At 47.3% G+C, this 219,191-nt stretch overlaps 1 protein-coding gene and 2 long non-coding RNA genes across 14 annotated transcripts; 2 read left to right on the forward strand and 1 right to left on the reverse strand.

The window, feature by feature from the left end:
• Positions 1–1,089: 1,089 nt before the first annotated feature.
• On the reverse strand, positions 1,090–213,489 carry TRERF1 (transcriptional regulating factor 1). Of its 12 annotated transcripts, none has more exons than XM_086706859.1 (18): positions 213,299–213,489; positions 211,981–212,062; positions 126,872–126,954; positions 70,625–70,739; positions 39,708–41,411; positions 38,201–38,247; positions 37,194–37,344; positions 35,836–36,135; positions 32,015–32,402; positions 31,259–31,325; positions 29,217–29,356; positions 28,981–29,084; positions 27,400–27,475; positions 19,147–19,235; positions 17,169–17,279; positions 10,671–10,874; positions 7,878–8,125; positions 1,090–4,816 (listed from the first exon to the last, which is right to left on the reverse strand). In XM_086706859.1, exons 5-18 carry the CDS (start codon positions 41,151–41,153, stop codon positions 4,492–4,494), a joined length of 3,696 nt encoding a protein of 1,231 aa, XP_086562985.1. In that variant the 5' UTR covers positions 41,154–41,411; positions 70,625–70,739; positions 126,872–126,954; positions 211,981–212,062; positions 213,299–213,489; the 3' UTR covers positions 1,090–4,491. The 12 variants fall into 12 exon arrangements, with proteins under 12 accessions (XP_086562985.1, XP_086562982.1, XP_086562983.1 ...); XM_086706856.1 differs by lacking the exon at positions 213,299–213,489 and adding an exon at positions 212,918–213,030; XM_086706857.1 differs by lacking the exon at positions 213,299–213,489 and adding an exon at positions 212,693–212,823.
• On the forward strand, positions 56,034–61,949 carry LOC147580950 (uncharacterized). The gene is made up of 3 exons (XR_015251235.1): positions 56,034–56,329; positions 61,046–61,157; positions 61,505–61,949. It is a non-coding gene; the product is annotated as an uncharacterized LOC147580950 (long non-coding RNA).
• On the forward strand, positions 85,638–89,299 carry LOC147580951 (uncharacterized). The gene is made up of 3 exons (XR_015251236.1): positions 85,638–85,731; positions 87,666–87,713; positions 88,799–89,299. It is a non-coding gene; the product is annotated as an uncharacterized LOC147580951 (long non-coding RNA).
• Positions 213,490–219,191: the final 5,702 nt, after the last annotated feature.

Raw genomic sequence — 219,191 nt, forward strand, 5'->3', positions numbered from 1 at the left:
TACCTGGAAAAGTAGAAGAAATTAATTAATTAATTATTAGTAGTAGTGATTAGCCAATTTAACAAATAGTTGCTAAGTACCCGATATACTCTGCCTGAAAAGGCAGTAGTGATAAGGGGGTTCAGAATATTAGTAAAACATGACCTTTCCTCTTCCCAACAGTGGAATTAGATCAAGTCCCCACCTCCTGTATGCGTGGGACAGTGTCGTACACATGGGGCTCACGAGTACTGAATGAATACATATAAACATAGGGAAAAGTCTTCAGGTTGGACATGTGAACCTCTGGAAGCAGAATTTAAATGACTGGCTTAATGCACACTGCTTCTAGAGGAAGTATTGTTTTATTTATACAGAACTGTCTAAAACTGATGGCTAAATAGTTGAGTGAAAAGCCCCCAAAAGAACCTAGATCAAGGTCCTTGCACAGGCATGCCCCCCCCTACAGCAAATTCTGTGGGAAACCCAGAATTTCAGATTTCTCCTAAAGTTTGTGTTTATTTAATTTTTTTTTTTAACGTTTATTTATTTTTGAGACAGAGCATGAACGGGGGAGGGGCAGAGAGAGAGGGAGACACAGAATCAGAAGCAGGCTCCAGGCCCTGAGCCATCAGCCCAGAGCCCGACGCGGGGCTCGAACCCACGGACCGCGAGATCGTGACCTGAGCCGAAGTCGGACGCTTAACCGACTGAGCCACCCAGGCGCCCCCTAAAGTTTGTGTTTAATCATCAGAAAGTAAACACAGTCTAGACTTTGGAAATCCAGACGAGCGATGCATATACGCCAGGGTGGATGGGACCTCGTGGTGCGTTCACCGAGGGCCGCCCGTGGGTAATGTCGAGCTCCCTAAGCTGCAGTCTTCGAAGTATGGTGTGGAGACCACCAACCCAAGGGGCTTGTCTGCCCTTCGTAGCAGAAATGTTATGTCCTGGCCTCCAGGATGTGCATAGGGGACACTCTAACGAGCATTAAATCTCATCAGCAGACCTCTAAATCGCTCTTCAGAAACCAACGAACAGGTAAGTTACCATTTATCCAGCATTGAGAAGTCACTTCAGTGGCTAGAAAGAAGGAATGTTTAAGCCAAATGAAACTCAAAAAGATAACATTTTATTTTCAGAGCAGCTGATGCAATATCGAATCAGGTTTTCACAAATAAATAGGACAGTGTCTGTTTGGTTACATCTCTATTTAATGAAGGCCTATCTATAGGAACTGTAATAAATTTCTGAGAAGGCTAATGACTGGAACCTTTGAAGTAAAATTCTTCTGGCTCTCTTTCGGGAAAAAGGATCGTGGTAACTTAAAAAAATGCTTTTCACTCAGGGGGAAAACCAACCTAGAATGCCTCAGTTTTGTTTTGAAGGAATGCACCTTTTTAGGACAAGTCTATAAAACATCTTTATTTATTTGTTACATATGATGTTTAAATATAACTTTGCTTTCAAGCTTCAAACTTTTTTTTAAACCCCTGGTAAAATAAGACTTTTGGTTCACCTTAACAAAAACTGACCTAGGAAGAAACATTTTTAGCAAAATGTATTATAAAATTCACTAGAAAATACTGTCCTCTTTTGGCCAAAATGTTACATAAAATCCTTATTAAAAATACACACATTACAAAAGAACAATTATGAAGATGCTATACATAGTGCTTCTGATATGGACCAAGGGACCTGCATTCCGGGGAAAATACAGTTAAGTACGCTAAATATTATGATGTCAACTTATAATAGTGCAAACCTGAATAAATTACATCCTGAAATGGGAAGGCATGCAAATCATTTGCTGAGAATAGAACATAACGAAGCCAGAACAGGAAGCAATCACTATTTAAAAATGTTTTCGTTTTTATTACATTACTTTTTTTTTTCAAAAATACTTTTCTTTACAATAGAACTCCTAGAAAATATTTACAACCTTCCTCTAATAAAATAGAACAGCAGTTAAATATATTTGAAAATAAGATGGGTTTTTCCATAAAATATATCTGTTAACTTTTTATATACAGGCTTTCTCAAAGAGGTCTAAATTCACTAATGAAAAACCATCTGATAGTAAACAGTAATGGTGTTGAAGACATCAATCTTAAGGAAGAGAAGTTCTTGGGGTGGGGAGGGGTGAGGGAAGCAAAAATACAACACATACATGCAGGCAGAATCATTTCAGAAACAAGTAAGTGCAATATTTTACCATGAAGTCAATTCTTTTAAGTTGATATTGTCAAGAAATACTACTTCAGGAATTTGAACTGTCTCGGGAAGGAGGAGTTCTTTGGTTATTTCGAGTCAAAAATGCTTACGTTATACTGCATGAAAAATCAAAATTAAGTTGTGCATTACATTTTTGCCTTGGCAACTCGGTTTATTTTTAATGTTTAAAACGGGAACGGCTGGGCAAGTCTCCAAACGCAGCAAGTACATTTGCTTTATAAACATGTTTCTGGGTGTTTGCTCCTTTGATAGATAAGCCTTCATAGACCCGATAGCAGAACCATTCCAGAATCTCTCAGACACCAGCACGCAGAGGGAAGCAGTCACCGGGACAGACGCAGTCAGCTGATGTGACCGCTGGAATGGTTCTGGAACAGTCCTGCCACAAAGTTGATGCACACTGCCTAGGCAGTTCTAACTCAAAACCTATGAGAATAACCTAAAACGGCAGCAAATAAAACCTTTCTTTTTGCCTATAGAAAAGATGAAATGAAACCTCCAAGACCTCTTTGTCTGAAAACAGAATGATGGAAATGGAAAGAAACCTTTATTATTTCTCTTCTGCCCATGGCTTTCCTGAGATTCAGAGAACATTGCCCATAGGTGGGGCCGCTGTGGGCCATGAGTGGGTGCTAAATGCTTCTGCCAGAGTCAAACTTAAAAGACGCTCAGGACCTGTCCTCTGGTTTCTGCCGATATTCTCTCTAATGTCAAGCTATTAATTAGTGGGCCAGCCAAGTTGCCTGGGGGGATGGGCCACACCTACACAGGCTGGGGAACCAGCCTCCCCGGGGTGGGGCGGGGCCTCAAAGCCCTTGCTTCCGAAGCAGCCCGGCAGCTTTAAAGCTCAAGGGGGAGCTGCCAGGGGCTGTCCTCTCTGCCCCGGCTGACTGACTCGGACTCTGGAGACGCGTGCTCATTTGCCCTAACAGGGGGATGGGGCAGTCTGACTCAGTTCAAAAGCCTGAGCTAAATGCCATTTTTGAAGGATTACAGGCTTATTACCTTCAAGTACAAACAGCAACCCTGCTACAACAGACAGGAGGAAGCAGAGCAGAGTGATGTAGCTTGGAGAATTCTAGAAGTGCTTTGGTAAATGACTTGAATGAATACATTCCTTGTTTGAATGCAAACATTGGAGCTAAAGTGGTATCTGAAACCATTTCTGTTGGCCTTGAATGCTACTGCACTTGTATTTGCTATCCAATGTGTTGGGAAACAGTCTGGCAAAGGTGAATTAACAGCAAAACCCCAGTGAATGAGGTTTCATGGTACTTCCAAGTGGCACAAAGTAATTTCAGAACTCCACAAAACCATTCACAGCGTTGCCAAAAAGAGCAGGGGCTCCTCTAGTCTAGTTTTTGGGCCGAAGAATGCTTCTGCGCTTTCCTGAATGGGTGCCCCTCAACCACCCTCCCTAAAGAGTCCTGGCAACTTAATAGTGGGGGTTATTTACCTCCAGCCGGCGTGGGCTCATGCCGAGATACGGCTCTGCCAATCCACGAATCAGAGCCACTGGTCCCCCGGGAACACGGAAGAGGGTGCACTTCCTCTCTGAACCAGGTCCTCAGGAAAGCACTGCCGGGGAGTGAAAGCCTGAAATTATACAGTACTTTTGGAAACAGGCTAACGGTGACAGGCGAGGCAGGGAGAAGACTTATTTTCACATTCGGTCAACTTTTCAAACGGTGCGTGTGCTAGAGGAAAGCCGTGTTAACACGAGGGCTTGCTTCGCTCCCTGGAAAAGTTAGCCCCTTAGCACAGAATCTCCTGGCAAAGACTCCGAGTTCACTGCAAACTACACAATGAGGTCAGAACAGAACAAAAATAACTCTCAGTGGGAAAGGATGGCCCAAGGCCCCCACTCGAAGAAGGTAAGCCTGCTTCACCCACACATACACGTACACACGCTCACGGCAAGCTTTGGGATGAAAGGCAACAAGGATGGTTGACATCTGAAAGCCAAAGAACATGAAGGTCAGGTTTATTCCCTGCCAGGAATGAGCTCGTGGGAATGCAGCCCAGATGAGAAACACCTCTTAAATAGAGTTGTGCCAATTATTTATTCCCTCCAACCTCCCAAAAAAACTTTTTTTTTTTTTAAATAAAAGGAAAAGAAACTGGAAAAAAAAATTCTTCTAAACCTGAATGAAACGACCACTTTTTTTTTAAACAGGTAGTTTAAAATGGTTACAAAACGAGCAGGGAGTCCAGGTTTCCTGATTAACGAAGACGGAGGTCGTGGGTGTTCGCGGTCTCCGCATGACAAGCGGGGCTTTATAGTTCTGCATCACCCTGAAGCAAAACCGAATCTTGGTCGTCCAAGAGGAGATCCGTGTCCACGACCTCGGCCTCTTCCATGACGCCTCCCAACTGCTGGACAACGTCGCCATCGAGGATGTCCACATCCTTGATGGGTTTGATCAGGCTCAGCTGGTCCAGGGGCAGCAGCCCCGGGGCCCCCGCGGGCCCCGTAGTCCTCTCGATCGTGGCCGCCATTTCAGCAGCAAAAGCTGCTTTCTGAGCCTTTTGCCTCTGCTGTTCCTCCTGCTGCCTGTGCGTTTTCATGTGCGCATTTCGGCTTTTGATCTTGAAGAAGACTCTGAGAATGAAGAAAAAAGAAGCACTGTGAAATTCAGGAGATCTGAGTTCTTGGAAATCTGGGCGTCCTACAGGGACCAGGGGCCGTGTGGCCTAACGTCTGGTTTGGGTGGCTTTGACAGAGTCCCTGGTCACCTAGGACCTCCTGCCCCTGTGACCTGTCGCCTCTCCTCTCCTAGCATTACAAGGGAAAGGGGATGGGGACAGGAACACACGTATAGGGTGTCAGGCTTCCTCTCTGTGGCAATGGAGGATGGATTCTCAAAGGCCTTCCTGTCCCTCTGTGGTCTGCAGCTCATGCCCTTTTTCGTCCTTTAGCTTACCCCTCTCTCTCAGCACAACCCAAGAATCCCCCACTCATGCTGCCGAGCTCTGATGGTACCCGTAACAAAACCCATCACCTGCCTGTGGTTTCTGTCTTCCGCAGTCAAAATTCTTGAAGGCTCTGCCTGACCCTTCTCACTTTGGTATATCACACACTTGGTAAATTCCTCTTTTCCACCCTCTCCAACTGGATGCCTGTCCCCTCCCCTGCAGCCCAAACCCTCTTCTCAAGGTCACCAGTAACTCTGTGGCCAAATCCAATACCACCAGCCCCGTTCTGTCTTTACTATACTTGACTTCTGAGCTGCACCCACCACTTCTTTTCACCTAAGACCCCTTCTTATTGGCGATCGTATTACTATAATTTCCTACTTTTAGGTTTAGAATGAAAGAATGGTTTTCAGCTGCAGGTGATTTTGCCTCCCCAGAGACAACTGGCGAGATATTTTTGACCGTCACAACTTGAAGGGGGCGTGGTATTTTTCCAACCTAGTGGGGAAGAGCCCAGGGATGTGGCTACATACCCTATAATGCAGAGGGTGGCCCGTCTTCCCCAAACAAGGACTTATCAGACCCAAATGTCACTGCTGAGGTTGAGAAACTCTGGGATAAGGGGCCCGCGAACTATGGCCAGTGGACAAAATTCAGCCCACTCAATTTTCATAAATAAAGTTTTCCTGGAACACAGCTAAGTCTATTTGTTTATGTATTATCTATGGCCACAATGGCAGAGCTGAGTAGTTGGGACACAGACAGTATGGCCTGCAAAGCCTAAAATATTTCTATCTGAAGCTTTTTCCGAAACAGTTTGCCCAGATGTGAGACTGCCTGTTTCTAGAGATGGGGTGATACAAATATCTGGCATTCATTCCTGAGCCCATAAAGGGAAAACAAAACAAAATAAAACAAAAAAACAACTCTGATTCCTAAGACAAGCAGAGCTGATGAATCACAATTGCACATATTGAAACTGTTTAATGTGATGAACATGATTTCAGCCGCTAAAACAGGCATTCTGCAAACATTTGCCTATTATTTCTACTCCGGAAAACCACAGAAAATATCTTCATTTTAACTGGAGTTATGGTATTAAAAGGTCACAAGCAACATAAAAACAAGACAAGAAAAACACTTAATGGATGTCACTGAAAGACAGCCAGAAAGCTCGAAATGCTAATTTTTGTTTGTTAAAATGTTCTTTGTCTCCACCTGGTGGAGTAAGGAGTCGTGGCCTGCTTGTAGCCCTGTGAGTGGAGGTGTTGGCTCCTCTCTGGGGACAGGTGGGACGGTTCATTACTTCAAGTCACTGAGCCTCATGATCAATCTGGGGGCTCATTTTTCCGTGGTAAGACGAAGGGGATATCTTGTCCTGGCTCTGAAGGGTATCGGAACACAGAGGGGAGCTATCCCTAAAAAGCCATCTCCCCGATCTCTGTGCTTCATAGAGGGAAAATTGCTGCTAAGTTCCAGCTCCCTGCGGCGAGAGCCACCAAAAGGAGTTAGGTTCGCTCAGAGGCTGAGAGTGCCAGCCCCAGGTCAGCCTGCGTGGCTCGAATCCAAACTCGGATGGGCGCCGTGACAAAGACTTTACCCTTTCTGTGCCTCATTTTCTCTGCTTGGAAAAAAGAAGCTACTCAAAGTGCCTACCATATTTCGCTGAAGGTTAAGTTAATCAATACACGTAAATATCCTTTAAAACAGTGCCAGGCAAATTGGCCCCGATAAATGGCAGGTATTAGTAAGTTGCCTAAAATATCCTAATGAGGATGCATGTTATAAGCAGAGGAACCACTTGGCCTCATTCGCACAACTAGGGATGCTAAAGGAAGTCAGTCATGACAACCAAAGTCAGGCAGACTCACTGAGAAGCAGAGTGAAATTCCACACAGGAGGCTGGGGGAGGGAACCCTGTACCTCTTACCATCAGTGATATTTTCGACCTAAAATAAACAAACCAGTAGGATGGAGCAGTGGTCAGGAGCTGAGATGGGTTCAAATCTCAGCTCTGCTCTTATTGGGGATGTGACCTGGGGCAGGTGATTTTACCTAACATTCAATCTTTGTTTGTATCACAAGGATAAAAGCAGTATTGGCGTTTCTGTGCTCAGTAAATGTTGGCTATTATTACTACCCACTGTCAGTTTTTTTCTCTTAGTTGTTTTATATTATACTTAAAAGGGCAGGGATGACAGATAGGCTTCATCTCCTGGGTCACCCCGATCAACTGATTGTGCCTGCTTGAAGCATTCCGATGGCAAGGCTTTAAGATGATAGAGAGGAGTGTAGCAATCGGTTAGTGATGTCTGCCCCGGGCACAGGAATGAACCGTAGGGAAAGGAGAGATCCTGTTAGGTGTTTGGAGCCATTGTCAAATCGCTCAGCAGGAATGCAAAGAGAGCGACGCGAGTGGATGTGGTTTGGGTGTGAAGGGATGAAGTGGGAATCCGAGTCCCATCCACCATTTCCTAAAAAGAGTCAAGTTTTGTCACTAGAGGTTTGCTCTGAAGATGTCTGTCCTTATTAGGGCTTTTAGGGTATCAGAATGACCATATTCTGAATCAGAGACGAGGTCCACCCACCCTGAGGCACCATGCAGACCCCAAGATGATAGGAGGGAGTTTTTGGAACCTCCGGGTTCTTTTACTCGCTCAAGAAACCTCAGACCATCTTGGCCTGGCCTCCATGGAGCAATTGTTCATCCTGGACTTAGATTCAGTCCCTGGTCCCTTGTCACCTACTTGCCACACTCCTTGCAGGGGAAGATAGTCGTGGGGTCTGTCTCGCCACTGGTGGTGCTGTGAGAGGGTGAGCTCTTCACTGAGCAGTATCCACTCTGAGCGCTGCCAGGCTTCTGCTTTCCAGAGGGGATGGCACCCCGAGCTTTGGTCACCTGGTTGGTGCCACCGTGGATACGGGCGTGGCCGTTCAGTGCCTGTCGGGAGCTGAACACCTGGGGAAGAAAGGGAGTGACATGACATCTACAGTCCTGAAAAGGAAATTAGGGTTATTAGTTACTCAGTGGTAAAACACATGATATTTGAAACAGTGTCTAATGATGGGGCGCAGGGGTTTTACGTAAGCAAACTTTGGGTGTATGCGCTAAAAGCCGAGGTCAGATACTACAACCACAAACACTGAGCCCATAAAAAAAAAACAAAAAAAAAACAAAAAAAAAAAACCCCAACACACACACATTGTTGTTACAACCCGAGGACAAGATGCACAGTATGAAGGACAGAGAAACTGTCCAGGAGGCAGGGGACTGGGGGGCCAGACCCAGCACCTTTGAGAGGGAAGGCCATTGGGCCACTTCCCCTCTGTACGCCTTACTTTTTTTCCATCTGTAAGATGAGGGAGTTGACTGGCTTCCAGGTGTTTTTACCCTCTCCCTTTTCTTTTCTCCTTTTTTTTCCCCCCTTACTTAAAAAAAAAAAAATGACAAATCGGGTCTTGCTCAAAAGCTCTCAGTTAAAAGCAGAAATGCTCTGGCTGAAATAGAGACAGCACCCCGGAAGTAAGTGCATTTGCTCAGCTCTATCTCCCCACCCAGGAAGTCCTAGAGCCCCAAGAAACACAGTTGGAAAGACTGATTCGTTGACCTGATAAATCCTGTATATTACGTTCAAGCCTCCATCAGTGGCCAACTGTTGAAGCAATGTTGAAGACTCCCAAATTTTACTGCAGGATGACAGCTGAAGCTTGCCATAAAGTAGGCTCTCCCCACCTCAGCACTCCCGATACTTGGGGCTGGATACTTTTTGTTGGAGGGGGGCTGTGTGGAGTAGGATGTTTAACAGCATCCCTGGCCTCTACCCAGGAGAAGCCACCAGCACCTCTCCAGTTGTGACGTTAACTGTCCCCACACCATTGCCAAATGTTGAGGAGCAAAATCATTCCTAGCTGAGCACCACTGCTGACAAGGGATGCAATCCACCTCCTTGAGTTCTAAGAGCCCCGACTTCCAGCTTGTGAAACACATCAGTACCCACTGCTTTGCAGGTGGTTCGCTCTGTGTTAAGTTCATGAGCTCTGTTTATGGTCTGACAGGGAGAAAAAAAAAAAAATCTATGGCTGATTTAGCAACCAAAACCTTCAGGGTTAGGCAAGGAATAAAACCAATATGCTTTTTCTCTGTGCGTTTTAAAAATCATTAAAATATATCCAGCTTGCTGAGCATTTTTGATTGGAAACAAGCGAAAGAGGACTCCCCACTCAGTGAAGAATTTGCCGTACACAAAACTATGAATTGAGGCAACAGTCAATTTCTAAACAAATTCACCCAGAAATACTGTCATTTAAAGTCACATCTTAATCATCCCTGCACGGAAGCGCTCTATACAAAATGGAAATAATGGAGTGACTCTTCCAGGTCATTAAACATCAAAGACAGAAACAAGCTAGCAATTTCTCATGTTTTCTTCAAAGCTGATGCAAAACGCAGATCCCTTTTTTTCTTACTTTTTCATTTTTTTTCATCAAATGTAAATCAAGTGGACTTCTGCGTTAGTATCTAAATATTATAAGGCCTATTGCCTTCTCCACCTACGTGACAGACTCATTAAGCAGCATTCAATACACTCTGGAAGACACCATTGTCCTGTATAATGCACAAGCAAAGATCAACCCAAGTAACTTGGGAAAAACAGGACTTCTTGTAAAGGAGCAACATTCTCGTCTTTTGTAACACCTCTAGAATTTGCCTGTACAGGTGTGCCGGGCTTTAAGAAATCCGATTCAGGAAAAGTTCAGCAATTTGGACTCGAGGGGGATCAACGAGGGACTGAAAGTCTAAAGTTAACAACTTAAAAAAAAATATGTCCTTTAAAATATACTGGGAGCCTTAGAACAGACCAGCACGGACTCTCTAAGGCCTGCCACAGGGCTAAGAATGATCAAATGAATTTGTTTTATTTTAGCTAAATGTTATTTCCCATGTACTTGAAAAGCACTAGGTTAAAAAATTATACAGACTCCCTTTCAGCCTGTTTCCATGATTAATTTGCTTAGTAAGATCTTTTTGTTCTCCCCAAAAAGTACCCAGGTAAACTTCAGCCAAATCTTTGTAACACTTCTCTCAAATTTCAAATCGATGACATTTGAATGAGTAACACTTTATGTGATAGGAAATGCGAAGCCTTCTCAGTGGGCTCCCCACTCGGGACATTTAAAATGCATGCTTACAGGGCCCGGAGGGGTGGAGAGGCACCAAGAAACATGGGGCATAAGTTCTGGAGGCCAAGGCTCACTGCGAAGCCATGTGCGGCAGCATTTAAGAGCTCTGGATCACACGCTTCCTGAGAGCAGGGATCTTCTCCGTGTCCCCGGAGCACACAGCATAGCAGTGTGTGTGAGCTGAGTAAGTAAATGAAAACAAAGCAAGAAAATCCTGGCGACACGGAATCCCCTCTGTGAAGCCTTCGTTGCGGAAAGTGCACCCTTTCTAAAATGCGTGGTCCTTAAAGCCAGGCACAGCCCACTGCCCTCTTAGTCGCAGGTTCCCCGGGGAGGACAGAGGATGCAGAGATACTTACGGCCCCGCAGTTGGGCATCTCACAGATGAAGGAGCCGGAGGGCTGGCCGAGGGCCTGCAGGGGTGGCCCCTCCGCGGGAGCCAGCACGGGGCCTGGGGGGGGCTCGGGAGACTTGGGCACTTCACTCTCCTCTTCTCTCGTGGATTTCCTATCTTCTTCTGGGTCCTCCTCCTCTTCCTCTAACTCCTCTTCTTCTTCACTCGTCTGGTGTTAAGGCAATAAAAGCAAAAGGGGGGACGGCCCCAAATAGCATTTTTAGTGATGAACAGAGTCACCAGCCAGGAGAGGAGAAAGGTGCTGGACGTGAGGTGGGGGTGGGGGGTGGGGTGGGGGTTCTGTCTAAGGAACGGCCCACGGAGTCCTCTGGGGAGTGCTATGGTGGTCTCTACCAGAGCTTGGGGCTCTGAGGTCGAGAGAGTCCCCCTGCCTCACTTTGGATCCCTTCACCACTTCTACAAAATATGCTAAAGCAGGGAGGAGAGATTTCTGTGTGTAGACTTTCTCCCCCTTGTTCAAGACCAGCAGACCTTGAAAAGGATTAAAACTCGCTTGCGAGCCACTCTGTCTCCCCGGAGCAGTGAGCAGGGTTTTCAAGCAGTAATGATACTATGGAAACCCCTCTGGAGAGGGACTAAAGACCTACGTAATGATTTGTCTACAGGCCTTATGACACGCTTCCACACGAGATGCCCCAGATGTCTGCTCTGACCCGTGGCCTGTGGAAAGCATGTGACCCACAGTGCTCCGATGCACCCCTGTTTGCTCTTGTCAGAAAACAGAATGGAAGAGTGAAGTGCAATGACTTTGAGGAGAGAAAGGGGAAAGGGATATCCCCCCTGGACCCCTCCCTTATTTATTTATTTTTTGGTCTGTCATCACATGCTTGGAGAAATGCCTTCCGCAGGCATTCTATGAAAAAGACCAAGAAAAGTATTTTCTGTGACTAAATATCCTTGTGGCTACTGTGTCCCCTCCCCCTCCTTCAGAACAGCAGCAGGTGGAGAACAAAGAAGGTCCCGCCTTCCCAAGGGTTACCAAGACAGGAAGTCACTGGAGCAGCCTGGTGTCGTACTATGGGTGGATTGGGACGGAAGGCAGGGACGGAGGAGGCCCTCATTCTACTTCTTGTTTAACCACCTTACTCTGGTCTCTCTGTTCTCATGGAAAGATGTTGGCTCCTCTAGGCTGAGAGAGGACCGAGGACCAGGGAAAGGGCTAGAACCCAGTTCTAGGTTACATCCACCTCATTTCAGCTTCTATTTCACAGCCCTTCACAGTTTACAAAGCATTTTTGTATTTGCTGGATCACTGAATGACATGGAAGCACCCTCATTTACAGACGAGGTAACAAATGGCATGTCCTGCTTGCCCTTGACCCTGGCAGGTCATTTGTGTCTGCCAGGCTCTGTTTAAAGCACGACACAGGCTCCAGTTTGGTTGATCCCAGACAGTGATGTAACTATGGGTCAGCCTATGATTGTCAAAGCCCAGAGGGAGAATTTCTGAAAAGAATGAAGATTTCTTTCTTAAAAAAAAAAAATAATAATAACGTTTATTTATTTTTAAGAGGGGGGAGGGGCAGAGACAGGGGGAGACAGAATCTGAAGCAGGATCCGGGCTCTGAGCTGTTGGCACAGAGCCTGATGCAGGGCTTGAACTCACAAACCGTGAGATCATGACCTGAACTGAGGTCGGACGCTTAACCGACTGAGCCACCAAGGTGCCTTAAGGGTGAAGATTTCTAAGAGTATAGTGGGATCCTGGGATCCAGAGACAATAAGCTGTCTCTCTCCAGGTTGGATTGGGGGCAGGGGAGAAAGTCAATGCCAGTAAATAGGGGGCATTTAACACTCTATCATGGTTTCATTGTTGTCTGCATTTGATAGCATATACATGCATATTTGAGATGATGTGGCAACAAGGTGTACCTGAAAAATGGCTTCAGTTTCCAGTGGGTTAATTACGATTAAGTAGTGATGATTACATGTGCTGAAAGACTTCAATGAGTACAAACGTAGGCCCACTTTATTTTACAGAGTGATTCATCATATATAAGCTGTAGGTCTCTTATTCGCATAGAACACACAGGTGGATTTTCCTTAAATGGTCTCATTCCCATATGAATCCATCATCTTTCAACCTCAAGGAGTTTCAGGTCAAACCACAGTATGTAGAACTCTAATGGTTCCCTCCCTTCCTTTACAGAAATGGAACTTTGTGGACTCAAGAATCAGTTTAATAAGCAGGTCAGGGCCTACAGCGTGGCACTTAAACTAGATTATCCAATAACTTTCAATGGCAATGGCATTTGTTTTACAGTACCATTTATAATTACAATTTTTCTCACAACACCATTTTTGGGGGGCTTAAAAACTCATAGAAGAGACATGCCATAGAGCCACAAAATCACAGATTAAATTATACTGCACTGTGATTACACGTGTCTCCGGAATTTAGATAGGTTTTATTTCAACTGGCAATCTATACACGTTCACAAGATGATGTATCATCAAGCCATATGGGCTTACCAAAGTGACTAAGAGATACAAAGATAGGAGGACAAAAATCCTAAGATGTACAACTTTGTATCAACAAGTTGGCCATTTCATGATGTATTGTGAAATGAAACATTGAGTAATATTCCAAAATTGGTAGAAGGTGGGCAAATACGGGATGAGGAGGTGGTTATATATTTAACATGGTGCTTAAAGCCTTAAGTGTCTGCAATAAGGGTTTCTTGAGGAGGACGATACTCTTATTTCTCAGGCATGCAAATGGAATTTGCATTGTGAGACACTTGTTAAGTTAAAATACAAACTCTCAACAGCCCAAATGTACTCAGAGACACAAAACTGAGTGTCACCATCACTAATGATGAGGAGGAGGATGACGGGGATGAAAGCATGTTGAATGCCTGCTATGAATCAGGTACCACATGCACGCACACACACGTGGACACATACACACACACACACACACACACATAATTTCTAGTGCTCCGATAGCCCTGTACAAATTTTTCTTTTTTAAGCAAATGACGAAACTGGCCAGAGAGCTACTTTCCCCAAGGTCACACGGCTGGTAAAGAAGTTGAATTGAGATTTGAAACTTAAACTGTCTGATTTCAACACCTCAGCCTTCTTCATCTATTGGCCCCGCAGCAGATGTCCACAGGAGAATGTGTGTCCATCTGCACATAGTTTCGATTTTCAGCCCAAAGACAGGAGATCCTAAACCCCTCACAACCATTGGAAACAGCTGCCGGTCAATGTCAGAGAGCAGCAGGCTATTCCCGCCACCACCCCCCACCCTGCCACCGCCCCATTGGTGGACCGTGTTAGAGTAACTTAGGTGCTTAGACCGTGGGTGAGCTTTGCCCTCGGAGTCCTGACTGCTGTCTTCCAATGTCAGTCACTTTTGTCACTTGGTTTCTTGAATTGTGCTAAATTTTGGGCAAAACCAGATCCACAGATCTGTCCTGAGTGGGAGCATGAGCATGGGCAGGGGACAGGAAGATGTGATCAGCACGCTTTCTTCCCATATCCTTAACGGAGTCCACCTTGGTCCCCTTCTTTTGCCTCCAAGGTGGAAGGACCTATGATGACCTCAGGGTAGAAGTCTCCAAAGCGGAGGAGGCTATTGTGTTGTGTTAGCCTTGTGGCTACCTAAAGAACAGCCATTCCTCACCAACTGTCTTCTTCCCGTCTCCCCACACAAGTCCCTGAACGACCTGAGCGTGTTCCATCATGTTCCATCTGGGATGAAAACACTGAGGACCTATGATCGGGAGAGTTGTCCCAAGTGTCCAGGCAGGCCCGAGGACAAAGGGCAGGACTCCTGTCCTAGGACTGTGCCTTCTGCACCCTCCCCATTTCTTGCATGGTCCCAGGTTTTCATCTCTCCTCTACAAACTTCCCTCAAGAGGCTGGCTGTGCCTTCACAGAGCCCAAAAGGGAGTTACTGAGCTACATGCTGGCCTTAAATCAAGACTTTTTTTTTTTTTTTTTTGTGGGCCTGAGTCATCTCTGCATGTTGCTTTTGGTTCTCCTTAAGGTAACAAGGGTGGGGATGCTCCTGACCCAGCTTAAATACTGGCTCCTGGTGAGTAAGCCCAAGAAGGTGTGGTTCCTTGGGCATCATCTTAACCTCTCCTCTTTAGTCTGAGACTACATGCGGGTCTGGGCCTTTCTTACCTTTTTTAAGATTTTATTTTTAAGTAATCTCTACACCCAATGTGGGGCTTGAACTCACAACCCCAAGACCAAGAGTCGCACACTCCACAGACTGTGCCAGCCATGCGTCCCAGCCTAGGTCTTTCTATGCATCTCCAAAGCCCTGCTGGCCCAAGATAGCACCTCTTCCTTGCGCAGTAACATCTTCCTTAGCAGCAATCCCTGCTCTGAATCCCCTTGTGCACTTCATCTCCCTGCAGTGAGTTCATAGAGGGATTGTTGCTGTGACCCACAGTGACTCCTATCTGGGAGTGATGTTCACTCAATTAATTCAACAAATATTTAGAAGGCCTATATTATGCCAGCCACTGTCCTAGGCACTTGGTAACACACAAGCTGGAAAGGCATCAGTTTGCCTCAGGAAGCCATATCCTCAGATTTTGCCCTTTTCCAAAACATGACTCTGACAGAGCCCAGAACATTTCAGAACTGGAAGGGATTTTCCAAATCATCTAAACCATCTGCCCCATTTTATAGGTCAGTAAGCTTTAGGAGACAAGTCCTAGGTCTCCAAGGCCAGGATTCCTCATGCTTCCTTGTTTACTGTCCATCTACTCATCTGGAAAGCAATGCTCTGTGTAACCTTGGGAAGCCCTTCCCCTCTATGGGCCTCAACCTCCTGCCTGTGAAATGATGGAGCTGGATGAGGGAGAGGCCCTAAGGCCCTATCCAAGCCTTTCTTGGTTCTCGTCTTACACTGCTTGTAAACACTCTTGGGGTTCATGCTAAAGCTTCCACTTGTGTGTGCCACATCTTCCCAACTTTAGTATATGCTCCTGGTGGGGGGGGGGGGGGGACAGAGGCCAGCGAACATCCCTGATCGCCCACAGCACTACACGCATATTGATATTTACATCACGGCAACTCGACTGCTTTTAGCTGACTAAACCAGGAGAGGCCACGTTGTTTCTTTTAAACATCAGGCACGGGTGAGAACAATGCTATTCAGATACGAGACAGCACTACTTAAACGACTCACACGAAAGCCCGGGTCACAGGAGACCCCAAACACACAGTACCATCGTCATCTCTGACACAGATGTCGATTTTTTTCCTGACCTGTGGGTCTAAATGTAAATTCAAACATGTGCATGTATTTCACAGCTAGAATCATTCTTAGGTCTCCCAGGCCAGGTAGGAACTTGGGCCCTGAGGCATTAATGAGTCCAAGTGTTTTTATACTTCTCTAAGAGGATTTGCATTTGAATGCTCTTAAATCCTAGACAGGGAATCAGGCTCAGACCACACACTCTCCATTTGACCGTGGCTCAGTTACTTAGGCTCTGTGCCTCAGTTCCCTACCTCACAGATTGGCTCTGAGGATTAAATGAGTCAATATCGGTAAAGGGCCTAGCACGATGCCCGGAACACAGAAAGTGCCATGTACGTGTCAGTTAAAGAAAACCACCCACACAGGTGCTAACAAAACCGTGGCACAATCGGGAATGAAAGTATATTACAGACATCCATCACATTCATGAATTCTAAACACTTTCCCGAGTGGTGACAGCCTAGAGTTTACTAATCTGTTGTAAGACGTGCCATTTTTACATACACATGCACGGCAGGTAACGTTTTCCACCATGTGTGGAAAGGAGACTTTCCCTGGCTATAGACCCAGGGAAAAAAAGAGTTAACCACAAGGACAAAGTGATAGTGATTACTGAAGCCGCACACTAGGGATTTGGAGATTTCGATGTCTTTAGCTTTAGCGTGTCGCATCTTTAGTGTATACGTGACACGCAGACAACTTTGGATCATCGGCCAATGAAGGAAATCAATCTCGGGGATAAATGGTGATCAAGGATTAGACTAATACACACACTGCTACCTGTTCCTCGATAACTGAGAGTTCCTGGAACTATCTAGAGGCCAAGGCTCCTCCATGGTCACGCTTAATGGAAGCTGTGGTAACACCCGAGGGCTCCGGGTCTCTGGTCAGCAGCATCTGTGACACGGATGGATCAGAAAGGATATCCCAGGGGGCCGAGGGCGCCCACTTATAAGCCATCGAGTCAAGGCTGGGACCACTCTGGCTTCCCTCCCTGCCTGCCCTGGAACCCAGGCCAGCCCTTACCTCCTTAACGGAGTGCTGAGCTATGGGGCCAACCCGGAGCCACCTTCCTTCTGCATTTCTATGCCAGGAAGTTGAAGCCTGTCACCCGCTCACCGTGGTCACCTTGGCAGCCAAGCCGAGCCAAACACCCGCCACTTACAAACCTGGGTGAAGGGTGGGGGCAGGGCGCACGGAAGCGGCTTCACTCACCACAGAATCATCGATTTCTGCGAGGCGTGTCCGGTGTTTCCGCCCCAAGCGCATTATCTTTTTCCACGTGTAGTAGTATTCCACACACTGAGCCACTGTCTTAGACTTCACCTGCCGGGAAAGCCAGCTCCACATCAGCTCAGCAGTGGGCAGTGTGCCAAACCGCAAGCTTTGTGAAAATTTAATTTTGTAATAGGGAATCGGTGTGTGCGATTCAATTAAAAAAAAAAAGTATACAGTGAAAAACCTCCTTCCCACGCGGTTTGTTCTCCCTCCATCTGGGTCTCACCCTCCCCACCCCTGTCACACAGCTAAACCCTCTTCTTAATTTCTTGGGTGTCATTCCAGAATCTCTTCACGCACATACTAAAGAACACGAGAATGTATTTCTCCTCACACTGCATACGTTGTTTTGCAACTTGATTTTTTTTTTTTTTCTTCACAATATAGCCTGGAGATTTTTTTCATGTCAGCCCATAGAGAGCTCATTCCTTTTTTTTAACCCATAGAGCAGCATGCTTTTTCATTTAATGTGCTTGAGCGTATTTGGCTCTCCGACTGGTTGACCTTCAAAATCTATTTATGAAAAATGTTCCTTAGTAATCGAACAGGAATGTAAGGCAAAAGTTAGGATGACAAGAGCTTAGTTTCTGCAGGAAACAAGCCTTGCCCTGTCCTCCCTCAAGGGGGCAAAGGTACATGTATTTTAAAGAGAAAAAAAATGCCTTTGTGTAGTTCATAGATCTCCAAGCTCAAGGTGGGGTTCAATAATGTGGGCTTCTGGAGGCAGATAAAAGGCTGGCCATACTTGTGGAGGTGGGAGACCAGCCACCCAAACTGTGAGATGAGAGCGGTCCTGCCAGAAGTTGTCTCCTTCTGAAAGTGCCCCTCTTTCCACCACTTGATTTCTTGAGTTTCTACACTAGTCGCTCGGGGAGTGGAGTACCCTGTCTCAGAGGGTACTCGATGGAAAGGCTGTGTCGCCTGGCAAGCACGACACACCAATCAACAAGGTGCAGGCCTGCAAGGGGTGAGGCCCAGGGCAGGTCAGTCCTGGGGTATGGGGACTCAAGAAAGAGGACAGCACGAGAGCATGGAGGCTACTGAGCTTACAGGGCAGCAAAGAGTATGGTGGCCTCCAAGGTAGGGAAAGGCAGGGGTGAATACAGATCTGGAGAGGGCGGGCAAGCAGAGAAAAGTCTACCTGTCCCACCAAGGAAAGTCCTAGATTAAGGACAGGAGACATGCACCTGGTGGGTAGCATCGGGCCAGCCCTGAGCCAGTGGGAGGTGTTGCCCGCGACTCCGTTCTCAGTGGACCTGAACATTTTAATGACCTTAATGACACAATATGGCTCCATTGTTCATTGATTTTCTGAAACACTGAATCATTTTCACTTTTAGCCTCAACCACCTCTCAGCCAATTAAGGCCTGTTACGTTCATTATCTGCTGAAAAGTGCTACTTCATCTGTGTACAAGAGTTCTATTTTGCTGTGAGATGCTGTATATACAAAGTATTATTATTTTTATTATGACTGTCGTTATGATTAGGGGCCCAACTCCAGAAACTCTGCTACTGGCTAGGGGGAAGGCACGTTATCTTCCCTTCTCTAATGTCTCAGAAAAAGAATTGTCAAGAACATGATAAATCTGTCAAATATACACGAAATAAATCATGTACATTGTAAACCAACAGCCTCAGTTCTATTTATTCTGATAGAGTGTATAAATTACACATTTTTATTAAGATAAAAATAACTCCCCACCATGTCCAAATAATCTAGGTCCTCCTTCTCCCCCACAGCCCTGACACTGGGCGATGCCACCCCTGTAACAAATACCATCCTTCACTAGAGATGAGTGGAAGACATTCTTTTCCTGAGAGTTAAACCAATAACCAAGTATTTCTGTGTGTCTTTAAGGTGTATAATTTCCCCAATTCAATTTCAAGTGAGCGAAGGGAAAAGGCATACTTACCATCTTCTGTACAAAAATAAAGTCTTTGCTGTAAGTGGCTAGTGCTTTGTTAAACAGTTTTCTTTCTAGGGAGGTCCACTTGTCTGAGCCTACAACAAAACAAATGTAAGAACAGAGCACAGTTCTCCTTGTCGGTGCTGGCTTACTTCGTTAAGTTCCAAAAACACAACTGGTTAGCAAGTGATATTAATACATATGCAACTCCCAACTCCCGTTTGAACAAAAAAAATCAACGTAGTGTAACGGTTAGCAACCCTGACACCTGGGTTCAAATCCCAGCTAGGGCCTTGGCCTTGCCAAGTTACTGAACCCAAGGCTCAGTTTTGTTACCTACAAATGGGAACAATTCTAATTGCCCTCGGCTTTTGCGATCTTTGGGAAGGTTAAAGAAGATAATCCACAAGAAGGCTTAGCTTAGTAACTGGAAAACAGTGAGTGCTCAACACGTGGTGGCTACAGTTTCTATGCAATTATGATGTTCACGGGTGCAAGCATTCATGCAGCATGTGCTCCTTGAAATGTGGCAGTTTTGGCCATCTCCACCCTCAAGATGCTCACCATCTAGTGGGGAGACAAACCGGGAGGCCACGGTGTTCAAAGTGATGGCTGAGATTCTGAGGTAGAGGTCATGTACCAACGGGGCACAAAGAAGGAGCAGCATCACGCTCGGGTGAGGGCCAGGCTTCCAGGCAGAGAAAACACCTGAGCTGAGTTTTAAAGGACCCCAAGAAGCAATTCAGGCAAGGAGGAGATGGAAGGGAATTCTGGGGAGGAAAAGGGGCTGAGGCAAAAGTGAGAGGCAAGAGTAAGATGTTGCATCCATTCATTCATTCAACAGGTATTTTTAGGTGTCTACTACATGCAAGACGCTGAGCTAGGAAAAAAAAAAAACAAAGCACAAAAACCCTAGCATCTCTAAGTGCTTACTGTGTGCCAGGTTCTAAGCACTTCACAGACATTAGTTATTTGGCTCCATCAATAACCCTGCAAGATCACTGTTACCCATTTTACAGATAAGGAAACGGGGGTGCTCAGAGAATGAGCAGTAATCCAGTAGGGTTCAACTACAGGCTTCTGACAAAGAGAAAGCAGATGCGGCTGGAGAGGTGAGCGGGACCAGCCCCTGAGAGAGCTGCAGACCGATGAGGAAGAGGCCCCCGCAGTGCTGAGCTGATGCATCTGCCTTGGGGGCTGAACTTGATTTTCACAATCTTTTTCCCTCCATAAATGAGAAAGCAGGATGTGCAGATGATCACGCCGAGTGGTACTGGCTTGTGTTGCATAAGAAATGAGGCTTATTCCTAAGATAAGTCCTATTTCTGGGGGCTCCAGGGAAGGCTCGTCCCTGTGGCTGTTTTGCAGAAAACTTGGCTTCATTTTTCTGGTTTTTTGAATTTGCCACATCTCTGATTCTTTGGATGGTGCATGGCTGGGCCTTTGACTTTGACATTCCTCCACTTCTCAGAGCTATAATCCCCCAAACTGCAGTACTTTCCCTCCTAACCAGAATAAGCCCAGGATTTCCATTTTGCTATGGTTGACTGATGAAGCTGAAATTGCAGGAAATCTGAATTGTTCCTTCCCTTGGAAGGTTCAGCCAAAATTAGTGAATCAGGTTCCTGGAGAGAATGTGTGAGTCAGTGACAGAAACTCAGATTTCTGAAATAAACACCTTCCCTGTGTGACTTGGTGATAGGTCCTCAAGCCAAGAGCCTCTGGCTCCAGACTCAGAATATGCTCTGCAGGGTTGGGCTGGCTCAGACATCTAAAGCACAGGGCCACCACTGCCTGATTTCTTTGGTTTGTAAAGTTATCTTTACTTCCGGAAGGAAAGCAGCTTTTTGATTAATCCCCAGCAGAAAGAAGCATCTTCCACAAGTTCTGGAGGCTGGGACATATCCGGTTGTGCAACTGTCACAACAGGAAGGAGAAGAGAGTTTGAGTGTTGGAGAAGTTTTGCTGGAGTGGACATGAACAGAGGAGGTTAGTGGGATTTGGGGTTCTGGAATGGTTCCATCAGTGTTCCTCAAATTCAGTCTAATATTCAAGGCCATGGGGTCCCAGCTCCCATACGCTCCCCTTGCTCAGGAGCAAAGGTAGAAAGAGACAGAAAGGATTAACCAACAGTTTAGCTGAATGGCCAAAGAGCAGTCAAGGTTCTTTTTAGATATCCATCAAAATAGCCAAGAGGTAATAGGAATCAGAAACACAATGATGGAGGGGGTGCCTGAGTAGCTTGGTCGGTTAAGTGTCCGACTTCAGCTCAGGTCACGATCTCACAGTTCGTGAGTTTGAGCCCCATATCGGGCTCTCTGCTGTCAGCACGGAGCCCACTTAGGGTCCTCTTTCCCCACCCTTCTCTCTGCTCCTCCCTTGCTGGTTTTCTCTCTCTCTCTCTCTCTCTCTCTCTCTCAAAATCAATAAACTTAAAAGATATATAATGGTGGAAGAGGATCATGATGGGGACATGTCACAGCAGCTGTCCCTGGATAAGCTACCCCACTGCAGGTCCAGAGCCCGTGCAGGTCCAGAGCCCGTGCAGCTCTCGGTTGCAGCTCAGATGGGGAATCACCCAACTAGATCAAGAAGAATCCTTTCTGCTCTCAGCCAGACTATACATCTCTTAGAGTTAGAGTGCCTCTAAGACCTGGTGGGATACTAACAGGGCCACGCAGCCTTCTCAGGCCAGCACCCAGTCTCTATGGTGGACACACTTCCTTCCACACCACACCACACCACACCACACCACGAGTGGAGTCATCATGTGATTACTGCCCAAGCAGCAGTGTTACATGACCAGGTCTACTTTTAATGTTCTGTTCATTTTTAAGAGAGAGAGAGAGAGAGAGAGAGAGAAGGGGAGGGGCAGAGAGGGGGACACAGAATCTGAAGCAGGCTCCAGGCTCTGAGCTGCCAGCACAGAGCCCGATGCAGGGCTTGAACCCATGAACCGTGAGATCATGACCTGAGCCGACGTTGGACGCTTAACAGACTAAGCCACCCAGGTGCCCTGCCCAGATCTACTTTTAGGAAGCAAATCCCTGCATGCCCCCAAATGGCTCGCCAGCTGCAACTCCACAGAACATGAAGTTGCTTCCTGGCCCATCTGTTATGGGGGACCCCAAGCCTCATGGAGGAAGGGAATTAGTCTTGCTGACTCCTCGGTGGTTTTTAGGGCTGCTGCTCTGTGATGGGCTCTTCGGTCTCCCCCACCCAAGCGCTCGTTCTATTCCACCAGCCCTGGCTTGGAAGCGGGCTGCACTTTCCCACTCTGAGGGCCGCAGGGGCCAGGCAGAAAGAGACGGCTCCTCTAAGTAGTCCTCGGGGCTGCGCTTGAGTGCGCAACATAGCGCTGTGTACGGGTGTCTGTCCAGCAAGGGCGTCTGTGAAGTGAGAGGCAGAGGCAGGGCCAGACAAGCAAGTCCATTCTCACACTCACACGAGAGCGGGCTCCGTCTTCATGACCTCCTGATCACGAGACTGCCCATGGAGCCGGGAATCCACCCTTGCCAAAGCCTGGGAACACCGGAGTATGCTTTTCTCAGATAAGGTCACTGTGGTGTGATAAAAAGGGGTGGCTTTAGTCAGGGGACCACAGGTTGCAAATCTGGTTCTGCCACTCACGGTTCCTGCAGCCACAGGCAAACGTACTCAACTTCTCTGGGTCTCGGTTTCCTCTTATGTGACTGGGGCTGCAGCGTCCAGTCCTAAATAGGTGCAGAATGAATGCCACCGGCCACTTGGAGAGGAGATTCCAAGTCAGCTCACGGCTACGGGACACGCACTGTCCCCTGCTGGCATGCATTAGTGGCACTGGTGAAGACTGTGGGTCCTTGCTGGTATTCTTTGTTCTGTGGACGTGTAATCCCACAGCCTTACTCGGCTGCCAGGCACTCCCGGTCCCTGAATTCCTTCTGTAATCCTGTCAAGGAAAGGCTCAGGCGTCTCATTCCTGGAGTCTCTGACGGGAGCACTTTTCTTATTTGTAGACAAGGTTCTAAGCCAGCCTTCGCTGGATACCGTGTCTTGGGCAAAGCCCAGGATAAAATGCGAAACGGAGGCAGGGAGCTGCCTCTAAGCCTCCCCTTGCTCTGCCCTTTCTTCCTCTTCAGGATCCCTGCTGTCCAGTCAGCATGCACACAGGGTCAGTGGGTTGACATTCCCCCAGCACATTTGTACTACCTGGGGATTCCTGGCTATCGGGCTGTTATCAGCAGGGGTCCCTAACAAGCCGATTAAGGCTAATTACAAGGGGTCTAATTAACTGAGGAAACTGGTGCTGAACAGTATCCAGAGGAAAAATATTCTGAACTCCAGTTGCTGGGAAACAGGCTCTGGACTGTGGCTAAATTTGGGGCGATCTATAGCGAACCCGGGCAATTAAAAGGAGAACTGGAGGGGTGAGAGCATCGGGCACAGAATCTTCTAAAGAGGGCCCTTCTGTCATCCTCCCGAGACTTAAAAAACTTTTGTGATGGTGCTCTTATTGTACATACACAAGGAAGACGTGTTCACTGCAGGAAAAGGATTGTTTTTAAATCAGATCTTCGGGTCGAGCGTCCAACTCTTGGTTGCAGCTCAGGTCATGATCTCACGGTTCCTGGGATCGAGCCCCACGTCCAGCTCTGTGCTGAGAGCGTGGGGCCTGCTTGGGATTCTCTCACTCTCTGTCCCCCGCCTCAAAATAAATAAATAAATAAAAACTTAAAACAATTTTAAAAATTAAATCAAATCAGATCTTCATTTCTGTGAAAGGTTTTCTGCGGTGGGTAAAAAGGATGAATGATTTTTCGGGGGTGGAGGGTGTAGTTGGCTGACCCCAAAGAGCCCCCCGGAGGCAGAAGGAAGGGAGGCCTCCATCCGAATCCAGACCTCAAGCTTGTCCACTGCCTCTTTCTTTGTAAGAGTTGTGTCAGGCAAAGCCGGCAAGTAGTATCAGGTTCTGTCCTTGAGGTGACCACTCTCCAGCCAGAGACATGAGCTAAGAATGCCTGGAAAATGACATTACAGCTGTGTTTCTTGCAAAGTGTTCTCTTGAGTACGTAATTCTGTCTTCTCGTCAAACTGGGCAGCTTCCAAGACTGCAAACAGGCCTTCCCCGACTGAGCGGGTGTTTCCTCAAGGCATCCTGCAAGTCTGGAGTCGGGAGTTGGGTCGGTGTTTGGGGCCCACCTGGGCTGTGTGGGAGCCAGACAGTGGCCTCTTTTGCACTCTTACCAGGAAGCCTAAGGCCAGTGTCCACACCCATCTGCAAGAATGACCAGTTCGATGGAAAAACCAAGGATGCACCAAGCCCCTTAATCACAACCAGGCGTCTTCCTCACCCTGATTCCCCGATGCTCAAGCCGTCCCCACCCAATCCAACTGCTGACAGGGAGAGCCTCTGCAAACTGCTACCCACACATGGGTGGAGGGTGCTGAGAGAGGGCTGGGCCCGGTGCTCGGGTGTGGATTAGTGTGCGGGAGCCCCCGCAACAGCACCTTCCTCCACGGATCTTGTACAGGGCTCTCCTGGCCTCGGCAAGCAGTCTCCCGATTCGGGTGAGCTGCCCACCCACACTGGAGTCTCTCCTGGGCCCCAGCACTGGTCACTTTTTCCTTTTCTTACTGAATGGCTTGAGATGGGATGGGAGAAGTCAGGAGTGAAGTAAGGGAAGTGATTTTCACAGGCCTGGGTCTCTGTCTCTCCCAAACTTGTAGCCTCTGTCCCCAGGCTCAGTCGTTCTGCCTTGCCTCCAGGGCGGGGAGTTGGGATGGGGTGACACTGGCCATAGCTATGGAGCCGAAGTGAAAGGCGATCCAGAAGACAGTATCTGGGTGATGCTGACTTGACCTGACAGAGTCCTACTAGAGAGCAACCCTACAGGGCTTGGTACAAAGGTCAAGGCAGGACGGGGCCATGGGGATGGGATTCACTCACACCCTGGAACCAAATCGAAGGAAGGAGGTAGTGGCTGGTAACTAGGGGTATCCTCTGGGGCCTCTGGAAGGAGGCCTTCCTCTGGAAGGAAACTATTAAGGGATGGAGTCAGGCCAGACTTTAGAGACCGGTGACCTCTGACCTTTTGGCTCATAAGTTCTACAAGATTCTCTGGGTCTCAGTCTGCGATCACTTCCTGGAGAAGGCAGATGTCTGGCAGATACAGGTGAGTTCCTTTTTCTTGAGGACACACAGCTAGTGGAATACCAACCCTTCATACCTCAGCTCCACCTCTGTTGCCCCTAGTTGTCAAAAGATTCCAGGAGGCAACAGAGGGTTTCCTGGTCTGCCTGTGGGGGAAGGAGGCCGTGGATGGGGAACACGTTAGCTAGGGACCCCAAAAGATCAGTAATCTTAGCAGAGCTGAGGGGCTTCCAGTTTCAAAATTCTTACTATTATCTTAGTGTTTTTGTTTTGTTTTGTTCACGGGTTGGGGGTGGCCTCTAGTCCGTAGCTTTCCAAATTTTATTATGTCATGACACACATAAAACAATGTAATGCTTGCTTAGTACGCTGGGGAGAACTGGAGGGGATTTGGGTCTCAGATGAGGTTGCTCACAGCTGGAGCTGCCCCAGCCCAGAGGTGACGGCCATCCCGGTCACCCTGAGGGCTGAGGGCAGTCGCAGCAGATGGTTGGGAAGCTCCCTGTCATCAACCATCTCGCCCACTATATAAAGAAGCTTGAGACAGGCTCCAGGAGGCTGGAGAGCCTGTCAGGGTTTAATGGGCAGCAGATGACGCTGGGAATTAAGAGGATTGAATTGTTTCCATGGCAGATTAGAGACAACTCCCACATCTTCCTACCCACACTTGGGGCAGACACCAGGCAGGAAATGATGGAGACAATATTAAGAAACTGGCTCATTTAGGCCCCAATTAAATGATGGATTTCTTATCCGTGTGTCCATTTTGTGCTTGTCTAGTTCCAGTAGCGGCCTGTGTGCTGACAGTGATCCACAGGCGGACATCCAGGGCTGTCTGTGCTCAGGTGGGTGGCTTCTGAGGCCACTCCCCGCTTCGATGACAGGCAGGAAGGCCGGCTCACGGGAGAAGCACATTGAGTGAGGCAAAAGGTGGTGGGCATAGGTGGCTGGGGGGCAGGGGCAGGCCCATCAAGAATGTGCTGGTATGTAAAGCAGCCCTCACCTTAGGCCACATCTGGCCACTGGGACCAAGGACTAGAAAAGGTATGACTAGGTCCCCAAGCCCACTTAAGGACTTAGCACCTAACTATGCAGGGTCTGGCCAAAGCTCTAAAGGAACCTTCAAATGATTATCAAGGGAGTATTAGAGGATTCAGCCCCCTCTGAAATAGAGAACCCAGGCAGGTTCGTGGAGACCCCCGGAATGGATGGGTCTACCAGATACCGGAAATTAAGATGTGGACTTCAGCTTCGTTTTGTCACCGCAGGCCCCCCAGCCATCTGTTGCCTTCTCTCCTCACGATTCTCACTACACTCAACTCTCAAACGTGTTTTCTCCTTCCCCTGTTATTGGTGATGCCATCATTAACCCATACCCTCAGAGGACACACTCCGTATATGTGCCTGTAATGTGCGTATTACCTGTACCTGCATACACACGTGCATATGCACGCACGTGTGTGCACATGTACCGTATATGCATATTTATAGTAGCTTTCTCCTGCCACGAGTGTGATCTGTTATTGAACGACTGCTTCCTCCTCAGACCCCCAAACTACATGAGGCAGGACTCTGTCTATATCTGTCATAGTCACTGTTTCATCTTAGCACTTAGCACAGTTTCTCGTACACAGCAAACAATAATTAATAGATGACTAACAAGAGCTACTAGAACGTGCCATGCATTGCGCTACACCTACTATCTCTAACTGTCACAAAAAATGCTACAAGGGACGCAGTAGGAGCCCCATTTCATGGGCGAGGAAGCCAAGGTTCCAGAAGGCAAGATGTGAACCCACGTCTACAGATTCCAAAGCTGAGGGGCTGCTGAGTGTGGTTGTCTCCGTGCTGTCCCCTCTGTGGTTCCTTTCCCCAGTACACCAGTCTCACCGCCCACGTGCAGGCACTGACCACTATCACCCAGCCCTTGGCACAACCACGCGGGGCCAAGCCTAGACAAACAGCCAACAGACACAGCTGTCCCGCCAGCAGCGTCCCAGGGGGCCTTGAGCTCACGAGTGGCGATTAGGACAGGACTGGTCTATCTTATTATTAAAAAGCGACACCACCACACATGCAAAGAGCCCGCTCTCAGGAAGCAATGGGGCACAAGGCTCCTGGCGACCTACCGGCATAGTGGTAATTTGCTAAAGGATGACATTTTAACCTGACTGGCTTCCGCAGCAGCAGCATTTCCAGAGCAGCCTGCAGACCCATGGGAGAGAAAAGGCGAAAGTCAGTAACGGGGCTGTGTGTCCTAGGAAGGCCATTACCTAAGAGGGAAAAGGAGTCAGCATTGCAGAGGCAGGAGCTGGGGTGCCAGAAGGAAACCCAGAGGGAGACTCCCCTGAGGCTCCCTTTCAGGCCAGCGCCCCACAGGGCTCACCACTCGAACATCTCCCCCAGCCCGTGCCTGCGGCCAGTTGGTCATGTCAGAAAAAAATACAGGCGGTGGTCGAGACCCCGCTCCCTCCTTGGTGAAGGCCCTGGCCTCTGAGAGGTGGTGGGGCCTCCTCTGAATGGAGACTGAATCTCGGGGGAGAGGCTCCACAGAAATGAGTGGGTGGTTTGGAACTGTTTTTGCAGAAAAATCATGTTTCAATTACAACTTAACATAAACAGTTTTATTAGTAATAACTGTACTACACACTGTCTTTCCAGAGAAGCCTAGAAATATGCCTCCTTTAGCCTTGTTGACTTTTTAAAAAAATGGTGCACATCGAGTTGGACAGTAGATGGGTTAGGGGCAGAGCCAAGGTCTACAATCTTGCTTCTCTAAGTGTGGTCTGTGGACCAGCAGCACAGGCATCTCCCCTCGGAGCTGGTCACAAATGCAGAACCTTGGGCCCTGCCCTGAGAATTGCTGAATAAGAGTCTGCATTTTAACAAGATGACCCAAGTCATTTGTGTGCACGTGGAAAGTTCAAGTAGTGCTTTACTGCCACACTTAGCTTAAAGGATTAAGGAGAGTTCTCTAACATTCTAGAAAATCCTCGAAGGCTACCAATAATCTCAAGAGAAGACAGGACTGGGACATTTGTTTACTTGCACACTTTCATAAAATCAAGAAGGAGGAGGCTAGATCTGGTACGAAAACGCTGTGTTTACTAAAGGGGAAACAGGTTAGTGACGGAGTGCTCTTGCCAGGAATCCGGGGGTGGGGGAGCAGGCAAACAGCTCTGGATCCTAGGAAAATGGCACCAAAGTGCTGGTTTGGGGACACCAAAGACCTGTGCGAAAGGGGGAAGAATGACACCAGTTGGTGCACAGGCGACATTTCACTTTGGTTAGGGGAGAAAACAGTTCTATGAACACCAAACTGGCTGACTCCATAGGAGGGAAGAAGAATCAGCAGGGCATAATAGGTCACGTCTTGTTTCAGTAAGGCTTTCTACCTCCCATCACCGGAGGCCAGTTTTCTGATGGGAATTATAAGACTGCTGAAACGAAATTCTCATTTCTCTAGACAGATGTGACCATAATTATTACTTAGGAACAGATGTCTAAGCAGAAGTCCAACCGCAGGTCCCCCCCGAAGGCTTTAAGTCCTCACCTACTCAACGAGCTAAGGAACATGGTGGCATGTTGACTGGTCATGATCTTAGCAACTGGTTTTATGGTATGTGGGACAACACAAACTCAGGAAAATACTTTCCAGAATTCTGACACGAAGAATGTTAACTGTGAACCCTCTTTCCACGGTTCCTTACCATCACATCACCTTTGGCCTCGAAGAGAGAGTGCAAAGCAAATTCAGAATTGGTCCCTCCACCAGGCAACGCACTCGAACAGCATAAATTCAGGAGATTCTCCACTGATGGGAACAATGAGAAGTCACTGCATCAGAGACAGCTCAGTCTCATGGACAAACAGAACGATCCTGGAGTCAGAGACCCCTGCAAGAGGATCAAGCCTTTCCCACCCACTTCTTCCCATGGGCCAATACCTCTTTGCTGGAGGTCATGGTTTTCCAGCTCTGGCCAGGGCTTCCATACCAGTGTGGCCTTGTGTGTGTCCCGGGCCAAGGCGGAGACATCCTGAAGTTCTGGGATCTCTGCTTGGAACCTCAAGCCAATGTTGATGCGTCTTTAATGACAAGAAGGAAAACAACAGAGTGGTCTTCAATCTGAGCTCAAGAGCAATTGTCAGGAACTTGAAAAAGAAGGAAACCAATTCCTTCTGCAGGAAGAATGCAGGGGCATTTCCTCACTGTGTGATCCTAAGATTCCAGGCATGGCCTTTTCACCGGGATGAGGAACAGCTTTAAGATCGGGAAGAGATACTGCAGGGAGCAGGGGAGAAGCCCGCCTGGATCGTCACAGCATGCTGTAACTGAGACAGGGAGGGTGCTAATTGCAAGGCAACAGCTGCCCAGAGTATGGCCGATGGCACCATTTAACCAGGAAAAATGGAACAAATACAATGTGCTGGTGACATCTGTTATCCCTCTCACACCACTTTCACCTAAATTATCCCATGTGAATCTCACAAACGCCTGTGAGGTAAGCAAGGCAGTGACAATTATTCCCACTTAATAGGTGAGTTAACTAAAGCCTAGAAAGGTTAACTTGATCAAGGTCAAGTAACAAAATGGGGTTGGAACTCCGGTTTTCTGATTCCTGACTCAGTGTATTCACCATGCCACCGCCTGGTACGTTCTGTGCTCATCTATGAAAACAGCACCTTTCTCTTCCATTATACCCCCCACCACCCACCCCACAACTTAAGTACTCAACAAGCCTGTTTGGACGACCAGCCAAAAATCTTAGGGAGGGGATGGGAAAGCAAGGGCATTTGGATGGAGCCTTGTAGAGAGCTGGGCACCCTGAGAGGGCTGCCTCAATGTCACTGGGGATGTGCAAGCATGTGGCCACAACCCAACTGGCTCATACAGCCGGAGATAGAGACACGAGGTTCAGAGCTAGTGAATACAGGGCTTCATGCTTTTATTATGCAGTTAGTCTTTGGCAAAAGCCTTGAAACACCAGTACTTGAGAAACAGCATGATCCTATAATTTCTACAACTTCTCATTAAGTGGTACTTCTCAAAGTTCCTTATCCTTGGGGTGCCTGGGTGGCTGAGTCGGTTGAACAGCTCAGGTCATGATCTCGTGGTTTGTGGGTCCAGGCCCGCATCGGGCTCTGTGCTGACAGTGCAGAGCCTGCCTGGGATTCTCTCTGCCCATCTCTCTCTCTCTCTCTCAAAATAAATAAATAAATAAATAAACTTAAAAAAAAAAAAAAAGTTCCTCATCCTCAGTCAGTTGAGCATCTGATTCTTGATTTCAGCTCAGGTCATGATCCCAGGGTCACGGGATCAAGTCCTGTGTCTGGCTTCTCGCTGATCATGGAGCCTGCTTAAGATTCTCTCACTCTGCTCCTCCCGCTTGTGCACACACGCACACACTCTCTCTCTAAAACAAAAAATAAAAAATAAAAAAAACTGGGGGGTGCCTGGGTGGCTCAGTCGGTTAAAGGTCCAACTTCAGCTCGGGTCATAATCTTGCGGTTCATGGGTTTGAGCCCCACATCGGGCTCTGCTGACAACTCAGAGTCTGGAGACTGCTTCAGACTCTGTGTCGTCCTCTCTCTGCCCTTCCCCTGCTCACACCCTGACTCTCCCTCTCTCAAAAATAAATAAACATTAAAAATAAAATTGGCTTTTTCTTACGGTTCAACATCAATGGACCCGGTCTCTCTCTCTCTCTCTCTCAAAAATAAATAAACATTAAGGGCACCTGGGTGGCTCCGTCGGTTAAGCTTCCGACTTCAGCTCAGGTCATGATCCTGCGGTCCGTGGGTTCGAGCCCCGCATCGGGCTCTGTGCAGACAGCTCAGAGCCTGGAGCCTATTTCAGATTCTGTGTCTCCCTCTCTCTCTCTGCCCCTCCCCTGCTCATGCTCTGTCTCTCTGTCTCAGAAATAAATAAACGTCAAAAAAATTAAAAAAAAAAAAAAAGCATTAAAAATAAAATTGGCTTTTTCTTACGGTTCAACATCAATGGTCTGCTCTCCAGGCCCTGGGGTGACTGTCACGTTGCTGCCATCAATGCTGTCTGAAGCACAAAACCAGAGTAACGGTCAACAAGAAATGGTACCGAAGAGACTGAAGCAAATGAGCAGCGACCTAAACAGTCATACTGGGACCCCTCTCGCGCCCAACCCATGCCAGAGTTACCCCCTGCAGTTTCCAAGGAACTGGCTGGTGTGTGGTGTTAAATGGCTTAGGGTTACTCATTTCTCACACAGGGTAGGAAGCCAGCGGCCCCACTCTGGTCTGCCAAGCTCACTGTTTCTAGGAAGCCATTCACACCCTAGAAAGACATACTGGCTACCGGGCTCTCGGTGCTTGATCTTTACACAGCATGTTCAGAAAATGCGGAAGCCTGGCCTTGCAAATACTACCTAACCCCATTCGTAGATCTACTTAGTACAATGATGCGGGGGTGCCTCAGACGATTATCCACGGCACAGGCTCAGGCAGCGTGTGCACACTTGAACCACCCGCTTAGGCCAAAGAGACCGTAATCACGGCTTTGGGGTCTCCCCAGCTGGACTGGGATTGCCTCGAGGGTAAGCACCGCACACTTATTCTACCTCTGGCACCCGGCCCAGGGCGTGCTGCATGGAGCGGGGCCACGGCAAAAGCTGGTGGGGTACATGCGCCCCCACGGCAGGATGGGAGCCCCTCCCGCAGCGGCGAGGACCCGGCAGGGCCAGGCCCCGAGGGGCGGCGGGGACTCACTGGAGCGGCACAGCAGCACCCGCGGCGTGGGCGTCAGGGGCGTGAGGGGCAGCTGAGGGTGGGCGCCGGGGCCGTGGCCCGAGATGAGGACGTTGCTGAAGAGCCCCGAGCCCTGGCGCACCGGGCTCAGCATGGGCGGGGGCGTGTAGGGGGGCAGCTCGTGGGCGGGGTCCAGGAGCAGGTGCTCCCCGAGGACGCGCGGGGAGCGCAGCTGGCTCTGGTAGAGGGTGGCGCCCGAGTAGGAGGCGGCGGCGGGGTTGGCGGGGTAGGAGGGCGGTGGCGGGATGAAGAGCGGCTCGGGCCGGTGCCGGAACTTCTTCTTCTCCGGCAACGTCCTGAGGGGTTCCTCGGCTTTGGCCGGGGCCGGCTGATGCTTCTTGGGAATTTCCTGGAACGGAAAGAATGGGCCCGTTCGAACACTCAGGCCTTCCCCGCAGGCCGTTTCCACAGGTTGAGGGAAGGGGACCCTCCGCGCTAACGGGGGGCTGCCTGTCCACTTGTCCGCCGTCCCCCCTCCCCCGCATCCCCTCCCTTGAAAAGCAGCCCCATCCGTTTCCCACAGGGCGAGTTCCGTGGCTTGACCGGGGAGAAAACTCTGGGTTGGGAGGAAATCCCTAATGTCTGGGGATGGGGGTGGTAGGAATGGTGGGTGGGCAAGAAAGAATAAATTCACATTCTTTATTGCTTATCACTGCATTCCCATCTGGTGAGCGGAATCCAGCCTGAGTGGGCCCTTTAATTCCCCACCGCTCCCAGGGGACAGACATCGGGGACAGATAACACATGTTCTGAGAAGGGGACAAGAATAATCCACGCAGGGAAGCTGGGCAGAGGCTGCGGCGAGGGGCACAGGCCTAACCAAGGCTCCCAGGGCCAGTGACCCACACACCAGGCTCTCCTGCGAGGTAACGAGCTGAGGGAGAGCCATCTATGGTCTTTAAGGCCCTCTGCTCTCCTAAAAATGGATTTGGTCGAGCTCCCCCCTCACCACCCCTCACTATGCTCCCAGGCCTGGTAGCTCATTTGCAGCAAGCCTTTCTCCTGTGTTGCTTCCTGTCAGCAGCGTTCGTTTATTTTATGGCAGCGGCACCAAGCATAGTCTGGAAGGAAGATCTGCCACGTGGATACATATATACTAATAAGTAAACATATGCACACAAATAGATAAGCAGGGCATGCCAAAGCCAAACAGAAACAGACGTGGGTTGTGTGCCAGCATCGGCCCAGAAGAACCCAGAGCTGGGTGTGGCTGGGGAGGCCACGCAGTGGGGTTGGGAGAGGCAGTGGGGATACCTGCAGAAAAGTTCTGGACAGTCTGTGGCACCCTCCCAGGCCCTGCAGGCCAGTGCCTGTCACAGCTGTAGTTCCTGGCAATTCCTGTGTCTAGGGTAGCATCTGAGTAGGAGGCAGCAAGGGGTGATGGGAAGGGCTGGCCATGGTCATGTGACCAGCTGCCTCCAGGCCATTGACATGCTCCAGTCACCCCTCAGCTCTGGGCTCCCACTGCCACCCCTCCTGTTTGTCCCTTAGTTTCACTGTCTTCGGGAGTGCTATCCCAGCCCCTGGGAAGGAAGTCCAGAGAAACTGAGAGGTGAGGAAAGAAGAGGGGGCAGAGCCCCGCCCCCCTCCGGCTCAGCCTCCCAGCTCACCCCCAGGGGGGGCTCTCCTTAGGCCAGAGTGCCACAACCTGTCTCCTCTCCCCACCAGAGGGCTCCTCACCATCTAAGGCTGAGGCGGAGAAAGAGGTCTGAGGAGAATGGGGAGAGGACATCTATGCCCCCCAAGTTGGGAAGCAATCCTAAGGCTTTATATATCCTGATCCTGGGTAACTGATGAGGCCATCTGAGCACATGCAGACCTTGCATGACTTCAACCCTGCACCGGAATCCAGACCTCTGATCACAGGGTCAAAGGTCCCTTTTGGGCTCCCTCTACTTGAGCCTCTGGTCCTGTCACTCCAACTCTCAACTCCAGGCAAGGCTCTGAGAACCTGGGCAAGAGAAGCCACCCAGAATGTCAGACCTGGATGTCACTTGACAGGAAGCATTTGCAGGGTTCCACTTCCACCAATCTATTCAGACTCTGGAGGCGGGACCACTCACAGAGGTTTTAAAAGCTCCCCCAGAACAGGGAGATGATGAGTCCAAACCCAAGCTCAGGGGGGAAACCCAGGCTCCGTGAGGGGGAGGGTTTCATTTGCCTGCATCCCCAGCTGGCTAGTAGCAGAGTGGGGATTAGAACTCAGGGGTCCTCCCGAGATATTTTAATTTCTTTAAGTCAAGTGTCAGGACCTTGCTTGTGTTCACTCAATCCCAGCTACATGCTTCTTCTTCAGCGTATCTCCTTACTCATGAGTTCTCTCTCACCTTTTCCACACAGCCAGCTCCATCAATGCCTTTAAAACCCTGCTCAGAACTGTCCTCATGGTGATCTGCTGAGCAAACTCATACCAAACTCCCTCGCACCTCCCCAGCCCCCTGGTTACTTTAGCTGCCCAGGGGTGCTCCCGTCCAGCCACATGCAGGGGATCACGGTTTCTTCTCTGCCCTGGCTTTTCTCTCACTGTCTGAATTGGAGCAGGGGGTGCTGCGTGGGGCTCTGATCCCCATGTGACTAGGCATCTTACTGTGTCCAGCTTCAGGCTGACACTTCTCTAGGGGTAGCAACCGTGTCCCTCCTACCAAATCAGGAACTTCCCTGGGCAAAGGGGGAGCCCGGCTCTGTCATTTCATCTTTCTGCCTGTTGCTGGCCTCCAAGTCCTTCTGGTTTATGAGAACCCTCACCCCCAGAGGCTCCCCATTAGCTTCTCCTCTTCTGAGGCCTTGGTATTACACAGAGAACAAAGAATATTCTTTCTGGCCCTTTCTAGTTCTCTTCATTATTCTCCCTACCCCTATTATGGCCCAACCTCCACCCTCATGCCACCTGGGATCCCAGCAGCCACCTCTTCTCTGAGGACAAATGTGACCCAGCATACACAAGTCTGATGTTGTCAACCATGTGGGTTACAGATTCCCTAGGGGAGGGAAAAAGGGAAGAAGGAAGGAAGAGAGAAAGAACGAAGGAGGGAGAGAAGGAAGGAAGTTGGGGGGGGGAAGAGATCGAATGAGAGCGAGAGAGAGAGAGACGGAGACAGAGATCTCTGCCCCAGAGCCACGCTAAGCTGCTTGGGTGAAGCAATTGGAATTTGAGAGAGAAGGAGAATTTAACAGTGAGCGAGAAACACAAATCTCTTTGCTTTCCTGGGATTGGGGGTGGGTGCCTTTCAGTGGAATTATTTTGGGAACCTTAGTAAATATCTTCCCAGGATATTTATGCAGGTGTGATACCGAAAATATCAAGCATCTGGTTAGGCTGGCCATCAGAACGGATGCCAGGGCTGCTGTGTGGAGGTTCTGTTGTGCCAGGGGTTACATCTTTGACTTCTGAATTTGAGGAGGCTCGAAGATCTCGAAGGAGGAGCCAGGGCCCTGAGCAACAGCTTTTTATTACTTGGGATAGTATTTCTGTATTTTAATAGCTGTGATTACCAGCTGAGTTATCATCTTTGTTTTAATCTTGGAACCCTTTCGGGTCTCTCAGAATCTAACCCAGACAATTCGCCTGGTAGAGTAACAGACAATTTGCCTGGGTAGCAGCCAGTGTGGACAAAGATGGGATTCCCAAGGCAGCCATGATTGCGGGGGCGGGGGGTGGTGCTCAACCTGAGAGGCCAAGCCACATTGGAGCTCAGGCAAGTGACCCTGGAAGAGCTGCCCCATCTCCAGGAAAGCAAAGGGATGTTCCCACCCCAGACGGGCGGGGCAGGGCAGCAACTCACAGCAGGCGGGTGGGGGGCAGCCCCTTGGGGTGAGTGTGGGGGAGAAAGGGTCATCCTCACGAGCACGGGCATCTCGTCGTCCGACATCGAGCTGGCTGGCTTGTCTCTGGTGGAGGGGGCGGCAACGATGCTGTTGGCGAAGCCCTGAGAGCCTGGCTTGGGCGGGAGAAGCTTGACAGGGACAGACACGGGCATGACCATAGGCGTGAGGCTTTCTGCCTCGGGAGGGAGCTGCGGTGGCGGCGGAGGCGGAGGCAGTGGCGGCTGGGGCTGAGGCGGCAGGGCCTTCTCTCCTTCCTCCTACACAGACAATAAAGGCTTTGATCCTGGGCTGAGAGCAGCCTTCCCAAGGGGGTGGGGGGGATGCACTTTGCCTTTTTCGAAATGTTTTAGTACATCATGCGTGGGTGACAGAGAACCACTGCAGGGTGGTGCACTCAGGATGCAAGGCCCTGAGTCCCTTGCTCAAGTGATGCCAGTTGGCAGTGGACAAGGCCATGCAATTCTATTTTCTACATTTAAAAAATCTAGACTGTTATCACTCGCATAATTAAAACAGATATTAAACATCTGTTGTCACTGCTTTTAAAGAAAAGAATATGGACTGGTGATCAGGCACAAAACAGAACACATAAGCTCTTGTGTAGGACCTTTTAATTCTATGGGCCTCAGTTTACTCATCTGGCAAATGGAAGACAAAGCTCTTTTATCTGGTATGGTCAGGCAATGGAAGTGACCTGGGTGGGCCAAAATTTTGGAGAACAGAGAGTTAATCCCACAGACTTAAATTCAGATCAATAATATCCAAAGAATTTAAGAAATTCTTCATCGGATTTTAATCTAACTCTAAAACCGCACGGATAGTTCACCACATGGATATCCTCCCTGGATACTCCTGAGCGTATTTAAAGACCTTCCATTGCTACAGCCTAACGCTAGTGTGCACTAATGAATAGAAAATGCTGGCTGAGAGCCTGAAGGTCACGTTAGCTTTCCCGGGGCCATTGGCTACTAATTTGGAAGGCCCAAGAGAACGCTGGTCTTGGGTGCTTCAAGCAGCAGAAGTTAAAAATCTACATGTTTTCTTTTGCTGTCTTTTCTAGGAGGTGGGGAGACTGGGATCTCCTAAAAAAGACTTCTAGTCCCTCTGATTTTGACCCTTGTTCATGGAACTGGTGCAAGCGGGGTCTGTTTGACCTGGCCGGCTCCTAGCGTCAAAGCTTAAGCACTCCCGTCAGGGAAGGACTGTGCCTCCCCAGGTACCCGCGTGGGGTTCACATCACTCTCTGTCTGACAGCAGCAAAGCAAAGCAAGCAGCACATGGCCTGGGAAGGGCTGGGGGGCTGGCTCCTGCTAACCTGTTTGAGGCTGGGGGAGGCTCTCATTCCCCCGTGGGACCGCATGTGGCCATTCAGGGCAGGCAGGCTCTTGAATTCCTTCAGGCAGATGGAGCACGTCAATTTGTTCTTGGCATCAAACTGCTCCCCAAACACTCCTTTTGGTTGGCCACTGCTCAAGGGTAGGGCCAAACGAAGAGGACACACACGTTGAGAAAGAGGAAGAACGACTTATCACAAGACCTCACACCCCACAATGAACCCATTTCATTTATCTAGTGCTCCCAGGGCCCCACGTGTACTGTCCCAAACTAAGCCAAATTTACAGAAGGAAAACTGAGGCTCAAGAGTGGGAAAGGGCTTGCTCAAAACCGTGCAAGAGTTGAACAAAACCTGCTTCGTTCTAGGCCGTCAAGTGCTGGGTTTTTTCCTCCTCTGACCAATCACCTTTCTAGGGTCAGCTTGGGCCGCCTATTCCAGAAGCCTTCCCTTAGAGACACGTGTCTAAGTCCTCTGGTTCAGGCTCCAGACTTAGCAGTTTCTCAGGTTCTGGAACAGTATTTACCATGCCCATGATGAGGGGAGCAAGTCTGTACTATTCACTGCTGCGTTCTCAAAGCTTAGCTCTATGCCCAGCACATGGTAGGTACTCACTAAATACTGACCGAATGAACAGTGGACAGAACATGGCCTTTGAGTCCATCCCAGCATTGCCACTTACTTGCCATACAACTCTAAGCTCTCTGAGCCTGTTTTCTCTTCTGTAAAGTCATAGTAATAAAGCTAACAATGGCGGAGTGCTTACTATGTGCTAGGCACATGGTAATCCTACCTACCCTCACTGAGTGGCTTTATCACACAAAATATAGAGTGCCTACCACATGGTAAGTGCTCAAACACAATAGTTGCTATTATTATTCCTACAAACCTCTTTGAGTAATTGACTTGGAAAATGAATCTCGAGAGACAATCCCGGAAAACCTCCCAGTCTCCCCAAATGCCCACATGCCTCGTTGCATCAATCCTACCTTGACTCGGGGGACCCTGGCTGGGCTCTGCCATCAGGTAGATGCATCTAATTTTGAGCCATGCACGACACCGGAAGAAAAAAGAAAGAGAAAAAAGTGTGTTTTTGATGGAAGGAGTCTTTGAGCTGAGGGACCCCCAGGGTCTGCGCTTCTAGAATGCTTCCTGAGCTCACAGGGGCCAGCAGTTCATGTCTGGATGCTGGGTGCACCTGACACTTCTTTCCCTTGCTTTCCCCAGCCCCGCAACGCAGGACCATGCCCATTCCGGGAGCCGCCACCAGCCACCAGCCCATCAGGACTGTCCCCCACCTTGTTCCTTCCTGTTCTCCCTGTCCACCACTCTGTGCACAGACAGGCTCCATTCCCAAGAGAGATATGGAACAGAGAGCTGGATGACACAGCAGCATGCCCGGAGGCCGCCTGCTGGTCAGGTCAGCTTTGGCCATGTCACCTTATTCTTATATTCAGAAAGGCTCTCAGTTACCACTGGGCCTGAGTGCCAAACAAGACAGGGTCAAGGGAAGTTCATCTCCAGCCTCCAACCTCCATCAGAGCCCTCTCTCCACCTATCCTGGTCCCATTCAAGGCTCCCTTCTCCTGTGAACCTGTTGTCACATGGGTGTAGCATCTGGAACATACCAAGGCATGAGTAGTGCCCAGCACACAGGGGGCCGTTTTACGGCAAATCCATTTGGGAAACTATCAAAGGTTAGCAACAGCGGCCCACAGGCCTGCAGACAGTTTTTGTTTGGCTAGACCGATTTGAAAAGTCCTGAATAAGAATGCCAAGAGATGGGGCATTTGTCCTCCAGGCCAGCACAGCTGGCGCCATCCCTGATGGTCTCCTGACAAGTCATTTTGCTTACTCAGTTTAACTGCCTGGATCCTGAGGGCGGCTAAGATTTTCATCTCTGAAGCTACAGGAGGTATTCCCTCTGGGACATTCACAGCGCACATGGGCCTGTTAAAGGCTCTGAGAAGCCCCTCAGCACTACAACTTGACTCACTTTAAGAACCCCCCCACCCCTGCCGCCACATTTATTCATCTGGAGAACCCATCCCCCCAGCCATATCTATTAAACGTTCTATGGTAGTTCTCTTCAGAGCGATATACTTTGAGCAATGCTGTCATAACGTGGTCTCCTTCCCAAAGGGGAAACAATTTCACAAGGAATTCCCTGAGGATTCAGATCGAAGGGGGCCAGACACCCCTGCTGGATTATCCCTGGACCCTTGACTCAGGCCTTGACTGCTACATACATCATCCGGGACCTCCCGTGGTATTTTGGCCACCTCTGTCACAAGGACTGAGTTGAAATTGATTTTGTATTCCACATGCCTGGCCTGGATCTCACCTGGCACACGTAGGTTAACGTTCGTGGGGTAATAAAAAAAGAACAAAAGGCCCTGGAGTGGCGGCAGAGAGGACGGGGCTCCGCACACACTCAGCCCTGGCTGGCCCTGCAGCACCCCGAGATACCAAGAGAAACTCCCCCCATGGGAATACCTGGGGCCACAGGGCACTGGGAGACAGCTGCTGGTGCTGAGGCCCCATATTGTTGAGGTGGATCCCGCCGGGGGACAGGAGTGGCCGATGAGGGAGGGCACTGCTGAGCCGGCTCAGGTCCGAGCTGGCCGGGTCTCCCATTCCTGCCTCAGGAGGCCCCAGGTCGCCGTGGGAGCTCAGCATGGCCGGGGCCTGCCTGTCGCTTGGGTAAGTCTTGGGCTGACCGTCCTCGCGCTGCTGGTGCTGGGGCAGGTGGCTCTGTGGGCAGAGGGGGTGGCTGTAGGGCTGCTGGGGCTCCTGGTAGTAGTACTGGGGCATGGAGCCCAGCTGAATCAGCTGGACGGCGTGCGCCTGCTCTGGGGCGTACGGGTGGGGGTCCCTGTGATAAGAAGGGGGCTGTAGGTGCATCTGCTGCTGCTGCTGCTGCTGCTGCTCTTGCAAGTGCTGCATCACGGGCTGGGATGGGTAATACTGAGGTATCTGCATGGAACCCTGCCGCTGCTGTAGCTGCAGCTGCTGCTGCGGCTGCTGAGGCTGTGCTGGGCGAATCTGCTGCTGCTGTTGCTGCTGCTGCTGCTGCTGCATTTCTTGCATGGCCATCTGCTGCTGCCCGGCTTGCTGCTGTTGCGGCTGCGGGTAATACTGGTGCTGTTGCATCTGTGGCACGTGCTGGGACAGCATCTGTGGGGCCTGCAGTGGCTGTCCGCCTTGCACTGGCATCTGCGCCAGTGGCTGCTGGTAGTCATAATACAGATGCCCTTGGCTAGGGTGCGGCCCTACCTGGAGAGTTGATTTAGACAGCCCGCCAGCGAAACCAGGGTGAGCCTGCTGGGGCACCTGCTGGTAGCGAGAAGAAATAGCCGGTACTGGGGGCTCCACGGGTTTCTGGGCCAGCAACTGGCGGAGGGCACTGTCAGGGCCTCCGTCCATCACTGCCGACTGGGTGTGCAGCACCTGGGCCATATTGTTGACCTGAATTCGCAGGTTCTGGTTGGCGAACACCTGGGTGAAGGAGTCTAGCTTGTGCAGGACACCGCTGGTGAGTTTCTGGGTCCGGATCTCGCTGGCCTGGGAGTAGGTATATTGGTAGCCATCGGTGGCCTCAGCCTGGGCCGGTGTCCCCCACATCATGTTTGAGTTGGTCAGGCCGCCACGGAGCTGGACGTGGTTTCCGGGTCCTGTATGACTTCCCCACCCTCCCTGCCTCGAGGTATCTACTTGGCCAAGGTTTTTGGAACCAACAGGCAAGCCTAGACCATCCCGAGTATCTTGAGGGAAGTGGGGGGAGATGGGCGATGCCTGAGGGGCATCCATTCCAGCCCCGGCGACTGTATTCCCATAGTTGTGGTTCAGCCCGCCGTGGATGCCAAGTGGTGGCTGTTGGTAGAAAAGGTTCTCACCGCTGTGGGCCACGTGATTGGTCTTGTATAGTTGCTGATCCCCCATGGCGCCTGCCTTGGTCGTGAACGTCCAGCCACAAAACCATAAAAAAAGGTCAATGAGACAAACCCAAAAGGACTGAAACCCTGAGAAGCTGAGAGGAGGCGTCCACACTATTCCACGGCTGACATGTCTGTGGACGTGGTTGCAGCCAGATGTTCCTGTTGGCCTGTACCACTCATGTGCAGAGCGGGGGGTTTTACATCCTCACCCGGGCTGAGGTATGGACCAAACACCACCGTGGCGAAGAGATGACGCTCACACCTGCAAGACAAGATGCAAAGCACAGGACAGGATTTACTTGGATGCTCTGCGAGAGCAATTACATCTACCACGACCAGTTACAGAATTAAATACAAAACAGGAGACTTGATTAGAAATAGCCTGTTTCATACACTGCACACCCTTTACACTAATTCTGCAGATCTGGACCCCCATGTGAGACATGAACTCTCTTCCTTTCAAGCCATTGCTCAATGGCTCATTAGTTTATTGATCTGTTAATTCATTGTTTTGCTCACTGATTAATTCATCCATTCTTCTGGGACTCGGCTGTTGAAAGCCTAGCACTATCCTAGGACCTGCAGGGGATAGGAAGAAGTTTAGGACACTTCATTTATCAACTTCTCCGCCCAGCAGACACTTACTGGACACCTACTAAGCGTAAAGCACAATGCCAAGAAATGATTAGGACGTGGGCCAGCTCTTGAGACGCTTATGGTTAGAAAAGGTGATGATAGGTCACATGAATAAGTATGATACAAGGAGAAAAGAGATGCATGTAATAAAAAGGTAAAAATAACAGATATGGGGGGGGGGCGCCTGGGTGGCTCAGTTGGTTAAGCGTCTGACTTCAGCTCAGGTCATGATCTCCCAGTTCACGAGTTCGAGCCCCGCGTCAGGCTCTGTGCTGACAGCTCGGAGCCTGGAGCCTGCTTCGGATTCTGTGTCTCTCTTTCTCTCTGCCCCGCGCCCCGCTCGCACTCTGTCTCTCTCTCAAAAATAAACATTTAAAAAAATTAAAAAAAAAATAACAGATATGGGAACATAGACTAGAAAGCTTATGCTGGATACGAAACAGAACTGGATACATTTCCAAGGAGGAGTACTGCACATGCCAGTCTGCCTGTTAGCTCAACACAGTTCCCCACTTTCTGAGGTTCCTGCTCAGGGAAACATGTAGGCGCAGTGATGACCTGGCACGAAAAAGCCACGGTGGGACAAGTCTTAGGAACATGAACTAGGGAATTTGGAGAGACTGGTCTAGTCCGGTGTGAGTCTCACAGGTTCTATAGGGGACTTCTCTTTTTCTTTTTTTCAAAATAATTATTTTGGGGAGAGCACAAATGGGGGGGAAGGGCAGAGGATCCGTAGTGGGCTCTACGCTGACAGACTGACAGCAGAGCTCGATGTGGGGCTCGGACTCATGACCTGTGAAGTCAATGACCTGAGCTGAAATCAGATGCTTAACTGACTGAGCCACTCAGGTGCCCCCCTGCCCTTTTTAAAAAAATGTTTTAGGGGACTTCTAGCTGGAATATGTAAACCCCTGGCAAGACACGAAGACCTTCAAGCACTACACTGCAATCAAAGTTTGTTTGTTTTTTAACTTTTATTTGAGAGAAAGAGTGTGTGCAAGTGGGGGAGGGGCGGGGGGAGAGAGAGAGAGAGAGAGAGAGAGAGAGAGAGAGAGAGAGAGACAGAGCACAAGCAGGGGAGGAACAGAGAGAGAAGGAGACACAGAATCTGAAACAGGTTCCAGGCTCCGAGCTGTCAGCACAGAGCCTGATGAAGGGCTTGAACTCACGAACTGTGAGATCATGAGCCAAAGTCAGACCCTTAACTGACTGAGCCCCCCAGGCACCCCGATAGAGAGAGTATCTTAAGCAGGCTCCACGGCATAGGTCTTGATCCCACGACCCTGGGATCATGACCTAAGCTGAAATCAAGAGTAGGACGCTCAACGGACTGAGCCAGTCAGGTGCCCCTCAAAGTTTTAAGAGAAAACTCAATTCCTAGATCCTTGAACTTCCACAGAAGCTGTTTTCTAGAACTGATCGGTGACGAAGGTACGAGATGACCTTTATACCTGCACTCTCACAACAGTCCTCTTCCTCTACAAAAGAAAGACAAACTTCTTACCTCACCCCAAACCTTAACTGGGTTTATTATCGCCCCAGTAACCACCCCCCCCCCATGCAAAAGGACACCTAGAAAGCTAAGGAAAAAAAAAATAACCACTCTAAAATGAGTAGTGAATCATTTATTGGAAGCTGGACGGTTTCCAATTCTTCTGTTGCTGTTGTTGTTAGGAAGGCCTAATAGAAGTAATTAAAATCTAATTGTTCGCGATAGATCACTAGGTGATTTCTGGCATATAATTCAGAAGCAGATCAAGAACTGAGTGATCCTGCTTTAGAACAAAACTTCCATTTCTGTCAGTTCATGTGAATGAGGGTTTTCAGGGCTTACATCTATATGAATGAAAAACAGAGATGTAATCAAGCTGGCCCCTGTCTCCTACGATATATAATATTCTTCCATGGATATGGAAACAAACCGGAGAAATAACCCAGTGCCAGCCGTATTTCATTTCTGGACCGAGTGATAGCTGTTATGAGCGTGCACACACTGACAACTCAAGCTGTGTGCTCCGATCTGCTCACACACAGGTGTGTTTGCTGTAAGTCAATAAAAAAAAAAAAGAAGTATTCTAAAAAGTCATCCAGTGTTACCATTCTTAGTATCATTTTACTTATGCTTGTTCATTACTTATCTGAGTTAGCAATACGTTGATGTCGTTTTGATCATTTGTGTCCTATTGATAGCTGTTAACAATAACTCAAACCAGAAGAAAACTTTAATACGTCGCGCTTGACGATTTCAGGAAATTAAAAAAAGTTTTAATTTCATATACAATTGGTACAGAGAAATAGGATAGGGAAACAAGCAAAAGAGTTTTAAGCATAAAAATATATTAGATATATTCCATTAGGATAAAATGCCACGGGGGAAGTAAAACAAATAAAATTTCAAGAAGAAATTTTCCTTCAAGAAGGAACACTATTAGTGAAGAACATGCTCATGCATTTTTTTAAAAAATTTTTTTAATGTTTATTTATTTTTGAGAGAGAGACACAGAGCATGAACAGGGGAGGGGCAGAGAGAGAGGGAGACACAGAATTGGAAGCCGGCTCCAGGCTCCGAGCCATCAGCCCAGAGCCTGACACGGGGCTCGAACTCACGGACCGCGAGATCGTGACCTGAGCTGAAGTCGGATGCTTAACCGACTAAGCCACCCAGGCACCCCGCTCATGCATTTTAAAAATGGATGCTGGTGGGTAGCAAATTCCTATGGTGTTTAGATTCCACTGGATAAATTTAAAACAGTGACGTAGTAGTTTTACTTAAAAATAATCAATGTTTGCAACATACTGGAAATTGCATCTTCTGCAAATGTATGATGAAAAAATGTAGATGTAAGCCTGAAATGTGTGAGGGGTTTATTTACATTTACCATATTCTTTAAAAATTTACTTATTTATTTTTTAGTTTATATCCAAGTTAGTTAGCAGATAGTGCAATAATGATTTCAGGAGTAGATTCCAGTGATTCATCCCCTATGTCTAATACCCAGTGCTCATCCCAACAAGTGCCCTCCTTAATACCCATTGCCCATGTTAGCCCATCCCCTCACCCACAACCCCTCCAGCAACCCTGTTTGTTCTCTGTGTTTAAGACTCTCTTATGTTTTGTCCCCCTCCTTGTTTTTATATTACTTTTGCTTCCCTTCCCTTATGTTCATCTGTTTTGTATCTTAAATTCTTCATATGAGTGAAGTCGTATGATATTTGTCTTTCTCTGACTGGCTAATTTCGCTTAGCATAATACCCTCTAGCTCCATCCATGTTGTTGCAAATGGCTACCACATCCTTTTATGAAGGATTTTAAGCAGAAAAGTTGGAAGACCATGTCAGTTTCCCCCTCTGACCAGGTGCTAGACTGAGTTGGTCTCTGTCCCGTTCTGAACGATGAGAGATGGATAAATTCAGAGTGAGGGATTTGGTTTGGTAGAATGAAGGGTGGATGAAGGGAAGCAGTGGGAGGAAACCATAGTTGGCCAAAGACAGCTGGAGTAGATCCTGACGTGGCCAGGAATGGCTGCCCAAGGCTTCCAAGGAGAGGCACAAGGATGTTGGGTGCGACGGCGCTGAACTTCTAAAGCAGGGAGACCGGCTCCCTTCATTCAAAATGTGGTCCGTATCACCTGGAAGCTTATGAGACATTCAGTCTCAGGCTTCAGCCTACATCTACTGAATCAGGATCTGCATTTTATGAAGACCCTCGAGTGATTCGTGTGCACATTAAAATTTGAGAAGTCATGGATTAGTAGGCTCTCACTGCATCCAGGCGAGACATAATTAAGATGGTGAGCAGAACAGAGGGAGAAATGAGAGAAACATCCCCTGTGTTGCCAATAGGAAGTGACCCTCCTTCAGGGGTTTATGACCCAGTCTGGGGAGACACCCTCCCCTTTTCTCAAGCAAGCTCTCTCCCTTGACATCTTCACTCACCACTATACCTTGCTGACTCCCAATCACTACCCCCAGCCCCACTGCCTGCCCCAAATTCTACTTGCATGTTCAAATGCCAAGTCAACATCATGTTCCCCCAAATGGATGCTCCTCCAAACTCTTGCCCTTGACTCCTCCCTCTCCCTTAGCCAATCACCATCATGACCTATCAGTTTACCTAATATTCTCTTAACTGTATCCATTTTTCTCTGGTTCCCCTACCATCACCTTAATCCAAGACACCTCGTCTGTCTTCCAGACTATCCCAACAGCCTTCCTACTGGTCTCTCTGCTTTGAGTCGTGCCCATGCTCCAGACAGCAGCAGCAGAATGAGCATTTCAAACATAACTCTGATCCCATAACTGTTCAAAATCCTTTGATGGCATCCTAGTGCTCTTAGGTTAAAAATCAAAATCATGAACACGGCCAATCAGGCTCTGCAGTTTCTCCCAATCTGGTGGTGTATCTCTCTTCTCTTTGTTATTTACCCCCTTCCCATCCCACCACTCCAAGCCACTCTGGTCTTCTCTCAGTTTCTTTTTTTTTTTTTTTTCCTAATTGTAAATTTCCTATTATTTACTTATTTTTTTAAATATAATTTATTGTCAAATTGGCTAACATACAGTGTGTAAAGTGTGCTCTTGGTTTTGGGGGTAGATTCCCGTGGTTTATCGCTTACATACAACACCCAGTGTTCACCCCAACAAATGCCCTCCTCAATGCCCACCACCCATTTCCCCCTCTCCCCCACCCCTCTTCTCTCAGTTTCTTGAAGCTGCCATGCTGCCTTCCATCACAGGGTCTTTGCATATGCTGGTGTCCCCCCAATCCCCTAATTTGGAGAGCTGTTCTTTTCCCCAACCTCTTCATCCAGTCATGTCCTGAGCATCCTTCAGATCGCAGCTTAGACTACATTTCCTAAGGAAGTCTACCCTGACCCCAACCACAAGTCAATATCAGGGTCATTTCTCATACATTTTCATAAAACCACATTCCTTTCTTTCAAACCACTCTTCTCAGCCTGTAATTATACTTCCACCAGTGTCATTATTTGATTACTGGATCTTTCTTTATAAGGGCAGGAACCATGTCTCCCCAAACCGACCATAATGTCCAGCATACTGTAGGCTCTCCAGTAAGGATTTGCTGAAGGAGAGGTAATATTTGTCGAATGAATGAATAAAAAAAAAAAACCCGACAATGATCAAGTGTCCCACTGAATTGGTGCTGGCAGAAAAAGACACTCGGTGTAGGCTGAGTGTGTGTTAAGTTCTTATGGAGGACAGTAAGAGTCACCTGGGTCTTGATGGCCAAATAAGGTTTATGCAGACGAGAGGACCAGGAAGGTACTCCAGCCAAGGGAATGGTGTGCACAAAAGCACGAAGTCAGGTGCAGGTGCCCATGTCAGGAACTCACCAATGATCAGACTGAATTTGTAAGGTAGGGATAAACTGTGGGGGCTTTAAAATGACCTTTAGCAGTGTTATCCTGTGGGCATTAGGCCTGGTGATAACACAATGCCCTGCCTAGCTTAAACCTCACCACTAAAGCCTCCTCAAAAGGCTTTCTTTGCACCACGTTACCTCCCACAGGAAGAATTACTTATCGAAACTCACCAGATTCTGACCATGACCTGATTTCATGTCCCTCCACCGTGCCCCCGTGGGTGGAAGCTAGATAATTTTACTTCTGTTGATGTGTCTGCTTTGTGTTCTGAGCTACAGGATTCTATTCCTTAATTCCCTCATATTTTCAAAACTGGAAAGGTAGTTTATTTACAAGTATAGAGCCCTGCAAAGTTAGAGGTGGGCTCCCAAATTGTGATTCCTGGGTCAGCTGTATAAGCATCACACGGGCACTTGTTATGAATGCTAATTCTTGGCCCCCACCCAGACCACTGAATCAGAAACTTGGTTGGCGGGGGGTGGGGTGGGGGGAGCAGTCTGTGTTTCAACGGGCCCTCCTGTTGAGTCTGATGCCCTCTCAAGTTGAAGACCACTGTAAAGGTCATCTAGTCTGCCCACATTACAGATGGAAGTTGAGGCCCACAGACGTAACTACTACTGGGCCCAGAATAGTGTCTGGTTCACAGCGGCAGGCATTTAAGAATCATACATGGAATGGAAGAGAGAAGAAAATGACTTCCCTAAGAAGACCTAAGGAGGTAATAGCAAAACTACGTGCTATTTATTTTACATTGAATTTATATATATTTTATTTATTTTTTTAAATGTTTATTTTTGAGAGAGAGAGAGAGAGAGAGAAAGAACATGAGCAGGAGAGGGGCAGAGAGAAAGGGGGACAGAGGATCTGAAGTGGGATCCGTGCTGACAGCAGAGAGCCCGATGTGGGGCTTGAACTCACGAACCGTGAGATCATGACCTGAGTTGAAGTCAGATGCTTAACCGACTGAGTCACCCAGGGCCCCCAAATTTATATATATATTTTAAAATAGGAACTATATTTAAGGGGTTCAAAATTCAAGAAGTGTAACAGTATACAAAAGAGTGAAAACTACCCCAAGTAAATAAATGCTTGAAAATAAAGTGAAAAGTTAGAGCAAAATTTTTAAAAAGGGTATACATGAAAAGTCCTCCTCCTATCCTTGTCCCCAGATACCGAGCAACCCAGTCCTCTTGGGACAATCAGATTCCTGTGTATTCTAGAAACATTTTATGCTCACACAAGAATGCTTGTACACACTCCCACCTCCATTCCATGCCTTCTGCAAAGACAAGTAGCATGCCACAGTTCGGCATCCTGTCAAAGGGTATTTTATTTTATTTTATTTTATTTTATTTTATTAAAAAAATTTTTTTTAACGTTTATTTATTTTTGAGACAGAGAGAGACAGAGCATGAACAGGGGAGGGGCAGAGATAGAGGGAGACACAGAATCCGAAGCAGGCTCTAGGCTCTGAGCTGTTAGCACAGAGCCCAACACGGGGCTCGAACTCACGGACTGCGAGATCATGCCCTGAGCCAAAGTCGGCCGCTTAACCCACCGAGTCACCCAGGCGCCCCATCAAAGGGTATTTTAAATATACCATTTACCACCTAGAAACTGTTCTTCTTGGTGGATTAGTCAATCTCCTAGAATTGTCATAATACCAACTCAGGAGTCAAGTCTTAATAATTTTTCTAATAATGTCTTGCTCAGTATGTAAAACACTTCCTATTGGATAACTGGCACCAGGAGCTTTTTCATGCACGAACCAATGAAACAGAATTACTACTTTCACATTTCTGTGATCAGTTCTTTCCTTAGAGCCAGGCTCGGGGATTCTAGAGTGGAATCAAGAAAAAAATGCTCACTCGGAACCTGAGGTGCCCTCTCTGTTCCCCCGGAAGCATTACAGCCACACGGCCTGCATCCATGCCCATCTGCCCACTGGCTGTCCATTCATTTCCAAGGTAGGGACAGCATTCTACCCATCTTGTGTGTCCCAGTGACTGGGACACAGCAAATGCTCCATCAACGCTCAGCGAACTGAAAAGCTGAGCCAAGCAAATGAGACGTAACGCACTTCACCCCTGACATGGACCCAGGGACAGAACCTATTATTTTCTGTTTCAGGCCGAGTGCTCTGTAAAGCGCCCGATTCATGGAATACGGTAGATTATAAGGCTCTACGCAGACTTCTCAGCACAGGAGTTTTTCTGCACAGGGCCAGCTAGTAAATATTTTCAGGTCTGCAGCGTGAAAGCAGCCACAAAATCATATATCCATGAATGGGCGTGGCTGTATTCGAATACAACTTGGTTTATGGACACGGAAATTGGAATCGGGGCAGAATTTTCACGTATCAGGAAATATTATTGTTTTTTCTTCTGATTTTTCTTCAACCGTGTAAAAAATGTAAAAACCCTTAGCTCACAGGTGGTACAAGGCTAGGTGTGGGCTGGTTTTGGCCCCAGCCAAAGTTTGCCGACTCTTATTCTGGTGCATCAAAGTCTCCCCCCCACCCACCCCACTCCCTCTGCACCCCCAGGGCACCAGGAGACAGAACACAATCTTCAAGGAGGATATGTGTCCAAAAGGACTACCCTTTGAACCAGAAAGAGAGAGAGGGAGGAAGTTGACTTTGGCCGAGGACCCATCGGGACTTGTTTGCTTATAATTCAGCAGGGGTAACACCCTGCTCCCGCCAGACCACCACCGCTCGCTGGAGGAAGAAAAACCAAAAAGATTTTCCTTCTTCCGACACTGGGTCATCATTCAGAGACTGTATACACAATTCCCCAAATGACTTGGCTTGGGTTTTAGGCAAGCCCTTCCCCTCAGGTCTGTCAAAGGAGCTCCATTTGGATTCTCCTGGGATTCTCCTCAATCCAGCTCTCTCCCCAGCTCCCCAAGGAGGCAGAGGCCAAGGGCAGCTCTCCAAGACGTGGGCCCATGGTTCATGGTCTCCATTACGGCAATGTTGTTGTTCTAAATACTTTCTAATTAGTCTTCTGAATAAAGCCGGTGGGTATTTTATAATCCTCTAACCCAATTACCACGGACAAGTTCTGCCAACGACAGTGATTAGCACTGAAACGTCCCCCCTCTCAGAGTGACTGGCCTGCTCTTGTTCCTTGGTGGCCCGCTGCTCCTTGCCCTGGGTCTCTGCTGACTCTCCACTGTGGGAGGACTTCCAAGACTTCCTTTGGGCTCCAAGGGACACTTATTCCTCCTTCTTTCAGACTCATCTTGTGGCATCAACTGTCACTCTAATAAGCCCAGGAACGAGGAAGAAACCTGACTCACAGCCTGGGAACCTGCAAAATGGAGTCTGGATTTTGCTTCTTGCGGACAGCTCTCCATCAGGAAATGGTGACTGGAGATATTTCACTTTCTGGTGTGCGGGGTTTCTGGTCCTCACTGTGACTGCTCTCTCCTCTGGGCTAGCAGTAGTTCTCGACCAGGAAATTAACACTGTCTTCCCCTGATGGTGACTGCGACAGGCCCCTTCTGTCCAACCCCAGCTGGCATGGAGGATGTGGATGCTGAGGATGTGGGGAGATAAGGGACCAAAGTAATCTAGGATGGCTTCCTGGAGGAGGCGGCTATGGTCGGAGCATGCCTTGTTGATATATTCCTGTATATAGTTTTTCAAACCACCCTCCTCCACAAATGGCTAGGCCTGGGTAGAGATATTAGGGACATGGGCATTGACTCTATGATATGGTACAGTTAAAGATTTTACTTTTATTTTTTTAAGTAATCTCTACACCCAGTGTGGGGCTTGAACTCACAACCCCAAGATCAAGAGTCGCATGCTCTACTGCCTGAGCCAGCCAGGAGCCCCACATGATATGGTGCATTTAGATAGAGGGGCAAAGGAGGAGCCAAAAGGAGACCTGGGCTTTGGTTCCACTGACTCGCTGTGTGAAAGTGGACAAGTCATTTGCCCTTCCTGGACCTTGGCCATGTTTTTATATATCCAGAACTACTACTAAGCCAAGTTTTTCTAGAGGAAGCCTAAACAAGATCCGTAAAATCCCTGCCTCACCTTTTATCAACTTGCAGAAGCTGCTAACTGTTCGGCATCTAATTAGCATTCAAGGTGTGAAACTGACAACAGTTCAGGGGCAAATGCACCCAGCTTGGATACCACTGGTGTCTACGTCCTCTGGGACAGAGAAGTGAAGAGAGGAGGAGGCAGCTGATGTGAACTGACGTGGCCCAGCCCTTCCTGACTCCCAGCACCACCGGACGTAGCTGCTCTGGGAGACCAGAGTAAGGCTTGCTTATTCGCAGCCAGTGAGATCCACATTCCTCACATGAGTACAGATAAAGTCAGTTACATCCCAGGGAGAAGCTGACACATGGAGGCAGCGTAGGAAACTTAATGACCCCACACTTAGGGCACCTTAGATCTTAAAGGAGAGATACAATAGGCTCTGGGTGGGGTATGCCAGGGACGAGGTCCACTCGGGTTGCCTGATCCTCCAGGAAGGCTCCTCCCAACTACAGCTGGTCCCTCCTGGTGACGGGGAGGTTGACAGATGACGCAGCCAAGAGGTCTGCAGAGAGAGGGTGGGGCAGGGGAATCACCTGAACAATCCCCACGTGAGTCGCTGAGTGACCCAAACACTGGCTACTCCATAATTACAAGGTTCTCCTAAGAAGGAGTTGTTAGGAGAGTTTCAGAATCCACCAGCAACCATACTGAAGACCTACCTGTGCCAGGAGACTTGACCAGGTCATTGCCGTTGGCCTCAAGAGGCCTACAGCTGAGCGGACTGGGGACTCCATGGCCACTGCCCGCCCTTTATGTTCTTTCAGACAACCTCACACCAAGGACCTCCTGCACCAGGACTCTTGCTAAGGGGAGATCAAAACCTGAAAACCTGCACTTTAAGCTCACAGTCTGGGGCGGGGAGGGGGCAGGGGCGGGGCTTCCTAAAGACTCCAAGGAATTTCACAAGGAGGAGGCAAAGGAGGACCTCAAAGGGGGCAGGGGCGAGGTCATTCCCATCAGGGCCCATGAGGCACAGTGGGCAGACCCTTGCTGTTGGGGACAGGGGTGCGTATCTCTGTAGGGTGTCCATCTGGAGGGGTCCGGGCCTGGGGCCACAGGGAGGATCCACCACTCCTGCCCCCGAGGACCGAGGACACCGCTTTTGTGAATCAACACTTGGGACTACAGCCAAAGAAAGGATCCTCATCCCTGAAGCTGTCCAGGGCAGGGCAGGGTAGGGTAGGGTAGGGCAGGGCAGGGCTGGGAGAATGGAAGTTTCCCCTCCAGCTGCTCTGACGAAGCCGTAGGGAGTGTAGGGGATGAAGACGGGCTGGAAGGTAGGTAGATCTGGGGGGTAGATCTGACTCCTTTAACCTTGCCTCCGACCTCAGGGTGAATTATTATTACCATTTTTAAATTTTTTAATGTTTGTTTATTTTTGAGAGAGGGAGAGACAGAGCACGAGTGGGGGAGGAGCAGAGAGAGAGGAAGACACAGAATCCGAGGGAGTCTCTGGGCTCTGAGCTGTCAGCACAGAGCCTGATGCAGGGCTCAATCCCATGAATCATGAGATTGTGACCTGAGCCGCAGTTGGACAGGGGTTCAGCTCCCAAATGGAGCAACTGGCTTGGCTTTGGTCTGAGGTCTTCAAAGACATCAGAATATAAGAAACAAATGTCCCCGGACACCCAAGGTCTTAAAGATGGGGTCGGGGTCTTGGGGAAAACACACTTCTTTGTGGAACACAGCTTACAGCTCACTGGGAAACAAAGTAAGTGATGCTCCCTTGTATGTAAAATAATTGCGCCTCAGTGTTCTTTGTGCGTGGGGTGTCTGTTGGTCTCCAGGAGGTTCCATGGGTTATGACGTCAGTGCCACGTTTGGGCATTCTGTAAATAGCAGCAGCAACACAGCAACATGGCAATGCCATGGCCCCTAGGCTCTTCACTTGGAAGAAAAGGGGGCTAAATCAAGCATCCGCACGGCCCTTTCTGGCTCGGAGTTCTAAGACTTTGGGGGGAATTGTGGGACAAGCTAGAGGGACCTCTGTGTCAGGGGCTGGAGGCCTTCCCAGAGGCACTTCCTGAGTGGCTCCCTCCGCCAGGCCCCCGTGGATTGGATTCAGGCCCATCATCATGGCGCACGCCCCCACCTTTCCAGATCTGAGGGCAGCTGGAATCCCATCTTGCTCAGCCCTGGGACCCAGCCTGTGCCTCACGCTTGGCACCATGTAGGTGTTTGCTCAGTGAAGCCAGACACAGGGCCTCAGAGCCCACCTCAAACGTCCTGTCACCCTGTAGCCCCCTGACCAAGATGTGACTCGGTGGCCTTGCTGCCCCAAGATGTCTCCTTTGTTCTTTGTTGTGCTGAGGGAGGTTGCCCTGCTCAATCAGATGACAGGGGCTCCTTGTCCCAGAGCCCTCAGGAAGCTGCTGAGTGCAGGGAAGCAAATAGTAAACAGACCACAGGGGTGAACATCCTGCAAGGGACAAGCTGATAGAGCTGTGGAGACCAGTTTTGTCAGGAGGGCCTTCGTTCCAAATCACAGCATACCACGATGAAGAAAAACTATGATTTAGGAGCGCCTGGGTGGCTCAGCCGGTTAAGCGCCTGACTCTTGGTTTCAGCTCAGGTCACGATCTTCATGGTTCACGAGTTTGGGCCCCGAATCTGGTTCTACGATGGCAGCATGGAGCCTGCTTGGGATTCTCTCTCTCTGCCCCTCCCCCACGCGTACTGTCTCTCTCTCTCTCAAAACAAATAAATACACAAAACAAAATTAAAAAAAAAAAAAGAAAAGAAAACCTGTGTGCTTTAATTTACAGATGCTTCTAAGGATTCAAATATTATAAAGCTGGAAGTGAACATGCCCGACAACCCCCTCACCCGAGATTCCCACTGTCAACAGTGGGAATGTGGATGATGTGGAAAGCCACAAGGGTTGGTTTCCATCTACCCAAACGGCTACTGAGAGGCCTCAGGGAATCAGGACGGTATCTTACCTTTTCTGAATTTGCTCTCTCCTCTGGTAATCCTTTATATCCCCGAGAAGCCCCAAAACCTGTCTGGACTTGCCCAAGTCCCATATCCAGTTGGTCACTGGCCGCCATTATATCTCTGTCTCAAATTCTTGCCCAGACAACTTCCCTTTGCTGCTCTAAGACCAGGGGGCTGCCGTGAGGCATCCCCCAGGGGCCCCTGTGGCTGAAATCAGAGGGTGGAAATAGAGCCCCTAAAGGCTGGGGGCCTCGGGGAGAGTGAGAACCGCAGAGGGAGGATTTACAGGCCCAGACATGCATCCTTCTGCTTGTTGGAAATATCACTCCATCAGGGAGTCACCTCAGATATTCTATTTTCCAACCAATGCCAGAATTTAAGTTCTAAAGGCGCGGAATTGTGTCTTAATACCTCTATTTTTATGTCTCGCCCTCCCTTCTCCACTGTTCCATGACCAGTGTTGGGCCCAAAGCAGATCCACTCAGTGTTCACAGAATTCGGCAAACAAGTTTGTCAAACATGAGTGCTGTGTGCCTGGCTAAGGACCAGGAGGTGAAGGAGACACTCCTCTTTCCAGGAAGCTGGTGAAGCCCAGGGTTAAGCCTCGGATGCCAGCATAAGATTGTCCCCAACAGTGCCCAGGTGTCCTCCAGCCCCGGGTGGAGGACGACTGCGGGGAGGTGCTGATGGGAGGGCAGCAGGACAGACACCCAACGCCATGCGGGTGAGCTGGACTAACGCTACCGGGCAGATGGGAAGGAAGAATGATAAAGATAAAGAAGAATGGTAAAGAAAGATAACAGCTAACACGCATGTGATGCTGACCTCGGGCCACGCACAGTGCCAAGTCCTTTACACGCCCCTCACGCAACCCCCCCCAGGTGGGAACCTGCACCCATCACACTTCACTACCCTACCCATCTCCCACTGACACCCTGTGACAGCATTCTCAGATGTGCCCCCTATGAATCTCTCCGAGACTCTCTTCAGGATATACACCCAGGAGTTCAGAATTCCCCTTCTAGTAAGCTGGTTACAGACAACAGACGGACACATCCAAACAACCTAGACACAAGCATACACACTGTGGCATTGTATTGAATAGCCAAAGATCGACATCATCTCAAATGCCAATCACTAAGGGACTGATTAAAGATAATTAAGGAATAACCACACAATGGAATACTATGCAGTTGTTAAAAAGAGCAACGAAACTCTCTGCGAACTGATATGGAAAGCTTTCCAAAGTTAAAATAGAATATACATATAGGGGCGCCTGGGTGGCTCACTCGGTTAAGTGTCTGACTTCAGCCCAGGTCACGATCTCGCGGTTTGTGAGTTCGAGCTCTGTGTCGGGCTTTCGGAGCCTGGAGCCTACTTCAGATTCTGTGTCTCCCTCTCTCTCTCTCTCTCTCTCTCTCTCTGCCCCTCCCCCGCTCACACTCTGTCCCTCTCTCAAAAATACACATTAAAAAAATTTTAGAAAAAGGAATATACATATATATATGTAAATAGTTGATCCTCATTATTAGCAGTAATATGTCCTGCGAAGTCACGAACAGTGTACCACTGCTTCCAGAATATGAGGTTAGGTTCCCGTGAGCCTCTGATCACAACCTTGTTTTATGTGTTTCCGTTCAAAGCTACCTTATTTAATATATATATTACTGATTCATAAACAACGAACTCACAGCCGGCAGCACTTTCATTCTTATTTAAATAAAGCTTATCTCACAAGTATTTTCCCCATAAGCCACACGCAACCTCCTTGCACTTTGGAGCACTGGACAGCACACCGGTACCACGCCTGGGGGCCATTTTAAACAGTGAAATCAACAGGAAGCACAAGAATGTGAAAAACGTGGCACCAAACAGACTGGGAAAAGGACACCTGTTTGCAGCACAAGAGCCGAAACAGGAAGGCAATGCACCACGCAGGTCAACCTCAGCTGGGGACGCGTGTGGGGCAAATCAAATGTTCCACTGCTCTGTGCACGTCCGCCAATGACTTCGAAAGCGCCGCGAGTATGGACTTGGGGGTTGCAAATAAATTTGAGAGAGTAGGAGACTTTGCAAACATGGAATCCGTGAATCATGAGGCCCGACTTATATTCACAGTTGGTTGTTGGGCATCAAGACAATCCGGAAGGATCCAAGAAACCGGTAAGAGTTGTACTTGGGGTGGGGTAGGGACGGGAGGGGTTGTGTCTGGGCTGAATGGGAAGAGAGTGGGAAGGAGACTTCATTTTATAACTTTTTATATTTCTCTCAATTACTAAACCATGGGAAGCTATTACCTCTTCAAAAACAGACAATAAAACACTGAAAAACCTGCACGGACACTTACAAGCCCTACATTCATGCCTGAACATTTTATGGTTTTTAAAAAAAATTATTTAATGTTTTTATTTATTTTTGAGACAGACAGAGACAGAGCAGGGGAGGGGCAGAGAAAGGGGGAGACACAGAATCTGAGGCGGGCTCCAGGCTCTGAGCTGTCAGCACAGAGCCTGATGCGGGGCTCGAACCCACGGAGTGTGAGATCATGACCTGAGCTGAAGTCGGACACTCAACCGACTAAGCCACCCAGGTGCCCCTTAAAATTTTATGTTAGCTTCAAACACAAATACCTTACTAATCTTTTGAGGTGGGGTCCAGGCCTTTGGGTGTGGATTTGTGGACGAGAGCTCTGCATTTGTCTTTTCTGCATAAATCACCCCGGGATGCGTGCATAACCTGTCATTTTCTAGTCCGGTGTCTGTAAAAAGGAGCTGAAAACTGAGGACGCCAGTCAAGGAGCCACAGCGCAGACTCCTCTAACAGACGCGTTTTCTTTCTCCACCTAGCACGGGTCTCCAGCAGTTGTCGTGCACACACCTGGGCAGGGGTTTTCTTTGGGTGGCTTGCTTTTATAAATTCTTCCTAAAGCGTTCACTTGCCTTTTCACAGAAACCGCATTTGTATTTCTTTTTGGCGTTCAGAGGTCATCAGCTCACGTCACATTTCATCTATGCGGTTATGGAACTGAGTACAACTGTTGGAAGCAGGTGCCCGTGTGGCCCCAACCACACCTGTGAGGGAAGGGGCTGTGTGGGTGGTCTGGGGGGGCGGCGGGGAGAAGGGCAGGTGCCAATCATTAGGTGAAGGTCGTTGTAGAGTGCATCACCTGTGTGTGAATGTGCCTTGTGAACCACAAAAATGCAGTATGTCGCTGAACCACACCTTTGTACATTATTCTTTGTGCATTTTACATGTCAGCTCTGTCCACGGGTCAGACAGATTCTCTGGGGGCAGAGGGCTGGTCCTCGTGGCGCTCAGAGGGGTGAGGTAGGGGAACAGTTTCTGGAAGCCAGATGCCTTTTTCAAAGGCCTTCAAGGTAGGATTTCTGACAGAGGACATGTAGCCATCACGTTTGAAGGTAGAGGAAAGGCAGGTCTATAAGATCTCCTGAAGTGCCCTACTAACCCGCAGAGAAGCTATTTGGGACATAAATCCTCAGTCTGAGCGCCCCCTGCTGCTCCTGGCTGAGGAGAATCCCCTTATGGGGGAGAGGTGGCACCCCCCCCCCCCCCACCACTGGCAACAGGGGCAAAGCGCCAAAATCCATGACCTGAACCCAAAAGACCTTTGTCTCAGCAGTTGACTCTCTGTTTTGCAGAGAAAATGGAGATTGGAGGCATTTACTCCCTCTGCTTCCTGGGCCCCACATGAACTTTCACCCCTCTACCCTTGCCCCAACTCTTTTCACTCGTCTTAAGTACCAGAGGGGCCTGAATCAGAAACCTGGGACCCCCAAGAGCCCAGTATCCCCTTACTTCCAATAGGTTATCAATTCCTGTCGGCCTCTCTTCCATGGCCTTGCCTGACCATCTTCTCCTGTCACTCCCCTGCCAAGTCATGGCTGGCCTCGCTCCCTCCAGCCCACTTTCCCCCCAGGAGTCCTGTCCACGCCACCCCTCTGCCCGAAACCTCCAGCGTCCCCCTGGTCAACAGGAGAAGATTCCCAACAGCTCAGCCTGGCACACGGGGCCCTCACAATTTGGCCTCACCTACCTGTGCAACGATTTGCCCATCCATTCACTCATACGCATCCTGAGCACCAGACCTATGGAGCTACTCTGAGCTTCCAGAATACTGGTCCCTCTGCCTGAAATCACTTTCTCTCATCTTCCACCTTCTCAGACTACAAGTTCCTGCTCAGACTTAACATCTTTTATGAAAACTTCCCCTGACTCTCAGCCATGCATTATAACAAAAAATTTATTGAGTGCCTACTATATACTATACAGAATGGGGGGTGGCTAACACAACTTGGTGTCAGCTCTCATGGGGCCTGCAGTCTGGAGAGGCAGTGTCAGACACAGAAAAATGTAACTCTGTGACTGTGATGGATGTGATGGATGGCTATAATAATGAGCCGTGACCTCAGCAGAGAGGTCTGGGAAGGATCCTCTGAGGAAGTCACAGTGAGGCTGCAATCTGAAAGATGAGAAGGGTGTGGAAATGATGTGAACTGCCACGTTCCATACAGTCAAGAGCAGTATGGGCAAAGGTCCTGTGGCAGGTGGGAACACGGTAGACAGAAGGAACAACAACAAAAGGGCCAGAGTGGCTGAAATGCGGGATCAAGGGTCATGGTGATAAAACCGGAAGCGGGGCAAGGGCCAGACCACCCACGGTTCTTGAGGGTAAGGAGTTTTATCTTTATCCTAAAAGTAATGGGGAACCATAAAAGTAGTTTGAGCAGTGTGTGTCTGTGTGTGTGTCGTCCAAGCATGTGTGACTCACCAGATTTCCATCTTGAAAAGAACACAGTGTAGACCAGAAGTCAACAGAGTTTTTCAAAGTAAAGGGCCAGATAGAAGATATTCTTGGTGTTGCAGCCAGATGGCAAAACCAAGGCTATGATGTAGACACCTATATAATAAAGGATATATAAATTTCTACAAATTTTTCAAGGAAGCTGAAAACATACTAATAATGGAGTACTTTTTTTTTTGTAATATAGATCTGTTAATGGGGAGAACGGAAAGATTTTTTGGAGGGATAACATTTTGCTTAATTGGGGTTCAAAGCCAGTGTTCCCGTATCATCAAGTGTTCATGTGTATAAAGCATTTTGAGCTCATGGGCCATACAAAATCAGGCAGCGGCGGATTTGGCCCACAGACCACAGTTTGTGGATCTGTGGAGCAGATGTGGACTGGAGATGGGTGAGTGGGGATACAGGGGGGACCTAGTTCTATGGTGGTCCAGGCCAGGCGGCTCGGATGTGAGTAGTGACAGAGGGGTATTTGGGGGTGAACGTGACATAACTTAGTGATGGATGGGTACAGGGGGGCCGGAGGGGGAGGTGTCAGGATGGCGCCCAGATGTCAGGTTTGCACCTGTGAAGACGGGGAGTACTGTGAGAGTTCAGTTTTGTTTTGAGACCTACAACAGAAGCTGCCACTGAGGCAGCCGGACCGACGGCTCCCAGGCTGGGAGGTCTGTGGGTTCTGCGAGAGCGCAGAGCGGGGCTTGAACTGGCAAAACGTGAAATCGTGCCTGAGCGGAAGTTGGACGCTTAGCCAACTGAGTCACCCAGGCGCCCCTAAGGAGTGCCTCATCGACTCTGTCTTCAGGGACCAGCATAATATGTGGTACCCATGGGCACTAAGGACATGAGAGAGGGAGACAGGGAGGGGTGAAGGGGAGAACTTCTGTTCCTACAGGATAGCATAGAGAAGACCCCCTCAATTCACAAAGGAATCCTTCTCTGAAGAGTAGACCATGTCCCACGGCTAACCTTCCCAAGAGCTGCTTTTGATAAGGGTCACTGGACCCCCCCCCCCCCCAGTTATGTTAAATCATCCAAGTGTGTGAGCTCACACACACATTTATACACAAATCTCCTCCCCACCAACCCTTGCAACATGATTTGTGGTGATAGTGTATTAATAACACACCCATCAGCTGTCAGTTCAACATGTCTAAATATTATGCTCCATCACCCAGAACATCATTTTTTTAAATTAAAAAAAAAATGAAGTGGCAATTCCACTCACAGCAAGGAGGGTAGAAAGGAAAAAAAGCTACAGGTTAAAGAAAATCAATTTTTCTCTTTTCCTTGTTTTTTTTCCCCCCTCCAAATAAAATAAGAAGCTCATGGTTCCATTTCTTTGACAGCCCTGGGATGAGGTCAATGCTGAGATACAGAGTGGCCTGGCCTGATGACCATGGGGCGTGTTTGCAGGCATCTGTAGAGCTCAGAGCAGACGGGTCCCCTGGTCCACAGCCACAGATCATCTGGGCTCCAATGTGGAGTCTGTGACAGGGACATCAAGGAGTTCACAGGAGGGTGTGCATTCTGGAAAGCAGTGAACAAAGCACAGACATGTATTTTTGTCCTCAATTTTGTTTTGTCCTCACAACAATTTTGTTTTCTCCTCACAACAAACCTGTGAGGTTAGAAGTGTTTTCCCTATTTAAAAGACGAGGGGATTAATATGGAGGGGATAATCTGCCCCAGGTCACACAATTAGTGACAAAGGTCTGGGCCTCCAGCCCTCTGACGCCCAAGGATGAGGCTTCCTGTGATCTTCTGCAGTGTCCCTGGCTCCCCATCACAGATCTGATTAGCATGAAGCTACTTCCCTAGTTGGAGCCGTCCAGCTTTCTCTTTGACTTCCCGAGGGTCAAAGCCAGTTTTACCACAGTACAGACGTGCCCTGGGAATCTGGCCACCAGCACTTAGCAACCTTCAACCCTCCAGCACATGGCCATGAACTTGGAAGCGCTGGAAAAGAAGCTGATGAACTTTAGACCAAAAAAACCTATTTCGAGTCCGAAAGGGATAAGCTCCAGCTATCCGGAAATTTTTTTTTTTTTACTCCTCAGGAACTTCTCCCTGGAGAGACACAAATGGCAGGCAGTTTCCTCACAGCAATGCCGAGACCGCTGTTCTGGAGTCAGAAGACCAGAGTTCAAATCCTAAGCTCCCATTGGCAAAGTAAGAACCCAGACCCAGCAGGTTGATCTTGTCTTTTTTTATTTTTTATTTTTTTTTGGCGGGGGTGGGGGGTGGGGGGTGGGGAGAGCAGGTTCAGTTTCGACATCTGTAAAGGAGGGATAACAATACCTACTGTTCCAGTTTTTTGGTGAAGATTAAACCAAGAGAATGTACGGGACATGCATGGCACCCAGTGAGGACTCACGGAGGCTCACCACCTGGGGTGGGGTTCCTGTTGTTTTGTTATGACTTGGGTACAGTTTAGATCGGGCCCAATGACTCAGTCAGGATTGAATTGGTGTGGTTATTCATTTCCTGGGCAACCCTGAACCCTCCCTTTGTTTCAGTTAGCAGATTGGTGCTCAGGGGCAGAAGCTGCCAGAAGTGGACACGATAAGGAAGAGAGAAACACTGTATGAACCGTCCGCTGGGAAACCTCCGTAGTCTGGGGCCCTCTGGTACAGGGACTAACAACCGTATTTACCTCACTACCCACTACATCCGGGTTCATTCACCTTCATCCCTAATGAAGATGGGGAGACACCATGGAAAGCCTCACCTTGCGTTTAAAAAAATTTTTTTTAAATGTTTGTTTATTTTTGAGAGAGAGAGAGACAGAGTGTGAGCGGGGCAGGGGCAGAGAGAGAGGGAGACACAGAATCCGAAGCAGGCTCCAGGCTCTGAGCTGTCAGCACAGAGCCCGACGCGGGGCTCGAATCCACAAACTAAGCCTCCCCTTGGTTTTAGCACGTCATGCACTAGGCAGAGAAATAAACCGAAGAATGTAATTGCTCACGTGACTTGCTCATTGTTGAGGGAAGATTTCTGGGCCAGGTGCGCCCCTGCAAGACAGGCCTTCGGCCCCCCATGGGTCAGTGAAACTCAGGAGGTACCTGAGAGGGACTCTGACTCAGTCCAAGTCCTCCCATGTGGTTACTGGTAATGAAGGAGGTGCCCTGCTCTCTGGGGTCTAGCCCTCAAGCAGTTCAAGACCCCAAGAAGAAAAGACAAGTAATTATTTAGTGGCCATCTAAAGCTTAACAATATCTGTGGGTATCATTAAAGAAGAAAGGGTGTACCTGTTACCCATAAAGAGTCATTTCATTCCTGCCATGATACCAGATAAGGAGACAGTCTACTTCCTTTCCTGTGTCAAGAGGGCCCCCAGCTCTCAGATTCCTGGAAACCGTCAGTAACTCTGTCCCTAGCTGCAGTTTCCTTACTTTTAGTCACAGCCTCTGGGCCAGCCTCAACAACGGTCCCTTTAAGGAAGTTGGGACACACTGTGTGGCGGGGCTGTCCCAGGGAAGCAGGCCCGGGGTGGCTTCGGTGGCCCACATCTGCCACCTGATCCGGTGGGAAAATGAAAGCTTCCCCAGCGGAAGCACCAAACTCTCTCAGAGTTCATGCCAAGGCAGGTGTTCACGAAGGAAAAACGAGGCCAACCTAAGCTTCAGTGTGTGGAGGGCACTCTCACATCCATTATTTTTCTGTGAGGCAGGCCCTGCAGGAGGCCGCATTCCCATTCTGAGCTAAGCTGTGGAGGAAGAGATTTCCAAAGGATCCCCCATGCCAGTATGAGAAAACCCGAGGAACTCGAAAGCAGAGGCCTCTGGTCCCAGGCCAAAGGGCCCCCTAGAGACCACAAAACCACTGCCACTAAAATGAGACTAGGGCACCCACGTGACTTGAACGTCCTCCAAAAACACTAACAAGAAGGCATCATGAAAGTGCAAAAAACCCAAATTCCTATTTATTTCTATTCCATCGATAAGTGTCCCAGCCTTCTCTCAATAGCTCCTATTTTGTCTGCCTTCTTTCCCGCCTCCCCCCCTCCCCCCCATTGTTGGTCTTCTGGACCTAACCCAAGTCTCCCCTCTCCGTTTGATTATGTGCACATAGATTATCTCCCTCTTCATGGGACACTCACAGGAAATTTAAACATTCTCAGACGGGGTTCTTTTAAGCCCACTTCCCCTGCCCTCCACCCCCACCCCCCACTCGGTTGCTGCGTATTCAGGAAATGCAAACCCAATATAAAGATAACCCGGACCAAACAGAAAAGGAGACTGGCCCTGTGACCTTGTTGGGCAAATGACTTCCCCTCCCTGCATCTCAGACTCAGCTTCCGCAGAACAAGGAGGTTGGGCCTGATGGGCTGCAAGGAGGTCCCTCCGGCTCTGACCTGCGAAGGCTCAGATGGCTGAGCCTCGCTAGCCCCTGCCTGGTCCCGGGGACACACAACAATCCTGAGTCAGGACACTGAGGCAGTGGGGTTTTCTACCACCTCACACTACCTGTAAGCATCCTAATCTACGGTGGGGAAAGAGCGATGGGAGCCAAGATGGGAGCCTGATTTCAGGCTCAGTTCTGCCATCTTTAGGAACAGGGAAGAGAGTGAGTGGGGGAGGGTACCTGAGCAGACTTAAGCTCCAGCTACAGGGTTTTAATTAAAAACAAAACCCAACAAACAAACAAACAAACAAACAAACAAACAAACAAACAAACCCCAGAATGTATATGACTAATATAATAAAGATTTTAAAAATATTTTTAGAGGGGAGCCCACCCAACAGTGAGAAGGAACTAATGTCAATCTCCAGAGCAGCACTTAAAGACTCCGTTTAAGACATCTATCCATTGGGGGCACCTGGGTGGTTCAGTGGTTAAGAATCTGACTTCAGCTCAGGTCATGATCTTGCAGTCTGTGAGTTTGAGCCTGGTATCAGGCTCTGTGCTAACAGCTCAGAGCCTGGAGCCTGCTTCGGATTCTGTGTCTCCCTCTCTCTCTCTCTGTCCCTCCCCTGCTCTCTCTCTCTCTCTCTCTCAGAAATAAATAAACATTAAAAAAAAAATCATTTATCCAGTGGCTTTTAGTGCCCCTGCCAGCATAGGAATCCTTTGCCTGGGGCTCCTCTGGTCTCTGTATCCATAATAATCCTGGCTCCCCAAACTCCCCCCAAACTCCTAGACAGCCCCAGACATAATGTGTTGAACTTCCTGGTTCTGGAAAACGGCCTCCACGACTACACCTAGGATAAACCCCTTGTTTCCCTGTGCGGGGCTGACAAACAGAACTTGGGCTGGGTTGTCACCCAATGAAGACTATTTCATCTACCAGTTGAGCTCTCTCTGGGCAAAGACGGTTGGATGGTATAAGTAATCAATCTTGGCTCACGGCTCTGAGTAACTCGAATGGAGGAGGGACAGGAAGCATGAGTCATCATGGGGAGAGAGCTGTTAATAGACTTTGAGGTTTGCAGGCAGGGGTGGGGTTAGGCCTGGCCCCTCAGCTGGGTGGAGCATATCTAGGACATCATCTTGGGAGTTGTGGAGAACAAAGAAGCCCCTCTCTAACCATAGCAACATCAGCGCCCAGGCTCCTAGAACCTGCATCCTTCTAGAGAGTTGAGCAACACCTGGAAAAGGAAGACAAGTAGTTGATTCCAAGTAAATCGCTGATACTTACAGACTGCATTTTTAAAGAAAGTTGCCAATCACTGTTTTACAACAGTGAGCTGAGGACCTAGAGTCAACTGAAGCATTTGTTAGTGAGACAGAAGCCAAATGCTAATCCACCCAAGACCACCATGTTCACTGGCCACGACTGGTCAAACACACTTGGGAAGCTTGGTGAAACACAGTCAAACATTGACTGCAGGACTTCTCAGGGCTTTTGATATGCTAGTGGACGTGGCTCTCCGAGAGGAGCCAGCCAGAAGCACCGCACTGAGTCTCACTGGCTCATGAGAACACCCATCTCTGTTCACGTTGGTTCACACCTTTTCTACACCCAGCTGCCTCACTCTACCCGCCCCATCGGGCCAGCTCCAGCCTGCCTGCTCCAGCCTTCCTTGGCCACTCAACAGGATACAGTGCTGTCCCCCTACGGCAACCCATTCTGTATACCCAACACTTAATCTCATGAAGATGGTTTATCCGTTATGTCTGTTTATGGTCATAAAGTCTTTTCAAATTAATAGATTCTATTTTTTAGAGTAGTTTTAGGGTCCCACCAACTCTATGCATTTTTTTCTTATGCCATTTGCCTACTGTATAAAGCCTACGGTCACTATGAATAGCAGACGCTGAATAAAGTCATTGCCTGACAGATCTCAAATCAGGAAGCGATATAAATCTGAGAGTGATATAAAGCCACTTAATAGAAGGGAGTGTGTGAAATAAAGTGTCACGCCGGCTATAAGGATGAAAGTAAAACGGACATGTGTCCGTTCTCTCTCACCCTCGCTGGACATGTGTCCAGTGGATTGGTTGTGCCCTCCCTTGATCTGGGGGGTCCACAAAGGAAAAGTCCCCAGTCCGCAAGGGAAAAGCGTCATGAGGCCCCAGCCCCCTCACGGTTCCATGACAGAGGGCACATCTTGGAGGAAGGACCGAGATTCTTGAGTATCTCACTTCCAGAACCCTTGGTTTATATCCTCTGCAAATACTGGCCAGACCAGTGTAGGCTCTGTTTTCCCTCAAACTTTCTTTAAAAAATACCCCAGTTTGAAGAACATAATGGTGAAGCTGGGAATCCCACACCGCCCCTAGATTTCTGCCTCCATTTTCATCATGTTTCATAAACCAGCTTTTGTCAACTTAAAAGTACCACTGAACGAAAGTTCGGGCCTTCAAGGGGTCTGTCTCAGTCATAATAATATCGACTACCACAGACTCAGTGCTGAGGTGCTCCAAGTTCCTGTCACCAGCTCAACGTGCACAGTCTTACTTAGTCCTTAAATAGGTCGGTCTATTGTCCCCCTGTTACAGATGAAGAAACTGAAGCTCAGAGACCCCGAGCTAGTAAGTGGCAGAGTGAGGTTCAAACTCAGCTCTTTCTCCCTACCCCCAAAGCTCAAAAAGCCTACCCACTGTGCTCTGTGGCCTCTCCTCCAACGAACGGCACATACCAAGAGACCTTTTCCGACAGCAGAAAGGGTGGGGGCAGGGGAAGAGGAGGGAGGAGACTGGGAAGGAGAGAGTGGCATGCAGAGGAGAGGAAGCTGGGATTTGGAGGAGACGCACATGTGTCTGGCACTGGAGCCAGGAGGCCTTTGAGGAGTGGGAGTGAAGCGGGAAAGTTGCTGGTGACTGCTGGAGAAATAGGCCACAAAATATGCAGAAGCCATTTCCTCTCTCAAGGAAGATAAACAATAGATTCGTAAACAAATTTCCCAAAGCTGTTCAGCTATTTAAAGCATTCTGCTAGGGACTCCTTATCCCTTGTGAGCATAAAGTTCATCCGCCAAAAATGGTCAACAGTTACCTTGGGGAGAGGGAAAGTGGGAAAGGGGGACAGGAGAGGACATACCTCACAATGCATCACCTGTTAGCCCTGTGACTGCAGCCAGTTACGTGCCCTCTCTGAGCCTTGGTTCACTCTTCTGTGAACAAGGACTAGTAGTTGCTGCCCCTCAGAGCTATGGTGGGGAAGAAAGAAGATACACTTTCTGGCAATATGGCAGTCCAGGTGCCCTCTTGACCTTCCCTGTCGAAACAACTGACATGCTGGATAAAATGTAAAACAGAAGAAGTGTATACACATCACCGAGCTGTGCTAATGGAAGGATTCTTCAAAGACCAAAAACAAACCCAAAGCAGCAACCCTCAGAAGTGGGCTAGCAGCAAAGCTGACTTTTGCCCTGAGGGTTCCTGTCGAACCCTAGAGATTCTATGTTTGCCAGGAGAGCTGCACAGGGCTCAGGGGCCAGAAGAAAAAACCTAGTTCCTCCATAAAGTTGGGGTGGAAGGCCCCACCCTCAGGGAATAAGAAATAGATGCACAACACAGAAGGGGACTGCAAGGAAACCTGACCTTGGGCTGGTAGAATGGGAGACAGATCTCTTCTGGAAATCTGTAACCACAATCTGGACCTCACACAGGTTTGGAATTTGAATTGATGCTTCTTATGTAGCTAGAGAAGTCTTCGGCAGAAAATCAATTTAAAGTGATTTCTGGATGTTAGTGCCCTGCAAGCAATTAGCAGAAATTAATAGAAATTCTCTCTGGAAAAGTCAACATCAACGAATACCTCAAGTAATTCTTCAAGTTGCAAGGAAAACGAACAGTGCACAGGAAACAAGGCGCCATGAGTACTAATCAGCAGAACTAGACCCACAAGCATTTCAGAGTCTGGAATTACCAGACACGAAATGTTACGATGTCCAAATAGCTACCTGAATATATTAAAGAAATAAAAAAAGAAGTTTGCAAACATGAGCAGGAAATAAGAGACTAGGAAAAAAATCACCAAGCAGATCTGAAGTATAATGAACCAGAACTTCTAGAAACGATAAATAAAAGTATCAAAAAGAAAATGGATGGAATCAGTGGGTGGATTAAACAGCATGTGAATCACAGAATACAGGAGTTGGATGGAAGGCAGATGTGAAGTAATTATTGAGTTCAGCCCAGAGAAAAAGAGAGGTTAAGAGATACAGAGAGCAGGGGCGCCTGGGTGGCTCAAGTCAGTTGGGCATCCAACTTTGGCTCAGGTCATGATCTCACGGTTTGTGAGTCCGATGTCTGCCTCTGAGCTGTCAGCACAGAGCCTGCTTCAGATTCCGGGTCTCCCTCTCTCTCTGCCCCTCCCCACTCACGCTCTCTCTCTCAAAAATAAATAAATGTTAAAAAAAAAAAAAAAGATACAGAGAACAGAGTGAGAAGGCCTAACATAAGTCTAATAGGAGTTTCAGAAGAAGGTATCAGAGGGAACAGAAAAGAGGCAATATTCAAATAAATGAAAGGTGAGAAATTTCCAGGACTATTAAAACCAAAACCAAACAGACAGACAAAAACCGTTGTTTTTAACCCAGCCAGAGAGAAATGCCAGGTCACTTGTAAAGGAACAGCAATTACACTGAAGGCCGACTTTCTCAACAGCAATCTCAAGGCCAGAAGCAGTGAAATAACGGCCTCAATGACCTAAGAGAATATATTCAGTAAAGCTACCTCTCAAAATGGAGAGCAAAATAAAGACATTTATTTTCAAGCCAACAAAAGCCCCAAAACCAAAGCAAACTGGAAAAAATCTTTGAGAATTTACAACCAACAGGCTCTCACTAAAGGCTGATGCTAAAGTATTTATTTCATGCAGAAGGAAAATGACCTCAGATTCATGAAACAAGGGTAAGAAAAGATAATGATAAGTATGTAGATACATCCGTATCAACACTTACTATATAAAACAACGATGTCTGACTGGTAGGGGAAAAAACCAGGACAGAATGAAAACACAGCATAATAATTGTATAGGGGCACCTGGGTGGCTTAGTTGGTTGAGCACCCAACTTCGGCTCGGATCATGATTTTGCAGTTCATGGGTTCGAGCCGTGCTTCGGGCTCTGCACTGACAGCTCAGAGCTTGGAGCCTGCTTCAGATTCTGTGTCTCCCTCTGTCTGCCCCTCCCTGCTCACACTCTGTCTCTCTCTCTCCCCAAAATAAATAACCGTTAAAAATTTTTTTTTTAAATAATTGTAGGGGAGCCTGGGTGGCTCAGTCGGTTAAGCGTCGGACTTCGGCTCAGGTCATGATCTCGTGGTCCGTGAGTTCGAGGCCTGCGTCAGGCTCTGTGCTGACAACTCAGAGCCTCTGGGGCCTGCTTTAGATTCTGTGTTTCTGCCTCTCTCTGCCCCTCCCCGACTCGTGCTCTGTCTCATGCTCTGTCTCGCTCTGTCTCTCAAAACTATATAAAATGTTAAAAAATAGTAAAATAATTGTATATAAATTGGGAGAGGCACTGAACTAGAATTGAACTACTGTCTGGTTCTTGCATTGTTGGGGAGGAAGATAAAGACCCAGATTAATTTTAGCCTTCGGTAAGTACACCAGTTACAACAGCTGGAGTAACTACTGAAAGATGAGAGTGTGTAACTTCCAAATAAGACGATGGAAAATGGAATGAGGGAGAAAAACACCTCAATCTAGAAGAAAGAGCAGAAAAAGTTGCAAGTATATAAAGGTGGTACAAACGTATCTGAATTCACCAATAATACACACGGATTCTAAACAGCACTGCCTTAAAACACGTAAAACAAAAATTTCAGCACTACAAGGAGAAACTGACAAATCCAATGGGAGATTTTTAAGATAATATCGATAATCGATAGAGTCACTGGACAAAAATAGGACGAATTATAGATGATCTGAAAAGTATAACAGACTAATTTATTTTGATGATCATATACAGAAAACTATATCCACTAATTATAGAATACACAGGTTTTTCAAGCACTCATGGAACATTTGAGAAAAAAGTTGAAAAGAGATAATCTATAAAAAAGGAGCACACAGAAGGGGTTCAGTGCTTATTTCAAACTCTCTCCAAGGATCCAAACCTATTCTGTCTTGATGTACTTCATGTCTAGCACAGTGACTGTCCCAAAGGAGGCTCTTTTTTTTTTTAATTTTTATTTTATTTATTTTTAAAATTTACATCCAAGTTAGTTAGCATATAATGTTATAATGATTTCAGGAGTAGATTCCAGTGACTCATCCCCTATGTATAACACCCAGTGCTCATCCCAACAAGTGTCTTCCTTAATGCCCCTTGCCAATTTAGCTCATCCCCCCACCCACAGCCCTTCCAGCAGCCCTCAGTTTGTTCTCTGTATTTAAGGATCTCTTCTGTTTTGTCCCTCTCCCTGTTTTCATATTATTTTTGCTTCCCTTGCCCCTGAGGAGGCTCTTTAAATGGAGTGAAGAAAGAATGATGAACGGAGGCTTCTCCGTTGAGTACGGCACAGGCTGGCGAGTGGCAGGGCCAACACGGGAGCCCTTTCCAACATGGAGAGGGACAAGAGGACAAGGTGAGTGGTGCCAGTCTCTAGGGAGAATGGATACAAGCAAGGAAAGCAAAGTCATGACAGCCATCTTCAAATGTGAAGAGAGTCACATGGAAGAGTTTCTGGAAGTCCAGTCTTTGTGGCTCCAAATGGCAGAGCAGAGAAGGGCAGACAGGAATTACAGAGAAGAATTTGTCCCAAACCAGGAAGAGTTTTCCAACCACTGCTCAACACTGGTTAGGAATTGGCCTGGGTGATCTTCTAAGACCCCTTATGACCCTATGTGGGACAGGAGTCTGTCTGGGATGTCTTGGGAGTCCCAGACCACGGAGTGACGGTCCTTCCAATGCCATTTTTCCAGAGATTCCTTCACCCAAATTTCCCTGGCTCTACAAGTCCTAAGAGATCTGCCAAAGGTCCCAGATTCAGGAGGTCGTAGAGGACTAATGAGAGCTTGAGGCCCTAAATACTCAATTCAGCGTCGTTTCTGTTCCACCAATGGCCTGTCTATTACCTGCAATGGGCATGCTTTGCCCTGCCAGGCTGACATGCACTTTCTAAGCCTACCCATGTGCCAGTAAACCCCATTCTCCCAGCACAAGCTGCGCGATCACAAGAGCATAGAGAATTAGTTAGAATAACAATGCCTGAACCTTCTAGGAGAAGGGAAGCAAGCTCACCTTGACCTCCGCAGCAGATGGTTGAGTTGGGGGCTTGGCTCTGGGGGCTTCTCCTGTGGCCGGCCAGTCATGCTGCTCTCATGCTGCTGGGCAGGTGGGAAGAGGAGGCCTGGTTCTGTGGGGGAAAAGAGCAGGAAAGATCACTCCTTCATCGTTCACTCCTAGCTCTCCATCACCAGCCTGCAGGGGATACCAACCAAAAGCCCAGGGAGTTCCTGAAGCTGGCCTCACTCACTCTCATGTCCTCGGGGAGCAGGCATGGATGAGACAAACATTTCCCGTGCCCCATAATGTGCCATGCGGGGGTATGAGGAACAAGGCGACACAGATGAATTAGATGTATTCACTGTTCTCAAAAAGTTTAGCAAGAGAGAGAGGTGGGGGGGGGTGCACATTTCATTACAATATAATTTGGTAAGTGCTGTGATTTCCCCAAATTCATTCAACAGCCTACCTGTCCCACAGGGGAGCAGAGGCAGCCCGAGTGTGCTCCGCACGAGACTTCCCAAAACGCTTGTCAGGAAGGGCGAGGTGTCCCTGTTTTTGTTTTAATTTCCAACCCACCGCCGATGAAAAAGCACTTTTATCAAAGGTAATAAAAATGAACTGGTAGAAAAATGAAGTGAAAAACTGCCCCTCCAGAGCACCACCTCTCAAACTATTCGATTCGACCGACTGCCCCGTCCAGTCGGTACAGAGGTTTCCAAGTGCTTACTTGCCCTTTCTGTACTTGTCTCGCAGCCCGGTAAGCGATTTGCAGCTAGCCATCATTCCACAGACCACAGCTGAACAGCATCGCTAGCTACAGCAGAAGTTAGTTACACAGAGTCAGGCTTTCCCAAGACGTCTGGCTGATCTCTGGGTTCAGACGGAACGGCTCACAGTACAGCTGATGTCAAATTCATCAGATCGGCGAGCCTCTCTCCGGGAAGGAGGGCCACAGCAGGGACTTCGGGAAAGCGTAGGAGATAGAGGTGGTGGAACTTGCTGGGCTCAGGTTACAGAGCACGAGGCTCATGGAACCTGGTCAAAAGTTGTGTGCCCTGCAAGGGCTCTAGCCTCAACTTCTCAACCCTAACTGTGGCCACCCCAGCCGAAGCCACGGCCCTGAAGAGGAAGGACAAAGTGTCATCTATTAAAACGGACTGGGACATTTCGGAAAATAAATCAGTTCCGAAATGTCAAGAGGGCTGCTGGTGTTCATTCCTATTATTTAATGCCATAAAAATGATTTTTTTTTTAAATTGAGAAATCCTTTGTCTGTGACAGCCAGCTCCAAAAAAAGCCTTTAAATGCCTATTGCCTTAATACTTGAGGGAGAGATTACAAGTCATTTTCACCCATTTGAATGTTTAAGAGAAAATGTTCGTTCTTCTAAACTCTCCGCTTTTAAGTAGTTCTTATTTTAAACTTTAGAAGATAAATCTATAGAAGAAAAACTTCCCTTCTCAAAGTCTTTTTTTTTTAATGCAAACAACCCATATAGCCTCACTCCCTGCTTCAAATGCTCAATCATATGCAATTTGGGAGTTTGTCACTCATGAAATTCTAGCGATAAGCACAGCATAAACAGTCCTATAGCAACAGAATGCTTTTGAAGCGATGTCTGTGATGTTATAAAGATTGTATATCATCATCTCTGTATGCTGGGAAGGTTATGGGAATAACTGTTTATGCACAAATAAGTCAATATAGTAGCTGGCAACCGGAGAGGTAGACATTAGCCAGAAGCTAACCCGTGGCGTGGGGTGGGAAGCAGGGATGGACTTCCAAGACTTTCCATGGCTAACTTCCCTGATGCAGCCTGAGTCCCTGCAGCTGGCTGTCTCATGGGCAAGGGCTAAGCTTAGACAACCAGAGAGTCAAATGTTATTGGTCATCTACTCTATGTCAGGCGCTGGGCTAGCCTCCCACGTCTCAAGATGGGTTCTCCTACAGAGAGGCCCAAGACAGACATAGAAGCAGGTAATTACAACCTCCCTACCCTGTTAAGAAGAGCATATTGGCTGGAACTAAGGGAGAGGAAGTGAGGTTAACCAGCTCAACCCATCTCTCCAACCGTTCATTCATCTATCCAATGGTGACTGATGACTAGTATGTACCAGGCCAAATGCAAGGCACTAGGCAGAGAACAGTTGAGACCAACGTGGTCCTTGCCTTCGTGGAGCTTAAAGTCTAGCAGGAAAAACAAACATCAGCAAATCAGAAATAACTGTAATCGTGATATGCTCTAAAGAAATATGGCCTCTGCTGTATGAACATGTGACAGGGGATAGACCTAGCATGGAAAAGGGTCACTGGTATCAGTCTTTAATCTGAGCCCTAAGAATACATTAGTGAAGCAAAATAGGGAGGGCAGGAGGGAAAAGAGAGAGAAAAGGTGTTGCCGACACAATGAACAGCCTGGGCAAAGGTCCTATGGTGGGAAGGAGTATGTGGCATGTTCTAGCTATGAAAGGAGGCTTGTAAATCACATCAGTTCTTGGCCTCACACCATGCTTCAATCACTGTGGTAGTCAAGGGAAGCATTAGATGTGCAGGTTTTTCAAAAGTGCCCAAGAAGGGGAGCCTGGGTAGCTCAGTTTAGTTAAGCGTCCGACTCCTGATTTCGGCTCAAATCATGATCTCACAGTTTGTTGAGTTCAAGCCCCACGTCGGGCTCTGTGCTGACAGCGTAGAGCCTGCTTGGGATTCTCTCTCTCTTCCTCTCCCTCTGCCCCTCCTCTGCTTGCATGCACTCCCTCTCTCAGAAATAAAAAAAATAAGGGGCGCCTGGGTGGCTCAGTCGGTTAAGCGTCCGACTTCAGCCAGGTCACGATCTCGTGGTCCGTGAGTTCAAGCCCCGCGTCGGGTTCTGTGCTGACAGCTCAGAGCCTAGAGCCTGCTTCAGATTCTGTGTCTCCCCCTCTCTCTGCCCCTCCCCGGCTCGTACTCTGTCTCTCTCTCTTTCTCTCTCCCTCTCTCAAAAATAAATAAACATTAAAAAATTTTTTTAATAAAATAAATAAATAAATAAATATATTTAAAAAAAAAGTGTCCAAGAAGTTACATATGGCAAGCCAGGAGTGTAATAAGGGTGCACAGAGATACACATAAGGTGCAATTCTCCTCCTACACCGGCATGAGGCATCCAAAATAGGGGCCACCTTGCTCTCTACCTCCAATTTCCGACCAGGTTGTTGGCATTATTACCTATTTTCTTTTCAGCAGTGGGTGACTTGGCTAAATTCAATTTGGCCAGTAGTAAAAATTAGTTGGTGAACGCTGAGAAGACAGACAGTGTGTGCGTTCTGGGATGTGGACAAGCATTCCATTATTAAGATTATTGCTAGAGAAACATCCTGGGGGGTGGTACTTTAAGGAAGTTTATACAATTTCATGCATGGAACAGGAGCTTTGGGGCTTTGGGTTCAAATCTGACCCTGTCCCCTCACTGGCTACTTGGCCTTATTCTTCTATTTAAAAAAAAATTTTTTTTTAATGTTTATTTATTTTTGAGAGAGAGAGAGACAGAGCATGAGTGGGGGAGGAGCAGAGGCAGAGGGAGACACAGACTCCAAAGCAGGCTCCGGGCTCCAAGCTGTCAGCACAGAGCCTGACGCGGGGCTCGAACCCACAAACTGTGAGATCATGACCTGAGCTGAAGTTGGACACCTAAATGAGCGAGCCACCCAGGCGCCCCTGGCCTTATTCTTCTATTACAATGGGATTAGCAGTGCCTCCTTGCAGGGGTCTCAAGGAGATCGGCAAAATCAGCCGGCACACTGCCTGGCTCCCAACAGGCCCTGCATAAGGGGTGGTATAGCATCACTACATGCCAGCGAGCGGGGAGCAGGGACCACCATGCCCCTCCCTCAATGGGGAGGAGTCCACGAGATGATCTCCCAGCCACTACTGGGGCTGTAGGGCAGCTCTGCAAGGGCTCAGGGGTCACCCAGCAGTGGCCAGTTGTCCTGATGACTCACTGTTTCTTGGTGTGTGCCCTCGATGGTCCTCGGCCACCTTGCTGAGAGTCCCCACTCCACACCAGGGTTAACCCTCACTGAGCCCCACCTCATCTGCCCCACGCTCAACTGCACTGGAGGAATCCAGATGCCCCTCCAAGGATTTATGGGTAGCTCCAGCCAGGAGCTCTGGGCTCCCACCACTAACAGCTAGAGTTCCTTCAGACAAACATCTGAGTCCCAGATGGCTGAGGGGATGGGACAGCGACCACATCCTGAAGACCCAACAAGCCTAGGCATGGTCCTGGGACTTCCCAGCGATCACCTCTGATATTTACAACCATCCTGCAGAGTCACTGTGGGGACGACCATTGTACAAGTAGGAAACTGAGGCCTGCTGACTTGCCCAAGACCACAAAACTTGAGTGGCAGAGCCAGAACACGAAGCCCGGAAGCCCTTCCTCTTTACTCCATTGCCACACCACCTTACGGGGACAGAAATCTTACGATCTCTTTCCTGTACGACCAGTGAGGTCGCAGCCCTGGAAGGTTGTGTGCGTTTCCAGGGATCTGCAGTGAGCAAGCCACCAGGCAAGGCCAGAGTCTTTCCCCCGCCCCACACTGCCGTCTGGGCCTCATTTTCCCTTCTGCACACTCATGGTGATAAATGCCCCCTTATACACTGTTGTTAGAGTTAACGGGGGTGGGGAGACAAAGATTGAAAGATCTGGGGGGGAAGGGAAAAAATTAATGGACAGAAATAAACACTTTAAATGGGCACTGAGAGGCTCAAACCAAAGAGGAAGGGCTCTCCTCAGCCACAAAGCAGTTGAAATGAAAAGAAAAGCTCACATCCCACTTGGACCTGGTCAGGGAAGGTTTCACTGGGGGAGCAGAGAGGACACAGGATATCCAAGAGGGAGCTTCTGAAGTGGGAAGCAGGACAAAACGAAGTGCAAAGAATTCCCTCCATGCCACCCAGAATAAATTAGAAATTGGCACAGATTTTAAAATGAAGGAAGAGGAGGAGGGGGAGGAGAAGAAAAATGAGGAGGAGGAGGATTCAATCTGTGGCTCTAATTTAAAAACAGCTAAGAGGGGTGCCTGGGTTAAGTGTCCGACTCTCAGTTTTGGCTCAGGTCATGATCTCATGGTTTTGGGGGTTCGAGCCCCGCACTGGGCTCTGCACGGACAGTGCAGAGCCTGCTTGAGATTCTCTCCCTCCCTCTCTCTACCCCTTGCCCTGCTTACTCTGTCTCCGTCTCTCTCAAAATAAATAAATTAAATAAAACTTAAAGAACAGCTAAGCAACAGTACGAAGAGTAATCGATGCAATGAGAACTCTCAGACCCCACCATTCTGTCAAATGAATCCCATTGCAAGGACACTGGTGGCATGGAAAGGCTGATTTTCAAGTGAGACACATTCCCTCAACAGCCAGGGGAGGCCTGGAAGCTGTGGGGGAAATTCTCATTCTCTGTCCAAACATCTCTTCTTTTGGTGCCCCACTCCCACTCCCACTGAGGCTGAGAAAAGAGCTGTCTGGCAAGAGGGGATCCTGCCCAGACTATTGTGAGACGGGGTAGCTCATGTAATCCAGCCGTCATGCACCTGGTTATTCCAGAACACAGAAGCTGGGCCATTCACATCTATATCAGGATACCTTGAACACTGAGAATGTATCAGACGGACTCACTGTAGACTGACAGTGAACAACAGGCCACTATCCACTCTCCAACCTCCTTGCTCACAGCTCCAGCCAGCTTGTCTTTAGGGTTTCACACACCCCAAGCTCTTTCCTACCCCAGGGCCTTTGCACATACCGATCCCGCTAGGATGCTTGTTTCCTAGCTCCCCATTCATTAACATCTAGTCAAGCTTTACAGGTTATAGCTTCAGTGAGACTTCTTTGACTCTCCCGAAACATAAGGTGTGCAGCCACACTTAAGAGAGTTGCAATTAGTTGATTATGTGATTCACAAGTTGGATGCCCCCAGTCAGACTGTAAGCCCTACTACGGCATGGGCAATGTCTTGTTTTTTTTTCACCATTGCGTCCCGTGGGCTAGCACACAGCAGTTCTCAATCCTGATCGCACATCAAAATTATCTGGGGAGCTTTAGAAACCACGGATGCCTGGGTTCTACCACAAACCTATTAAACAATAGTGTTTAAAGCTTGCCAAGTGGTTGTAATATGTGGCCAAGGCTGAGAACCGCTACTTAAGGAGGTCGTGGGTGCTGGGCTTACTTCCCAGAGCAGCCTTGCAGTGGCCCAGAGAGTTACAGTAGGACCCTGACCCTGCTCCCTTTGCTTGTGTATACAGTGTAGCATCTAAACGTTGTTTTCCATTCCAGAGATTAAATCTGAGGAAATTCCAAAAGAGGGAAACAAAATCCTCATTGTTAGAGACGAATACTATTTCTTTCATGAAGTTCTCTCCGTAGTGTTCCCTCACCAACACACCTCTGTCCTCTCACCCTGCTTTACCACCTTTACCCTCGGAGCCACAGGATTAACCTGATGTGTTCCTGAAATACACTTAAATATTGGGAACGAAATTCCCTAGCTCTACAATGCAACAGGATGCAAAATTTCACACTCAATTACACGAAAACAAGAAAGTTCAAAGCCACTTTGTAGCAGGACAGGCTTGCTGAATTAGCCTCACTGCCCCCGGTGATCGGTGGGCACACTAAAGTGTGATCAGCCCTGGTCTCTCCAGCTGCTCTGTCCAGCATGGTAGCCGCTGGCCACAAGTGGCTATCTCCAACTACATTAATTAAAATGAAATGAATGTAAAAACTCAGTTCTTCAGTCTTACTAGTCACATTTTGAGTACTCGGTAGCCTCACGGAGTTAGTGGCTACCATATTGGATGGCACAGAACACAGAGTTTCCATCGCTGCTAACCAAGAGTTTTGTGTGACAGAATTCTTCTAGAGCGCAGTATCTCTACCTTGGCACCAGTGACATTTGGGGTGGGATAATGCTTTGTTGTGGGGGAGGAGGAGGCTTCCGGCATATGGTAGAGCAGTGGTTCTCAACGTCAGGTGATTTTTGCCCTGCAAGGAACACCTGGCAATGTCCAGAGACAGCTTTTGGTTGTCAGAGCTTTGGCGGGGGGTGGTTCTACTTAGCATCTAATGGGCAGGGGCCAGAGGTGCTGCTAAATATCCTAAAGCACACAAGGCAGTCCCCACAACAAGAATGACCTGGTCCCAAAGGTCAGTAGTGCTGAGGTAAGAAACTCTGCTCTAGAGTACTCAAGAAAACACAGCCATTCTGAGTAAAACTGAGAGACTGACAAGACCAAAGTGCCCCTAACCCCGTCCTTTGTCAAATTCAGAACACTGAGAACAACTGTCTAAGCAAACAGATGTCTGTATTTGTCAAGAATGCAGAATGCAAAATAATCTCTTAACTCATTTTTATTTTTATTTATTTTTTATTTTAGAGAGGGAGGTGGGAGGGAGGGGCAGAGAAAGAGAGGGAGAGAGAGAATCCCAAGCAGGTTCCATGCTGAGCGAGGGGTTCGATCCCATGACCCTGCGATCATGACCTGAGCTGAAACCAAGAGTCGGATGCTCAACCGACTGAGTCACCCAGGTGCTCCTCTACGAACTCATTAAAAATTTTTTTTGAATGTTTATTTACTTTTGAGAGAGAGAGAGAGACGGAGGTGCAAGTAGGGGAGGGGCAGAGGGGGAGACATAGAATCTGAAGCAGGCTTCAGGCTCTGAGCTGTCAGCACAGAGCTTGACGTGGGGCTCAAATTAACGGACTGCGAGATCATGCCCTGAGCCTAAGTCCAACGCTTAACCGACTGAGCCACCCAGGTGCCCCTCTATCAACTCATTTTTAAAATGAAGTCCCTGCACTTGGAATCCTAAGGACTACGAGAGACAGATATTCATTTCTGGCATTGTTGTTTGGAATGTGTGGTAAATTCCCCAGGAAACCACAGTCTGCCTGTTAGTCAGGTGTAGATAGTCATTCATTCATCCGTGCATCTATTTATTTAGAAGTATTTATCGAGCACCTACTATGTGTCAGGTATCTTCTAGTGTTGGAAACAGAGGAGTAAATACAAGAAACCACGTCCCTGCCTGTGTGGAGCTGACTTTCTTCTAGAGAAGACCGAGAGTACATAAGGAAACAAATACACCAGCAACGGAAGTGGGGGAATGATAATGCCAGGAAGGAAAAGAAGCCAGGGTTAGGAGACAGAGTGGTGAGGGGAATGGATGCCTGAGGTCACTTCTCTGAAGAGTGAACAGGGAAGGTCGCCCAAAGAAGTGACACCTGGGCAGAGATCTGAATGAACTGAGACTGAACAAGGCAGTAGGAGGAGGCAAGAAAGCTCCAGGCAGCGGGAAGAGAGGGTGCCCGGTCCTTTGGTGATATGAGCGTGGGGGAGGGGGAGAGAGGGCTGGTAGAGAGGTCAGTGAGGCAGGCAGGGGCCAGGTGGCAGGGACAGGAAGCCACTGGGTGACTCCGAGCAGAGGAGAGATGGGGCTTGGTTAACATTTCACACAGAGAACAAACTACAGGACAAGAGTGGAAAAGGACAGACCAGTAAGGAGACTGCTTCCAAGCAACAGATGGCAATGACATTATTAATTAATCAATCAATCAACAAAATCATTAACACTAATACTAGCTCTCGGCTTGGCCATAATATTCTATCTCAGGTACATCACAGGCAGACCAAGCGTCATGATCAAGCCACCTCTATGGGAAAATGCATTCTGAGTTCCAAATGGTCAACCTGGGTTTTAAGATGGGGACTATGTGATCTAAGACAGCAGGAAAGGGAGTTGGGGGTTGGGGAGATCTGGAGGGAAAAGCGAGTATTCCCCAATCGCCCCCCCTTTCTCCAAAGCCGTCAGAGAAGAGGAGTCTGAGAGGGGCCTTCCCACCATAATTCTTCCAAGGGTTGTTGGGCAGCAAGTGGCTGAGACCCACTCTCCCGCTACAGGCAGGGCAGGAGGGAAAAGGTCGGTTCTTTTGGAAGGATGGCACCACAGCTGTGAACGAAGGAAGGCATGGAATCTGTTCCAAAAGCAGCAAAGCCTCTACTTCTGGGGTTTCCCAGGGCAACACAGGGTCAGGGAAACAGCCAGGGAGTCAGCAGATTTAGGGCAGAAGAATCCAGCCGTGCCTCTTACTAACTGCACAACACCGGGGCGATCTCCCTGACCCCCTGGAAAACTGAAAAGAAGACCCTGCCTCTCAGAGCGGTTACGAGGGGTCAGGTCAGACGATGCCGGTTCTGAGAGTAACAACTTTCAGTCCACATGCCAGAGTCTGGGCACGCGTGTCTTCTGGAGCGGATCGAGAAGCCAGCATCGTCCACGGGCATGTCCAGGTAATTCAGCTTTACCCATGCAAAGGGGCTTCTCTTGCATGAATTTATGTACCCAACACCCGTTCACTGGGTCACAGTGCTGGACGAAACGGAGAGTAAGACGCAGCCTCTACTCTCTAGGAACACAGGACCAGCAGGGGCAGCAGGAGACAGGAAAACAGGTCTCTCTAATCCTTTTCCCTGGGTGCGTGGTGACCACTGCTCAGATAGCTTTCATGCCTTTAGACTAGAGCCACTGGCCTCTGGGGCCTGCAAACCCCAGCCGTCTTGCCTCCAGCAAGGCCTTTCCCTCCAGCCACTACTTCCTCCCTCCAGTGGACATGGCTCCAAGGAAAAAGAAAAAAAAAAAAAAAAAAGACCAGGATAGGTCTGGGGCAGGGCACACACTCCTGACCCCCAGATCGCCCAGGGTTCAGCATCTCCTCGAGCGCTTCCCAAGGAACATCTTCAAGAGAAGGCCCCAGCTCTGAGTCATCTGAAGCAGAGAGGAGACCTTGTAAAAATAACTCCAAGTATGAGGAACCTGTATTCACATTATTCACGACACAAAGAACAAAAAAGCAGGGCAGGAAGCAGAGGAGGAAAGTGTCGCTCACATCAGTTTTCTTCACATGACAAGCAGCCAGGAGCTCACTTGCTGAGCCCCGATCCCTCTCTCTCTCTCTCTCTCTCTCTCTCTCTCTCTTCCCTCCTCTCTCCTTAGAGCAATTACATAAGCAGGAGAGAGGGTCTCCTTGCAACCTTTTGACTCTCCCATCCCTCCCCCTTCAACTGTTACCCCCAAATCTAAGCCTTCCTGGTAACCTCTGACAGGATCCAGAGGAGCTGGTTGTCTCCTCTGACACAGGGGTTCCCTTGAAGCCCCAAAGCCTCTGTCAAGTGTCAGGGGTGGGATATCTGGTACCGTGAGTGTAAATATTTTAAAATATACAAAATAAAAAGGAAAACTCCTCAAACTCTCATCACTTTGTGGGAATCTTTTTCTTTCTTTCTCTTTCTTTCCTTTCTTTCTTTTCTTTCTTTCTTTCTTTCTTTCTTTCTTTCTTTCTTTCTTTCTTTCTTTCTTTCTTTCTTTCTTTCTTTCTTTCTTTCTTTCTTTCCCTTCCTTCCTTCCTTCCCTCCCTCCTTCCTTCCTTCCTTCCTTCCTTCCTTCCTTCCTTCCTTTCTTTTCCTTCATTCCTTTCTTTTCCTTCCTTCCTTCCTTCCTTCCTTCCTAAATTTTTAAGAAACTATGGTTGAGATCATATTGTATGTATAATTTTGTATCCTGTTTCTAACATAAGCCTTTTGTCATGTTATTAAAAGCTCTTTGTAAATATTAGCTTTAACTGTTGGATAATAATTCATTGAACATTACGGTGTATTCCCTAATGTTATGAGAAGCAGGAGCCCATATCCTCCACAGACTTACTTCACCTAAAGCAGGTACTTGTAAGTGACCCCCGAGCACAGAATATGAACAGTCACCAGTCTTTGAGCACTTACTATCCTGTGTCAGGGACTGCCTCCTGCCACGTCAGGTGGCTGGGAAGGTTAGATGCGGAGACAGCGTAATATCATACCGTCACACGCAAACTTGATTCCCTTTCTTCCACACCTCACTTGGTTAAGGGTCACATCCCATTCCATTCTTCTCCCAGGAAAACCAGGGCCTCACCCTCCCTCAGTGGAGGGGAAGCTCCAGGTCTGAGAAGTAGAGGCAATGGGGACAAATGAAAAGCTCCGACTGGTCATCAGGCATCAGAGTCAGCCAACCACAGCCTGTAGGCTGGCCAGCCACCTATTTATAAAATAGCTTTAATGGAACACAGCCACACTCGTCATTTACATTTTGTCTATGGCTGCCTTCGGCCACAATAAGCAGAGTGGTTGTGTCAGAGACCATGTGGCCCACAAGCCTAAAATATTCAGGACTCGGCTCTTTAAGACCAAGCTGGCTGACCTCTGTGTTTAGAGGCCAAACATCCTCCAAAATCCATGTTCCTGTTATTTAGCTGAGAGTTGTCACTTAGAAGCAGCTGCCCACAGCCAGGGACTCTAACTGCCAGCTCCTCCTGATGCAAGATGGGACCCTGTGACTAGTTCTCATCAATGGAACATGGGCCAAGGGATGTATGTCATCTCGGGGCCATGCTGGTTACCAGGTGGGTGAGCTTCCACCACCTTCTTTTCTCCCTTCCACCTGAATCCAGGGGCCTCTTGGGCCTGTGGTAGCGTTTCCATCCTTTCTTCATTATTATTCCCCAGAAAAGAGCCTTTTGGGACACTTCTTCCCTAAGGGCCTTCCTCCATGAAATTGTAATAACACAGATACACCATGTATCTGTTTAGGTACCACCTATATATATCTGTGATATCTATGCAAGGGGATATAAGATTTCTTTTGTCCCTGGGAACTAATTTTTGAGGGTGAGATTGCTCTCCCTGAGAATGTATCCTCTAAAATATAGCAGAACCACAAGACAGAGATACCTGGGTCCCCATAACCTTGTGGAGGAATGCCAGGCACAGCAGAACACCTGCATTTGACTGTTATAAGGGCAAGAAAGAAACACCTGATCATGTTAAACTCCTGAAAATCGCAAGATGATTATGGCAGCCAATACAGCCTTAGCAATGTTAATACGAGATCCACATTTGATCATTTTTTAAAAAGGGATGGACTGGATAGGTATGTAATATTATAAACAGGGAACCTCTCCTAAATCCCCAAGAAGGTAAATTTAGGATTAAAAGCCCCTACTTAGACGGGGGAAAGTTTAGCCTGTTAGCTTTTGAAGTGATACAGGCAAAAATTTTAAACAGATTCAAGAAGGTTTGAGATTCCATGTTTATTAGGTGGAACCAGGACAGGCACCTTAACTGCATTCACTTATAGCTTTTCCATCTGGATATTGTGAAGATGAGAGTGAAAGAAAAAGTTTTTAAGAAGACATCATTTCAAATAACAAAGGGGAACAGGTAAGGGTTACTGGGGAAGACTCTGTAACAACTCTGTGGAAAATAGACAGACTATGGAAGATTAGAAACTGATGACGCAGGCACAGGAAGCCTGAGCCCGGGGTGGGTGTGAATGTTATGGGAATCTATCAGCCTGGCAGAATGGCCAGGAGGCTGATGACTCAGGGCAATGGAGGGCAGGAGTCAGATGTAAGGCTGAACTGGGGGGATTACATGAAATCTGAAGTCAGAGGAGTTGAATCCTCCATGGATGGCTCATGGGGCAGCCAAGTATCTACTCTCCCAAGCAAAAAATGGCATTTTTCTTCTTCGAAGAAACTGAATGGGCCCAAAGAAAAGATATGAGATCCAGAAAGCAGTGGAACTAAACCTAGTAAAACAGTATAGGTAAATCTCAGATGACCGTTGTGTAGCAGGCCTAGAGGACAACCAGGTCAAACTTGAGGAGAATAGAGGCTCTGGGAGGAAGGGAGGATATATAAAATACCCAACTGCAGAATTTTGGGGGAAGAGAAAAAATGACAATATAACAAAAAATGCTTTTAAAAAAAAGGAAGCCAATAAGATACTCTTGGGAAAATAAAAAGCTGTTAAAAAAAAAAAAAGGCTCCTAATATGTTATTACTTGGCTCCAAAGAAGATAATAGATCGGAATTTAACACACTTAAATGCCTTCATGGTGAGGCAAGTAAGTTAACGATCAAAGCAGGTTAGGTATTTGAGCATATGCATACACTGAAGGAGTGGTGGGGACTGTGGCAAACTGGGGTAGGCATGCCCATTCTAAAGGGGACATCCTCAAGCAGGGTTTCCATTTGGGAAGTCAGACCACATGTGCCAGAGCTTCCCACTTTTATTTTATTTTAATTTTTTTATGTTTACTTATTTTTGAGAGGCAGAGGCTGGAGGAAGAGTAGTGTGAGGGAGACAGAGGATCTGAAGCAGGCTCTGCATTGACAGCAGACAGCCTGACACGGGGCTCGAACCTACGAACCATGAGATCATGACCTGAGCCCAAGTCAGATGCTCAACCGACTGAGCCGCCCAGGCGCCCCAGAGCTTCCAACTTTTAAAACAATACCCCAGGGGTGCCTGGGTGGCGCAGTCGGTTAAGCGTCCGACTTCAGCCGGGTCACGATCTCGCGGTCCGTGAGTTCGAGCCCCGCGTCGGGCTCTGGGCTGATGGCTTGGAGCCTGGAGCCTGTTTCCGATTCTGTGTCTCCCTCTCTCTCTGCCCCTCCCCCGTTCATGCTCTGTCTCTCTCTGTCCCAAAAATAAATAAAAAACGTTGAAAAAAAAATTAAAAAACAATACCCTAAACTCTAACTCTTTTATGAAAACTCTATTTTAAAATGTTGACTTAAACCAAAAAAAAAAACAAAAACAAAAACCACTAGGCAAACCAAAAAAGTATGTCCAAGGGTAGACTGTCAATACACAATTTATCATTTACATATTCATAGAAAAACAAATCCTATCTGCTGATTTTTCAGTCTTTAGGATCAGCCTACAGACAGAGCGTAGAGGATTTAATGGCAATTACAAAATAAAAATGTAAATGTTATCAACCCTAAAGGTAAAAATAAAGACGACAGAAGGTGGAAAATGGAAGGTAGCTGGGGTAGGAACACGCACATCTTCATCTCACTAAGCAGAGAATAAAGAAACACTTAATGAACAAGAAATACAACAGCAAGAATCTCACTTGTAAAGCTAACCAAATAGAGGAACTATAAATAACAATACAACTATGTTGTGAGGATGTGGGGAGGGAGGTAGAAGGGTGGTATGAGTGAGCTAAATCATCACCTATCACAACAGGAAGTAAGCTGATAATTTCTAAAATAGCACCTCATTTTCAAACATGGAGGTAAGTGCCAGAAAGAAGCAATTGAAAGAGTTAAAAGTGACTGCCCCAAGGAAGTGGGACTGGGTTAGGGAGAGAAGGGGACAGGAGACTGTTATTATAATTCTTCTGAACGTGAGCCCCCCCAACCCCAGGAAAAAAAAAGTTTTTGAAAGAAAATGAAACAGATCGATGTATGGGGCTGACTGAGTTAGATCACGTAAGCCTGCAAGTATACTCTGAGTAACACAGTGTGGATGGCACTCAAAGGGTTTAAATGTGAATAATTTAATAAATGGGCAAGTTACAGAGTTATGGCGATGGGAACCAACATTATATGGTGCCATGCTCAGAGACTAACACCAGCAAGAAGCCCTTACCACCCCTAAGTTTGAAGGGCAAGTGGAGGGAATCGTGTTCCTGGAGCCCAACGAAGCGAGAGCTCTGGGAGAGGAGCTGAAGCTATAAAAAACAGCCATTGCCAGAAATCAGACAAAGCAGAGAGGGAGCAAGAGGATTAATACTCCAATCTTTCTTTCCTCCTGTTCTTGAATCTCCTGCTGGCATCTCCTATTAGTTAAACCCAATTAAACGCAGAAGGTAAAGTAGAGGAGCCCAGTGGATGTAATCCACAGAGGCCAGCCACCCCAGCCACCCCAGCAGGGCAGAGAATGGATCTGGAAAGTGGTGGGCAAAGACAGAACGACCAGCACATATTCTCACACTCTCCATTACCTGAGGGTAAAAGAACAGATTAGGTGCACAGAGTGGTAACTTTGACCTTCTCTAGTTCAGTAGCAGAACTAAGGGTCTGCCAGGAAGAGGTGATAAAGAATGTGTAATTTTCCGCCCGGTTTTCATTAGTAAATATAGACGGATGACTTCCATATGTAGGCCCCGCATTTAGTCAAAGAGGAGAACCAAGATAAGAATCCCATCAACGTGAAAAAAGAAGGCAGAACTACAGAAAAAGGTAATGATATAATGTGGTCTGATGAACATCCAGTGAAATGTGCAACCATACTTCTCCAATCCCCAAACCAGGAAGCAACACACTTCCCCAGGCTTTCCTAATCAGGAGAGGCTTGATCGGCCTTTGAAGGGTAAGTGAAATTAGACACGCATGAGAAGGCAGCATTGGAGATGTGTTTGGGGGTGGGGGTGGGGGTGGGTGAGTAGGTCTGCTTGGCCACTGGAGGAATGAGAAACAAGCTGGTCATCAGGCTGGGGCAATATTAACAGAGGGATCCAAATATCAGGCTCCAGAGCTAAAACTCTACATCTGGGACACGACATTGCCAAAGTGTTCAGATCAAGTGACATGCCTGAAGCTGTACAGAACTTAACACGGGTAGAATGTGAAACAATGTCAAAGACAGAGAAGGTGGGGACATGAAAGACCTGCTCCTAGTAGATGTTCAATACTCGTGGAAAGATCAGAGGCCAGGAGCTACGAAGGAAGAGAGGATGCATATAAGTAAGCATGGAGCTTGTCATTTAAGACTCAACTATAAGGTCATAACCTCTATTAAATTTTTTGTCACCAAACCTTGCCTTTTCTCAGTAGTAGGAATATTAAGCCCCAACCATCTGAGCTTGGAACACTTCTCTGAACTCATGTTTCCTGCTATTGTTGTGTGAAATCTCTTGAAGGCAAGAATGGTTAACTATTCACCTTTATGTCCCCAGATATTAGCTCATGTCCCTGCCCATAACAAGTGCTCAAAAATGAGCACCCCCTACATGGATGGACGGATAGATGGATGGTAGATGGATGGATGGATGGATGGTGGATGGATGGATGAATGGACAGATGGATGGGTGGTGGATGGGTGGTGGATGGGTGGATGGATGGATGGATGGTGGATGGATGGATGATGGATGGATGGATGGATGGATGGATGGTGGATGGGTGGATGGATGGTGGATGGATGGATGGTGGATGGATGGTGGATGGGTGGATAGATGGTGGGTGGATGGTGGATGGTGGATGGATGGTGGATGGATGGGGTGACAGGCCTGCATCAGGATAGTAACAATGCAGATAAATGAAACTGGAGAATGAATAGCACATGGATCTTCCCAGAGTATGCAGGCCTGATGCCTGTCTCTTCTGGAAAGTGGGAGATTATAACTTAATTGCTTTATGATTCTGCAAGTATTCATCAGCTTGTGAGGGCATGTTTGGTTATTAACAGATTGTGTAAAAATTGGACACAGGAAACAAGCCACGAATGACAGAAAGGTGGGTGGGGCCCAGGGCAAGAACCAGAGACCAAAGCGCCCTCTTACATAGCATTTAGGAGGATGAGGTCAGCCATATTGGCCCACTTTACTTTGAAGTTTTGGTTGTTTCCTTTTTTATGGTTCGTGTCAAGAGGATGACAAGGAGCAAGAAGGCAGTTTTCAGAGAGCTGTTTCTCTACCACATACCAACATCTCATCTATTACCATAGTCTTGTTTTTAACGAATGGTCTTGGCAAAAAACGTAGAAAGCAAAACAGTGCCCTTACATTAGGTTCCAGAATAACACCAGCTGTTGAAATTAAACAGCCAGACTGGTAGCCTAATGATGAATAAGAACAACTTCCTTTGAAAAGTGCCATCACTATGCAAGGGGCTTTTGAGTCCCTGGACAATAAAACTCAACAGTTCCAATCAGATGGGACCACTGCCCTAAATACTATAATCCTGTTGACCAGTTATAAAAGTGCATCATTTCCTACATCAGTGGACCAAAAAATGATTTTGAGATCCTACGTAGAATCTTTGAGACATTTAAGAACCCCCTGAGATACTATAAAATGCCCACAAGTAAGGGAAGGGGGTGGAATCTGATTAAAAAAAACTTAGGACTGCCAGGACAAAGATGAGTGGTGGCTAATTCTCTACCTCTCTTATATCCAGGTATCAAGTGAGGATGCCCAATGATGTCCTGTATCTCTCCTGCCCTATGTATGTCCCCAAGTGAGTTCAACAACAAAATCTCCCATGAACCCAGAGCAGTAGCTGGGGCAGCTTCCTTTATTCACATTTTACAGATGGGGAAAATAAAAGTGCATGAATCTAGGGGCGCCTGGGTGGCTCAGTCGGTTAAGCGTCCGGCTTCAGCTCAGGTCATGATCTCACAGTCTGTGAGTTCCAGCCCCATGTCGGGCTCTGTGCTGGCAGCTCGGAGCCTAGGGCCTGCTTCGGATTCTGTGCCTCTGGCTCTCTCTGCCCCTCCCTTGCTTGCTCTCTGTGTCTCCCTCAAAATAAATAAACATTAAAAAAAAATTAAAAAAAAAAAGTGCATGAATCTGTGTAAGCAACTTGCCCCAAGGTCTCAGAGAGGAGTCACTGACCCAGCCTGATCTGGAACACTGTTCTCTTGATGACTTCATTGTAAGGACAGTGCCCTCCTGATCCTTCTATCTCCAAATCCTAGCACAGGGCTGGTCCCGGTCCCCAATTAGTGCTCAAAAAAACATTTACCGAATAGATGACTCCTGGTGCCAAACTACTACATTAGCCTCTCTCAGGACTTGATCTCTTTGTCTGTAAAATGGGAATAGCAATATTCTTCTCATAGGGTTAAATGTGAGGATCAGAAACATTCATACAGGCACAGCTTTTACAACACTGCTTGGCACGCGGTTAGTACTCCTTAATATTAGCTGTTACTATTATTGTTGACGGTGTAACCCTATGAAGAAAAGAGAGGAAGGTAACATGAGCGAGAGTGACATCCGGCGGGGGTGGGGGGGACAGGGTACCTCAGCTAGGGCTGTGGGGAAGCACCTCCTCTAGGATGGGACACTGGAGCAAGACCTAAGTGATGGAAAGGAGTCAGCCCTGCCGGGAGGGGTGGGAGGGGTGGGAGGGGTGGGAGGGAAGGGTGGGGCAGGCAGATCAGGGGAAGGGCAAGGTGGCAGGGGGTACAGCGGGGCAAAGACTTGAAGATGGGAGTAAGCCCGGTGTGTCTGAGGGGCAGAAGGAAGTGCCAGTTTTGTAAAGGTCACAGTCCATTTTCTTATGGTTTTTACATCTCAATTCCTATCCCTGATTTTTAGGAGGAAATGTGGAATCACCCATCCGAATAGCCACCCCATTGTAGGCGAAGACATAAAGGCCACTCTGAAGGTTTGGTCAAGGTATCCTGAATAGGTCTGAAGGTCCCACTTTGCTGAAAGTTTAAAAAAAAAAAAATCCCTTCAGCACGGTTCACAGATTTCTAAAACAGATCTTAATTCTAGCCCACGAACCACTGGCCGGGGAAACCAAGGATCCAAGCCACCTGGACCCTAGAAGTCCCCGGATTCTGTTCCGCAACAGCTGCTGACAGCAACTCGCCAGCCTCCACCCCCGTCGGCCTCCTCCCTGAGCCTGTCTTACCAGGAGTAACTGTGTAAATGTGGAGGAAGGAGGCAAGTCAATACAGTAAACACTGAGGAGAAACACACACTGCAAGGTAAAGCCGCTGCACCCCAGAACAGCGTTGTCCCGTGTCATTTGATGCTATCCTATGCTATTATCACAAGAAGCCTGAGCTGAACCAACTCCTGTGAGCCCTTTAAGCCACGGTCCCGGGGCGCCTGGGTGGCTCAGTCGGTTGAGTGTCCGACGTCAGCTCAGGTCATGATCTCGCGTGGTGTGTGGGTTTGAGCCCCGCGTCAGGCTCTGTGCTGGCAGCTCAGAGACTGGAGCCTGCTTCAGACATGTGTCTCCCTCTCTCTCTTTGCCCCTCCCCTGCTCATGCTCTGTCTCTCTGTCAAAAATAAATAAACATTAAAAAAAATAATAATAAAGCCATGGTCCCACTGGCCTTATCCTGACTTTGTGCAGGATCCTGACTTTGTGCAGGATCCTGCTTAGAGCAGATTTGGACAGGAACAGCCCCTCCTCGTAGCCACCAGCCCTAGTGCGCAACGCTGTCCCCTGAGGCCAGCTGTTAGCGGCAGGAGAGATCGGGAGCCGCGCTCGTCTGAATCGTGTCCATACCCCTCATGACATTCGCCCTGACTTTGGATCACCCCAATGTGAGGTGGGTTCTGGAACATTCCAGCTAAAAGGGACTCCCATGGCAATAATGCTGAGTCCCAGGCAAGGGCTGCCTCTTCCCCAGGACCAACCTCCCACCCCTATGTGTGGCTAAGCAGTCCCAGGAGAACTGTCAGTAGTGAACTTGCCCTCCCTCTGAAGGAACGGAGGACCACACCTGCACCTCAGTCGCATTGACATTTGCAGCCAGCCCATTGCTCAGGCCCCAGCAATTGAAGTAAAGGAAACCCAAGAAGCTCAAACTTCAGGTAATCCCGGAAGCGCACCCAAAAGGCAACAGACTGATTAATTCCACTGTTCAAAACGTATCAGCTGTTATGTGTAGGCAAACAAAAAAGGGTCAACAAAATAAAAAAATAATTTTCCACATGTAAATACATATCCTTAAATATAAAGACAGCATAAAAATCAGCAAGAGAGTGATAAACCACACAAAGAAAAAAATGGGCTACAGGCCGTCCACGAAAGAAGAAATACAAATGGCACAAATACATGAACAATTGTAAACCTCAGGAGAAATCAATAGAATGCAGATTGAAAGAACTTATCAAATTGGGAAATATTTTTCTATCCTAATGCAGTGTTGACGAGAAAGTAGAGGAAACAAGCATGCTCACACATGAAGATGAACTGACCAATGTCTATCAAAACTTTAATGTGCATGTGGTCTGACCCAGGAATCTACCTGGTAGAATGTTCACGTTATATATACACAAAAATATATATTATGTGATCTCCAGTATTGACAAGAATGTGGAGAAGTGGGCACATTCACTACTGCTGATGGGAATGAAAATCAGTATCGTATTTACGAAGAGACGTTATAACAACAGGTGCCAGAAACATCTTAAAGTTTTACATAGCTTTTGACCTCAAGATTCTACTTGCAGAAATTCACCCTTAGGAAATCATTGTGAATATGCCTAAACATTTAGTGCAAAGATTCTCATGTGCTGTCTTTAATGGGGAGGCAGGAGGGGGGTCAAAATACAAATGGGCAAAATGCAAGGCCAGGTAAATAGAAGGTACAGCCAGAGAATGCAATATTATGAAGTCATTAAATTATGCCACAGGCCTTCTGGTTTAAAAATGGAAGACTGGGGGCGCCTGGGTGGCTCAGTCGGTTAAGCGTCCGACTTCAGCCAGGTCACGATCTCGCGGTCTGTGAGTTCGAGCCCCGCGTCAGGCTCTGGGCTGATGGCTCAGAGCCTGGAGCCTGCTTCTGATTCTGTGTCTCCGTCTCTCTCTGCCCCTCCCCCGTTCATGCTCTGTCTCTCTCTGTCTCAAAAATAAATAAACGTTAAAAAAAAAAAATTTTAAAAATGGAAGACTGGGGCACCCGGGTGGCTCAGTCAGTTAAGCGTCCAACTTTAGCTTGGGTAGTGATCTCATGGTTCATGGGTTCGAGTCCCACGTCGGGCTCTGTGCTGACAGCTCAGAGCCTGAAGCCTGCTTCAGGTTCTGTGTCTCCCTCCCTCTCCCCCTCTCTCTATGCTCCTCCCCCACTCACTCTCTTTGTCTCAAAAATAAACAAACATTAAAACAATAAAAAAAATTAAAAAAGAAAAGAAAAGAAAAGAAAAAGCAGGGCACAACGCCTCTGCCATCCCAGAGAAGGATGTGAACCAGAAGGGTGGGTCTGCTCTGTAGACTCCAGAGAGTCAGAAAAGCAAGGATGCCAGGAACGGGGAAGGGTGGAGAGAGAAGGCTGGAAATGGGGACTAAGGGCAAATCAGAGAACAGAAGACAAACACATCCACAAACTCTCATCACTCCCTCCTGCCCACCTGCATGTACCCTGTAGGTAGGAGACTGGAGGTTCCTTCCCCAGATTAACTAAATGACCAGCAGGTCTCCCCAAGTAGTGGTCAGGTCCCCTGTGGGTCACCCCAAAAAGCTCCCCCAGCTGCGAATCACTAAGTCAGAGAGGGCAAAGGCACAGGGGAATGAAGGACCACTGAGTGCTGCAGATCCCCAAGCAAGAGAAAGGAAGGGATTCGAACCCGGAGCAGGATCCAACCTTAGTGGGCACTGGGCTGGGTGCTGGCTGCCACCGTTCCTCCCAGCCCTGACATTCTGGGCCACTCTGAGCCCGGGTCTAGCCACACTAGCGATGTTACCAGAGGCATGTGCACCCCAGCCCGCACAGGCCCTGCGGATGGGCCCTTCTGCCCTCAGCTTCCCCTCTTCCCCTGAACTCTGCCAAAGAGCTGGGAATGGAGAATGTGTTTCCAGGAGATCCTGAAAAATATGTATCATGAGCCATTCTTTTCCTGAAAAGTCAGGAAATGTTCTAAACCTTGTGACATCCTTGTGAAGAAGAGGCCCAGAAAGGGATGGGGTGAGGTGTCGTGTGTGGGGCCGAGCCCAAGGAAGTTGGGTCCACCCTGACTTTTCTTCAGATCTCTAGAGAGAGAACAACGGCTTGGAAAACAGAGCGCCCATTACAGGATTCCTTCGGATGGTCAAGGCTCTCACAGAGGTGAAGCTCACAGCAAAGCTCCCGTCCTTCCTTGGGCTGTGGGCGACGCTGAAAGGGAAGAACTCACATGGATGGGGGTTGGGGGCAGAAGCATCTCTCCCAGTCCTTTAAGCAGGCAACAGCCTCAACTCCCCGATGGGTCGGACAGTCCCATCTAAACACGAGGGGACAACTCTCGTTCCTTTCTTAGGCCTCCTCCCCTCCACCGTGAACCTGACCTCTGGGAATGTGCCCAGGGGCTCTCCCAATTATTCAGGATCTATCTGAGGAAGGCTTCTTCCACTGGCTTCTTCAAGACAGTCAGGATATATCTTCTTGTCTCAGCGTTTACTCTTTCTAAGAATTCCAGAAGTCTGTGTTCTGGCCATTAAGACCTAGGTCGAGAAGGAAGTAGGTTCTAGTTGGGTAAGATGAGGGTCTCCTATGGGGCATCTGGTTCGGTAATGCCAGCCTTTCTGCTAAGCTGACAGCCAAGGACAGGAAACTGGCTTGTTTTTATGGATCTGGCCTTCCATCATGTTTCCAACAAATATATAGATATATATAGGGAGAGCACACCCATAGTGTTCCAGAGACTGTTGGATGGAAAATTAAAAAAAAAAAGGAAAGAAAAGAAAAAAATCCTTGCTCCCAAGGAGATCCTAGGAAGTGATGAGGTTCGGTTGTAGTTAAGACACAAGTTTGATGTGTGAGCGAGCAGAATGAACCGACTTCCCATAGCCCACACGCTCATTTACACTCAGTCATCAGTTTGCTCCTTAATAACGACCAATCATGTGTTGGCTGGTGTTAACTCAGACAGCGCCCGATTAGGCTTATTTCCCCTCCTGCTTGTATCTTTCTTGGATTCGAAATAAACTGGGGAGCTAGGTTCAGGCAACATTTTGGAAAGCTCATGACTGCAGTCAATGCTTAAGGCCCTGCTTGCATGAGGAAGTTACCATCCTCCTCATGAGGAGTGAACCGGGCCCATCTAAGGGGATGTTTTCTGAAGGTCCTGCAACATGGTTCCATCAGGCACCTGACTCACTGGTCACTTAAGCTCTTTCCCTACCGATGCTCACTTGCCTGACACAAATCTTCAGCAGCCACATCAAGGCCAGCAGCTTCCCTACACCCTGGGCAGCTGGGAAAAGGGTTCTTCTTGCCTGAGATGAACAGACCTGGGCCCCAGAGCGAGAATGCAGAGCTCCCACCACCATTAAGTAAAGGGACCTACCCCCCAATTCCAACTGGCACGAGGGGCAGAGAATAACCACAAGATCCCAGGGGGGGCCCCGGTTACTGACTTCGTCCTCCACGCGAGGAAAGTATAGGAGCCTCCAAGGGCCACATGGGCCCCTCTCGCACTTACTTAATGTGAAGAGGAAATTGCCCCAGACACCCACCAACGGATGCAGAGGCACTGAGGCCAAGGGCAGTGACGAATCCCAACGGCCACATCCAACCACGTCTCAGCCGTGTAGATGGAAAAGTTCAAGGATACAGCAAAGAGATTTTTTCTTTCAGGTTGGCAATCCTAGGTGGGTTTTCAGCTGAGGCCAGTAAAAAAATAAACACAACAACTATATTGACACATGTAGTTCAAAGGTGTGTGTGTGTGTGCACTGGAAAGGGTCCCAAGCCAAGAAGCCCTGTAGGGATAAATGTGGAAATGTAAAAAGAAAGCAAAGCACGCTTCGGGAAGGCAAGTGGAGCCCAGCGATTTGAAGGTAGTTGAGCCGCGGGGGTTACGGCAGGCTAAAGACAGGAAGCCCAGCAGATCTGCCTGCAACAGCTGCTGACACGCTCACTCCTTTCCACGGGGTGAGTGGCAGCTAGGCCTCCTTGGCGAATTCCACCATCACTACCCTCTTTCAAACTGGAAAGCAACTCAAGCCCCAGCTCTAATGTTCTCAACAATTCTATTACCTAACGGTATCATACAGGCCAATCTCATGTAACAAATCTCATTACAAGAAAGAATTGCTTGGAGGGGCCGAGTCTTGGTGATGTTTTGATTTGGTTAGAAAAGAGTCTCTCTGGGAGTTAATCCTATACAGCAAGCCCTCTCTCTGGGCCTGACCACTTAGCGTGGTCACTCTCCGTGCTGAAACAGCAGGTTCTGAGCTGACGGCAGCACAGAGCAGAGGGAGGGGATGGGGGTGTGTGGGGGGGAGAACACCACAGCTTTGCTTAGGGTCTCAGCTCCCTAAGGGGAAAAGGGAATTGAACTCTGAGATGCCACTCAGGTAAGCCACCACATATCACAGGCCTGCTGGCACTGGAACCAAAGAGGTGAAACGGTGGCGAGGTGGGGTGGGGTGCAGAATGCTCCCTCTGATATTTCAAAGCTGTGAGCAATCGGTCCGGCCGTGGTAGCGGCCCCACGTGCCCCTGAGCGACGCACGGTGGGGGACAGGAATGGGCACCAGGGCTCCGGTCTGATGGAAGGTGCTGGCTCATTCGGCTTCCTCACGGGCGAGATGCTTCCCTCTCTAGAGACCTGACATTCATAATGAGGTGAATCTGACACATTCGTGTCAGGACTGACCTCGCCGGATCGTTTATTAGGCTACATGGCACACGGGCCACAGAAACGAGTACAACTACTGTGACTTCTGCAGAGGCAAACCAAGCATGTATGGGGCCAGCTGGGGGGGGGGGGGTTAACATTAGAGAGGCCAGAACAGGGCAGGGCAGGGAGGGGACACTAGGAACCAGAACTCTTGGTTCACCTGGCAGTGGGGGCCAAGAGCCCAGAAGCCCTGCTCCCAGGTACTGGGGGGCCAGCACCAGATACCCCTTGATTCCATAAGCAGCTGGAGGTAGGGCATCCCTCTGTTGACAAGTCAGGGGTCCCGGAAACAGCAACAACACTCGACAGCGCTTACAGTGTGCCCCCAGGTGCTTTACATGTATTAACCCATTTAATCTCCACGACAATTCTATCTGTCATGCACATACTATTTTGTCCATTTTACAGATGGGGAAACTATGGCGCTAGAGAGTCCCCGTAAGCAGTTCTGAACCCAGGCAATGTGGACCCAGAGTCTGTCTGTGCTCACCTGTGCTCACTCGAGGGCCTGTGTGCTTCCACACGGTTCTGGATGGAAGAGTCACCACGTGTGAGCACACGGCAAGTCACTGACTGAATGCCAGTGATGTGCTATGTCTAGGCACTTTCCCATGCATTAATGCTGGGTTTCTCCTCTCCAACTCCAACGCAACCTTCACTTCCTCAGGGAAACTCCGGCTCCCCCAACTAGGGAGAGCTGACATGGCTCCCTCTACTTGGTCGTCGTATCGCTTTCCATGGCTCCACTTTATTCGCTCGTCTGCTAACTTTAATAAATGCTTTTCTCCCTGGCTAGATTCTAGGCCAGCACCATCCCATAAGACTTGGTTCAATAGCAGAAGTATTCTATATTTGTGCTGTCCAATGTGGTAGCCAGAGCCACATGTGGCTACTGAGCTCTTAAAATCTGGCTAATGTGACTGGGGGACTGAGTTGAAGAATTCATTTAATTTTAATTAACTGAAATCTAAATATCCACGTGTTACCAGTGGCTGCTATATTCAACAGTAGAGGCCTGATCCCCACGAGGGCCTGTTTTTGCATTGCAATATTCCCAGAGTCAGGAAACAGTAATGTTTATATGAATGAATGAGGAATGAACAAATGAATGAATGCACAAACACAGGAGAGGGAAGCTGGAGAGGAAGAAAGAAGCAGGATCCCAGGGGGCACCACATTCTTGCCTCCCATTTTCTCTAGCCTCCCTGCTAACCTGACCATCATGCCCTGTCCCTGGGTCTTGAGAGGATCTTCAGAGCCCTTCACCTTCACCTTCAGAGCCCTTCACCTTCCATAGCCTCTGAGGTCCAGCAGAATCTGGAGCCATAACGCCCGTTTCTATCCCTCCCCGCCCTTGCCAGGAAGTACGTCTTCTGTAAGCTGCCTTATCCTACCTACTGGTGATGCGCTGGGGTCAACAAGCCATCATCTGCAAGAAAGCTGATTCCAAAGGAGGAATCTTCACTCCTTCCCCATTCTAAGTTCTGTGTCCCCTCTGCCTTTGGGGGTTCACATCACACCTGCACAGAACTGAGTAGGGCGAATGACTCCTATCAGACCCTCATCCCCAACACCTGCCTGAGAAGCGTGACCTAAAGAAATAGTGGCTTGTGTGGCTCAGGGCAAATTCACAGCACCCCAGACGGGTGGTCAGCAGCCAGGGGTCAAACTCCAGGTCTGCCACGAAGTATCACACAGCTTGGTGAAGCCACACCGCCTGTCTCAGCAGATGGTATTCCATGCCCACGCAGGTCGTATTTATTAAACCCTTTCTGCACGTGGGCTGTGCGTACGGTGATGGTCATGCTTCCTTCCCAGTGGTGCGCAGGCCCTAGCAAATGCCAAAAAAGAAAAATACGTGATGGTTTCCTTTCTTGAAGGAGGTGAGCTGGGGACAGTGGGGCCTTGGGGGCAATGGAGTGTGTATCTGGTAAGGGGGGAGAAGTAAGGGAAGTAGGAGGATGACAGAGAAACTCTAGCTACTGATGCGCCCTTTAGGCATCCTGAGCTGCTCAGTGGGATGGTGAGCACTGAGGAGCCTGGGAAGGGCCCTGGTCTCTTCTCTTTCTGTAGAGGTGCTGCCCAAGGCCCAGCAGAGAGGGAGGTGGTCAGAGAAGGGCAGTGGGCAGATGGTCAAGAGTCCAGGGCAGTGGACCAAGAACTACAATGTCTGCGACCATCCCCAACTTTCAAAGCACCTCTTCCCACTTAGACTTCTCTTGGAAAAGCTGGGTTCGACCTCTAATTCTACTGCTCCTCACAGACACACAGGAGAAACTCATTGTAGCAGGCTGGAAGCCCCTGTGGTTTGTCTCTGGGCCCAGGAACAAGCTGATTCACTCCTGCTTACGGAGTCCCCACTTGTAGATCAATGGTTGTGGTCCCCATCCTCAAAGCCAGCCTGGTCTGCTGGGAGAGTCCAGAATGTCTATACTGTCAGGTATATGTGATAGAGAGCACAGAGGAAAGGGAGACTGGTGTCCTGGGGGGGATGGAGAACAGCTCTAAGGAGACACGTCTCTGAGCTGAACCTTGAAGGATGTATAGAACCCTCACAGGTGGAAAGAGGGAAAGGAGTAAGCAGGAAGGACAGCATAAACCAAAGGATGGAGATGGGCAAGTGCCGGATCAGTGGTTCTCAACCTGGCTGCATATTAAAATCACCCATGGGGGGCGCCTGGGTGGCGCAGTCGGTTAAGCGTCCGACTTCAGCCAGGTCACGATCTCGCGGTCCGGGAGTTCGAGCCCCGCGTCGGGCTCTGGGCTGATGGCTCAGAGCCTGGAGCCTGTTTCCGATTCTGTGTCTCCCTCTCTCTCTGCCCCTCCCCCGTTCATGCTCTGTCTCTCTCTGTCCCAAAAATAAAAAAATAAAACATTGAAAAAAAAAATTTTTAAAAAAATAAAAAAAAATAAATAAATAAAATCACCCATGGAGCTTTTAAAAGGGACTGATGCCCAAGGCCTGCCACCCGGAGATACTAATGTAACCAATCTGGGGTGGGGTCCCAGCATTGGTATTTATGAAGAACTCCCCAGGGTTGGTGGTTGACATCCCTGCTACCTGGACCAGCTGCACCACCATCACTTAGGAGCTTATTAATACAGTCTCAGGGCCCCCCGGGCGGCTCAGTCGGTCGAGCATCTGACTCTTGATCCAAGCTCAGGTCTTGATCTCAGTGTCGTGAGTTCAAGCCCCATACTGGGGCTCCACGCTGGGCATGGAGCCTACTTAAAACAGCAGCAGCAACAACAACAACAACCAATACAAATACAGAAGAATTGGGGCACCTGGGTGGCTCAGTCGGTTAGGCGTCCGACTTCGGCTCAGGTCATGATCTCACGGTCCGTGAGTTTGAGCCTCACGTCGAGCTCTGTGCTGACAGCTCAGAGCCTGGAGCCCGTTTCAGATTCTGTGTCTCCCTCTCTCTCTGCCCCTCCCCTGTTCATGCTCTCTCTCTGTCTCAAAAATAAATAAACGTTAAAAAAAAAAAATTAAAAAAAAAACAAAAATACAGAAGAATCTCAGGGCCCATCCCAGACCTCCCGAGTCAGAATCTGCATTGTCACAAGATCCCTGGGCGATCTGTGTGCACAGTAAACTCTGCGAAGGCCTGCTCTAGAGTACTAGAGGAAGGGTGAGGAGTTGCATTGACATCAGCAGGCTCATATCTTTTTGTTCAAAGGCATCTGGCTCACTGCTATGGGGAAGTGGCTGTGCCCAAAATGATATGCCCAAATGACCCAAAGCAGCAAGAGCCACGTATCAGAGAGCTGCCCTCCGCTGAGCACTGTGTGGAAAGGAAGGTTACTATATGGCACAGATATAAAAGAGGGAACTAAAAAGTTGGGGGGCAGGGGAACCTGGTTCTGACAAGACTAGGATTCTGTGAGGCACTGAGAAGAAAAGGTGATCTGGGCCATAGGAATGTGAACTCAGAGTGCATGTGTGCATGTATGTGCATACACAGGCATGAAATTCAAAATGGTGCTAAAGATGTTATCAGACTTTGAGCTATTACCAGAAGCCAAGTGTCCTAAATTAAATGCATCATTTGTTAAATGGAATTTATGAAAAATTAACAAGCGCCCAACCATTAACTTCTGAAAAGCAGCCATCTTGCTTCTGAGTATTATGGGCTAGGAAATGGCACCCCTTTGTCTCCTCCCTTCCCATGCCCCATTCCCACCCAGCAGGGTTTAAGACGACTTTCCCAGAATCTAGTCTTCGATGTCACACACAGACTTTGGAAGTGATCAGCCCCACTGCTGGAATGGGACCTAAAAGAGACCCTTCCATACCATTCACAGCCCACACAAAGCCACCTCCCGGGAGCATCTGGTTTTTTTGTGGTGATGATTCAACACACATCTGTTTTTATTTATTTTTCTCAACTGATCTATGCCCAACAGTTGGCTGGATAACCCACCAGCCATTCCTAATCCCTCTTGCCCACCTCCACTACTAAGGATGGAAAAACTAAGTAATCCTTCAGCAGCTTCCCTTGCAGCTAGGAGTGACCGCATGGGACTCACGGAACCAACAAGACAAGAAGCACAGAGACAGAAAGCCAAAACACCAAGGAGGGCCAAGTAGAAAGACAGAAAAATCTCCTACCCTTGATATCACCACTGAACTGCCAGATACACAACAGGTAACCATTGCTTCCATCCTCACTTCTTGTTTTATGAGAAAATGTGTTACTGTTATTTATGGCCAGAAGCATACCAGTGGTCTTTCCTATCCTAAGCTCCTCTCCTTTCATCAGCTTCCCCTCCTTGTCTATTTACTATTTCCATCTAGTTTTTGCACCACACCAGACTCCAGACTGCTCCATTTTCCTTATTATTTTCCGAGTTACAACCTCTTCCCCCAACTCATTGTAGAAAACAGCAGGCTCAAATGCGCAAGCCAACTTTTGAAACACCAAGCTTGAATGTCCAATCCTCGATCCCCACACGGTAGCCTCTTATCTCTGGAAACTTCAGCAGAGGTACAAATTTTTACTCAAAGTTGTAAGAACAAGGAGTAAATTCCATTATTATGTTTCTTTGCATCTTGGGTTATCATTATGAGCCAATAAGGGTATAAGGGTATTTCTCAGGTGTATTTATATTTTAACAAATCTTGAATTTCATAGCAGGTAACAAGACGCAGCTAACTCATCCAGGCTGACATGATCAACAAAGACAGAAGGCCTTGAATAAGTAACTACTCTTGAGAACAGATGTGTAAACAGAAACACGATTTACGAGCTAGCCTAGTTCTCTTCTTAACCTAGACTGATATGATCCAGACACTACCTGGCTGGCCCCGAGTGTCCCTCCAGCACTTAACTGGATATATGATCAGGCAAAACATATTCTACTCTTGCTTAAGTTTAAGATTTCTTTCTTTCAGCTGACTCCTTAATATATATGTTCAACAGACATGTTTTCTGCAACTATTGACATGCCTTGGCCTCCTTCAGGTTGTGAAATGCTCAAAGGCAGGAACTGTGTCCAAATGACACTTTGTCCTTCCACACTGCACCCACCCCAGGGCCAAGTCTGATCCCATCCCCAAAACAACAGTAACCAAGTCAAAATTAGAAATAACATGGCAGTTGCCAGTCACAACCAAACAGCCATTTCTTACCTGTACATGCTACAGAAATTAGTCATGTTTTCAGGGCTCCCTCATTTCAAGAATGATTCACAATTTTTTGTGAGTCAGACACACCACCCCATTCCTGCTCTAGCTCATAAGGAGTGTGGAGTGAAAGCATCAAGGAATGGATAATTACCCCAAGATTACCCTGGGGGGCAGAGAGGCAGACCTTGATAGGGACGGGAGCTCACCAGAACCATTACAGAAGGTCAAGCAACCTAACTGCAATGCTCAATTTCCCCAAACAGGAATATTGCTGTCATGGTCAACATCTATTCATCAGCACACAGACTGATCTATCCGTTCTTCTACAAGTGGCATTTTTCCCCCCTTTCTTGGCTTTGTTTCTTCTTCACACACCATGCATGAAGCTTCAGGAGGGTCACCCTTCCCCAACCATATATATGAGCAAAAAAGAAAACTCTGTTATCAGATCACATCAAATTAACATTCTGAAAATTCTCCTGAAATGATCGATTTCTTTCTGGAACTTTCTCTAACCAGTACCTCACTCCTCCGTAACATGCCCAGCTGCCTGGTCTTTTAGAGCTCATCTTTATGCACTAAGCACTTGCCCATGGATGCTGGGAAACTGTTCAGAAGCCGTTCCTCCAAGGCCCTGCCAGTTCTAAGATGCCGAGAGCCCATCAGTTGGTGACTGGCTCCCTGAGTGAAAGTGGTAAGCTCAGCCTGGTGGCTTCCCCTCACATCCTTCCAGATTTAGGTGTGGGACTTTCATGACCCCAAATCATTTACCAGCAGAGCAGGCGCTGGAAAGAACAAGGGGCTTTATAGACAGAAAGTTCTGAGTCTGAACCTAGCTTGGTGTGATTCCAGGCATACCCGCTTAACACCTACAAGCCTCTGTTTTCTCATCTGTAAATTAACACCTGCCCTGCGGGATTCTTTCAAGGATTACAAATAGTGCAGGAAGTTTCCGGCCCAGAGGGGATGCTCAGTCCGGTCAATTACCAATAATCATCCTTATCACCGTAGTGAGAACACTTCAAAAATACACCCATGCACTTATGTGATACCTCAGTCATTGGTACTGCTTGGTCTGTGCGTGCATCCACTCAGGGTCTTTATTCTGTGGCATGTCCGTGGGTCTGCCTTAGAGTCTAAGGCCCCACGGAGGGGCAGGAGTGAGGGCAGGGCAAGGTTTAAACAATACACAGAGGAAGTCACATTCCCTTTGGAGACAAGGCACCTGCTGTTTTTGAGGGAGATCTGGCTTCCTATCAAAATTCGGTGGGTTAGCTAAACTGTCTGAACAACGCCAAAGCCTCAAGTCTAAGCCTGACATGGCTCCCTCTTCCAGAGCCGTGGAGCCCACGCCCCTTCCAAGGTCAGCTGCTTCATTTAGAAAATGATCACCAGTCACAGTGAGTTACCAACACCTGTTGGCAGTACCAGAAGAAAACTAAGGATCTGTTCTTCAGTCCATCTTGGATGCAATGGGGATAGGAGTTTCAACTTTGTTTGTGGAAGGACAGCATTTAAAATGTTCAATATCAATTCCTATGCTGACATCCCCCCTCCTGCAACCCCAGGCTTTGGTAATTATTAGTGAAGCCATCTGCTCAGCCTAATGAAATGTGCAATCTCCTGCACATATAATTAGTGAAGTCACTTTAATTAATTAAACAAATTAATTAATTGCAAGGATACTGCAACCATTTCCTAGGAACTGCATCCAACTCATTTATTCTCCATGTGTCTACCGGGCTCCTACTGGGGGCAGAGTCCCACACTCGTGCTCTGAGGAGATAAAGATGCACCAAGTAGAAACGGAAGCCAAATGACACGGTTGCTGATGACTATCCCTTCCGCTTCAGGTGACCAATTCATCTTGGTTTGAAAGCTCAAAGTCCAGGTCCTGAGAATCCCCCCACCCCCAATCCCAAGCAAATCATGGTGGTTGGCTTGACCTGGGTCAAAGTTCACCACTAGACAATCTCCACTAAGGAGATGGCTAATACTGGGCCATCCTGCAACCTGGTCTCCTGTCATGGGAGACACTGCTGATCAATCAAGGAGCCCACACTCAACCAGGCCCAAATCCTTCTCACCTTTGCTCCAGGAGCCACTATTTTTTTTTCTAATGTTTATTTATTTTTGAGAGAGAGAGAGAGAGAGAGAGAGAGAGAGAGAGAGAGAGAGCAAGCGAGCAGGGGAGGAACAGAGAGAGAGGGAGACACAGAGTCAGAAGCAGGCTCTAGGCTCTGATCTGTCAGCAAAGAGCCCAACACGGGGCTCAAACTCATGGACTGCAAGGTCATGACCTGAGCCAAAGTCGGACGCCTAACCGACTGAGCCACCCAGGCGCCCCCAGGAGCCACTATTAATAGTCTTGAATAAGAAGCCTAGAAAATTAAATTTATTTTCCATCTATCCCCTAGAATCATAAAAACTCTAGGCTAGCAAAGGCCTTCAAGGTCTAGTCTCATCACTCATCCAGAGCTTAAATCTCTTCTATAGTATCCTCCACTAGTAGCCAGCCAGCTTCTCCTTACATACCTCTAATGACGGGGAACTCACTATCCTTTAAAGTAACCCTTCCTATCTTCAAAAGTTTTGGCTGTTAAACTCCTTCCTTTAATTACTGAAACGTCTCTCTTATCAGTTCTCTTTGGGGGTGGGGGAACCACATCATGGTGCTTCAAATAATAAAACACGGTTATAAATTCCTTCCTCGTCTTCTCTTTTCCAGGCCCAGTTTCTCCATCTGTTACCCACATGATGTGGTTTCGAGTTGGGAGTGCTGTCCCAATCCTCTAACACCCCGTTGAAGCCCCTCCTGTGGTACAGTACCCAGGTATGCCCCTCATGCCCGGTTACCACACCCCTGCTGGATTCTCCACTCTGTTACAGCATCTGGCAGCTTCACCACGCACTGACTCCCACCAGCTCCCTGACGCTGTTTCTGAACGTGCTACTGTTGAGCCACAATTCCATCCCATCTGCCACAGGACTTCCCAGGAGCTTACACTCCATCTGGAGTCCTGGGATATGAGAAACCCCACCAGACGGTAAGAAAATATCCTATAAATGACCAACTGCCACTTTCCCTGTTAGAAACAACTTGCTCTGAAGGTTTGCTTAAAAGTGATTTCTTAAGAATCCTGACAGCATGTAGCCACAGAAACCATATTTAAAACGATGGATGGACTCTCAGACTCTCAGGTTCACAAAAGCCTTCTGAACTCACAATGTACCTGCAGCATAAAACCTATAGAGCTATTTTACCTACACGTAGCCACCATTTATATTATGGTTTCCATGGTAACGCAAGCTCTGCATTCCATTTCGGAGAACTAGACGGGAGGTATGCCCAGTGCTGCATTACTCTGGGTTGTCTATGTCGTGGTGGGGGGGGGGGGGGGGGGTATTGACCTCGGAGAAGAAATGACTCTAGACACCAGTCCACTCTGTGAACTCACAGGTCCTTCAAAGTGTGTTGTCCTGGGGCGCCTGGGTGGCTCAGTCGGTTAAGCGTCCGACTTCAGCTCAGGTCACGATCTCGCGGTCCATGAGTTCGAGCCCCGCGTCGGGCTCTGGGCTGACAGCTCAGAGCCTGAAGCCTGCTTCCGATTCTGTGTCTCCCTCTCTCTCCGCCCCTCCCCCGTTCATGCTCTGTCTCTCTCTGTCCCAAAAATAAATAAACATTTAAAAAAAAATTGTTTTTTTAAAGTGTGTTGTCCTAAGGGCCACCTGAGGGCCGCTTAGGGCCAGGTGAGGTGGGAGGTTGCCACCAGGATACCTTCTGGAAGGAGGCAAGTGATAACACTTACGGAGCTGGGTTGTGTCTGCAAACTACCGCAGACACAAGGATAGGGGTGTTTCTCAAAGTCAGAAAATTAAAACTAGAGAAGTCACTAATTGTCATGTTCCTGAGTCTTTAAGGGGGATCTTTACAAGCTGGTGTGTGTGGTGACGGGCGGGGGAGAAGGCGGGGAACATGTGTTGACACCAAATTGACAACGGTGAGGATGCTGAGCAGAGCCTCCAAGCCTCAAGCTCCTCCCCATGGGAACTCCATATCCATCCTTCCTCCCTCTTCTACCAACCCTACCCGACCTCCACCCCCACCCCCTGGACCCAGGCTGCTTCTTTTCTAAGGAGTCTACAGAGCGATCAGGAAGGCAGTGGATGGAATCTGCGGCCATGTGTTCTATGCACCCGCCTAAAGCAGGAGTAGCTGTGCCCACCTGGAGGAAGGTAGGTAGGCAGGAGCTGGGCCTAGGGCCTGAAGCCTGAGATGTGAGACCTCCCTCCACCAACCCCCTAGCACCCTGAACTTGTTCACTAGTGCCGCCGACCTCCCCAGGCCTCAGCTTCCTCATCTCTAAACTGAGCCTAACATCCTCCTCGCGGGACTGTCCCAAGTAATAAATGAACGGTAGTAATAACAACAGCTGAACTTCTCGTAGGAGCTCTTTCCAGCACTGTTCTATGCGCCGGGATTAACTCATTTAAACTGTACAACAATCCTCATACTTCCTTCATGAGGCCCAGAACGGGTGGGCTATTTGCCCAAAATTGTGTAGCTAAAGTAAGCAACAGGGCCAGGAGAACAGACAAAAAGCGACTTTGGAAACAAGAACATGTTATAATAACAGGTCACTGTTGTCCGTAATGAGCAACACAAGACCATGCACGGGTGTTCAAGTCTGTATCTCCTACCACAAGAGATCGGAGGGACCCCTGCCCAGAGCTCCTAAGGCTCTGACAGTGCGTCTCCTTCTGCCACAAGTGCAGACCTAACCCAGCAGTCATCTGAGTAGAGCACGCTGTGTGTTAAACATTATAGCCCCAGGGTTTGGTCAAAGGCCTCCTCATCACTCGACCACCCTGTTTAAAACTGCAAAATGCACTTTATCCCCCTCACTCCCACTCACCTTCCTGATCTCATTTTTTCCCATAGCATTTATCACCTTCTAACCCACCACATATTGTATTACTTTGTTATTGCCAGCCACCCCACTAGACTATTGGTTCCCCAAGGGCAGGGAGTTTTATCCCTTTTGTTCAATGTTATATCCCCAATACCCTGCACGATGCTGGACACATGGTAGGCATTCAGCTCAGTGTTTGCTGAATGAGTGATAAATTAGTCTTCACGGACACAGAGAAAATGTCTTTCAGAAATTGTTAAGCAAAAGAAAACAGGCCCCTAAATTTTACATAAAATGATCCCATCTGTGTAAATATACATACTGTGTGTATGTGTGTGTGTCTGAACATATGTGTGAGTGCACAAAAAACAATCTGGAAAAATATACATTAAAATGTTCACTGGGGTTATTTCTAAGAAGTAAAGACAGCTTGGGGCGCCTGGGTGGCTCAGTCAGTTAAACATCTGACTCTTGATTTTGGCTCAGGTCATGATCTCATGGTTTGTGGGATTGATCCCTGCATCAGGCTCTGTGCTAATAGCACAGAGCCTGCTTAGGATTCTTTCTCTCCCTGTCTCTCTGTTCTTCCCTGCTTGCACATATGGGTGTGCTCTCTCTCTCTCTCTCAAAATAAATAAACATTTAAAAAAAAGAAGTAAAGGGGTGCCTGGGTGGCACAGTCAGTTAAGTGTTCAACTCTTTTTTTTTTTTTTATGTTTTTTGATTTTTGAGAGAGAGTGAGAGAGACAGAGAGACAGAGCACAAATGGGGGAGGGGCAGAAAGAGACGGAGACACAGAATCAGAAGCAGGCTCCAGGCTCTGAGCTGTCAGTACAGAGCCCGACGCAGGGCTTGAACCTATGAACTGTAAGATCATGACCTGAGCTGAAGCCGGTCGCTTAACTGACTGAGCCACCCAGGCGCCCCGAGTGTCTAACTCCTGATCTCAGTTCAGGTCGTGATCTCACAGTTTATGGGTTTAAGCCCCACATCAGGCTCTGTGCTGATGGCACAGAGCCTGCCTGGAATTCTGTCTCTCCTTCTCTATGCCCCCCTTCCCCGCTTGTGTGCAGTCTCTCTCTCTAAATAGATAAATGAACTTTTTAAAAAATTGAAAAAGAGAAGTAAAGACAGCTTTAACTTCCTACTAAATGTTCTATCAAGACCACATATTATTCCTATAAATTTTTAAAGCTACGTACATCTGAAAACAAATACACCGTATACACACACACATACACACACACACACACCGCAGAAGCACACAGTTGGTTACAGGAGACCCAAGCAAGAGGTTATCGGCACTGGTGAAAAGTTCAAAATATCCACCCTCACGGGGGTGGGCCAGAGCTGCGTTTTCACTCACGGATCAGCAATGCTGAGACAAATAACAGAATCAGGCCTACAGGGTCTGGGACAGCACAGCACCTCCTTCTGAACTCCTCCAAAAAGGGAATGACTCAAAAAAGGAAAACTCTATAAAAATCAAAACCCACTTGACTGCCTCTGTAAAGCAGTCTCGGAATTGTTTAATCCTCTGTGATTATTTTTAAATTACAGTCGAATGTTCCAGAAAATGTGAGGCAAAACCTAATACATAGTGAAGTGTTTTGTGACTAAAAATTCACTCCACATTAAAGAAGCCTCATTCTCCTGTGGCAGTGTTAAAGAGGAAGTCGGGATAACTGAATTCCACCCAAGACCCAGGGCCTGGCTCAGAGCAGCGTGTATTCCCACCCTCCTGCTCCATGCTGCTGACATTACTCTGCATACAGGAGCTCACAGAGAACCACCAGCCTGCTAGCTTCCACATCCCTCTGTCACCCACAAATCACCGAGGTGCCATCAAAGTGCTATGTACCAAGTGAGGGCCAACTGTGGGCCCAGGACAAGGCCAGGTGCCATGAGGCGGAAGGAAAGGAAACAAGATAAGACGTCTGCCTTCAAGGAAGAACTAACACGCGAGAAATGCGGAAGAAAACAATTAGGCTCACTTAATGGAGTAGCACTTACTCTATGTGTATTAAGAATTCTGAGAACAAAGAGGTAAATGTGGGGAAGGAAGCTTCAGAGAAGACAGCAGGCTACAGTCGGCCTTGCTGACAGCCGTAAGCCACAGTGTGCCCAGAGGACAGGTGCTGAGGGCTGGGTCTGGGATGAGGGAGATGGGCCTCGGTGTGAACGACACGAAACTGCGGGCACAGCTACCCCAGCACTGCCACTTCCCCTGCCCTACCTTCCAGGCACAGCGTGGTGCTGTGCCCGCCGAGTGCCACATGTGTGCAGAAAGCCTCCCCCAGAGAGGGCAGGCTCTTCCTGAATGCAGATGAGTTTCAACTCTATGTGACAGAAGCTTTCACATCTTTGTTGAGTTTTGGAGCCAAGCAGGGCCAGAGAGGATGAGAAGGCAGCCCCTGGGAGGATATCTAACTCCAAGAATTCTGGTCAACCCACAGCGATTCAGAACACTGGTCTGGAAGGGCCTCTAATAGCAGAAATGCAAGCAGGGCTCAGGGCTTGGCTGGAAAGAGCTAGGAGAGGTTAGTGGAGAAGGCAGAAAGAAGAAGAAATGGGCCCAATTAAGGACCTTGCAAAGGGAAAAGGAACAGGGAAAGAGCTGGCCAGGGCAGGAAGGGAGCGACCCACTGTCCTGGTTTGCCAGGGACCGAGGGGTGTCCCGGGACTCAGGACTTCCAGTGCTAACACTGGGACAGCCCCAGGCAAACCGGGATGAGTTGGTCCAACCAGTGGTCCAACCAACACCACTCAGGGAGGCTGAGGGGGTGCTGACCCATTGGTGCTCACCGCCCCCTCCTTTGTGGCTCTGTCATTGCTCATTAGCAGACTCTGGGCAACAGGAAGGATGAAATTGTCAACACGGGGAGGTGATCATGTGCCCCTCCTGGCTTGTGTCCTCCCATCTCAACCATGAAGATTTCTGAAGGGGCTCAGGTACAGGTAGAAGAGGGAATTCTTTATTGTTGAAATAAAAGCTAGAATTACAGCCACCATCCTTTACTCGACCACTTCTCAGGCATTGAGCTTACCAGGCACCGGCGAGGAGGGAACACAGCACTGTGCCATTAGGGAAGTGCCTTATCTGTACTTGGAAATCAGAAGAAGGAGGAGTTGGCATACCCAGCTCTGGAAACCATCCCCATCCAGCCTCCATGACCCCCTTCCTTCTCAGAGCTGGTTTCTCCCCCAGGCAGGTCCCTAGAGAGGACCTACCGCTCCTTGGTTTCTACCCACCCATGAAATCTGCTCACTCAACAAGAATTAATTGAGCATTTACTATGGACAGACACGCTTAAGGACTATAGAGAACACAAAGAACAATAAGATGTAGGCTCTGCCTTCCAAGAACTTATGGTTCGGGTGGGGGAGTGTTGGGGGGTGGGGTGGGAAGGCGGGGGTGGTATAGGAAGGCAAGAATCAATTAATGAACACGTATTTCCTTTGCCGTTAATATGTGCCATGAACTGTACTGGAGGAACAGAGGTAATAACCAGACAACTGCAAAACCACTGTGAGTACAATGAGGGTGAGATGGAAATGCTCAGGAGGGGCACCTACCCCAGTCACCGAACCAAACCCTAAATGATCACCCACTTGACTTCAGCATGGAGGGGAGTACTGTGGAGGATTAAAAAACAAACAAAAACAAAAACAAAAACAAAAAACAAAAAAAAACACAAAGAAAGTGGTAAGACGAAGCACTGACTTCAAACTGTTAACCAAGTGATCAAGGAGATAAACCCATACATATGAAACAATTAGTGTATCACAGGACCCCACGGTGAAGTGTTAACTGTGGAATGCAGACCTTCAGCACAAAGAAACAGCGGGAGAAAGTCCATAAAGCTGCCCAGAGGCAGCAGAAGTAAAACCGGAGACAAAATATTGATGAGGGAGGATTTTTCCAGTAGGGAGAAGCCAATAGGTACCTGTGGTTTTTTTCTCAAAAATGAAAAGCAAATGTATGGTTCCTACTAAAAATGTTTCTAAATGGCACACCTATTCACAGGTCTTTGGTTTGAGCAAATAAGGATCTTGCCAATGGTAACTTTCACAAATGTAACTTACATTGAAATGAAAAGATAGGCATCAAATCTAATTTCAGCTGAATGGAAACATATTTAATTTTGTAATTGTAGTTCCATGTGCATAGCTGCACGTGCGTGCACACACACACACACACACACACACACACACACACACACACACCCCTTGACTCCTGTCTTATGTCTATCCCTAAGCCATCCAATCTCCATCCTTCTGTTAAATGAACCCCATAATTCAGGGAAAGAAAACTGAATTACCAGGGACAATCTACAAATTAATGACTGAGAATCGACCACATTGGCTTTTGCTATAATGATATTCACAAAGTATGAGCAGAAAGGTCACATTTGGTCTGATGGTACACTAGTCAGTCAATAACAAGTTAACAACTATTGACTGACTGTCTATTTAATGAAGAACCCTGTGCTGGTGTTGGGAGAGTGAGAAGGAGGGGTTGGTGAGAGGGATTCGTAGAAAGAAGGCATGATGCCGGGGAAAAAAATGGAAGACTCATTAGACTCCAAGTCTGGTCCTTGCTGTATCATTGACAAGGCCTTGGGTAAGCTGATCCCACGGTGAACTTCACCTCTTCATCCATGAACATATCCATCTACCTCTCAGGGTCATTTACACTTCAAAGGGGAGAATGTAGGCCACACTTCAAAGGAGAGAATGGAAGCCTGCAGTGCTTGGAAAAGAAGGATCTGTATTAATGCGTCATGGAGGTTTGGAGGTACCTCCCCTGCTTCACTAACCCGTCTATTTTTCCAACAGTCCCCTGAATCTCCCAGGCAGTCAATCTGTCCCATGCCCTCCACGTGGTATTGATTTAGGGAAGCATAAAATCCAAATGGAGTCAACCAAGGGCAACCAGACTCCATTCCATGCCTTTGGTCGATCCACTAAGAGTTTTTCCTTAGAAAAACAAGTGAACAAGAAAACAGGCTGACCCAGGAGCCGTGGGCTGTCATTCTGGGGCCAGAAAGGGAGATCATGCCTGGGAAAGGAACCAACACTGAAGGAGAAACACTGGATCTTGGGCACCTCATCTGAGCCCTGGATAAAGCCTCACCTACTGTCAGCGTCTGCTCCCAGACTGAAAACAGTCTGGGTTGGTTTTCATTTAATCTGTCATCTGATAAAATGAGAGAAAATATAGCTAATACAAGGTTATAAATGTCTCTAGTCCCTCACCAAATCCCTGTGGCTCCATAAACCACCCAGGGAGCCACTTCCTACCAAGTGTCCTGCTGAGCAGGCAAGACATTAAAGGGCTCACTCAAGGAACAAAAAGAAGAAAGGCAACCATAAGCAGTAAGATAGAAGTGACTACCGGACCTGTCTTTATTTGCTTCCTGTCTTCCAAGACCAGTGAGGGTGGAAGTGATGGAAAGGGAAAATCACTCAGTGATAAGCCGAAGGGTTGGAGCTTCTGTCTCAGCTCTATTTCTGCAAGCTTCCTCCAGATGTTTACCTATTCTCTTTTATGGTAACCAGTGAAGAGCCCAGAGGAACAACGCCAGTATCCTACTGATTTATTTTATATCTGAAAAAATTACTCAGGGCCTGCAGTCCTGAGCTCATGTTCAAATTAAGTTTGCTGGAAATCTAATTTGGGACGAGTAATTTAATTTGGCTACTACAATTAAAAGTGGTGCAGTATTTGTGTTTTAGAGGAAAACCATATTAGATTCATCTAATCTTATTAGGTGAACATCACATTTAGATCACATTATATCTGGAACAGATATATACTGGATTGATTTCTTTCATAAATCACTCAGGAGGCCAAAGGGACTCACCTTCTTCCCACTCCCTGCAGACCCACCTGACACAGGTCAGAAAAGGTAGTGAACATAAAGGAGGCATCGTGGAGAACTCCACTGCACAACCCAGGGGTTCACGTACCCGCAACATCGCCTACAACAACCTCTCAAGTTCTGCTGATGGGTAAACTAAGGGCTCAAGTGGACAAGTGACTTGCTCAGGGTCTCAGTCAATGGTAGAGCTGAGATGACATCTCAGCTCCCTGACCCCTAATTTGGCTCCCTGCCACTCTACCACGTGGGTTTTAAATAAGATCTAACGTGAAAAACAGCCAGAGGGCCTCTGAGACCCCACTACTCCTCACTTAGCTAAACCATGGAGTCCTCAGATACCATCTATCAGCCTGTCTCCCTGCTGTTCCTAACTATCCCAGGAAGATAAAGAAGGCGATCTCACTATCTCCACAGGTAAGAAACCAGTGCCCCAAATTCTTCTTGAGTCCATTTTTTTAATTTATTATTTAAAAAAAATTTTTTTTAACATTTATACATCTTTGAGAGACAGAGAGAGACAGAGCATGAGCAGGGAAGGGGCAGAGAGAGAGGGAGACACAGAATCCGAAGCAGGCTCCAGGCTCTGAGCTGTCAGCACAGAGCCTGACGCGGGGCCCGAACTCACGAACTGCGAGATCATGACGTGAGCCGAAGTCGGACGCTCAACCGACTGAGCCACCCAGGTGCCCCGAGTCCATTTTTTTATTGATGACTACTTTAAACCCCCTCACTTCAAGATAACTAAAATTTCACATTGAGAACATTCAAACCATATGATGGGTCAGAAGAAAGAATCTGCTTTGCTTTTTATTTTTTTTAAAATTTTTTTTTTTTTCCAACGTTTATTTATTTTATTTTTGGGACAGAGAGAGACAGAGCATGAACGGGGGAGGGGCAGAGAGAGAGGGAGACACAGAATCGGAAACAGGCTCCAGGCTCTGAGCCATCAGCCCAGAGCCCGACGCGGGGCTCGAACTCCCGGACCGCGAGATCGTGACCTGGCTGAAGTCGGCCGCTTAACCGACTGCGCCACCCAGGCGCCCCTGCTTTGCTTTTTAAAATGTTGTTAATCTCAGAAGTACTGCTAACCGGGCAGATTCAATGCATACGATATTACACATCAGGGCTCCAACTGTAGAGTTTAATCTTAAAAAATTAGGTCACAAAGAAAAATCAAGGGAAGGAGAAGCCAGATAAAAATATTTATAACATGACAAGTTAATACATGCTGCATACAAATCTCTTATAAATGATTGAAAAGAAGATGGAACACTTCAAAATAAAAACGAAAAAGGATTCAAAGAGGTAATTCAAAACACACACACACAGAGATTACTGACGGCCTCATGAAAAAAAATGTTCAAACCCACTGTAAGGAAAGCTTGCAAATTAAAACAGTGCAGTACGGTTTTTAACAACCGAATTGGCAAAAACTGAAACAACTATAATGCCCATGGATAGTCAAGAGTGCTCTGAAATAAGAATCCTCAGACACCACTGATAAGAGTATAAATATGTCCACATTTCTGAAGGGCCATCTGGTAATATGCATTGCCAGCCTTAACACTGAGCAAGTTCACTCCCAAGAATTTTCCCTGAGGAAATAATCAGAGGAATACTCAAAGATTTATGCACAAAGACATTTACAATAGCAGCACTATTCAGAATAATAAAAATCTAGGAAAGCCTAACTGTACCATAATAGAAAAGTGTTAAATCAATTATGATACATCAAAACAGGGAATAATATGTAGACATTAAAACTCTTATTTTTGAAAGAGATTTAAAGACACAAATGCTCACAAAATAGCACTAAAATTAAAAACTCTTAATAGGATGATTCCATTTTGTAAAGAAAATATACATCACATACATTATAATTTTTTTAGTGTTTATTTATCTTTGAGAGAGACAGACAGACAGAGAGTGAGCAGGGGAGGAGCAGAGAAAGAGGGAGACACAGAATCGGAAGCAGGCTCCAGGCTCTGAACTGTCAGCACAGAGCCCGACGTGGGGCTCAAACTCATGAACCATGAGATCATGACCTGAACTGAAGTCCGACGCTCAACTGATTGAGCCACCCAGGCGCCCCTGTCACCATACTTTATAAATATAACAAATGGTGACAGGTTCAGCTAAACGTCCAACAAATATTCATGCTCTTTCCAGAGTGTAGGGTTTTCACCGGAAAGCTGGTACCCCGCCAGGGACTACATTTCCCAGCATCCCTTCTACCTAGGTATATCCATGTGACTATTCCCACCAATGGAATATAGGCAGAAATGGCATGAAGCACTTTCAAACTGAGGTGGTTGGGAAGTGACATGCTTTCTCCATGCTCTCTTCCTCCAACTGCCAACTAAATTCCTCCAAAAGCCCTAGGAAATGGAAGAATAATATGATGAAGGACCCTGGGCCACTGAATCTACTCACTGGAGGGCTGACCACTAATCAGAAACACCTATGTTGGACTAAGAAATAAACCTCTATTGTGTTAAATTACAATTTGGGGTTTTAACTGTCCATCAGCAAGTGTTACTTTAACTAATATATGCACATAGAAAGATAAATTACCAAATTTTATCTGATGCATTATATGACAGACAAATTCTAGGTAAATTTTTTAAAAATGTATTCTTTCTACCATAAGCATCTTCATTAATAACCCATAAATGTATTAAAATAAAAAAGCAAACCTTGAAGGACAATGCTACAGTAAAATGTTAAGTATAAATATAAAATATTAAATAAGATTACAAAAATAAAAATGTAGAACACTGGAAAGGCTAAAAGGAAAAAAAATACAGACTTACAACTTTAAAAAATCTACTAAAATAATTCCAGACAAATGACTGTTCAAAAATGATGTTAAGGTTGGGGTGCCTGGCTGGTTCAGTCGATAGAGCATCCAACTCTTGGTCTCAGGGTCATGAGATCAAGCCCCATGTGGGGCATGGAGCCTACTTAAAAAAAAAATGACCTAAAGTTAAATGACAACAAACTGGGGAGAAAAATGGCAACTTATACATGGAATATTAGTATCCTTTACTACGTAAAGAACCTTTATGAATCAGTAAGTGGGGGGATAAATACAAGAATTGGGGGAAAGATATGAACACACAGGCATAAAATAAATACTGACATACACTTACAAAAAGATTTTCATCTCACTGGTAATTTTAAAAACACAAATTAAAATAAGATATTCATTATCCCTCTATCAGACTGATGAACATTTAAAATATTGTCACTATAGCACCAAATGTTGTTGAGATGATGATGAAATGGGTAATCATGTATGTTACAGAAGGAAGTTCAAAACAGTATCTCACTTCCAACAAGCAGTTTGTCACAAGAGAGAAAAAAAAGCCTTAAAAACACTTTGACTTTCTAGATACTTGACAGAAGAAGTAAGTATCCAGAAGAAATGATTGAATAGGGGGGAAAAAATGAAACAATTTAGATACCCATTTGCAAAGGACTGCTTAGATCAATAAATTATGGCATGTTGTATGTGTTATCACATATTAGAATAATACACAGCCATAATGTTAAATTATGATGAAGATCTAAAGGCACTAAAGCACAATAGGGCCCACAATATAAAAAAGCAGAATACAAAACAATATAGATAGCATAATTTCTTGTTTAAAAGTGTGGGTGTATAAGAACATATATTGTAAATGCATAAGGAGAGCATAAAAGGATTCTTTCTTATAAAAATGTTATAGTAGTTATCTCCAAGGGGTGGGATTATGGGTGACTTTCATTTTCTTCTTTATATTTTTCTATATTTTATACATTTTCAGCTGTGAGCATGTATTACCCTTAATTTATGTTTTATTATGAAAAATTCTAAGCATATATACAAATGTAGCAAGAATATATGTACCCACTGCTGGGCCTCAATTATCATACATGGCTGACCTTGTTTCATCTATATCCCACTAGGGCCCCTGTCCCTGGATTATTTTAACATAAACCCTGGATATATCATTGATCCATAAATACCCCAAAAACATCTGGACCTTTTATATTTAATATACTCAAACTCTCCACTGGACTGTTTTAAAGTATTTGATACTTCATTTGCTCACAAACACTATAGTATGTATTTTTTAAAATATAACCATAAATAATAATATCACACCTAAAAATTAACAATAATTTCTCAATATCAAATATCCAATTAGTGTCCCAATTTTCCTAATGGGTCTCATAAATGCCTTTTCACAGTTGGGTTGTTTAAATCAGGATCCAAACAAGATTTACACTGGAATTTGGCTGATATGTCCCTTGAGTCTTTTAAAATTTATTCCATAATGCTACCCCTCCTTTTCCATGCCATTTTATTTATCAGCAGCATATGGGTCATATGTTCCAAGAACTTCCTGAATGCATCCTCATGGTGTCTTCTAACATGTTCCTCTATCCCCTGTATTTTCTTTCAACTGCAAATTAGTTCTAGTGTCCACTCAGCTACTGGTTCCATTACATTTTTGTAAGAATACTTCAAATCACTGTATTATTTTTATAACCAGACAAAATAATAAGCTAAAAAAATGTTTTTAAAGGAACCCAAAGAAATGCCAGCCTTTTTAATTCATCCCTTGCAGCAATTCAATAAACTCAGTATACAAAAGATGTTTTCAGAACACAGGTTAGGTCAAGGCTTTCTGACACAAGAAAGATGCTCAGTGACTATTCGTGGACATATTTTTCCATTTTCCTTTTACATTTTATTTTATTTATTTTTTTTTTAATTTTTTTTTTTCAACGTTTATTTATTTTTGGGACAGAGAGAGACAGAGCATGAACGGGGGAGGGGCAGAGAGAGAGGGAGACACAGAATCAGAAACAGGCTCCAGGCTCTGAGCCATCAGCCCAGAGCCTGACGCGGGGCTCGAACTCACGGACCGCGAGATCGTGACCTGGCTGAAGTCGGACGCTTAACCGACTGCGCCACCCAGGCGCCCCTTCCTTTTACATTTTAAATCCACCTCCCCTTCTGCGTCATTGGTGAGGTCTATTACTCTCTGGACAACGGCAATCCCTCCACTGGAAGCTAAGTCATCCTATAATTGCAGAAGTATTCTTCAATTTTCCTTTGTTTAAAAAAATGTAACATATGCACAGACAGGCATACCTCAGAGATACTGTGGGTTCAGTTCCAGACCACTGATATAAAGTGAATATAGCAGTAAAGCGTTTCAAGTGAATTTTTGGTTTCTCAGTGCATATAAAATTTATGTTTATACTGTACTATAGTCCATTAAATGTTCAATAGCATTATGTCTAAAAAAACAATTTAAAATATTTGATTGCTAAAAAATGCAAACCATCATCTGAGCTTTCAGTGAAATCATAATGTTTCTGCTGGTGGAGGGACCTGACTCCACTTGATGGCTGCTGACTGATCAGTGTGGCTATGGCAGTTTCTCAAAATAAGACAACAATGATGTTTGCTACATCATCTAACTCTTCCTTTCACAAATAATTTCTCTGTAGCATGTGATACTGTTTGATAGCATTTTACCCACAACAGAACTTCTTTCAAAACTGGAGTCAGTCCTCTCACACCCTGCCACTGCTTTATCGACAAACTTTATTTAATATTCTAAATCCTTCGTTGTCATTTCAACAATCTTCACAGCATCTTCACCAGGTGTAGATTCCATCTCAAGAAACCACTTTCTTTGCTCATCCACAGGAAGCAACTCCTCATCTATTAAAGCTTGATCATGAGATTGCAGCAATTCAGTCCCATCTTCAGGCTCCAATAGTAACATCAAAGAACACCGATCACAGGTCGCCATCACAAATATAAGCAAACAGTCATGAAAATGTCTGAAATACTGTGGGAATTACCAAAATGTGACACAGAGACACAAACTAAGCAGACGCTGTTGGAAAAATGACACCGATAGACTTGCTCAACACAGGGTTGCCACAAAACTCTGCAAAGCACAATAAAACAAGGCATGCCTGTTTTATTTGAAATGAGAGAAAAATTTGAAATGAGAGAAAAAGAAAGAATAAGCCACCCATAATGTCACTCCTCTAACACAGTCACTGTTACCTATATACTTTCTTACCATCTTTTTTTAGGGACACATATTTTGTACATAATTGTAATCAGTGAATATGGGTTTTGATACTCTTTTGTGAAATTAACACACTTAATGTATTTGACATTAAAAATATTTGTTGCTTATGTTAAGGTATAAAAAAGAGCAGTAATATATATATGTGTGTGTGTATACATATGTGTGTATATATACACACTTATACATATATACATATGTATGTACACACAAATGTGTATATATATATATACACACGTGTCCATAGTTCAGCTTGAGAAAGAGACTTTACCATCCCCTAGGTAGCCCCCAGGGGCTCCTCCCTCATTCTCTTCTCTCCTCCCACGACTAGCCTGAATTTTTGTCTATGATCGCTTGTTCTTATATGGTTTGCACATGCATGTGGACATCTAAACTTTTTTTTTAAGTTTATTCATTTATTATTTCTGAGAGAGAGCACAAGCTGGGGAAGGGCAAAGAGAGACAGGGAGACACAGAATCTGAAGTAGGCTCCATGGTCTGAGCTGCACAGAGCCTGACACCGGGCTCCAATTCATGAACCACCAGATCATGACCCGAGCTGAAGTCGGATGCTTAACCGACTGAGCCACCCAGGCACCCCATGCATGTGGATGTCTAAACACTTTATCATTAGTTCTGTATGTATCTGAACTTTATGTAATTGGGATCACACTGCAACTTGCTTTTCTACTTAACAGCTATGTTCCTGAGATCCTTCCCTGTTGTCGCACACAGCTATGGTTCATTCAACTTAATTGCATAGTTATATAGTTGTATTCCATAGTGAAACTACACCACAATTTATTGGCAATTTCTATACATAAAATTATATTGTAAATATCATGTCACATTGCTACATATCTTCAAAATAATTGTTAATTATACTAGAGTATTACGCTGATAGAGGAACTATCTTATTTGACAGTTATTCAACATATGGACATTGTGTGTGTGTGTGTGTATGTGTGTGTGTGAGCACGCACGCGCATGTGGCTACTTTGTAAATAATGCTTCAGGGAGCATCTTTGTTTAAATAGGTTATTAAATGTTGTGTATTATTTCCTTCATGGAGGGAATGTGGGAAGATGGTCCACAGAAGTGGATCAAAATGTATGAATAAATAATATGGCTCTTTAATACACTGAATATCGCAATACCTCCAGAACCGGGGATTACCATTAAAAATGCATTCTTTGGAGGGGTGCCTGGCTGGCTTAGTTGGTGGAGCATCTGACTTTGGCTCAGGTCATGATCTGAGTGGTTCATGAATTCTGTGTCTCCCTCTCTCTCTGTCCCTCCCCTGCTCACGCTGTCTCTCTCTCTCTCTCTCTCTCAAAATAAATAAACATTAATTTTTTTAATGTATTCTTCAAATAATATGTTAAAACAGTATTTTGCTGCTGTTTCAATCTACATATCTCTTATTACAAAATTGAACATTTTCCATATATGTGTATGGTGCTATATGTAGTTATCTATTCAAGTGTCGAACCAAGGTTTTAGGGTTTTTTTTTTTATTAGTTTTTTTTTATTTGTTTGAGCATGTCACAAAATAAAGATACAAATTCTGTCATATGAATGCAAATCTTTCCCTATTGTTACCCCACTGGTTTTTTACATGAAGAAATCTTTGATTTTTTTCTGTAGTTTGATGGACTGTTCTTTTCATTTTTGAGTGTTTTTCTTTTGTTTCTAAGCAATATTCAATTCTATAGATTTCCCTATGCCTCTATATTTTGCACTTAATTGTTTAATCAATATGTAATTCATTGTGGTGAAGTTAGAATGATTTTCTCCAAATTGCTAACTATGCATCACAATTATTTATTGAATAATTCTTCCTTCCCCCCCTGATCTGTGATGACTTCTTTATGATTTATCGAATTATTTATGTGAGGGTCTGCTTTTGAACTATCCTAGCTCACTCACCTACTTCCTCTTTTTATGTCAATACCATGGTGTTTTAATTACAAAGGTACACTTTAAGGGGCGCCTGGGTGGCGCAGTCGGTTAAGCGTCCGACTTCAGCCAGGTCACGATCTCGCAGTCCGTGAGGTCGAGCCCCGCGTCAGGCTCTGGGCTGATGGCTCAGAGCCTGGAGCCTGTTTCCGATTCTGTGTCTCCCTCGCTCTCTGCCCCTCCCCCGTTCATGCTCTGTCTCTCTCTGTCCCCAAAAAAAAAAAAAAAAAAAAAAAAGGTACACTTTAATATCTAGTATTGCTATATATTGTAATATCCAATAGATCTAACTCCCTTCTCCTCGAGCCATTTCCAAGATTCCCCATGAGGTTCTCATCTACATATTTTTCCATATAGACTGATAACCATCTTGTGAAATTTTAAAAATCCTGATGGGACTTTGAGAGGAATGGCATCAGACTCATGAACTAATTTCAGAAATATCTAAATCCTTAATTGTAATCTCACCACCTAGAAGTAGGGTTTTAACTTAATCTCTTTAAGCCTCCTTGATCTACAACTAAGCAATCTGTAATGATAATTTTATCCTTTTCTTTACAATATTTATTCTCTAAAGTTAATGTTACCACTTTCATAACTTTCTGCACTGGCTTTTTGTTTTGATCTCAGCCATATCCAATAATGCTTTTATTGTGGCCCCGATAAGTATAATGACAGTGGGCTGTATGAACTCAATCTTCCTTATTATACGAAGGAATGGTCATTTTATATACTCGTTTCTAAGTGGTTTGTAAAAATTAGAAGTTGAACTGACTGAATGTACTTCTGGAATTAATGAGATCATTGCATATTTTTACTTAAATAATTTATGTGAAGCAAATGAAAAAAAAATATATATGAAGCCATTCCTGCATTCCATAACCTTCTTGGGTATAGTGGAACAATCATATACTCTATTGTCGAAATCTACTCACTAGAATTTCATCTAAAATTTTTACATTCCTACGAGAGACTGGTAGAGAGCCTCCCTTTGGGGGCTTGCCAGATTTGTTATCAGGGTCATGTTTGCTTGAAAAAAGAATCTGGAAGTATTCCATCTTTTTTCTAAATCCTGGAACAGTTTATATAACACAGAAATTATCTGTTCCTTGAAATTTTAAAATAATTTTCAAAGGCCTTTTTGTATTTTAAAATCTTCCACCTGGCCCAGGTATATGTGTGTGTGCGTGTGTGTGTGTGTGTGCGCGCGCGCGCCCATGGGGACATTACCATATTTATATTTTTATACATTTAAAATGACACTGTAAGATATCGATCTCTAAAGGAATAACGAACAGCTGCATTATAATTTACTGCCTTCCTTTCCCCCATGAAAGGGAGTGAATGCCCAAGAGGATAAAGCGCTAAGAAATAAGCCATGTTCCCAGGTTTTTGTTCTAACAGCCTCCCTTTTAGAGGCCCATAAGGGAGGCTATAGATGGTGGTCAGGGAATATTGAATGCGGAACCATCCACAATTCATTGAGGCTGAGCAAGTTTGGCATCCACACCTTTTAACACTGACATCTGGACCTAGGAAACCTAAGATCTGAAAAGAAAAGGAGATCATCAGTCTGCCACAGGTCACCTTGAAGTGTGTGGTAAAGGTCTTCCGATTTTGTAGTCCAGCAAGCCACCAGTAGGACACTGTACTTCTAACAGAGCAACAAAAGTTTGTAATTCTAAGGCTTTCTCTACTGACTGCAGGGCTCCTGGATCAACGACCCTCCAAACACTTCACGGGAACCACAAATAAAGATTCAGAATTGTTAGGGACTGAAAGTCTGTGTCCCACCCCCCACCCCCAACCCAAATTCATACGTTGAAACCCTAGCCCCCAATCTGATAGTATTAGGAGATGGGGCCTTTGGGAACCAACTAGATTAAGAAGACTCACAAGGCTGGAGCCCCATGACGGGATTAGTGTCCTTATAAGAAGAAGAGACACCAGAGCTTCCTTTTTTTGCAAGGACACAAAGAAGATGTCAAATGAGCACACATCAAGATGGCGGCCGCCTACAAACTATCCTAAGAGCTCTCAGAATGAAACCTGCCTTGCCAACACCTTGATCTTTAGACTTCCCCTTCAGAACTGTGAGAAATAAATTTCTATTTTAAGCCACCCAGTCTGTGGTATTTTGTTATGGCAGCCCAAGTTGACCAAAGCAAGGGGGCTGTGGTAATGTCTGTCCGAAAGAACACAGAGCCATAACTAGGCACACTGAATAGCCTGCTGTGGGGAGAGATACACCTGAGGAGAAACAAGTAGTAAGGAGTCTGAATGAAGATGGAGGGTCTCCTAGAACAGGCGAGGACTGTGCTGTATGAGCATCTGTGAGAATACAACCAGGACTCAAACAGTGACACCGTGCCCAAGAACAAGGACGTGAACAGGGCAGTAACTGCATATGTGGTACGTTGGCCAATGGTCTGCTTTTTCTTGAAAAAGACACATCTCAGTTCGTGTCCTTGTTCACAGGGGATCCGTGAAGTGTTAGAGATCAACGAAGCGTTGGGATTAGGTCACCTTTTGTCAGTCAAGGTGATGAGTGTTAGAATAGCCCGGCAGGAAGGCACGGACCTCAAAACCCTCTTCGGAGCTAGGATTCCATAATTCCACTCAGGATTTCGCACAAGCGTGCAAGCGGTTTTTTTCTCCCCCCTCCACAATGACAGAGAAATTGCTTTCACACCAGTCATGGCCTCACACAGAAGCATAATCCCTGGCTGGAAGGCAAAACATGCTTGTGGCAAAGCCAAGCAGGCATGTGAAGTGAAGCAGAATGAGGAATGTTTTATGACTGTTTGGGATGCCAGGGGTGGCTGGGTATATGTTGGGTTTTTTTTAAGGACTCCAAAAGACATCTTAACTCATACTGTTTTGGCAGCTTCAAGATGCAACAGTTACTACAAGCCCTAACAGCAGTGACTGATTTCTCACAAGCACCCTTTCCTTTCTGGAGCTTTAAATTCTCTCTCTCTCTCTCTCTCTCTCTCTCTCTCTCTCTCTCTCTCTCTCTCTCTGTGTGTGTGTGTGTGTGTGTGTGTGTGTGTGTGTGTGTGTGCTTTCCCACACATAGAGGCACATACCACACAACTGACGGCCAAGTCCAACTGAACAGATTTATCATTTTTAGGGTGAAACTGTGGAAAAAGAAAAACTGTTGACATACCTTTTAATCTGAACTATGTAGGTCTTGCAAGACTTTCTTTCTACCGGCAGAAAATCAAACTAACAATTCTAAGTTAATGACGAGAGTAAACAGTTCCTTCTTTATAAAATGAATTGGACTCATCAAGCCTTGCGTTCAAGTGAATTTCTCCGGCTCCTTTAAGTCAAATAAAGAGATGGCTTAAGAGAATTCCTAGGCTCTAAGAGTCTTTAAAAAGTAGGATTTGCCCCCCTATACTTGCACATGAAGTAAATAACTCTCCATCTCCCCAATGCTTGTTACCCACAGATTGCAATGAAGGATCCAACTGCGTGAGGTAGTTTTTACAGGCAATGTCAGGAAAAAATACTCCTTTTCTTAAATGAAACTCTTTTATGAAATTCTATGCTAACAGATGTTAGGTTTTTTAAAACATCCCTCCACTAAGGAAGGCAAAGCAAGAGAAGAAGCTGGTAACTATAGGCCAACCCCTTCCAATTTTTTTGATAGTTCTTCATCCAAGTCATCTACATATGAGAACGACTTGTCTGGACCAAGTAATTTAGGGTCAATCATCTAATTATTACTGGTTCCCATCTAGTTATCACAATGGTGACCAGCTCCAGGGTCAGCAAACGACCTACAGAAAATTTAAGACTGATTTTAGTCAATATGCAAGGGCGAGAGTATGAATTTTTCTCAGGTCTATAAGTTCCTGGTTGTTCTGGAAATTTTTCTTCTATCTGCAGACCCCTCACTGTACCCTATTCACCCCGCATTATCAGGTTATCTCTTCCTGGTTTTGAAACATAGGTGATAAAGCTTGAGGGTACTCGAGAGAGCACAGGTGTGCTCTCCCACCGCTAATCTGGGAACCCCGAACCAAGACAGGTGGCTCTGCTGAGATTCTGAGAGGTCAGCTTTATGGCACTAAAATCTTTAGAAAATAATTCACAGCATTTTGTCAGCTAGACTTCAACTGAAATAAATGCCCAAGACCAGATTCTTGCTTCTACAGCATCTCACTTGATTCAGGTGATCCTAAAATCCATCCACTCAGAAAACCCCAAATGGTGTGGTTGGTTTAGGAAGCCAAAGCTGAAGAGGGTCACTTGCCCCTTCCGGAGCCTCCAAACTGAGAACAAAGGCAAGAAAATCAGTTGGGATAGATCATGACAGGCCTTTAACTATGTTTTTAGATGTTTATTTATTTATTTTGAGAGACAGAGAGAGTGAGAGCAGGGGAGAGGCAGAGAGAGTGGGAGAGAGTGAATCCCAAGCAGGTTCCGTGCTGTTAGCACAGAGCCCGATATGGGGCCCAGTCTCAAGAACCATGAGATCAAGACCTGAGCCGAAATCAAGAGTCAGACACTCAACCAACTGAGCCACCCAGGTGCTCCAGGCCTTCAACTACTTATAAAACTTTTCAACTAAGAATATATTAATAAGTTACTGCAAAATAAAAATCCCCTCACTTCCAGGGATTATACCTACGTTTAACTTAACTGTATGCTACTAAAATTTTCCTTTTTTTTTAAGATTTTCCCCGAAATGAATTCTAAAATAAAAACCATTCCAGTGGAAAAAAAATCCATAAACACTAAATTTTTTAGCACCTTTATTTACCTCATCTCTAACTGAACTAATCAGTGGCAAACAATAAATTTGTAGTGAAGAGAGTTAATTTCCTAGACTAAATGCACACATAAACACATAAATGTGACAATATTGGGAGATATATGAAGCAAATAAAGATAACATTTGTTGGGCCAGCCACTGGGACACTGGGCATTTTACTTGGATTATCTCAGTTAATCCTTACAACGGACCTATAAAGTAGGTGCTATTCTACTCCCATTTTATAGATAAGGTTTAAATGAGGAACTTCATTAATGTAATTTAATCTCCACTAACCCAGAATTTGAGTTTAGCGTTTACTCTGGCTATAAAAAGGTTGAATAAGCATATGAGAAATTAAACAGACTAGTAGAAGGCACGATCAATCTACTAGAAGGTCCTATGTTTTAAGACATAGTGAGAAGCAGATGCTAATTGCAAGCCTGTCTGGGAACTGTTTGGGAAGATTTTGTCTGAAACTATGCTATGGTAAGATATTTTAAAATGCAGACTTTCACTAGTTAAAAACAGGTTTCGTCTCACTGTTACTTCCAACAATGGGTCTAGATCAGTGGAATTTCTATAGATTTCTATGCATGATACAGTATAGTGGATGTCAGCTGCCACTTTCCTGGTACCCATCTCCTCCCTGCCCCCCCGGCTCTGTCTTGTCCTCTTCCTGCCAGTCCTGGTGCTTTAGGGAAAGCTGACACACTCCTCCAGTAGAGGGACAGACCAACCAGAAAAACCTCCCATCCCTGCCAATCAACAGAGGGCACTGGGATTGGCTGTGGAATAAGCACATGGCTCAATTTGGGCCAATGAAATGCCAGGGTTGGTTTCCTGGGGATGGAATTCTGGGAAAGACACTTTCTCAGTCTTCTAAGGACTTTCTTTACCAGAAGGAATGCTTCTTTCCTCCTGACCAGAGGGATGCAACTATGAGCCCAGGAACTCCTGCAGCCATTCTGCCTCCCTGAGGAAAGCCAGCCTGAGGATGAACTGACATCACGGAAGAGTGACAGAGAGATGGAAAGAAATAATGGTTGACATCATGCTGAGCTGCTAGTTCACATCCACAACACAGCCCACCCCATCCCTAACTTTGCAAGTACATGAGCTGATTAGTTAATTCCCTGTGCTGTGGGAGCACTTTTGAGTTAGGTTTTATGACAGTCACAACCCCAAAGAATCCCAACTGACACGTGAGAAAAAAACAAACACTAATTCACACCTTTCTCCTGCAAGTACCTGGATTTTGCTTTACACTGTTTCACAACTGTTTCAAGTGGTTTTGTGTTGGTTTTCTCCTAAAAATGTCACAGGCTTCCCAGAAACACTTTCATGAATTCATGAGTGGCCTTGGGCAAGTCACTTGACTTTCCTGGGTCTTTTCAACTAAAAAAGGGTGAAGTTTGATTAGAGGATTTCTGTTGCTCCTACCAGCCCTCACAGTCCAACAGATCTATGTGGCTGACCTAATAATGCAACGTTTCGCTCACTCCACCAAACAAAACCCCTCTTTGGATGGAGATATCCTCTGCAATACAACCTAAGCAACCTGTATCTCTTGCTTGGTCAGATATTTCCCTTTCGCACCTCTACATTCACCCTTCTCCACTCAGCTCTGCTTCCCCAGAGGATCTGATCTCTTTGGACAGCATCGGTATGGCTCCCCGCCTTCTAGCTTCTGGCTGAGTGTGCCTAACGGGAGGCATCATCAGGAGACGGGAGAACTGATGAGTGAGTTCAGTGAGGAGATTTATTCCCCTGGCTCTTCCCCAGCAGAGTTGCTGAAGGTTGACTGCACCCTTCTACCAGAGATAACCTTTCCATGTAGCTTCTCTTTCCAGTTCTAATAACCAGCCCTTCCCTCTTTCTTTCAGGACTAGGTATGGTAACAGCTCCCTGACGTCCCTAGCCCTGGGATGCTTCCACATCCTGTGCTCGGTTCTCTTAACCCTGCCTACGCCACTACAAACAGCCCCTTCAGGAAAAGCTCTTAGATTACTCCATTTGAGTGAACCATCTGTTTCTTACTGGAACCCCAAGACACAATGGCTTAAAAATTAAATCAAAATCAAGCACAACAAAAGAGAAACAGAAGCAATCAGCTTTGAGTCCTACATAAGAGAGATGAAAAGTGTGGCGCGTGCCAAGAAAAACAACCTGCACATATCAAATTAGACACCCGCCACCCTCCTTCCCTGCCGTCACTGAGAATTTGTGGAAAATAGCCATCTCTTGCTATGCCGGGGTTTAAACATACAAAAAAAAAAAAAATCTGTTTATACACAAATTTATTGACCCTTCAGACACCGTCTGCGTGGGGCCTGGCAGAAGAATCACAGCTATGCGCCCATTTTCTAGAGGGACAAACTGAGCTTGGAAGAGAATGGAGGGCCAGAAATCTGCCTCTGACAGGCCCTGTGGGGGTTCTCAGCGCAGCCTTCCGTACTGCAGCTCTCCAGAGATGTCTAATTCCCCCTGAACGCAGATAGAGCTACCATCCATGAGGGTCCTTTGGCTCCTCCGCTATTCACAACAACTGCAAAGTCAAGAGAGACAAGGCACGGTGCCCTCAGCCCCATTCGAAGGGATGCTGAATTCCAGTGCGTGAATCCATAATCGCCAACCATTTCCCAGAGAGACCTTTTCCAGAAATCTAGGGTTGTCCAGGCCCACGGCAGCCCCCCTCCCCTTCGCAAGGCATTTTCCACACCGCAGGTATCAAAGAAACACTTTTAGGACTCCTTCATCACAAAGCATTTCAGAGCAGCTATACCTGTTGCAGGATTGGGAGGCTTAATCTTTCAGGGTCGTCCTGCTTCCATGTCTTCCTCCTTCAGCATCCTCCAGAGCCGGGGCCTGTGGGAAGGACCCAAAAAGCACATTCAGGATATTTGCCCTCAACATGAGAAAGATCCTATCGATCAGGAGAGACCAGAGAGGCAGCCCAGGATGGAGCCCTGAAGAATCCAACAGTTGATAGGCCTGCCCTGGAGGAGGACCCTGCAAAAGCTGCTGAGGAGGGTCCCCAAGGGAGAGGAGAATTTAGGAAAGAAAAGACACCCAACTCCCTTGTAGTTACTGAGGCCTGCAACCCAGGAGTCACGGCGACTCCTCTCTTTCCTTCACACTCTGCATCCAATCCACCAGCAAATGATGGCAACGTGATTCTTCAAAATATCTCCAGACTCGCCACTTTCTCACCACCTCCATGGCTACCACGTTGGTCCAAGCCAGCGGCTTCTCTTGTTGGGCTATTGCGATAACTTCCTAACTGGTCTCCCTACTTCCACCCTTGCCTCTCCATAATCCATCTATTCTGTGGGTTGAATTATGCCATGGGTTGGATTGCGTGTCCCCCAAATTCCTAGGTTGAAGTCCTAACCCCAGTACCTCAGATGAGGGCCTTATGTAGAAATGGGGTCACTGCAGATGTAATTAGCTGTGAAGAGGTGGTCATCCTGGAGTAGGGTGGGTCTCTCATCCAGTCTGACTGGTATCCTTACATAAAGGGGAAATTAGGACACAGGCCCTCACACAGGGAGAATGCCGATGTGTGAGAGGGTTGCTGTTCTGCTGTCACAAGCCCAGAAACTACCAGAAGGTGAGAAAGGGGCCTGGAACAGATCCTTCCCTACTATCTTCAGAGGGAACGAGGCCCAGCTAACACCCTGATCTCAGACTTCTGGCCTCCAGAACTGTGACAAAATATACTTCTGTGACTTTAGCCACCCAGTTTGTGGTACTTTGTCATGGCAGCCTTAGCAAACTAATACAGCATGGTCCCACGGCAGCCTCAGTGATCATTCAGAAATCACTGTTCTTGGGGCGCCTGGGTGGCACTTAACCTAAGCGCCGACTCTTGATTTCAGCTCAGGTCATGACTTCACGGTTCACGAGACAGACCCCCGCGCTGGGTTCTGTGCTGACAGTGCAGCCTCTGCTTGGGATTCTCTCCCCCCCTCTCTCTCTGCCCCTCCCCCATGCCCATGCCCATGCTCTTTCTCAAAATGAATCAACAACAACAACAAATCACTCCTCTGCTCAAAACACTCCTATAGTGTTTCATTTCTCTCAAAATAGAAGGCAAAGTCCTTGAAATGACCTTTAAGGCCCACATGACCTGGCCTGGCCTCTTCCTTGATGTTTTCTTCTCCTACCCTGCCTTTCTTCAATCTCCTCCAGCCAGGATGGCCTCCTCAAACATCCCCAAGCAGGCCCCTCCCTCAAAGCCTTTACACTTGCTCTTCCCTCTGCCTGGAACATTCTTCTCCCAGGCGTCCTTTACTTTCTTCAGGCTCCTGTGACAATGTCACTTTCTCAGTGAGACTCTCCCCTATAAACCCCAGCGCCCATCCTATGCCCCTCCCCGGTTGTATTTTTCTTCGTAGCATTTATCAGCACCTGACATTTGTTTGTATTTTTACCTTCCTCCCTCACACCAGTCTGTAAACTCCTTGAAAGCAGGGGCACGGTATTATGGTTTGTCCCGGATACTGGTACCTAGTAGGTACTCAATAAATAATTGCTGAGAGATTTATTTATGGAATGAAAAAAGCCAAGAGAGGTGCAGAAAGGGGGAAGTTGTCCAATGTCAAAAGTAGCAAAGAGTCCAGAAAGATAAGGAGTGGAGCATCCACTGGGTGTGGTAATATGGAGGCCACAGGTGACAGAGGGCAATTCCTGTGGGAGGCAGGAGTCCTCTGCAGCAAATCCAACCAGGTCCCTCCCTTGTGCCAGGCACACCTCCCATAGGCAGAAGCCAGCCCGAGTGGGCTGTGTCAATTAAGAAGCAAAACCTGAGGGCAGGTTCTTTCCAGACATCTGTCTGTGAGGGGAGGAGAAAAGGGAATGAGAACTAGAGACGGTGAAGGTTTGAGGTTCGGCTTGAACTGGGTTCCTTAAGGGGGTGAGGTCCCAGGAGTGACAGGAGATGCGGGAGATTCACGTACAGGAAGAAGGTTCTCTCTGGCCGGGAGGGGGGATGCGTCCATCTCTGAGGGGAAGGAAATCAGGTTGGATGAGCCCCAATGTCAGTACCCACAAGGGAGCGAAGACAGGAACCTGAGGGCTCAAAGCTGAGCTGCTAGAACCTGTCAATGAATAAATGAAGCCAGGCTGTCTCCTGAATGAATAAGGGCAGACAGGAGCTTGATAGGGGATGTGGTGTGAAACACCTCACCGAGAGGAGTCATGTAGGTGTAGGGGTGGCCCTAAAACCAGAAGCCTCCTTAAATTTTGTGCCCTCAGTGCTTCACCGGCCTCACCCAGCAGTGACAGCGGTCAGAGAGAGAGAGCCTACTGCTGGCCAGCAACACAGAGGGCCCAACGGAAGCTAGAAGCCTTGGTTTCAGAGAGACCCAATCCTCAGGGCTGTGGGGTTCTGGAGAGGCCCTCGGCAGCCTGGGTTGAGTCTTCCCCAAACCGAATCCGGAGGCCCAAACAGCTCCGTCCACCTCTGCCAATGCTGCATGACTGTCCCAGGCTCCCAAAGTCAGACCCTGGAGAGCCCTCCGAGCCCTCACCCTGCACTCCCGATTCCTCCCTCTTAGTCACACATCGAGTCTCGTACACCACAAGAGGATTCCTACTCTGCCCGGGCACCCACAGCTGCGTGCTGGGTGTGACACAAGTTAAACCCTCACACGACAGTCCTGTGAAGTGGTTTTAGCTTCCATGCATAGTCGATGAAACTGAGATTCAAGAAATTCAGTAACCTGCTCGAGGAGGTCACATGGGCAGCAAGGGGCAGAGCTGGGGTTTGAAATCTTCCATGTCTCCGTCTTCCATTCTGTATTCATGTCACCACCCTCGTCCCAGCCCTCAGAGCCACTCCTAGAATTCAACAGGATCCATGCGTTCTTACCTCCCGGCATTCCCCATTTACAGGGCACCCAGCCAGAGGAGTCTTCCTACAGCACTGTTTTTACCTAACCCCGTCCGGTTCAGTTGGCCTCAGCAGCTCCTGATAACAGGAAAATTTCAAACTCGACAGCCAGTCCTTGGGACCCTTCATGAAGGATGCACATCAGCTGCTTCTTTCTTTTCTTTTTTGTAGAGGAGAGAGAGCAAGAGAGAGCGCGCGCACCTGCGCGAGTCGGGGAGGGGCGGAGAGTGAAAGAATCCCAAGCAGGCTCCACACTGTCAGCGCACAGCCCGACATGGGGTTCAATTCCACAAACCTTGAGATCGTGACCCGAGCTGAAATCAAGAGTCAGACACCCAACCGACTGGGCCACCCAGGCGCCCCCCATATTAGCTTCTTCAATCTTGTTTCCCACATGCACTGCCTGCCCCACCCCTCTGGTGTTCCCCTCCCCCTGCAGCTCCACCCCTCTGACCCCCTGCTCTTGGCCCTCTCATGCAGCTCACTGAGCCACACCACCCCAGCTTCATAGCTCTCTGGCTCCTCTGAGCTCACTGCATTTACCTTCCATGTACACCGCAAACCCCGTGAGGGTGACTAGTATTCGTGTTGAAAATGCTTGGAGGGGCGCCTGGGTGGCGCAGTCGGTTAAGCGTCCGGCTTCAGCCAGGTCACGATCTCACGGTCCGTGAGTTCGAGCCCCGCGTCGGGCTCTGGGCTGATGGCTCAGAGCCTGGAGCCTGTTTCCGATTCTGTGTCTCCCTCTCTCTCAGCCCCTCCCCCGTTCATGCTCTGTCTCTCTCTGTCCCAAAAATAAATAAAAACGTTGAAAAAAAATTTAAAAAAAAAAAAAAAAAAAGAAAATGCTTGGAATTGCCCACTGCTCAACACAGGGCCTCTTGAATGGCAAACGTGACTTGATCTACAGAACAATTCTCATGTAGCTCAGATGATATACTTGTAGGAGTTTTTCAGAAAATACAGAACTGGGATGGGTCAGGGAAGGGACACAAGGCCATCTTCAAGTATCTGGAAGCATACTTCTGGTTCCTCCACAGGAGCACCTGGAGTCTGGCATCCTATAAGAGCTATCCCAGTGAGAAGGAGGTGCTAGATAGATTTAGCTCCCCGTCCTCTTCCTGCTCCTACATATTCAAGGTCTTGGCATCCTTCCTTAGCTACCCCTTCACATGCTCCCATAGACATAGATGTCCTGTCTTCTTCCTTGTTAAAGCGAAGAGCTTGAGATGTGAGAAATCCAGCTCAACAGGGTTCGTGGTGATGAGTAGAATGGTCAGTCCTGGATGCCCAGAAGTAGGAAAAAGGATACTCCATTTCTGGGGAATTGGGAGTTGGCCCTAACCTACTTCAGTCATTAGTCAGGAACCACACAGTAATTCTGGGGTTCGTGAGGCCACAGGAGGAGGATGAGTGGGGAAGATGAAAGTCAGTAAAGGCCATCAAATCACACCCCATACCTGAATAAAAAGATCTGGGAGAAAACTATAGGGGTCAAGGTGATGCCGTCTGTGAAGAGGCCCGGTAAGAAATCCAAGTCTCCTGAAACCAGCGGAACTGAAGGCACAGTATGGTCCTCATGACACAGTTGAAATAAAGAGCTCTGCAGTCAGCCCTCGGATCCAGTCCTGACCTTGTCACCCAGTGGCTGTCCAATCTTAGGCTCGTCACTCAACCTCTCTGAGCCTGTTTCCGTAGGAGCTAATGTGAGGCCTAAATAAAACAAATGTATAAAAGCATCTAGCACAGTGCCTGGCTTTATATAAGGGGCCCAATAAATGCTGTCCCCCTCCCTCCTTCCAGCCTTCAAATCTCAGAACTCTCAAACCTGTATAATGAGAACAAGTACAGAAGCTACAGGGCACTTCTCAGAGAGAAGGTTTGCAAAGAAAGATGGCCAAAGTCAGCAAAGGGAAGGAGAACAAAAGGGCCACCCCATGGCCTCTAAGAGAGAAGGCGCTGGACCTCTGTGAACACCCGGGTTTCAAAACACAACAAAGCTTCAGGCCTCACACCGGACCCAAACAGGAAGTTTGTGACAAACTTAGCAAATACGCAGGCACAACTGCGGGAGGTTGTACACCACTCAGAAAAGATGAAAACCAGCACCTCTCGGGGGTCAGGGTGGATTAAAAGGAGCGTGCCCACCCCCAGCATTCCAAATGCACAAAACTCTTCCTGGGCCTCAGGGAGCACCCTGCCTTGTGCTCCTCCTCACCCCAAGCACGTGGGCCAAATCACACGAGCTGCTCTGGTTTTCCAAAGGCAGGGTCTGTCAACTCCTCCCCACCCTCTGTCCTTCCTGTACCTCCTTAGGCATCAAGGACAGCAGTGAACACCGCCCCCTGAACAGCAACCAGGGGCCTGGGTGACTTAGGTGTGTGGGATCACTTCTCAGCTGGGAGAACTCAGCACAGAAAGAGGAAGTGATGTGTGGAGATGTCTGGCCAATGTGTGTTTCACCAGCCACCCCCCCCCCCCCACCGCTCCACAATGGGGTCACCAGGCTGCCATTTTTTCCTCCCTCTGAAATGCTGCCTGGCACTAACATTTTCGTGTTACTTGCACTGTTCACGCTGGCATGGGCACCGTAACTTCAGATCATGTTAAGTGGAGACAAACGGCGACACACCTAACGTCCATCATCTGTGTCCCATCTCCCCCAGAGTGAAAACTAGGAGATCTCCTCCCCTCTGTACACACTCTCTCAGCACCTGCGGACTGAGCCTTGAGACCGGACCATACGGTTGCTAAGCGTGCTTGATGAATGAATAAACCACGTCAATATGATTTCTACGACCTTATCCCCTACTGGGTGGTGTCGCTCTTCTTGATGCACCTTCAGCACACAGGTCCCTGGTTCCTGCCCTCCCGGGTGAAAGGCCCAAGTGCAAGCTCAGTCCCGTCAGCCTCACTGCCCACCCACTGCCTCCTTGGCACCCTCCAGCCGTGTTTTCCCCACCTCCCCAAGTTAGGTTCCTTTAAAAAAAAAATGACTCATTTAGGAAAAGACAAAACCAAAAACTTCTATGGTAAAGATAAAACAGCACCCAATCTCTTTAAACATCCCCTACTCCATGTAGAATTTAGATCTGATAAAGACTCCCCCAACTGGACCTCTTATTTTGGAACTTACGGTACATATGATTCTTCTAGCAGAAGACATTTCCAGTAATGTCTCCTCTCTGAACTTTTCAGGGTCTTCTTTTAAATGGAGGTGGACTCAGGCCTCCAGTCAGTAGCTTCTTCAAAATGAGAGAATGAGAAATTAAAGTCCGGGCTCTCAACTCCCGGAGCAAAAATTAATTATTTGATGTTTCATTCTGTTTAGGATTCTGACTAATGACAGAGGACGCTGGCCTTATATCATTGGCCAACTAAGAATTAAGGGGAGTTTTTCATCAAAAGTAAAACTTCTTGGTCTGTAACAAGTTTATAACATTTTGTGCACCGTATTTGAAAGGAACGAAATTATGTAATACGACACGCAGAATTGCAACGTTTTCGGGCTAAAATGAGCAATTAGGAGAAACCTGACCTAGGGGTTGAACATTGGCTTGCATTCCCAGGCCTCATCCCCAGAGATTCGTCGGACACCTCTGGGCTGGAGTGGGGATCCGGCATTGGGTATTTTTTTTAAGTTTCCTAGTGATTTTAATGTGCATCCAGGATTAAGAACAGTGGATCTGTTGTAGTTAGGAAAATGGAGATCTCAGCAAATTAAGGCACGGTCCAAGACTGCATAGCCAGAGACAAAACCAGAACCCAAATCTGACGTGTAGAGACTCTCCATCCAGTTCTGCAGTCTCAACTCAGATTCTTAGCATTCAGAGATTTGTTTGAAACTTCTCTCTCTCTCTCTCTCTCTCTCTCTCTCTTAGTTTGGGGCACTAACACAGAGTTACCAACTTCTGGTTTTGTCAAGCAAGGGTATTTTTATAAATATCTACCAATTACTGTCACTGCTTCCAGACAGGTCTCCTGCTCATTTGCATACCTGCTGCTGGCCCTACCTCAATCCTCGTCCAGGAGGTAAGATTTAATAGTATCTGGCCCCTGCCCACAGTCTCCCGCACCTCTACTCACCCGGCTCCTCACAACATCCAGGTGACAAACCCAAACAAAAGCCAGGCCTCAAAAATTCGCCATCTCCTCCTTTCCCTAACTCCACAATATCTTTTTTTTGTTTTGAGTTTATTTATTTTGAGAGAGAGCGTGCGTGTGCAGGTGGGGAGGGGCAAGAGAGAGGGGGGGAGAAAGAATCCCAAGCAGGCTCCGTGCTTTCAGGGCACAGCCCGATGCTGGGCTCAATCCCACAAACTGTGAGATCATGACCTGAGGCGAAATCAAGAGTCGGATGCTTAATGGACTGAGCCCCCCAGGCGCTCCTCCACAATATGTTTCTGAAAGCCCCTTCACTGACTACAAACTACTTCCCAGTCTCTCCAAACCCACCCTTCACCTTCCTCCAGAATGACATGTGACAAGTGATATTTGCACAACTTACAACAACCAGTATTCCCAGGTTGTTGTTCCATGCACGTTATCCCTTCTACATTTTTCCCTCATCAAGGATACACTGGAAACTTTTAAAGAGGACCACCTCTGAGGAATAGGATTAGGGGTGACGGGAGGGCAGGGGGCGTTCTCTTTATACTCTTTCAGTTTTAATTTGGGGCAAGCATTTTTTTTAATGGGACAAAACAAATCTCTCCCCCTTTCTCTCTTTCTCACACGAGCACGCACGCGCGTGCGCGCACACACACACACACACACACACACAAAAGAGGTTACAAAATATAGTATCTAAGTATCTACCATCTAAGTAGTTTGCTTCCACTCTGTAAATACAGAAAAGCACCTGGGAAGTCTCCATCCCCAAGTTCTAAATGTAAATGATATCTAGGTGGCAGGATTATGGGTGACATTAATTTCACTTCCCTTTCTTCTTTGCTTATCTTTATTATGTTCTGTTTACATTATAAGGGAATAATGAAAGGTTAAAACCTGGACCTAAAGCATTATCTGATCTCTGAAACCTACATAGCCTTGAGAAGCAAAGGTGCCAGAGCAGGGCCAGTCTGGTGATACGTATGGAGAAATCTCCTTTTTGTAAAATGAAAGAGGTCTCTCTGGGACCGAGTCTACCACTGCAACTGACCCCAAGCCACGCCCAAGCCCCGCCAGTCCCCAGGAACAGCGGCAGAAGAGGTGCCTTAGCCCAGCTGTCAAGCCCCTTCTGGGACCTGTCTGGCCGCCTCAGCTTCATCTCGCCCTTCTCCCTGAGTTTGAGCCACATGGATCAGTGCTCTCTCCTGAGGGTCTCTTCTGGTCCCTGTCTCTAAGTTTCTATCGAGGCTGTGCCACCCACCCCTACTTGTTTCCTTCCTGAGTGTCTGCCAAGGCAAGCAGCCAGACCTGCTCCAAGGAGCAATCAAACCCACAACTTGTAGATCGGGAGTCTAGAAACTCTTAAGATGGAGTATACTCTATGGAATTCTCCACACACAGTCTCCACTGCTCCCTACTGTCTAACGAGGCAGTGAAGAGGGGTGAGAGAGTCTTCCAGGCAGCAAGAACCATGAGCTTAAACATCTGGAGGCCGGAGGATGTGTGATGTGTTCAGAGGAGAAGGGGCATTTGGGATGTCTGGGCCATCTCCTAGCACATCCAAGACCCAGCAGAGAGAAAAATCTGGAGAAACTTGATGCCAAAATGTAGCAAAGAGAGGCCCAAGCAAAGAGTTTTCATCCTTCTGCTTGCCCACAATTCACTCTACCCTTCCAGTGTCTAGTTGGGTCTAGGCCAACAGGAGTGGGTGGAAAAAACAGGAATAGAGAAAAAAGAAATGAGATTAAGCAACACCACAGGGAGGAAGGCTGAGGTCCTTCCAGTGAAACATCGCATCTTCTAAGTGGTTCTGGGCAATTCCTGAGGCGTGTGGGGAACATGGCTGGTGTTTAAGCCTCTCCTGAGGCCCTGAAGGTGAAGGATGTTTGCCAACTCTTCAAACTTCCAGGACCCCCAAGAGACATTTTTTAAGAACGTTGAGACTTCAAAACTGCTCAAACTCCAACTGGCCAATGCTCCACCCAGAAGCCTCTATGGCCTATATGAGGCCTTTTGGGAAATACTCGTGGAGGCCCCAGGACTGGCACCACCTCCTATCCTGTAAGAAGGAAGCCTTCAACAATTTTGGTCCCTCAAATGTCCACCTCCACTGGGCTTGAGTCTTGACTAATGGTACACTCAACTGTCCAGAGAGAAATACCAGTCTGCAGAAGTGTTGTGCTGTTTTAGGTAGAGGTATGTGCCCGTCTTCTCTCCCTCAAACACTCAACTAGACTGTAAGCTCCTACTGGACTCTGCTCTAGCTTATTTCCTTTCCTTTCAAACAGCCCTCCCTGTTGGCTTCCAGTGGGCATTTACCAACTAAGCAGAAAAGCAATCCTCAGATCCATCAGTTCTAGCCATGTGGATCCTCTCCCAGGGCCACAGCCATCCCTGGGCTCCATGATGGCTCCCTCTGAAGACATCCTTTCAGGCTCTGGAGTGGTAATGGCTTGCTTCTTCCCCACGTCCCCATCCCCCTGCAATTGGTCCATGGGCACTAGACCATCACTGTTGTTTCCTTTAACCCTATAGCTCTTCAGATAAATACATTATTAAAGTCTCTTCAATTCAACCTGTTGAGTGAGTGAAGGGTCCAAAAAAAGACTCAGGACCTAAGATCTGTATCAACGAAAATTGGAGTCTTCTTAGAGATTGAGGAGAGGTATACACTCAAAACAGCTCAAATCCCTTGAAGGAATGGTGGAGAGTTATCTGCCACTGACTGCCTAATGAGAGGCGTGGGGGCCCGCACCGGTTGGAGAAGGTCTCATGGAGGAAGTGAGATTGGAAGTGGGTCCTGACAATAGGTTCAATTGGGTCAAGTGGAGAGGAAGTAGGAAGACCATCCCAGGCAGTGAGGCCAGCACACATGTGGCACCGACCACAGGGTGGGTAGGGCCCCACTGCAGAGGGATGAGACGATGAGGCAGTGAGGAGTCACAAGTACGCATTCGGGAGTCAGACAGAATTGCTCAGAGCCCAATTCTGCCTCTCGTTAGCTACGCGACTGGGCAACCTACTGGCTCTCCCAGCCCTCTGTACTTTACGAGTAGCATGGTAGAGATGAGGATAATAACAGTATCTGCCTGCTGGGGTTATTGCAAAGATTTAATGAGGATGCACATAAATGCTTAGGATGCTCAGGGCCTGCCATCAATGAATATTATCTGTTTTTCTTGCTGTTATCAAAACCACCCAATGCCCATCCTGCTGATGTAGACAGGGACTTTCTTCTTTAGAACAGCCATGATTCTAGGAAGAAGTAGACACTAGCTGACTGGTCACATGCTGAATAACCTAAGAAATGTAAGAGCCAGCTGAGCATTAGAATGCCCAGGCAGCCAGGGGTGGGTGTTCTGAACCTGACACAAACACACTGTTCTCTGCTCTTATTGGACCACCGAGTGCATCAACTGGGCTCCCTAGGCTTCCAGATGGATTTGGCTGAAGCGAAAGCATTTATTTCCCTCTTCCTTCCACCGCACCACAGCGTGGCAGTGGTTGTATCCCTACAGCATCACAGCTATTGTAGGGGGCCCCTGCTCCCCAACTCTAGAGCTCCCTCTTCCCAGCCTAAGGGAGGTAACAGTTTCCCTCTCTCGCCAGCCCTCGGGTGCCTCTTATCCTCTGGCTTGCCTAACTCTGACTACACTTCTCTAAACACCCGTCATTAAAGTCTCTCCAGCTAAATGCTTTGCAGGTGCTAGCCATCTCATGCTGGGTCCCTAACCAACAGAGCCAGGGCCTCTGTCCATCATCAGATGCACGGGGCTTTTGTACAGCCCTGTCTTATGCTCACTCCCCTCCTCCCCACAGAGGCAGAATGTAAGGGCAGTGTTTAGGATGTAAGCAGGTGCCTTTTACCCATGAGCAATCATATGGGAATTTAACGTCCCTAGGGATCTAGGTAAAACCCAAGAGGCTCAGGGAAAAGCAACTCTCCCAGGCCAGGCAGGATATATTCAAAGGCCTCGTGCCCCACCAATTCCATCACACAATAGAGCTCCAACAAAGTGACAGAATCTAGATCAGTGCATGGGGCGCCTGAGTGGCTTAGTCAGTTGAGCATCCAACTCTTGATTTCGGCTCAGGTCATGCTCAGAGTATTTATTAAGTGCTTACTGTGTACAAACACTGTGTTAGGCATTGAAGAACCAAAGTTGATTAAAATAATGATCTCGGAATTCAAGAGCCACAAAAATAGGAAGAAAGAGCGCTTAATGCTGTCTAAAGGGGATTCTTAAAGAGCTAAAGCTTGAGTTACACTGGGTCTTGAAGGATGGGGCTGTGACAGTGGGGACAGAGGGGAAGGCAGCAGGGGATGAGAGAGGGACAGGGGAGAAGGCACAGCCCTGAGCAAGGATGAGCAGGACTGAATTGATGGGGACAGGAGCAGAAGAGGTAGGCTAGGGGTTTGTCTCACATTGGGGCTACCTGATTCAAGAACGAAGCACATTAACACAGCAGAAATGAGACCTGACTGGAAAGATGCCCCCCACCCCAGCAGTCCTCCGCAGTCAAACTGCCCCCACCACCCCTCCCCCACCTCCGCCATCCCCTAGCTGGGAAAAGAATAAGGCCTGCTTGTCCTGAAGGGATGCTTCTCAGCCTGATACCCACTGCTAGCCTGGCCCTGCCTTTTGGGGGTCCCCCCGCTGGGTGGGCAGAAAGGGCACCTAGCCACCCCCTGGACCCCATGTAAACTAACAACCTTCCATACTCACTTGCTCTTACTTGGAATTCTAAAATTGAATGTTCATTTGTCTCACCTAAAAGTTTTCTCCCTTTATAAGCAAATATGCAAATGCCTTGGATGAAGCTAAGTCTTAGTAGCCGCGTAGCCTCTTAGCATGAAAGCTTCCAGAAGATCGTTCCTGGAAAACAGGTTTTTGCATGAGGGATGCTCAAGAGATTATCTGTGACTGAAGGTGAGGCAATAAGAAGGCAGAGGGGCTCCTGGAAGGAGAGAAGGCCCACCTTGCCCTGAACCAACAACACCCACCAAGCACAGAGGGTAGAGAGTTAAAGCCTTCCAAAGACTTTTATTTTCACCTTTTTAAAAACTGAGATGAAATTGGTGAACCGTAAAATTTACTCTTTAAACTGCACAGTTCAGTGGCCTTTTAGCATATTCACAAGGTTGTACAACCATCACCACTAACTTCAGGATATTTTCATCACCCCCCCCAAAAAACCCCATACCCACTAGCAGTCACTCCCCATTTCCCTCTTCCCCTGGCAACCGCTTTCTGTTTCTATGGACTTGCCCATATTGGACATTTCATATAAATGGAACCATAAAATATGTGGTCTTTTGTGTCCAGCCTCTTTGACTTAACATCATGTTTTCATCATGTTACATTCATGTTGTAGCACACAGCAGCCCTTTATTCCTGTTTGTGGCTAAATAATATTCCACCATAGAGATATACCACGTTTTGTTTTATCCATTAAAAGGCTTTTTAAAGATTTTTTAAACTGTTTTTTATTTATTTTGAGAGAGAGAGAGAGAGAGAGAGAGAGAGGGAGAGAGAGACAACACCAGCGCGAGTGGGGGAGGGGCAGAGAATCCCAAGCAGGTTCTATGCTGTCAGCACAGGACCCAACACAGGGCTCTGAACCGAGAGATCATGACCTGAGCCAAAATCGAAGAGTCAGGCACTTACCTGACTGAGCCACTCAGATACCCCATCAAAAGGCTTTAAAAAGCGCAAAGCAAATGATGCTTTCGCAGGAAGGAGATGCCAGTGTCCTCGGGGCTGGCTTGGGCGAAGCAACCATTTGTAAGCCACCCTCCTCTGAGCCTCCCACCGGCACTCAAGGACACTGTCCAAACCCTACCCCCTGCACAGGCATGAAGCCACCCACAGTGGCTCAGGCCAGAAGCCCTGCCTCACACAGGCCATGGCAGAAACACCTCAAATTCCTTCCGAGAAAATTTGTCATGACTCTTCCAATGTGTTTTATAAATTCTGGTAATGGAAGATGGAAGAGCAGAGCCGGCTGCAAGGGCAGCGTGTGACCTGGGTAGGTTTACAGCGCCCGCCGCTGCTTTAATGCCCTGTCGCCATCTTGAAAGCCTCAATTTTTAAACAAGGGGTCCTGCGTTTTCACCGTGGGCTGGGCCCAGCAAATTTTTGTAGCTGATCCTGGGCAAGAGGCCGGGGTTTGGGAAGCGGTTGAAACCGGACAGTCTAGGCAAAGAGAAGGCTGTGTGACAGAAGCTCACTGAGCCGGGCTGGGGGGCTGGGGAGGGGGACTGCAGAACCACGCGGAAGAGGCGCCAGGTCTACGCTGCTGACGCTGAAAACCCAGCCTCCAAGCTGCCCCAGACCAAGTCTTCCAACCCCGACGGCTGAAGAGTCGGCTGATAAGGCCTCCCCGGAACAGCCGGACTAGCTGAAAGTAAATTTGGTAAAGTCAACGCGGTACAGACTCAGACTGTAAAGCAGGGGGACTCAAACCGAAACTTGTTTGATCTCGTAATCGCTTACAGGTTAAGACCAAGAAGAAGAAAGGAAAAAAAAAAAAAAAAAACAAAAAAACCCCACACTTACTAAAGTAACTGGCACAGAGAAAACTTTTTAAACATTTACTTTTTTTTTTTTTAACTGTCACCTCTATTTCCAGCATTATCAAGGAAGTCAGAAACCTGGTATTTGATCCAAAGAGCGGCACCGTGCTGATGTCAGAATGGAGGCGGTTTTAGGAACAACCCATCCACATGGATCCCGAGGAGCCCTGACCTGCAGGTTCAACTCATCGCTTTTATTTTATAGATGAGGAAGCTAGGCTGTGTGAGGGGAAGTAGCCAGCCAAGGCCACCCACAAAAAGAGGCAGGACCAGACCCCGGGAGCTTTCAGCTTCCCCTTCCAACCTCCCAACTTCATGAGTTCAACCAAAATTGATACATTGGGTGTATGCCCCCCCCACCCCCCACCCTCAGTCGGCCCCTAGATCCTCAACACAAATCTCTGGGTACTTGTCTTTGCCTTTGGGGTAAGGGAGTCTGGTCATGCAGACAGGTTGAACACTTATAAACCCCAAGGGAGAAGATGGCTTCCTTCCATCAATACAATCTCTGTTCCATCGTTTGACAAAAGGGGGAAGAGCTCCAGTGCAGGGTTCAGAGTCTTTCCAGTCCAAGGCATTTATAAACCCATTTGTTTCTGGGAAGGGTGAAATTTAACCTAGTTTTTGCTAGTTAACAGGTACAAGGGTAACACAAGACAGATGGAATGAGGGGGCACACAGAGAAATACTACCAGCCCACCACACCCAAGATGTAGGTCCAGATGGCCACTGGAAAGTGATAGGATTTCTGCCACCCAGCAAGTCTTTTTTTTTCCTTTTTTTTTTTTTTTTTTTACCTAACCAAATCAAACCATCCTTAACATCAAGTGATTTCAATTTGTGTACTATACTCCCTCCTTTCCTTCTCTGAACAAATAGATACAAAGCACCTACCATGTGTCACCCACGTTCTGGGCATATAGGCTGAAGAAAATAGACCATGCTTCCCTATTTACACTTTTTTTTTTTTCTTTAAGTAGGCTGCATGCTTAACGTAGGGCTCGAACTCACAACCCTGAGATCAAGAGTCAACCCTGACATCAAGAGTCTCATGCTCTACGAAGTGAGCCAGCCAGAGGCCCCACACTATTTACATTCTTTTTTTTTTTAATTTTTAAAAAATGTTTATTCATTTTTGAGAGACAGAGAGAGACAGAGCATGAGCGGGGAAGGGGCAGAGAGAGGGAGACACAGAATCCGAAACAGGCTCCAGCCTCTGAGCTGTCAGCACAGAGCCCAACTTAGGGCTTGAACTCAGGAACTGCAAGATCCTGACCTGTGACGAAGTCAGATGCTCAACCTACTGAGCCACGCAGGCACCCCTATTTATATTCTAAAGGGAGGAAACAAAGAAGAGTTAAGAAATAAATGAATATGGGCCTCCTGGATGGCATAGTCAGTTAAGCATCTGACTCTTGGTTTCCTCTTGGGTCATGATCTCACAGTTCATGGGTTCGAGCCACACATGGGGCACCATGCTGACAGTGCAGAGACTGCTTGGGATTCTCTCTCTCCCTTTCTCTCTCTGCCCCTCCCCTGCTTGTTCTGTCTCTCAAAATAAACAAACTTTAAAAAAAATTTTTTTTTAAGAAATAAATGAATATAGGGGCGCCTGGGTGGCGCAGTCGGTTAAGCGTCCGACTTCAGCCAGGTCACGATCTCGCGGTCCGTGAGTTCGAGCCCCGCGTCAGGCTCTGGGCTGATGGCTCGGAGCCTGGAGCCTGTTTCCGATTCTGTGTCTCCCTCTCTCTCTGCCCCTCCCCCGTTCATGCTCTGTCTCTCTCTGTCCCAAAAATAAATAAACGTTGAAAAAAAAAAATTTAAAAAAAAAAAGAAATAAATGAATATATACCGTTTAAGACGGTGACAAATGCTCTGGAGGCAAAGTAAAGCAGGATAAAAGGGAGAGAGAATGGCAGGAAAGGAAGGCGTTTTATCTAGGATGGTCAGTTTAGGGCTCTCTGAAGGAAGTGAAGGAGTGAGCTGTACAGATATCTGGGGAAAATATTCCAAGTGAAAGGATGAGCGAGTGCAAAGGCCCTGAGGTGGAAATGTCCTGGTATGTTTAAAGAACAGTAAGAAGTCCTGTGTGGCATGAATGAGAAACAAAGTGGCAGACAGAGAGGGAGGGGGGGTGGGAGCCAGATCAGGCCGGTCCTGAAGCCACAGAAATACCTTTGGTTTTACTCCAAGTGGGATGGGAATATGCAGGCTCTGAGCAGGAGGAGTAACTAACCTGGCACAGGCTTTACCAGGACCTCCCTGATTGTTGTTATTGCCAGGATTCTTCGCTAGGGACCAATTCAGGGGCTAGGCCATCAGCCCAGCACAAACTCTAAGCAGCAGTGAGAAGAACACTTCTCCCTTCTCTGGGCCTCCACAGTCTCCTCTGTGAAAATGGAAAGATAAGACTAGATGATGCCTCGTGTCCTGTCTACGATATTCTTATTTTCTGATCTTAAAACAGGGTCCCAAAGTCTCACCCTGTGAATCCGGAGAAGCCTAGGGACTTAGGGACTTGTGGCCACGTTTTGGAAGCCCCCAGTCATTCCACACTGCCTCCCCTGCCCCAAGCCGAATTCTCGCCCCACAAAAAGCACAGCTCTCTAGGGAGAAAGGTCCAGCCCAGGAAGCAGCAACGTCAGCAACGGCCTCTAAAGATTACAAAGGGTGACCACTAAAGATAGCGCAGCCTCCACATGTTTCGGGGTGGGGCTGGGCGGGCAGAGGCCGGTAAAAGCGGCTGCTGCAGCCCAGTCAAAGGGTGCTGCTGAATCTGCCTCTGCCCCGGCTACCACGGACTCTCCTATCTCCCCCCACTTCTCTCACGGACCGAGAAAGAAGGCTATGGAGTTAAGAACTGCTCTGTCCTTTCCATGTCTTTGAGGGTTCTGTCTGCGTCACACATCATCAAACTGGGTCAGAAAGCAAGACTCAGGTCTCCTCCACCAGGCTGGATAAGCAGGGTTTGTCTCCCCCGCTCCATCAGACTGGGAGCTCCCCAAGAATATGAACTATCTCACCCATCAGACTGTGAATTCATGCTAGGTCTCCTCCATTAGACTGGGGACTCCATGAAGGTTGGCACTGTATTTCCCCCAAGAGACTGAGAGCACCCAATGTCAGGGGCTGAGCCACCCCCACTGGACTGGAAGCTCCCTGGGGACAGGGTTTATGTGCCCCTTTTACCTCTATTACCCCACTGCATCCCAGAAGTCTTCTGTATGTTCTGTGTGTTCTTGAAAGAAGGTGCTGGTTGAGGCACTTAGACTGAAACCACCCACCCAGGCACAAATCCCTGTGATCTCCAGCCATTAAATGATCCGTGAAAACTATCTGAATATGAACCTTCAAAGTGAATGAAAAGCAAACAAAACGAGAACTTGGCTTCCCCCAACAACATTTCGGTAGACTGTTTATAGGTTCTGGCCAAAGACTGTCCCCATTTCTGGTGACCGTGGCCAAGGCCAAGCTGCAATGCGCCTTGAGGACTGACAGCAGGGAGCTCACTAGCCCAGGCCTGATGGAAGCCGAGTCCTTCGTGGGCAAGAAGCCCACGGCCCACACACAACCATCCTCCCAGCTTCCAGCTTGGGCTTTTCGAAGGCAGTCACACCAGATGATGTGCTGGGAAACAGGAAACTGGCTATGGGAACTGCAATCAGGGGCTCCGTGAAATAAGGGGACCCATCTCAGGGAGGCAGGCCCAAGCCTTCCTCGATGGAGGAGGTCAGGGGTGAGTGGGCAGAGATGGGGACCAAGAGCACAGGGCTGGCTCAGCACAGTCCTGGTGCCTCATGGCAGAAGCAGAGCCCTCTCCAGACACGGGGAAGGGCACCTGTGTTCCTGTGGACTCAGGGAAGCCACCGGAGGCTCCCCTGGAATCAAGTACACCAGCTCATCCCAGGGAAGAGTTTCCACAGAACTGCAGAGGAGGGGCAAGAGGGCTGGAACTTCCAAGGGCAGTTCCAATAACAGCAATAACAATAATAATAATAATAATAATAATAATAATAATCGCTAACTGTGCTAAGTACTTTCCACATACTAACTCCGGTCACAGTAATGCTAATACTGCTCCCTTTTTACAGACGAGTCAACTGAGGCCCGCCCCAAGTTGTGCAGAGGTGAGGAATAAAGATTTCAATTGGGCAGGTGGCCTCCCCAGCATGCGCTTTCAGCCACCTACCTCTCTGAAAACAAAGAGGAAACCACTAGGGTATTACTGCTGGATCCTCTGAACCTCTGGGGTTGAAGGCCACCCAGCAACAGGCGTCCTGAGGGGTGGGGAGACTGGGGTACTGGGGACTCAGACAGAGCCCAGCACGGTCCCAGTGCCACCTTCCCACTGTCCTGAGAGCCTGGATATCTGAAAATGCCATCATGCTGATATCAATATCCCTCTCCTTTCAGGGGTCTTGGGTTTTAAAAATACCCCACCCCCCACCCCATCTGTGTGCAGGTATGCAGACGGCAAGGTGACGGCACTAAGGAGGGACAATGGCAGTGACAAGTCTCAGCACCCCCCGGAATCCCACATGGCGTCCCCAAACTCAGGAAACATAGGACTGGCTTATTTTTAAACAGTGTGCTAGTTACATTTTCAAATAAGACTCTCCACATTTTTCTTCAACCTCCACACCTTTTCCGGAGAAGTTCGTCTAAATGTGACACTACAGAATGTCCAAAATGTCCAAAAACTGAGGAAACAGCGGATCAGCTGTATTTTTATCTTTCGGATTTACAACTGGACCCCGCAGCTTTACAAGAGCTTTTCGTGTGTGGACACTATTGGCATTTGGGGCTGAAAATTCTTCGCTGCGGGGGCCGTGCTGTGCACTGCAGGATGTCCAGCCTCCACCCACTCGATGCCGGTGGCATTCTCCTTTCCCCCTGTCCCCAACTGCAACAACGAAAAATGTCTCCAGACACTGCCCCGGGACTGGGGAAGGACGTTGGTGCAAAAATCACTCTTGGTTCAGAATCGCTGCTTCGTGTTGAGATAAACCAAACTGAAAAGGTGTCTGGAGGTTGAAAAATAAAACCATATAAAGCACAGTATTGAGAACGTAACTGACACACTCCTTAAAACTAAGCGCATCCTATTTTTCCTGACTTCTCAGACACCGCACACTTGAACATTTTCAGTGCTGTTTCCATGCCTCTGACCTCTGAATCGGCCCTCAATGCAAATACTCAGCGCCCCCCAGTCCCTCTGCTCGGCTCCTCCTCCTCCCAGCCCCGGCTTCCCGTGCCTCATTCGTGTCCATCCCCCAAACCAATCCATCTCACATGTTCAACACGGCAGGAGGCCCTTGCTGTCTGCCTGAGTCACACTGCTACCAGCTCTGAAGGCACGCTGCGGGGACCACACCAGAAACCGCTAGGCTCAGGGACTCCAGCAGCCTCAGACGCAGCAATGGCCACACCCAAGACAACAGACTTAATTTCATCACTGGCGTGGTTGATCCATCCCACTCCCCAAAGCCTCATTTGAATGCATGCATAGTCTGCCCCGGCCCCCCCCCCCCCCCCGAAGTGAGCTCCGTCAAGTACAGAAAGGGGTCAAACAGACACTGAATCTAAAAGACTATGAGAGATCAACCACCTAATAGAAAAATGGGCAACGAATATGAACTGAAAGAAAAGGAAATACAAATGGATCTTAAACTTGTGGACAATGTTCAACCGCACTCATGAAAGAAATGCAAATTAACACTGAGATACCAATTCTCATCTATCAGATTGGCAAAGATCAAGAACTTTGATAACTCACTGTGTTGGCGAGGACGTCTCATTCATTGAGGGTGTTGGTGCAAATTGCCACCAACTCCTTGAAAGGATACTTGCAATGTCTACCAATATCACAGATGTATACATGCTTTTACCGGCAATTCCGCTTCTAAGAATTTATTCTGCAGACATACTCCTACATATGCAAAATGATGTGTATACCAAGATACTACAGCAGTATGATTTGAAGTGACAAAAACTAGAAACAGCCTCCATATCCACTGTCGGGGAATTGGTTTAATAAATTATTCCATAACATGGAATGCTACGCAGTTGTAAAAAAATAAATAAACAAAGGCATTCCCTATGTCATGATATGGAATGATTTTCCACGTATGCTATCAGGAAAAGTGTTAAGGCACAGAACGACATGAATAGTGTGCCAGGAGTTGCTGAAAAATACTATGTGTTCACACACACATTTATGAAAAAGATAAGCTTTGAGAAAGATAACAAAAAAGCTAGTATAGAGGTTATCCCTACAGAAGGAAACTGGGAGGCTGGAGGCAGAAGAGAAGGAAAAATTACCATACACGACCTTAGACTCCTTGCAATTTTGAACTTGTATGCCATGTGCACATATTAATAAATAAATAAACAGATAAATAGAAAAAGGCTTCAAGTCACTGGTCTAGCTCTACTATCTGTATGCATGTACACATGCAACAGATATAAAAGGCCCACTTCAACTATAAATGCTCTCCTCCTATATGTATCCATATTTGTCAGTTCAAATGTCCCAGGTGTCTTCGATCCAAAAGTGGGATGATCATCACCACATCGAAAACACACAAGAAACTCATCAGCTTCCCCCCCTCAATTCGGTTTTGAAAGCATTCCTCCTCAAAACTACCTTCCCGGGGCACCCGGGTGGCTCAGTCGGTTAAGGGTCCGACTTGATTTCGGCTCAGGTCATAATCTCAGAGTTCGGGGGTTCAATCCCCGCACCCGGCTCTGTGCTGACAGTATGGAACCTGCTTGGGATTCTCCGTCTCTCTCTCTGCCCCTCCCGTTAGCACTCGCTCGCTCTCTCAAAAATAAAAACATTAAAAAATTTAAAAAAAAACTACCTTCCATATCTGAAAAACGGGACAGTCCTTAACACGGAAACACCACCACCCTGAAGGTTCCACATGTAGGCAAGCGGAATCCTTTAGAAAGTGCACTCCATGTCCAATTGTGAGGGACCGGGGGGGACCCACACTTTTAATAGCGCCTCAAAGCACTATCAGCTGGGATTGTGCATCACAAAGTGACCTGGACCCCAATACCCATTGGGAGCGGAAGGAACTCCCAACAGCCACCCCAAATCCTCCCTGCAGCTCTCCCTGCGGCACTGTTTTAATGGCCCATTACTCAAAAGTGCCAGAGCTGTCACTTTTAAACCTACCCTACTACCACTGCCACTTCATCATAAAAAAACCCTTATATATATTTTAAGCTGTAAATCAGCATTTGTCAAGTTCTAAATTGGGCTACAGCAATATTTATTCATCAAAGGATAAATCTGCCCTGCACAGCCATAAAACTGCCTAATAATTTAATATGCTATCATTCTTACCTGAAACTTGTCAAAAAGTGGCCTGAAAGAGGCATGTGCTTTACAGTTGACTGGCAGCAGGCCTATAGTTTATTGAATAGTTCATATTTTTAATTCTCTATATGGCGGGGGGAGGATGGCACACAGGACGCATCCTATGCAAAACAGCCATCTGAAGATTCATTAACTTATTTGGGGCTAGAGAAAAGCAGATTCCCCAAAGAGGACCAAGGACTTGTCCCACACAGCCTTAAGACAAGTGGTACAGACAGAAAAGCAAAACAACTCAAATTATGGCATTTTGTAAACGGTGGGGGGCAACACACGCTAGGTTAGAGAATTAATGTGGGGGGCCAGGGCCACAGAGCAACAAGATGGGAAACTGTCAGAAGGGTGAAAAAAGGATGCCGAAGCTGCAAAAGTAGTACAGCTGGGCCACGGTGCCAACTCCTGGGACCCTTTCGGATCTCTGGAGCAGTAATCAGCTTTCTGGACCTGGCGGTTCCTCTTCAGTAGGAATACGTACTTCCCATGGCCCGTTGCCGAGACGCTGTGGTCTCAGGATGAATGCACAGCAACCAAGCCTTGAGATCGAGGGTTCTCGACCTTGGCACTACCGACACCCTGGACGGATAATTCATCTCTCGTGGGGTTGTCTTGTGCACTACACGCTGTTTCGCAGCATCCCAGGCCTCTACCATTAGTTGCCAGGAAGAGCCCTCCCTGTCCTGCCCCGCAACAGCCCTGACAACCAAAAATGTCTCCAGACATTGTCAACAGTCCCACCAGAGCAAACTGTCCTAGAGGAATTAAGTCTTAACTTGACCACGCGGGGCTGATGGGAGATGAATCCACTCCACTCCACTAAATGTAATGTTTCCCTTACCCTGCCTTTTCTCTGAAGTTTCAAAATACAAATCTAGACAAACGGAGAGATCAGAACATCATCACTGGGTGCGCACATACTAACCTCCTCTCACCAGGGACGTCTAAGCCTGGCTAAGGGCCTGGAGTACCTAGCCAGACCGTGCTTCCCTTTTTCTTTCATCTATCCTGCCAACCTCCCCCCACCCTGCCACACACGCACACATATCCCCCACCCACCAGCCTTCACCTTTTACTACCAACTTACCCCCCCCCCGCCACTTCCTTTATGTTTTTCCACAACCTTGCGGTTTACTCTGGCACGAGTACACGTTTCAGGTTGGCATTCACTGGTGGTTAATGACAAGGTGGGTTTCTAAGCCACAAACACTATTAATTTTAAACTGAATTTACTCTCCCTGTTCATGGGCAAACCTGGGGAGGTCATCCCTCCCCAGGGCTGAACACTGAACTCCTAATAGATCTTACACAAATAATCAAACAAAGATAGAGAGAACCACTTTCTAATTAAAAAAGGGGGGGGAGGGGCAAGTCCATATATGTTCATGTTCCAGGACACATTTCCCACAAGAATTTTACAGTCAACAGAGCAGGGGACAACATTTAACCTGCGAGATTCCACCCAGGGAGCTGGTCTATCTTCTCAGGCATTAAAACCCTACTGGGAGTCAACAGAACCTGGGCTGAACTCAGATAAATGTTAAAAGATTCAGCTTTGATTTCACTGTGGAGTTAAAAAAAAAAAAAAAAAGTTGACTCTATTAAGGTAGTACTGGAACAGGAAGGGAAATTAAAAAAAATTTTTTTTTTTTAATTTTTTTTTTCCGACGTTTATTTATTTTTGGGACAGAGAGAGACAGAGCATGAACGGGGGAGGGGCAGAGAGAGAGGGAGACACAGAATCGGAAACAGGCTCCAGGCTCTGAGCCATCAGCTCAGAGCCCGACGCGGGGCTCGAACTCACGGACCGCGAGATCGTGACCTGGCTGAAGTCGGACGCTTAACCGACTGCGCCACCCAGGCGCCCCTAAAAAATTTTTTTAATGTTTACTCATTTTTGAGAGAGACACAGAGAGACAGAGAGAGAGGCGCAAGTAGGGGAGCGGTAGAGAGAGATGGAGACACAGAATCTGAAGCAGTCTCCAGGCTCTGAGCTGTCAGCACAGAGCCCGACGCGGGGCTCGAACTCACGGACTGTGAGATCATGACCTGAGCTGAAGTTGGATGCTCAACCAACTGAGCCACCCAGGCACCCCTGCAAGTTGCTTAGAACTCCCCCAAATTAGCCCATGAATGCCAAATTTCCGCTGGAGGTGAACTTGTTCGGGGTTTCTAAAAACTGTTTCCATCCTATGCCCTATTCATTCCATCTGCTGACTACAGGTTTGCTAAATTAGGGCACCGTCCAGTTTGCTTCTGCTCCCCAGACTTCTACTCCAACAAGATTTAAAACAAAACAGAAACGAAGCTGTAAGAAGGTAGGAAGGTGCCCAAGTCACACGTCCAAATCTCACCGGTGAAAAGGGCCTCTGAGTATATAACCTCTCCATCAGGACTTGGACTCACACCCTCAGAGGAGGCCTTATATACACTCTGATTACGGCAAAGCCAAAATGCCACAGACATGAAATAGAACAAAAATGAGAAGAAGAAAAAGAACGCCTTAATTTTTGTTTGAATTGGCCTGTGCCCCGGTGTGTTTCCAGGGGAATTCAGCGGACATAAGTCTGCAAGGCCGCGGCGGGTGGCGAAGCATACCAGCTGTGTAGCAACAGCAAGGATGCCCATCCACCAGCAAAGCCGACGGAGTCAGGGTCGGGACGTGCCCATTCTATTGCCAGGCCACCGACCACACCCCCAACCCAGCCGTCTCAGAAACCGATGCCAATGAACGCAGAAGGCAGCACAGGAGACACGAGTTGTGACTCAAGTGAACCAGGGGACCGGACGCCTGCTCCATTATTTCGGGTCACTGAGTTTATCGTTCCAGGCTTCCATGGCCCATTGCGTGGATGGTCCAGAGAATTCCCTCCGCATCAAATAAGATCAGACCTATGACCCAGGGCCAGACTTTTGGACCCAAAGAAGGTGCCCAGCAAGCACTGGCTTACCATTCCTGTGTCTGTTATGACATTATTAATATTATCCAGCCACCAACAACTGAGCGCCCTGTATCTTCCCCCCCGACTTGATAAGTTTGGTCGAGGGACAAACACACGATTCTCATCGCTCACCTGCCGGTTCAAATCCCGTAACCTCAAGCCCCAACGCAGCTAATCCAACCTGAGCTAACCGAGCTCCAACATCCACAGAGTGGGACACCTATCAGCAGCTTCAGTCCTCGGACCATATCCGCTCCTCAAATGAAAAGCTGTTTGTCGAAACTGACCATCCCTCTCTCCATCTGGCCAGCCTGTGAATTGTCCCCATAGGTGTGAAGTGTGCCCTCCCCAGCGGGAGGCGCTGTAGGGAGTGACAGGCTTTGCCAGGGGGTCCTGTTAGAGTCAACCCTCGTGGGCCCTCACCATACCGGAAACCCATGGTTAAATTTGCGCTCTCCCCCTTTTGAAGTCATGAGTAGGAAATGAGAAACTGAGGTAGAAGCCGAGAAAGAAAACCTGTGGGGGCAGAATTCCACTTTCCCCGCCGTCTTTAATCAAATACAAGAAGAGTTAAATTGAGTCCACCAAAGGAAGGTCTAAAAGAGGAACAATTTAAATAACTTTCCCCAGCCCTGAGTAAAGAAGTGGAGGGAGAGGATCAAACAGCCTCCACAACACCGACTGATATGAATTTGCATAACTTTTGCCAAGCCAGGGAGGAGGGCGCTTTGCTTCTTCCTTCAACTTGTTTTACACCCACCACACGCTCTCTCTCCATAGGTCTCTGCAGAGGCTGAACCTTTTAAACAAACAAGAACCTCTACCTCCACCATCTAGCAGAACTATAGGATTTGAGAGAGAGAGAGAGAGAGAGAGAGAGAGAGCAAAAAGGTCAACAGAACTGAGTACACATCGCAGGCTTTGTTCTGCTCACTTCCCCACTTCCTGTTGCCTCCCCACCTCATCACTTTTTAGCTCTGAAGCGTGTGTGTTCGCTCTGGTGTCACTGCACGGTTTCAGTGGGAGGCCATCGGAGCCACCGGGATGAGGACTGTGCTGTTCTGAGCCCGTGAAATCACCACCGCCTGACCATTAGGAAAGTACACCCCGAATTTCACCCCCCTCCCGTCAACAGTGGGCGTGCTAGGAAAACTCTCGTGGGCGAGCTTTATTTTGTGGGGAAGGTCCTGTGTGGGCAACGGCCACCTAACCACCAGCAAGGCCCAGGTGGCTTAGAACTGGGAACCAAGGCGGAAAATACTCGGTACCCTCAGACCAAGAAATACCCTGGAGGAGATACATTCCAGCCCTTAAATCCTTTCCCAAACCCGGCAGTCCGGGCAGCACGCGGCACATGGCACTTGCGAGAGGAACGGAAAGACTGAGATGCTTTGCGAGTGGGACCCTGTCTAACCCTCCGCCTGAGAGGAGAGATCAGAGCAAAAAGAGACATCGAGACCATTTGACCAGTCCCTCCCAGTACGGAGGAGGAAACCAACAACAAGACCTGTATCACGCGGCTCATTTATTAATACCACAGCAGGTACTGGATCCCAGTTGTCGGGCTCGCGGGGCAGGGTTTTTCAATACACTGTCAGCTGGACATGGAAGAGGTGCTCAGTTGATGTTGGCTCAGCCACTGTGGACACTGGCCGGTCCACAACACATGAGGGGCAGGGAGGGTGACTCTGAAACACTTTGTCTGTTACATACCAGAAGGTGTCATCTTCTAGAAGTAAGTTTTGCGGGGTCTTCAGAATCCACTTGGACTCCCGAATGCCTTGGAGTTAGGGGCTGTCCTTTAGTGGGTCCCTAAACTAGCTTACTGCATCCATCTTCCATTATTCCCCAGCCAGGAATAAAAAGATAAGATAAGATAAGATAAGATAAGATAAGATAAGATAAGATAAGATAAGATAAGATAAGATAAGAAAAGAAAACCTGGGAGAAGGATGGTGTTGCATGAGGCATGAGACTGGGAATGGAAAACTGGGCTCCACCCTTTGGTGAAACTTGGTCTCACTGGGTGGCCTCGGGGGAGTCATCCGGTCCTCCTCACCTTCTGTGTTCCTGTGTCCCATGAGAACGTTGACCTCCAAAAAGCTGCTACCCCTGTGGGTCCTAAACCTGCATATTCTCTCCCCCGACCACCCCGGACTACCACCGAGCCCAATCTCCTCCTCCTACCTTCACTGCTCAGCCTTCCTGCTCCTTCTACCTGCCCCGAACGCCCGGGAACCCTCAGAACAGAGATCAGTACACCAGAGGGTTCCGTGTGCATGTGCACCTGATTTGAGCTTACCGTAAGCTCTCAGTATGTCTTCCTATATGCAGTAAGGCTCCAATCACCCGACCAATACATTTGTGACAAGGGGCTACTGTGCTCGAGGTGCCTGGCTACCTACAGGGTGGAGGACTGTGTTTCAAGGCAGTCAGACAGACATCCGGGATTATGATCTAAATGGCCAAACCTCAGCCCTGCCCCATCAGCCTCTATCTCCCTCCCCTGATTATCTTGCAGCCGTCTGCAACACCTGACTTTGTAGCATATGTTTATTCTTTTTTTTTTTTTTTTTTCAACGTTTTTATTTATTTTTGGGACAGAGAGAGACAGAGCATGAACGGGGGAGGGACAGAGAGAGAGGGAGACACAGAATCGGAAACAGGCTCCAGGCTCCGAGCCATCAGCCCAGAGCCTGACGCGGGGCTCGAACTCACGGACCGTGAGATCGTGACCTGGCTGAAGCCGGACGCTTAACCGACTGCGCCACCCAGGCGCCCCGCATATGTTTATTCTTTACCTGTCTTGCTCACTAGAAGGAAAGTTCCATGAGGGTAAGTCTGGTTTTGTTCATCCAGGCAGCCAGTGCCTCACTCAGCACACGGCAGGGGTCAGAGTCCGCTGAATGAATGAGATGTCAGACCTGGAGGTCTTCCTCAATCATGACCAAGGTAATGAACATCTCTCAATTTCAAATTTTTCCTCATTTCTGGAACAAGGATAATATTAATGTATTCTTTAGATAACTGGAGTGAGGATTAAACAAGAAAATGGTTGTAAAAGCACTGAGGATGTACTTGGCACAGGGCAAGCAATCAATAAATGCTAGCTATCGCTTCTTAGCCATTATTATTACAGTCACTGATGGAAACACAGGGAAATAAAGCCTCTTAATTATACCCTGGGAAGTTTTAAGGCTAAGTAACTAAAATTCTGTGTATCTAAGACCAGTCATAAAGGATCATTAAGAGAAGACTGAGCCATGGGCCTGCATAGCTATGAGGAACCCCTCAGGGCTAAATCTTAGCATACATTTTTTTTCACGGAGTTTAAAATCATGAGCTCATTTGTGTAAATGTTGCCTTACAGGGCCCTATTGTTAAAAATCTTAAAGTACCTAATGCCTGCTCTTAAGAGCTAACAGTCCAGCTGGCGAAAATGAGACATTAACATATGAAAAAACTATAAACTCAAACCCAAACAATGTACGTCAAATGTCAAAGAAGAGCTCCGGACAGTAGGACTGTAAAGTGCTGGGGAACGTTGACTAATCACCTCTGAAAAAGGAAAAAGAAAGCCTTGACTGTAGCATTTGTCTACTTCCGTGATGTAAATGCTCTCACTATGGCCAACCTCAAGCGACCAGAGTGAGGGCCAGAGGACACGCAGTTGGAAAGAGGTGTCCACAATCGACTCTCAAGAGCTGGTGTGAGCCAGCTACACGACACCACCGGACTAGGCCCTAGAATTATTCCTCGAGGTCAATGCTAACAACTAACATCTTCATGTACTTCAAGTTATAAAAACACATCGAGTGCGGCCATGGCCGGCACCTCACCGTCACCATTTGGTCAGCGGGGTATACTGCCCTCATCTTGCAGATCAGGAAACAAAGTGTCAAAACAGCACCAAAAACTTTCAGGGTCATTCTGCCAAGTGAATGACATTGTCAGGGCTTGAACCAAGATCTTCTGGGGTAGCTGTGACCTCTCCTGGCACCCACTGCCCCGGATAACTAGGGCTTCCCGGAGGAGAAGTCGTTGAAGGGTGAGCAGTATGTGGAGAACAGGGCAGAAACGCAGGAGAGGGCCAGTGCTTAACCTAGACGGTGACTTCACTAGCGGAGCCCAAAAGGTACGAAAAAAACCTTGAAACTAATGAAACCATGTGTTCAGCATGCTTCACCAGAGCACTGCTTTCCCAAAACTGCGATCCAGTTATTAAAATCCGCATTCCCAAATTCACCGCAGCCTAAGGTGAAGGAACACAAGAAAACGGAAAGCAATTTACGTGCCAAACGACGCGGGGCTGGTTAAAAAGTTATGGAGCGTCCGCATCACAGAATGCCAAAGTCACGTTTTAGAAGAACAGTCTACAACGAGGAAATGCTCACAGAATATTGTTCGAAGAGCGTGTTACATAACAATATGTGCAATGTGATTCCAGTTTTATACAAATGAACAAACAGGCAAACGCACCCTATGTATAGACGCAGGAAAAAAAAGACTGGGGACGCAGATTTCAAATCCCCACACTGGTTTCTTCTAAGCAAGGGGAGATTATGGATGATTTTTACTTTCTTCTGTGTGATCTTCTGTGTGTTCCAACTTTTCCAAAATACGTCGTTTTTATAACCGGAGAAATAATAAGTGGACCACGAATTTCAATGTGGATTTTAGAAGGCTGAGAAAAAGAACTTCCAAGAATCAGTGAAACAAACCCCAGGAAGGCATTCCTCTGGAGCAAAGGTCCAGGTGTTCAGGCCTCTAATACTTTCCTCATATCCCCCAAGGAGAAAAGCCCCCTCCCCGAGCTCCGACTCCCCTACACACACACATACACACACACTCACCAACACATGCTTCACCTCCATCCCATCCCCTCACCTCCTCCTTCAAGACACCATCCTCTCAATCTCATTCTCTGACCTACTCCCAACCTGGAAGGCACAGAGGAGGATAGACAGCCACTAACAATTCATGAGTAATCCCCACGTGCCGCTGAAGTCACACGTGTGAAGTCACATGTGGGAATTCAGATGTATGGCAATTCTAAAATGTAAGTACTGATACCAACCTTTTAAAACAAGGAAGGGGGGGGGCGCCTGGGTGGCTCAGTCAGTTAAGCATCTGACTTCAGCTCAGGTCATGATCTCATGGTTCATAGGTTCAAGCCCCGCATCAGGTTCTGTGCTGACAGTTCAGAGCCTGGAGCCTACTTCAGATTCTGTCTCTCTCTCTCTCTCTCTCTCTCTCTCTCTCTCTGCCCTCTCCCGCTCATGCTCTCTCTCTCTCTCTCAAAAATAAACAATAATAAAAACAATTATCTTTAAAAAATAAATAAATGAAACGAAGAAAGGGAAGTTCAGGAATTGTATCCAGGGTCACACAGCCAGCAAGTGCCCAGAATGGGGAATGAAACCCACATCTAACCAAAACTGGTCTCTAGATGCTTAAGAGGCTTGCCTGAGAACTGTACTTGACCATCATGAAATCCAAAATAGTAATACTCCAGTTCAACCTACTTTGGCGTATATCCAGGCTGGAAGTGAAATGCAACACCAGTCCTGAATTGAGAATATACAGATATTTAATAATTTTAAAAAAGGAAGAAAGAAAACGAAAGGGAAAAAAACCCTCAGTTCTGTGCTCATCCCTCATTCAGTGAAGTAAAAATAAAAATTGAACCTTCCCCCAACACATTGTGCTTTAATGAAAGCACCAAGCCAATCTTCTTCACTACCACCCACCCCAGCCCACTTCGTTTAAATTTAGGCAACCACCAGGCAAACTGTACCCAACTGCATTATCTGAAATGAAGTCATAAAGCCCTCATCTGGAACACCAGCACTCGTTCCAAGAAAAACGGGGCAGGGCACGCAGGGCCGGCATTCTGGGGAGCATCTGGGGCTGTGCCTCGGATGACCCTTTGAAAAGAGCGAGTTCCATGACCAGCTCTGTGGGAATGGTGCTGTGTGACCTTGTGGCAGCCAACTTCCCCTCTCTGGGTCTCAGTCACCCGCCTATAGTCTTGGGTGGCTGGACGGAAGGGATCTCGAAGGCCCACCTCGATGTACACCTCTAGGGTTCCTAAACCCTGGTGTGCAGAGAGCAGCCATTCTGGGCAAGGCCTGCAGGCCCCACTCCATCTCCCAACACCCAGAATGAACGAACAGCAACCCAAGATGTGGGTGATGGGAGCTACATGAGTTGGCCAGACCTGGAGCTGCCATAGTTCTTAAGCTCCGGCTTTGGAGAGTATTCGTTTTCTCACTAAATGTTTGGTAACAGGAAGGAGAGGCAGGACTGAATTGCCAGGAAGGCTTCAGCAAGGCAGGCTCTTTGAGGCCCTCTGGTCCTGACCAGGCAACACTGGAAGGGATTTTGCCCATTGGGACTCAACAAACTCCTCGCCTCTGATCCCTCTCCCCACACCTGACTTTCTAAATGGGATCTCGCAAGAAAAGGGGACTTTCTATTACTAGCAAATGAAAAACTCTCTCTTGTTTTCTGGATGCATCTGGGAGGCTCTGGGGGCCCACAGGCTAGCTGGAGCTCTCTTCTAGCAACCCAGTCCATAAAAACCTTTTCAAAGTTTCCCCTTAGTGTTTCATGAGTGTGCCTAAGCCCTCATCTGTGGGTCTATACCTACTCTCTCAAGCAGAGGCATGAGGCACATGGGAAAGGGGGATAAAAATATTCCTAACTCAAGGAGCAGCATAACCTTCATAAAGTATAAGTCAAGCTCCATATTGGAGACGACATTGAACTACTATGTGCTCACTGAGCCCCATGGATTGACAGCACTGTCCAGCCAATCAAGGACTCCAACCTCTGCAATCAGTGGATGGGCAGTCAAATCTGATCAATGGGTTCTCTCTCTCTCTCATACACACACACACACACACACACACACACACACACACACAAGCAATTCCAGTCCTCCTCAGACCCTGCCCCCTTCGCAGCTGGACGCTTCCAAGCAGGTTGTCACTGACTCCTCACCTGCTGAGTCATGCTCTACAGAAATCCAGTAGGTGACCAGAAAGAGTCAGAGGCAAGAGATTTAGAGGACACAGAGGGGCAACCAGTGGCCTCAAGGCTCTGAAGCTCTCAGACAAATGACTTAACTATTCAGCTTCAGGATCTGGGAGGCAAGCCTCTTAGACCTCTCCCCTCACCCTGCATCTGCTGAACCGGGGACTCTGAACCTGAGCCCCCTCCCCTTACACTCCCACCATAGCCATCCTCACAGCCCAGAATGCCCCACCCTCAAAGACAGTACTTTCAAGGTGAGTAAAAGTGAAATATACATGTTATGCTATTTTACATGGTGCTAAATTTACCCAGCCCACATCCCCAAGAGGGAGAAATGACAGAGAATAATAAATATTTTTGATTGTAAGTAAAAGCACGGGTGACGCATACAGTAGTGAAAACCATGAACTCTAGAATCAGATCTGGTTTCAAATCTAGGCCTTTTCATTTAAAAGCTGTGTGACCTCAAGCAAGTTACTCGACCTCTCTGAGCTTCCTCATCTATGAAATGGGAGTATATACATCCTGGAGAGAGTATATGGAGGAGAGAGTAAATACAACTTGGAGACAGTATATAGTACAGAGAATATATTATATAACTTGGGATTTATTCATTAGTTTCCACTGTGAAACTCACAAGTTGTTCTCCTCAGCGGCCTGGGGTGAAAGGAGGAGATAACGAGTCCCCCACGAACTAGAAGGACCCAGAATCAAGAAGTGGAGTAAGAGCAGCAGGACAGGCACACGGGTCCCCTCCCCCCAACACACACTGTGCAGCAGGAGGTGTGGCCCTCACTCACAAACCCCCTCGCCCTTGCAGACAACGAGCACTGCAGATACGCCCTAGGCATCTGGTTTTCTAACTTTTTTTTAGCAGCAGAATCCCAGACCCTAATATAGAGAACAGAGATAAAAGGCAAGATGCTCTCGGAGAAGCAGATTCTAAGATTAACTGATCTGCAGCCCTGAAAGAATCCTGCAAACTAAAACTGCACTGTAACCAAGAGGGGAAAGTGATGAGGGGAAGGAGAACGGGTCATCAGAGGAGGGTGTCAGCTGTGCCACAGGACTGGGAGCTCGAGGAGACTGCACCCATCTGCCTGACAAAACCGACAGCCTCGGGCACCTTCCGCAGCCAGTAATTTGCTCCACAAACTCCTTCTCAAGAGGGTCAAAATGGCAAGACAGAAGCACCCCTGAGCTGTGCTCTAAAATCACAATATTGTTTCATTATTGCCAAATGTTTATTAAGACTCAAAACACCCACCCTAACCCCTGTACGACATTCACCTTCCTGACACCCCTCATGCCTCAAGGCAGCTCTTGGGGAAAAAGGGGTCCAGAATTCCCAATGCCAACCTCAGCCTTTGCCCCAGGAAGTACCACCTCCCACTCAGCCGCTGCTCCTTGGCCCACTCACTCTCACTGGCAGCCCTTTCAGATTTCATGACATGGCATTCGTTTGTCCGATAAAAACCTTGCCCCAGCAAACACAAAGATTATCGGGCCAATTCTGCCAGCTCAAAAACTTGTCTCCATTAGAAATGCATAAACAAGCCATTCAAGCACTGAATGAGACTTGCCAGTTTGGGCAGGTCGCAAGGTCAGAAGACACCTGCTTATCAGAAAATAGTATATACAGCAAATTGTCCGAGAAAGCAACCAAGGAGCATTACAAAAGAGCGGCACCATGGAGGGGCTTCCAGAAAGCTGGGCTGAAATGAGACTAGTCCTTCCACCAATCACAGAAAGTCTGAATGACGTGAGTTGAGACGGCAGAATATTTTCACAGCATTCCTGCCAACTCTGCTTTGCAACCTGAACCCCTACTGCTGGGGAATGACTGCTTGGAGTCAGCAACTTCCCGGGAGAAGGTGAGAAGGCAGTACAAGGGGAAGATCAGGGGACCAGGAGTCACAGAATTTTGTGTTCAAATCCCAGCTCCGCCACTTGCTAGCTGTGTGCCTTTGATTCGCTGATGAATGCAGACATGATAAAGCTAAATAAAATACTCAATAAACACTAGCTCTCTCCTAATGCCAACCTGCCACCTCCAACCCTAATCCAAAGTGAAGTAGGTCCAAGCATTTTGCAAAAACCATTACTGGGCAAATGCCGTTAAACCCAGGACAGGATCACCTGTGTGTGTGTGTGTGCGTGCGTGTGTGTGCGTGCGTGTGTGTGCGTGCGTGTGTGTGCGCGCGCGCGTGTGCGCGCGCGCGTGTGCGCGCATTAAGGAATCATGACCATGGCATGCCCTTAGTCCTTATTTCCTATTTCTGCAAGTGCCTTTCCATAGTCCACCCAGCACCAAAATTCTATTCATCCTTCAAAATCCCACTCTGATGCTGTCTTTACTGTCTTCCAACAAAAATTAACCCCTCTTCCTTCCACTACTCCATCTTGCTTATATATTTCTGACAGCCTTAATTGTTCTGCTTGGTATTACAGTTGTGTGAGGGTTCTGTGCCCCAACGCCAAAGAAAAGATTACTCAGAAATGTGGTTTTGGTTCCCTCATCCCTCACATCTTCTGGGCCTGGTACATTGTCTTGCGCAGAGCAGGTCAAGAAATATTTCAGACTGGAGCACCTGGGTGGCTCAGTCAGTTAGGTGTCCGACTTCGGCTCAGTTCATGACCTCACGGTTCATGAGTTCGAGCCCCACATCAGGCTCTGTACTGACAGCTTGGAGCCTGGAGTCCGCTTTGGATTCTGTGTCTCCCTCTCTCTCTGCCCCTCCCCTGCTTGCAGTCTCTCTCTCAAAAATAAATAAGCATTAAAAAAACACAAGAAAGAAATATTTCAGATGGATGGATTGGGAAGGAATCCATTTGAAAGGGTCCTGACACCACGTAAAAAGGTATTATTACGCATTTAGGAAGAGCCCATGTTACATAAACCAGGAAACTATAAGGAAGAAGGGCTAAGGACATACAGTGATGGGGAGAACATTTCACAAATAACACCAACACTGGAACTTCAGCAGTGTAGACCTGAATCTAGTCTTTCTCCAGTGTGGACTTCATCCGATTACCATTGCTTCCATGGGGCTCAGTTTCTCCATGTCAACTCCCACCTGCTCTACCGTTAGACAAATAAACTCAACCAGATGGTGGAAAGGACGGCACCATGGAGGGAAAGTGTTGTGCATTCCCCAGGGTGCAGTTGTATTTTCTAAATGGTTTGGGTTTTTATGGTACGCTGTTTGTGACTTTTCTGCAAGAAAAGTCCAGAGGAAGAGAAATGAAACAGAATGTACAGAATTTTTAAAAATAAAACAAAAAATCAAGAGGAAGTGGGTCCCTCTCACAGGTTTCTCATTACACCAATAGTCAAATTTTAGTAATCAGCTTGTGTTATGATTTCCATTACAGATCAGAGCATATTAAAACCTAAAATGATCAGAGAAAGTACAGGCCCCACGGCAACCAGATTCCACCCCCAGAGCTGCCCTGACAGCGAGGTCTTTTTTTTTTTTCTACCACCAGCTGGGGACCTTGGGTTTCCTCGTGCACCTGCCTGCAGAGAAGGCAGGGAAGAAATACTGGCTGGGCAAAAGCGGGCACCCAAATGCCAACGCGTAACCAGAAAAGAAACTACACCCTCTGAGTGGTTCCAATGCTGGGGATCCTGGACGAGAGAGTTCTTCCAAATGGAAGGCTTAGGGAAGGAATGTGCATTGCTGTATACAGCACCAGGCCTGATGTTGCTATGAAGGAACCAGAGACCGACGCTAGGGACAGAAGGGACATGGGGAGGAGAGCTCCAGCAGGTCACTGACACTGGAAGTATGGAGTGCCAAACATGTTGGGTGGTAACTGAGGGCTCCGGGAACAGAAGCCAGCGTCTCTGCCCTAATTTCTGATTTCCTATCCCTCATGTCAGATAGGGACATGTTTCCTATCCCTCTACAGTGCGGCAGGAAATGGAGAAAGCCACTTTGGGCGACCACCACTGATGCGCAATCTTTTTCTGTTCTCCAAGCAGGGCCCACTGGACCCGGAGGGAAACAGGTGCACTGGATTCCAGTATTAGAGCATTCTAGTATTCCAGGAGTCAATGTGATGCTGCAGAAGGAACACCTGCCTTTGGAGTCTGAACTGTGCTAGTCTCCTGATTGTTACGTACAGGAGGACACTCGACCCCCCTAACCAACTTGATGTGAGTAGGTTTTCTTCCTCCGCTGCATCCGGCCGTCAGGAAACCGAGGTCACAGGACCCACATCTGCTGTGCGGAGAAAAATATTCCTGGTCCCAGTTACGGACGGTACTCCAACCCCAGCCAGCCATAGCCTAAGTGCCGCACCATGACCACACCAGGGAGAACAAAGCAAAGGCATTTGTATGGCTCAGTGTGGTACAATCCAAATGACATCTCTAGGACCCAGCACATGAACACATAGAAAGAAGAAAAAATAACAGACTGTCTGTCCTTCCCGTGGGCCTGTGGGGCGGTAATTTCACCCTGTCTGGGTTTTTTCTCATTGTGAGGGGCTTTCATTTGGCCCCTCGTTCATTCACCCCCTCTCTCAACACTGGGTTACTGAGGGAATGTCCAGGGTAAATGCCCCAAGTAAGACGCACAGCCCCCCGACCCAGGGCCATGTCCTCTGGAGGGCAGCAAACAGAGGGTTGGAAGAGGCAGCAATATCACTGGACGACTGACAAATTTAAGAAGCAAGGGCGTTCTGCTCTAGGAAAACAACCTCCCTCTCTGAAAGCTGAGGATGAAAGAAGAGAGGGACTCAGGGAGGAACATTGCAATGCAGGAGGAGGCAGAAGCAAGGAATGGCCCCTTCCTCCCACAGCCCTCCATTGCGGGTAACGTCAGCCAGGGCAACGGTTACCCTGAATGTCCCGAAGTTCCAATTTCAAACGGTCTGTCACGACTGCCCCCATGAACTCTGGTTATCTCCCAGAGAGGTCCAAAAAGATGTCCTTCGCCGCCTCCTGTTCCCGGGAAAGCTGCAAAGATCTCTGGGAGATCTGGGGCCTGAGTGGCCAGAGCAAGGAGGGAGGATGTGAATTAAACTGCAGGGGCTCATGGCCATACTCTGAATGCACCAGAGAAGCACAGTCCAGCCAATCCCAGAAGCCCAGGAGAAGAGGACGGGCCCAGGAGGAAGGGAAAGGGGGTGTTCTACATGGGCCCCCAGCAAATCCAAAGTGGAGAGGCAGAAACTAGTCAAGTGAACACAGAGGCCAATTTAAGATATTGATTCAGTTACCACCAAGAACCAGGGAGCTGACCAGTAATTACCTGGAAGGACCATGTTACCTCCTCTCTTCTCACCACAGGGCTCCCTCCATCATCCATGCTTTCCAAATGGAAAATTCACAGCACTTCTGGTAATTATAACTACCACTTTTTCTGTACTAGGCCTGTGGTAAGTGCCTTAATTACCCCATCACATCCTTGAAACCACTCAATGGAGGAAAGTGTCAGTATTCCCGTTTTACAGATGAGTAAACTATGGCTGAGAGGTTATATAACTTACCCAAGGCCCCGTGGCACAGATATGCACACAGACATGCACAGAAACATTTTATCTGTTCAATCAGATTTCAAATTCCATCAGAGCCCCAGGCCCTGCCACAGAGCCTGCCTGCGGTTCCCAGAATGGCGCCAGGCACGCATAGGGCACTCTGTGGGTGCCTCTCCAGCCACTCACGACTCCCCACGCCCTGGCCCACTCAGCCCCACCTGCAAGAGGGAACACGCTGCCCTGTGAATCTCTTCGGTTCTTCACAACCAAGTTCATCCTCAAAGACGAAAAATGCCCCAAGCCCTGCCTACCTGTTGGAGACCAAATGGAATATCACAGGTTCACCTCTTGAAAGGAAAAGGAACCCATCACCTGCAGGCAGAGAGGAACCAAAGACATCTCTACTTGCAAGGAAAAAAGGTCTCGGGCTCTGACGTATTGCGCTCAGGGGCCGATAATCAAGAAGCAAGAGTGGATCCCTTAAAAAAAAATTAATATTCCACACGAAACCAAAACCAGACACGAGCACAAACCTCTAGTTCAGAAGCAGGCCAACACAAATGTGTGCAGACTTATGTGACTTCGAAATACGCCTACCACCGTTTTATGGATCAAAATAAAACTCCAGTAGGAAATTTGGATTTGGGAAGGAGGAAGCTAAGAAAGCTATGGACCCTGGCGCCCAAGACCTTCCTACTACCTGGGACCACAAAAAGTATGTTCTCTTTTTAGATACCGATGGCTGGGTTGCCTGATCGCAGAAGGCCCTGTCACTCCCAACTGGCATGTGCCTGCCGGGCATCTGAAAGCTTTACAGTAAATGGTGACTCATCTATTGCAGCCACCATAGGTACTGCTAATGTAATAAGCCAAAGTTTGTTCCATCCACATGAAAGAGAAACACTGGGTGCAGGGCTGTGAGCCTGACTCAATCTGTGACCCCTAGTCACCGCCACTCGTCAGCATTTAGCTGAAACTCAAAACTGTAATTACCCGGCTCTTGGGGACCAAGGGCCGGAGGAAGGGGGTTTTTCTAAGGAAGAAGAGTCACATCCATAAACACAGAGATGTCACTTCTCATCAGACTAAGTCTCCTCATGCAATCACTTAGTCAACAAATATTTGTGGAGCATCTACTATGTCAGACACTGGGCCGAGGGCCAGAGACACGGGAGCAAATAAAAATACATCGGAACTACCCTCACGAAGATCCCGAGTCCTGCACTAGCTTCTTTACATACGTTTGTGCACTGGATTTATTAAATTCTTGGCGCCCTGGGGCTGGGCTCTCAACCACCAAGTTACCCTGCTATGAAGAGAGACGACCAAGGTCTGGCTCCTGTCTCAAGGAACTCAAGCCTGGCGGAGGAGGTGCACAATAAACAGGGTGCTGGGGTGCTCGCAGAGAGAGAGGCTCACAAGACAGAGACAATAAGCCTCAGCTGGGGTGGATTCTGGACATCTTCCCCAAAGGAAGCCCTGGTCGGGAGAGGTGAGAATAAGGCCAAAAAAGCAAGCAGAGGCGATGGGTGGGCGGATGGGCCAAATGGGTGATGGGCATTGAGGAGGGCACTTGTTGGGATGAGCACTGGGTGTCTTACCTAAGTGATGAATCACTGGATTCTACTCCTGAAACCAAGACTACCCTGTGTGTTAACTAACTTGAATTTAAATAAATAAATCAAGGAAAAAAGCAATGACAGGCAAGGCCTATACTGGATTGAATAATACCGCCCCCTCCCCCAAATTGATGACCACTGGCAACCTCGGAATGCGGCCTTACGAGGGACTAGGTCTTTGCAGGTGTAGTTCGTTAAAATGAGGTCATACACATCTTCATCCCACCGAGGCCCTCAGAAGGAGAGAAAACGGAGACACAGAAACACACACAGGGAGAAGGTCATATGACAATGAAGGCAGAGACTGGAGGGATGTGTCTACAAGCCAAGGAGTACGGAGCATTGCTGGCCAAGAGAATGGCAGGGAACGCATTCTCCCTCTGAGCCTCTGGAGGGAGCTAACCCAGCCAACACCTTGTTTTCCAACTTCCAGCCTCCAGGACTGGGAGAGAACACGTTTCTGTTGCCTTAGGTCACCCGGCTAACATAAGGCCTGCTCTGGACAGGCCTTACACATTGGAATAAGGAGTCTGGAGTTAGGGGTACATTCGGGGGCGTGTTTAACCAGCCTGGGGCTTACGCCCTTCAAAGCTGTGGACTCCAGTCCTGTACCTGTTAGTGACAGCCAGGATTCCCACAGGCCATCTGCTTTTCCCGCCCACATGCTGCTCGCTGGTCTCGGCCACACGTGTGGCTTCGAGTGCCAGAATGTACTTGCAGATGGCACCTGACTTCAGCCAGAACATTCTTCTGAACAGAGGCCTCCACCTGTTGTCCTCACAGATTTCTCAAACTCAACACACCCAAGGTGTTGGGTCTGCCATGTTTTAGTTGGGTTCTTTCCCACCTTTGTTGGTGGTACTACCTACCTCAAGCTGGCGGCTCACCCTAGACTTTCCTGCTCACCTCCACATCCAGGGAGCCACCAAGTGTCCACTCTACTCCCACTTTTTCACCCCTCTCGCTGGAGCACACCTGCTGCCTCCTGGACTGCTCTGTGGCCGCATCATGGGTGTTCATTCCTCTGGGAAGACTCCCCCTTTCCTGACCAGCCCCCACCCCAACCCAGCTGTCCTGAATACCATAGCCAAGGCTAACTCGGAGAGGCACAGCTCCCACAACACCTGACCTCTGGCCCTACTGCACCCAGCTTGAAGGCCTCTGGCTGATTCAAGGGCCTTTGCTCAGGCAGGAGCCCCACCCAAACTCATTTTCCTGTCCTCCAAGCTGCCAAGATACTCTCCTCCCACCTCTTGATCCTACCCTCCAACTGTTCTCTCCGCTAATTCCTCCTTCCTGTCCTAGCTAAGCAACTGAAGAGTCAAAGGCCCCAAGAAGTCCACACCTTGGGACTGCCTGCTAGGAAACTCTCGCATTGAGTTGTCTTTGTATTCTCCAGTCACACTTGCGTGCTCTGAGAACTCCTCTTGCCTGAGGGCACAGACAGGGAGGGCTGGAGAGCTGCTGAAGTGTTCACCTGTTCAGTCAAGGCTAATGTACCCATTCCCCAGCTAAGGCCAGCAGATAGGTCCCTTTCTCGCTGAGCTGGACAGTGCCTGAGGCTGCAGACAGGGGCAACAGCCACCACCCCTTACAGCTGTGCTCCAAAGCTTTGGGTATTATCTTATTGAATCTTCCTAATAACGCCGCCATACAGACACCAGAATGAGGCACTGAGGGTTAAGCACCTTGACTCTAAATCTTCCAGCAATCCTGGACAGCCCAGTTCTGTCCCAGCTCACAGGCTAGGCAGGGGCCCAGCACACAGTGCCCACTGTATGTCCCCAGGGACTGACACAGGTTGGATCCCCTCCTGGGCCTGTGGGACTCTTGGAGCCTCAACTTCCATACCTGAGAAACCAGAATGATTAACCCCGCCTCCAACAGTTATCGAGAGTATTTAAATGAGGTGATGTATGTAAAATTACAGAACAAAATGCCTAACACATAAAAGGTGCTTCATTAAGCTTAGCCGCTTTAAGGGCGCCCGGGTGGCTCAGTCGGTTAAACATCAGACTCTTGATTTCAGCTCAGGTCATGATGTCACGGCTTGTGGGACTGAGCCCTGAGCTGAGCTCCAGAGCACTGTCAGCCTGCTTGGATTCTCTCTCTCCCTCTGTCTCTGTCTCTGTCTCTCTCTCTCTCTGCCCCTCCCCCGGCTCATTCTCTCTTTCAAAATAAATAAATAAACTTAAAAAAAAAAAAAAAAAGCTTAGTTGCTTTAAATTGGAGAGAAAGGAAAAAAAGGGAGAGAGGCAGGCAGAAAGAGAGACGCATTGTGTTACTGACCCCCTAGGCGGCAAAGCCAATGACACAGAAACACCATCATTTCCTGGAGGTTCCAATCCTTCGTGATCACAAAATAATATCAGTAGCTACCGTGCATGGAAGACTTGCATTTTGTGCAAACGCTTTCCACAGATAACTCTAGAATGCGTTCGTCCTCTCGCACCTCTCGGCGGGAAGTTGGTTTTCCCACTCTACAGAGGGAGGGACAGAGGCTCATCGATGTCGATCAACTTGGTTACAGTCACGCAGGCTGGCAGTTGTAAAGCTGGGGCTGACCCCCAGGTGACTGAGTCCAGGTCCCATATCCTTATCACCGCCTCCCTAAAATCAGTCAGGCCCACCACTCCCCCCCGCCCCCCGGCCGCCATCATGACCCTTACCTTCCATTTTCTCCACCTCAGAAATTCCCTGCCGTTCGTCCTCTTCTCCTCTACTCCTCTCCTCACTCAGAGGAAGAAGCTCAACTCTCGTCGGCCGGTGCCCACAACTCATCTTCGGAGGGCGTGTGGCACAGACGAAGGAGCTTCACTCCTCTCACCTCACAAGTTGCTCTAAGACTACCTCCATGTGACACGGATGTGTTCAGTACATCCTACAGGGCTGCACAAATCCATCTCAGGCCTTCTGGAACCTTCTCTAGAAAATACCCACCCCTCTCTCGAGCATCCCCACACTCTGCCTCTTGACTAGTCACTAGCCCCTTGCCCTGAATAGCCCCAGTGTCCCTCATCCTAAAACACCATCCCTGCCCTTGCTGCCTTTTCATGAACTTGCCCCTTTTTAGAAATCTGTGTAATCAGCCCCTCTGAGCTATACAAGCTCCCCAGAGGCAGAGACAATAAATCAGACGGCTCTGTATCCCTATGGGATGTAGCATCGTGCCTTTTTTGGCATGCATTCAGGGAACACCTTGACCAACAGTAACTGAAAGCACAAAGAAATCCTAAGTCATTCTCACAACCAGCTAGGGAGACGGAGAGGTTACCCTGACTTCACAATAAGGAAACTGGGAGCTCAGGTTAAGAAATTCAAGGTCATCCAGCTCCCAAGTGGAGTCTGACACTAGAATGTATTAGTAAGGCCCCAAAGTGTCCCAGACAGGCCAAAAAAGGGGCTGACCTCCTTCCCTTCCTGCTTTGTCCACAGGCCAGCCTTCTCAAAAGATTCAACTGCATGGTAAATCTGAATCTGCTCACCAGAATATTCTCTGTAAGTCCCTGTCCTTTCCTCTTGGGGTACATCTCCCATTCCAAAATGGAAGGGGCACATATCTCTGTGTAACGTTTCCTGGGACGGCAGTGCCTTCCCAGGAGTACTTCAATGGCTCTGTTGGCTGCCTTGTTTGGGGGTGTATTTGTCTGCCTCCCCCTCTCTGCTGCCACACTAGAAGTGCCATTTCTGCAGACACGGGGACAAAATGAGGGAGAGTAGGCAAGGGCTCCCAGCACCCTGCAAAGCTGTTAATGAAAAGAGTGCTCACAAGCGCCAAGAGCTCCTGGGATCTCATTTGTGGGTGTCACCATTACCTCCTTCTGGGTGGAGACAAGGGGGCTGGAGAAGATATGTGACTTGCCCAAAACCACATGGCATCGTAGTGACTCAAACCCAGCCCATGCGGACGCCTTTGCCCACTGCTGTCTCTCCACCACAACACGGTGCCCACGTTTCCTCTTTTTACTACCAGAATTTTCCCCCTCCTTTCTTCTTTTAAAAACCTGCATTACATATCAACAATCTTACGGGGGGGGGGGGGGGGCGGGGGGAAGCTGATCAAAAAGCACATCAACTATGGTCTGCACTTTTCCGGATTCTTATCGATACCTGAACATTGATCTTTCCCTGCTTTGTCCCCAGCACAGGTAAGCTGCCCCACGTTATCTTTGTTCCATGTAACCATGCCATGGATCTACACGTGGGTAGTGCCACAGTACTGCTGTCACAGAGTTTACTTAACCAGCCCCTAATTACCTGCATTTGGATTCTTTCCAATGTTTTCCCATCTGTGGCCAAGTTGGTTTTCTGCCCCCTTGGGACCATTTCTGTGCGACTTATTCCCAGAAGTAAAAAATACTGGTCCAAAGGAATGAAGCGTGCCAGTGCTGCTGGAGCCCAAAGTCATCGTGATGTCCAGAAAAACAGCTCCACCTTTCAGTAACACTAGCGGCAGGCCCTTTTCTTTCCCACGGGCCTCAGCAGCAGGTTTAGAAAGCTCGTCTATTTGCTCCTGATTTTAGAGACCAACTGAGCTGTTTCAATGCACTGATCTTTTGCGTTGAGGAAACTGAACACTCTTCCACACCTCCGCGTAGTAGCTGGGCTTCATACTACGAAATGACCTGGTTATAATATTACCAACAGTCTCAATAGCTGCCTTAAAAATCTTTGCCAGTTCTGCGTATACCTTTGACAACAAGTTTGTCTCCATCAGTTTATGGCACCTGTTGCCCTCTTCCCTTTCTCTCTTAGCACAATTTTATTATTTTTTTATTTAAAAAAAAAACAAAACAATGGGCGCCTGGGTGGCGCAGTCGGTTAAGCGTCCGACTTCAGCCAGGTCACGATCTCGCGGTCCATGAGTTAGAGCCCCGCGTCAGGCTCTGGGCTGATGGCTCAGAGCCTGGAGCCTGTTTCCGATTCTGTGTCTCCCTCTCTCTCTGCCCCTCCCCCGTTCATGCTCTGTCTCTCTCTGTCCCAAAAATAAATAAAAAACGTTGAAAAAAAATTTTTTTTTAAAAATAAAAAAATAAAAAAAACAAAACAAAAGAAAACAAAACACTTTACTGAATCACACCTAGTGTAAACATGTCACTGTGAGAACTCCACCCCAACCCCCCAGGCCACACAGTCCACCAAGAAATGACGGAGTACGTGGCTATTTTATTTCACAGATTTCGTTCCTTGACAAGTTGACAGCATCCCGTTTCGTCAATGATCATCTGTATGGAGTTTCCACAAACACATCTGCTCTCCACAGCGAGGCTAAATATTCCATCTGCTTCCTCTGAGTTTTAAAAAGAGTTTTTAAAACTACGTTTTTCGGGGCGCCTGGGTGGCTCAGTCGGTTAAGCGTCCGACTTCAGCTCAGGTCACGATCTCGCGGTCCGTGAGTTCGAGCCCTGCGTCAGGCTCTGGGCTGATGGCTCAGAGCCTGGGGCCTGCTTCGGATTCTGTGTCTTCCTCTCTCTCTGCCCCTCCCCCATTCATGCTCTGTCTCTCTCTGTCCCCAAAATAAATAAACATTAAAAAAAAAAATTAAAAAAAATAAATAAATAAAACTACGTTTCTCATTTATCGAGATTTCATAACCTATGATGGGACAGACCTCTGAGTTCATTTTCTCCGTTTTGTTACATAGTTGTTCCCAAAAGCCACTAACATTTTTAAAATAATTTCCTTCACGATCGTTCACCTTTCCAAATTTGCCATACATGTATGTCTTCCGTTTATTTAGATCTATTTTCTTGCGCCAATCTCCCATTTTTCTGTAATACCGTACAGTTTTAGTAAACACTGCTTGCCTGCCCTGTTCGCCAAGAGGAACCTGCTGCTAAAAGATTTTCAAAAGATATTTCGGTATGCTTGCCCACCAATTTTTCCTGATGATTGCTGTTATTATCGCTTTGCATGCTTTAGAAAGTATTTCATTGGGATTTTAACTGCCAGGGCATGAAATCGAGGCAAAAACCTTGGGATACTGACTTCTCAGTACTTTTAACTTCTGATCAGAAAACAGCCATGTAGGATTTTGTAATTTTCTTTGAATAGAAATTGTGTCATTTACAAACAGTGATATTTTTATCTCTTCCTTCCCTATACCAATCCCTCTAGTTTCTTTTTGTTCCTATATTGTTATGACAAGCATCTGTTAAACTAGGTTAAATAAAAGTAACGATAAGGGACATTCTGGCTTAGTTCCTGTTTTTCAGGGCACGCTTCTAGTATTTCTCCACTCAGTATCGGCAGTCTCGGTAGAAGACCTGGTACACGATTATATACAAGCAGGATCTTTATCATGTTTAGGAGTAAATCCCCCAACAATCCTGCTTTTAGGTTTATGATGCTTTATAATGCATATATAGTTATGTATTTTGCTGCATCTACTGAGCGCTAATTCATTCATTCATTGAATATTTGTTGAACACTGACTATATTCCAGGCATTGTGGTAAATATTGGGTGTTCTGATTTTTATGGCTTATTCCTATTAATAGTAGTCTTTTTGTACTAAACCATGCATATATTCCTGGGATGAGCCCTACTTGGTAATTTTTCAAGACTCATTTTCCAAGAACCTAAGTGCCTATAAAATTCATCCCGAAAAATTAACAGATGAGAATTTTGAGAGATCAAACTCCAAGAAGCAGCTCCAATATCACCCATTCCAAGAAGCCTTCCCAACCCTCACCTTTTTGGAGTAAAGTTCCCAGCTCCTTCCTCCGGGCACTACAGCCCTCCCTCCCTCCATTACTTCATTTATTGTAGGGACTGTCATACAATCAAATGTCCACCTGTCTACCCCACCTCAGGGCTCCATCACTGCCCTGAGGACAGAAGCAGGGGTATATCATTGGTGCTAAGCACCATGACTGGTGGATGAATGCTACTCAGTAAGTATTTCCCGGAGTAGTTAGGTCATTCATCTATTTGTTTATTTTCCCTGATGATTTTTTGCAGCTGTATTTTTAAGTGAAACTGATACATAAATTCCTTCTTGGGATCAGCAGGACATTGACAAGCCAGCCCAATTCCACAGAAAAGCTGTGGTCTACTGGGCAGCCCTCCTGTCCAAGGAGATACTGGGGATCTCCAGCTAGACGTTGGGCTCACAGTGGCTTCGGGGATGGGGAACAGCATAAGATGAGGTTGTGAACAGTCTCTACAAGAGGGCAAAGCCTGGGGCAACTGGGTGGCTCAGTCGGTTGAGCGTCTCACTTTGGTTCAGGTCACGACCTCATAGGTTCGTGAGTTCAAACCCCGCATCAGGCTTACTGCTGTCAGTGCGGAGCCCGCTTCGGATCCTCTGTTCCCCTCTCTCCCTGCCCCTCCCCTGCTTGTGCTCTTTCTCAAAAATAAACAAACATTTAAAAAAAGAAAAGAAAAGAAAAAAGGGCAAAGCCCTGTGATGGGGGAGCCCCGACAATGACCCTCCACAACACAGGCATCAGGACATCTATGGAAAGGTTACCAAGGCCCCAGCTGGCTGGATAAGGCAAGATTCCAACCCCTAGGGGGGAGGACAAGTCATGTTTGTTATTGTTATCAACACTTATCATGCACCAGACATCTTACACAATTATCTTTCCAACCACCCTCTGAGGTATACTCAATAGTTCCCATCACACAGACAGAAACTGAGGCCAGGCAGGTTATGTAATTTACCCAGAGTCACAGGGCCAGTAAATCGATGAGCTGCCATTCAGACTGGGATTCCCACCACACCTTGCTATCTCCAGCAAAGGGCCAGGTCAGGGTCTTGGTCCCAGCCCAGGACCCAGATATGGGGTACATTAGCAGAACAGGAACCAACCCAGAAGCCTCTTAGAAGAACTGAGACTCAGAGAAGGAAACGGGACACAGGAACAAGACGGGAGGCCCTGCCATGTCAGAGCCAGAACAGTGTCTGAGTCCAGAATCCCGGCCGGAAGGGATTTGAGTCTCCACTTCCTCAGACCAGACGTGACTCTGAGAGCCGAGGGTAGGGCTGAGCTTCAGGAAATAACCCATGGGGCTGCCTTCTCCTGAGATGATGCAGACTGGGTCTGGGTGGATATGCCCCTCTCAGCTCCACAGACTGCAAGGGGTACGAACCGGTGTCCGGCCAAGCAGGCCTCCACTAGCACGGGCCACACCACCTGTGTGTGCAATGCGAGCTCATGGAACGCAGAGAATCTGACTGAATAAATGCCTGAAAAATCCTGGCCTTTGGATTCCTTATTTGCGAAGTGAACGGGGCTGGACCAGGTACGTTCTGCACTGTGGGTTCTGTCCCTCATTTTGGGATTCCTCACCTTAGCAGGACCATTTAAATCAAGGGTCTTAGGATCTATACCCAAACTTCAGAACGCTTGAAGCCCATTCGTGCAAAAGAAGAATTAAGGGTTTCAATGTGCGTGAGTAGGGGAGAGCGTATTTCTGGAGAAGTCTATAGCTTCCAACACATTCCCAAAGGGGCCCACGGACCACCAAAAAGGTACGGAACAACTGATCCAAATGTACCTAAAAGGTCAGCTAAACCAGTAGAGGCTAAACAGTAGTGTTGAGCTAAGGCAATCAGCTCACCAACCAAGGACAGCTGAAGAAGTCCTGTAGCTACATAAGCTCTCTTCTACCATCTCAGACCATCTAGAAAAGGTGTGGTCACTAAGGAAGCCAGGGAAAGTGACCTGGTCAGGGCATCCCACCTTCCCTACTTTTAAGGAGAGCAGTATGGATTTTATCACAATAGAAGTATCGTCTTTATACAGTTGATGGCTTCCCTGGATACACTTGGGAGATTTAGTGCCCAAAGGTCAGAGAAGGAACAGGTGTCATTTCTTCTCCTTTCTTGGTCCGCCCCACCTAGAGCTGGTTAGAAATGCAGAACCTGGGGGGCACCTGGAGGGCTCAGCTGGTTAAGCGTCCAACTTCAGTCAGCTCAGGTCACGATCTCACAGTTAGTGAGTTCGAGCCTCGTGTCCGGCTCTGTGCAACAGCTCGGAGCCTGGAGCCTGCTTCGGATTCTGTGTCTCCCTCTCTCTCTGCCCCTCCCCTGCTTGTGCTCTGTCTCTTTCTCTCTCAAAAATAAATAAACATTAGAAAAATAATTTAAAAAGAAAAGAGAAGAGAAGAGAAGAGAAGAGAAGAGAAGAGAAGAGAAGAAAAGAAAAGAAAAGAAAAGAAAAGAAAAGAAAAGAAAAGAAAAGAAAAGAAAAGAAAAGAAAAGAAAAGAAAAGAAAAGAAGAACCTGGGGCCAGGCCTGCTGGATCAGAATCTACGTTTAATGAAGGTTCCAGACCCCAGGTGATTCGTGTGCACCTTAAAGCTTAAGTGGGGTGCCTGGGTGGCTCGGTCGGTTAAGCATCCGACTTCGGCTCAGGTCATGATCTCACTGTCCGTGAGTTCGAGCCCCGCGTCGGGCTCTGTGCTGACAGCTCAGAGCCTGGAGCCTGTTTCAGATTCTGTGTCTCCCTCTCTCTCTGCTCCTCCCCTGTTCATGCTCTGTCTCTCTCTGTCTCAAAAATAAATAAACGTTAAAAAAAATTTAAAAAAAAAAAGCTTAAGAGGCACTGCTGCCCTTGTGTTAACAGAAATTCATGGGAGGAAAAAAGAAATGAAGGATAAAAACACAAAAGTGAAAATAGAATTAACAAATAAGAGTGTGAGCAAACATCTGGGAAGAGAACAAAAAGCCAAAAGTTGGCTCTTAGAAAAAAAATAATGCCAGGCGCCTGGCTGGCTCAGTCGGAAAAGCATATGCGACTCTTAACCTCAGGGTTGTGAGTTCAAGCCCCAGGTTGGGTGTAGAGATTACTTAAAAATAAAATCTTTCAAAAAAAAAAAAATGGAAGTTCTAAAACAAGGGCACAATTAATTTCAAAAAGAATAAATTGGAAAGGTTAGAAAAGAAACCCAACCCGATATATGAGCCACTGATACACTCTTTAAGGGATTTTAGGCAATCTTAAGCTAATAACTGAAAAGATTAAGATCATGCTGACAAATGTATAAGATACCCAAATTAAAGCAAAAGGAAAGATAAGCAAACTGATCAGAAACCAAAGTTGGGTCACAGAAAGGCAGAAACAACCAAGGGAAAAAGCGCCTGTGCATTTAATGGCTCAGTTGGAAAATCCTTCTGCTATGCGTAAACATTTTTGATCACTCAAGTAAACAGCTAAAGCATTCATACTTTCCTTTGGACAAATTCAAGCATGCAACTCAAAGCTGAGGCCTTTCAAATTGGACTCCAGTCCCCAGAGGGTACCTCTGACAGGAGCCCATTGCGTATCTTTCAGGCCCATTTTATATATATACACGATTGCACCAAAAACATGATAATGTCAAAAAGATGATACTGTTCTCTTTTTCAAAAATGGCATCACCTTGCACGTATCACCCTGCAACTCGCTTTTTTTACTCCACGTTACATTTCCAAGGACTATTCTCATCATAAGGGATTTTAACCACTCCTGCAGTGTTTTTCCAACTTTCTGGACTGAGTCCCACAAAATGAAATTATTATATTGTGACTCAGTTCACCCTTGGTGAATAGGTAAAACTGAAACAAAAGCCTCACCAAATATTGGCCCACACTGTGTACAATGCTCTATTTTCTACTGTTTCACATTGTCTCACAAATGCTAAGTTGGTTTACTGGCCCTCTAAAGGGTCTGAACAGCCCAAGTTTTATTTAGCCCTCACTAAATAAATAAATATTTATTTATCCGTCTTACTGATGGATGTTCACCTGGTTGTCTCCACTTTCCCACGACGACAACAAGGTTCGATAAACACTGTGCACGTATGTGAAATGTTCCTCTAGGGCAGATACCTAGGAGTGGAACCGCAGGGCCTTGAGATATGGGCATTGATAATTTAGATAAACATCACCAACTGCGTACCAAAGCAGTTGTACCCACACCCTCGCCAACTCAGTATATTATCAAACACTTTCATCTTTTCCAATCTGATAGATGAAAATGTCATTTTACTGTCGTTCTGATTTACAGGTTTAATTACAAGAGTTTGTGCACCTTTTCTTTTTTAAGAGTCATCTACCCTTCGGGGCACCTGGGTGGCTAAGTCAGTTAAGGGTCCGACTCTTGGTTTTGGACCAAAGTGTGTGAGATGGAGCCCCGTGTTGGGCTCTGCAATGACATGAGCCTGCTCGGGATTCTCTCCCTCCTTCTCTCTCTGCCCCTCCTCCCTCCCTCTCTCTCTCTCTCTCTCTCTCTCTCTCTCTCAAAATAAATAAATAATTTTTAAAAAGTGTCACCTACCCTTCTCTTTCTGTGAATTTCTGCTCCTGTCCTTTGCCCATTCAATTAAGTCAGCGGCTCTTCTTTATTTCTAAGAGCTCTTTACATATTAAGAAAACTAGCTCTTTTTATCATATATGTTGCAAACATTTTTTCCCTCAGATGATCAGCTATCTTTTGACTTTGTTTATGAGGTTTTCCTCATGCAAAAATTCTCATTTTTATTTTGTCAACTTTATCAATCTTTTATGTTATCTGGGATGTGTGTCAAACTTGGGAAGGTCTCTACTCCAAGACTATAGAAAAATTTTTCTAGTGCTTTTACACTTTGATTATTAAAATCTCTGACCTATTTTTGATAGACTTACTTTGATCTAAGGCACAAAGTAGGGATTCTACTTTCTGCACTTCCCCCTGCCACAGACAGCTATCTAGATACTACCTTTCCCCATACACCTGAAATGCTCCCTTTATAACAAATCACACACACACACACACACACACACACGCACACACGTGCACACACACACACACACACACACACACACACACACACACACCTATTTATTTAGGGGCTCTCTATTCTGTTCCATCGCTTGTTCAGTCTATTGAGTGCCAAGTTATCTTAATTACTGAAGCTTTTAAAATGTTTAATATCCATTGCAGCTAGATCCTTCTCTTTTTCACTGTCATATTTTCATGCATGTTAATTTTTCCATGCAAATTTAGGATAACATTTCTTACTACCAAAATAATCCTACTGGTAATTTTTATTATGATCACATTTTTAAAAAAAAATTTTAACATTTATTTATTTTTGAGAGAGAGAGAGAGAGAGAGAGAGAGAGAAAGCGGGGGAGGGGCAGAGGGAGAGGGAGACACAGAATCCGAAGTAGGCTCCAGGCTCTGAGCTGTCAGCACAGAGCCCAATGCAGGTCTCGAACTCATAAACCATCAGATCATGACCTGAGCCGAAGTCAGATGCTTAACCGACTGAGCCACCCAGGTACCCCTACTGTGATCCCATTTTATTTTTTAAAAAAAATTTTTTTTTCAACGTTTATTTATTTTTGGGACAGAGAGAGACAGAGCATGAATGGGGGAGGGGCAGAGAGAGAGGGAGACACAGAATCAGAAACAGGCTCCAGGCTCCGAGCCATCAGCCCAGAGCCCGACGCGGGGCTCGAACTCACGGACCGCGAGATCGTGACCTGGCTGAAGTCGGACGCTTAACCGACTGCGCCACCCAGGCGCCCCCTGTGATCCCATTTTAAATATATAGGAGGAATGATATTTTTATTATAACCCTGACTCTTTCTATCCAGGACTATAAAAACTTTCTGTTTAAGTATTTTATGTCCCTATGTATAACTGAAATTACATATAAATATAATTTTTTAACCTTGTAACTAGCCATTTCATCTCTTTGGTTGCTTACATAAATGGAGATTTTCTTCCATCACGTTTTGTTGTAGGATATTGTTTTTAAGGGAGAGCTACTCATTTTTGTGCATTAATTATGCACTCAACAACCTTAACAAATTCTCTAATTGTCTGTAGTCTTGCTTCCTCCTCCTTGTTTTTATACCTCTTATTTCCTTCTCTTATCTGATTTTACCAGCTTATCCTCCCAAAACAAGGTTATATAATTATGGTGCTGTGCATCTATTACCCACCGTTTCAATGCTAAACAAAATGTGGCTACCAGTTTGAAAAAGATATATTTTCTTACAATGAGGAGATAGATACTTAATTACTCCTACATTGTAAGTTTTTATTGGAAATAGGTGCTTAATTTTTCATAAACCTTCGTGGCATCTTAGACCCGTGAATGTGGTGAATTTTATTCACAGAAATCCTAAAATTAACTTATCCTTGCATTCCTGGTCTGAAACCCACATGCCTACGGAGCTCTTTCAGGGGGCTGCTAGATTCTATTTGCTAATTGATATGAGAATTTTGCATTGATATTCAAAACTGAGATCACCTGGTACTTGTGTGTGCACACACTGTTCTTTTGCCACCTTTTACTACACTAGGTTCACAAAAGGAATTTCAGCCTTCCTTATTTCTTTGCTCTAGAACCATTTAAACAGCATTGGAATCACCTGCACGTTCAATATTTGAAAAATGTCACCTGTGAAACCCATCTGGTCCTATGACTATTTTAAGGCACAACTCTTTGATAACTTTCCCTATTTCTTCTATGGTAATTGATCTGTTGAAATTTTATTCTGTTCTCGCGTCAGTTTGTTGTGTGTGTGTTTTTAAAGGATATATACTCTCATATTCCATAAACTGCTTCTAAACATAGAAAAAATCCTACCGCCATCACTGTAAGAAGTAAATATAGCCTCCACCCCAAACCTTAGCACAACAACGCCCAAGTGGCCTGGTTCCTAATTTCTGCACCTGTCCTCCTCACCCCTCCTCAACATATCATCGTTCTTCACCACTAGATTCATGCAAAAAGAGAATGGACAGGTTTGCAATAAACCATCCAGAAGCACAATGGTACTCACGGCCTACCTCCAGTACCATCAGGGAAAGGCTGTAGACAAAGGGCCCAATCCCCACCTCCCCTCAGTGGAGTCCCTTCCAATCCCTTCTAGGCTTCTTTTCAGAGCCGGCACCCATCCCTACCCCATCTGTGAAGCCAGCAGCCCAGCTAACCCCCCCCCCCCCCCACCAAATCCTCGGCCTCCTGGCAGATAGCATTAGGGAATCCACAGGCGTCCATTCATCAGGCACCTGCTGGATGCCTGGGGCACCTGGCATACAAGGATCCTGCACTCTAAAAGTATGTTTTCTGAGTGAGGGGTTCAGACCAGCCCACAAGTAACAAGGCCAGAATAAGCAGCCCAGAATAACCAAGCACAAAACTGCAGCAGGGCAAACCAAGAGTGCAGAGAACAGAGAAATAACTGGGCCTCCAGGAGAAGATTGGGAAGACCCTTCAAACAAGGGGCCCAAAGCCAGGCTCAAGGAGGATCAGCACAGGGCACTGATGGGATAGGGTGGGATGCTGCCTGACCAGGGAAGAGGACAGATAAACCTGGGCCCCGGGGTGCAGGAACCCCAGAGAGAGGTTTAGATATGACACAGCAGGTAACAGGAGGTACCACAGGCTCCTGTGCAGGGGAGTAACAGGAAGAAAGTGGTGTTTGGGTCATCCCCACCCCACCCCCCACATTCTATGATGCCAGACTTACATTCAAAGAAATGACTAGCAGTGCCAAGAACTTGGTGAGCTGAGGGCGGTGGGAGCACGGGGAGGCGTAAACCACAACCCTATGCTGATGCCACAAGTGACAATGGACATACACAGACGGGGACACACACACACACACACACACACACACAAGTCCAGGTTCTAATTAAAGACACGAGGCTGGAATCATTCTGTGGCACTGGGGTTTAAACAGTTTACTGCACTACACAATAAAAACCACATTGCCACAAATCTCTAACCTCAGGGGGTATCTGTGCTAGTCCAGTGCTTCTCAAACGTTATAAGTACATCCAGATCACCTGAGAATCTTGTTAAAAATACAGATCCCGATTCTGCAACTGTGGGTCCTGCATGTACATCTAAGAAGCTCCCGGGTGATGCAAGATGACCCTGATCCAGGGACCGTGCTTTGAGTAGCAAAGGGCTAGATGAGAGTGAGGCTCTAGGGGGCTCCCGGGCCGCAGATTATGGGCATTAACCACAGGCAGAGAGAAAGCTGAGAGAGCTGCCCGGGGTCTACGGCAGAGCACCCAAACTAACCAACTCATTTTCTTTTTGAAAAATTCACCATGGGGGTTCAGTGCCAGACAGGGCCTCCTCAAAGCCATTAGTAAGTGGAAACCACCGTGCATTTCACAACTACCATCTAATTACTCTCCCTGTAACCTTCCACAGCAGCCCTAAGCCAGCTCTTTCAAGTGCTGATGCCGCTAATCAAGTCATAAAGCCTTAAAGCTCATATTATTAGCTTTGATAACACAGAGTAAAACAAACACAACAATTGCCTTTCCTCCCAGCTGAGGCCATCAGTCAGGCTACCTGACTGCATCGGCATTACATCCCAGGTCAAGGAAAAAACGCCATCTAACCAGTGAGACTCTCCTATCCTGGATGGACCACACAAGAGAAATTTATCAGCTCCTTTCTGATCCTCTGAGAAGTTTCTGGAAACTGATCACGATCCACCACGATCCGAGCGATTTCTTTACTGTCCCCATCTCCTTGGGTAATCTGGAAGCTTGGAAGAAGCTTCTGCTACTCCCCATCCCTCTGGTGGCATCCCCTCCCCTCGGGTCACCTACTTAGGCACACAGTGACCCACTTCAAATCAACCCCATCACCAACCGCAGAGCTCCTCGACACAGACCAATTCTTCAATCAGATGGCCGTGTTTCAAGCTGCATGCCTGTGCCACTTGGAGATGAGGGGACTGGTCGATCAACAGAGCAACAGTAACAGAAACTGTTTAAGGGAGACCTGGCCGCCACCTCCATGTTACCCACAAAATATACACACACATATACAGAACCTTAGCATCCTACTTAGCACTATGGGGATTCAGAAAACAAGAATCCCTGAACTTGAGGAGTTGTTCAAAGAGGAGATATAGTTCTCCATGCTCATGCAGCAACTGTACTGTAAGTTCCCCAATGGCTGGCACCCACCAACCTGGAGAGTTTCCTATACTTGTGGCCTAAAGTCTACAGACCATGTCTAATGACAACTCCATGAAGACTAGGCCATTGACTCTGGAAGGAAATAAGCCTGAGGACTTGGCTCTGCTTGGGGGTAGTACTTCCACTATGAGTTGACTAAGCAATACGTGAAGAACAAGAATTAATGTCCTCCAATGGCCAAGGGCAAGTGACTCACCCAATATTACACAGAGAGTTTTAAAGCTAGGAGTAGAATTCGGGTCCCTGAATTTCCAGACCAAGGCTCTTTCAACTAAATCCCACTCCTTTCACCTCTGCTTTGGAACTCCCCTATGAAATCAGAGTTTGAAGTTAGCCACTTCTTTGCTTTTTACTCCCTCCAACCTCACCCAGTCTCTAAGACACCCTTTCCTGAAGAAGCAACATACTTTAACCCATCTGAAAGCTGGTCCCATTCTGCTCTCCATGGGATGGGTCAAGAGCAAAGCAAAGTCACATCCCCTCATTAGTTTCCTTTTCTGTAAAATGAGGAGGTTAGCAGAGATGATTTCTAAGATCCTTCGCAGCTTTAAGTAAAATCAGTGGAAGCTTCAGTGTGCAATCAGGAGAAAACAGGGGACACAAGCCATGGTCCCTGTGTCATTCTGTTTTGTGTGGGGAGCATGGGCTGGTCCAGGCAACTGACAAGAAGCTACAGTTTGCTAAGAACCTGTCCACCAATCTCCTCCCATGGTCCACACACAGCTTCTCCAGCCCACGTTAGAAGACGAACGGCCAGCTGCCAGATATCTTCACAAACTTGCCAGGAAGAATTCTTCTTTGAAATATTTTTTTTTACATTTATTTAGTTTTGAGAGACAGAGTGAGACAAAGTGAAAGTGGGGGAGGGGCAGAGAGAGAGAGGGAGACACGGAATCCGAAGCAAGCTCCAGGCTCTGAGCTGTCAGCACAGAGCCCAATGCGGGGCCCGAACCCACAAACCGTGAGATCATGACCTGAGCCAAAGTCGGACGCTTAACCGACTGAGCCACCCAGGCACCCTGCCAGGAAGAATTCTTAATTAAAGTTTTTGTTGCATTGCAGTATTTTCTTTTTAATGACTTTTTAAATTTATAAAACCAATTTGTGCTTATTACAGAAAACCAGAAAACATTTTATTTTTAATAGCTTTTAACATCATAAAATAAATGTACATTCATTACAGAAAAATCAGAAAGCTTGTTAAAAGAAAATCCCACCTGTAAACAAGTCTATACCTAAATTAATTAAATCACATTCCAATCAAGAATCAAAGAAACCTAAGAGTGGGAACTGGTCTTAGATACAGGTTGCATTCTGGGGGCTACGCCGCTTAAGGTCTGAGGAAACAGTCAGGGATCCATGGTAATGATCCAATCCAGTTCCCCTATCTCCACTGATCCTGACAGGCGGCCTCCCAGCCTCTGCTCGAATACTTCCCACATTCCAGTCCTTTTCCAAGCTTTGGGGAAGCTCCAAAAATGCTTCTTCCTACAGTAGATGGCAGTCATTATATTCAGAGAAAGACCTGTACCTGGGTTCAATTCCAGACTCAGCCTCTTACATGCTTCATGACCCTGGGAAAGTCACTTCCTTTCTCTGAACTTGACTGCCTCATCTCTAAGATGTGAATAATAATATCTGCTTGAAAGAGTTGTCCTGAGATTTAAACGAGAAAACGTATGTAAAGCACTTAGCAAAGTGCCTAGCACAGTGTAAGTGCTCCATAAACAGTAAGGACTATTAATAACTTGTAGCTCATAGCAAAGGCTTTCACACTTTTCCACCTTACCCCTAAAAAGAAATTATACTTTTGTAAAAAATGTTTATTTATTTTTGAGGGAGGGGGCGGGGGGGGGGGAGGGGCGCAGTGGACAGAGGATCCGAAGCAAGATCTGCGCCAACAGCAGCAATCCCGAGGTGGGTCTCGAACTCACAAACGGTGAGATCATGACCTGAGCCACAGTCAGACTCAACCAACTGAGCCACCCAGGTGCCCCCTACTTCATCTTTTTAAATTGTTGGTCTTAATCATTTAATTGAGTGCCCAACCCACTAATGGGTTGCAAATTGCAGTTTGAAAAACACTGACTTACACTAAGACCAAGTATCTCCTCCTGGAGCGTCTACCTCTAGCTTTACTTTCTGGAAGCACACAGAACAACCCTGCCTGTTAACCTTTCAGGCACTTGACACTCCCTGTTCTCTCAAGCAGTCACTGTATGCCATCTGGCTTCCCGATCCCCCTTCGTCCACGTCCCATCCTCTGGGCTTCTCTTCCCTCTGCAAGCTTTCCCCTTTAATCCCTGCTGCCCGGGAGGGCCATGCTCATTTAGCAGGTGCTCTACGCCACTGGTGGCTTCCCTGTCACCTCGGGTCAGGCAGCCTGACATGAGCATCTTTTCCAACCTTCCCACCAGATGAGCTATTCATCCCCGGAGGAACACATCTTGGCTTCTTCCAGCCCATCCCCAACTCTGGTACTTTCATACAAAAAGGTGTCCTCTCTACCCACTCCTCTGTCCTTCCACAATGAGATTAGGATGCCTCAGGGCCCATCAGTGAGAAAAGCAAAAGCGAGGAAGAGTTTCAATATGCATACCGGAGTCTGAAGCTACAACCAGCAAGTGTTCCCTTCTTACTCATCTCTGAATTAGTTCTGCCTGTTACACCTGGAACCCAACTGAGGCCTCATCACCCAGCCACATCTGTCCCTTCCTGGTGAAGGGGGGCCCTGTGACAAGGAATCTCACAGCTGGCTGCAAACACAGCCCCCTTCAGAGCTGAGATCCATGGGCACCACTTGCACAGGCAGGAAACGGCAGATATCACAGCCACAGTTTCCCATATCCTATCTGCCTTTATGGTCATCAAAAGAAGGCATTCGTGGTAATAAAAAATAAATAAATAAAATGCACACACATGCACCTAATGTCACTACTCTGACGGACAACATTTTATAATTTGGGTTTTAAAAAAAAGGTTTCCAAAACAGTAACAAATTTTAGTCTACTATGCCTTCAAAACACACACTGGCTCCCCCTCACTGCTCTCTCCTCACTGCACTTCAGGTATATCTCAGATCTTGTGGCAAACACATTCAAGAGGGTCTCCCCCACCCTAGAACCTTCACGAACCCACCACCCTACATTTATTATTTCATTAGATATATCTGCACCCCGAAACAATGTATTTTAAAATTTTGTTGACTTTAAAATTTATTCAAAAGAGGGGCACCTGGGTGGCTCAGCTGGTTGGGCGACCGACTTCAGCTCGGTCATGATCTCATGGTCCATGGGTTTGAGACCCACATCGGGCTCTGTGCTGACAGCTCAGAGCCTGGAGCTGGCTTCTGATTCTATCTCCCTCTCTCTCTTCTCCTCTCTCCCTTGTGTTCTATCAAAAATAAATCAACATTAAAAAAGTGTTTTAAATAGAATAAAATAAAATTTATTCAAAAGGTAGCGTGCTGTATAGGATGTTTGGTGTCTTTTTTTAATTTTTTTTTTTAAGTTTATTTATTCATTTTGAGAGAGCACGCGAGCACGAGCTGGGGAGGGGCAGAGAGAGAGGGAGAGAGCGAGAATCCCAAGCAGGTTCTGTGCTGTTGGCACAGAGCCCAACGTGGGGCTCAAACTCACAAACCGGGAGATCATGACCTGAGCGTAAGAGTTGGACACTTAACCGACTAACCCACCCAGGTGCTCCTAGAGTCTTTTTTTTTTTTTTAATGTTTATTTATTTTTCAGAGAGAGAGACAGAGTGCGAGTTGGGAAGGTTCAGAGAGAAAGGGAGACACTGGATCCAGGCTCCAGGCTCTGAGCTGTCAGCACAGAGCCCGACGCAGGGCTTGAACTCACGGACCATGAGATCATGACCTGAGCCAAAGTCGGACGCTTAACCGACTGGGCCACCCAGGCGCCCCTAGAGTCTTTTTTTTTTAAACTTCAACCTCAGATGACTAAGATTCACTTGTGTCGTTGTACGAAGATGCTGTTCGTTTATGTCGCTACTGCATGACAACCCATCATAGGACCACTAACTCCTTTTCCAGCTGATGAGCATTTGAATTTCGAGGGTCTTTTTTGGCTAGTATCAACAGCGCTACCAGGAACATTCTTAGTCCACGTCTCCTGGTGCTCGCATGATTATGACACACCTAGGGTAGACACGTCAGGTCACACGGTCTGTACACATACAACTTTACAGGACAGTCCCAAACTATTTTCCAAAGTGGCTGCATCGGCTCACGCTCCGACCAGCAGTGCACAGGAGGCCCCAGAGCTCTATGTTCTCTCCAGGGCTTGCCACTGCACCGCTCCTTAGCGTTTGCCCATCAAGTGGGGATAAAATGGAATCTCATTGTGAGTTGTATTCCCCGCTTACTAATGAAATTAAGTGCCTCATAAAAAGCGAGAAAGATCCTCTCCCAACCTAAAGCCCTGTGCTTTTCTTTCACGGCTCTTATCACAGCCTATAATTAAACATTTGTGGGATTATTTGATTAAAGCCCATCGCCGTGCCCGCTTTCTTCACCACGGCGCACTGTACAACAAAGTGGGGCCTCTGTGTATGGGCCGAATGAACGAATGCATGAATAGCTGAGTAACTGGGACTATCCAGTTGATCGTCAGGCTCCAATCTGATTTTATTAAAAGCCTGGGCTCGCGAGTCGGGGTCTGACCTCCCCAGCTGAGTTATCAAGGGGGTGGGGGTAGAAGGGATGAGGTGGGAGGGAAGGGAGGAGAAATCCAGTCTTGGTCCAGCATCATTTGCAGTACCTCCTCAATAATGATAATAAATAAAGCTACAACTACGGCTGTGAATTGCAACCCTAACATGAGCCACTCGCTTCACGCCAAACAACACCAGCCATCCTTTCTTTCTTTACATAGCATGCTCACACGCCAAGCACCATAGTTACATGCTTACTGGAGTATTCCTCTGATCCTCACATCTCTATGGAATGGATATTATAGCCCCATTTTATAGCAAAGAAAACTGAGGCTCAGAGAGGCTAAGAAGTGCCCAGCCACAGGACGTAAACAGGGGCAAATGAAGAGTCAGAGGCAAATCAAGGACGGTCTGGCCCCAGAACCCATGCCCTTTCCAGACACCTGTTGCCACCCTTGCCCCCTGGGCTTTTTGTCTTCTCTGCACAGGGCTCCTCTGCCTCCACGACTGCCCCCACAAAGCTATACCGCCAAGTTCTGTTCCCCCTGCACACAAATGCTTTCCCTGCAGTGGGGGTGCAGTGCTTGAGTAAAAGATCACCCTGCTATATCCATCATTCCCCTGACAGCACACTTACCTGGCAGGTCCCTGGCTACAAGATGCTTAGCATCACCCAGCAGGCTGGCATGAGGACATCATCCATAGCCGAGTCTCCCAGAGTTCTCCCAAGTCAACACTTCCCACCAGCCGGGGCTCTGCAGAAACTAGCTCCTCCTCAACTTGGAAAGGGTTTTTACTGCAACTGGAAACAAACACCTCACAAATACCTACTATACCCAGGCACATGGCATGCCTTAACTCAGCAAGAAATACTATGTAGCCACTACAATTATACAATCCCAGCCCGATCCATGGAAATATGCATGTGAAATTACGTTAAGTGAAAAAAAGGCAACTCAAAAATAGTATCTACATGCCAAATTAAGTACACGCAGTACCCTCAGACACAGGAGGGCAATATAAATAGAACTGAGTGTTCACTAGAACCATTTTTCAGTAAAGTTACTTAGGTTTCCATTGCCCCCTGAAAGCTACTTGTCAACTCTTTATAACAGGTGTGGTTTCAAAGCAAGCTACTAACAGTAGCAAAGAATTATCCCCAGCAAAAATGAAAGTTCCCTGAGGGTCATGATCATGTCTGTTTTGTTCATGGCTGCATCTTTAATGAAGGGGTCAGATGAGGGGTCAGTAAATGGCCTGCTGCTAAATCCCACCACCTGGTTTTGTAAATTAAGTCTGATAGGAACACGGTCACCCATCCATCTACATGTGGTCTATGGTTGCTTTTATGCTACAAAGGCAAGGCTGTGTACTTAGTACAGGGGACAGAGACATGGTCCACAGAGCTGAAAATATTTACTCCTTGACCTTCTATAGAAAGCTTGCCAGTCCTTGATTTAATGCCTACCCTGGTGTCTACATACAGTGAAGATTCAATATTTGTTGAATTAATGATTTCAAATAAGTCCAAATCAAGCTCATAGATGAGAACAAAGACCTTATTTACCCAGGGCACATAATATCAGATGCCAACAAATGGGAAATATACTTTTGTTTTTTAACATTTATTTTTGAGAGACAGAGACAGAGTGTGTGTGTGTGTGTGTGTGTGTGTGTGCGCGCGCGCATGGGCAGGGGGAGGGGCAGAGAGAGAGAGGGAGACACAGAATCCGAAGCAGGCTCCAGGCTCTGAGCTGTCCGCACAGAGCCGATGTGGGGCTCGAACCCACAAACCGTGAGATTGTGACCTGAGCTGAAGCTGCATGCTTAACCAACTGAACCACCCAGGTACCCAGAAAATGTACTCTTCAATATTTAAATCAAAACGGGGCTGCTGACACCCTCAGTAGGTGGTATATGCCTTGAGCAGTTTCTTCCACAGTGGAGACGGATTACACCAAACCATGTACACAGCGGAGCTACAGCGAAGGACAGCCGCTAAGGGCTTGGCAGGCCATCTGAGGCCAGAAGTAGGAGTCAAGTCTGGGTAACTAGTCAAGATGCTGTAATAATCCCTGTGCGGGGCTCAAAGAAGGATTTTGACCTCCTTAATCTTATATTTGAAACAGCTAAGCTACAGAACCAACAAGGGTGAAATCATTTCATTTACTTCCTATGTAACTTCTGGTCGGGACAATGCATCAGTAAACAACTGTAGGCACAATTATTTTCCCCTTAATTTATCAGTACATCTGCATTATAATGCAACCGCGTATTTTTAGGTCTGCAGACTTGATTATTCAGAGGCTGATACTTCGGCTGGTGGCTTTTTGAAGCTTGTTATGGCCCCAGTGCAGAAGACAGGAGAAAGGAAATGAAAGGAGGTGAAACTCACATCAGTGGGTGTTACTACTTTATTAGCAGATGAAATGCCAAGATTGGGGTGGAGGGGGTAGTAGAGGGTGAAACCCCAGGTCTCCAGAGCCAAAGCTCTCCCCGGCCTCCTTTATCAGATCCCCACATCTTACTTACATCACTGCATGCTGACAACCTATTAATAATTGTTATACGGGCCCATCCCTATGATGATCCAAGAACATTACAGTTAACCCTTGAGCAACACAGGTTTGAACTGTGCAGGTCTGCTTATGCACAGATGTTTTCTGATAAATACGGTACAGGCCTATAAATGTATGTTCTCTTTATGATTTTCTTCACAACATTTTCTTTTCTCTAGCTTACTTTATTCTAAGAATACAGTATACAATACATAGAACATTCAAAATATGTGTTAACTGTTTACATTATTGGTAAAGCTTCCTGACAACAGCAGGCTGTAAGAGTTAAGTTTTGGGGGAGTCAAAAGTTACACACAGATTTTCGACTGCCCCTAAACACCCCCCCGCCCCCCATTGTTCAAGGGTCAACTAACCATATTCTCTGAGCTCCCTTCCTTTGTTCATAGGAGAAAAAACAAAAGTCAAAAGGGGATTCAGGGTTGAGGCTCTCAGACAAAGCCTTGGCCTGCTGAAGGCAGGGAGGACATGGCCTCCCCAACTGAAAAGTTGGAGTGTGGATTCATTTAGGGAAATGTCTCCAAAAGAATGCTGGGAGGAGTCTAAGCCCCTTCCCCATCCCCAACACACATTAATTATTCCCAGCAGGTGTTCCCACTTCCCAGGAACCCACAGATCCAGGAGAAGTTCAACATGCTGGCTCTGAGCCATAGGGTTACACACAAGGCCTCCTGGCAGGGTCCCTCCTGCAGCCGAATGAGTAGTGAGTGACCAAGAGCCCAGGCCCATGGACCCTTCAAAGCCTGTCATAACCTCCACTGAACAAATGAACGGGATCTCCTCATTGTTTTAAGTAAAAACTAAAAGTCACACCCACGGAGGACCACACTCCGACTTTCTCCTTGTGACATTTTTTTCTCCAACGGAACCATACAAAACACACCTCACTTCTTCCTCTCCCTCCTCCTCTCCAGCCTGCCACCTTTTCCCCTTCCATCGTGAGGACTGGAGACTGGAGAAACCCTTCAGTGCAGGAAGGCAGCGTTCTCTTCTCTGGCTGACAAGACACCGTCCGTTGGTTGGACCCTGGGAGGTGTGGGAACCCCTGCTCACCTCGACCCGATGGGCTTTAGGCCGTCCGAAGTGAACCAACCACACAAGACAACCAAGGAGGGGGAAAATGGAAGGAAATGCCCGCCACTGCCGCCTCCTCTCGCTTTCCCTGGGGCCTTCGCTCTGTCAGATTTTGAAGCATAATAAGTTCTGTTTCATAACAGTCTTAAATGAACTAGAAGGGGGAAGGGGATGACAATGATAAAAATCTTAATTAAAAAAATTCCTACAGGCAAAGACTTTCCAGATCCTAAGATGTGATAAAAAGTCTCCTGAGCTGGGGGCCCTACAGAGCCCTGAAGGACCCAGCATTCAATATACATTTCCTGGGTGCCTACTATGTGCCTGGTTCTATGTTGGGTGCTAAGGGGCTGCACTGAACACACACACATATTCTAGGGGCTCATATTCTAGGAGGGAGGAGGTAAAAATAAAGAACAAGTAAACTCAGGGCGTGTGGGGGGCTCAGAGGGTTAAGTGTCTGACTCTTGATTTCAGCATCTGACTCTTGATTTCGGCTCAGGTCATGATCTCACAGTCGTGGGATTTAGCCCTGTGTCAGGCTCCATGCTGGGTGTGGGGCCTGCTGGAGATTTTCTTTCCCTCTCCCTCTGCCTGGGTGGCTCAGTCGGTTAAGTGTCCGACTTCAGCTCAGGTCATGATCTCACGGTTCATGGGTTCGAGCCCCCACGTCAGGCTCTGTGCTGACAGCTCAGAGCCTGGAGCCTGCTTTGAATTGTGTTTCTCCCTCTCTCTCTCTGCCCCTCCCCTGCTCATGTTCTGTCTCTCCGTCTCTCAAAAAAATGAATAAACGTGAAAAAAAAATTTTTTTAAGAAAAAGAGCAGGTAAAAGGGATGGAGAATTCAGGCAAAATATGTTAAAGGGGATGGGAAATTTGGGGTGTGGTGTTGAATACAGTGGTGAGGAAAGCCTCCATGAGACGAATCTGAGGAAAGACTTGACAGGGGAGACAGTACACAATGCAGATGGTATCTACGTTCTGGAAGAGGATTCCAAGCATAGAGGACAGCTTATGCAAAGGCCCTGAGGCAAGAACACGCCAGGTATGTCCAGGGAATAGCTAAGAAACCAGGAGTGGCTGGAGCACAGTGAGAGAAAAAAAGAACAGAAGATAGTGTCACATAAGCAAGGTGGGGGAGGGAGCAGAGTGTCACCAGACCACTGCAAGGACATTGCTTTTCCCTGACAAAGGAAGTGGCCACTGAAGGACTGTGAGCAGGGAAGGGGCAAGTTCCCCTTCAATTCCCGGCCACTTGGTCATTCTTCCTAGAGATCTCCTTTGATACCACTTAATAAATATGCTCAAAGCCACCTCTCCTGCAAAGCTTTCTCTGACTAACCAACCACTGCAACTTACAAAGCCAACAACCTTAAGGAAACCAGCCCAGCCCCACACCCACCTCTCTCCCAAATCCCTAAGAGACCCAAAAGGGGAGATAATGAGTACAAAGACCAAAGAGGGGAATGGGTACCAGGAAAACACAAGGACAAGCAGAGAGGGGCAAGGAGCCATAGGGGGAAGAGGGAGAAAGCTCCAGAGAGAGGCAGGCAGCATCCACACTCTGCAGTTCCTAAGGTCCAAAGCACCAGCGCTTTATCTTTCCAATCCCTGCAGCCCTGGAGCTACCCTGATACTCTCATCAGCAGGGAGCCCTCCCTGCACCTCTTTACTCCTTACCCCGATGTTAAGTGGCACTGGAAGAAGGGAGAGAAGAAAAGGATTACCTTACTCTTCCTGGCCCAGCTAACACGAGCCAGAGAAACCAGAGGCGGAAGCAGAATTCCCCATCATTACCTCCACACCAGGGATCCCCAGCAGACTCGCGGTGAGCCACCAGGCGATTCTACCTGGTCAACCTATAAAGCGAGCCGCCACGGCACAGACCCGGTCGCCACAGCACCTTCTGTCCACGGCACCTCTCCTCCCACATTGCCCCCATGTTCACACTCATCCCCCAGCAACCACACTGCAGAGGGGGGAAAAAGAACTGGCCAATTAAGAAAAGGCTCAGGGAAGCTCTGGAATAAGCTAAAATGGGCAGAAAGGAAGGAATAAGTTAGAACAATCAGCTCCAGGTAGTAGAGGGTTCTAGAAGCTAAAAGCATGGGCTCTAGAGCAGGAACTCGTGGTTCAGCTCTGCCACTGACAGGCTGTGTGACCTTGGACAAGTTATCTGTGTGACTCTGGGCAAGTTATCTACCCTTTCAGGCCTCAGATTCTTCATCTTTAAAACCACTAGCTTTATTAGTATCTGTGTCCTAAGGCTCTTAGGAGAATGAAAATTAGTATTATAAAGCATGTAAAAAAATGTCTGCTGCATGGTAAGCACTATATGAATACTTTTACTTGTCTTTTAATAAGGCAGATAGAGATAAAATTTTTTAAGTTTATTTATTTATTTTGAGAGAGAGCCAACATGTATGTGGGGAGGGTGGGGTGGGGGGTGGGGCAGAGAGACAGGGAGAGAGAGAATCCCAAGCAGGCTCCCCATCCCTATATGAGTATTTTTAAGAGAGAGAGACACACAAACACAAATGCGAGTGGGGGAGGGGCAGAGAGAGAGGGAGACAGAATCTGAAGGGGCTCCAGTCTCTGAGCGGTCAGCACAGAGCCCGACGCGGGACTCGAACCCACAAACCGTGAGATCATGACCTGAGCCGAAGTCGGATGCTTAACCGACTGAGCCACCCAGGCGCCCCATTAAAGAAATAAAAACACTTTCAGCTCAGGTCATGATCTCACGGTTTGTGGGCTTGAGCCCCACGTTGGGCTCTGTGCTGACAGCTCAGAGCCTGGAGCTCGCTTCAGATTCTGTCTTCCTCTCTCTCTGCCTCTCCCCCGCTTGTGCTCTGCCTCTCTCTCTCTCAAAAATAAACATTACCAAAAAAAATTTTCTTAATAAAAAAAGAAATAAAAACACTTTTGATAAAGGAAAGTTTCTCTCAGAACCTTCTGAGACAGGGGCACCTGGATGGCTCAGTTAAGTGTCCGACTCTTGATTTCAGCTCAGGTCATGATATGGTTTGTGAGTTTGAGGCCTGCTTGGGATTCTCTCTCCCTCTCTCCCTCTCTGCCCCTCCCCTGCTCGCATTTTCTCTCTCTCTCTCAGAAACAAAAAAAAAAAAAAAAAATCTGAGAGAGAACAGGTCTATGTTTATTTTTGTACATGACCTATACATGAAAACAATCACTACTAATTAATATTTTCAACTCTTGATAATTCCAATTCCATACTTTTAAAATATAATAAAATGCTGGGGTGCCTGGGTGGCTTCCTGGCTTGTGCTCACTGTCTCTCAAAAATAAATAAACATTAAAAAAGTTTTTTTAATAAACAAAAAATAAAATAAAATATAAAATGTTTTGGCACAAAGACATTTACTGCAGCACTATTTAAAAAAAAATTTTAACATCTATTCATTTTTGAGAGACAGAGAAAGACAGAACATGAGTGGAGAGGGACAGAGAGAAAGGGAGACACAGAATCCGAAGCAGGCTCCAGGCACTGAGCTGTCAGCAAAGAGTCCCATGCAGGGCTCAAACTCATGGACGAGATCGTGGCCTGAGCTGAAGTTGGACGCTTAACCGACTGAGCCACCCACATGCCTCTATTGCAGCATTATTTTATTTTTTTTTTTTTTTAATTTTTTTTTTAACGTTTATTTTTGAGACAGAGAGAGACAGAGCATGAATGGGGGAGGGTCAGAGAGAGGGAGACACAGAATCTGAAGCAGGCTCCAGGCTCTGAGCTGTCAGCACAGAGCCCAACACGGGGCTCGAACTCACAGACCACGAGATCATGACCTGAGCTGAAGTTGGCCGCTTAACCGACTGAGCCACCCAGGCGCCCCGCAGCATTATTTTAAAAAGCAAATGATGGTAAATGACCTAATTATCCAACAACCGAAATATAGTTGAGCAGATCCTAGGAGCCATCAGAAAGTTATGTGCAGATATTAAAAATCACCTAATGAAGAATTTTTAAGGACATACAAAGTACCTAAAATGTCAAATGATAAAGGATTAAAAAACTAGGCTTCACTTTCAACTATCATGATATAACTGCTATTAAGTCAACCCTCCTGTATAGAAAGAACAATTGTAAAAGGTAAGTAAAATACAAAATAAGAATAATAACAATAATAACTGTTTGAAGATGTGGGACTACAAGGCGGCTGGGATAGAAGAACCATGTCCCTAGAAGAAAGGGAAGCTCAGTGAGGTGTCTATCAGCAGCTGGTATTTCTACCCAGAACATTTGCTGATCTGCTATAACCAACAGTGAGATAAAAAGCAGCAAGTTAAAGTTTTCAGTAGCTTTCACTCTGTACCAAGTAGTCAAAAGCTGGAGTTCAAGACTATAAAGACATCCAGGCTTTGAGAGCCAAGATCCTAGGGAAAAGTGACCCGCTCTTAAGTGAGCCCAATACTCTGCAGCAATTTCCCCTCAAAGTATTTGTTGACACCTAAGCCGTGTGTGTACAGGGCTACACCCTAGAAATCCAGGCAGAAAAAAGCTATTAAGGGGCACCTGGGTGGCTCAGTCGGTTAGGTGGCTGACTTCGGCTCAGGTCATGATCTCATGGTTCATGAGTTCGAGCCCCGTGTCCGGCTCTGTACTGACAGCACGGAGCCTGGAGCCTGCTTCAGAATCTGTGACTCCCCCTCTCTCTCTGACCCCTCCCCAGCTCATGCTCTGTCTCTGTCTCTCAAAAAATAAATAAACGTTAAAAAAATTTGTAAAAAAGCTGCTAAAAGACTGGCAAAGCTAAGCAGAGATTTTGTTAGTTTCACAGTGGTAGAGAAACAAATCATGACTTTCAGGGCCTACCAAGGAAGAGGGACCTTAAAAAACACCTGCTCTAAAAGCAAGGGCAGACCACAAACAGACCAGCCTTAAAAGAACTAAGCTGATACAACATCCTGATCCACTCCATTTTCCATTTAAGATGCCCTGTATTTGGGGCGCCTGGGTGGCTCAGTCAGTTGGGCTTCCAACTTCGGCTCAGGTCATGATCTTGCAGTAAACAAGCTCGAGCCCCGCATTGGACTCTGTGCTGACAACTCAGAGCCTGGAGCATGCTTTGGATTCTGTGTCTCCCTCTCTCTCTCTGCCCTTCCCCCACTCACACACTCGCTCTCTCTCAAAGATAAATAAAACATTAAAAATTAAAATGCCCAGTATTTGAACAAAAATTACCAAGAACATCAAGAAATACGACCAAACCAAGAGAAAAATACCATCACTAACAACAATTTAAAAATATCATTTTATAAATAAGATATTTATGAACAACAAAACCAAATAAATTAAGAACTGACTGGATGGGATTGACGACAAATAAACAGTAAAGAGATGACTAGTGAACTGGAAGATAGGTCAGTAGAAAAAAATTCTCATATTAAAGCACAGAAAGTACAAAAACAAGCTTCAGGGACATGTAGGATACCACAAAAGAGTCTAACATTATGCAGAGTCTAAGAAGAGGAGAAAATAATGGGAAAAAAGCAATATTCAAAGGGGCACCTGGGTGGCTCAGTCGGTTGAGCATCCGACCTCGGCTCAAGTCATGATCTCACCTCACCGCTCGTGAGTTCGAGCTCTGTGTCGGGCTCTGTGCTAACAGCTCAGAGCCTGGAGCCGGCTTCCGATTCTGTATCTCTCTCTCTCTCTGCCCCTAACCCACTCACATTCTGTCTCTGTCTCTCTCAAAAATAAACATTAAAAAAAAATTTTTAAAGCAATATTTGAAGGTAACTCCCCCCAGATATTCTAAAACGGACAAAAAAAAAATCAAGCCATGAATTCTAGAACTCCAAACTCCATGGGGGATACACACAAAGAGAACCACACTTATGCACATCATAATAAAGTTGCTAAAAAAAAAAAAAAAAAAAAAAAAAGCTAAAGGGGCACCTGGCTGGCTAAGTTGGTGGAGAATGTGACTCTTGATTTTGGGGTTGTAAGTTCAAGTCCCACATTGGGCATAGAGATTACTTTAAAAAAATAAAATCTTTAGGAAAAAAAGCTAAAGAGAAAAAAATATTACTTTCAAAAGAAACACAATAAAACTGACAGATAACTTTTTAACATAAATAAAGGAAGCTAGAAGACAATGGCATGCTATCCTTAAAGGATTTAAAAAAAAAAAAAAAGGCAAGCTACAATTCTATACCCAGTGAAAATATCCTCCAAATATGAAGGTGAAAAAGACATTTTCAGACAAAAATTGAAAGAATGTGACACCAGCAGGCATCCTTCACCACACACACACACACACACACACACACACACACACACACACACAACTAAGGGGGTGTTTCTTCAGAAAGTAGGAAATAAATCTGAGAGGGGAGCATGAGCATAGTCATACAGGAAGAAATGAAGAATACCAAAAAGAGTAAACAAGTGGATTAATCTAAATTATTATTGACTTTTGAAGTCCATGTCTTGTGGGGTTTAATATACAGACAGAATTAAAATCACAAGACCTCAGGGTTGATGGAGGGGAGATGGGTGGGGGGATGGGCTAAATGGGTGATGGGCATTAACGAGGGCACTTGCTGGGATGAGCACTGGGTGTCACACATAAGTAATGAATCACTAAATTCTATTCCTGAAACCAATACTATGCTATATGTTAACCAACTTGACTCTAAATAATAAATAGATAAATAATAAAATCCCATAATTCCCCATAATTCCCCAGTCAATTATTAGCAACAATTACTCATACGGAGAATGCTGTTCACCTGCCAGTACAAACCAGAATCTGTGCCCTGGGCAGGGAATGACTGTTCGCACACTCTATGCGTACTGAGACAAAAGCACTCCTAAAGTCTTTTGATAAGCATGAAGAAATTCTGACTCGATGGAAAGAAGTACTTTTGATAATAATTCAGGTCGTTTGCCCAGCCTTTCCACAACAGAAATCCAAAGATTTTGCTAAATTAATTAATAGTGGTTATCATGCAAGAGACATTTGTACTCCACCTTACAGCAAGAAAAAAACTGAGCCCCAGAGAAGTAATGTGGCGTATGGTTTAAAGGGTAATACATGCTACACAAGAATTACCCTTTTTTGAAAAACAATACTATTAGAGCGGATGAAGTGAGGCCGGTACTCCCACACACTAGCAGTATGAATGAAAATTAATCTTTAAAAATGTTTTCAAGAGGGGGAACTGGGTGGCTCAGTCAGCTAAGCGTCTGACTCTTGATTTCAGTTCAGGTCATATCTTGAGGTTTGTGGGTTTGAGTCCCGAGTTGGCTCTATGCTCCGTGTGTCAGCACAGAGTCTGCTTGGGATTCTCTCCCCCTCTCTCTGCCCCTCCCTGACTCATGCACGGAGGTGAGCATTCTCTCTCTCTCTCTCTCTCTCTCTCTCTCTCTCTCAAAATAAACTTGAGATCACCTGGCTGGCTCTGTTGGTAGAGTATATAATTCTTGCTCTCAGGGTTGTGAGTTCGAATTCGGATTCCCCTGGGGCACCTGGGTGGCTCAGTTGGTTGAGCTGCTGACTCTTGATTTCAGCTCAGGTCACGATCTCAGGGTGATGAGATTGAGCCCCTTGTGGGGGTCTGCACTGAGCACAGAGCCTGCTTGGGATTCCCTCCCTCCCTTTCTTTCTGCCCCTTTCCTGCTCGCTCTCTCTCTCTCTCTAAAATAAACTTTTAAAATCTTCTTGAAACAATAAAATATTTTAAAAAATGAAAAATGTTTTGAAAAACAATTAGGAAACATTACTGAGAACCTGAAAACACCCACTATCTTTAACATAGTAATTCTTCTTTCCAGGAATTTATCCTAAGAAAATTATCTGAGATGTGATCAAAGATTTATAAATAAGGATGTTCACGGAAGCATTATTTACAATAGTCAAAATGATAAACGTTAAATTTTTTTTAATTTTTTTTAATGTTTATTTATTTTTGAGAGAGACAGAGTGTGAGCAGAGGAGGGGCAAAAAGAGGGGGAGACACAGAATCTGAAGCAGGCTCCAGGTTCTGAGTGGTCAGCACAGAGCCCGAGGCGGGGCTTGAACTCACGAACCCATGAGACCATGACCTGAGCTGAAGTCAGATGCTTAAATGACTGAGTCACCCAGGCGCCCCCAATTTTTTTTTTTTTAGTTTATTTATTTATTTGAGAGAGACAGAGACAGAGACAGAGAGCATCCCAAGCAGGCTCTGCACTGTCAGTGCAAAAGCCCAACAAGGGGCTCAAACTCATGGACTGTGAGATCATGACCTGAGCCGAAACCAACAGTCAGACACTTAAATGACTGAGCCACCCAGGTTACTCAAGCTGAATTTCTTTTTTTTTTTTTTTAATTTTTTTTTCAACGTTTTTTATTTATTTTTGGAACAGAGAGAGACAGAGCATGAATGGGGGAGGGGCAGAGAGAGAGGGAGACACAGAATCGGAAACAGGCTCCAGGCTCTGAGCCATCAGCCCAGAGCCCGACGCGGGGCTCGAACTCATGGACCGCGAGATCGTGACCTGGCTGAAGTCAGACGCTTAACCGACTGCGCCACCCAGGCGCCCCATCAAGCTGAATTTCTAATAATAGGAATTAGTTAAATAAATTATGGGACTCAGTGCCTGGTACACAGTAGGTACTCCATAAATATTTAACATAGAATCCATATGAGAATATACTAAAAAAACTATGAAAAATTTCAAACAATATTTAATGTGCAAGATATGAATATTAAATCTCACTCAAGGGGCACAGACTCTGCTTGGGATTCTCTTTCTCCTTCTCTCTCTACCCCTCCCCCACTCATGCTGTCTCTCTCACTCTCTCTCTCAAAATAAACTGTAAGAAAAAGTCTCATTCAAAGTTAGCTCAATACTATTTTTTTTTTTTATTTCTGGGAGACAGAGCATGAGTGGGGGAGGGGCAGAAAGAGAGGGAGTCAGTCTGAAGCAGGCTCCAGGCTCTAAGCTGTCAGCACAGAGCGTGATGTGGAGCTCGAACTCACAAACTGCGAGATCATGACCTGAGCTGAAGGTGGATGCTTAGCCAACTGAGCCACCCAGGTGCCCCAGCTCAGTGCTTTTTTAAAGCATAGCTTATGCCTTTTGAGAACTTACTCAGGGCACCTGGGTGGCTCAATTGGTTGAGGGTCCGACTTCGACTCAGGTCATGATCTCACGGTTTGTGAGTTCAAGCCCCGCATCAGGTTCTGTGCTGACAGCTCAGAGCCTGGAGTCTGCTTTGGATTCTGTGTCTCCCTCTCTCCCTGCCCCTTCCCTGCTCATGCTCTGTCTCTCTCTCTCTCTCTCTCTCAAAAATAAATAAACATTTAAAAAAATTAAAAAAAAAAAAAAAGAACTTACTAACTGCCAGGCACAGCCCCAAATGTTTTACATGTATCGTTTCAATTCTCCTACCCAGCCCCATTATTTCCATGGAGTGAAGGGTCCTGGATCCAAACCCAGGCAGTCTGACTCCAGAACTTAAACTATTAATCACCAGACTATGCTGCCTAGAAAAAATACTGGAAGGAAATTATTAAAATGTTAACAGGAAGGAATTAAAGACAATTGTGATTTTCTTCCTTACACCTGCTAATATTTTCCAAATTCTCTATAATCACCACACACTATTTGTAGCCTTCCCATCCAAACTAAAAAGTTTTATGAACTCTCACTTGTCATTTACACAATCTCAGTGGAAAAGTCTTAGCTCCAGAGGAATTTTGAATCATGTCTTCTCCAGGTCTTAACGGCAGGAGAACACTGTGTAAATGTGAGCCATGACCGTGAAAGGGGATGGGCCAAGAGTCTACTCAACAGACCATGAGTCCATAACTTCCACTGCACAAATACATGTCGCCATCTGGTTGACAAGGCACTGATTTATACACACATTCTGCCATTAATCTTCCCAACGACCCATCTGAGTAGATGTGACCATCTCAGAAGAGGGAGGTTTAGGAAGGTGAAGTGACTTTCCCAAGATCATGTAGAGCACTCCAGCTCTGGTCAAAGATCCATCCATCGTGTGCCCAGCCACCAACCATTCGCCCAAATCAAGAGCATGTTCAGGTTCAAGCGTGCCTGGAAGTTAATAACGGGGGATTTGCGAGACACACACATACTTGGTGCCCAAAACCCCGATATCGCACTGGGACCCAGCCACCACAGGGCTTCGTTCTTCCAGAAAACAATCATGCAGAAGAGTGAAGTATATGGCTTTATTATCTGCCGTAGCACTTTTGCATCCTTTATCTCCTTTGATTCTTAAACCTCGTCAACCAGTAAAGCAAAGGTACTGAGAATAAAGGAAATGAGGCTCTGAGCGTCACGCCGCTATCCAGGAATACCCTCCCAGGGTCGGTGTGGTGCCCCTTCCTCTGTATCATACCAGACACATTTCTGAATAAAACTCGGTCCCCACTGACTGGTAAAGCTAAATGGGAGGCACTCACTTGTACAGTCACACAGATCTGGGATTCTTGGGTTTGAATCCCTGCTCTGCAATTTACTAGCCACGAGACCTTGAACAAGCCGGTTCCATCCCTTTGTGCCCCCATTTCCTCTCCTGTGTAATGAGTATAATAACGCCTTCCTCATGGAGTTGCTGTGAGATCATAGATGTAAAATGACGACATGCATCTGCGCTTAGTAGGTAGCTGTCATATTTTTAAATGTATCCCATCCCCGAACGTGCACCATGTGAGGTCACCATGGCCAGAGCACAATGCGTCACCTTCCTAAAGAAAATAATCCTCTTAGACTTCTCTAACCCTGCCATTCTGGTTCCTTTTAACCATCTCAAAAGAGCCTACATGGATCTCAGTTACTTCCCAGAATCCTTCGCAAAACTCTCTACAAGCTTCTTAAATTTAAGCCCCCAAAAGTGTCCTCAGAGGAGAATCAGTCATGGAGCAAAGAAGACAGAAAGCTGAAACCCCAGCCTCTGTGCTCTGAGCTTCTGATTTGCTACAAGGGTTCAGACATGGGACCACATAGAGTAAAATGTACCCTGAAAAGAAATGAACAGGTGAGCACAGGGCACGATGGGGGAGAGGGGGCAACCCATCTACAAAAGTGGAGAACAAGGCTGGGGGCCTCCAAGTAGAAAGGGACGGAGGGACCCTTTTGAGAACTTACTAACTGCCAGGCACCACCCCAAATCACCTCATTTCATCTCACCCAGACCCATTATTTCCATGGAGTGAAGGGTCCTGGATCCAAACCCAGGCAGACTGACTACAGAACTTAAACTACTGATCACCAGACTATGCTGCCTAGAAAAAGTACTGGAAGGAAATTATTAAAATGTTAACAGGGCGGAATTAAAGGCAATTGTGATTTTCTTCCTCATACCTGCTAATATTTTCTAACAAGCTGCTAACACCTGCTAACAAGTGAAAGGGAAGACTTTCTGTAATTTGCCTTAGAAACCGATGAGAGCATCCAAAATGGAAACAGAAATGGTAGGAAACCCTGACTTGGCAAGACAGTGATGCTACTCTTTCAAACTCACAGGTACAGCTTAAGAGTGCATATCCGTACCTTCCTGCTCCTGTACTTCCAATACTTTCCTAACTGATCTCTTGGCCTACAGGTTCAGCTTGTCCTCCATACCTCTCTGAGTGGCCTTTCTAATACATAAATCTGACTTGTCCCTATTCCCCACACACCTCTCCTCACTCCAAACCCTCTGTGACTCCCCTACTGCCTACCAGGTCAAGGCTAAGCTTCATATCATGGTATCAGATCCCATTTCAGCCCAATCCCTTCTTACCTCTCCAGCCTCATCCCCTGCGACTGTCACTGACAACTTCATAGGTGCCAGACCCTGGCTGGGTGCTGGGGACACAAAGATAAACACCACGTGGCACAAAGATGAACACGACCTAGCTCATGCCCTTAAGAAGCTGAAAGTCCCCTTGGGCAGACAGCCAGAGAAAGGGATCACTGCAATCCAGATAGACAGTGGGATGGCAATCCAGCCTGGAGTGCTCAGGGAAGGCCTCTGGAGAAGTAGGAGTGAGCCAGGTAAGGGCCAAAGGAGGAACCCTTCCATGAAGAAGAAGCCTCAGAGCAAAGTTCATGAGCAGCACTACCTAAAAGAACTTTCTGCACTAACGGAAACATTCTACACGTACGTTTTCCAATATGGTAGCCACCAGCCACATGTGGCCATTGAGCACTTGACACGTGGCTAGTGCAACTGTGGAACTGAATTTTTATTTGATTTGATTTTTCATTAACTTACACTTAAACGGCCATGCATGGCTAGTGGCTACCATATTGGATAGCACAGTTCTAGAGCATTAAACTGAAGGTAATGGAAAATAAGGGGAGATGGGTAAGGCCAGATTACATGTAGCTTCCTATACTCACCATGCTATCTGCTAGTCGCTCCCCCTCCCCCTACCTACCTGGCAATCCCCCAGCGAACCCACACAACCCCACCCGTGTACCACCTCTCTCTGAAGACTTCCCTGGCTGCTCTACATAGTCTCTCCCACTTACTACTTCTGAAATGTGGTCTTTTTCTAGGCAGGCAGCACTGTGTATCAGATTGATATGTTCTCATAGCTGTCCCTACCAGATTCTGAACTCCTTCTCTTACTTGCCCTGGTTATTTCCAGCCACTGGCACATGGGAGGCACTCGATAATGCTTGATGACCAAGTTGTCAGCACCAACACAGTCACTGTAGCCTGGCAGGAATGGGGAAGAGGGCACTCTCTCACTTCTTCTATCAAAGATGTGAGCCACTAACCTTGATCTTTTCCTCAGCTCTGTCCAGGGGCTCGGGAAAGGTTCTCACAAACATCTGGACATTCTACCCCTTAGCTGTCAATGCAGGCCTTGTGGTAGCTCTCACTATTTTGTCCGGGTTCCTAGAATCTATTTTATTTATTTATTTATTTATTTATTTATTTATTTATTTATTTGGAGAGAGAGTGACAGAGCACAGGTGGGGGAGAAGGGCAGAGGAAGAGAGAGAAAGAATCTTAAGCAGGCTCCACACTCTGGCTCAGCACAGAGCCCAACAATGTGGGGCTCAATCCCACGACCCCGGGATCATGACCTGAGCCAAAATCAAGAGTTGGACGCTTAAATGAGCCACCCAGGGGCCCCTCCAAGGTTCCTAGAATCCTGATGTCTGTACAGGGAAGGTAATTAGCCAGTCTTTGGAGTTAGTCCTGGGTCTGGAGACCAGCTTGGCAACTCGGCACCTGTGTGTCCTTAAGCAAGGTGCTGAAACCGCACCCCCCCCCACCGAGACTCAGGTTCCTCAAGTATAAAGTGGGCACCACATCTGCCTCTTACAACTGCTATAAGGCTGAAGTGACTAACACATCTGCACAGGGCCAGGCACACAGTAAGGTCTCTATATAAACAGCAGCAACTACTCCTGAAGCAATTTGAAACCCTCATTTGGATACCCCACAGCATATGCAAATTCCTGAGCCCCTAAATAGGCTCTTCTTGGTGCTCTCCGGGATGCAAGGGATATAATCCAATCTCTGACTCACAGTGTGTTGCCAAAATTCTCCTTGGGTTCCCAAGAGAAAATTTATTTTCATTCCCTCCAACTTTAAAAATTAAACAGTCCTTACAGCGTTTTGGGGTGGCGGGGTGACAATGGAGACCGTGCAATCCGACAAGCAGCTTTAAAAAGGTTACAAACTGTTGGGAGAAAGAAAGGAGAAGGCAGCCAAAGGGGGTGGACAAGGGGGGGGGTGGAGACAATCCCCTGAGTTTCTGCTATTATTGAATACCCCAACTCTCAAAGCAGCCTGGCCGCCCCCTCCTCCACGTGAGCTAAGCTCTGTTAATGAGAAAGCGGAGCTCTGCCTACATTACCACAATAATGATTTCCCCGTTGCATTTTTACATGCCTGCCGCTTTATCATAGCAGAAGTAGACATATATTTTCAATAAATCCCTTCTCTCCTTCCTCCTCCCCAACTCCGGCTCTCCCAGTAAATGTTGTTCCCTCCGCGCCCTCCCCCAACGCAATCCCAACCCTGGAGCACAATGAGTTCCGCTAATCAAAACAGAAAGAAAAAGAAAAATGGAAAAATCACAGCTGCTGAAAAACAGCATTCGCTACAAGTCAAAGCCCTCCACATTTTTTCTGCACGCAGCATTTACTTCTTCAAGGACACATCACCCCCGCCCCATCAGAAATCTTACGTAGAGTTGCTCCAACTTGGGGGGGGGGGGGCGGGTAAAGAAATCTAATATTCGCTCTCTTTCCTATTTTGACTAAGGCAGCACAGACAGAAATATAGATAAGGCCTCGAATAACTGATTTAACAAAATGTCACTTATTAAAAAGGATGGGGGATGGGGCTGCACTTGAATTTGAGAGCTCAGTTAAACCACCCCAGCTAAAGGCTGCCAGGCCACGAGAGGCAAGGGGCGGGGGGGGAGGAAACATTCTCTAGCCCGGTCTCCTTCAGTGGCTGCAAGGGTTGACCCTGGCGGGCAGAGAGGCCTGGATTTCTCCCTCCAATAAGAACCAATGGGGGACCTGGGGGGGGGGGGGGGAGGGAACCAGAAGTAAAAGAAAAACCAAAAAAACCCGGTTGATTCTTAAATACATAAGCATGTATACTGCATTAACTAGTGCCAGCCTCTGTGCCAGGTACTGGGGGTACAAAAAATGAGTGATGACCCAGTTCTGCCTTCCCCAAGGCAGCATAGAAGGGGTGAAAGACACCTGGTGGTAAGTATGACAATAGCAAGGACTGAGGCAGCCCAAGTGAGTCCCCTCTCTAGCCCAGCCCACAGCCCTGGCCCGGGACCAGGCACACAGGGCCCTCAAGGAAGAGTTAAGGAATGAGCATACGCACAGTGAAATTGTTTGAATTCCATACTGGTTTCTAAAGAAGCTGAGACTCCCAAAGGAGAGAGGCCTCTAAACATCCTTACCTACTGTGGCTCCCCAGAAAACCCCCTCGGCTCACTTGTGCTCACCCAATTAAAAAAGAAAAGTGAACAAGCCCCAGTACTTGATAATCAGCCTCATTACGGGTATCCTTGAGTTGAATTTTAAGGGAGTTTGATGTCTCCCATTGTGAGAACATCAGAGGGAGCTCAAAAGACACCCCTATTAAAACTCTTTGGGCATCAACTCCCAACTTTTTTTCTTGTCTTTTTTAAAACATCTTTCAAATAAGTTAGATTGAAGGTGGCTTCCCAAGACAAGGAGAGGCCCTCAGCGTAGCTTCTGTGATGACCAGGGGCCCTCAGGAAGCTCTCTGAGATCGCAACCTGCTCAGAGCCCAGTGTGTCCAAAGCTAGAGCCTGGAAATGGAGGCCAGGCTATCTAGAAACGAATACCGATTGTCCAGGTTCCTCCACTGAGGGGCCCCGCAGAAAGGACAGGGCTAAGGGTAGGAGGCTGATGGAGAACAGCCATGCAATTTGTTAAAGTCAAGTTTTGGCTTTAATTATGAGGCAGCCTTAAAGCTGTGTGCTCCAGAATGAGCCAGACGACTCGAGCTCTAAAAAATGTAATGCCCAAAACATGCTTAAATCATCTGAGTGTTTCCAACTAAGGTCACTGGGACTTATAAGCCCGAAATTCCCAGGTGATCTTGGTGTCCACAGTCCTCTGCATATATTCTGTACCATACTCTTATTTAATACTTCATAGCAATATCTATTTGAAGGTGCACAATATTTGGAGACCATTCAAATTCTGGCATTAAAACGGGGCTTTGGATGCTAGCTGGACATGTGATTCTGGGTTAATCACTTATTTGTATTTTTTCAATCCTGCTTCTTGAGCCTCACTTTCTTCGGCTGCAAAATGAGAGTATCCACCTCCGATGGCTGATGTTTCTGTTGTCAGATAAACTAAGACACGCCGAAGAGGCTTTGGACCAATAAAAAGCTGGGTAAACACTAGTCATTTCAACGATGGCATCCATTTCCTCTCTCTCTGATTTTTCGTTGATTATTTCCCCCTCTCTATGAAACCAAATTGATATCAGTTCCACTGATCTCTCAAAACTGACAAGTTGTATTTGTTATACAAATACAAGAAGTCCCATTATCCACAGGGGAGCAAACCCCTCAGTAACTGCTCCATTTCCCTAGTCTGTCTGCTTTTGTTATGTTTCACATTTTCCATAATATGAATCAATTCATAAATAAATAAATAAATAAATAAATAAATAAAGCATCACCCTCCGGGGCTCAGAGGCCAGAGGTCTGATTACGTGAAAAGCACGAAATATTTTTTAAAAACTGGAAATGACTGGGGCCACCTGGGTGGCTCAGTCAGTTAAGCGACAGATTCTTGGTTTCGGCTCAGGTCATGATCTCACGGTTCTGTGAGTTCGAGCCCCACGTCGGGCTCTCGGCTGTCAGTGCTGAGCCTGCTTGGGATCTTCTCTCTCCCTCTGTCTCTGCCCCTCCCAGTCGTCATTTTTTTTTTATCTGAAAAGGAGATCTGACCGAAGATCAATTCACCTCGCTGCTGTCTTCCTACGGAGGAGGCCTCTTACAGTTTACTTAGCACTTTCCATACATTATCTGGCTGCATCCTTGCAACTCCTGAGAGGAGAGGTGGCACATGGGGTCACCCTCTTTTTACAGATGCTGAGACAGCCCCAGAGGCCGCCTTGTCCAGAGCCATAGGACGGTGCTGAACCAGAAGACCCCAACCCAGGTCTTCTGAGTCCCTCCTTGCCCACCCACCTCCCATGCAGACACCACGGTTGGGGACCACCCGGGCTGGCAGTCTGTGGCATATTTTTGTGAAAGGCAGCCTGAAGGAGAGGCCTCTTTTTTTTTTTTTTTTTTTTTTTCTTTCTTGGAGCTTCTTGCTCAAAACATATGAGACAGTGCCCACCAACTTTTGAACAGGGCTGAAAATCACAGATGTCTTTTTCCAATGATAGTTTTCAAATAAATCTTACGTGAGGCCCAAATTACTTTCACTGAAGACTCTTCCCCAAGCGAAAGAATCCGCGCTTGCCTCTGTACTGCTCAGTAATGCAGTCAAATGTTGAGAAATATGCAGTACAATTTTCTGATGCAGTCTTAACCCTTCAAAGTCTCTGGCTGGTGTCAAGTCCTGAGTCCAGACCCCCTCCCAAGGAGGGCGCAGCCTCAGCCCAGAGCACCCCATGACGGAGTACAGCTCCCTCACCTCCTGCTCATCTGCACCTGTCTTATCCCTGTGGTCAGGATGGAAGGCCCTCCCCCCCACCCTCCTCCCCCCAGGGAAAGGCCAAATCTTCCTGAAACCTTCTCAAGGGCTCTCATCAGCTGTCCTGACCTCACCCATTGCTCTCATCAATCACCCCCCTCTCCAGGATCTCTCCCATTAGCTCAAAATTTGTAACACCGGCACCTGAAAAACCGCTTCCCGTTATGCACATGTCCTTCCAGCCCCCACTCCATTTCTCTGCCCCCCTTTCACCATCAACCTTTGCCAAAAAATTGTCTACACGTGCTGACCAGTTCCTTACCTCCTAGTGCCCTGCCCACCCCCTCCAATCTTGCTCCCCACCCCCCATCCCCTGCATTCCACTGAGGCTGTTCTTTGAAAAGTCCCCGGTGGCTTCCATTTTGCCAAATCCAGGGGTGACTTTTCTGGCCTTATTAACCTCATGAAACATTCAACCACCACCCCTTCCCCAACAAACACACATACACACACACACACACACACACACACACACACACACACACACACACACACACAGCCTTTCCTTCTCTCTCTCTCTAGGTTTCTTAGGACATCTCACCCAGTCCCCTGGAATTAAATACCACCCCCTGGCTGATGGCTTCCACATTTTTATCTCTCACCTGGCCACTCCTTTGGTGCTGGACACCACTGTCAGACTGCCGGCCTGTCATCTCCACCTTGAGTTTAACAGGCATTTCAAACTTAGCAGGGCCCAAACGGAAATAGCTTGATTCCATTCCCCTCCCGCTCCCAATCTTCCCCATCTGGGCAAACAGCACCACCCATCTACCCAAACGCTCAAGCCAGAACCCCCCAGAGCCATCCTGGATTCCTCCTCCCCAGCCACCATCAAACCCACCAGCAACCCTGCCCATCCTGCCCATTCTACCTACAAAGTGTATCTCCACCCACCTGCTCCCTCCACTCCCTGTCACCTCCTCCTCCTCCTCACCTGGCCAGCTCTCCGACCCCACACCTGCCCCCCCACCACCGCAAGCCCCTTTATCAAGACTTGAGGGTGTCACTTCCCACTGGAAACTTTCAGTGGTTTCCCACTACACTTCAAATGAAACCCAACCTTCTCAAGGCCTCCAGAGTCCCGCACATTCGCCTCACGCTGCCTTCTCTCCATCCCCCTTGTCTGCCTGTGCCTCTTTTTAGTTCCCCTCCCCCCTCCAAAACCAAAATCCTTCCACATAGGCTCCCCACCGCCTGGTGCTCTCTGACAAACCTAGGAGTGCCTGTTCTAGGCTACTTTAGCTGAGTAAGTCCAGGTCACTGTTCCCTGGGATTTCATCAAAGCACTTATCACATTTTGCAATATATATTTCTGTACACGTCTGCCACCCCCTCTGGGCTGTAAGCTACGGGTGGGGGTGGGGGAAGGGAAGAGGGAGTTGATGACGTCTGTTTTAATTATCAACCTATTCCCAGAACCTTAAGCCAGTGCCTAGCACATAGGACGTGCTCAGTAAGTAGCTGCTGAATGTACTAAACTAGATCTGGTTACGGCATGAAAATAAATAATTGTTATCTTCTAGAAGCCCAGAGTTATCACTGCCATTTAGGCCCACAGGTTCTTTTTCCCCTTCCTCTCCATCAAAAAAAAAAATTTTTTTTTAGTGTCGCTGCACCAAGAGCCCAATAGCTGGCCATACCCACCCATCCCCAGCTTGTTGTCTTCGAGGAGGAAAAAACAAAAAGCATCCTTTTCCTCAGCAAACCCAGATTAATCAGACGACCTTACAAGCAGATACCATAAGTACTTAGAAATTCTTTAAAAAAAAATATCACAAGGTCTTTTTGTTATGCATTTTCTTTAACCCAGATGAAAAGATTTATTAAGAGAGCCACGGGGATCACACTTCTGTTACCAGGACCGTACTATTCCTTAAAATGCCACAGCATCTTCATTGACAATTACGCCAATAACCACTCTTGTCAGCTACTCTTGTCGTCCTCTCCCCACAAAAAAAATCAACTATGTTTTACTTTCCCCTTTATTTCTCTGGTTCCCCTCCAACATGCAAATTCAGAAATATTATTAATCCACAAGATCCCAGCTGATTCTAATCCTCCCTTCTCCCTAAATCACTCAGTTTTATGAGGTCATAAATAAAATGAGCTGAATTCAACGGCTTTTAGAGAACAACCAGCATCCATTTGTACTGCCTGGGGTCTGAGGCACGTGTCTGGATCCTCACTTTTCATGTCAATGTTCAAAGTCAATAAAAACATCAAGAGCTTTCCCCCCCAAAAAAATGTCCATGGTGAAATACAGAACATCCTAGAAATGACAGTATTACAATATCATCATCATGAACTCTATCACAAACATATGACCAAATCCCAATTACCCACATGTGAATTCTCCACAGAAAGTGGATAAAGCCACACTCAGCTTCCTGGTGTCCCACTCTTCCCCAAGCCTACCTCCTCCTGTGGCCTGGGAATAACAGTTCAATTAACCTTGGACTTGACCAAGCATAATTAGACAGGTAAACCAGCTGGCTGGAGGGGAAACTTCCAAGATTAACTGAAATTATTTTGGGTGCCTGGGATTATGTGCCCCACGCTCTATTAGCACATATAACTGGGAAACAACTGTGCACTTTTTTTTTTTCTGAAGATAGTGGCAGACTTTCGTGAAAGTATTTCCTTGTGTTTGGTGGTCAAAATTACCAGGCTACTCAAGAGTCCTTTTTGGAATGCCAAGGTACAAATCCACTCTCTCCATGAGAAGACAAAAACAGAAGTTAATCAACTCGTCCTAGTCCGTGAAGCAATTTGGCCGTTGGCCCAGGAAGAGCCTGTCGAGACCTCTTGAGACCTCTCTCCACAAGATCCAAGTCACAGAAATTTCAGAGATGGAAGAAACTCATGGACAGAATCTGCATTTTTAAGACAAAAAGTCCGAAACCCAGAAATGGCTAGAAACTGATACCCTCCCCACTTTTCTTTATAGTGACATCCCCCCCCCACCTGAAAAGTTCTTCGTCACTTTACAAATATTGTAAACTGGGCCAACTACCGAATGCAAGACAATTTTAACACTTTCTGATTAATCAACTTGAAGGAAAACCCTTATACTTCCCAAAAAAAAATCAATGCTTTTGGTCATTCTGACCAACTATCAAAGGAGGAGAAAAAGAATCTTCTAAATAAGCTTTGTTTCTGTGGCCACACATTTTATTATATAAGCAGCAGCCCCCTCTTTTACAATGAAAGCTCTTACCTCAATAAAAACCACAGGCCCAAGCGAGTTAAAGGAGGCAAAACTGAATACTTTCCACACAGTTCATAGAACAACTGTTTTCACAGCAAGCTCACATAAATGCTATGTGATATTAACACATGCCTGCTATGTGGAAGCCTGCTTACCAAGCTGTGAAAAGACCCATGTTCACTATGGAACCTGCAAAATTAATATTCTCAATGCCCATAAAGCAGAAGGGAAATGTTGGGTGGTTTTTTTTTTGTTTTGTTTTGTTTTTTTTGATGTCAAGCTGGCTTCTAAACAATCCTTTGGCGAAAATGGACATGCCTAAAAGGGCGGGGCCCAAAGAGGCGTGTCACTCCCAGTATCAATTCCTATAAATCAAATCGTGACAATCACCACAATATTTTAAAAAGAATGAATTATGATTCATGGGCCTTCAAACCTTTATTACCAGGAGAACATTCTCAGCAAAAGAGAGGAAAAAAAGCTACTGAGACTTGATTAATGGCCAAAGCAAGACAATAAAATAAATCTCATAAACGTTGGGGGGGGGAGGGAAACCTGAATGAGTGCTCTAGGCTTCAAGGGTAGGCATGTAAATAATTCTACTACCCTGGGATAAATACACATAAAGATTTTGTTTACCCTTCCAGCATATACACCATTCCGGCTAAGATTTTCAGCAGAGAAAACTAACAGCAAATTTGTTCAACTAATGCCCAGTTAGGAATATTTGGTAAGTGGCAATAATATCTAATTCCCAACGAACTCAGCTCTCAAGCTGCCAAAAATCAAATTCTCAATCTGGAAATCGGATGACGAGAAGGAAAGAAGAAAAGCACTGTCCAGGACACCAGTAACACGGAGAGGAATTTTTTTTTTTTTAAACTCACTTTTTCCCCTGCTACAATTGAGCCTGTCTACAGAACCGCACAAAGCTTAACCAACTTTAGTCAACCACACACCTAGCATTTTCTCCCTGACCCTACTAAACATGCCTGGGTTTGAATCCCTGGTGCTAAAATTATCCTGGCGAAGTGAAAATTCCCAGCATAATCAAGGTACCTGACAGCCAAAACCTACAACTTCTCTGCAGAAACCAGCAGGCTGAAAATCAGGAAAAGAGAAGCAAGGAGAAGCCAAGACTGATGGTTAACTGGTTAAGCGCAGAGTAGTGCCTGTTAGTCTTACAGTGGGCATCAAAAAACCACATTTTCCATCACCAGATTGCTTTCTTGAAACGGTAAATGATGCAGAAGGTCGGTACCAACCGAGACAACTTAAAACTCCTTTCTCAAAGCTCTCCTCCATGGCCTGCTAAAAAGTGAACCCAGCCGGCTTTTGGGAGGCATTTTTGAAAAAACTCTTCGGCCATCCCTGGATCCATCATTCCTAAGCATCACCTCCATCCATGTACTTCACAAGACAGCCCAGGCCAGGCTGTTAGCAAACCCGCTTCAACACTTCACTTGCCAAAGCCGTGTCTAGTCTGGGGAAGAGTTTCCACAAGCTGGCTCTAACAGAGTCCAAGGCACACGGAGGAACCAGAAGTCATTTTCTTTAACCTAAGGATGGCAGGCGCACATGCTCCATCCAGCCCAATGCTGGACGCTGCCCGCCAGGTGCTCTTGGCCTCCGCCAGTGAATACGTGGTTTTGTGTTGTTCTTAAATATCTATTTCTTCAGCCCACCAGGAGTAACTTCCCAGTCTCCCAAACTGAAGTTAGGGAGTGAAGGGGCAAGTCTACCCCTTTACACATTTCTTTCGTCCTGGTGGCCACTGTAACTTGGGGGAGTACCCAGCCCCCAAAGAGCCTACAAGCGCATATACATACATATATGCATCATGTCAAAAACCCCCAAAGGCACATCCCTAGGGTCCTGCGGTTTCTTGGCTGGAAGAATGAAGGCTTTATAACATCACAACCTCCAACTGCGAGCCCCACCACCACCACCCTTTAAGCGGGGGCTGCCAATTATAACGCCCACCTCAGCCCTCCCCCTTGGCTGGGATGCTGGACAGCCCGCAGAGGGAAGAGCGAAGAAGGAAGCAGAAAGAAGGCCCTGCTAACATACTGAAAGTAAAGAAGGGGGGGGGGGGGAGACTTTTCCCTCCCCTCCCCCGTCTTCTCACGGAGCATCCCCCAACTAATTTTTTTTAATGAAACTTAATAAGCTTCTTGCCTACCTTGGCTGTTTCTGCAACAAGTGCATGGGCAATCCGACAAGACCAGACTCCGCTTGGGGGATGAGATGGGGGGCGAGCAGAGCTGATGGAGTAATTTCAATATTAATTTATGTCAGAGCCGCCTTCTCGAAGCGCTACTCACTTACAGTACTGCCCTCAGCCTGTAAACAAATATCGCTCCGCCAGGAAACATACTCCCCAGATGCAAGCCCCTTCCCCAGCAGGGAACAGGGCCCTGCGCCGCCCCCACCCCACCCCCAACAGCATGCTCCCTCACCCCGGGGAGGAAGCTCCGGGTTTCCAAAGCACCAACCCACCACCTCCGCCACCACCCCAGCAAGAAACTTACTCGGTCCGTCTACGCCTCCACCCTCCCTTCAGGAAATCTACTCTCCATATGCATTCAGCCTCCCCGCAGGAAATCTGCTCCCCCCTCCCCCCTTCTATATACATGCACCCCTCCCTCTCCTCCTCCCCACGCGCCCTCCCCAACCAGAAACTTACTAGCGTGCAAGCGTGCAGGCTCTCCTGATCCTGGAAACTTACTCCCAGATATAGCGCCCGCCAGCCCCCTTTCCCGGCCCTGCTCCCCGTCCAGCCCTCCGCGGCAAGCAACTCCAAACTCTCCGCATCCAGCCACTCTCCCTCCCCGGTGGAAATTTGCAGCGCGGGGCCGCGCGCGTGCATCCACCCTCCCCTTCAGGAAACTTACTCCCCATCTGCATGCACCGCCTCTCAGCCATCGCTTAGAGGGAAGGGGGTGTGCTAGGGAGACAGAAATACATATGTATCTCTCGCCCCTCCCCCGGCCGCAGCCCACTCGGGGCCGAGCCGCGGTAACCTGGCCTTACCTTTTGCATTGCTCCCCACCCTCGCCCCCTCCCTTAACCTTCCTTATCCGCTCCCCGGCGCCCCCCTTTTTTCACCCATTACCCACCCCTAGCAACCGTTCCCAAGCTCCTCTCGGCCTTTTTTTTTTTTTTTTTTAATCCAGGATGCAAATTCCTCCCCTGTCAGCAAATCGACTGTCAAATTATTTTCTTGCAAAAGGAGAAAGGCGGGGTGGGGGGGGGAGCAGAAGCAAAAAGGGGGAGGGCGGGGGAAGGGAGAGAGGGACAGAGGAGGGGAGAGATATCCCTCCGCAGAGCTGGGTCTGGCCGCGGGCGGGGAAGCAGGAAGTAAGGTGTCCAGCGCCGCGGCCGGCGGGTCCTCCGCCGCGGCCCCCACCCGCGCCCCCTGTCCCTCCGGGCGCCGCGCTTCGGCGGGCGCGGGCAGCCTGGCGCATTGTTCGCAACCTCCCCGGCGATGCGCAGCCGACCTTATTTGTGTGCTCTGCATTTGCGTGAGGTTGCACCTTTTGTAGGCTGGCGAGACTCTGGGCGAGGATGGGGCGGGGGACGCGGACAGAGTTGCGGCCCCGCGCGGGACCTGTCAGCCCCGGGGTGTGGCGGACTCTCCGGCGTGACCGGAAAATCGAGGCCCGGGAGAAGGCGGCGTGGCCGGGAAGCTGCCGCCTTAGACCCGGACCAGTGCAGGATTGCTTCCTGCGTAGCCGTCCCGGTTATTGTAACGCGCTTTGCAATTTAACGACGGGGGTGGGGGTGGGGGGAGGGTTCACTTAATTTTTTAAGGGGTTGCAAAGATGCTAAGGTTTAGGTGGAGTGCGGGGAGAGGGCCCGTGCCGACCCCCACTACACCCAGGCTCGGCGGGGCTGGGAGAGGGGCTGGGGCTCCCGGGAAGGGGCTGGAGGTTCGCGAAGCGCGCGGCTCCATCCCTCCGCCCCGATGGGGGCGGGGAGGGGGTGCTGCAGACGGCGCTGGAAACGCAGCTCTCTGGGGAGGGGTCTCCATCTCCGCGGCGCTGCAGGCCGGGGAGGGAGGTTGCCTAGGAGAGGAGCCGGGGCCGAGAGGGGAGGGGAGGGGGCGCGGGTGCCGCGGCGGCGCGCGCTCGCCCCTCCTCGCGCGCCATGACTGTGGAACGTGGTGCCGGGGAGGAGGGACGGCCGCCGGGGGCCGCCCGGGGCTGCTCGGCATTGGTGCGGAAACCCGAGCCGGGAGTCGCTCCTCGCGCTGTCTCCTCCTCCTCCTCTGCGGGGGAAACCGCTGCACCCAAACCGAGAGCAGCTGCGAGCAGGGGGCAGGGCGCGGGCTGAAAGGCGAGCCTAGGGTTCAAACCTCGGCGGCGCCAGGGGGGGCGAGAGCGGGACGGCCCCCGGGTCCCGCAAAGGCTCGGCCGCCCGTCGGTCCGGCGCGGGACCCCAGCGTTTCCAGGTTTCTCTCCCGGTCCGAGGGAACGTGAACCAAAGGTGGCCGGCTAAACAGACCACCTCGAGTCGGGTCTGAGACATCTGTCTCTTGAAGGGCCCACAACACAAGAGAGTAGTTTTTGCTCAAGGGAAAGTTAAACCATGCTTTTTTTCAGTGTGGGGAAATTGTTGCGTCCCTTCCCCTTAAAATCTCGCGCAGCATAAGTAAGGTGTTCCCGCTACCCGGACCTTCACCACTGTCCCCCACCCCCCCACCCCCAACTCGGGCGCTGGGTGGGGACAGGGCGGGGGAAGGCTATATGGGAGCTTAAAGCATGAGGTCATGGGCGGAGGAGGCTGCTGCCAAAAGCGGCCGAGGTTTGTGTGTATTTTCAGGGGTAACGGTTCTTTAGCAATGGTAAGCTCTCCCGCCTAACCCTACCAGTTCTGAGGCTCCTGGACCAGAGAACCCCCGCAAGAAGAGGGGGCTCTGGGCTATTTCACTTGATAAGCTTTGGGCCGGTGCCCAGCCCTCCTTTATGGGGTCCTTCCATAGAAGCAAAGAAAGCTGACGGACAGCGCAGTGTCGCGGGGACGGAGAAAGGCTTCAGATGCTCGGTCGCTGCTCCCCACCCCACCCCCCGCCCTTACTTCGGTCCTCGGTCTCTTACAACCAACCCGACTGCTTTCTGTGATAGCCTGCTTCTCCCCTCCCACCCATTCTCTAGCGGCCAGAGGAGTCTCTAAAACTCCTATCTACACTCCTTCAAAACCTTCCCAATTGCTCTTAGAATAAAGGCAAGCTCTGAAGCCCCTGCGTGATTTCGCCTCTACGGACCTCTCCACTCTCCCAGCCCCTCCTCTGTACTGTAAGCCGGGTGGTGCTTCTTTGTTCTGCCTGGGGCGGGGGAGGGGGGGCGATTTCTAACCCTTACCCCTCCATCGCTTATTACTAACTCCTGCTAGACCTTTAGGACTCCACTGCACTGTCACTACCTCCAAGAAGCCTTGTTGAGCACACAGTGTCATCTCTAACACCCTCAAGGGAGAAAGACGCTCCCTAGGACACCCCTCCCTCTCCCTCCAGCCCAGCTGCAGCCGGAGCTGGCCCCAGTGACAGCCCTTTTCCTAGTGGAGGAAGAATAGCTAAGCTTGAGCGCCATCACTGCCTGGGGGCCTGACATCTTGGACGGAGTTAGCTGGGACAGAACCTCCAAACATTACCTGTTAACCTTAAGAGACCTGGAAAAAGCAGCGCACCTCGACACCCCAACCCCAGCACACACCCGTACATGTAATGCAAGGAGAGGTCTTTCCAACTAAAACTCCCCTGTCCTTCCCACCTCCGCCCCCGCCCCCACAGACAAACCTGAAGCTAAGAGAGAGTAAGTAAATTAATTGCCCAGGGTCAGAAATTCACACTCTGGCCTTTCCTGCTCCTAAACCAGAAGATGCAGAAAAGGAAGGGTTTGGAATTTGGGACCCAAAGAATTTCTGCTACACAACCAGCCATGCTTGAGTCACCTTCAAAGACCCCTGCATGCTTTGGCCATTACCAACAGAGAGGTAGTATTGCCTCATGGTTAGTCCAGCAGGCTCTGACCTTGAACAAGTTACTTAACTTCATTTGATTCCGTTTCTTTGCCTGTAGCATTGGGATAATGGTGTCTACAGTGTAGTGCTGTGAGTTTTAAATGAGTTAATATATGTAAAGGCCTTAGAACAATGGCTAGACAAGTTCTTGATTATGGGTGGGATTATGTGCCTCTTCCCAAGGAGTCTAGAAAATCAGGTTCCCAGAATCTTCACTTATTTAACCATCAAAAATAATCTATGGCTCAAGGAACTCGAAAACACTGCTAGATGCACGGATGACACATGCAAAGACGTTATTTAGCCAATAGGCTCAACCCACAATGCATATGCTTGAAGACAATCCACAGGGTGGATAACCCCAAATCTGTAAACTGTGGTCCTGGACTCTTAGAGTGAGTATCTGAGGGAGGATAACGAAAATTAAAATATCACCTTGGGGGGCGCCTGGGTGGCGCAGTCGGTTAAGCGTCCGACTTCAGCCAGGTCACGATCTCGCGGTCCGGGAGTTCGAGCCCCGCGTCGGGCTCTGGGCTGATGGCTCAGAGCCTGGAGCCTGTTTCCGATTCTGTGTCTCCCTCTCTCTCTGCCCCTCCCCCGTTCATGCTCTGTCTCTCTCTGTCCCAAAAATAAATAAACGTTGAAAAAAAAAAAATTTTTTTTTTTAAATAAAAAATAAATAAATAAATAAAATATCACCTTGGATCTTTGAAATCAGAGTCAGGCTGAAATAGTCCTAATCCTGGTGCAAAGCCCGCCTTGTATGACCTAAGGCCTCCTAGGGCCGCAAAAAAAATGTGAGCGCATTCTTATTCTCATCAGATCCTAGTCTTACCATTCTCCGTGTTTACCCCTATAATAAGAGATTGTTTTTTAATGCATTCACGTGGTTCCAAATTCAAATAAACATTGAGAAGTCTCCCTCCCACCCTGTCTGACACCCACTGTTTTTCCCTCTGTGGAGGTAGCTAGGGTTAGCCTTCAGAAGACATGTTTAACTGTTTTCCAGCTGAGGCCTTCAGAGAACTCTTTGGATGCCTATTTAAGTCTTTCTGTCCAGGGCTCCCTTCTCCAATCCAGGCAGAATGGCTGCCCCACTCCCATCCTACGCTAACCCCCCACTTCAACTTCAATCCTAAACAATTTGTGTTAATAGTGATGAACTACCTTTCCTGAGCTACCAACAAAAAACAAACACTCTGTGGTTCTTTCTCCTCCTGTACACTAATAATAATCACCGAGGTTTACTGAGGGCTTTCTGTGTGCCAAGTGCTGTGCTAAGTACTAGACATGCACAAGCCTATTTAATCAGCCCCAAACCGTCATTATCCTTACTTTACAAATGCAGACAGAAATGGAGGTTCAGATTACATAACCTGCTCCAATTCGAAGCCAGGCCAGCCTAGCCCAAACCCTGTCTCCTAACCACTAGGCCTCTTGCCTCTCTGCAGCACAGGGAAAGTTCTGGTAGCCTGAAAGGGAAGGAGTGGAATGGACTCTTTTTTGGACTTTGTCAGCCCTTAATTCAAATTTGGGGTCTGGCTCTATCAGCAATGAGACCTCGAGGAGGTTTCTTTTTTTTTTTTTTTTTTTGATGTTTGTTTATTTTTGAGACAGAGAGAGACAGAGCATGAACGGGGGAGGGTCAGAGAGAGAGGGAGACACAGAATCTGAAACAGGCTCCAGGCTCTGAGCCATCAGCCCAGAGCCCGACGCGGGGCTCGAACTCACGGACTGCGAGATCATGACCTGAGCCGAAGTCAGACGCTCAACCGACTGAGCCACCCAGGCGCCCCTCGAGGAGGTTTCTTAACCTCTCTGAGCCCCAGTTCACCCATCTGTGAACCAGAAACAAACGTGTTTCATTGGTTTAATGTGAAGATCAAATGCATGTAGGTAATGGCTTTTAAAATGCCTAGTAAACCAAATGCAGTGTTTAGATCTTGTGTGGCTCTGATGTGAATAAACCAGTAGTTAAAAAGACATTGTTGAGACGGGGAATTAAAATGTGGACTTGATATAAATGTTAAGAGATTATCAAGGTGATATGATATATGTAGGTATTATAGATATGTGAAATAGATATTATAGATGTGATAATGGCAATGTGGTTATGTTTCTCCTTTAGTTCTTATCTATTAGAGATGCATAATGAAGGATTTGGGGTGAGTGTAAGTTGAGGACTTATTTTGGGGTTTCCCCTCACCCCAAAAAGAGAGGATAAATAAAACAAAATTAGTGAAATATGGATAATTGTTGAAGCTCTTTATTATACTGTTTCCCCTACTTCTGTTGAATGCTTGAAATACTTCAAATCGGGGCACCTGGGTGGCTCAGTCGGTTAAGAGTCCAACTTCGGCTCAGGTCATGATCTCACAGTCCGTGAGTTCGAGCCCCGTGTCGGGCTCTGTGCTGACAGCTCAGAGCCTGGAGCCTGCTTCAGATTCTGTGTCTCCCTCTCTCTGACCCTCCCCTGTTCATGCTCTGTCTCTCTCTGTCTCAAAAATAAATAAAACATTAAAAAAAAAATTAAAAAAAAAAAAGAAATACTTCAAATCGATTTGAAATAAATTTAAAAGTGAAATCATTGTCTTCTAAAACATTAAAAATTTAAGATTATCAGACATAGTCAATTACTATGAATTGTTAATAATTATAAAATTTTCTAAGCTATGGAAATATAGTACCGGCTTGGAGTATAGTACATGCAAAATGGCAATTTTAGTACTGTGAGACATTCGGGGCCGGTCTTACCTGCCTTTGGGAGGTAAGCTGGCAGGGGGGGTAGGATGATGGGAATGGAATGAACACTGCAGAGGGTGAGGTGAACAAGTAATTGTTCAGGACCCATTCAACCATACAGAAGACAATGTACGGGAAGGTAAATGGGCAGAGGAATGGGTAACAGAGGAACAGGCAAATTTAAATTGGGGGTAGATTTTCCCCTAAAATACACATCTGCACAGAGCCACTTCAAAATTGAATGGATTAGGAATCAGATGCACTAGGCAAAATCCTCAACTCCCTACTCACCAGTTCTGTTACCCTGCGCGGAACTGTGGATCTAAGTTCTCTCCTTTGCAGTTTTGGTGCAAGACCTCTCCTGCCCCTTCCACTGTCCAGACTGAAAGTCTAGGGAATGCTATTGGCTTCCACAAGAAAAGGATCATATCTGAGGCCACACTGCTTAGTTGCCTATCTCAAGAACAGATCAGAGCTCAATAGAAATGGAAATGTATCCAACTCATAACCAAATAAAATGTTTTAGGCCCAGCGAACATTTGTTTATTGTTCTAGGAGTCTTTTGTGTGTGTGTGTGTGTGTGTGGATGTGTGCGTGCTCCGGATTTCAAACAGCTGGAATTATGTTTAC

The sequence above is a fragment of the Puma concolor genome, chromosome B2, assembly GCF_028749965.1.
Source record: "Puma concolor isolate L17-30 chromosome B2, mPumCon1.1.hap2, whole genome shotgun sequence".
Taxonomy (NCBI): Eukaryota; Metazoa; Chordata; class Mammalia; order Carnivora; family Felidae; genus Puma; species Puma concolor.

What these genes read in the sequence shown, in the direction of transcription:
- TRERF1 (XM_086706859.1), bottom strand. Translation starts at nt 41,153, where the DNA reads ATGGGGGATCAGCAACTATACAAGACCAATCACGTGGCCCACAGCGGT. An exon ending in CCAGTGCCCTGTGGCCCCAG is followed by an intron (nt 38,248 to 39,707) that starts GTATTCCCATGG and finishes GCTCAAAATTAG; the next exon opens with ATGCATCTACCTGATGGCAG. An exon ending in AGATGCCCAACTGCGGGGCC is followed by an intron (nt 8,126 to 10,670) that starts GTAAGTATCTCT and finishes TTTCCTTTTCAG; the next exon opens with GACTGTAGATGTCATGTCAC.